We start from the raw sequence: 258,032 nt of genomic DNA, 5'->3' as shown, positions 1-258,032 counted from the left end.
GACTCTGCCCCAATAGCTCAGGGCGTCCGCAAGTCTGAATATAAACGGCATTTAAACTGTCATTTGACCTAGTTTCCACTTTTTATACGACTCCTTTTTGATTTTGAGATCACACCAGATCTCCAGGTAAAGCTAAGGCAGTCTTTTGCCATACTTTCGATCTTTCCTACAAGGCCAAGTAGCTTGCTTTTCATTCCTTAATAATGTCCCTTTGAAAAACTGCCAACTCTCTTCCGTTGTTTTTCCTCTTTGTCTTGCTTCCCATGGGACCTTACCGACCGGCTCTCTGAGGCTACGTCTAGACAGCAGGCTTTTTGCTCAAGAAGCTTTTTGCGGAAGACATCTTCCGCAAAAAGCGTCTTGCGCAAGAGCGTGTCCACACTGCAAAAGCGCATGGCAAAATCAACGTGCTTTTGTGCAGGAGAGAGTCTACTGTGCTTTTTCTGATAGGCTCTTTTTGCGCAAGAAACCTCTGTTGAGCGTCCACGCACACTTTTTTGTGCAAGAACTCTTGCGCAAAAAGGAGTTATTCCTCCTAGAAAGAGGTGTACCTACACCACAAAACGCCCTCTGTTCTGCTGTTCTACTGTACATTTTCTTGTGCAAAAATGCGCTTGAGGCGTGGACTCTCTGCGGGTTTTTGCACAAAAACGTATAGTGTAGACGTAGCCTGAGTTTACTAAAATTTGCCTTCCTGAAATCCATTGTCTCTCTCTTGGTGTTCTCCCTTCTCCCATTCCTTAGAATCCCGAACTCGCTGATTTCATGGTGACTTTCACCCAAGCTGCCTTCCACTTTCAAATTCTCAACCCGTTCCTCCCTATTTGTTAAAATCAAATCCAGACCAGCTCCCCCTCAGTAGCTTTCTCGACCTCCTGAAATAAATAATTGTCTCCAAAGCAGCCCAAGGACTTTTTGGATACCGGGTTAGCTGCCCAACAGATGTCTGGATAGTTGAAGTCCCCCATCACCACCAAATCCTGTGCTTTGGAGGATTTTGTGAGTTGTAAAAAAGCCTCATCTGCCTCTTCTGCCGGGGTAGGTGGTCTGTAGTCGACCCCTAACGTGACATCCCCCTTTTTTATTCCTTTTAACCTAACCCAGGGTATGTCTACACTACAGAGTTAGTTCGAACTAACGGACGTTAGTTCAAACTAACTTTCATAGGCGCTACACTAGCGCTCCGCTAGTTCGAATTTAATTCGAACTAACGGAGCGCTTAGTTCGAACTAGGTAATCCTCATTCCACGAGGATTAAGCCTAGTTCGAACTTACTAGTTCGAATTAAGGGGTGTGTAGCCTCTTAATTCGAACTAGTGGGAGGCTAGCCCTCCCCAGGTTTCCCTGGTGGCCACTCTGGCCAACACCAGGGAAACTCGTCTGCCCCGGACTCCTTAAAGGGGCACGGGCTGGCTACGGTGCCCGTGCCAGGTGCAAGCCTGCCAGCACCCAGCCAGCAGACCCTGCACCTGTCACGGATCGAGCCACCCACCCGATGCCCCCCAGCCCTCCCCCTCTTCCCGGGACCAGGCTGGCGGCTCCCGGGAGCTTGCCTGGGACCGCAAGAGGCGGGCACCTTCCTGGGCTAGTGCGGACATCGTGGACCTCGTCCATGATCTCCGCACTAGGCACAGGAAAGTGGCCGGCTTGGGCAGGAGAGCTGCCAGCCTGGCCACCCAGGAGCAGGAGTGCATGAAAATCAAGGTGGTCCACTGAGACCCCCGACCCTGAGCCCTGAGCTTACAATGGCCGTCCTGGGTCAGACCAAAGGTCCATCTAGCCCAGTAGCCTGTCTGCCGACAGCGGCCAACCCTAGGGACCCTGGAGGGGATGGACCGAAGACAGTGACCAAGCCATTTGTCTCGTGACATCCCTCTCCAGCCTTCCAAAAACCTTGGGCAGGGACACCACTCCTACCCCCTGGCTACTACCACTCCATGGACCCAACCTCCATGACTTGATCTCACGTCCCTTTAAACTCTGTTCTAGTCCTAGCCTTCACAGCCTCCTGCAGCAAGGAGTTCCACAGGTTGACTCTTTGCTTTGTGAAGAACAACTTTCTGTTACTAGTTTGAAGCCTGCTACCCATTCCGTTCCTTTGGTGTCCTCTAGTCCTTCTATTATGGGAACTAATGAAGAACTTTTCTGTATGCACCCTCTCCACCCAACTCCTGCTTTTAGAGACCTCTATCCTGTTCCCCCTCCGTCTCCTCTTTTCTAAGCTGAAAAGTCCCAGTCTCTTTAGCCTCTCTTCATATGGGACCTGTTCCCAACCCCTGATCATTTTAGTTGCCCTCCCCTCTCCCAGCCTCTCTCTTCCCCTCTCCCACCTCCTTTTCCCAGTCTCCCCCAGTTTTGTTCAATAAAGACAGATTCCATTTTGGAAGACACGTTATCTTTATTTTGTACATCAAGAAGAGGGGCTAGGGAAGGGTAAGTGGAAGGAGGTGAGGGAGGACTGGACTGGCTCTGCGGGCTTCTGGGGGTGGAAGCTCTCCTGCAGCCCCCCAATTACCCTCTCTCCCCAGATGGCAGCCTGCGGCAAGTGCAGCTGGTCTGATGGCCGAGTGGTGTGATGTGCCCAGTGTGGGTACTCCGGGCAATCCAAGCCAGGACTGCTTTGCAAGTGGGGCACCCCTGAGAACTGTCTGTCCGGGGTGGGGGTCGGGACCCTTTAAGCACAGCCCTCGGCTAGCCTGAGACAGCATCTCCACGCTCTAAGTCCTCCTCTGATGCCCTGCCGGCACTGCTTCCGGCCATCCTTAAGCCTGGTTCAGGGTCCACTTAATGTGGACGCGCTAGTTCGAATTAGCAAAACGCTAATTCGAACTAGTTTTTACTTCTAGATGCGTTAGTTCGAATTAGCTTAGTTCGAATGAACTAATTCGAACTAAGATAGTTCGAATTAACGTTGTAGTGTAGACGTACCCCCAGAGACTCTCAACACGTCTGTCTCCTACGTCAGTTCCATCGTAGTCCAAGTGGATACATTTTTAATATTTAAGGCCATGCCTCATCCCTGTTTCCCTGCCCACATTCCAGAGCAAGCGGCACCCTTCTATGCCAATACTCCAGCTGTGTGTATTATCCCACCAAGGAACACCCTGACCTGCTCCTGTGTGCCTCCCCATGGCAGGCGGGTGTCTCTCGCGGAAGTTTCCCCATTCAATCCTCACCTATGTCCAGGCCAGGGTCTGGTCCTGGCTCCCTTTCAGCCCTCTCCTCCCACACTGTGAAACAGCCGCAGGCGTGAGCTCCCTGGTTTCACCGCTCCGTGGGTGGATTCACTGCCCTGGGTGGGTTCCTCTCGCGGCCCCTCCGGCTCCAACTCCCTGAACAGACCCCCAGGGGCACGGCCCATGCAAACCCCACAGATCTCCCGCTTCCACGAGAAGAACCTCGCTAACCCCCGGCCCACTCCCGGGACATCCCCTGCCATGCGCTTCCCTGCAATGGGGGCCGCACAGGCAGCCGGGAGGTGGGAAATCACACCCACCGGCCGCCCCTGCAGCCTGGTGAACATGCCTCGGTTCCAGGCCTGCGATCAGCTCCCTGCTGACACCTAGAGGGGTTCTTGCAAACCTCGAAGCAGCCAGTCCGCCTTCCATGCCTGCCCAGGCCAGGGGTGGGAGTTTTAGGAATGTGAATACAATGGCTTCTCTTCAGGCACGGGCGTGACCCCCCCCAGTACCCCCCACACTCAGCTCAGCTCTTCATTCCAGGGGGGAGAAGCAGTGAATTGCCCCCCCCTCCAGTAAAGATCAAATAATAAAACAGGCCCCTGCTTTGCAGCCCCTCGTCAGTTACGGTCTCGGGACCCTTTTGCGGCTGCAGCCTCGTCCGGCGCAGGGAGGGGGTTTGGGGCGACCGTTCCGCCGTGAGAAAAGCCCCGAGGCCGCGGCAGCGTCGCCAGCCCAACGGGGCTTTTGCGGATCGAGTTTACTGCACCGAGCGTAAACGATGCGGGCGAAACCCAGCCCCCCGCTGGGCCAGTGCAGGCTGCGTGGGCGGCAGGAGAGGGGGGCTTCGAGAGCCGCGGCCGGCCAGCCGAGCCCGGGAAGGCCTGAGGTTCTGGCTGCCGGAGCCGTGCGGGGTTGCAAAGCACAAGCCTCCTCCTCGTCCTGGCGGCCAGCCCTCGCGGAGGCGAACAGCTCGCTACTGCTGCCGGCGGGAGCTGCTCCCTTTGCCCGCGGCGGGAGCTGCTCCCTTTGCCCGCGGCGGGAGCTGCTCCCTTTGCCCGCGGCGGGAGCTGCTCCCTTTGCCCGCGGCGGGAGCTGCTCCCTTTGCCCGCGGCGGGAGCCGCCCGAGCTGCCATGCTGAAGCCGTGCGGGTGCCCGGTGCTTGTCTCCCCGCGCGGCCTGTGTGTGTCCTGGGCCGAGCGGCCTGCTCCCGGCCCCGGGGGCGCGAGGTTCGTGATGCCTCTCCGGAAGGACCCCCCCCCCCCCACTTGTTCCCCTTCATCCTTGCAACCGCCGTGCTATCCATCTCGGTGCCACCAGGGGGGGCGTGTGCACCGCCAGCTCCCCCAGCCGAGCCTCTGCCGGGGAGGAAAACCGAGGGGCTCCCCTTGGACCGGCCTCTGCCAGGCCCCTCGTCTCTGTGTCGCTGACTCTGTCCTGACAGCCGCCCCCGAGGGGTCTGGGCGCTCAGGCTGGAGGGAGAGGGGGCACCCCGCAGCTACCCACCCCCGGCAGCAGTCGCAGGGGCAGGAGGGGTGCTGTTGTAGTGGAAACCCCCTAAGCAGCGTGCCTCCCCAGCCCCCAGGATTACACCCCCCCCCGCACTCCCTCTGAGATGCCCTGGATTGTTTCTTGGGGAAACAGAGCGTCCTTCTGCGTCAGTGGAGAGCAGGGGTGCACAATGCGGGTTGGGAGTGGGGGGGGTCATGGCAGAGCTGGGGGGGCAGGGCTGGGCTGGGGGGAAGGGCTGAGCTGGCAGGGGCTGCGGGGTGGGAGTGGGGGGTCCTGACAGAGCTGGGGGGGCAGGGCTGGGCTGGCAGGGGCTGCGGGGTGGGAGTGGGGGGCCGTGGGAGAGCTGGGAGGAGGGGGGATCTAGGGCTCGAGTAGTAGGGGGCTGTGGGGCACGACTGGGCAGAGGGTCCCCCCTGAGCTCTGTCAGATTAGCCCAATGGGCCTGTCTCGCCCTGCACCCCTCATTCCCCACGCTCCATGCTGGAGGAGCAAGGCTAGCTGGAGGCAGTGGGGTCTAATGGGTAGAGCCCAAGACTGGGGCATGGGGGATGGGGCCACCTCTATTCTCAGCTCTGCCACCACTGGATGACCGTGGTCACATCATTTCCCCCCTCGCCACGCCTCAGTTTCCCCTCCAGCCCCTTGTCTCGCTGGGGAGCGCCTAGCAGAACAGGGCCCTGACGCTAGCTGTCCCTGGGGCTCCCCGTGAGCCGGAGCCCCCGTGTGCAGTGTCCGTCTCTCCCCCCGCCCCTTCCCGGAGCAGGGCCTGGCAGGAGTTTCACGCAGGCGGCCCTGCCGCGAACGCAGCCTGTTCAAACCCCGGCTCCAGCCCCCAGGCCCAGCCGCGACCCAAGGCTCGGCAGTCGGGTTGGGGTCCCAGCAGCCCGGCCGTTCACCCCCTGCCCCCGCCAGCGCGCGGGTGGGGGCCGGAGGCGCGGGTTGGGGGTGAACGGCCAGGCTGTATTTCTCCACATTCCAGTCATTGCTCTGGGCGGCGGGGGCTGAGTCCCTGGCTCGGGGCCTTTATGAGAAGCAGATGTGGCCGGCGGCTCCGCCCTTCCCGCTGCAGCTTCCCCCAGGCCCAGCCGGACGGAGCAGGCCTTCTCCTGTGTCGCCCCGTTGCCTTCTCTTGAACCCGGGGCCGAGGCCCCCCAGGCCCAGCGAGCCAGGAGGCAACCCGCCCCCCACGAAGCCACGCTGGGGGCTGTGGCAGGCTGGACGCCGGAGACCCACCCAGGAGCCGGTGGGGGGCAGTGAGAGCAGCTCGGAGAGGCCTGGCCCAGACACGCATAGGGCAGCACGGCTCCAAGCCGGGCGCAAGGCGGGGGCCCCGCCCTGGGACGCCGCAGCCCCCCAGCTGGGTAACCATGAGCCCCCCCTTTGTCTCTGAGCCAGGTGCCAGGCAGGGCTCTGGGACGGGAGGGGGTGTGGGGCTGGGGGCGAGGGGCCAAAGAGAGGTGGGGGGCGCTGGCAGGGCAACCCCAGTTGTGGTGCCCACCCACTGCAATAGCCCCCTGGGTATTTTCCTGCCCCAGCCCAGGGCAGGGGAGCTATTCTGGTCCTGATTCTGAGTCTGTTTTGGGACCCCCCCCCATGCACCTCCAGTAGCCTAAGGGAGCCTTAAAGCAGGTGGCACCAGCTCTGGAGACATCCCCCCCTTGGTGAAATCCCCCCCCAGCATGGACCTGGCAAGAGGGTTCGCTGTCGGCCCTGTTCCCATCCTACGAGGTGGCACGTTGGCACAGGGAACAGCAGGGACTTCCCCGTGGGGGGGGCGAGAAGGTGGGGGCAGACCCGGGGGTGCTGAGAAGGGGGGGGGCTGGGCGACGGGGGGCTGGCGTGCACTCCCCAAACGGGGGGCAGCAGCGTCTGGTGCAGCGGTGAAAGCCGCGAGGGAGCAAACAGCGCAGGCCAGAGGGACTCGTTTGGGAGGGTGGTATCTGTAAAGACCCAGGGGGGTGTGACTTTAAGAGCGCAGGACCATTGTAAGAGGCTGGTAGAAGGCCCCCTCCCCTTAAACCTTTAAGGAAGCAGGGACAGAGGACCCAGAAAGTCAGAGGCGGGTGGGTCTGAGCTCCGGAGAGGAGCAATTCCAAGGGATCCGCTGGCGACATGGCTGAATGTGAAAGCTGGGACAGGAGCTGGAAACTGGGGCTTTTAACTTGCCAAGGGAACTTGCACCAGCGGGAAGAAGGAGAAAAACGCCAGGGGAGTCTTCTGACGGGCTAATGCCAGGGAGGGGGTGAACTCCGACGGCAGAGCTGGGAGGGGGTGCAGAAAAAGACTGGAGCCTCTTCGGGCCGGTGGAGTTTTTTGAGCGCTGAGCCGGGAATCCTCATGCTTCAGGGCTCCCTGGCCATGGTGGTCAGGAAGGAGACTTTTCCCTTCTGCGAGCCGGATGAAATTCATTTCAGTGCCGGGGGGTCCAGCATAGGCATTACAGAGCCCACCGTAGGCATACACAGCTGTGCAGGGCACCGCTAACTTTGAGGCAGGGGGTGCCCTTCTTAGCTGCGGACGCTGCGCCTGTCTAAAGACGGCCCTCAGCATTGGGGAACCCCTCTGCAAAGGGGGAGACTGCACAGGACCAGACCCAAGGCCCGTCTAGCCCCACATCCCATCTCTGACAGCAGGCAAAGCCCCAATGCTCCAGGGGAAGCTGTAAGAACCCTGCAGCAGTGGGCATGATCACAAAGGTTTTTTCCGATCCTCCCTAATAGTAAAATGCCAGCTATCACTGTGAAGAGTCACATTTGATCCTCTGGCTCGTCCAGTGACCGACAGAAACGTCCCATCCCCTCTTTGGCTCTTGCTAAATTCTTGGTCCAGACAAGATCCTGTGGCAGTGAGTTCCGCTGGTGAATTACACCCGCTGTGCAGAAAACCTCTCTTTCTAGCCATTTTGAATGGACCTCCTTTTAATATCATGGGCCCTGTGCTATGAGGCTGGAAGAATGCACGCTCCCGAATGATCTCCAGACCCTTTCTTTGATAGGTGTATAGGCTGTCCCGGCTTCTTCCAGCTGGAGGGGAGAATCATAGAATCATAGGACTGGAAGGGACCTCGAGAGGTCATCGAGTCCAGCCCCCCGCCCTCAAGGCAGGACCAAGCTCCGTCTACACCATCCCTGACAGATGTCTATCTAACCTGCTCTTAAATATCTCCAGAGAGGGAGATTCCACCACCTCCCTTGGCAATTTATTCCAATATTTGACCACCCTGACAGTTAGGAATTTTTTCCTAATGTCCAATCTAAACCTCCCCTGCTGCACTTTAAGCCCATTACTCCTTGTCCTGTCCTCAGAAACCAAGAGGAACAAATTTTCTCCTTCCTCCTTGTGACACCCTTTTAGATATTTGAAAACCGCTATCATGTCCCCCCTTAATCTTCTTTTTTCCAAACTAAACAAGCCCAGTTCATGAAGCCTGGCTTCATAGGTCATGTTCTCTAGACCCTTCATCATTCTTGTCGCTCTTCTCTGGACCCTTTCCAATTTCTCCACATCTTTCTTGAAATGTGGCGCCCAGAACTGGACACAGTACTCCAGCTGAGGCCTAACTAGTGCAGAGTAGATCCTGCCGGTTGTGGCACCCAGGCTCCCCACTGGATGGCCTCAGACCCTAGACACAGCGCTCGGCAGCATGGGGGAGAGAAGAGAGGGAGGAGCAAAGGCCTGTGTGTGACATTTGGACCTTGCCCTCACGCTGCCTGCTGGCTGTTTTTTTGCCCAGGGCCAAGTATTCCCGGTGGGGTCGTTGATCTGCAGCCCCATGCGGCAGCGGGCGGGGGCTCCGGGGCTGGTACGTAGCTTGCACCCCCAGAGCAGACAGTGACTTTGCCTGGCGGGAAGAGCCTGACGCTGATTAAGCTGGCGCCAGAGGGCGATGGCCCAGGTGCCAGGAGCTGCGGTGCCGCGCCCCGCGGGGGGGAGACGGGCGCCTGGGGCTGTGCTGGGACAGCACCTCCAGCCAGCTCCGTCTCCCGGCTCACCCGCCTTCCGGCCGTTGACCATGCTCCAGCCGCGATGCCTACACCAGCAGGGTCCAATCGTGTCCCTTGAGGGGGTCACAGGCCCCCTTCCCAGCTCTGCAGGAGAAAGGCAACAGTTTCCCGACCACAAAAATGCAGCCACCTCTGGGGTGGAACGATGACACCGGGCCCTGACCCAGTAATGTTCCGGAGCAGGGCCTTGCGGCATATGGGGAAGGCAGGAACTAGACCAGAGATCGATAACCTGCCAGCTCTTCATTATCGCCGGAGGGGGCGTTTCAGGCCAGCTCGTTGCAATCAATGGGAATTGCACCCAGGCAGAAGGCAGGGGCCACGCTAGGAGGGCCTGGTGGGCTGGCAGCGGGGGCGAGGGGTGAACGTCCTTGCGCTCACCGTGCGGGGGTTGGCCACCGGCCCCAGGAAGGGGCTGGGAACGGGGCCGGGGCGGTGCTGAAGGAAGGACGTTCATTGGCTGACCAGCCCCTGGCAGCTCCAAATCCCTCGCCCTGGGGCCCCCGGCCCACTCTTGAGCAATGGGGCGTGTTCCCAGCCGGCTGCCCCCCCAGGGAACTCTCCCTGCACGCTGCTCCCCCTCCCAAGCAGCCCCGGCTCTGTGTGTATGGCGGCGCGAAGCCAATTTTCTGTCACCCTCCGCCCCCCGCGGCGCCCGGCTTTCCCCTTGTGATGTCATCGCCACGTCATCATTCTGACAGCGTGACATCACGCGCGGTGGCCGCGGAGATGAACCGGCGTTTTCTTGTGGCCGGGGGAGGCAGCTGGCTGCCTAATGACCATCCCGGCCTTGTCTGTCTCCCTAGCCGTTGCTCCCACGGACGGGGCGCTGCGCCCCCGCGCTCGGGCTCCACCCGCCGACCCATTCCCGCGCGGGGGGCCAGCCCCTTCGTCCCGTGTCTCCCAGGCTGGCTTTGCCCTCGTCCCCAGGGGTCCCAGCGGGGCGGGCGGATCTGGGTCCTTGCTCAGGCCCGGTGAACGCTGACCGGTACCGCCGGAGCTGCCTCAACGCCCCCAGAGCCCAGCCAGAGCCTGGCGAAATCGGGTGGAGGTTTTCCATTGTCCCCCTGGGGCCTGGCAGGGGCCCTCAGCGGATCTACCCTAAGATCCACCCCGGCCCAGGGTCCGCCCAGCCCGGCTCAGCCCCCTGGGGCCCCGGCCGGTCTGTGTGCCCACGCCTCCGGGGTAAGCGGGCCCTTGGCTCATGCCCTGCAGGGCCTGGGCGGGTTTCCCGTCTCAGGGCCACTCCCAGCTCCTGCGACCACCGCCGGTGGGGCCAGGATGCTGCTTGGCATCTGAGCCCGTTCGGGAGGCTCCCGCGGGCGTGTGTGCTCGCGACAAGCCTCTCGCCTCCAAATATTCGTGCTGGGATTTGAAGGCAGCAGAGCGTCCGTTTTCGACAGCCGCGCGGCTGGCACCGCTCGGGAGATTTGCTTCCATCCCCTCCACCCCAGGAGTGTTATATTCCATGGCGCCCGCCTACCCGCACACACATGCATGAGTGCAAACACACGCACGCACACACATGCACACAAGTGCACACACATGCACACACAAATGCACGCACACACGTACATGCACACACATGCCTGCACGTGCACACACGCGCACACGTATGTGGACACACGCGCGCACACATGCACACTCACACTAGTGCACATACACACGTACATGCACACACGCATGCATGTGCACACGCGAGTGCACAGGCACACACCTGTGCGCACACATGCATGCACACATACATGCCCACACTCACGTGCACACACACGTGCGTGCACACCCACACACGCGCACATGCACACACGCACACACACGTGCACAGGCTCATGCACACATGAACACGTGCCACATAAGCACAGGCACACATGATCATGCACGCACACACAAATGCATGTCGCCCTTAGGTTAAAACTTCAAACTTTTTCCAGGGAAGGCTGCCACGCTGCCCCCCACCCGCCTCCTTTGTTTCGTACAATCCAGAACCTTCCTGCATAACCCCCCAAACCAGAGCGAGAAAACAGGCTGCCCCCAGGAGCAGCGAGGCCTGTCCTGCCCACCTTGCTGCAGGGCTGGTCTCAGCGGACTGCCCGCTGCTTGGCTAGCTGAGCTGGTCCCCTGCTCCGGCCTGCGATGTCGGGCACGAGCTGAGTTTTCTCCGGTGTCAGTGTGCATCACCTCTCCTGCTGTCCAGAGGGGAGCCCCAAGCCCTGAAACGAGGTGTACCGATAGTTCGGAATAGGCACCCTAGTCCGAACTACCTAGTTCGAGCCCCGTGTAGCCGCGCTACACGGGGTTCGAAGCAGCGGGGATTTAAAAATGGCGGCTCCCCGCTTATGCTAATGAAGCCCGGGAAATTCAAATCCCGGGCTTCATTAGCAAGTGCGGTATGCATACATTACCCCGCTAGTTCGAACTAGCGGGGTAGTGTAGACATACCCAAACAGAGGCTGGAGACACCATTCCTGCCAGCCCCCCCGCTGCTCCCCTGTGGACCTGGAACACTCAAAATCTACAAGGCTGGGTCCCCCTACGCTCTGATGTGTCAGGGGAACGGGGGGGGGGGGTCTTTCTCCTTGGTGGAGGGCTACATCAGTGAGGGTTTGGGGTGGTTTTTTTTGCTTCTCACCTGTGTGTCCCCCACCTGATTTTTCTGTGGGTCAGTGGCCCCCAACCCCAAAAAGTTTCCTCACCCCGATTTAAAGGTCTTCACTCTGAGGGTATGTTTACACTACCTCGTGGAATGAGGAGTAACGGTAGTTCAAATTAGGATCTCTCATTTGAACTACCTATCCATGCCCCGTGTAGCCGTGGGCACGGAGTTCGGACTAAGGGGGATTTAAAAATGGCGGCGCCCAGGAACATGCAAATGGAGCCCGGGATATTTAAATCCCAGCTTTCATTTGCAACTCCGGTTGCCCTCATTTGCCTACCTAGCTCGAACTAACGAGCTAGCGTAGACACACCCTGAATGCTCAGCGATCAAGCAGTGTAATGTTGCAGCAAAAGCCAAAAGTGCCTGACCCAATCAATTTGGGAGAAGAGGCCAAAACCCACTGGTCCCACACACCTGCTAGGGATGGGCAGGGGAGCTGGGTTATGTTTTTAGCAACAAGCGGTCCTGTTGCACCTTCGAGACTAACACTAATATACAGAGTCAGGCGCCTTTGTGGGTAAGATCTACTTCATCGGATGAGTTGGAGTGGAAATAACAGAATCCAAGATCTGTATAACAGCAAAAGAAGTACCTGTCAATTGTAGGACCCATGTTAATGAGGCTAATTAAGTGGGCCAGATGTGTCCCATTCATAGCTTTTGATGTAAAAATCTGGATGTCAAAGTCAGGGGAAATTGACTTTGTAGTGTGTTAACCAGTTAGGTAGGGTACGTCTACACTAGCCCCCTGGATCGATCTAGGGAGGCTAACGAGGATGACCAGAATTGCAAATCAAGCCCAGGATTTAAATATCCTGCGCTTGATTTGCATGTTCCCAGCTGGTCGCCGTTTTAGAAATTGACTAGCCCGAAGTAACTGTCTGTGTCTACACGCGGCAGTGAAATGGGATTCCGGAATAAAGCCCTAAATCGAAATAGGTGGTATTCCTCGTGGAATGAGGTTTACCACCTAATTCGATTTAGGGGCTTCATTCCGGAATCCCGTTTCACTGCCGCGTGTAGTTATTTCGAAATAATGTTGCTGTGTAGACATACTCTGAGTGACCAGGTAGATTAAAATATTCCCCTCCAGGTTTATGTGTGTTAGCATTTCTGATGTCGGGTTTGTGCCCATTTATCCTATGGTGCAGAGACTGCCGGGTTTGGCTGATATCCACCGGAGAGGGGCTTGCTGGCGCTTGCTGGCATAGATCACATTAGGGGGTTCAGGTGTGGGATGGTGGCTTAGGGGGTTAGGTCCTGTGAAGGTGTCGCTTGTGTAGATGTGTGGGCCCGGGGTTTGTAGCTGGTGTAGGTTCCTGGGTGCATGTTTAAGGTGGGGTGTGGGGCTGCTGGAAGGGATTTGCTTCAGGTTGGGAGGTGTCTGTAGGGAAGAACCGGCCTGTAGGGTCACTTTCACAAAGAATCCCGAACATGGGAGGAAAAAAATTGTTGGAGCAAAAATGGGGAGCCAAAGTTGTTGAGCAAAAAAACCAAACAAAATATGGGTGTTACATTATTACATGTCTGGTATTTTCTGGGGTTTTTGTTTTTACCGGACAGGGGCTGGAAATACTGGACTGTCCGGGCAAAAACCAAGCACCTGACAACCCTACTGGCCTGTCTCCCAAGTCCTGTGAGAGGGAGGGAGCGTTTGTAGATTAAGAACATAACATAAGAACGGCCATACTGGGTCAGACCAAAGGTCCATCTAGCCCAGTATCCTGTCTGCCGACAGTGGCCAGCACCAGGTGCCCCAGAGAGGGTGGACCGAAGACAATGATCAAGCGATTTGTCTCCTGCCAGCTCTCTCCAGCCTCTGACAAACAGAGGCCAAGGACACCATTTCCATCCCCTGGCTAATAGCCTTTTATGGATCTCACCTCCATTAAATTATCTAGCTTCTCTTTAAACTCTATTATAGTCCTAGCCTTCACAGCCTCCTCTGGCAAGGAGTTCCACAGGTTGACTACACGCTGTGTGAAGAAGAACTTTCTTTTATTAGTTTTCAACCTGTTACGCATTAATTTCATTTGGTGTCCTCTAGTTCTTCTATTATGGGAACTAATAAATAACTTTTCTTTATTCACCCTCTCCACACCTCTCATGATTTTATAGACCTCTATCAGATTGTCATTGATGTGCTGGGGGGAGGTGGGAGTAAACTGGAGGTGGTGACCAAGGGTGTTCTGTTGTTTTCCTTATTGGGTCTGTCTTGAAGTAGTTGACTTCTGGGTGCTTGTCTGGCTTGGTCGGTCTGTTTCCTCACTTCCCGAGGTGGGGAGGTATTTTTTTCACACGCTGACGTGATGCATTATTACAGAGCCGTTCCAATGCCATCGCCGCATGCGCTGGGATTCTGATTGCCTTCCTGCAATCTGGGAAGGGCAGGGACGGGCGGTGTGGGGCGTTGGTTTGCGTGAACTTGCATCTCCCTGTTGCAATGGGGGAAGAGGTGGGGCTGATTTGCAGGGCCATACGTCTCTCATGCCGCTCTGCGCGCGCACTTACTTGTGCATGCTTTGCAAACACAAGCATCTCCGGCTGACAAGGGTGGGCATGCTCTTGCACGGGGCACAAGCATGCACGTGTCGCTCCCTGGAGCAGGGGAGCTGGTGCGCCTGCACACGCAGCTCCTTCTTGAAAGGGAAGGGTGCTAGTCCAAAGGTGGATTAATTGGTCTGTGTGCAGAGCAGAGGGTTCTGTTGCCCTCAGGGGAAGGAGAACAACCTTATAACTGCTCGGACTGAGGGAAAAGCTCCTATCAGAGCTGGTAGGTTTTGGAACATCACAGAACCCAGTGGGTGAGAAGCCTTTTAATTGCTCTGGCTGTGGGAAAATGGGCTTAAATTGCTTAAAAATGGGCTTAAATTGCAACAAGGAAGGTTTAGATCAGACATGAGGAAAAACTTCCCGTCTGGGTGGTTAAACACTGGAATACGTTGCCCAGAGAGGTTGTGGAATCTCCATCACTGGAGATATTTAAGAGCAAGTTAGGAGACATCTATCAGGGATGATCTAGACCAGGGTATCTCCACCAGGGGTACGAGTATCCTTAGGGGTACTCGAGCAAAGTCAACACAACTGAAATGTGAAGAACTCCGAATTTTTGTTTTAAGTTTTGCAGCGCTTTCTTATTTTTCTACTTTTTACACCCAAAAATGTCAGGTGTGTCTGAAAACTGTAGGTCCTGGGGATACTTATAATTTTTGTTTTGGAAAAAGGGGTACTTTATAAAAAAAAGTTGAGAAACACCTGGTCTAGAGGGCGCTTGGTCCTGCCGGGAGGGCCCGGGACTGACCTGACCACCTCCCCAGGTCCCTTCTAGTGCCAGTGCTCTATGATGCTGCTGTTGCAATAAGGGGGTGACTTTCAGACCCATGCACCCGCAGTTTAGTTTGTAATAAGGGAGGTCCCTGGACTCAAGCTCCCCTTTAGGATGCCGATGGAGTCCTGGGTGCACCCTCTTTTTGCAGGAGGGGGCTACTCTGGCAGCGAGCGGGTTCTCAATTCCGAGTCACCCCTTCCCCCCGCTTGGAATGCGGATGCACCCTCCCTTGCAGTGGGACTATATCTCACTAGCCCCCCCCCCCCCGCAGCCAGGCGCCTCCTCGGGCAATGGAAAAGGGGGGGCATTGCAAGGAGGGGTCTGGGGGGTTTGGTCCTCCCCCTTCCTTTGTCAGTGGGGGGGGGGTGCTCTAGCAAGGAGGAGCGGCTGCTTTGCATGCGCGCGGCCCTCCTCTTGCCGGGGACGGGTGCGCTTGCAAGAGGTGGGGGGAGCCTGCCGGGGAACGGCCCCTCCTGTTGCATGCACGTGCCCCCTCCTTTTGCAAAGGGGGCTGCTCTGGGAGCGGGGGGGGGGGGGGAGCTGGTTTGCATGCACGTGCACTTCCCCTCCCCCGCAGGCAGGCGGCGCTGCTCGGCCAGCGCCCCTCCCACTCGGCCCAGGCTTTGCACGGGCTGCCCCCTTCCAGAGGGGAGCCCAGTGGGGGAAACAGGAGGCGCATGCGCTGTAGGCGTAGCCCCCCCCCTCATGCCCTGGGAGCCCATGACGTCAGGCAGGCAGAGGCGGCGCGAGCTCCATCAGGCGGCGGCTGCAGCAGCAGCAGCAGCAGCAGCAGCGTCCCCCCCATTGCTGCACCAGCCGGGAGGGGCTGGAGCCGCTGCCTCTCTCCGGAGCCGACCCCCTCCCGCCCACTTCTCTCCTTGCTCCCCCCCCTCCCCGGGAAGCTGCAGGGGTCGCTGCCACTGGCCTGCCTCGCCCGGAACCCATTGCACCGGGGGGCTGCTGGGTCCCGCTGCAAATGCAACCCCCTCGCCCTGCAAAGCTGCGCTGAGACCCCCCCTCTCACACGCACGCTCCCCTCCCCTCGCTGCTGCTGCTGGCCGCGCTCCCCGCCCGGGCTGGCAGGGGGGCGCGTTCCTCCTCCCCCCGCTGGTGTTGGAGGGTGGCGGAGCCCCCCCCCCCCCGGAGGCAGGGGGGACGGGGCGGAGGAGCAGAGGTGAAGGAGGGAGCTGGAAGAGGAGCCGCCCGCCGCCCAGGCGCTGTCTAGAGAGAGCCCCGCGCTGCCTTTGCCACAGCCATGCTGGCCCCCGGGGCAGGGGTCCTGCTGGCCTCCTTCTTCCTCTCGCTGGGATTCTTGCACACGCTGGACGGGATCGGGCCCATTTCTGCACTGGAAGGTGAGTGGAAGTCTCTGTCCCTCTTTGCATCCGTAACCCCCCCCCCATCTTCATGCCTTGTGCTTAGTTTCCACCGAGGGGGGCTCGCGCCCCTCTGCGCCACCCCCCCCGCCTGCATTGCTGTGGGGGCGCTCCCCCTGGCCCAGAAGGGGGTGGGCTCGGTGGTTCTGCCCTTTGCATCCTGCCCCCCTTTGGAACAAAGCGCTGCACTTCATCCGGTCCTGGATCGCCCCTTGGGGGCTGGCTGGGGGGGGAGCGAGGGGTGTTTGCATGTGTGCATTCCCCAGGCAGGCTGAGATTCCATCTGGCACGCAAATATTGAACCCCCCCTCCTCCTTGTCTGTTGCTTTGGCTGCTTGTGGGTCCTATACCTTCCACTTGGGTAGGGGCCGACTTTTTTCTCCGCTCAACTCCCAGGCAACTCCTGCCAGGAATCCTGGCCCATTTCCATCTCTTCAGGAGGGGAGATGGAAGGAATCACACCTGGAGTGGACATCTTGCTTTGCACACGCACCCCCCCCCCTCCCCACGCCCCTCTGTGTCTTGTAGGTGCTTGCTCTTACAGCAGAAGACCGACATGCGGGAAGAAACGCCGCTGCTACCTGGCGAAAACATGACGATGCTTCCCAGTGTGCATGCGGGGCGTGGGGCCGCGCGTGGAAAAGTGCAGGGGCACGGCGTCGGCGTGTGGCTCCTTGGTGGATCAGTTGTGGTTAAGCGCTGGTATTTCATGGAAATGGTGGCTGTGTGTTTCCTACCCCAGCGCTGTCGCGACTTCCTTTCTGGTTTCCATAAATCTGGGCCGTGGCGCCCGGGCTGCCTGCGCTTCGTTCTTCTGCTTCTTCTGGCTGGCCAAGTCCGCTTGGCGCCCGGGCTAGTTGCATCATCGCCCTGGTGGCTCGATCCCGAACCGAGTTGCTTTGCAGGTGGTGGAAAATGTGGCTCGTTCCTTTTGGCCCTGAGCGGCGAACCGGGTAGCACAGGGTAGCCGCCACCACTCGGAGCAATGAAAAATAAAAGGGGGTCAGATCTCAATAGTTAATTGGCTCTCCTAAAGATGCATTTCAAAGATCTGCTGCTCTGGGCCGACTCCGGTGTGTGGATCACAAGAGAGCGACTGAGGAGAGCAGGGATCTCCATTCCAAACGGCATCTGCAAAATCGATGCTATTTTACCCCCCCACCCCAAGCGACAGAGGCTGCAGTGCGTTGCTGGAACGTGACATGGCATATTACCAGAGGCAGCGAGGTAGAGATGAATGGTGCTAGTTTGTTAGGGGCTTTGAAAAGAGCAGGACTTGTCTTAGGGCTGGGGGTTGGGGGGCGAATGCAGAACCCGCCGAGAAAACCAGCTGCAGCCCTGGAAGGGCGCAGGGGTCGGTTTATTTGCTCGGCCGACGCGGCGCTCGGGCGTGACGGAGCGTAGAATTGGGGAAGCGTGCGCTTGTCATATTTTGCTTGAGTGGCAGACGAAAAAACAGCGAGATCTCCAGGGAGATGTTCCTCCCAGTTTCCCTCCAGCCTTGTCTCTTGGAAGATCGCTGCTTGGAAAGAATTTTTTTTTGGGCCACTTTTCATTTTTCTTTGGGCAACGTCTTGACGTCACCCATATTTTTTTGTCTGGCAGCAAAGTTGCAGTGATCAAGAGCATGAAGGTTAGCCGCCAGGTAGACTCCTTGCTCCGTCAAATCAAGGGTTTCCTTTCGAGCTGCGTGATTCATGACATCGGGTCTTGCTCGCTTGGATTCTGCAGTGCCAAAATTGCCATTTTGTGGCCTGTGTTTGCCCTGACCGAGTGAGGGTAGGGATCCTGCAGAGAGAAAGTATTTCCTGAACAGATCATCCGTCCTTTCCTTCTAGGCTAGCCTTCTGGTTTGGTTTTAAGTAGGGCATTTCTCTTTTGCTGTTGTTTTTTGCTGTATCCCAACTGCACGCTGGGGATGCGGCCTTTGGCCCTGCGGACCATGCAGCGGATGGTGGAAAACTGGGAAAGAGACTCTGGAACTGGAGGCTTACCAAATGGAGAGCTAACAGCAGGGAGAAGCTGCCCAGAACCACTAACTTGCATGCGTGCAATTCGATTTTGTCCTTTTTTTTGGGGCTTTAAAACCACAGTTCCCTGCTAACTTTCCAGTGGCCTTCTGGAGCGGCCCCCTCCCAAAACAATATTGCTCGTTGCCGCTGTGGAAAGGAAAGATTAGCTCTGTTTTGAGGGCTGGCTTCGGAAAACACACACGGGGGGGTACGTTTTGCTGCTCTCTGCTCTCCCAGCCTGGTGGTGGGGCATATTGATCCTTGTTTTGCACTGTCCCTGCCCGGGAAAGTTTGCTAGGCAAGACGGCCCAAAGAAGCTTTCTCCCCCCCCCTACTTTGCAGGAGGACACTGAGGCACAGGGCCAGGCAGCGGCATGTTCGGGGTCATCTAGGGAGCGAGTGACGGAGCTGGGGGAATCAACCCCTGAATCCCAGATCTCCCTTCAGAATGGAGGGTGTGAAAACACACGCTGGGTGGAGGCTGTTTTCCCCTCTGCAGCCCTGGGGCAGTGAACCGGCTAGTGCTGGGTGGGGGGACCAGGGCGGAGTTGGGTGCTCAATGAATATTGGGGCCAGCCCTGTTTTCAATGGCAGGATCCTGACTGAAACTGACCAGCAATAGGACGGTGCGTCAGTTTCTTTGGGCAGCCCAGCCGGCAGCCATGGCTGCCATGAACCTTGCAGGAAAGGGGTGTGTTAGGGAGCTGGGCTGCTTTGATGCAGGCTCGGCCTCAGGTACCCCAGCTGGCCACCAGAGGCAGAGTACTGCAGAGGAGGGGGCATGCAGCTGGCTGGGGTGTGGGAAAGGGAATGAAGGGGCGATAATGTTCTGGCCCTTCTGTTACTAGCAACAACTAGCTCTTTGCCGGCTGCTCTTCTCCTAGGAATCCCAATGGGACTTAGAAAAGAGTCCTTACTGCCCGTTTTATGGATGGGGAAACTGAGGCACCGGGCGGCAAAGAGGCACGCACAGGAAGGTGAGCCGGAGAGAGGACCCGGCTCCGTGGTGTTCCGGGTCACAGTCTCTCCTGTAGTCACAGTGCCTGCCTCTGTAATCTGGGTGGGGTGCATGTAGTGTGGGATCGTGGGTCGCTTTGGGGAGTGGTCTGGCCTGCCCCGTGAAAAGAGCTGGCTCTAGCGAGCCAGACCTGAGCAAACTCCCCTGGAGGGGACATGTTGTGACCTTGGGAGCTGCTCACGGGGCCGAGGATCGGGGCCTCAGTGTGTTTCGTAAATGGGGCTGGACACTTTGCTCCTGTGCAGAACAGCGCCCCGGGACGGGGGGGACCCAGAGTTGGGAATAGAACCCAGGAGTCCTGCTTGGGCATGCAGCTGCGCTAACCACTAGGCCCCCTTCCCCTCTCAGAGCCTTTCCAGGGCTGTGACGAGAACCCAGGAGTCCTGATTCCCACAGCCCCCTACCCTAACCACTAGACCCCACTCTCACAGCGCTGCCTCCCAGTCTTCCCTCTAGCCCTGGCTCCTCTGCTGGGGCTGTGACCAGAACCCACCCCTGTGGTTTACCCAACGGGCCTGTCTTTTTGTTTAATCAAGAGAGCGGCTCCTGTTTTCTCTCTTGCCTCGAGTTTGACTGGCTAACGGCTCAGTTTGGCGGCTGAGCCCCTGTCTTGGACTGGACGTTTGCTCGCGGGCGCAGGAGAGGGAGGAAGCCCGATGGATGTGCTGGGGGAATGGATTTTTTCCAGCTGTTCCAAACCCCTCCTCTCTTAGTTTGACATTGGAATTCTGCTCCCCCCCCCCCCCCATTCCCAGTCCTGAAGAGTCTGACATGGTCCACGTAGATCGCCAGGCTGAGATCTCAGCTGCTTGTGTAACACTTAGGGGGCAGGGCTTGGGAATAGCTGTGGTCAGAAGTGGCTGGTGTCTCCTGCGTGTCCCTGGCCCTGCCGCGTTGATGGTCCGGTGCGTCCCGCCCGTCCCTGCAGGGTGGTGCGTGCACGCTCCGCTGGGGCTGTGCATCTCCCAGGACGTGTGCGCGCACGCCCGGCTGTAAACCGCAGGGTCAGCGGAGGTAACGCCCTGGCATCCGGAACGGGGTTTGGGGAGGAGAGTTCCAGCTGCCGCGACTCGGGGAACAGCTCTGGAGGGGACCCAGCTGGGCCCCGGCACCGTTGTGCACGTGCAGCACCGAGCGCAGGGAGCAGGGCCTTGCCCCGAGGCGCTGGCAGGCTGAACCGGGGAGAAAAGGAGCAATTATAAGCACCGAGATGGAGCTGGGCAGAGGGAGGTGGAGACCCAGACTTTTCCTGCAGAGTGGCTGATGGGTTTCGGGGTGCCGCAGTCCTGGGGCCGGCCCCTGCTGGAGACTCCTCACTAGGGTCTCATGTCCCGGGTTCCCGGCCCACTCTGGAAACCAGGGGACAGGACGGGGCTCAGCTGGGCTGCCCAGAATGTCTCCTGTATGGCTGGCGGCAGCCAGAAGCACAGATCCAGGTAGCCCCCGGCCCCTGCCGACTGGCGGGTGAGTGAGTGGCTCATCCCCTCTCCGGTGGTTGCGTTGCTAGCGCATGGGTGGGGCTGCAGGCGGATTCTGTTTGTTCCAAGACGCTGGTTTCCCTGGGGGCTCTGACTCACAGGGGACGGGGTGCCGGAGCCTCTCGGGTTATTGGATTAGGCTCACAGGTGCAATGCGCCGCCCTGTTTCTCCTCCTCCCCGCTCCCAGCTGGAGGTTTTCGGGCAGGGCAGAGGTGCCCTCTCCAGGGCAGGAATTTCCAGCTGAATTCGCCTGGGAGGTCTGCTCTGAAAGGCAGCTCTGCCTCGTGGGGAACCCCGTGCTTGGCTCTGGGCACGTTGCGGCCCAGCCCGGCTCCACGTCACGTGCCCCGACCGGCCGTGCGCATGGGGGAGTCAAGCCATCTTCCGCCCGGACCTCCTAGCCACGGGTGCCTTCTTTCCAGTCCTCTGCCAGCCTATCCCTCTCCAAGACGCGCTCAGGCCTGAGTGGCTGAGTCTCCCCTCCTGTAGTGCCTGAGTTGTAGCTTTTCCATCCCGCGGTGGCCGGGGATCGTTCTGCCGCCGCCGAGGCGGGTTGCAAGAGGACCGTGTCCTGTACAGCCTGTGACTGGGGTCCCCCTGCGTGCCAGGGCTGGGGGCACAAAAGGGAGGCAGCCCCATCCCACGGAGACCCTGACCCCGGCCCGGTTTCTAGGCACGTGCCCAACGGGGTCTGGGCGCGTAGCTCCAAGGCCGTTCCGGAAGGAGCAGCGGGTCCGCCTGCTGTGGGTTTCGTCTCCTGCCAGGAGCTATGTCCCTAGGGAAGGCCGAGGGGTCTGTGTGTGCGTGGGGGTGAAAATTCTGCTTTCGGGAAGAGTTTTGTATTTTGCCTTTTTTTTTCTTGCAATGATTTAGGGCAGAGGTGAGGGGGAAGGAAGTTTCCCGGCGAAGAACATGTGCTTTCTTTCCTCTTCTCCCTTCCTTTCTGCTGCCTTGCTATTTCACTTCGTGTTGTCCTGCCCTCTCCCCCGCCGCCCCTTTTCCCATGCCTAGCGATTTCTTTTCATAGACTCATAGACTTTAAGGTCAGAAGGGACCATTATGATCATCTAGTCTGACCCCCTGCACAGTGCAGGCCACAGAATATCGCCCACCCCTCTTAGAATAATCCTCTCACCTAGGTCTCAGATATTGAAGCCTTCAAATACTTTGAAGGCCCCAACATGCAGAGAGTCCTTCAGCTGTGATCTGTGCCCCATGCTACAGAGGAAGGCGAAAAACCTCCAGGGCCTCTGCCAATCTACCCTGGAGGAAAATTCCTTCCTGACCCCAAATATGGCGATCAGCTAAACCCTGAGCATGTGGGCAAGACTCACCAGCCAGACACCCAGAAAGTTCCCTATAGCAACTCCTTTCATTCCTCCATTGACCTATTTCCAACTGATAATGAATGGTCAATTAGTTACCACGATCATGTTATTTCATCCAACCATCCCCTTATCATAGAATCATAGAACTGGAAGAGACCCCAGAAGGTCGTCAAGTCCAGCCCCCCGCTCTAGGCAGGACCAATCCCATCTAAATCAACCCAGCCAGGGCTTTGTCAAGCCGAGACTTAAACAAAGACTTTTACTTCCTTTTTTTTTCTTGGCCTTTTCTAGGCTCTGCCTGAGTTCACGAATCAGGACACAAAAGGACGATCGGGCCCTCCCGCGTTCCTTAGCCTGGATTCTCCTTTGCACGGGGCCGGGGGCTCAGTCTGGCAGACTGAGTTGGGCTGGTCCTGCTTTGGGCAGGGGGCTGGGTTTCTGCCTGCCCTGGGATTCTGACATTCAGCTCTGAGATCTAGATGGGGTTCCTCCCTCAAGCCAGCTGGAGCGGTTCTGGGGCTGCTCCTGGCTGCCTCCTCCGTGGGGGATTTCCCCCTGATTGCAGCCAATGGCGGGGTGATTCGGGGTGTCCGGCAGTGCACGCCCCAAGTCCCAGCAGCGTGAGTGTGGGAGGGGGATTTCTTCCCCCCTCCAGCCTGTAAGCATGGCGTGTCTCGGTAGAGTGTGTTCTCCTCCCAGCTCAGCTGCTTTCCTGCCGCGGGACCTTGGGGCAACGTCCTTTCCCTTCGTGCCTCAGTTTCCCTTCCCAGCCCGTGTCTCTTGAGACCGAGCGCTCTCTGCGAGAGGAGCTGGCCCCGGCTCTGCGTCCTGATCGTTCCGTGGTGGGATCAAGAGGGAAATGTTTGCCACCTGCCCTGTCTGGGTTTCAACCCCCCCCACGCCCTCCCCCCGGCTCCTCAGGCTTTTTGCTTGGCGAAGAGGGAACCTCGGTTCCCAGCTGCGGCCGGGTGGCATCTGGGCTGGCTTTGGGGCTGTGGCAGGCTGCAGGGTTACCGCTTAGCTCGTTAACTTCGGAAACGAAAGACCCAGATTCAGTTCCCTGTTCCACTCCGGGGCTCCTTGGGTGATCTTGAGCAATTTGCTCCGCGCCGCTGTTCCTCGGTTGGCAGGGGAATCGGGCGCGGAGATCGGCTCGTTCGAAGCAGCCAGAAAGCAATCGGCAGGACAGGTCAAACCTCTCTGGTCCAACGCCCTCTGGGCCTCACCGGTGCCAACTCTAGAACGTGCCAAACCACGGCTGTCGTCAAACTTTATGGGACTGCGGGAAACTTGGCCCCACCCGTGAGAAGTGAACACCCGGTGAACTAGAATCACGCCGGACCAGGGATGTTGCCGGACCAGAGAGGTTCCACCTGTATTGTTATTTCCAGGGTCCTGTGGAGTTGGGGATAGGACCCAGGAGTCCCGTTCCTGTTCTGTTCCATGGGCCCTTCACAGCCCCTCCGAGTCAGGCTGGGCGCGGTCAACCGTGCCTCTGGGTTTTCTCGCAGAACACAGGTGGGGGGGGAGCAGAATCGGCTTTGACTTGGGCCAGGAGGCGGGATCGTCGGCTGCTGGGCTAGGACGAATGTTTTCACTGAGAGACCCTGCCTGGGGAGCAAGGGGCAGGGGCCGAGATTAGCCAGCCGCTTACCTGTCACTTGGTGCCCCTGGAACCTGGTGGGGGGAGGGCCCCGAATGATTTTTAATTGAGTGGGGCGCACAGGTCTTAAGACGACAAACCGAGACATGGAGAGGCTTGCCTTCTGTTCCTGATTCTGCCACAGGACACCCCTCTCCCCTGTGATCTTGGCAAGTCACCTTCCCAGCTCTGTGCCTCAGTTTCCCCATTTCATGGCCCCCCAACCCCCATTTTAGCTGATAACATTTGTGTCGGTTATAAATTCAGGGGCTCTCTGTGCCAGCCCAGGGGAGCCAGGCGCTCGGGGGGGGGGGGCCACTCACCCTAGGCTGTCACACTGATAACAGTAGGGAGCGTTTGCAGAAGCCTCGAGGAACTGTGAAGAGAGCAGGTTTGGTGTATTGGTCCTGTTGAGCTGTCAGCCTTTTGCCAAGGTTTTGAGATGGCGGGGAGGGCGTTCCGTTATCCCCCTCCCCTTCAGGAGAAGAACATGTGGGGCTTCTGTAATATCCTACAAGGAAATATGTTTTGATTTTTCAAGTGGGGTGTACTTAGCCTGCGGAACTCCTCGCCACAGGATGTCTTCGAGCCAAAGAACTTAGGACTGGACTTAGCTGCGTGATCAGAATCTGGTGCCAGTGGCAGGGCGCTAGAGTGGATGGACCCCGGGGCCCATTTCTCCTGGCACTGGCTTTCTTAGTGAAGAACCACTGCCCAGGTGTTCTCCAGAAAGGTGCATTGTGGGATAGCACTGGGAGGACTGAATCAAGACAGTTCCGTCCACGCAGCCCTGAAAGTGATGTCACTGCTCCTGCAACCAAGCGGATTAATTACAACAGGACCAGGCGGCTGATTACTCCGGGAGAGGCAATAGCTTCTGGGTTTGGACGCGAGGCAGGCAGGGCCGAAGAAACGGTAACGCAGTTTCAGGCTGAATCCCGGCCCCGTGGGGCTGGGCGGATGCGGTGCGAGAGACGGTCGCAGCCAGGAGCGCCTTGTAATACAGACAGCGCTTCCTTTGTCTCCCACCTTACTGCTCGCGGCCCCAGATCCCCGACGCTGGAGCGTCTGAGACAGCTGGGCCTCTGTTGCCTGCCTCGGGGAGGACCCGGGGAGCTGGAAGGATGGCTTGAGTTGTGGGAATCCGCCTTGCCGTGCCGCTAGGAGGTTCCAGGTAGCAGCATCCCCCTTAGCTGCGGGGGCTTGTTTTCCGATCCGCAGAATTAATTGTGCAAGGGGAGATGAGGGCCCCAGGAGGCCTCGTTGCAAAACCTTCCCGGAGCCTTTCATGGACCGGCAGCTTTTCGGGGGCTGCAGAGGCTAGTCAGCCCTTGCGCAAGAGCGAAAATGCCTGAGTGGCAGGAGAGAGTTGCAAAATGCTGATCCGCTCCTTAAATCCGCCCCCGGCCGGGCTCCTGTCACATTTTGCAACTTTGTGCTATTTAAAACAAAACATTTCTGCCGCCTGGCTTGGTTTGATTCCCCCCCCTGCCCCCAGAGAAGTGACGCGCAAAGCGTCCGAACGCCTAGAACCTGCCCTCGCCGCCTGCTGGCGACAGACGAAGGAGCGTGCGGGAATTCCGGTTCACGGGTTCACACGCGCCCAGGGCTGGGCTTGCAGGCTGCTGGGAGGCAAATTTGCAGACTGTCAAGAAAGGGGGTGGCAGGCTAAGAGACTTGAGCCAACTGGAGAGCTGGAAATCGGCTGTTGTGATCTGCTCACATGGGACAGGCGTCTTTATGAGTTAAAGCGGGCTGGGGTCTGCCCTGGGCTGTGTGGCCGTGCCCGCCCCGTGCCTCAGTTTCCCCTCCCACCATATCTCTGCCGTGTCTCATTACCCTGTAAGTATCTCTGGCGGCCTGTGTGTAGAGCCGCTTCTCCCTCCTCCCCGGCCTTGGTCGGGGGGTTAGGTGCTATTGTAATAGAAAGATCCATATTAGAAGTAACACTTTTCAAGGCACCTGTTTTGCTTGCCTGTGAGGCAAGGTGGGGATCAGAGGGTACTTTCTAGATCACTTACTGGTTGCATTGTGCAGTGCCCTTTTGTATGTAGTCAGTTTCATATCCCCCCCCCCCCCCCGCCCCATGGTCAGCCACTTGCCCTCTTAATTGTGTGGGGCTTTCATTAGCCCTGTCAGTATCGTGCCCTGAGCTCGTGGGGTTCACGGTGGTACCGGATGAAGAAAAATCTCCGAAATCTGCTCTCGGGGCTAGGATCCCGGCCGGCGGGTTCCCTCGTTGTACTACGCTGATTCACTGCTGCCTGGGAGCAGTCTCCTCACCTTTTTTCCACGCCTCGCTTGATTCACGAGCGGAAGCCTGTAAATGCCTCCCCGGGGCCGCAAGGCTGAATTTTTACCAAGGGCTCTGCTGACAGGAGGTGCCAGGTGCTGTTAACCCGGAGCCATGGGAGCCAGGATGCACCGAACCCAGGGAGAGCGCAGGCAGGGTGTCACGGCGGCCGTCCCGCCCTCTGGGTCGTCTCCGGAGGGATTCCTCCTCCTTTGGGGAGGTTGCAAACCAGGCAGGGCAAAACACCCCGGGAACAGCCGCCCGCTGGCAGCCGACCGACCTGACTGCCCCTCTCTCCGATTCTGGCGTTGTGGGGATCCCCGAATCCGCGCCTCGCCGCTTGCTCTGGGCCTGCGCTTGCAGCCTAAGGCCCCGGCTGGCGGGTTGAGCGCTCCCCGCTTCGTGTGGGTGCAGGGAGACTCTGCACCGAGCGGCCTGGGAAGCCGGGGAGCAGACGGCTGCCGCGTTGGGCTCACTCGGGAGCGCTGTGGTCGCGGTGACCGTCGGAAGCTGCCAGGGGCGCTGCGGATCAGGGGAGACCCTCGCACGCGCTGGGTTCCCCTCTCCGGCGATTCGGTGGAGTGACCGTTGTCCAGGGATCTATCTGGAGGGGGGATGCCAGCTGGTTTAAGAAGTAAACCGGTTACACGCTAACTGGTTAACCATGAGGCAGCCCCACCTGCTGTGATGCGGGCAGGGGGCTGCTCCCGCCAGGCCGGGCCCGCTGTGCCGCGGGTTGCGCCAGCCAGGCCTGGGCTGCCGGCTAACCGGTGTATCCCTTTCCTTCCCTCGTCGGGAGCGCGGTATAAATCCCTCGGGCAGCCAGAAGGATTCTTGGGGAGCCAGCCCTGGGGTGGAGCCCAGAAACGCCGAGTTCTATTCGCGGCTCTGCCAGGTGACCGTGGGCAAATTGCTCCCCCCTCCATGCGTCGTGCCTCAGTTTCCCCATCTGCGCGCCAGACAAGAATGCTCGGAGCTCCGCTGGTGGAAAGAGCTAGCGGGCGTCTTGTCGGCGAGATCCCTTTCCCAAAGGGCGGCTGGGCGAGGTCTCTGCTAGTGCCTTGCAGCCTGGCTTTGCCATCTGCAGCCCCCTGCACAATTTCAAGTGGAGCTGCGGAGCCTTTTGAAAACCACGGCCAGGTCCCCACTACCAGGCAGCTCGCATGCTGGAGAGGGCCTCCCCCGGCCTCCCCCCCTCCGGTCCCGTTGGCAGAGAGCTGAGCCTCAGGGCCACACGAGGAGCCGGGTGGGGACACAGGTTCTGCCGAATCCTTCCTCCATCTGTGCAAGAATCTCCCCAGAGGGCATCTCCCGTTTGTGGGTGCTCGGCTGGCAAAAAGCGTGAAGTTGAGGACTGCACTTGACCTCTCGTGCGCTGGGCTTGCACCATCCGTTGCACGAGGGCTGAAGTTTCACTGACGCAGGAGGAGGGCGAACTGCAGGGAGCCGGCAGCCCTAGTTTGGAGAGATCCATCAGCAGCCCTAGTTTGGAGGTTCTAGCCTGGGTCTTCCAAACCCGACTCGTGAACCAGGGAGTCTCTGCAGCTCGGGCCACAAACTTCCGCATTCCCAGACAGCCGCTGGGCTGTCATCCTACTGCTGGGCTTGCTGCGGGGGGCTGTGAGCCTGAGAGAGGATTTGGGGCCTGGCTCAGCCAGCAGTGACCCCACCAATGGCTCCTGTTTCAGTGCGCCCCCTTTCCCAGGGCCTGGCGCTCCCGACCCCACTTTAGGAGCCTTCCCACTTCATTCACCATGGCCTGAGCACTAGCCAGGGAAGGGGTGTCTGGGTAGTATTGTTATTAAACTGTATTGCGATAGCCCCTGTTGCAAATGGGGATCTGTCCTGCAGGATGCGGCATGGACACGGAGCAAGAGACAGGCCTTGCCCCACAGAGAGGGAGTGAGGGGGGGAAACCGAGGCACAGAGCAGGCCAGCGGCTTGTCCCGTACCAGCAGGATGGAGATGTAGAAATACCAAGGTCTGCACGGTACCATGCTGCGTGCTTAGTAATCGGTGTCGGAGGAGACTGTGAGGGTGGCTAGGGCAGGGGGTGTCGTTTTGGGGCCCATGGGGATGAGTCAGCGTGCAGGAAGAATGAGGCTGTATTCAGATACTCATTGCTGATCTTGCTTTACGGACGGGCAAAGTACGGCCAGGGCCTCCTAGCGCTTCCCGGTTGTCGCTTTGCCGAGTCTTGTGGCGATGGGTGGGGCACTTGGGTCCCTGAACTACTTGGCGCGCAAGGAGAATCCCTGTGAGCAGCGCGGGGCCTATGACACACAGATTGGCAGTTCTGATTCTTCCCAGGACGGGGCAGTCAGGTGTGCGCCGCCTGCCAGCACTGGCGTCACACCCGGTACTCTCAGCGGGGCTGGCAGAGTTGGGCGTGGCGGTGAAATCCATCTGGTTGCCGGAGATTCCCTGTTCGACTCGGTGGATCAGGAGCGTGCGTGGTTGAGGGTCTCCAGGCCCGCGGCTCCCCAGAGCTGGGCGAGTTCTGACCGTTTTCCTCTCCAGGAGAAGGGCGTGTGAGGAAGTGGCACGTGGCATGTGGCTGTGACAAGGCTGGGTAAAAAAGGTTCAGTCCTACGGGCGAGTGCATTGTGGGTCTAGGGCGTGGCTGCAGGGCAGCGGGTTGGCTAGGATTGAAGAGATCTGGGGCCTAGTCCGTACGTGGCTACGTGGGTCAGACCAAAGGTCCATCTAGCCCAGTATCCGTCTGCCAACAGTGGCCAACACCAGATGCCCCAAAGGGAGGGGACACAACAGGAAATCCTCAGGTGATCCCTCCCGTCACCTGCCTGCAGAGAAACAGACGCTAGGGACACCATTCCTACCCATCCTGGCTAGTAGCCATTGATGGACCTAACCTCCGTGAACCTATCTAGCTCTTTTTTGAACCCTGTTAAAGTCCTGGCCTTCACCGCATCCTCTGGCGAGGAGTTCCACAGGTTGGCTGTGCGCCGAGTGAAGAAAAACGTCCTTTTGTTTGTTTTAAACCTGCTGCCTCTTCATTTCATTTGGGGACCCCTCCATCCTCTATTGTGGGAAGAAGTAAATAAGGTTTCCTTATTCCCTTTTCCCACACCAGTCATGATTTGAGAAGATCAAGGAGCGAGGTTAATTTACCTGCTGAATTGTGTGTCGTAAGTTTCCTCCAAAGAAGTGCATTGAAATGATCACTCTGCAACGTAAGACAGTATTCTTCTTGGGGAGGGGCCAGAGCTATTTACATACATCCCCGTCGTTGCTCTAGGCTTAACTTTTCAGTCACTTTTTGGCAGCTGGCTCCGTGCCGCGGCCAGTCAGCTAAAACGTGTGGGTTTTTTTTTCGTTTTTGTTCTGTGCCTCTTCTTTAAAACCAAACCCGCACACCTGGGTTGGCTCTTGGTGCTGGCACGGATGATATTCTGTCACCTAAGGATTCCTTCTGCAACGCGCTCGGCCGTTTCGTGGGCGAAATATAAACGACAGCGCACTTCTGTGCCAGAGAACCTGAGCGGGCCGCTAGGTTTATGAATGCCGCTACTCGCGAGTTTAAAATGAAACCCTGGCTTAGCGGGTAGGGGGCCTTATTATTATCATGAATTCTGATAGGTGAAAGCAGCGAGGAGTCCTGTGGCACCTTATAGATGTCGGACGAAGCGGGTCTTTGCCCACAAAAGCTTATGCTCCAACACTTTGGTTAGTCTATAACAGTGGTCCCCAACCTTTTGAGGTTGTCGGGCGCCAGGGGGCGTGGCCGTTTGCCCGCCGGGCGCCAGGGGGCGGGGACACTTGCGCGCCCGGTGGCGGCCCCCCCAAGCGCCGGCCCCCCCCAAGCACCGCGCGCCCAAACCGGCGCTCCCCCGCCAAGCGCCCGTGCACGATGTGCCTGGGGCCAGGCCAGTCCCGAGCACCTGGCGGGCGCATGCAAATGCCCCCGCGGGCGCCATGTCGCCCGCGGGCACCGTGTTGGGGACCACGGGTCTATAAGGTGCCACAGGACTCCTCGCCGCTTTTGCAGATTCAGACTAACACGGCTACCCCTCGGATACTCTGCTAGGTGAGAGGCTAGGAGCCCTGGTGTCGGAGTAGGGCCCTGTTGTGCCAGGCGCGGTAGAACAAAGCTAGTCCCTGCTTCATGGAGTCGGGGGGAAGGACACGGGGTAAGTTTTTGTTTTTGTCAATTTCAAAGCAGGTGCCAAGGCTGGAAATGTGACTAGAGGGGAACCTACCAGCTGTTCAAGTTGCATCTTTCATTGGATTAACTAACTAGCTTGTTAAAAGATGCCTCTTGTCCAAAGCAGCGTGGCACGAGGGCAGTTAAAACCATTTGAAAGGGATATTTACTGTCCGCAGAGCGCCTGCTGGACGGGGCAGCCGGGGGGGAAGTTGTCCTCAATCCGTTAAACGTGCACCCATCGTTAATTTGAAATTAAAAAATCATCCATTTGCTTAGGGAAACGGGTTTCCTTTGTCACATGCGGCTTTGTTCGACGCTGTAACTTCCGCCGTTTGCAAAGGGGCGGCTTTGCAGCCGGGGGAGCGGATGGCATGGGAGCTGCTGCTTTTCCGCAGGCCCGCGCTGAATTCTAGGGTGGTTTTGTTTGCGGTGGATTGGCAGGGAAGGGGCCTTAATGGAGCCAGCGCTCAATCTCATCCATGGATTTAGTGCAGCGACGCACTCGCTTAATCGGGGGCTGTGTGAGACGTCTGAGAGCCGGATGCTCACGGAATAACAGATTCGAGGGGTTGTTTGTAGGAGCTGATGAACAATTGAGCGTGTCTTTTTTTTTCTTTCTTTCTTTGCTTTTCTCATGGGGTGGCAAGCTGGGCTGTGCCAAGACCCATTCTAACGAGCCCTCGCCGGCTCCTCCCTGTGCCCAGTAAGCTGCCACTAACGAGGTGGCACGCCCAGCTGATCCGTAGCTAGCTTGGGCAAGTTTTTTCCTAAGCGACGCGTGGTTCCGAGGGGCTTCGGTTTTTGTGTTGCTCAGGGGTTCGCGCCCTTTCCAAATGGCTGGGCCCCACGGCACGGAACTTGCTTCTCCCCAAGTCTCTGCATGAAAGTGAAACTTCACTTGTGTGTGTACAGCACCCAGCACAATGGAGCGGGTGTGTCTGGTTGGTGATACTAAGGGTTCCGCTTGCTGCGCTCTTGTGCCCCGTCTGGGCTGGTGCGCACGGCCCTGCACTTGTGTTGGAAACTAGGCTGGGTGTGGGCTGTACTTTTTGTGGCTCGAGGACCTCGCACGCCTTCCTGTATTTCTCTTCGCACGCCCAGAGTGGGGCAGTTTGGGCACCGGTGCTGCACGGTTAGGGAACAGCAGCATGGTGCGACCGAGTCTGGATGTTACACGAACGCTGAACAAGGGCACACGAGGGTTCAGGCCCTCGTGAGCTGTGGGCCACCGCTCAGCAGGGCCGTGGCTTCTGTGTGCTCGCTGCCCCCGCATCCGGCTCATCTGTGCGTGGGTGGAAGAGGAGTGTGGACTCTGAACCCCAAGTTTAGTGGGCAGTGTAGACACAAGACGGGCCGGAGATCCACCCAAAACCCTGTCCCCTAGCCGTGGGCTGTAGCAGAGAGTTAGGGGAACGGGCTGAATAGAGCAGGTATGAAATAACTCCCCTTCCTGCCCTCTGGGGGGCAGAGGTTTAGGGTCACCCCGGGCATGCGCAAGTGGTTTTTCACATCCCCCTCCATACCGCTCTGGTTTTGTGACATCTGCCCCTGCGCAGTGCGACCTGGCGACCGTACACCCCCTGTGCAGCACTCAGTCCAACTTTGTCAATTTTTGGCTACACTGGAGCGACAGAGCTGGTGAGGAACACGGCGCGGCTACTTTGTCGTCCGGCGCCCCGCCCTTCCTGTGTTTACATGGAAGCGCTTGGATGTGCCTCTCAGCTGAGTCCCTCGCCGGGTCCGGGAGATGGCTTTCCGGGGCAGGCGGGGTCCCGTTCTCACGCACGGCTCTGGGACCTGCAGTCCGGCGTAAATGACGCGGCCATGGGGGCTGAAGGCTCGCGCGCTGAGCAAACACAATAAAACCCCAGAGGCAGCCGGGCGCGGAGCCCCGGGTCTGCAGCCTCGGCCGGGTGCGACGACGCTAAAAATACCCGCGGCCACGTTCCCGCGCAGGGCGAGCTCGGGCTGCGAGAGCTGGCAGGGGTTGATCAGGAGCAGCTCTGTGGCTAATTTTAGCGCCAGAGCGCGAGGCCAAGTCTGGCAACCCAGGGCTCAAAGCCTCACTTCCGCCGGGTTATTTATGGGGTTTTATGGGGCAGGCGGAGCTGTAAGTGACTTGCCCACGGGGGTGTATGTGTGGAAGGCTGGGGATCACTGACACGGGCCAGCCGCGGGGGTTTCATTGCAGCTCAGACTGACCCTCGCTGCCCCGGACATGAGTTTCGCTTGATCTCAGCGTTTCCTGGTTCTTGTCTGTGCGGTGCATGGTCTCCCTCGCTCCCGTATCGCTTCCTCCGGGGCCTATTGAGTCTCCCCCTGCACGCTCACCTTTTGTTTCCAGGCTGCGTATTGTTTGCAAAAGGAAGTGGTCAATTTTGAATACTTCCTAAAGCGCCGGCTTTCCCAACGGGCCCGGGCACTGGCCCCCGGATGCCCCAGGCGTGAATGGCTTCCCGTCCCATGCAGGGCAGGAAAGGGGAGTGCAGCCAGTAGCTTTTCCTAATGCGCTTTTTCCCATCGCCGCCTCTCTGACCCTTCTGAGTTGTCTGAACTTGGGTTTTCTTTGTCACGGTCTTAACATTGAACAGGTTCCTGGGTGTTTTAAGGACTTCTTGTATGAGCCACTCGGTAGAGCACCAGCCCAGGATATAGGAAGTCCAGATTCCGGTCCTCACCCCGCCACCGACTTCCTACATGACCTTGGGCAAGTTCTCTAGTCTTTCCATGGTGCAACCCCTCCCCCCCCATCTGCTCTGTGGGGATGAGCGCGCTCCCCTGCCTCCCCAGGGGGCGTGGGGATAGACAGGTGAAAGATGGAAGAGCTCCAATCCATGGTGATGGGGGCCGGATGAGAGCACACGAGATGACAGGGCAGAGATCCCCTCATGAGAATGCGCTTGAGGCAGGAATCGCCAGGTGGAACGGGGAGTTAGGGCCTAGTTAGTTTCTGTCCTTGTTACAGCAATGCCTTTGGGAGAGGTGGGTCTGTTGCAACGCTTGCTACAGACCTTGGGCATGTCACGTGGCGGAAAGTTTGCTCTAGGACCCATGGGATTTAGGCTCTGAAGCCTCTTGACAATGAGACTTAGGCACCGCCGTCCCTTGTGCACTTTGGAAAACTTTCCCTTTAAAAAACCCAAACTCAATATCTCCGTCCCCATCCCCCCGCCCCGCAAAACAGGCAGAATGCGCCTCCTTCCGCCTGTCCCCCATTGCCCGAGACGGGCTGTCCCCCTCTCTGCAGCCGGGCAGAGGCCTCGGTTTTATTTCTGCTGCAATCCAGACGTGGTGCAGGGCGAGGAGCAGAGCGGCCTAAGGAGTCCACCCAGGCCGCTTCTGGCCTCTCTCGGTGGGTTCACTCGCGCGTCTCCTTTCAGCTTCCACGTGTTTTCTCGGAGCAGATTCAGGAGACTGGGCCAGGAGTCCAAATTCTTGGCTTTCTGCTCGGCAGCTGTTCCGATGCCGTCAGGGACGGAGACCGTCCTGTTTTCAGCTTTTGGCTCGGCCTTGCGTCTGCCGAAACGCCCTTCTCTGAAATGGGCAAGGCCCCCGCTCCCGAGCTACCTGGAAAAGCCCCGGTCGGCTCTTTCAGACAGGCGGCGAGTTGGTCGGTTAGCAGAAGCGGTACCAGTGCCAAGACGGGTCTGGTAATGTCTGACTTTTGAGTTCCAGACCAGACATAACTGTACCGGATTGCTCTGTAATCACTTCTGCCAGTTACAAACAGATGGGACCTTCCCTCCTGCCAGGTTTTTTTTTTCCCTTTCTTTTTTTAAAAAACACTTTTTAAAATGGGTTTGTCCGACCAGAACGTGAACGGGCAAACTTTTGTCTCGGCTTCGCCCTCGTGGGGGAAAACCACTGGTTTGGATGGTGCTTTTCCAAGCGGCTTCCGTCTGGGAACGGGCTGCGAAGGGTTTAAAGCAGGGGTTCCCGATTGGAGCTCCGTGGAACCTGGGGTTCCGCGTGAACGCCTTGCTCCCCCAACCCCTCTTAAAGAGACAGTCTGTTTTGTACCTTTGCTTTTTTTTTTTTTCTCAACTTTTACCCTGGCATCCTTAAAATTCTTTTAAGATGGAAAGGGTTCCATGGCCAAATTAAACTGGGAAACACTGGTTTAAAGAGCCGGGGCGGGGGGAGCTGGGTCCGGGGGGCGCCCCTCGCAGACAGGCAGGGCCCTCGGCCAGTGGGCGCCAACCCGTTGAAGTGTGGGGGCTGGGAACGGGGCACCTGCTTGGTTGGTGGGGAGAGCGCCCTGCAGGCGAGGACTCTTGAGTTCAAATTGCACCCGCGAGGCTGGGAGACGTTTTTTGGTGTGGTCTGGGGCGCGCAGACACTGGGAGCGTGTCACTGATCAGACAGCGGCCCTGTTTGCTTGTGGTACCTTGGCTGCCGCCGGACGGGCAGGGGCGCGGGGGGAAGCACCGTGACTCTGCTTCGGAGAAGGAGCCTCTGAGCTTAGGTCGTTCGTAAATGGGACGCTTGTTCTGAGGCCTGCGGGTGGTTTCCCCTCCCCTCCCGGAGCGGGGGAGGCAGGCGGATGGAGCCGTAGAACTTCCAGCGGATTTAAAACGGGAAAACGACACAGACCCTCCCGCCGTCTCTCCTCCGGCTTTGGGGGCTGGCTCCTCGCCCGGGTGAGCGGATTTCTCTCCGCACCCTGTTGCACATCCGGCTCTGCCACGCACCGCTGCCTTGGGAGAGCAGGTCCCTGCCCCGAAGGCCTTACACTCTGAGCCGGCGAAGAGAAGCAGAGGGAGTTTAGCCTCCTACCCTCCTCTCTGCTTCTTGCCCCGTGCTCTCCGCCCTGGCTAGCTGCCCAGGCTGCGGGTGGCTTAGGGCCAGACGGGGTCAGACCCAAGGTCCACCCAGCCCAGTGCCCTGTCTGCTCACAGAGGTGCCCCAGAGGGAATGATCAGAATAGAGTCATCCGACGATCGGTTCCCCGTTGCCCGTTCCCAGCTTTTGACAAACACCATCCCTGCTCGTCCTCCTGGCATTTATCTAGCTCTTTTTTTGAGCCCTGTTACAGTCTTGGCTTTCACAACATCCTTTGGCGAGGAGTTCCACAGGTTGACTGCGTTGTGTGAAGTCCTGTCTTTGGTTTGTTTGAAATCTGCCGCCTACTGATTTCATTTGGTGATTCCTTAGTTCTTGGGTGACCACGGTAACCCGGGCAGGGGTCCATAGCATGGGGGTCACACCTAGGTACCAGTCTCTGGGGCTAACTTTGCAATAGACAGAGGGGAAACTGAGGCACAGAGAAGTGACTTCCAGAGGAAACACAGGACAGAGCCCAGATCTTAGGCCCAGAGTCTTAGCTGTGAGTCCAGGCAGCCCTGGGACAGAGAATGGCTGTTGGTTTGACTCCCTTTTCAGGGTTCGTGGTTGGGGCTGCTCCGGGTGGCTCTTGCTTAGTGCCATTCTGTGCCGAGTTGGTCAGGTACCAGGTCCACACCGGCCATGATTTTATAGACCTCAGACCCATCAGATCTTAAAGTTCCTTCTGCAGTCGCCGGCTGATGCGGCGTTCAGAGATTGGCTCCGGGAAGCAGGAATAAGCTTTGTGCCTTATCCGGCGCGCCCGGCTCCTCTAGGTGGGGACGCGCCACGTCTAATCCAGATTCAGTCACCGGTGAGTCTGAAGCGGATTGTCCACACCACTTTGAACCCAGGTGTGGACGCGCTCCATGAATCCTGGTGAACGGGGGGCATTTCAGACGCTCGCCCAGCCCTGTGGGCATGGATGCTGCTGGAGGACGAGCTGTGGTGTGTGGCAGGCTCTGACTCTCTAGTGACAGCTTGGATTTTCTTCCAGCAAGGAGTTCCGCTGGGCCGTCGCTCTGGGCTCTCCCCCAAGGGTTTGTACGGGGCAGGTGCGCTCGTGGTTGGATGGGGCTGGGCCAAGGGCAGGCCAGGAGAGCAGCGTTACTTGTTTCTCGCCCTGGGCAAGGAGGCTCCAGCCTCGCTCACTGTTTGTCTGGAGACGCTTAGACGCAGCCTGAGGAGGGGGATGTTTCGCACGTGGGCGGATGAGGAGGGTTCGTCAGTCCAGCTCATCGGGGCAGGGAGTCAGGATGCCTGGGTTCGATTCCCAGCTCTGCCAGTGACCCTGGGTGAGGCCCTGCCCTGTGCCTCAGTTTCCCCTCCTACCCCTTGTAATCCACCCACCCCTTTCTTATTTTCTTTATTTCTCCCTTGCTCTTGCTGCTGGCCGCAGAGACGTGAGGTTCCTTTCGGCCTCGGTTTTTCCTCCCAATGTGACTCTGGTTTTTTAAACATTTTAACTCGTTCCCGCTGCCCCCGGCACCTCCAACCTCCCCTCTTCCCACTTGGCTAGCAGCAACTGCCACGACCAGTGTCCTGATCTTGTTGAGCTTCGGCTTTGCCGTCCCCGGTGCCCAGACTGGCCCAGGCTAATACTGAGTCTGCCCAGCACCCGGCTTTGCTCACAGTTAGTGGCCCGTCCCAGCTGCCTATGTGAAGTGAGTCACCTCGCCCTGCCTCTCCTGTAAGAAACAGGATGCAGTTATCTTATCTCCAGAAAGAGATCTTGGTGTTGGAACAAGTTCAGAAAAGGGCAACCAAGATGCTGGGGATGTGGAACGGCTGCTGTATGAAAGATCAATGAGACGGGGACTTTTTAGGGTGGAAAAGATGACTGAGGTCTATAAAATCATGGCCGGGGTGGAGACAGTGAATAAGAAAAAAGTTAATGACCTGTTCCCATAACGAAGGATCACCAGATGGAACTAATCGGCAGCAGGTTTAAAACAAAGTATTTTTTTCACACCATCCACAGACAACCTGTGGAACTCCTCGCCGGAGGAGGTTGTGCAGACCAGGATTTCAACCGGGTTCAGCAAAAAACTAGATACGTTTATGGAGGTCGGGTCTATCAATGGGTATTAGTCAGAATGGATAGGGAAGGGGTGTCTAGCCTCTGTTTGCCAGCGGCTGGGAATGGGGAACAGGGGAGGGGTCGCTTGACGATTCCCAGTTCTGTTCATCCCCTCTGGGGACACCTGGTTTTGGTTGTCTAGGCTTTGCCAGAATGCCTCATCTCCCTTCTTTATGCCATGCGTCATTTGCCGTTTGGGCCTGCCCCCCAGAGCTGGCTGCATTTCAGCGATGGGCTTGTGGATAGTGAAAGGTGCCGGGGAGGTTCCTGACACACTCCGTAGCCGGAATGCAATTGGATGTTTCCGTGGATACAAGAACATCTGCAGCTCTTCTAGTTGGTGCCAGAGGTGATGCATCACAGTTGATTGGGGGGAGTGTGTCCAATTTAAAGGGGTTTTTTTGGTGGGAGGGGGCTTGTGACGTCCCCTCTGGATCTGGCACACAGGGTTGGAAATGGGGTGGAAGGCAGGCCTCTGGGCAGGGCAGCAGGGTGGCACCCCCCGCCCTCTCCATGCCTCCAAGCGGCGTTGGGAAGGGCTGTGGAGGGCATAAGCCAGTGAAGGAGAGCTGATGAAAGGCAGCTTAGCCGCACGCAGAGGCCTCCCCGGATCTTCCTGGAGGTGGAGCGGGGCCCAGGGGTCTGGCAATCCCTGCGGTCGCTGCACCAGATCTCTTGAGCCAGTTTTCCCCCATAGCAGCAGCTGGAGGCCTTGAGCGGGGTCAGGGCCCGCGGGGGCGTAGGGGGCGGATGTGCTGGCGGGGCGGGGGCAGAAGGAACACAGTGTGCTGTTCCCTCGGAGCAGGAAACAAACCCGTGTGTCTGATGGTTGAAAAAAGGCCGGGGAGCTCCCCCGGGAGGGGGGGGGGCGTTCCCAGGGGGGCTGTGTGGGTGGAGGGCAGATGGACGGGGCAGGAGGTGCCTGGCCGAGGAAGAAAATTGGAAAGTGGCCCACTCGCAAAGAAATCGTTTCGCCGCTGGCTGTGAGCAATCAGCGCTCCCCTGCGCCCCTTTGATTTCCAATGGGGGGGACTCGGAGGCCGTGAGGGGGGCTCCGGGATCGACTCTGGAGACACGCTTTGTAGTCTAGGCTCGGCCACTGACTGCTGCTGGACAAGTCGCTCCCCCGCCCGGTGCCTCAGTTTCCCCTGGCGCCCTTGTGCGTGGCTTCTGGTTAGCTCCTGTGCGCATGTCCAGGGCCAAATGTGGCCCCAGCGGGGGCTGTGGTCGCCGGAGCTGGAATCCAGCCAGCCTCAAGCCACGGGCTGGTTTTCAGGGCGTGTGTACACACATCCTCTCCAGTGTGCCAACGCGGAGGGGGGCTGCTACGCTTTTGTCACACGGGGGACAGGCATAGTGTGTGTGCGCGCACAGGCGGACCTACACCCGCACATACTGGTTGTAGCAGCCCAGCCGTGTGTGTGTGAGGGGGGTAGCTGCAGCAGGGACCAGAGAGCCCCCCAGGGAACTGGAGCAGCTGGTGTTTTGCTTTCCGGCGAATCCAGGGCCCGGTGTTGGATGTTTTTGGGGCTCTGAGCCTGTCCCGGTTGTTCCTGCCACTGGCCAAGTTTCCAGCTTGCTCGAGCAGCAGGGATGTGAACCAGTTCACGGATGAAGCTTACTGGTTCCCATTAATTCCTGGCGCTGGAGCAGCTCCCTGCCTGTTGCGGGGTGGGGGTGGGGGACGCTGCTTCAACCTGGCCTGGCACCTGGCAAAGTGGGTCAAGTTCATATTGAAGCGGTTAAGTCTTTCAATTCATTTCCCGTCCCTATTGGGTGAGGGACCGCAGGAGGCGCTTGGAGGGGTGCGGGAGGCTGGCTCGGCTTCAGATCCCCGAAATCCCAGGAGCCACACCTGCTCCTCAAGGACCCAGGCAGGGCAGAGGCAGCCTCGGACTAGACAGTTGCGACATTTACCGGCTTTACCGTTTTTCTCCTGCTGGAAGCTAAAGTTATTTGGCTGCCTGGCACGTGGCCTGTCTCGATGCCGGTCACGTCTAGCTTTTGGCTCAGGGCGTGTCTGTGAATGTCCTGTTCTCACGTTTGCCTGCATGACGAGCCCTTGTCTGGGGCTTGACCAAGGAGGCCCGTAGCGTTCACCCCTTTTTGTAGAGAGAGGGAAACCGAGGCACAGACCGGGGAGGCGTCTGGCCCGCTGCCAGCCCGTCGGCAGAGCGGACGATACATCCCAGTTCTCCAGTGCCCCACCGGACACGCTGCCTCTGTTCCTTTGAGAATAAGAAGTCGGCGAAGTCCCAGCTGGGTGGCGGATTCGGTCAGCCCCCTCCAGAAAACCCCCCTTCCGTCCCTTCATTGCAGCATCCCGGGCAGGTCACGAGGTGGGGAGCGCAGAGAACTTCCCGGCCGGCTGCCTCTTCGCACCTGGAAATCTGGATCCCCCATTGGGAGCTGGGGGGAGGTCAGAGGCTCCTGCCCCATACGGGATCCAGAGGCTGAATTACGGAGCAGAACCCTTCCCGGCGAGTTCTGCCCCTGTTCAGGTGCCAAGAAAAGCCGATCGCTGGCCCAGGCCGTCACAGATCGACTCCTTGGACACCCGGCTCTTTGCTTGCTGAATCATAGAATCATAAAGTTGGAAGAGACCTCAGAAGGTCGTCAAGTCCAGCCCCCTGCTCTAGGCAGGACCAATCCCAACTCAATCAACCCAGCCAGGGCTTCGTCAAGCCGAGACTTAAAAACCCCTAGGGATGGAGACTCCACTACGTCCCTAGGGAACCCAGCCCAGCGCTTCACCACTCTCCTAGTGAAATAGTTTTCCCTAATATCCAACCTGGACCTCTCCCACTGCAACTTGAGCCCATTGCTCCTTGTTCTGCATCTGTCGCTACTGAGAACAGCCTCTCTCCATCCTCTTTGGAACCCCCCTTCAGGAGGTTGCAGGCTGCTCTCAAATCCCCCCTCGCTCTTCTCTTCTGCAGACTCAACAGACCCAACTCCCTCAGCCTCTCCTCGTAGGCCATATGCTCCAGCCCCTTTGCTTGCTCTGGACGCTCCGTCGGTCTGACGGTTTGGCCCGATGGGAGCCTGGTTCCCATTGAGCGCCAGCAGTGCGGCTCCATGGAGGAACTTGTCTGCGCTGGGGGGAGATGCTTTTCCGGGATAATCCTTCGAATGACTCCCGGTTTCCAGGCCGGGTGTTGCTAGTCTGTCTGTTTCCCCATGTAGACAAACCTGATCCACACGCAAGCGGAGTAACGAATTCCAGCGGCGGCGCTGGCCTCGGGCCAGGCCTCTAAGCTGTTGGGTTTATCAGCGGCCATCCTGCGCAGAGCAATTTTGCATCCACACCCCGGACTCAGCGCTTCTCCCGCTGGCCCTGCCAGCGCGGAGCACGGATCGCTCCTCTGTCAGGCCTGCTCAGTGATTCAGACCGCCAGATGAAATGCCTATTAATCCCGAATGTAAAATCGCTTTGTTACGCAGCGCAGGCAGGTCTCTGGAGGGGCCTCGGTCTCTCCTCTTCAGCCGTGAGCCGTAAATAACAGCAGCCCGGCATGGCCGGGCAGAGCGTTAGCTGCTGATGTTATAAAGGCAGCAATAAAGAGCCCCGCAGGCCTGGCAGATCAGGGCTGAGACAAGCCGTGCCGCCCTGCCCGGCTTCCCCAGGGTCTCTGTGCACGGCTGCTGTTTTAGAGCAGCAGTAGGGGGCAGAGTTAAGGGGACACAGTGGGACCGTCAGGATTCAGTGCCGGGGAGCTGGCATGGGAGAAATGGTGCCGAAAGCAGCGTGGTGATTTCCTACTTCAGTGCTCCCCTTCCCGCACCATTGGTGTGTTGGACAACTTTCACCACTGCACCGTGCCTCAGTTTCCCCTCCCCTTTCCTGCTTGGATTATGACCTCAGAAAGAAACCTGGTAAAACTTCCTGGCGGCCCCCCCGGCTTGCCTGGATCCAGCCTCCAATGGCTCGGGGGACCCCCCTAGTATTGAGGAAGCCCACGCTGGTACTATAGTGCCCCTGCAGGGCTGGAGCGCACATGGTCGACTAGCCTGGGCCCCCTAAGGTGCTGGTGTGCGAGGGATATGTGGGGAGTGTCTGTCTCCTTTTCAGTCGGGGGCTGCCTCAGTGAGAGGGTTTTTTGGGGTGGGGGTGGGGTTTTTTTTTCTTTTGCTTCTCACTTGTGCACGGCCTCCGATTGATTTTTCCGTGGGTCAGCCCCCCAAAGCCCCCCCCCTACCCTAGGGGAAACAGGAGCCCTACCAAGCCTTGTGATGCTCCAGCCCCATGGGAACGTGGGTCAAGTCAGACAGCAATTCTTTAGGGGCGCGTGGAGATTGCAATTCAAAAAGTTACAGCTTGGTCAGCGTCCCGCTCTGAACAGACACGCTAAATCTCCTGCAATCAAACCTCCGTGCGCTCTCGGACCCCATTTTTCTTCTGCCAGCTCATGTGGCCATCCACACCGGCCGGGGGTGGGCTGGGCGAGGCGGGCTGCGAGGGGGAACTGTCCACGGGAATTGGTCTTGCTGCAAAGGCCCCGCTCTTGTTTGCAAAGAGTGTTTTCCGGCCCCTCTGCCAGGCATGCCAATGAGGGCTCACGCTGCACCGAGACATTTTTTTTTTTCCTGCATGAAAGGGAGCCAGTTGTAGCGAGTTCTTCTGAATGCAGCATTATCCCGGGGCAAATCCAGGGAGGGGAAAAGCTACTCGGACGCGCGCTGGCCCCGATCCAGGAAAGCACATGCAGAAAGCGAAGCCCGTGCCTGCCTGTTTTCCAGCCCCTGGCCTCTGTAACCTGACGCTTGTGAGCCAGTTTAGAATAAGTCGTCCCTCCTGGCCACTCGGTTACTGCAGGTCTGTTATATTTTCCTGCCCGGATGTTATTGTGTTTTATGGTAGCTCCCCATATACCTTGCTTGAGGCTGCCCTGGCAGGCGGGTTTGGGTTTCCCTAACGCAGTGGTCACCAACCAGTAGATCGGGATATGGAGCCTTGGACGGGTGATCCTGAGAGGTTTGGCTGGGAGGCTGTTAAGCGCAGGCACTTCATCTGCCCCTCTGAAGCGCTGCTGTGCAACTTCTGCCCTCTGCCTTGGAGTTGCTCCCCACCCATGCGAACCTCCTGCTTGCTATGCAAGGCATGGGAAGAAGAGGAAGAGAGGGAGGGGTGAGCCTGCCTTAGCCCCCTGCACCACCACCACCCAGAAGCCACCTGTGGTAAGCGGTGCCCAGCTGGAGCCTGCATTCCGAACCCTGGCTCCAGTCCTGAACCTCGCCTGCCCCCAGCCTAATAAAAGTGAGTGAGGATGGGGGAGGGAGGATGGAGTGAGCAGGGCGGGGCTTCGGGGAAGGAGGCGGGGCCAGGGTGTTTGGGTTTGAGGTAGATCCTGGATTGCACTTCAATTCAAAAAGTGATCTCATGCTTGCAAAGGTTGGAGACCCCTGCCCTAACGTGATGCTAAAGATCGTTTGCCCGTAGACAAGTGGTGAAGCCGGTTGTGTTGAGAACATCTTTGCGGGTCCCTGGGAGGCTAGGAATGGAACAGTGCAGGCGATTAACCGAATAACCGATAAGCACAGGCTTATCGGTTAATGCTACAGCATTTCCCTTCCCCCTGCTTGTTAATTTTCTAGCAGCACCGGGTCCAGGACCTAAATGCCGAGCTCTGCATTTAAAGTGTTATTGGGAGGTAGGCAGCCCGGCTCAGACCCCCGCCTCTCCCCCGACAGGGCTGCTGCCATCGCTGTAACAGAGGCAGCAGCGAGGGGAGCTGGTTTTTAAACCGGCTCCCCTTGTGGGCCAGCTCCCACCTGGCATCCTGCGCTGCTGCCTCGGATCCAGAGGCAGCAGCACGGAATGTCATCAGGAGCGTACTGCCTGCCAGCCCCGCCCCTGGGGACTATCGAATAGTCGAGTAACCGATAATAACGAGGTGACTCAACGATTCAGTTAACTGAGATTTAACATCCCTACTGCAGGCCTCTGTGATGTAGGACTCCCGCCCTGGGGCTGCCTTAGTGCTTTTCAAGCAGGGATCTCAAAGTGGGACCCAGGCGTCCTGGTTCGCAGTCCCCCTTGGGTGTGACTCTGCTCCCCTTGCTGGGACTCGAACCTGCGACCCTGCACTTTCCCTCCTTCTCTGTGTCCTCATGGGAGGGGAAAGGGTAGCTAGAGAGCTGAGCGGATATCCTTGTATCCTCTTCTGGTAGCCAGCAATCCAGGCCAGCTGCAGCTAAATCACTGAGCTCCTTACATTTAAAAAAAAAAAAAAAAAAGGCAGTGAACTTTTTTAAAAATCTGAGTTGGAAAAAACAAAACACGATCTCGTCTCGAAACACCCTCGGGCCGCCCCCTTGGTCCCCGCGTTTGTAGCTTGAAGTGATTTGTTTAGTCTGTTTCCATGCCTGGCGCGGTCCCGTTCATTCATCCCAGGCCTCTGCCGGTGGGTGGGGAGAGACTCGGCGAGAGAGGAAACTTCCGCCCAGCCTCGGGCGTCTGGTTTTCAGAGGCCAGGCGGACTGTTCTACGGCTGCCGAGGGGCTGAGCTCGGAGGCGGGGCCGGGGCGGCAGGAGGTGGGGACATGGGAACCTTCCTCCCAGATGAGGCCCAGCTCTCCGGCCCTGTTTACATCTCTGGTTTGAGTCCAGCTGGCCAGGGCTGTGTTGTGCCCAGAGGGGATCCCTCATGGCAATCAGATCCCAGCCTCCCTCCTCTTGACTCGGGAACGATCCCTCGGCTTTCTCTCTCCCCTTATCTCCAGGCCCCTTTGTGTGTCTCCGTTGGTTGTGTTCCTCTATAAACTCGTGACGGGTCTGGCGAAAATAAATAAGGAAGTGTTATTTACTCTTCCCATCCTATGAGAATGAGGGGTCTCCGAATGAAATGAATCTGCAACAAGTTTAAAACAAACCAAAGGAAGGGTTGTTTCTCTCCCCTCCACCCCCCCCCATTTCCAATTAACCTGCGGAACTCCTTGCCAGAGGAAGTTATACAGACCAGGACTTTAACAGGGTTCCAAAAAGAACTAGATAAATTCATGGAGGTTAGGTCCATCAGTGGCTATTAGCCAATTGGACAGGGATGGTGTCTCTAGCCTCTGTTTGTCAGAGGCTGGGAATGGGTGACCGGTGGGATCACGTAATGATTCCCTGTTCTGTTCACTCCCCGTAGGGCACCTGATATCGGCCACTGTGGGCAGACAGGACACTGGGCTGGATGGGCCTTTTGTTTGGCAATGTCCGCTCTGTGTGCCAGCCCCTCCCCCTACACAGCTTGCAGGGGGGAGGGGAAACTGAGTCACGGAATGGCGAGCCAAGTCACCCAGCAGGCTGGTGTCAGAGCTGGTGAGCGAATCCCTGCCTGCCAAGCCCTCGGTCCTGCTGCCTTTCAGAGTTGCCTGCCAGCGGCTCCTCCGTAAGTGTCTGCTTTCAAAATTGACATGCAGCAAGCCCCAGGCGTGCAGTGTTCGGGGGACTGCATCTTGTGGCCCTCCTGCTGCAGGCCACGCTGCAGAATGCTGGCTCGGGGAGGGGGCGGTCAGGAGGTGGGATGCCGGAGCTACGCAGCTGGGAAACCGGCACGTTGATCCATTTAGATCCTGCTAAGGCAGCGATGCTGCCGCTGCTTACTCTGGATTTAGACAGGGGGCTGCCTCCTTCCATAGTGATGCACGGCAGTGTGACACCCTCCAGGTGAGACCAGGGCCCCTTCGCACCAAGCAGTGTGCAGATTGACCGACCGACCTGCCCTGCAGCGTTTCTGGCCCACGCAGAGCGGATCAAAATAGACGATTTAAAAAAAAATGGGGTGTTTTTAAATTGAAATCGGGTTGTTTTTTAAAAATTTTAAAATAGCTGTTACACTTCAAGCTCATCACACACATGCGACACCCACACGGACAGTCTCCTGACAATGAATTCGTGGCTCTCGTCTGTCCAGCCTAACGACCAACTCCTCGTGCTTCCTGCACGTCCGATTTCTTGGTTCTCCGCAGACTGAAAAAAGTAAGACAAGCAAGGAAAGACACAGACTGGATAGAGTTGTTTTTGCGCTATGCTTATGTGGTGGTGGACTTTGGCCAAGCGCGGCAGAGGAGTTAGTTAACACGTTGTCTCGAAGACAGACACACAATATTTAGGAAAAGCCGGAGGCGGCGTAGGAAGAACAGTAGAGTGAATTGGAAAGGAGAAGAGAAGACTTTATTCAGCACACAATCCGCCTCCTGTATTCCCCCGCATTTTTGCCACAGAAAAGCTGTCCTGGCAAGAGACGCCCTCTCGGGGGGTATTTTGAAGAACTCTGTCCCCCGGGTAGAAAAGGAAAACGTGTCAAGCGTAGACAGGGCCTCGCCGCAAGAATGAAACATCAGAAGGAAAACTGATTGGGAGCGCATAGCTTGGCTGAAGGTGTAGATATGGCCGAGTAGATCAGCTGGTTAGTACCTTCAGTCGTTCACTGGGCAACGCGTCATTCTTCCAAGGCGCTCTCGACGCCTGTTAGTAGAAGTGGGATTTGATAGGGACATTCCCACGCTGGTTGCTGGGTTGGATGTTGCTAGAGGGGGAAAAAAAAAAGTTTAGCTTTGCAAATCCTTCTGGCTTGTTGAATTAGTTAACTAGGTTTAGACTGTCACTCAAGCCTACAGCATAGAAAGCTGCCGAAAGAGAAATCCAGCTGCTGCTGCCATTTTCTTATTTTATGCCACACAACGCCACCATTTGGAACATCGTGGCCACAGGCCATAATGGCGACGCCGTAAGTCTGTTCCCGGTTTGACTCCAGCCGAACTCCGCTTTTCCCATTCTATCTTCGTTTCCTTCCAAAACCAGACATGCCCGGGAGTTCAGTGGGGCTTACTCCAAAACGAAGTGCGCTCGAAGCACGGACCGTCTCAGCTTTTTTGGGCACTTGATTTAAAATCAGTCATTTTTTTGAGGTATGTGATTTTTAAATCGTGATTTCAATCAAGGATTGAAATCACCGCGATTTAAATAATAGAAACATAGAATACTAGGACTGGAAGGGACCTCGAGAGGTTATCGAGTCCAGTCTCCTGCCCTCATGGCAGGACCCAGTACCATCTAGAACATCCCTGATAGACAATTATCTAACTTGCTCTTAAATATCTCCAGAGATGGGGATTCCACACACCCCTAGGCAATTTATTCCAGTGTTTGACCACCCTGACAGGTAGGAATTTTTTCTAATGTCCAGCCTAACTGTAGTTTAAGCCCAAATCCACCTGCCTACCTCACGTTTTGTCCACTTGGGCTCAGGGTGGGAAGTATTGGTCTGTCCCATGCTGGCTGCCGAGCGACCGGGGTAGTCCGGAGCATTTGGGGAGGGGCAGATAGGAAGGCCACTTCCGAGCACAGCGCGGGTGGCAACAGTGGATGGGGGATTCGCTCATTGCTGATGTGTTGAAGCCGAGGGAGGTGTAAGACCCAGAGACGTCCGACCTCTCGTCCGTTAGTCCAAGTGGCTGCCGTCCCCAATTCGTGGCAGGGCGAAGGGTAAAGCTAAGTGGGGGGTGGGGAGGGTGCCAAAAGAAATGTTTTTAAGTCCTTGGAAGAGGCTCTACCAGTCGCCTTGTGGTTCTCCATCGTGGTAAAAAAGAAAATAAATAAAAATTGGGTGGGGCCCCGCAAAAGGCGTTCAGATCGTCTTTCCTGTTTTTCGTTTCTCGTCTGGCAATTTCAGCCGCCTCCTGCTAGCAGCAGAGACACGCGTGTGTCTCAGGAATGGAGCGTTGCTTCCGTTGGAATATTTTTCCCCCCTGCAAAGCAATGGCAGCTTTTTCTTTTTTCCAGTATTTAGTTCTTTTTTTTTTATGAGTTTATGCCCTGTGGTTTATTGGCAGTAGGCTGACTTGAAAGAAGGGAAAGGGAAAAAAAGTATGTATTTTTAAAGTCAATATTGACTTTGTAATTGAAACTGCCCTTCCCCCTCAACTGAAATAAGTTACAAACAGCAAAAATGCCTGTGGCTTTTGCAAATGGGAATAATTCGGAGTGTTAACAGCGCCTCATTCATGGAAATGGAGGCTCTGCAGAGCTGGCCTAAATATTCTAATCCAGATGCAAGAATTGCAAAAATGTTGCACGTGGAATGTGTCGAAATCTTGTATTTAAAAAAAAAAAAAAAAAAACCCCACCCAACCAAAACAAACCTTGCGAGCGGTGAGTCCAGAAAGTAGCCTACAAGATTTAAAATCCCCTTGTTTTCCAAAGCAAACCCTTTGACAAGTTTAGGTTGGCGAGTGGTTAGTCAGTTCTGTGCGGGTTTTACGGACGTCAACAGGGCCGGCCCACAACATGCTGGCAGCTGAGGCGGGGAGCTCAAATGACGCCCCCCTGTCCCCTCGCTTGGGCCAAAACTTTGAAAGGTCTCAATTCTCTGGGTCCTAGTGACGCTCCCCACCTCGCTCCCCTCCCAGTCTGGCATGTGAATTTCAGGCGTGCCTCAGTTCTCCGAATGGTAAGGCCAGCCCTGGACTCGATCCTCCCCCAACTTTGCCAACTTTTACCATTTTTGTTGAAGGCCTCGTTTTTCTTCCCTGAAAAGTCTCAGCTCCTGGAGTCATTGGATTCACTCTCAGCCTGGTGGTTTTTTTTTTTTTTTAATAAACAAAAAGTAAAGTTCTAGTCTTCAGTATTGCACAGAACAGCTTGCAAATCCGAATCCTAACCCAGAAGGTGAATTATTTCCCATGCGCCTCTCTCCACTCTCCCAAAAAACACCCTTTCATTTCTACAAGGGAGAAAAACAACCCAGTGTCCTGACTTGAAGGCATTTATTTGCGGGTGTGGCTTGACTCATACTTTTTGAATGCTTGGGATTGGCAGCGGCAGGTCTCTGGAAAGCTAAGCTCCATCGTTTAAAACCAGGGTTGGATGGAAAACTCTGAATCTTGCCTACAGAAGCCTCCCCTGTCCTGAGATTGAAGCATGTTGAATTTCAGGCGTGCACGGTGATTTTGTTGGGTGACGTTTTAGATTGAGAGAGAGGCTTGAATCCGGTTAGGAATGCAAAGGCTCTTTCAACCTGGAAACATTTGAAAGGTGCCTTAAAAATGCCCGGTGGAGCTGGTAGGACTTGGTACTGCAAACGCACGGAGCAGCACTGTTGAAGTCAGTGGGACAAACCTGCGGTCCCCCGGAAATGCGCACGAACAACCCTACCAAAACAACCTGGTGGTAAATCCGGGCTTTTGTTTGTTGGCAAGGCGAAAAGCTTGATTTTTCTGGAGTTTTGTTCTAAACGGTGAGAGAATTCTTTGAATCTTTCCCCAAAGGGCCCCCGGCGTTCGATTTCCAAACAGCCCGTAGAGTAGACGCTTGTCTCTTTCACCAAAAGAAGTTGGTCCAATAAAAAAGAGAGCAATTTGCCCACTTTGTGTCTCTATCCCAGGACTACCATGTCATGCTGCAAACATAAAAAACCCAACATTTTTTCATTGAAGCGTCTGAACGGAATTGGAGATTGGCTGTTGAGCGTGGGGGAAGGGAGGGAGGGAGAGAAAGCCATCCATCCAAACCCGAATAGATACGGTTTGGTCCGTTCTCCATTGATCTGCGACTTCCTCTGAGCTTTGGCGTTTTGTTAATGCAGCCGCTGCAACGTGACCAAAATACCGTGCTTTGCCTTGAACATGTTGGGCGCATCCTGCTCCCTGTGAAAGCACCGATGGGGTTATGTTTAAAAAGAAACAAAAAAAAAGCCAAAATGGCTTGACTCTGCCTTTCCACTTCCTCTGTGATATGTAAATATCACACGGAACCTTTCCTCCTCCTTCCCCCACCCCCGCTCCCTTTTCCAAGCAACCTTAAATACTTCCTCTTTAACTGCGCCGACGCGTGAAAGCCTTACATTTTAGGATCTTAAATATTAATGCAGGAAGGCGGATGGTTTGTGCTGACGGATGGCTGAACCAGAGAAACTTGCCGTTTCTCTCCTGTAGTTGGCAGAACCCTGGATACATTGAAATGATCAGGGTAGAAAATAGAGTGAGAGATGAGGGAAAAGTGCATCTGTCCCAGTAGCTCTGGTGTTGTTTCAAAATGCAAGTGGCTTGGGGTAGTGTTTCTCAACCTTTTTTTTTTATAAAGTACTCCCTTTAAAAAAAAAATTATAAGTACCCCCAGTACCTCCAGTTTTCAGACACACACAATTTTTTTTCTGCCATTGCAACACATTTGCACACGTAGCCGGGTGGGTGATGCAATTTTTGGGTGTAAAAAGTACAAAAATAATAAAATGCTGTAAGACTTAAAACAAAAGTTCAGTTTTCGCCAAATTTTAGGTGTGTTGACATACCCCCTAGACTTCTCTCGAGTACACCTATGGGTACTCATACCACTGGTTTGGGGGGTAAAGATTAGCGCGTGGCTATTTTATACGCCCGTCGGCAGCTTTCTGGGATTCTCGGATGTCTGCCTTCCCCTTCAGCCTCCGCCCCTCCCCTGACCGGGGGTAAATCTGCACAGAGAATTTCCACCCTGATTGACCCGAGTATCTCCAGCTACCCGCCTGCCCCAGGAGTGAATGCAGAGCCAGCTGCTTGTCCCTGAGCATGCGGTGCAGATAAGTGGGTTTTGACAGTCTTCCAAAGTGCGAGATCACGTGCACTAGTGCAAAAAGGGAAGGGGGAAAAAGAAAAACACCAAAACCCCAAACCAAAGCCCATAAGGAATGTGGAGTCGATTCATTTCGTTTTCTTTCCTCCCCCTAAGAACATCTGTTTTGCAAATCATGCTCATTCCAGTCGATATTTATTGCCAAGGCTGTTTCCTTTGCAAAGTTAAAGCCAGCTACCTCCCCCTTGGCCCGTCTTTCCTGCGGTGGAAGGGGGACGGAACGGCAGCATCACGGACCACGACCCCGTGATGCCAGGCAGCATACGAACAGGGAACAAACAGGCGGTCTCTGCTCCAGAAGAGCATCCAATCTAACTTAGATGTGAGCACCCGTCTATTGCATGCACTGGTGGGTCGTTGTGTAGGTCACACTAACATGCTCGAGCTGTAATCAGGGCCCCTCGTTTTGAGACGGCTCGTACTCTACAGAGCCAACAGAGCAGACGCCAGTGGGGAACTGAGGCACAGAAGGAGGAAACAACTTGTCCAAAGCCAGCATCAGAGTGGGACTCGGAACCAGCGTTCCCTCTGATTTACTCCATTCCCATGTGGAATAATTTTTGTTCTGTGCACCAATTCATGCATGCATGTGCACCACCAGTAGAAACACATGCTGCCAGCGGTAGGAGCTCTGTTAATCAGCTGAGCGGCACCTGAATCTCTCTTGTAGGTGGCTGCCCAAGCGCTTAGCTGACAGGGAACACTGCTTGGAACCCAGGTCTCCTGTGTGCCAGTCTAGTGCTCCACCCTTTAGACCACACTACCCCTCTGTTTCCTCCCTGGAGGCTCTTCATCTCTCTGTTGATCAGTCACCGGTGGGAACGGCGATGCTGGCCGCGTCATGCCTTTAGAGAGAAAGGGGCTTTCTCTCTTGCCGGAATAGGCGCTTGCCTTTGATTTGTAGCAGAATGACCTGCTGACGGCTAACGAGGCAAATGGTTTCCGTGGACGGCTTCTGTAGCTGTACCGTCCCTGCGGAATGAGCTGGGCATTATATCCTGCATGAAGGGCTCTTTATACTCCTCCCAGAGTCGGAGCTCCCCTCTCCCCTTCCAGCGCTGCTGCTGCTCGCATTTCAATGAAAAGCTTGGCTCTTCACAAACGCCCCGTCCTTGGATACCTTCTCCAATTGTCTGCCTGGCACCTTGACATGCTTATTTCTGGGGCTCCATTAACCCGCCAAGTACGGCCGGCGAGAAGGGGGGAAAAAATGCAACTTCTTATCCAAAGAGGGGGGATATGATAGAGGTCTATAAAATCATGAGTGGTGTGGAGAGGGCCGATAAAGAAAAGTTATTTATTAGTTCCCTAAATAGAAGAACTAGAGGACACCAAATGAAATTAATGGGTAGCAGGTTTAAAACGAATAAAAGAAAGTACTTCTTCACACAGCGTGTAGTCAACCTGTGGAACTCCTTGCCAGAGGAGGCTGTGAAGTCTAGAACTATAATAGAGTTTAAAGAGAAGCTGGATAAATTCATGGAGGTTAGGTCCATAAAAGGCTATTAGCCAGGGGATAAAATGGTGTCCTTGGCCTCTGTTTGTCAGAGGCTGGAGAGGGATGGCAGGAGACAAATGGCTTGATTATTGTCTTCGGTCCACCCTCTCTGGGGCACCTGGTGCTGGCCACTGTTGGCAGACAGGATACTGGGCTAGATGGACCTTTGGTCTGACCCAGTACGGCCGTTCTTATGTTCTTAAAGCTTGCATCGACTGGGGGCAAAAGACCTATCTGGCTTCAAGATAAAGCTCGATGGGTTTATGAAGGGGATGGTTTGATGAGGTAACATGATCTTGGCAATTTATTGACTTTTCACTATCAGTCCTGAGGCAGGGAGTGTGCTCCCTCATTGAACATTGGGAACTGTGGTGCTTTACCAAAATCCTGCAGCAGTGAGTTCCGCAGGCTGAGTTTGATTTGTCTGCACACGGGAGCTAATCTGGAAGAAGGTGAAATAAGGAAACTGAGGGTCAGTTGACGAAATGAATAGGCAGCAGGTTTGGAAACAAAAGGAAGGATTTCTTCGCACCCCGTGCAGTCAGCTTCAGTGCTAGGGAATGTTGTGGAGGTCAAAAATATAACCGGGTTCATAAAAGACGGGGATCAATTCATAGAGATAAGTCCAAAGGGGGCTTTCCCTCCCCCCATGCTCTGGCTGTCCCTAAACCTCCAGCTGCCACAAACCGGGGACTGGAGGACGGGAGGGGTCACTTGAAGATTCCCTGTTCTGTTCACTCCCTGTGAAGCACCTGGCATTGGCCGCTGCAGTAAAACAGGGTTGGGGGGGGGGCTAGATGGACCCTTTGCCGCCATTGACTGTTTCTGTTAACTCCATGAGTGGATGCTCTTATTCCAGAGTGAGAGTGCCTTATTCCGAATTAGTTTAATCCCTGTCCAAAGTGGTTAATTGAGTTCGGAGCAGAAGCGTTCCCCATCTGGTGTGCCTGGGGCAGGGTTAATGGGGAGGAGCTCGGCCGGACCAGCCGCGAGCGGAGAGGAGTGCTGATTAAGCGTTGTACGGTGGGTGGGGAAGCATTTCCTGTTATCCTTGGCCAATTGACTTTTCAATTTCACGGTTTTGCAGCAATGACAGATTTACATCCCATCTCCTCCCCTCCCCCCTCCGGTATTTCTCCTGGGATCTCTTTGCACAGAGCTAAGTGGGGAAAGCGGAGGGGTCTTTTTGCAGCAGGGGCTGGTGGAAAACGGATGCACTGGGCTTTTCCCCCGTCTGTCAGGACCGCCGAGGTGATGGCTTGGCCGTTAAATGGCAGCCGATGAATCACATTTCCCCGGCAACCACCTTGCGGTTGCTCCCCGGATGGCATTGGCATGGAGACGGGCACATGGGAGGATGTAGTGGGGGCTGGGAGGGTGAAATTCACCCTGCGGCGGGCGGGTCTCTGGATCACGTTAGTCGAACGAGCCGCGTGTCTTCCACATGCCCTGTGGTGTTAGTTGCTTAAAAACCCTTCCCTGCTCCAGCAGGGCCAGGGATATAGCCGTTAATATGGCCTGTGCATGGGAATAACCCTCGCTTGGCATCCACCCCGTCTTGCTTTGTTTTCGGGCACTTGTCCCCCGGGGCTTGGAGCAGGAGGCTCCGGACGGGGAGAAAGTTCGAGTGTTGGGGGTGGGTCTTGCGCGTCACTTGCGCTGCTCTTGTGGGAGAGGGGCACTGGAGAGCCAAGTCCCTGCTGGCCTGGGGCTGAGCCGTGAAACCACATCCACGTGAAGCCCCGGAAACCACATCCACGAGAGCAGGGGATTTCCCCGGGTGCCTCTGCCTCTCATCTCCCTCCCTTCCAACCGGTGAGAGCAATGATCCTGCCTCGCTGTGGCTAGCCTCGCGGGCGGCCTATTGCCGGGCGCTGCCACGGCACTCGGCATTTCTGGCCCAGGTCCTCTCTCGCATGCCTCTCCTCTGAAGATGCGGGTTTTGCCCACAGGCGCTTAGGGGACTCCAGACGGCGTGGGGTTAGTCTCGAAGGTGCCAGGGGACTGCGCATTTTTTTTTAAAGTTAGTCTCCACACGCCCCCCCCCCCCCGAGCCTGTTAAAAACCCACAAGCGTTTGGGTTTGTTTTTAAAAAGAGAAGATGCAGGGCTCTTTCGCCTGTCCTTACGGGGCCTGGCAGCTCTGCAGCATCCTAGCCTGCCTGAACCGCCCTGCCCGACGGGGGCTGGAGCCAGTGGGCTACAAGGAGCTGTGAGTGGGGGTCTTAAGCCCACCCAGTCCCTAGACCGGGGTGGCCAACCCATTAAACGAAGAGAGCCGAAACAGCGGCAGGAAAAATTGTGAAGAGCCGCACCAGAATTGTTGAGGGGAAAAAAAAAAAAAAAGACGCTGCCCCTTTAAAATATGCGGGTTAGGCTTTTTGGCCACATCAGGCTCCCGCTGGCCACCACCATCTTGCCGACCCCGTTTTGCTGCGCTGGGCAGCTCCCCTGCACCCGCTGAGCACAGGGAGCCGGGGGCTGTTTGTAAGGGCGCATGGGAGGGCTTCGTGAGCCGCACATTCAGGGTGAAGTGCTGCAGGTTGGCCCCTTCTGCCCTAGACTTAGGAACTCAAGTTCTGGCTTGAGCCGCAACGTCCGCACTGGGGATCTGAAATCCCGATGAATCAGTTAGCGGGTTCAACGTGATGTTTAAACCAATTAACTAATTAAGCGGGATTCACGAGGCTGCAGGGTAACTGGTTACCAGTAAGCATCACCCGATAAGCCCTCCCAGCCTTTGTCTGGCCTTCAGCCACTCTGCCGGGACCCTCCGGCAGGGAGCCAAGCCACTCTGCACAGCGGGAGGGGAAAACTTTGTGCACTGCCCCACCCCCAGTGGCTGGGGCCCATTAGTTGCCCCAACCCCCGGCACGATCTCTGAGCTCCCTTTGGCTGCAACCAGCCAATGGCAGCTGAGAAGTTGTGCTGGGGGACAGGGCAGTGCACAGCGCAGAGAGGTACTTGGAGAAGCTGCTCTGAGCTCTGGGGCAGAGGCAGGCAGGGGGCCTGGTAGAGGGTCCCTTTGGGCTGCTGGCCTGGATCCGCCTGAGTAAGTGCCTCCTGGCCAGAGGCTGCCCCTGGCACCGCACCCCCTCCTGCATCCCAACCCCCTGCTCCCAGGTTACCACCCAAACCCCCTGCACCGGATCATAACTCCCTTCCAGACCCTGCACCCCTCCTACATCCCTCCCCCAGGCCAGAATCCTCTCCAGCACCCAGACCCCCTCCTGGACCCTGCACCCCACCCCCAAGTCACAACCCAAACCTCCTGCCTCCAGGTCACAACCCCTTCTTTCACCCAAACTCCCTCTCACACGCCATACCCTCTCCTGCATCCCAGTACCCTGTCCTGAGCTCCATTCTGCCCCCAACCTGTGTCCCAGCCTCCGTACCTCCTCCATGGACGAGTGCGGCCCTTCACCACTTACCAAAACCTTGGACAAAAGCGTCAGCGGGGAGTCTGTAACTGGAAAACCGTAAGAAACAAGGAATAGTCTCACAGCACCATAAAGCCTCACAAGACATTGGGGCTGCGTCTAGATTGGCACGGATGCTTTTCCGCAAAAGCCACTTTTTGCGGAAAAGCGTCCGTGCCAATCTAGACGCGCTTTTCCGCAAAAAAGCCCCGATCGCCATTTTCGTGATCGGGGCTTTTTTGCGGAAAACAAATCTGAGCTGTTGTCACTGGCCCTTTTGCGCAAAAGGGGCTTTTGCCTGAACGGGAGCAGAATAGTATTTCCGCAAGAAGCACTGATTTCTTACAGTAGGAAGTCAGTGCTTTTGCAGAAATTCAAGCGGCCAGTGTAGACAGCTGGCAAGTTTGTCCGGAAAAGCGGCTGATTTTCCGGAAAAACTGGCCAGTCTAGACACAGCTGTAGATGGCATCGTGAGCCTCGGTGGGCACGGCCCACTTCTTCAGATGAATGGCGTTATTAACGGTCCAGATCCAAAATAAATAGGGGGTGGGGGAGGGGAGAAGGAAAAAGGGGGAAAGTATCAATTAGCGTGTTCATGCTACACGAAACTGAAGCTGATCGAGAAGGTGCAAATTGATTTGGGCCCCCCCCCCATCAAAAATTATTGCCCACCCCTGGTGTAACTGGTTATCCGTTCACATCCCGAGTCCACGCTGCTGTGGTTTGCACGGTCACTTAAATCCCTCTGTTCGGACCAGTTTCCCGAGGCTGGGAAGCTCCCTGTCGTGCATAGGAAGGAGGGATCGTGTAAACCTGGGTTCATTGTTTATCCTTTGTGGTTACAACCCGCCCCTTCCTTCTCCCTCTGTGCTCGCTGCCTCTGTAAAAGCTGGCTCCCCGCATGTACCGGCTCCCACGTGGCCGCCTCCCTCCCCCGCGTGTAAACGTGCATTCACTGGCAATTTCAGCGCGTTCACGTTTGCCAAAATAACAACCCCAGTCATAACCCCTGCCGCCCCGTCGGGTCCCATTTCTGGTTCTGGAAGCTGCTTGAGCCTGTTTTGTTTTGGGAAAGCCAAGACGGCGCTGGCACCCCCAGGAAACCAGCACCCGTCGCCACCCTGCCCGTAACGTGGCGAGACTCGGCCACCCTGCTGGTGGCCACGTCCCACCTCTGTGTTTCAGCCTGCTGGGCTGGGCCTCCCGTGTGCTTTTCCTAGCGCAGCAGCCAGGCTGAGCACCATGAAGGTTTTAAAACCGTCACCCTTCCTTATTGCTCTGAGTGCGTGTGTGTGTGTGTGTGTGTGTGTGTTCTCCCCCCCCCCCGCCCTTTTTTATTTATTTTAATGGGGTTTTAATTGCCTGCCTCTTTTTGCCATCTATTTATTTTTAAACAAAGCTCCGAGCTGCGGTCTCCGGGCGACAATTAGCGGAGAGCTGCTGGCTCGCTGTGGAGAGACCCCAGCAACCTGACGAGTTTGAGTTCTTTCGGCACTGTAGTGCCTACGCTTAACACCCCCTCCGCCTCCCGCAGCTGCTTCCCAATAGAGATCTGACTTGCAGACCCGAACAGTCCCTTGTGTCTTTAAATGGTTTGAAAATACCAACAACCGCTCCCGGGCGGAGCTCATCCAGCATCCCGAAGAAACACACAGCCCCGGAGACGCCCGGAAATCTCCTGGCACATCCACTTGAAACCTCACAAGTCGCTCCCATATATTGATTCCGGTCCAGCTGCTCCTCTCCCTGCTCCTTGCGCGGGTCACACTGCTGTGCAGTGGTTGCTTGTCTGCTAAAGGTGGGGTGGAAGGATTCCCCTCTGGCCAGCTGGGGCATTTGCTGGCTGTCACCGGGGTCCAGCTGAGCCTTGGTTCGGGTCTCTGCTCTTCCTCCGAGGCCTTAAGTCGCTTAGATCTTTAGGCACCAGACGCCCCTTCAGGGAGGTGCCTTACCTGGAGGATGTGGGCCATGGTGGGTTTGCGCCTTAGGTCCCCCTCAGTAAAACGGGGGTGATGGAGTTTCTCTGCTTGGGGGAGCTTGTGTGTGGAAGACTGAGGCTCAGATGCTGGGATAAGGGGGGACCCAAAAGTACCCTTGAGGGATGCGGCTCTGACCCCAAAGACAGTTGGGTGCTGGAGGATCTGCTCATGTGCCTGTCTTGTTGAGCAAGGAGGCCGTGCGTTGGTTGGGGGGCTGAGAGTGACTCGGTGCTCTGTGTGTGGAGGGAGGGCGGAAAAGGTCCAGCTTCAGTCTCTGTGTGGGGCCTGGGCTCGTTTGCTTTTGGGCCTTCTGGGGTAAGGTGTGGGGGGAAGTAGAGCTTCCCCCCTCCGATCTCCAGTTGGGTCTAAGCTCCCCCCCCCCCCCCCACTCCCCCAGCTCGGCCCATCTGCTCAAGGATGGAGTTTGAGTCCTGTCTAAGCTCTCCTGTGGCTACTGTCACCATGGCGACGCACTCCTCAGGAAGGAAAATGGCAAGGACCGTCTGATCTGGTGGGGGGGGTGCCATACCCCAGCCCCGCCAGGTCTGTGATGCTGAGCGCGGCTCTTCCCGGCTCCATGCCTCGGTTTCCCCACACATCTTTTCACTTGTCTTGCTCAATGACTGTTCAGGGCCTAGTAGAATAAGCCATGGTCTCAGCCAAGGCCTTGAGGTGCTCCTGCAGGTCAAACTAGCCCTTTTACACGGGGGTAACTGAGGCAAGGGTCAGCGCTGGAGCCTGGGGAGTGTGTGTGTAAGTGCAAGGACTTCTTGGAAGGGGAAGTGTGTTTTAATGCCTACTCGTGCAAGGCAGCGTCATGTTATCCTTGCGATTTAAAAAAAAAAAAGTTACTTGCTGTTTGTTCTCCTCTGGGGGCTTTAAACTTTGTTTTCATTATCGAGCGTCAAAAATAAACCGCCTTTGGTGCCCAAGCACTAATGTATCCAAGGTAAACGATCTTTAAAATCTGCTAAGCCATGATGGATCCCAGCTCCTGTAATTAATGCCACCGCTTACATCCTCTTCCTTCCTTAGGGGCGAGATAGCTGCACACCGATGCTAGGTGCAACGTTTTTGCTAACACAAAACGTCACATTCAGTCAAATCCAGCTTGAATTTGTTTTTGGTAATAACGTGCGACTCACCATGTTCATTATTATTATTTGTTTTATTTCTTCTCTTATGTAGCACCGAAGACATGTAGCCCTAAACAGTTTGCATGCAAAGATCAGATCACATGCATCTCCAAGGGCTGGAGATGTGATGGAGAAAAAGACTGTCCCGACGGATCGGATGAATCCCCCGATATATGTATGTATCCCTTTGTTTCCTGCTCACTGTGTGTCCGTATTTGTATTTTTCTACTGCATGTTCCGTCTAGGTCCCGAGCTGGCGTCACCCTGCACGGTTTCTACCTCATCCCTTTTCTTTCCCTAGAACCGTTCGCTCCCCGCATCTGTGGCAGATGTGAGGGGGCTCTCAGGAAGTGAACCGAAGTATAAACCGTCCATTCTATCGGAGCACTAGTGCTTTGGTGCACCCCAATAGCACGCTTCTCCAGGGCCCAGTGTTTTGAGGTCACGGAGACCTATGAACGCCCCAATCACACTTTTAGTGTGGGGATTGCTGTACATTGGGCAGAGTCTATAGGCTGCCCCAGCCCCCGCACTTTCGGGGGTCCTGTGGCTGTGGCCCCAACTGTCCCATGGACGGGACATGATGGGCCTGGGGGAGGCTGGCACAGAATGGCAACAGGGCCCCCCCGCCCAGCTGTCTGCTCCCCTCTGCCCCACCACCCATCGCCCAGCCTTCTGTGCCTGTCACCGCAGTCGCAGGCAGCAGGATCCCCCCAGTCTCTGTGAGTGGGGGGGGGCCGACTCCTGCTGCCCCTCCGCACCAGCCCCCTCTGTAATCCCTGGCTCCTTTGCTTGGGGGAGGGGCTTCTGGCAATGGGGCGGGAAGGGGTGGGGCTTGGGAGAAGGGATGGGAGGGGGCGGAGCAGAGGCAAGGCGGGGATGGGGCCAGGGGCACTTGAGGGGAGGGTCGCCCTATGCTCCCCTAGAGATAGCCCTGATATTGGGAAATAAAAGAAACGAAAATGGAGGATTCAGCGAATGCCGTTTGTACTGAAAGACAAGATCCCCGCGGCACTGTGGGCTGCCTGCCTGAATCATTTGTCTGGGGCCTTAATTATTGGCGGTTCGTGGGACCGCCGGCTTCGGCGTGCCGGTCATTTGCCTTGCAGAAATAATGCTGGTTGGTGCTGGAGATGAAGGACCTGGGTGCCCACCTGGTATGTTTGGTTGCAGCGCTGCACCGGGTGTAAGCGTGGCTCTCTCTCTTAGCAGGGGCTTGGCTCCTGAAATTTGGCCCCCTTGGCCGTGCGGATTATGGTGCTGGGCTCAGCAGGTGCTCCCCTCGGGTTTCCGCTACGTAGGAGTGGGTGACAGTCTGCTGTGTCAGCGCTGGACGCTCCCAGCCCTGCACGCCCATCCCTGGCCAGGCGTGACTCTCAGGCGGCAGGTGGAACAGAAGGTTGATTGGTTCACAGCGTAGTTCAGACTTCTTGTTACAGGAACCAGGAGCCGTCAGTACAATCCGTCTCGGGGAAAGGCGGGGCCCAGAGCCCCAGCTCCCCACCCCAGCTAGGCTCCCTTCCCCCCCAGCCAGCTGAAAACTAGGCAGCCCCACCTCCTGCCTTGTTCTGCTTCCAGGCCCAAGGTGTGAGTCACCTGGTCCTCAGGAGGTGAGAGAGAGACTGAACATACTTCCACAGCGAGTCATGCCCCGCCTCCCCCTCTCCATGCAGATAGTGCTGCAGTGCTCGGGGAAACTGAGGCACGCCCACACTTGCACACCGAGTCACTGCAGAGCAGCATAAGACAGTAGGAATCGCACAACAAAGCCAACAGGGAATGTAACAACAGAGTGAACACAGGGCTACAAGAGTGGGCAAGTCACACCCCCTCCCTTCAACCCCGAAGTGGGGGGGGGTGCTTGCAAAGAAAGTGCAGTGGGAAATGATTGGTAGATTACTTTACAGTGGGGGAGGAAAAGGGGTGCATGGGGAAGGGGCAGCCACTAGAGGTGGGTGCATGTGGACAGAAACCCCACAGATCTTAGCTCAGTTGCAGAAATGCATGACTTGGGGGGGGAGGGGAAGCTTTTTGGGGGCTGCAGTGAGGAATCCTCTTTAGGCCTCCATTACTCTGGAGCAAAAAGCGGTGAGGCTGGACCTGGGGATGGAGGGTTTGTGGCTGGGAAGAGTTTGCTGGAATCCACGCCTCCTGGGTGTGTGGGAAGGGCTGGGGCGGGAGGGGAGAGGGCCCGGATTTTCCTGGAGCTGGGAACAGCCTGTGGGCAATCAAAATAGCCTTTCCCAGATGTGTGTGTTTGTGTTTGGGTCCGCAAAGGCTGGGCGGGCCCCTTGCTGCAGAGCAGCTGTGAGGAGCTGTGGTGGCGTTATGGGAAGGGTCATATTGCTGGTCCAGCCGAGGCTGCATCTTAAGGAGACAAAAAGAAACGGGAAGATTCCGATGGGTCAGGAAGACGGGGCATGTGGGTGGGCCTAGGTGGTGGTGATGTGATACGTGTGTGCGCACGCGTGTACGTGCGTGCACACGCCTGTGTACCACCGCACACAGCTTTGTGGTGCCTTTTCATAGAGAGAGACAGTGATCCTGCCCCATAGCAGGAGGGAGACACTGTGGCTAGTGCATAGCAGACGGGTGGGGACCCAGGAGACCTAGATTCTATTCCCAGCTCTGCCACTGGCCTGCTGGGAGACCTTGGGCAAGTCACTGCCCCACCCCCTGCCTCAGTTTCCCCATCAGTAAAATGGAGGCGGTAGATCGAAAGCGGAGCTAGAGCGCTTTGAGATCTACCAGCGGGGAGAGCTAGCAGGAAGCCAGGTGTTGTTCCCTAGCACTACGCTATGAATAGACTTTAAATGATAAAGGGTTTCGAAGCACAAACCCAGGGGGAGACCCCATCTCGAGGGATTGTATGCCCCACCCAGACCGGTCCGTCTCCCCCCCGACACTCTGCTAGTGAGTGTGTAACTTGCCAGGCCAGTAAGTCTCCATGGCTTTGTACGGCCTCCAGGTGAACTTTTTAAAGTAGCCTCAAGTATAGGGCTGGGGCGTTAGGTGCCTAAATCCCTTTCACTTCAGGTTCAGCTGCGGAACGCCCGTTGGGCTCTTCATCCTCCCAGCATTGAAGCTGGTTCCCGGCTGCGCCGTCTGAAATAAAGGCCTGGCGACTGGGTTATTCATTAAGGCAAAGTGATGCAACCCTCTCCCGGTGGCAGGGAGAAAGGACGAAAGGGCTGGGCCGTGGCTCAAGATGGCTGGCAGCCCTGGAAAATTACTGTGCTAGCACTCGGAGGCTCTTTTTCTGCTGGAAGGCCTCTTGTGTGTGCGCTTGTCGCCCTCCCCTTTTTATGCAGCCGGACTGATGCATCGGAACCTTGTGTGCTCCCAGAAACTTTCTCCAACTTTCTCCCACGTTGCCTTTTGCCAGTGGGGGATCGTACCCCCTGAGAAGAAATGCCAGGAATCCGTAGCCCTCCACACTCCTGGGAGCGCCCCGCGGGGGAAGCGAACGCTTTGTGACTTTTGTTCTCGAGACCTTTTCCGTTTCCGTCCTGTAGGATCCGCAAAAGTTTGACAGATGCTGCCACCTCTGGGGTCTGGCCTTTCGGCCCAGTAACAGGCCAGGCCAGAAAGTCTGGGGAGGTCAGGCAGGGATCTTTGTGACCTACCCTAGACTCCTGTATAACCCAGCTAGGGTGTCACTGGGCTGTTTGGTTTTTTTTAAATATGTATCTGGAGATTTATGTTTCTCATAGAAATGGGTGAGACCTTGAGCGGTCATCAAGTCTCACGGCAGGACCAAGTACCATCCCTGACTGATTTGCCCCAAGTGGTTGCCTCAAGAATTGAACTCACAACCCTGGGTTTAGCAGGCCAATGATCAAACCACTGAGCAATCCCTCCCCGAGCTAGAACTTCTGGGCCTGTTTCTAGGCTCCTGAGTGCCTCTCCATGGCTGATGTGCTAATTCTGCAACAGCTCTGCCCCCCGCATGGAGGGAGATCAGGGATGTGGCTGGAGCGCCCTGGTGCATGGGTATGCTCAGCCGCGGGGGAAACCCTTTGTAACCTGTTAGAGCAGCCGTGGAGCTGCCCTCGCTTACCCTGGGGGGCGCCGAGTTGGCTGACAGCCCGTCCCCAAGGCTAGGAATGGGCTAGCTGAGATGTGAGGGTCTAGGTGGGGGTGCTCTGCCGGTCCCGGGCGTGACTGCAGCCCCAGGAGAGCGGCCGGAACCACTGGCCAGAGTCCTGAGACGTGGAGGGGGAGGAGGTCTAAACCGTGCTCAGCAGAGCGTCGCCGTTACAAACGCCGAGGCTGCTCATTTGCGCCGCGGCTGCTGGAAGAGGAGGGGGCCATGGCAGGTTCCCCTAGAGATGCCACAGGGCAGAGCCGCGAGGGGTACCCGGCAGCCCGACCCTCCCCATGCCGCACATCTGCCACAAGCCAGGCTCTGGCGAGGGGGGGGTGAAAAGCTTCGCTCCCCTGCCACAGCCTGGTGCCGCTGCTTCACCCCCTCCCTCCCCCTCCGTGCTCAGACCTGAGACTCGTCCCCCCTCTCCCCGGGGTTGGTAGCAGGAAGTGGTTGCGAGCCACCGCCCGGCGCGGTGCTTGCGGTGAGCTCAGGCGCAGAGGTGCCTGTCAGGACAAAGACACTAAGTGGCGTCAGGCTCGTGGCGCTCCCCTTCCAGGCCTTTTTTGCACCCGTCGGTGCGTTTGTGAGCACACGCACAGCCTCGCTCTTCCAGCCCCGTTCACTGAGTCGTCGCTTCCGGGATACAACTGTGGCTGCCGGCGGAGAATCCTCTGCAGAGACCTGCCGGAGACCCCTTCTCTGCGCGTAGCCAGACGCCCTTGCGTGTAGTCGCTTGACTGGTTAGACTTTGTGCAGCTGGCCGGGCGACTTCTTGGAGGAAGAAAGATCAGGAACCAGCTCTTCCTTGGCGGCTTCCTTCTTCTAGGAAAAGAGCTTGATTTTTCTCAGAATTACGACGAGTGAACTGCCCTTCGCTCTCGGGCAGGCAGCCGGGGTGGAGGGCTTGAACTGGCTGGGGGGAACAGGGGTGAGTTGTGTCATGTGTGGGCTGGGACACACAACACCAGGGTTCCCAGTCTGCCCTTGAGTTGCTGGGTCGCCTGGGGCAAAGCCATGAGATAAATGAGCATTCCAGCCTTCCTCTCGCGGCTTCTCGGCTGCTCGTCTGTCAGTATAAACAATTCCACAGCACGCGGGGCAGGGCGGTCTAGCGGGTAGAGCGGTGAAGTGACATTTACACCTGAGTCCCATTCCCAGCTCCGGCACTGAACTTGGGCAAGTTTCTTCCCCTCTCTGTGCCTCCATTTCCTGCCCCCGTTTCTCGGTGTTTTCGGTGTCCTAGAATCCAAGCACTGTCGGGCTGGAAGAGATCTTCAGAGGCCGGCTCATGCAGCCCCCTGTGAAGGCAGGGCCAGGTTACCTGGACCAGCCCTGACTTGGCTTTGTCCAGCCAAACGCCTCCAATGGCTCAAAGCCAGAGCCTCACTCCCCCGAGAGTTTGTAAGTTTTCCAAAGTTCTAACCTGGCTCTGTCTCGCTGCCGACGAAGCCCCTCGCGGCTCGTCCTGTCTTCGTTCCACATGGAGAACGCTCGGTCACCCTTAGCAGAGCTGAAGACAGATCCTGGGTCCTCCCCCAAGTCTTCGTTTGTCAAGACTTAAACGTGCCGTTTTTCCAGCCTCTCCTCGCAGGTTCGGCTTTCTCAGCCTTGGATCGTTTTTGTTGCTTTTCTCTGGACTCTCTCCAATTTGTCCACATCTTTCTTAAAGGGCAGCTCCCGCCAGGCCTCACCCGTGCATAGTAGAGCGAGGCGTCTTCCACCCTGTCTCACGTACAACACCCCGGAAGGCCATTGTCTTATTTCACAAGTGTGTCACATCTCTGGTTCAGCACACGGTCCGCTGTCAGCGCTGGTCCGTGTCAGCCGTACGACTGCCTGGCGAGTCAGTCCCCTGTTGGTGCCTGTGCTTTTGAGTGAGCATTTGTCCGTATTACGTGTCACCATGTCGATTTCAGACCCAGTCTCCAGTTCATCGGGGTCCTTTTGGGTTTCCGACTCTGTCCTCGCGGCCCCTCCCGGTGTGGTGCCACCCGCCAATTTTACACGCCTTGTTCAGCTCAGCAGTGAGGATCTTGACAGGTCATGGACACGTGCCCTACATACATCTCCTCGTTGTACAGCGCCCACTCTCGGTGGGGGAGGGCGGGGCCTGTCATGCTGTGGACTAGCATGTGACTTGCTGGTGGCACGAACCCCCAAGCTAGCTGTTCTAATATTCCCACGAGAGTGAGGAAAGAATGTGACCCCTGGTCGCAAACTGGGAATCTTTGGCACTTAATAGCTCATTACTCCTTCAAAAGACAGTGTAGATATGAGCTTAATCCCCCCCTCACACTTCCCCATCAGAGAAAACTCAGCTTCTATCTACCCTCCAATCTGTCGGCAAAATATACATCACACAGGGGTGTGATTATCCACCTCCCCCAGTGAACTAAATTTATAAGAACGCCCAGACTGGGTCTGACCAACGGTCCATCTAGCCCAGTGTCCTGTCTGCCGACAGTGGCCAACACCAGGTACCCCAGAGGCAGAGAACACAACTGGAATCCTCACATGATCCCTCCTGTCACCCATTTCCAGATAAACAGGCTAGGAACGCCATTCCTACCCATCATGGTGAATAGCCATCCATGGACCTAACCTCTATGAATCTATTGTGCTCTTTTTTGAACCCTGTTCAAGTCCTAGCCTTCAGCACATCCTCTGGCAAGGAGTTCCACAGGTTGACTATGACGCAGAACTTCCTTTGGTGTGTTTTACACCAGCTGCCTCTTCGTTGCATGGGGTGCATTCCGCCGGCGTAAGCTTCCGTGTGCACGGTGCTGTGCCGGTGGGGGAGCTTCTCTTGCCGAGGTGGGTTTTTTGGTGCCAGCCGGAGAGTTCTCTGCTGTCGGCACAGAGCGCCTTCCCGAGACGCGCTGGAGTGACCCCCTTGCGTCCGTGCAGCGCCGTATAATGGGCCTCCCCTTCTCCTGCCCTGCTGGGGCGCGGTGGGGAGTTCAGAAAAAAGGGCGATTGGCTGACTGCGGCTCGTGGCCAGGAGCTGGCTGGGCTTGGCCCTGTTCCGTTTATTTTACGAATTGGCTGCAGATAAGCAGGAGCCTTTTAAAGCCCAACGTCAATAAATAGAACGACCTGGGAAGCGGGGAAACGCCCTCTGCTCTGGAGCCTTTTGTAGGCGCTTCCTGCGGCTTAGCGTAGCGCTGTGTGATGTGGCCTCCCAGACACGGTGGCGGGGGCCTGCCCTCTTGGTGCCCCGTGGGCTGGGGTTAAAGCCACCCCTGAGGTGGGCGGGGTAAGTTCACGCCTGCAGGGCACCTGGGTTGGTCACCCACGAGACTGCATCTTCATCGCTGTTTTAAGTCAGCTACCGCAGGTGGAGAACAGACCCACCCCTCCTCCAGGGGAGACGCATCCTCAGCCGTGCTGCACTGTAAAGCCCAGCTCCACCGCAGCCGCCTGTCACCTTCAGACCCTCCCCGCTGGCCAGCTGGCATTTCACTAACTTGTGCGAGAGATGTTTGTGAGTGCACGGGGAGTGGAGCGTTAGGGGCAAAAATCAGGTTACACCCTGAGCTGACCTGCAGGGAAGACTTCCCTGAGTGGGCCCCAAGTGAGACCCGTGGTCGCTAGGGACGTTAAACTCTTCATGAGACACCGCCTCCGTGGGGCGCGCACACGTGTGTGCGTGCGCACCACTTCTCTGGGGCAAATCCTATGTGACTTTCCTGGCTGGTTTACCCCAGCGGAGGACCTGGCCCGGCTGCGGCGTCCCGTTTGCCCTTGTGAGTCGCCTTGCACGTAAGGCGGCTGTGGCTTTTGCCTCGTGTCCGCCTGCCCCTGCCGCAGCTGCCCTCGTGCACACCCAGGGATGTGCATAGGGATTCTGGCTGGCTTTGCAGCTGAGCTGTCTACAGTATTCCACCTCTCCTGTGTAGGGGAGGGGTCCGATTTTTTTCAAAAGTTCAATTGGTCGTAGGAGCCTAAATCCCTTTTTGGTGCATCTTCTCCCTGGCTCGGTTCGGGGTAGGGATGGTTACAGTTAACCGGTGGGGGGGGGAATGGGGGGGCTGCAATCCCCCCCCCCCGGCCCTGTTTAATCGATTAAACTTAACGTTTAACCAGTTAACTAAGCAGGATTTTATGTCCCTAATACGGGGGAAATGGGGCTTAGATCCTAGTGCAGGGGTGGGGAACCTAAAACCCAGGGGCCAGATGCGGTCCCCGGCTTGCCTGGATCCAGCCCCCGGGGCTCAGGGCTCCTCCCCCCTTCAATGGGGAGCTCCTGCTGCCCTCTGCCCGATTGATTTTTCTGTGGGTTCGCGGGGGTTGAAAAGTTCCCACCTCGGCCCTAGAGGCTAGAACACTGGACTGGTTCCGGGGCAGCTGGGTTCAAATCCTGGCTTTGCCGTCACAGACCCGCCCCATGCCTCAGTTTCCCCAGCGCGGAGGCCCAGCCTGCTGACCTCCTGTGTGAGGCAGTCGGGGAGGCGCTGATAAAGGTGCCTTGGCAGAGCGGTGCTGGTCACCAAAAGGAACGCGCTAATGAGAAGCCAGGCTAATAAAACCTCCCTAAGGGATTGCTGCAGACCCTCGCTCCCAGCCAGTCTCTGTGTAGGCTTGCCCTGTTAACGCTCGGGGAGGAGATGCGACCAGCTCTGGTGTAAAGCGGGCAGCGCCGTGGGGCGTGGCAGATCGGCTTCAGCCGAGGGAAGTGCCCCACCACCTAGTGGGTACAGCGCGGGGGTGGGGTGGGGAATGAGAAAGGGAGAGTCTGGACGCCTGGGTTCTCATCCCAGGGTCCTGCCTCCTGCTATCCCTGGTCCCAACTCTTTCCCTTGGGGTTGCATGGGGGAGGAGGGCTCTTTTATGGAAACCGCCCCCGCCCCCCGGCCATCACGGTTGTATGAACCCTGTGTGCCAGCCTTAGGCTGGGAGCGCCTGGAGACTTGGGCTGTCTCTTTCTGCTGTGTTTGTACAGCACCTGGCACATTGGGGGGCCTGATCCCAGCCTGGGGCCACCACTCCAATGCTAAATAAGAATCGGGGTTGTGGCTTTAACCTGGGATCTTCTCAGCACTAGCAGGAATCAGACAAGTGGGTTTTATCTTTATGGTCCTTTCCGTATCTGACGCTCCAGCCATGCAGCTTGTCAGTCGCCGGTTCTCACTCGGTGCCCTCTTATCTGTTCACTTGTAGCTTTTCCCCGTTTGTGTGTGATTTTGGGCTGGTGCCAAATCAATTACAGGCTGCGCTGGTGGGGGAAAGAATTGCTGCTTTTAAAGTGGTTTTTTTCGAGGTTAAAAATTCATGTCTAACGCAGCCCTTTGGGGTGTACCACAAGCTTGTCACATGTAATAAATTGGCTCGTTTATTAACGAGCGAATGTGGTTGAAAGGGAACCGGAGTGGCTTGTAAATTAATCCTGCCCCGTTTGCGATAAGTAGTTGATCTGTTCTTTCCACAGGGATGTAATGGGCAGGGGGGAGCAGGGTTGACGGATGGACTGTGTGCTTTCCTTGGCCTGTTTGGAAACATGGCTAATTAACCCTTAATTTGCAATTATGCTGAGCCTAGGGCTTTTCTGAGGGAACCTGGGGATTGCTGTTAGCTGGGAGCTTCTCACATTGGGGTTGAACTTCCCTACCAAGTCGCTGAGCGATTTGATTGCTGTTGCGGGGCCTGTGCGAGCAAGCCGAGAGGGAAGGGAGATATGCGAAGGCCTCCGCCTAGGAACTGTGCTAAACAGGTCGGCTGTGTCTAGACTGGCCAGTTTTTCCGGAAAATCAGCCGCTTTTCCGGAAAAACTTGCCAGCTGTCTACACTGGTCGCTTCAATTTCCGCAAAAGCACTGACTTCCGACTGTAAGAAATCCGTGCTTCTTGCGGAAATACTATGCTGCTCCCGTTTAGGCAAAAGTCCGTTTGCGCCAAACTTTGGCGCAAAAGGGCCAGTGTAGACAGCTCAGATTTGTTTTCCACAAAAAAGCCCCGATCGCGAAAATGGCGATTGGGGCCTTTTTGCGGAAAAGCGCGTCTAGATTGGGTAGAGGGCCAGAGTGGCTTGCAGAAGTCATGCTCCGATGCGGGGAAACGCCAGTGCTTGGTGTCTCACCCCAGAGAGATGTCACGTCCCCTTTCATCCATCTCCCTCCCACGTTACCCCTTCTTCCTCTGAACTTGGAACTTGACGGCTGTCCCTATCCTGTCCCCCCGCGTACCCTTTCTGCCTGGGCTAGACCGCAGCCTGCTTGGGACAGGGACCGCCTCTGTGGGGGCAAAGCACCAAGCTGCTGCTCTGCAAAATGGAGACTAGGGACGTAACAGGGGAGTCGATTAACAAATGAACCGATAAGCAAAAGCTTAGAGGTGAATGCGATAGGCGACATGCATTCCCCCCCCCCCCCCCCCCCCGCCATTGCCAGTAAATTTTTTAGCAGGTTTAGCGGCTCAGTCCTGGCTACCCCTGCTGCGGCTCTGCATTTTAAGCATATTATGAGCCAGGCAGGCAGCCTGGTTCAGTCCAGCTCGTGCTGGGTCAGGGAGCTCAGACCGACCCCCTGGACAGGGGCTGCTGCCACCCCACGCTGCTGCCTCTGTATCAGAGGGTGACAAGCAGTCAGGCCACAAGGGGAGCTGGTTTTTAAACTGGCTCCCCTCGTAAACCAGCTCTCACCTGGCACCCCACGCTGCTGCCTCTGATCCAGCAGCCCAGAGAGGCAGGGGGCTCCGCGGGAGTGGAGCCGGAGTGCACAGACTACAGAATAGTCGAGTAACCGATAAGAATGCATGTTGGATCCCAGGGGTCCCCTAGGGGCTGTCTCATACCGTGGAGCCTGCCAGCCGGCACTCTGGGGCGCCCACCACCCTGTCCTGCTGGGCCAGCAGCTCTGGTCTCCCCCAGCCAAGGTGCAGAATTGGGGTACCAGCTCCCCCACAGAGCTACATGCCCCTTGAACCAGCTCCGCCCTCGAGGGGCTCAGGGATCCGGCCTTTGACAACCCCCAAGAATACAACCCCCCAAAAGGGGGCCAGCCCCCCAAATCAGCCCGTCTCACTCTGCGTAAAAGTCGTACACAGAGCGCGAACATCTCAGGAGCTTTCTTCGTCTCGATGGCGGAGAGAAATGCTCGTCTGCGGCTCCCCCCAGGTACCAGGCACATACGCTGGGTTGGGTAATAAGCAAAAGTGGTTTTATTCAATATAAAAAGCAGGTTTAAGTGCTTGGGAGTGAAAACCGATCGAAGTGCGTTCCCGCGCCATAACAAAGAAAACCCGCCAGCTGCTCCTAACACTGAGAAACTGGTTACGTGCAAGTTCTTACCCTGACCGTCGTTCTCATCCTCTTTGGGGCCCGGTCCTTGCCCTGTTCAGGCTTAGATGTTGCCAGTAAGGACGTTAAGAGGCGGGTAACTGGCTAATTGTGCAGTCGATACAATTTGCACGTGCAGGCAGCCTGACTCCTATGTGGAAACTGCAGGGGAAGCTCCCAGCCCCGGTGTGAGCCGGGACTGAGCTGCGCTTGCTCAGTCCTGGCTTGCGCCCGGACCAGCTGTCCCTGTCCGCGGGGGGTCCCAGTGGGGAGCTGGGGCACCCTCCCCACCCCCTGCGGACAGGGGCTGCTGCCAGAGCAGCCTGTGTTCACCGCTAGCGGCCGCTTTGCTGCCGCCTCTCTTGCCTCTGCCCCCGCACTGCTGCCGTGGAGGGGGCAGGTGGCACTGTGGAGACGTTGCTGGGGGACGCCAACTTTTATGCCGTCTTGGGGCGCCAGCTTTTAAGCTGGCTTCCCGTAGCACTGGCTCCTGCTCCCCGCCCCCTCTGCTGCCTCTGTATCAGAGGCAGCAGCGGGGGAGGGAGGGGGGATGGGGGACTTGACTGCCCAACAAGCCTAGGCTTACCGTCTAGTCAAATATTTGGCTGCTTTCTTACATCCCTTGTTGCCAGCAGCATCTTGGGTGGTGAGTGTGGTGCAGCTCTGGCAAGGCAGGAATTGTTTGTGCTTTGTTTTCCACCCTTGAGTGGAAAAGTGCCCGATCCAAGATGGGTCCAGTGCCACAGGGCCTGGCCGCATGTCCTGGCGGGACCAACCACGCTCCAGACTTACAGGAAAACCAGAGCTATTCCTGGCTCGTTGGCATGAGCCCTGAGCCCTTACGTTTCCGGAGCACCACTAACGGCCTCGATCGCACGCCTGGACTCACAAACAGTGTCCCCTTTGCGGCGTCACGTGCAAGAAGGATCCGTGCGTGGAAAGAGAGCAGAGCCAGGCAGCAGATGGCTACTGTAGGAATGATCTGTCACATGACTCGTGGGCCTCTCCGAGTTATGCATATTCATTAGCCAATTTCCATAAAGCTTGTTGGGGGAGGGAGGTGGAGCGTGACCACAGCGGGACAGCTACTGAGGGACCCTCTCCGGAGACGCTGGGTGCTTGTGTGACGGCGGGTCGGGGTCCCCCCTGATCCTGCGCCCCCATAGCAGCGAGAACAGGCTCCGCCAGCTAGTTGAATGGAGGGTTTATTGCTCCTCCAGGACACAGCCCAGCACAGACGTGATGTGGTTACAGGAGTCAGGGCCAGAATGCCTCAGCCCCCTTGGGTTAGGGGGTCCTTTGCCCCCCCCAAACCCTCAGCTTCCGCTGTTTCCTTCATGGTTGCCAGCCAGCAACTGCCCCTTCCCCCAAAACCTGGTGTTCATCTCTCCCTCCTTCCCTTCCTCTCTCCCCCTGGGAAGAGCCTTCTTATCTGGTCTGGCTGGGTCTAGGTGTCTGGGCCAATCCACATGTGGGTGAGTCAGAGGGAATCACACATCACAGCACAGGGGGACCCCGGGGGACAGAGCAGACAGCCCCCCCCACTACATCCCAGCTTGGCTTAAACCATTTGACGGCCGTGCAGCCCGGGGGGGCTCCAGCCCCTGGCATCGCTGCCCCACCCCCGCAGCGACACAAGACGCCCATGGCTGGGTGCCGCCTCTCCCCCCGGGGTCCCCTTTCCTGCCCAGTTCCCCTGCGGGGGCGGCGGGACCTGCCGTGTCTGGAGCTCTGCGCATGGGCCCATCCCGCCCTGCGCCTGGCAGCTTCGGCGTCCCGGACTCTGGGCAGGAGCCGGCTGCCGGGCCGGTCGTGTCGTGGGACGGGGGTCTAGGAGGCAGGGCTGGCTGTCCGGGAGGGGCGCTGCGCTGTAGGAACGGGGGGTTGTTTTCTTACCGGGGTGAAATATCGGCTTAGACGCCCGTGCAGCGAGGGGCCCGGCGTCCGTAGGACGGTTCAGGCCCTGCACAGCGGGGGGGCAGGAGCGTGGGCGAAGGACAGCTTGAGGGGTTGGTGGGGGGCCTGGCGCTGGGAGCAGGGGTCGGACGCGCCCCTGCACTCGTCAGCGGCGGCAGGAAGCCGGACCCCCCCGGCCCAGCCCACTCCGCTCAGTCGGCTCCCAGCGTTGCTTGGGGAAAGGGGTGGGGTGTGGCCTGGAGTGCAGGGGGGCGTCTGCACCCCTAGCGGGGTCCGGGGGGCCCTGCATGGGATCCTGGAATCTAGCGGGTCTGTCCCCTCGCTCTGGAGCCCAGCTGGGGCCACCCATGTGGCTGCTTTCCCTGGGAGCGAGCCTTGGGCCCCTAGAGGCGGGGAGGGGTCCGGGAGGCTCTCAGGGGCTGGGCTCTCGGTGCCTGCGTGGGCTGGGCCTGGCCGCGGCCCCCGGTCCCTGCAGCAGCTCCTGGTGCTGGTCCCTCCCCACCCCCCGGGCTGACTCTTGTGTTCTGCTCTTTGCAGGTCCGCAGAGCAAGGTGTCCCGGTGCCAGCCCAACGAACACAGCTGCCTGGGGGCGGAGCTGTGCATCCCCATGAGCAAGCTGTGCAACGGCGCCCACGACTGCTTCGACGGCTCGGACGAGGGCCCGCACTGCCGGGGTAGGGAGTGGAGACCTTCGGGCAGGGCCGCGCCGGCTCTCGGCACCCCCGGGCCGGGCCCATGACGGGCGCACGGCTCAGATCGGACATCCCCAGAGCCGCTGCCGCGCGTCGGGCTGCCGCTTGCGGCCGGGACAGCTGCTCCGGCGTGGTTCTATCGCCCGCCCGGGGTGGGCACCGGGCTCACCGGCAGCTGTCCCTGGTCGTGCTCCTGTGCAAATGCCTCGCACGGTCCTGGGCAGGAGACGCACACCGCTGGGATAGCAGTGGGGTGTTGGGCTGGGATGGCGGGGCACCAGCAGGGCTGGAATTGTGCGGGGGGTGGGGGGTAGAGCTGGAATAGCAGGGGGGCGCTGGGCTGGGATGGAAGGGCACCAGCAGGGCTGTGCTGGGGGTGGGGGAGCCCAGGGCTGGCCCAGCAGGGTGGGGTCCTATCGGGTGGCTCTGTCAATCTCGTCGGGCCGGCGGGATCCACGGCAGTCAGCTACTCTGCACCTCTTGAGCCCTCTTCTAGCCCCATAGCCCCTCACCCTCTTTAGAGTATTTATCCTCACCCAGCCATGGGAGGCCTGTTATCCCTGCCTGAACGGTGGGGAAACTGAGGCCAGTGAGGCGATGGCCTTGCTTGAGGTCCCAGGGCTGGTCGAAGGCACAGCTGGGGCTAGGAATCGGGTTTCCTAGGCCTGAACCAGGAGCCCTCGGGGCCTCTACTTCTGATCTCTGCTCCAATAATTCCTCTTCCCCTGGGCCTGAGATGACAAGCTAAGGGGCTGATGCTTTTGTCTAGGGGATTTAGATGCACGATTCCCACACGCTCCTAAACCCCGGGGTGATTTTTGGGATGATCTCTAGCTGCCTAACATTCTCCTCCAACCGGCTGTGCCCAAGCAACCCTCCCCTCCCCACCCCATGAGGGGCAAAGTCCGCGGAGGAAGGGAAGAGAGACAGGCTGGGAAAGAAGCCGAGGCCCCAGCCCAGGAGTCCAGCAGGTAGCAAAGATGGGCCACCTGCAAATCCCGAAAATCATCTGCCATCAGCAAGCAGGCTGCCAGCCTGTGGGCGAGTCGGCTGCCCCCACGGCTTAGTAAACGTGCGCCCACAGAGCACGGGAGGTGTAGAACGGGCTCCCGAGCAGACCGTGCCATTTTGGCCAGGGGAAAGGGCGCCTCTCCCGCTGCATGCGAGCCAGCCAGGGGGCCGTCGGCCGGGCTGCGACCCCCGCCATGCGGCCACAAAATGCAAGCGCCAGGCATGTGCCGTGCCAAGGACAGCAAATGGCTTTCCTTTGCCGGCCCTGCGCTGTGGTTGGTAGATCAGAAACGGTCGCAGCAATGTGGCTCCTCCGGCCGCCGATAGGGCCCATAACGTGGTGCCACAAACCTCCGCCGGCCGGTGCTATGCAGGGACATGGGGCTGTGAGCGATTCCCGGGGGAAGCATCGTTTGTCTGGTGGATCTGTGCCCAGACGAGGGGCTGGCAGCGTGACACCGGTAAAAGTTCTCACTGGACACCAGACTGACTTCCATTTCACTCCCTGCAAAAAAAAGTCACCCCGGCGCCCCGGACTCTCCTTCCCAGTCATGGGTTTAAATCCACCTGCTTAGTTGGGGCTGTAGCTGGGTGCTTGGGCCAGGGCGGCCTCCTCACCACGCGTCAGGTGGGACCTTCCCTGAGGGTTAAGTTCCCCCGATGTGGGGGTGAGAGTCACCCCCTCCCCTCCTGGCCCCGACCTCTGAGCCTTCTGTAACAAAGCGGAGGAGATCCGGACGCTTCGCTCCCCTGCTCTGAGCCGGTGCCCCCGCCAAGTGGCCTGGTGTCAGAGGTTGTCAAATTTCCTGTCTGGCTTTGATGTGGCTTTCGGGGGTTCGGGGGGGGGGAGGATTGTAGGAGCTGTGGGGGAGGGGAGGAATTGTGCGCTCTCTCCCCCCTGCTCTTCTTCAGCCCTGAATTGACTTGCAAGTTAACTGTCTTGCCTGTGACTCGAACCCTCCCCCCCCCGGCGTCCTACCCCCGCTGTGGAGCTCAGCCCGGCGCCCGGTGTTGGGGCTTGGGGTTGCGCTGCTGAGACGGGCGCTAGTCGGTGGGTCCTTAGGGAGCTGGGGTCAGGGATGGTAGCTCTGGTCCCTGACAGCCTGCGGGGATTGGAAGTGGCTGGCTCTTTGCCTCCCCCTTCCCCACCCTACGCTATGCCAGCTAGCCCCCCACGCTGGGACTGCACGGGAGCCGGTTCCCCCTAGAAGGGACAGGCCCTGCCCCATTCCCTGCCCCACTGTGCCAGCCAGTCCCCTGTCCCGGGGCAGGATTGGAGCCAGTGCCCCCTAGAGGGGACAGATCCTGCCCCATACCCTGTCCTGGGGCTGGATCAGAGCCAGCGCTCCCTAGAGGGGACTGCCCCCCCCCTCGGTGCCCCATTCCCTCCCCCACTGTGCCAGCCAGTCCCCTGTCCCGGGGCAGAACGGGAGCCAGTGCCCCCTAGAGGGGGCAGGTTCCGCCCTGTTGTTTGACTCCTGGCGCTAGCTGGCCCGCGCGTGGGCTGCGTTTCGTCATGAGGACTCAGGAAGGGGAACCAGCCAGATCTCCTCAGCTTGGCAACGTTCACGGGTCGAGTTTTTTGCAGGCAGATTTGATACAGACCCGAGTTCGTCGGGGCCTTGCGCTCTCGAGCCACCGCGCTGGGCAGGAGAAGGGGGAAAAAACCCCAAACAAAGAGACCTTTGTGGGCTGGAGAGCGCCTCGGCTTCCCACAATGGAGCGTCCATGCCGCCACAAAGCCTCCCTCCCCACCCTTTTGTGTGTTAATTGGGTCGCGGAAGCCTATCTTATCGGGGCCGGGTTTGCTGGGGACACTGCTTTGCTTTGGCCCGGCAGCTCTCTGTGTAGCGCGGGGGTGGACGGCGAAGGCTGCTTGGCCTGGCCTAGCTCAGTGAATTTGCACCCAGACAAGGCACCCCTGTGCTAGGGGGCATGGCCCAGAGGTGGGGGTGTGAGCTAGGTCTGGCAGGGGAAGGGTGAGTTCTAGGTTTCCTGGAAAAGTTGCTTTCTTTCTCGGCGCAGGCAGTTGTCCTGCCCTGCCACAGAGAGACGGTTGAAGACAAATTTGTCACAGACCCAGATGCTCTGACACAATTCCCTATCAATAGGCCGGCAGCTGGCCTCCCGCCCCGGCCTCAATCCAGGCAAATGTTGCTAACCTGGAGCCCCCGTTCTAGCCCACATTATGAGAGAGACTCGCACTGGGTGTGTGCAGTAGTCACACCTTGTTCCTGTGTGGTATGTGAGGTCATAAGAACATAAGAACGGCCGTACTGGGTCAGACCAAAGGTCCATCTAGCCCAGTATCCTGTCTGCCGACAGTGGCCAACACCAGGTGCCCCAGAGAGGATGGACCGAAGACAATGATCAAGCAATTTTGTCTCCTGCCATCCCTCTCCAGCCTCTGACAAACAGAGGCCAAGGACACCATTTTATCCTCTGGCTAATAGCCTTTTATGGACCTAACCTCCATGAAATTATCTAGCTTCTCTTTAAACTCTATTATAGTCCTAGCCTTCACAGCCTCCTCTGGCAAGGAGTTCCACAGGTTGACTACGCGCTGTGTGAAGAAGAACTTTCTTTTATTAGTTTTAAACCTGCTCCCCATTAATTTCATTTGGTGTCCTCTAGTTCTTCTATTTAGGGAACTAATAAATAACTTTTCTTTATTCCTCCTCTCCACACCACTCATGATTTTAAAGACCTCTATCATATCCCCCCTCAGTCTCCTCTTTTCTCAACTGAAAAGTCCCAGTCGCTTTAACCTCTCCTCATATGGGACCCGTTCCAAACCCTGATCATTTTAGTTGCCCTTTGAGAAGTCAGCTGCTCTCAAAGCATTTCGCAGTCCTCCAGACCCCCTGGGGGCCTGGGGCAGAGCTCTGGCCCACATGGGGCATGGATAAAGGGGCTGGGGGTTGCGTGGAAGTCTGTAGATTCCCCCTCCCTTCGGTAGCCTAACGGGGTCCGTCAGGACGGGACCGTGCTCCTTCCATCCAGCCCAGCCTTCTTCTGCGCCCTGGGGAGTGGGAGGCAGGTGGGCGCTTTAGCAACGTGCCTGGGGGGTGAAATCTGCACTGTTTTCCCCAGCTGTGGGGGGAGGGGGAGAGCAGCAGAGCATGGAATCGCTTCCTCCCCCTTCCAGGCAGATCCCCGGGTCGGATCCAGCTCCAGGCTTACCTGAGGCTCTGGGCTCGGCCCATGAGCCTCGGGGCGCCTCTGCCATCTCCTGCCCCATGGGGGGCTGCAGGGCTGGAGTGCCGGCTCTGGTTCCTCAATGCTGGTGGGGGAGGTAGAGCCTGGAGGGCTGGATTCGGCCCCCAGGCCTTACGTGCCCCACCCCTGCCCTTTCCCCTCTGAGAACAAGGGAGCCTCCCCTGCTGAAGAACAATGGGAGGCTCCCCTGTTGCCTGTCTGCCCAGGAGCACCCTGCATGCCCCATGGCCGAGCTGTGTGCATTGGGTTGTCAGTGGAGGTGACCAAGGATAAGGGGGAACCAAGAGCAGAGGAGACTCGCTCCCTTTAGCTTCTTCACTCCATATGGCAGGGCGTGTCCTGCTCCCACTCAGCAGGAAGTCCTGGCTTGCGTGGAGAATGTGCGAGCAGGTGAACACACACAGCAGGGCTGACATTTCTCTGCGGGCCAGGCAGCAAGAGCCCAGGCCCAGAGCAAGAACCTGGATTTCCTCAGGATCAGTGCAGATGCCTCTCCACCAGTGTGCCCTGCCAGCTGAGCGCTCGGGTGGCCATCCTGGTGCCCAGTTTCTGTGGGTGGTGCACATCTGCACATGCCTTGGTGCACAGCACAAAATTTATTCTGCACAGGATGGGAAAAATTAGAGGGAACATTGCTTTCAAGTGCCGCTGGCTTCTCTTCACCTGCCTTCCATGCACTCCTGTCACACGCTGCTTTCATCCTTGCATGCTGGTTTGCAGCATGCCGGGGGGCTGAGTGTGTTGCCCAGCGCAGCTCTGTTGGGGAAGTGACCGTTGGTCGAGGAGAGATGCTAGTGTGCTCTGGGTGTGCGTGGCAGCCGTTAGGTTTCCTGCTCCTTGTCTCTTGTGGCTGATCCTTTCAATAGGAAGCGCTGAGCCATGCAGCTGCGGGTAGAGACAATGTGACTCGTATTTCAGGATCAAATTCCCTCCAGCACGGCTTCCCCTCTCTTTCCCTCGCCGCTTCCCTTCACAGGCAGGGCTGCTCGCCCCTGTGTTCTACCTGTGTGCTGCTCAGTCTCCGGGCTGATTCTGGTCTCATGGCATTGGGACACATTTGGCATTATCAGAGAGCTGGTAGGTAAGGTCCCTTGGGAAGCAAGACTAAGAGGAAAAACAACTGAAGAGTTGGCAGTTTTTCAAAGGGACATTATTAAGGGCCCAAAAGCAAGCTATTCCACTCCTTAGGAAAGCTTGAAAGTATGGCAAAAGACCGTCCTGGCTTCACCAGGAGATCTGGCATGATCTCGAAATCAAAAAGGAGTCGTATAAAAAGTGGAAACTTGGTCAAATGACAAAGGATGAATATAAGCAAACAACACAGGTGTGCAGGGGCAAGATTAGAAAGGCAAAAGCACAAAACAAGCTCAAACTAGCTGGAGACATAAAGGGTAATAAGAAGACATTCTATAAATATATTAGAAGCAAGAGGAAGACCACGGACAGGGTAGGCTCATTGCTCAGTGAGGAGGGAGAAACAATAACAGGAAACTTGGAAACAGCAGAGGTGCTTAATGACGTCTTTGTTTTGGTCTTCACCAAGAAGTCTGATGTAGGAATGCCCAACATCGTGAATGCTAGTGGGAAGAGGGAAATAAAAAAGGAACAAGTTAAAAATGACTTAGAAAAGTTAGATGTCTGCAAGTCACCAGGGCCTGATGAAATGCAGCCTAGAATACTCAAGGAGCTGGTAGAGGAGGGAGCTGAGACTTTAGCTCTCATCTTTGAAAAATCTTGGAAGATGGGAGAGATTCCAGAAGACTGGAAAAGAGCAAATCTAGTGCTCATCTCTAAAAAGGGGAATAAGAACAACCCAGGAAACTACAGACCAGTCAGTTTAACGTCTGTGCCAGGAAAGATAATGGAGAAAGTAATTAAGGAATTAATCTGGAAGAAAATTAGGTGATAGGGAACAGCCAGCATAGATTTGTAAAGCACAAATCATGCCAAACCAATCAGCTAGCTTTCTTTGATAGGATAACGCACCTTGTGGCTAAGGGAGAAGCAGTGGACGTGGGATACCTAGACTTTAGTAAGGAGTTTGATACGATCTGGCATGACCTTCTTATCAATAAACTAGGCAAATACAACTTAGTTGGGGCTACTATAAGGTGGGGGCATAACTGGCTGGATAACCATTCTCAGAGTAGTTATTAACAGTTCACAATCCTGCTGGAAAGGCATAACAAGTGGGGTTCCGCAGGGGTCTGTTTTGGGACCGGCTTTGTTCAATATCTTCATCAACGATTTAGATAATGGCATAGAGAGGATGCTTATTAAGTTTGCAGACGATACCAAGCTGGGAGGGGTGGCAAGTGCTTTGGAGGATGAGTCATAATTCAAACTGATCTGGACACACTGGAGAAATGGTCTGAGGTAAACAGGATGAAGTTTAATAAGGACAAATGCAGAGAGCTCCGCTGAGGAAGGAACAGTCTGTGTCACATACAGACTGGGAAGTGGCTGTCTAGGAAGGAGCCCGGCAGAAAGGGATCTAGAGGTCATAGCGGACCACAAGCTAAAGATGAGCCAAGAATGTGATGCTGTTGCAAAAAAAGCAAACCAGATTCTGGGCTGCATGGACAGGAGTGTTGTGAGCAAGACACGAGACGTCGTTCTTCCGCTCTGCTCTGCGCGGATCAGGCCTCAGTTGGAGCATTGTGTCCAGTTCTGGGCACCCAGTGCCGGACCGAGCCATACTTGTGCCATACTATAGGGGGCGCCTGATTAAAGTCAGGGCTGGCTTTAGGAAGTACTGGGCCCAAATCAAACCAAATTTTGGTTGAGCAAAAACAAACAAAAAAACAACCCAGCACACAAAGAAAACTCACAGCCTCTTTAAAGAGACTGCGCACAAAAGCCTCTGTGCTCCTTCTCCAGGGCCAATGCCCCCTCCCACGGCACACTTCCAGGTGTGGGGCCAGATTCAGAGGAATTGGCCTAAAGCCAGCCCTGATTGACGGGGCAAGGGGTGCAGCCCCCCCTTATCAGTTCTGTCAGCACCCCAGGCAGCTGCTCAGCTAGTCCCTCTGCTTAATACACACTGATCTCATAGAGGTGGAAGGGACATTGAGAGGTTATCAAGTCCAGCCCCCTGCCCTCATGGCAGAGCCAAGTACCATCTCTGATAGATTTGCCCTACATGGTCCCCTTGAGAATTGAACTCACAACCCTGTGTTTAATAAGCCAATGCTCAAACCACTGAGCTATCCCTGCCCTTCTAGGAGGAAGGTCTAGAGAACATGAGCTGTGAGAGACGACTGCGAGAACTGGGCTTGTTTAGTTTAGAAAGGAGAAGATCGAGAGGGGACGTGACAGCGGTTTTCAGGTACCTAAAAGGGTATCACAAGGAGGAGAGAGAAAAATTGTTCTCCTTTAGCTCTGAGGACAGGACAAGAAGCAAAGGGCTTAAACTGCAGCAAGGGAGGTTGTGGACTCTCCATCTCTGGAGATATTTAAGAGCAGGTTGGACAGAGCTAGATGGTGCTGGGTCCTGCCGTGAAGGCAGGGGACTGGACTCAATGACTCTCGAGGCCCCTTCCGATTCTAGTGTGCTATATGTGCCCAGGGCTTCTGCATCCTCTGAGCTGCAGTCGTGAAACGAGGCCCCATTGCGCTGGGTGCTGTACAAACCCAGAAGGAAAATATTGGTCTTGCATCTCTGATCAAGCCAGCGAGGTGCAAACCCCAGCTCGGCTGGTCGCCTCCTGCTCTTGGCTAGCGCCGGTGCAAGCACCTGTCCAAGGTGCAGGGTGAAGGAGATTGGACCCTGCTGTCTTTAAAAGCCCAGCTGTATTCTCCTCCAGCTCCCAGAAAAATACATGCCAAACCTGTGAGCTTGCAGGGTAAGGCTGTGCCTGCGCGGCACAGGTAGTCCCTGCTGCACGTATTGGTGGATCCGCCTCGCACGGCCACAGGCAGCGGTGAGACTACGGGGGCGGCGCCAAGGGGAGCTGGCACAGCGGGGATTTTGCTGCTTGCGTTGCACCGGTGTGCTCTGGAAAAGCCGCACGGGTCTGCCTGCCTGAGCTGGAATTGCCTGCAGGGTTGGCAGGCCCATAAGCGGATCTTTATTCCCCTCTGGCCGGTGGGGAGCTGAGGGCCACGGTGGGCGAATGGGGATGTTGCTTGGACTGAGGGGAGGGGGGTAATGACAGCAGGACCCTCGGTGGTTCCCAGATGTCTGGGGCGCCCACTGACTCCCCCCTCCTACTTTCTTTAGAGTTTCTGGCCAACTGCTCGGCCCTGGGCTGCCAGCACCACTGCGTCCCGACGCTCGTGGGCCCCACCTGCTACTGCAACAGCTCCTTCCAGCTGGCCGAGGACCGGAAGAGCTGCAAAGGTGGGTCGCGCCCGGGCACGGCGGCATGGGCAAGCGCTGTGGATTACACTGCCCCCCTCCTGCCCCAGTGCGGGCGCTGAGCGAGGGGTGTCAGGCAGGGGAGACCAGCGGGGCAGGAGTGGCGTGCACCATGCATGGGACCATCCCCGGTGGGGGCGGGGGCGGGTGAGGGTCCAGTGCAAGAAGGACGCCTGCTCGGCCAAAGCTGCCTCGGCGCAGGAGCCGGGAGACGTGTGTTTCCTTTCGGTGTCTCAAGAGCAGGCTGAGTGCAGGGTAAAGGCCCTGAGGGCAGAGCGGGAGCCAGCGGGCGCAAGAGCGATTCAGATTGTTCACCCTGTCCATTGGAACGGCTGGCCCGGGGCTGGGTGGGTTCTCTGCTGGCTGGGTCTGGGGCGGGTTCTCCGCTGGCTGGGTCTGGGGCGGGTTCTCCGCTGGCTGGGTCTGGGGCGGGTTCTCCGCTGGCTGGGTCTGGGGTGGGTTCTCCGCTGGCTGGGTCTGAGGTGGATTCTCCGCTGGCTGGGTCTGAGGTGGGTTCTCCGCTGGCTGGGTCTGGGGCGGGTTCTCCGCTGCCTGGGTCTGGGGCGGGTTCTCCGCTGGCTGGATCTGCCCTGGCTCAGCCGAGGCCCTGGGCAGGCGGGCGGTGGGATTCGCTGGGGGAGATTCTGGGGCACAGGTGGGGCTCTGGCTCACAGAGGCAGCCGTGGGACCAGCCTTGTTCTCTCGCCCCCTCCTGCAGACTTCGATGAGTGCACCATCTACGGGACCTGCAGCCAGAGGTGCAGCAACACGGAGGGCTCCTACACGTGCAGCTGCGTGGAGGGCTACCTCCTGCAGCCCGACAACCGGTCCTGCAAAGCCAAGAACGGTAGGTGGCATTGAGCAGCAAGGCGTGGCTTGCGGCTGGCGCCAGCGCTTAGGATCTGGGGTGTGTGCAGAGCCACCTGGCTTGCCTGGAGTGTGCACGGTGCTTCCACCGTGTTCGCACGTGACCAGGTGTGTGTGTGCATGCAGAGCCACCCCGCTGCCCCACAGCGTGTACGGTGCTCCCGCGTGTTCGCACGTGACCAGGTATGCATGTGCACGCAGAGCCACCCCGCTGCCCCACAGCGTGTACGGTGCTCCTGCCGTGTTCGCACGTGACCAGGTGTGCGTGTGCATGCAGAGTCATCCCACTGCCCCAGAGTGTGCACGTGTTCACACGTGACCCAGGTGTGTGTCTGGGTGCAGAGTGACCCAGTGGCCACAGCACACGTGCGAGGAATTCCTGCCTGCGTGTGCGGGCCTGGAGCGTGTGCCAAGCCACGTGGCCCCCTGGAGCACGCACATTTCACAGGTGGTGTTGGGAATCAGGACTCCACGTCTTAAGCCTCGGTCTCGTGTCCCTGGTCCCATGTGGGTTCCTGGGCTCCCTGCTTTAGAAGCCCTCCTGCCGTGTTGGGCCGACCCCTCGCGTTCCCTCTTGCATGGCTCTGGCTGGGAGCTCCCTGCTGGGGCTGCAGATTGCACAGAAACCTGCTGCGGGTTCCACCCTCCCTCCATGGCCACTCTCCCCTCCTGCTTCCAGAGCCCGTGGACCGGCCGGCCGTGCTGCTCATCGCCAACTCCCAGAACATCCTGGCCACCTACCTGAGCGGGGGCCCGGTGCCCAACATCACCCCCACCAGCACCAAGCAGACCACGGCCATGGACTTCAACTACATCGAGGACACGGTGTGCTGGGTCCACGTGGGCGACAGCGCCTCCCAGACCATCCTCAAGTGCGCCAAGATCCCCAACCTGAAGGGCTTCGTGGAGGAGCGCTCCATCAATATCTCCCTCAGCCTGCACCGTGAGTGGCCGCCGCGGCCTCCCCTGCTCCCCCGACTCTCCTCCCCCCCCAGCGCAGGGCTCTGGCCTCTTCCCTCCCCCTGCTCTCCTTCCCCTGCTCCAGCGAGCCCATGCCTAGAGTGCCCAGAAACGTCTGTGCCTCTTTAAAGGCTGGTGCAGGCCAGCTGGGGGGGGGGGGGGGGTCGCAGGATCTTTAAGGACTCGTGCTCAGGAGTGGAGGCCCGAGTTCACACTGGCCCCCACCTTTTTTTTTGGGGGGGGGGGTAGAAAAATACGTTGTTGATTTCAAACGGCTTTTCCCGAGGGCCTGCAGCTCCGTCTGCCTGCTCTTTGCTTTGATCCCCTCCTGCCGCCTGTTTACCGTGTCCAGTGAATAGGTCAAATGCTGCGGCCCGGGAGGGGTCTGTCCCTGACGCAGCGGGCTTGGGTCGGGGCAGACGGTCGCTGTTGGTGTGTCCGTGAGGCCCGGGTGTCGGTTACCTCACCTGCCTCCGATGGTAGGCTGGGATTTAAAACTGCGTCTCCCGAGCTGTAACGAGAGTCGTTGCTGGCGGCATCACGGGGGGGGGGGGGCAGCTGCAGCCTCAAAAACTTGCTGTGTGTTTCCTGCTGCTTTCCCCACTGGGCGCGGCTATTTGGGTGGACTGGGGTGTGCCGAGGGGGGCCGCAGCGGCGTTTAGGGGCTGATAGTCTGGGGGTGAGGAGAGGGATCAAGGAGTGTGGGGAGAACACCCAAGCTGGGGGGCGCTGGGGTCAGGCGGGGTGGGGGCAGGTCTTGCGGCTGGGGCTGCAGCAGCACTCAGCCGGAGGCAGAAAGTTTCCGAATGGGCCAGGAGAGCTCTTTGCCCCTCGTCCTCCCTGTTTCCAACCTTGTGGGGGAAGTCAAGGTTGGAAATCAGGACAAAGGATTTCCCTAGGAGGGTGGGGAAGCGCTGGGCTGGGTTCCCGAGGGAGGGGTGGAATCTCCATCCCTAGAGGTGTTTAAGTCCCAGCTTGACCAAGCCCTGGCTGGGCGGATTGAGTCAGGGTGGGTCCGGCTTTGGGCAGGGGGCTGGACTCAGTGACTCCTGAGGTCTCTTCCAGCCCTGGGATGCTAGGACTCTCTGTGGAGAAATCGTTCCTGGGTCCTGTAAAAATGCAAAGCTGAAATCTAATGCCAAGCTTTGTTGGTGTTCCTGCTCCTTTGCGGGCCGAGGCGGGGACACGTGTGAGAGATCCGTCCTTACCCACGGGAGCGTGACGCTGAGCTGTAAATCCACTTAGGGGCTCTTTTATTTACCGGCTTCTTTGGGGCACTTATCTACTGACAGCAGGAGTCAGGGTTCCCTGGTGCCTGCGGCCTTAACATCCAAGGGGGACGTGCCAATGCTAACGTGCTGAAAAGGACTAGTCCCCCAGCTGGCAGTGCTGTCCTGGCAGGAGAGGCGGCATCTGTCTGGGGCTGATAGCCACTGTGCATCCGTGGTTTTTCTGCAGGAAGATTAGCGTGCCCGGCATGGCGGGAGATAGGGTAAGTTAGGGCTGGCAGCTGCGGCTGGCAGGGTCCCATGCACGTGGGTCTGTCTGGTTTCCTCTTGCTGCTCACTTTTTCTTCTGCGAAGCGCCCTGATGCATTTCTGCACAACGACGCTGCTGGCGCCTCTGAAAGGAACCTGCTTCGTCAGGTCTCAGCCATCCCAAAGGACTCCCTGCAAATCCTTCCTCTTTACAGCCGCTGCACGACCAGGGGGCTCATTTTCCCGTTGAGGGTCACACACGTCTCGCCCTGTCAGCTCCTTGGGATACGGGGGTGAGGCAGCGCGAAGGAGGAACTGGCCGCGCGGTAGCAGGGAAGTGAAAGTTGTGTGGTAGGCTGGAAGAACAGCTGGCTGGAATATCTGGGGCTTGGGTTCGCCGCTGGGACCGGCCTCTTTGGAGGTGTGCTGGTCTGTGGATCTGCTGGGTGGCGGCCCCAGCCGCACACGGTTCACGCCAGTTAAGTCTCAGCCTGTCCCCGTGTCGATCTGCCTTGAAAAATAAACTCCCTGACCACTGGGTTCCTGGCAGATTGTCCCTCTGGGTTTGGACGGCTCCTGGAACCTGCTCCCTGCGCTGCAAAAAATTCAGAATGATCCTGGCTGAATGAGACGCAAGCCCCTTGTCGATCAGCTGTCCCCTTCTAGGCCCTGGTTTTTCCAGGGGCGTCCTCCGCGCAGCCCAAGTGTTCTCAAATAAGAACAACCCAGGAAACCGCAAACCAGTCTGTGTAACGTCTGTGCCAGGGAAGATAATGGAGAAGGTAACTACGGAATTCATCTGCAAACACCTGGACGATAATAGGGAGATAGGTAGCAGCCAGCATGGGTTTGTAAAGAACAGATCATGCCGAACCAATCGGATAGCTTTTTTTGATAGGCTAACGAGTCTTGTGGCTAAGGGAGAAGAGGTGGATGGGGTATGCCTAGACTTCAGTAAGGCAGTTGACACGGTTTCGCATGAGCTAGGCAAATACAACGTAGATGGGGCTACTGTAAAGTGGGTGCATAACTGGCTGGAGAACCGTTCTCAGAGGGTACGTCTAGACTACAGGCTTTTGTTGACAGAGGCTTTGTCGACAAAGAGCGTCTAGACTACAGCCAGTTCTGTCGACAAAGCAAGCCGCTTTGTCGACAGAGAGTCTAGACGTTCTCTTTTGAAAAAGCAGAGTGTGGATGTCCACAGGACTCTGTGGATAAAAGGCGTTATTCCTCGTGGAATGAGGAGTAACGGTAGTTGGAACTAGGAAGCCTAGTTCGAACTACCTAGTTCGTGCCCCGTGTAGCCGCGCTGCACGGGGTTCGAACCAGCGGGGTTTTAAAAATGGCGGCTCCCCGCTTATGCAAATGAAGCCCGGGAAGTTCAAATCCCGGGCTTCATTTGCAAGTGCGGTATGCCTACATTACCCTCCTAGTTCGAACTAGGAGGGTAGTGTAGACATACCCCCAGAGAGTAGTTATTAACGGTTCACAATCCTGCTGGAAAGGCATAAGAAGTGGGGTTCCGCAGAGGTCTGTTTTGGGACCGGTTCTGTTCAATATCTCCATCAACGATTTCAATGTTGGCATAGAGAGGATGCTTATCAAGTTTGCAGATGATACCAAGCTGGGAGGGGTGGCAAGTGCTTTGGAGGATGGGTCATAATTCAAACTCATCTGGACACACTGGTCTGAGGTAAAGAGGATGAAGTTTAATAAGGACAAATGCAAAGTTATTTATTAGTTATTTATAAAAGTTATTCATTAGTTTCCATAATAGAAGAACTAGAGGACACCAAATGAAGTTAATGGGTAGCAGGTTTAAAACGAATAAAAGAAAGTTCTTCTTCACACAGCGTGTAGTCAACCTGTGGAACTCCTTGCCAGAGGAGGCTGTGAAGGCTAGGACTATAACAAAGTTTAAAGAGAAGCTAGATAATTTCGTGGAGGTTAGGTCCATAAAAGGCTATTAGCTAGGGGGTAGAAATGGTGTCCTTGGCCTCTGTTTGTCAGAGGCTGGAGAGGGATGGCAGGAGACAAATTGCTTGATCATTGTCTTCTGTCCACCCTCTCTGGGGCACCTGGTACTAGCCACTGTCGGTAGACAGGCAACTGGGCTAGATGGACCTTTGGTCTGACCCAGTACAGCCGTTCTTATGTTCTTATGTAAAGTGCTCCACTTAGGAAGGAACAATCGGTTTCACTCACACAGAACGGGAAGCAACTGTCTAGGAAGGAGTACGGCAGAAAGGGATCCGGGGGTCATAGTGGACCACAAGTTAAATACGAGCCAACAGTGTGATGCTGTTGCAAAAAAAGCAAACGTGACTATGGGCTGCATTAACAGAAGTGTTGTGAGCAAGACACGAGAAGTCATACTTCTGCTCTACTCTGCGCTGATTGGGCCTCGACTGGAGTATTGTGTCCAGTTCTGGGCACCACATTTCAGGAAAGGTGTGGAGAAATTGGAGAAGATCCAGAGAAGAGCAACAAGAATGATGAAAAGTCTAGAGAACATGACCTATGAGGGAAGGCTGAAAGAATTGGGCTTGTTTAGTTTGGAAAGGAGAAGACCGAGAGGGGACATGAGAGCAGTTTTCAAGTACCAAAATGGGTGTCACAAGGAGGAGGGAGAAAAATTGTTCTCCTTTAGCTCTGAGGACAGGACAAGAAGCAATGGGCTTAAACTGCAGCAAGGGAGGTTTAGGTTGGACATTAGGAAAAACTTCCTACCTGTCTGGGTAGTTAAACAGTGGAATACATTGCCCAGGGAGGTTGTGGAATGGCCATCTCTGGAGATATTTCAGAGCAGGTTGGACAGACAGCTGTCAGGGAGGGTGTAGACGGTTCTGGGTCTGGACAGGGGACTGGACTTAATAACTCTTCCAGTTCTAGTGTGCTATGAGTCTGTGATTCTAATCCAGGCAGGCCCTGCCCTGCCCCACTCCCCCAAATCACAAGTATATTTGGTACATGGAGTTATTTCTCTGTGCCCTTTGGGGGTTGAGTTTTTCGCCCTCATCTCTAGGGCTGGAAACGTACGTGTTATTCCCTAATGCTGATAGAGGGCTGAGCTTCTACGGCAACAAGGAGATGCTGAGGCTGGGGTTTTGTTTGAAAAAGAGCCCCCAACCTTCCTCGTATGGCGCTATCGCCTGGCCAGTATTCCTGGTGCTTGAGTTCGGAATCCAGCATGCCAAGGGTACATTGGAGGGCCTGTCTTGGCTAGAGACGTTGTGCAGCAACCGGGAGCACTGGTCCTTGTGTGACGTCACCGGAGGAGCCAGCAGCACCGCTGGAAACAGGAGCCACAATCTCCTAAGCCCCCGCAAGACCACCCTGCCGTTTGCAAGAGCTGCAGCCTCGGTTCCCTGCCACGGGAGTGCTTCTCCCCAGCGCTCCTCCCAGCTGATGCGCAGCTCGGCGACGTCTCGGCGAGCTGCGCTCTCGTTTCTCACCGCTCTCCTGCAGCTGCAGCGTTTGTGCCCAAAGCCGGAGCCAGTCTGCTTTCAGGAGCTTTCAGGCAGGTGGTTGGAAGCCAGGCGGCCGTCCCAGCTGGGCTGCCGCCCTCTGCCAGCGTCACAGCCACCGTTCCTGGAAGCCTTCGCTCTTTGCCTCTCGGTTCTCTTCCTGGGCTGGTTGCGCTGGGCTGGCTGGCACTTCCTGGTCGAGGGCTTTGCACGTGGCCGGTTCTGAGCTCCCTTCCTCCCCCAGTGCCAACAGCCAGTCCTGGCACTAGTGCGAAAGCTTGCACGCTCACCTTGGGCCCTGGGCCTTTTTTTCCTACTGAACTGGGTAGCCACACGTGGGCTTTAAACCCACATTCGCACGGAGACGTTTAACAAGCGCCCAAGGGAGTTAGGCACCCGACCTCCTGAAAGCAGATTAGCTCCGGCTTCGGGCAAAAAGGCTGCGAGTGAAGGAGAGAATTGAAAAAGGAGAGCGTGTCATTTGGGGGAGGAGGGCAGGGCAGAGCCTGCCTCGATTTGCAAACGCTTGAGCTGGAGAGATGGCGCCTCTGGGAAAAACGGCAGGTCACGTGGGACAGCGTCTCTCCTCCCCCTCCCCGATGCACCAGGGCAGTTACAGAAGAGGGGCTTTTTCAGCCCTCGCCCTGCATCGGCTCTGCTTTCATTTCCACGCTGCTGTTGAGCAGGGTTCCAGCCTCTCCAAGCCGGGGTCGCATTGGCCAGAGCTGGCGGGGGCTCTGTTTTCTGTGACCTGAGTGCAGGGCTGCGGCTCGGTGCCTCTCACCACCCCGGGGCAGTTTGCATCCTGACCACCAGGTTCTGCTTAAAGCTCCGGATGGGCTGTCACAGGGAATGGGCCGGCTGGGGAGAGCGGGCCGGGGTGTAAGTCCTGGCCTGCTGCGGAGCAGAAGAGACCCTCAGTTTTCCTCGGGGACTTGGATTTCCAAAGCGGGGAACTTTAGTTTCCTCTCTCGTCCCTTTTCCTTTGCTCGCTCTCTTTGCAGGGTGTGCGAAAGTTCCAGCTCTGTTTCTAATCAGTACAATCCCTGGCAGGCGCTGAATGTCTGCTCGCATTCAAGGACAAAAGGCGGGGGGGGGGGGGGGGAGGAGTCGTTTTTCGGCAGCTTGGAACGGTTTTCCTCCCCTGAACAGTCGACCCAGTGTTGCCGCTAAAATGGAGCGAGCTGGGATTAAGCGCCTCTGCTCCGCCCCGGCCGCCCCTTGGCTTAGGAACGGCCCCTTCCGGGGGCTGTTGACCAAATTCACAGGCCGGTGACTGCAAAGTCCCTCGGTGCCTTCCCCCCATTTTACAGATGGGGGACGTGCAGCTCTGGCCTGGGGCAAACCCACATTCAGGCAGGAGGCCAGCAAAGGGCCTTCGGAGTTAAAACTCTGGGGCCAGCCCACGTGTGGTCCACCTCCGGCATCCTTATGGGGACACAGCGACGGCTGCATGCCCACGACTGTGGCAGGAGCCACATTTTCATGGTATTCAGTCACTTCGAGCCGATGGAAACCAATGGGAGTTAGGAGCCTAAACGCCCTTTAAAAACCTGCCCTTAAACGCTTCATTTAGAGTCCCGCAGCAGAGCCGGGAATGAAATTTGTTTAATCTGCATCAGCTCAGTAATTCAGCCTCAAAGCCCATCTTTGGGGTGGGGATGGTCCTATGGGAACCTGTGGGAGTCGGGGGGCCTGCTGCTATTGAAATGGCTCTGGGAGGGAGGTTGCGGTAACTGACGTGGGGGCTAGTGGAGTTTGGGGATCAGGATGGGGGGGGTCTCCCCTCTGTTACACAGAACAACAGCAAGATTCTGACCCGGCGAGGAAGCGAGGGGGACGCTGGAGGGGGTGAAAGATGCTCCGGGACCTTGCGGGGAGCAGAGCTGTTGAAAAGTCTCACCTTGCGGCTGAGCAGCCTAGAGGATTTAGGTGCCGACCCGATCGAAACAAACTGGGCGTGGGTGCCTAACTCCCTTGGGCGCCTGTGCAAAGGCCCCGTGCGCATGTTGGCTTAAAGCCCGTGTTTGGCTCCACGACCCAATGGGAAAATAAGCCAGGTGGCCCCAGACGAGGGTGCACGCTTTGGCACCAGTGTTAGGACTGGCTGGTGGCACCGGCAGGCGCACGACCCAGGGGAGGAAGGACGTTCAGCTCTGACCTTCAGCCTGCGCCTGCCCCACAAACTCCCCCCACAAACTCCCCCGTATGGTTCCTTCCCTGCCCCTGACCCATCGAGGCTCTGCACCGGGCCGACCTCCTTCTAGCCGGGAGCCGAGCAGAGGCGGTTACCTGGCCTGGGGCACCCTAGAGCTCTCTGTGCAGGATGGTGTCAGCCCCACCTCAGGGGACTGTGCGGCTGGACCGTTCAGCGGGGCCCCGGGTGGAAGCTGGGCCCTGAACCGGGGGAGAGATTGCGCTGGCGGGCAGGCCGGGGCCGTCCGCTCCTGGGACAATGCTCTCATTTATTCCCCACGGACTTTTCAGAGAATTTCAGAGCCAAAAAAAAAAAAAAAAAAAGCTTTCAGGTTTGGATGCTGCTGAATTCTCTCGGCTTAGTAGCAGGCCGGCTTTGGAAACTTAATAATTAATGCCCTCTCTGTGCCGCCAGCTCCCATTCACACGTTGCCCTGGCCTCGAACCTCAGGTACAAGCCGTCCTGGTCCGCTGAGACCCGGGTACTGTTCTCAGGAACGTGGGTGTTCGAACCCGGAAGCCTTGTGGCCTTCCCTCCCCCGGCCAGTCGGAGATGGGAGTGTCGGCATCTAATGTTGGTTCGCGTGGGGGGTTCTGGCCCCTTATGCGACAGAGTAGCCCATGCGCGAAACCGCTGGGACGCCCTGCAAAGTGTTCAGTGGCCGTTAGGCAGCTGGGGGCTGTTTCAGCTGCTGTCAGATTGTCAGTGCCACATTGCTACCTTGTGCTTCTCCTAGGGTCTGTCTACACTGCCACCCTCGCTGTGCTAGGTGCTGAACAGACACACAGCAAAAAGCCGGCCCGGTGTCCTATCCCTGTTAAGACGGGAGAGAACCGGTGACCGAAAGGGTATGTTTACACTGCCACCCTAATTCGAACTAGGGTGGCTAATGTAGGCATTCGAACTTGCAAATGAAGCCCGGGATTTAAATATCATTTGCATGTTCCCATGCGCCGCCATTTTTAAATGCCCTGTAGTTCGAACTCCCTGCCCATGGCTACACGCGGCACAGACTAGGTAGTTTGAATTAAAGCTCCTAATTCGAACTACCGTGACTCCTCCTGCAAGGTTCAGTGGGGCTAGCTAGACTGGCACCTACAAGGAGGAGTCACGGTAGTTCGAATTAGGAGCTTTAATTCGAACTAGCTAGTCCATGCTGCGTGTAGCTGCGGGCAGGTAGTTCAAACTATGGGGCATTTAAAAACGGCAGCGCCTGGGAACATGCAAATAAAGCTGGGATATTTAAATCCCGGGCTTCATTTGCAAGTTCGAATGCCTACATTAGCCACCCTAGTTCGAATTAGGGTGGCAGTGTAGACATACCCTTTCGGTCACCGGTTCTCTCCCGTCTTAACAGGGATAGGACACCGGGCCGGCTTTTTGCTGTGTGTCTGTTCAGCACCTAGCACAGCGAGGCCCCGGTTTCTCATGGGGCTGGAAGTATGAGCTTGCGCGGGTAGGGCGCGGATGTGGGATTCGAGAGCCTTGAGGTCGGCTCGGCTCAGCACTTTGGTTTCTTCAATCTGCCTCGGGCCTCAGTTCTCCGACTGTAAAATGGGTAGAACTTCCCACTGGGGGGTGTGGATAAAGATCCATGCAGGCAGGTGCTTCCACAGTAAGACCCGTAAACAGCTGTTTGCAACACAGCTGGGTTCAGTGGGGCTAGCTAGACTGGCACCTAGGCAGTGCCACCCTGATACGTGGGGTTCAAAGCTCCCAGGGGGTGGCACGTTTCTCGCCTCCGCGACTCTGCAGAAAGAGTTGAAAACACGCCTCCGAGAAGCTCTGCCGCCAGAGGGGAACTGCACAGTCCCCGGGATGGCTTTTAAGTTGTTTTAATTAATCTCCTGGTTTTTTGTGCCAGTCTCGTGATTATTTTCCAGCCTGACGCGTGACGGTTTACTCTCGGGATCAGCCGTGCGAGGGCTCTGGCCTGCGCCAAAGCCCCGTTGGGAGCAGGGTACGTGGAGCCCGGTGGATGTTCCTGCTAGAGAGACCGTCCCCGCCCGGCGTGGGGGTGTAGTTTTGCTTTTCAGGAGATTGATTTCAAAGGGGCTTCGGGAGACGTTCCACTGAGGTTGGACAGTAACACAAATGGTTTCATAGAGGATTTGTGTTGGTGGGGCCATAGGCTGGGGACCAGCTGTGTCCGTGGGACCCTTGGCCTTTTGATAGGACCGTTCCAAAATTTCCAACTAAAAGATGGCTGAGAGGTCGTCTTCTTTTTTTTTCCTCCCTCCGTTCTTTTTGCAATGAAAACCTACCCGCCGACCCCCGAAGCCTGAGGAAGGGGGTGAAACATCCTTCCGAAAACGCTGGCATCCGACTGCTATTAAAATATTTTCCTGGGCACAGCATCTACTTCAACAAGCCTGTCTCGGAGACTCCGGTTCTCCCTATGACAATCTGTGACCCGTCGGGGTGCCAATCAGTGGGAAAGCCATAGGGCTGGAGACTTGGGTTCTCTGTAGAAATCCAGACGTGTTTCTCTCATCCCCCTTCGCGTGGAAAGCTGGCTGCGTGGCCTGCCCCCTGCCAAGAAAGAGGCAGGGATGTGAGCATACTTGGCAGGAGAGCGGAGCGATTGGTAACTTTATCTGATGACTCTTCTCTTTAACTGCTTAAGAACTGTTCTCGTACCAGGAACTGCCGATTCACAAGGCGGGGGCTTTTCAGCTTGGAAAAGAGACAACTACAGGGAAGGGGGATGAAAGGGATCTAAAAAATCAGGTGGAGACAATAAAGAAAGACGTGTTACTGCTTCCCATAGCACAAAGACGAGGAGTCTCCCAGTGCGATGAAGAGGCAGCAGGTTTAAAACAAAGCAAAGGAAGTGTTCTCTTCGTGTAGCGTGCAGTCAACCTGTGGAACTCCTTGCTAAAGGATGTTCTGCAGGCCAGGGCTGTAAGGGTATGTCTATCCAGCAGTGTAATTTCAGAATAACTGGTGTGATTCTGAAATAACAGAGTCCGCGTCTACACTGCAAGCAGTTATTTCGACATAATGTCGAAATACTATCGAGCTGGAGGACTTTTTACTCTGACTCCTGTTCTTGCACAAGAGGCCAGTGTAGACAGGCAACATGAATTTCTTACACAAGCAAGCCCGATGGCTAAAATGGCCATGGGAGCTTTCTTGTGCAAGAGAGAGTCTACACTGGCACGGATGCTCTTGCGCAAAGGCACATGCCAGTGTAGACGCTCTCTTGCACGAATACTTTAACTCAAGAACTCTTGCATTAAAGAGTATTTGCGCAAAGTCATGCCAATGTAGACGGAGGGTATGTCTACACTACCCCGCTAGTTCGAACTAGGAGGGTAGTGTAGACATACCCGTAGCCTGGGTGTGAACCGGGGATGAAAACTCTCCCTCTGGGAGCAGCTGCTGCTGGGGGCCACCCCCTAAAGAAGGAGCTCAGAAGAAATCTCCAAGAGCTGCCCCTTCGGACAGGGCCGTCCAGCCTGAGGCAGGCCCTGCAGTGATACGGTGCCATTGCCCCGACTGCCCAGAAGCACCTAAGTCATCGTCCTCAGGGAATACCTCTGCCGGCAGAGCGCGGGGGTGGCTGGGATTCAGGGCAGGGAAGCGACCGGCTCAGCCCCCCGGGGCTCATCCCAGAAGCAAGACCCCCTTATCTCCCGCCTGTTAGGGGCGCACGCTTTCCCGCTGCAGTCGGAGGCGGGGGCTGTTGTCCCATCGTGACCCCCTGTGGGTGGAGACGGTCGCCGACAAACTCCACAGCCCGTGGACTGAACCTAACCATGCCACGCCTGGGGACACAGACCCTGCCTGGCGTTCTGTGCTGTGACGGGGCGGCTCTCCCAGCTGGCTTCCTGGGATTTTTTCGAGGGGGTTGGAAGCCCCCAGACACCGGTGGGAACGGAGCGTCCGATTCGCCTGCGCGGCGTGGCCGGCCTAACCTGGCCTGGCGCGCGGGCGGGCTGCGGTGGGGCACGTTGTACCTGCGGCAGGACATTTTCCATGCGGGAGAGATTTTTCTATTAAGGCAAAGCCCTTTGCAGGGTTTATCTGGATTTCCTCTGCAAGGTAATATCCGAATTCCCTGCCCTGCAGAGCCGCGGCTTCCCGAGCACGGCGCGGGGGGAGCAGCCATCGCCAAAGTGTGTGGGGGGGAGATTTCGGTGCCTTTTCCCCGTTCCGTGCACCTCAGGCTCCACTGCCGTAGGCGCAGCTCCTCCGGGCGCTGCAGCCTGGCAGGGCGCCAGCTGCCAAGGCCTGGTTAAATGGGCCGTATTAAGATTTTATCATACCGGGGGGGGGGGGCGGGGGAGCAGCAGCGCTTCAGGTTACATCCGAGCGCTGGCTTCACACGGGGGCCGCGGGCTTGTTAGACAGCTGTCCGAAACGGCCTTTGCGGCAGCCCGGGCGCATCTTTCCTCGCCGCGGCGATCATTCGCCCTGGAGAGAGACGGCCGCCCGGCAGGGCAGGAGGAGGGAGCCTGCGTGTATCTCTCCAGCACCGTCCCTTCCACAGTGGCTGGCCGCGATTTCCCACACATCCTCTCCCTCTGGGCGGGAAGGGGTGGGGGGTGGAGGGGGCGTGTGCCAGGTGGGGCAGGCTGCCTTGACAGGTGATGGAAATAAACGAGGGAAACTAATTATCTTGGTAATTGGATTCCTCTCCCGGCTGGGACTGCGCGCTCTGCCTCTTGTATTTGAAATGGAAATAACGCGTCCGTTTGGCCATCTTTTATCCCTGCCCCCCCGCCTCAGTCTGTCTCTTCCCCATCTCCGTCCGTCTGTCCATCCCCCTGCCTGTGGCTCTGTCTGTCCGCACCACTCGCTCTATCCATCCCTATGTCTGTCCGTGTCCATCTGTCCTTTTTCTTTCTCACAGACCCAGCGAAGTTAACCTGGCTTCTGGCTGCAAACCAGTGCCTGGCACAGCCCTGCTGGGCTCCCAGGCTGTCTCCCTGTGGCCGGCAGCCTAGTGTCCTCTCATAAGCTGTCCTTGGAGGCTTAGGCCCTCAACTTTTCTAGTGCCAGGCCCTGACTTGTAGCCTTCCTGCGCTGCGTCAGGGTGATCCGGGGAACCGATGCCGGCCCACGGCCCGGCCGTTGCGTGCCTGCACTCGCCCGCAGCGTCCGGGGCGCTACGCTCCTCGAAAGAGCGCTGCGTGAGTCTGCGATGAAAACGGGCGCGCCGCCGCGGGCTTTCTGGCCTGCCTGCGAGGCCCCGATCCAACGCGGCGGCCGCCTCTCTCTCTGCAGGGCCCTGTTTTGAATTCCCTCCTCATAGAGGAGAGAAACAAGGCTTGGATGCGCTCCCATCTCCCAGGGCGGGCAGTGCCTCTGCCCAGTTTTCTCGCGGCGCGCAGGGGGGGAGCGGCCCCCGAGCCGGCCGTGAAAAGAGACCGAATTGTGAACGCCGTGAGAATCGTGACACTGTGCGCGTGGCAGGTAGGCCCTTTCCGGCCGGCCGGCCGCACAACGCCGGCGGGGAATTTCCACCAGTGCAAGGAGCTGGACGAGAGGCGAGCATTTCTTTTGGGGGGGAAAACCCCTCCGCTCGAGGCGGAAAGCGTCTGGAGGACGCCCCGGGGGTTAATTACCTTTCCCGCCTTAACGTTTGTGCCTTTAGTGCCCGTGTGGAATGTTCCTGGCGTCTCTTTCCGCCTCACTGGGCCTTGTCTGCTCGATTACAGAGCACTCGGAAAGCTGTTCCCCGTGACTCCTATTGGCAGCCATTGGGATTTTTAAAACGGCTCCCCCCTCCCTGTCCCTCGTGGCCCGGGGTTCGGGAGGCAGAAATCGCAGGCCTCCCGTGGCCGGCCATTCGTGGCTCGACACCCAAATCCCACCGCAGCGGCCTGAAAAGAAACCTGCATTTCTCTCTGTGGTCGGCACGCCAGCGCCTTGCCCCGAATCTTCCCCCTCCCCCCCCGTCTTTGTGAGCAGCCCTAATCCGGCCGTGGCGCTCTGAACGGGATGGAGCCGGCTGACGGCGAGGCCCGTACGCTGCGGCAGCTAGAGCACGGTTCGTTTAGTCCGGCTCGGGGGCCGGCCTGGCTGCCCTCTGAAGGACCCTTCTAGCCTCGCGTTTCTGTGAGCCTCTGAGGGGCAGCCCGCCTGCAGTTTGTCTCCCGCACGCCCCGTTAGCATTCTTTTTAATTAAGGAAATGTGTCCCCTGGGGGCCGTGTTTATCCATCGCGTGTTTTGCCGCGACAGAGCATGTCTTGTTCTCCGTGGGGAGGGCGCAGGGGGCGGGAGAGAGAGAAATTCCTTCAGATTATGGTATTAGGTGCGTGTATCCAAGGAACCATTCCTTAAAAAATCAAAAAAATAGGAAGCCGATGTATTTGAGAGCGCCCGGGGACTGCATTCCTGAGCCGCTTTCGCTCCCCTTTCGGGGGCGTTTTTGAACCGAAACATTTGCGCTCGGGTCTGGCTTCCAAGTTTTCATTCCCTAGAAACCGCTTGGCGAGGGCTTAGGTTTGCGATGGCTGCGTTTGACCCTGCGGCGTGTGGCTGCTACAAAGCAGCTCTGGGCGTCTCCTTCCACCCCCTCACCAAGCTCCGTTAGTTTCTGATGGGGTTGTGGGGGGGTCGAAGGACCGGTGCGGATTGTCAGCTCCCCTCTGCTCGCTCTTGGCAGGCTGGGGCAGTTGGGTGCTTTTCTCCTCCTTGCTGACCTCTGCTCAGCAGCCGCCTGCCTGGATGGACGGAGCTGGGGTCTCACCCCGGCGCGAGGGCCTCCTCCTGCCATGGTGCTGGAGCGGGGCGGGGGAGAAGCCAAACTCATTTCAGCCCACGCCGGAGAGGTTCACCTGGGTGAAAAACGCCCATTTTCCATTAAAAAAATCCCTCTTTTTTGCATGGAAGGGGGACTCCCTCGTGTGAGAAGTGCCCCAGCAGTGGGCTTAGAACCCCAAAGTCTCTCCCCGGGGAAGGGCTGGTGTGCACCCGAGGTGTAACTAATCCAGTTCAGGTCAGGCCCAAAGGGACCGTCCCATCCTCTCTTCCCCACCCCTGTATAATCCAGGCTAGAGGCTTTCTCCTGGGTTTCGTCTGGGAGCCAATGACTCCGGTTCAGCCGGCACAGGGACTAGTTGAGCTCGGTCGGGAAGCCAGACCAGTTTCAGAACGGCTCCGGTTTGGGGGCCCGGAGCTAGAGTCACCCTTTCTGCTGTGGAGAAGCCGGCAGCGTTGGGCCCTCAGACAAGGCGCTTGGGTGGGCTGTCGGCAGCAGAGAATGGCTAACATAGAACAGCCCACTTCTGATTTAAGAAAACCCAACTACCATAGCGTCCACCCAGCCTCCAGCTCCATCTCGCCACTGGCCCCTGCCCCCCGGCTCCATCCCGCCTCCCCGGGGCCAGGGCTCTGACAGCAGCTCCTTCCCTGAGCCAGGCCCGGCTCTGAACAGCCGCAGAGGTGCTCCGGAGCAGGCGCTTCCAACTTTTTTCCCTCGGCGCCCCGCTGAAGAAAATGGAGGATGCCGCGACCTGCCAGAATGTGGCTAGAATGTGGGGTGGGGCTGAGGAGGAGAGCTGTGGGCTGTGGGAGTGGGGCAGGAAGGGCTCCCCTCCAGCGGACCCTGGGCAGGACTAAGGCAGCTTCCTGCCCATCCAGAAGCAGGTTCCTCGCCGGTGGGAGTGCGGAGTTAGTGCTCGGGGCAGGAGCCGTGTGTGGAGCCCTGTGCCCTTCCGGCAACACCTAGGAGCCGGTCCTGCTGCCGGCCACTTCTGGGGCACAGCCTGCGGTGCCTGGATGGGCAGGGAGCTCACTGCTCACCTGATCCCCCTGCAGCACCGAGCCCCAGCACCTGACATCTCCCCACCCAGTCCCGGGTGGCGCCCCGTCGTTTGAAACCCCCTGCCTGAGTCCCGATGCCCATCTCGCTCAACGCCCTTCCTGCCCCCCTGCCCTCAAGCTCGCCTTCCCGCTGACTGAATATCGGGGTGTGCCCCCGGCCTCTAGGCATGCTAGCCTCTGCGAACGGACTTCCCTCCCCGGCGGGCGCCCTGGGGCATGTCCCCTGCCTCAGGGCTGTGAATCCCGCAGACCCTGCTACAGCCGTTCCAGAGTGATGTGGAAATCCGTTGCTTGCCTGTTAGGAGAGGAGACTCACTTCCTTTCTAGTCCAGACCGTGATTAATCCAAGGCTGCAGCGCATCTGGCTGTCGTGTTCTCTTAAACCGCTGGCCGGCTCCTGCCGGGAGCTAGAGGAGTTTCTTTTCCCTGACGTTCCCCCCCAAGTTCGTGTTCCTGGAGATCGGGGTCCTGGTGCCTTAGGCGCTTTCCAATGCAGAACAGAAAGGCAGCCTCTGCTCCAGAGAGTTTAGACCAAGACACACGAAGGGTGGAGGAAGGAAGTGCTACTGGTCCCCATTTTACAGGAGGAAAAACGGAAGCAGAAAGACATGAAGTGATCAGCCTAGGGTTACCCAAGGTGACCTGGTTGGGACTAAAAAGTTCTGACACTTGGGTGCTTGCTTGCAAGATGCCCTCTCTCGGAGACTTCGCATTCTTACCCCCAAACTGTTGTACACTGTGAAACAGCTGCCCTGGCCCACCCCAGAGGGGGCTGCATTTCAGAGGGAGTTACGACGGGAGCTTGGCAGAGGCTGACTATAAAACGCTTTGTGGTCTGTTGAGAAGAAGAGAGGCTGGTTGATGTAATGGAGATTACTGTTTCTTTCTCTCTACTCTGAAATCTGTGGCGCTGAAAAATATCTGGCTAACGGCAGGGGTTTGCTCTCATCAGGGATGTATTGAAGGAGAGGCAGTACGGCCTAGTGGTCTGGGACTCCGGGAACTTGCATTCTGTTCCTAGCCTGCTGGCACTTTTGGGGAAGCCCTGAAAAAGCGGGAGGAAGGGAAGAGCTTTGAGATCGGTGGCTGCAAAGTGCTAGGTCAGGGCTCAGCGCGATCCTGCAAAGGTTCACGTCCCCCAGCGTGCGGCTGAATGGGAGCCGCAAGCTGAAGTTACCAAGGTTTCCTGGATCGCAGGGCAATGCACTCAAGAGACTGCAGCTCTTCTGAGGAAGAGACTTTTGAAACCATTGCTTGGGCAGCATTATTTTAACAGACTCCAAACTTGGAAATTAGCTGCCAGGCTGCTTGCATTGAGCAATTTGTTCTCTTGCACAATATGATGGTTTTTTTTTTTTTTCTGTTTCCCCCCCTTCCCCCTCCAAAAAAACAAAAAAAAAATTGCAACATCCCCATGGTACATCTGAGTTATGGAAAGTGCTAGTCATGGCCACGCGTTTGTGCATTGTAAGCAGCTCTTTCAACACAACTTTGGTGAGTTCAGAGATCAGCTGCCTTTGCTTCTAGGAATCGCCTTGAATTTTGCCAGCTCCCTTTCCTTCCGTGCCATGAGTTAGTTTAAAAAAACAAGAAACCGAACCGCCGGCGCTCTGACGAAGCATTCTTTGGAACTGGGATGTGCGTGTTGAAATGTGTTTGGTGTGACCCAAAATAACCGAGCCAGGTGAGGGAGTTGAATCTGCGTCTTTTGGCCAAAGCTGGGGAAATTTACCAGTTGTAATTAGCCCCCATCTTGTGGTAGAACCTGAGAGCAAAGGGTGGGCTTGGAAAACGGGATTCGCTTCCTGTTTCTGCGAGATGCTCATAGACTCATAGACTTTAAGGTCAGAAGGGACCATTATGATCATCTAGTCTGACCCCCTGCACAGTGCAGGCCACAGAATCTCACCCACCCGGTCCTGGAATAATCCTCTCACCTATATCTCAGATATTGAAGTCCTCAAATGATGGTTTGAAGAACCCAAGATGCAGAGAATTCTCCAGCAAGTGATCCGTGCCCCATGCTACAGAGGAAGGCGAAAAACCTTTGCTCCCCTCCGGCAAACAGGCAGTCCCCCTCCTGGTTCAATTGCAAGCTCTTCGGAGTGAGGCCTGCCTGCAACACCTGGGAGAACTGAGTGAGGTTCTGGGTTCTAGCTACGGTGACCAGTGTTCCCTCTAATCTTCTCCATCCACGTGTGGAATAATTTTGTATGTGCGCCGAGACATGGGTGAATGTGCACCACTCGTAGAAAACCTATCTGTGAGTGCTCTGCTAAGCAGCTGGGTGGCCTTTGGATCTCTCCTGAGAGGCTGCACGAGGGAATGCTGAGTGGGAGCATCATACATTTGGTGTTCTTGAACCCAGGCCCTCATCCTGAGGCGTTCGGGGGGAGCCTTTTGTATGCTCCCCCCAGCCAGATGTACCATGGGCACCGCTCTTCTCCATCAAACGAAAGACGCCTGAGACAAGCCTGTTCCTTTGAGCGCCCAGGGGACTGGCTTTCTGGCCTGTTCCTTCCTTGCCTTGCAGATGCGAAGGGAGGGTGACCCTAGGATTCTGTGTGCAGGGATCAGGAGACAGTGGAGGGCAGCATGACAGGTTAGCTCAGGGACGAGTGGGGGCCGATTCGTGCGGGGCAACGGCTCCAGCTACTTGGCAAATTCTGTACCAGTCCGGCTGCGCTGCGGTTACCCCAGCCTCAAGCCACTGGGGTCTCGGTGACTTGTGGAAGAATTAGCAGGTTGAAAAGTCCCGGGAAGGGGGTGGGGGGCAGGACTGTATGGACATGGCTTGATTTGGAAAGGTCTATTGATTTTCCAGGTAGCATTAAAAAAGAAAAGAACCTGGACTTTGTCTGCTACATCTATCCAGCCAAGGTTGTGTTTATTTGTAGGGCCTCTGCGTTGATTACGTTTGTTTATTTAGGGCGGCAAGTTATTAACTAGCCCAGTTTCCACAGCTTCGAGGGCACCGATGCTTTTAAAAAAAAAAGGAAGCCTATTAGCAATAACGAGCGCTCCCTCGCTCGGCAGTGGTGCTTTTTAAGCAGCAGGTCTCAAAGCACGGTATGGGGTGGGCGGTTGAGATGCTCCTGTGATCCTGGTTTACACTGGGGGAAACTGAGGCCCAAAGGGGCGGAGTGGTGTGCCCAGGATCATGCTTTGGGTCGCCAGCAGAGCTGGGAAGAGAGCCTGGCTTCCCAGACCCTTCTAGCTGTAAGAGCAGTGTCCTCTAGGCCACAGGGCGCTCCCCGCCGGTGCCGCGTCGGGCAGACCCCTGCGTCCAGGGGTGGCCGGAGACATGGCGCTTTGGGCCTGTCATGGCAGGATGGGGGGGGCGCCTTGAGGCCTAGCGCATACGTGGGAGAGAGGAGGGTGTGTTAAGCGAACTCTGCGCTCCCTGTATTCTTGGGCCACTCAGATCCTGCTTCCCCCAGGGCTGCTCTTGCTTTCCCAGGAGCCATAGGGAGCAGAGGGTCCCAGAAACCCCCCCAAAGCAGTGTGCTCTGGCTGCCCCCTGAACCCTGACATCCACTCCACGTACGGCCAGGGGAGGCCACTGGGCCGGAGGGGTTGGCGCTGGCCTCAGGGTTTCCAAATTCTCCACACTGGGGCCTCGCTGCTGCTGACAGACCTGGCGGAGCTGAAGAGAAGGGTTGGAAAACCAGCGTTTTGTGTCTTTTTCCCCAAAGGCGCGAGGGGTGAATGCGGTTGCGGGGCGGGGGGAGGGAGGGGGGCTCCCTCTACACTAACATTAGGGGTTAAAAATAGACCTGGCTAAATTAGCTCCCCAGGAAAGCCCCTCCTGGGAAATCTCGATTTAGCTGAGGCGACAAGAAAGAGCGGGAAGTAAAAATAAGAAGGCACCAAATCCGGATTCCTGCAATGTGGGGGGGAGGGCAGCAAAGGAGCCGTTTGAAAAACAAAAGCCGTAGAGGACGTGTAATGCTTTCCAGCTGCAAAAATACAGCCCGAGAGCTGCTGGATGGGCTGCGTCGCCTCAGCTTCTCCCAGCCGCGAAGGCTGAGAACGCGCAGGAATTCCTACCGGAGGCACGGCCCCAGAGAGACCGGGGCAGCGGCTGCCGCTTCTGTCCCGAGTTGCATTTGAGACCAGACTCACTGGCCTTTGCAGGGTGCGAGTCCCCGTTGCTTTTAGAGATTCCTGGAGGGGCTAGAGATGCCCCAGCTAGCCCCGTGACGGCGCCAGGAGCTGTACATGCAGAGCGAGAGAGATTTGCTGGCAGCCTTACTCAGTGATGGGCAGCCTGGGCTAGCAAGTGGCCACAGAAGCAGCCTCTGTCTCAGGGTCTGTCTACACGACAGAGTTTTTTTGGAAAACCGGCCGTTTTTCCAACAAAATGTTACTGACGTCCACAGTGCAATCGCGTTCTTCCGAGAGTAAATGGGAAGGGCAGAGGGGTTTTTCCAGCGTTGGTTGGTAATCCTCCTTCTACGAGGAAGAAGCCTTTTTCCGAAAGCTCTTTCGGGAAAAGGCGTGCGTGGACGGGGAAGAGAATTCTTTTGGAAGAAGAGGAAAGAGGAAAAAGCACAGGTGCCCTGGTGGCCGCTCCGTCCATAGCAATCGCAGCTTACGTGCGCGAGAGCGTCCGTTCAGCTTTTGCAGTGTGGATGCTCTCTTTCGGAAAACGTTTTTTCGGAAGATCTCTTCCGCAAAACGGTTCTTCCGAAAGAAGCCTGCAGTCTAGAGGTAGCCTCAGTGGGCGGCGAGATTGCCGTAAGCAAGACGGTCTCCCGGGGCAGGGCGGTTGTGCTGGCGGCGCTGGAATTCGCGGGAGGTGCTGACGGAACCGTAGCAGTGCTGGGATTGCAGGCAGAGGGAGCGCCCGGCTCCCGGTCAGTGCGGGCAGCCTACCCGCACCTCACCTCACCTCCCGTGCTCTGGCTTTGCGGCACGTTGCACCGGTGGGAAAAACCCTACCTGGAGGGAAAGCAGCAGAGTCTGGCGGCCCCGTATATGGGCAGCGGTGGACAAAATATCTCAGGGCTGCGCACGCAGCGCCGCATACAGCCCCCGGGCCACTCGTCACTGGTCTAACTAGACAAGGGCTGGGAGATCATCAGAGGGGAACACAGAGGGGAGCACAGGTTCCAGCCTACATCTCTGCGCGTGCCCCCCCAGCTGGGCGGGTGGGTCTCTCCTCCCTTCCTTTGGGGGCCGGGCGGGCGGGAGAACTGACCGCCTGGGTCAGGCAGCAGCAGATGCGGGAGGAATGCGGCGAGGGGCCGGCGGGGTCGCAGCTGACGAGGGAGAGGAGCAGGCCAGGGTCAAATGAGATGACTCAGCAGAGCAGAGATTGTAAAAGCCCAGTATGTCTGCCTCCCTGTACCACGAGAGCCAGCCACGCCAGCTGTTAGCAGAGGAGTGCCCCGGGGTGGCTAAGTGTGCCCCCCCCCCGGGCATCCCCTCCTGGCACGGCAGTACGGGGCCGCGCCCGGCTTTAGCCGTGTGGCATTTTGTTGGCCGGGGCAGGAGGCTGCTGAAGCCAGTGGCGTGACGGCGGCCGGGGTCTGGCCTGATGCGCCAGGTTGTGTTTCCTGCCAGCCCCGCGGCCACAGAGAGGTTTCCAGGGTGCAAGGGCAGCGTCCTGGGGCCCTGCGGCGCGGTGGCCGGCATCTGGCTGGGATCAGGGCCCCGATGGGCTGGGCGCTGCACAGACACGCCGGGTGAGACAGCCCTCCCCCGGGAGACAGACCCCTGCTGACACCCCTCTCCCTTGTCCAGCCACCCGCAGCTTGGGGCTTTTCTCAGTCTCTACCCGCTCGACACCAGTGGCACCCACGGATAACTGCCGAGCCCCCTGTCCGGCCCAGCCCGCGTCGCCGGGAGCGCTGTCCACTTGGCCCCGGGCGCCTGCTGTGAGTGGGGGCGGGTGGCAGCCCGGTGGGGCCGAGAGCCCTTCTGTGAATACGCTGCAGGCTGCAAAGGGGGAAAAACCGATGACGGTGCCATTGCGTGTTGTCTGGTCAACACCTGACCATTGGTTGTGACCTGTCTGTCCGCCTGTCCATATTCTTCTGTCAATCTGTCTGTCCATCCATATACCTGTCCGTCTGTCTGTGTGTCTATCCATCCATCTATCCATATACATACCTTCTATCTATATATACCCCAATATACCCACTCTATCTATCTATCCATCCCCACATACCCCATCTATCTATCTATCTATCTATCTATCTATCTATCTATCTATCTATCTATCTATCTATCTATCTATCTATCTATCTATCTATCTATCTATCTATCCCCATCCACCCCCTCTATCTATCTATCTATCTATCTATCTATCTATCTATCTATCTATCTATCCCCACATACCCCATCTATCTATCTATCTATCTATCTATCTATCTATCTATCTATCTATCTATCTATCCCCATCCACCCCATCTATCTATCTATCTAACACCCTCCCGCCGTCCCTCTCTTTTTCTGTCTCTCGGCACCCTCTCTTATCTGTCAATCTAAGCATCACCCCGTTTGTCCCTGGGTTTCAGCCACGGCTGTTTCGATCTGGCATGTTCCCCTCTTTGTTTCTATGGGCGCCCCAGCCTCTCTGGCGAAGGCCGGTTCCTGCGTGGCCCTCCGGCTGGCTGGGGTCCAGACCTACCCAGAGGCCAGGGTGAGAGAGACTGCTCTGTCTCAGTGTGAGCGCGGTGGGACCGGATTGCTGCCCAAGGCAGCTGTTTCACTGGCAGAGTTTGTCCTTTGCAGGCCGGGCCGGCTTTCTCCTCCGCCGGCCTGCCTGGCCTTATCTGGGAGACTCGCGAGAGCGTCCGCTCAGCCGCCGCGCCTGGGGCCGGAGAGGAAGTGGTCTGACGCCGGCAGACTGATTTGTGTCCACCATGGCTCTGCCTTTGAGCCTGGCATGCAAACCTTGCTACCGGCCACCAGACGTATTCCCAGGGCCTCCCCCTCCTTCCTCGCGGCGGGCTGTGCTAACCGCCCCGGGCGGGATTCGGTTTGGGTTGCAGAGCCCCGGGAGGACTGATGGATTCGGCCCGCGCTGGGCCCATCTCTGGCTTCCGTGTCTACATGTGGCTTGTGCATCCGTCTGGGGTGTCGAGCGAGGCTCGCAAGCTTCCCTCCGTGCTGCTGGGAGTCGAGCAAAGCGACTCCTCACCTCGGAAGGGGCTAGTGCCGAGAGAACAAAACCAGGGTCCCGAAGGTCGAAGGGGCAGAGAGCCGCGGGGAGTCCCCTTGCAGTCTCAAGGGACGAGAGGGAGGAAGGGGCTGGTATCCAGGACTCCTGGGGTCTTTCTGCTCTCCCCCCTCCCGGAGAAAGGCTCAACCCCCCTCCTCCCCGAAGTTGCCACATTCATTCCCTTCCCTTGCTCAGGACACTTGGGTTTTCTATCACCTTCCCTTAGGGGAGCGGAATCTAGTGGTTGGAGCCCGGAGGAGCCGGGCCGCCTGGCCTTGGTTTGTGTTCCCAGCTTTGGGATGGGAGCGGGGTCTAGTGGTTAGATCAGCGAGGGGCTGGGTATCGGCCCTTCAGAGGTGGGATCCTAGGCCCTGGATCACATTTGCCTCCTGAAAACAAAGGGCGCCGGGGCGGTGTCTGTGCCGGGACGGCCGACCGGCTGAGAGGGCAGGAATGTGGGCCCGTTGGGTTTATCCGATTTAAGGGACTTTGGTGGGTTTTAATCCGCTCCTTAAGCCCCGCGTGCCAGGTTCTGCCTCTCACCTGCATGTCGGCTGCCCGGGCGGATTAACGCCGCCTGCTTCCCCCTGGGCTGGCTGCCGGCTGCGCTGGGCTCCCTCGCGGTGCTGTGGCCACCACGGCCCTCGCCGGGAGGGTGCTCCCCTGAGATACCCCTCTGCCTTCCGCAAGCTCCGCCGCCCCTTCCTCGCCCTTCGCTCCCCGCGGCTCCTGGCCCACAGCGGCACAGGGCCATTGCTCCCGCCTCCCCTTGGCTCTCCTGCCACCTTCTGCCTCGCCAGCCCTGCCTGTCCCTGGACCCCGTTTGCAGGCCCAGCGCCCCTGAACCACAGGGCTGCAAGGACCAGACCAGCCCCCGCCCCCCCCGTGCGCAGGCTGGGCCCAGTCAGCCTCGCCCAGCCCAGCGTGACTTCACCACCCTTCCCTCACAGCTACGGGGCTCTGGGCCTTGGGGCGCCTTTGGGGCGCTGGGCTCTGCCATGGAGCCGCGTCCCTCCTGACGTGCGGCGGGGGTCAGAGCAGCTGCTCTTTGCTCCCCCTCCCCTCTCGCCGGCGTGGGGGGGGGTGTCGCCAGCAGGAAGCGCAGGTGTCGCCCATCGCTGGGCCACGGTTGGACACCCGGCTCCCGTAACCTTGCCCTGGCAGCTGTCGGACCCGATCCCCCCAGAGGGGCTAGGCTCAAACAGCACTGGGGGCAGGGTGGTGTTTCCAGAGGGGTCTAGGGGGGTTAGGAACCATGGAAGTGGCGTAGAAATTCCCAGCTGGACTGTCTCGTGGGGTGGGAGCCATGGGAACGGGGGCGACCCTCACTCCTCTCTGGGCTTCCCTGGGCACCTTCCTTCTCTCAGCTGCTTCCCCTCCTCTGCCTTGTCCCCTCCCCCTTTTCCCGCCGCGCCTGCCAGCCCTCCCCGGTTGCGGGGCGGTTTGTTAGAGCCCGGCAGATCCACCGGTGTCCGCGTCACATCCCCGGCTGCGGGTCTCCACCGCTCATTTTTGCAGCTCCAGCGGCAGCTACCCAGTGTGTGTCCGCGCAGGGCTCTGGTGTTTGTCTCTCGGGGCGGGAGGCGAGGGCGGGATGGCCTCCGTGCGCCAGTCCGTCACCGGCCTCTGCGGGGCTCGTCCAGAAGGGGGCCAGGCGGTGCCGGCCGGGGGCTGGGGGTGGGTTGCGAAGCGGCCCGTTAGGCCGTGATGTTCCACGCAGACGCCGACCTCCGAGGGCCCCGTGCCCACAGTCGGGGCCCGCCGGGGCTGTGAGGTCAGAGCTGGTTCTGCAGAACGGCTCCCCGTGAGGGTGGTTTTCTGACGCCCACCTCCCATCGCTCGCCGGCCCCCCTAACCCGCCTCTGTCCCCCTCCAGACGTGGAGCAAATGGCCATCGACTGGCTCACCGGCAACTTCTACTTCGTGGACGACATCGACGACCGGATCTTTGTCTGCAACCGGAATGGGGACACCTGCGTCACGCTGCTCGACCTGGAGCTGTACAACCCCAAGGGCATCGCGCTGGACCCAGCCATGGGGTAAGGGGGAGGGGGCCGGGCCAGCTGCGCCGAGCTACGTCGCGTGCCGGCAGGAAACCCCTTGCTCAGTCGCCAGTCCCCTGCGTGTCTGCCCCTTCCCATCAGAGCAGGAGCCCCAGGCATCGTTGACTTGGCCGGTCCAGTGGCCTGCGGACGAGCCGAGTGAGTCGTCCCCAAGTGTGAGCCCCGGCAGGCGAGGGCTTGGTCTCGTGTCACAGGCCGGGGGGGGAACCGGCTTGGGGGGAACAAGCGACCGGCCCCAGGGTGCTGGCGAGTCTGCGGTGAAGCCGGGAATCCAGACCTGGTCTCAGACACGGGCGGTCACCCCCGAGGCTGGGGAATAGCAGCAAACCCCAAAGTGTGTCTGTACCCAGGCTCTCAGCGACGGGGCACAGACGGGGGCTGCCGTGCCTGGTGAGTGTTAGACTCGCTGGGGCCCGGGGCAGAAAGCCAGAGTCCCGCGGCGCCGGATTGCAGCCCAACCCCAAGTCCCACCACCCGGGCAACTTGGCTTCGTGGGCCCCCCGGTGGTGTGGGGCCCCAGGCATTCACCCTGCTTGCAACCGCCTCCCACCAGGTTTGCAGAAAACCATCCTGCTGCGGCCCAGCTGGATGCAAAATCCCCTTTAATCAGTGAACCGGGGGCTGCTGGTTAACCGTAACCGGCAAGGGTGCTGCTTACATCCCCAGCTGGTGGGGACTCCGGGGGGGGGGGGGGGGGCTCCGAAACGGGAACGACCAGAGGGGATGGGCCTTCGCCAGTCTCAGCCCTGGGGGGGCAGCTTGGGGCTGAGCGTGGATTTTGCCCCTGGCAAGGGTTAAATGCACCATCCATGAGGCTGCCCCACCTGCGCTGCTGGCATCTCAGTGTCTGCCCCCCCGTCTCCCCCACGGCATCCAGGTGAGCTGCACGGTGCTGCGGCTGGCCGCGGGCTCCCTCCGTGTTCAGGAGCTCAGATGTGTCATGTCCCCCGTGCGGGACCAGCGCCTCTCCCGCCGCTCCGCCATCCGTCCCGTTGGAAGGGCGGTCGCGGCTCTCCGCGCGGCTGCCGGGCGGCAAGTCTGGTGACGCTGAGTCATCAGCTGGCTGGCGGCTGGTTTGGGAGCTGCCAAGAGAACAGGGGCGGGGAAGGCGTTGCCGTGGGTGGCCACGAAATGGGGCGTGAAATCCGGCCGGGTGGCGTGCGAGCGAGCGTGAGTGTGAGCCCACCACGTGCCGCACAGGCGTGGGAACTCCCGCCAGGGGCATCTTGTCTCCCTGACCAACGCGCATACCGGCTGCCCAGGAGAGCCGTCCTTTCCAGCCCCGCGCAGTCCGGCCTTGCGCTGAGCAGCTGCCGCGGCAGGGCTCAGCGAATGCAAAGCAGCGAGGCCTGGCCTGCGGCAGGAGACTTGTCCTCACGGAGGTGCAAGTCACCCTCCGTTTGACGGGCAAAGGCCGGGCGCTAGGAACCCAGACAGACCTTGCCTGCGGGCCGCGGTGAGTCTGGGGAAGAGGCGGGGGTGGGGGACAATCAGCCGAAGAGAAGCGCCCCCCCACGATGGAACCCCACCGTGCGACGCACAAGCAGGGGGTGCGAGGAGGGAATACCGAGGTTTGTGCTCCTCTCTTCGGCACCCCCGCCGGCATCCTGCCCCTCCGGTGCCCGCCCTTCCAGAAGAGACTCACAGCATCCTAGCACTGGAACAGGCCCCAAGAGGCCTCGAGTCCAGTCCCCGGCCCTCCCGGCACCATCGAGACCATCGCTGACAGGCGTCTGTCCAACCTGCTCTTCAATATCCAGGGAGGGAGATTCCACCAACTCCCCAGGCAATTTCTCCCAGTGTTTGGCCACCCTGCCAGGCAGGAAGTTTTTCCTAACGTCCAGCCTCAACCTCCCTTGCTGCAGTTTAAGCCCATTGCTTCTTGTTCTATCCTCAGCGGCCAAGGAGAACAATTTTTCTCCCTCCTCTTTGTGACTCCCTTTTAGAGACTTGAATGCTGGTGTCATGTCCCCTCTCGGTCTTCTCTTTTCTAAACGAAACCAGCCCAGTTCTTTCAGTCTCCCCTCGCGGCTCGTGTTCTCTAGACCCTTCAGGGGGTAGCCGAGTGAGTCTGTACAGATAAACTTCAACAACAAATGGTCTGGTCGCTTTTTATAGACTAACAAAACACTTCTTCAGATGACCGGAGTTTGGAGTTTAGGACGTGGGGGGGAAGGAAAAAATGGAAGGAGACGGGAAACGAGGAGCAGAGGGTATGAAAATATCAAAGGGAAAATCCAGCAGGCAGAACTCCAGACCTGGCATCATTCTTGTTGCTCTTCTCTGGACAGTCTCCAATTTCTCCACCTCTTACCTGAAATGGACACAGCACTCCAACTGAGGCCTAAGCTGCGCCTCCCTCCCCCGGCTGTGGCAGATCCAGGCCGGGGCTGGCTTAGGGCTTCTCCCCACGGCCGTTGGGCTGGGTTCCCTTGGCAGACGGCGGCCGCGCCCCTTCCAGGGAACGTGGCTGACGAGCTCCGTGTCGCACGGACGCTGGTCTCTCTCGTGGCAGAAGTTGGTCCAGTAAAAGACATTCCCTCTCCCGCCACGTCTCTGAACCCAGAGAGCGAGCCCGTGAGCTTTGGATCGGGCCCTCGCTCACGCGGGTGATGGGTGGTGCCCTCTGAGGCCCCTCTGCTGCTGGGCCGGGCTGGCCAGTGCTGCAGGGAGCACACGTGGGGCGCCGAGTCCCACCGGGCCCCAGGGCTGTGGCTGCCCCGTGATGGAGCAGCTTGGGGCTGGGCTGGCCGGCCTCTGCAGGCTAGTGTCCCGGCGCTCCTGGGTGCACGCGGCCGTGTCCAGGTACAGGAAACCCAGTGCGGAGGCTCTTTAGCTGTGTCTAGGTCCTGAGTTTTCCTTCCTCCTGCGAGCAGGCAAATAAACACGTGCATTTGCGGCATGGGCGTGAGAATGAGGGGACGTATGCGTGTCGGTGTGCGGGCGTGCATAGGCAGGCGTGCATGGGTGTATGTGTGTGGGTGTGCAGGCGTGTGCGGGCGTGCATAGGCAGGCGTGCATGGGTGTATGTGTGTGGGTGTGCAGGTGTGTGCGGGCATGCATAGGCAGGCGTGCATGGGTGTATGTGTGTGGGTGTGCAGGTGTGTGCGGGCGTGCATAGGCAGGCGTGCATGGGTGTATGTGTGTGGGTGTGCAGGCGTGTGCGGGCGTGCATAGGCAGGCGTGCATGGGTGTATGTGTGTGGGTGTGCAGGCGTGTGCGGGCGTGCATAGGCAGGCGTGCATGGGTGTATGTGTGTGGGTGTGCAGGTGTGTGCGGGCGTGCATAGGCAGGCTGTGACGGCGCGTTGGGGTTCCCCCGTAATGGCACAGACAGACTCCACCGGCCAGTAGAACAGAGGGAGTTTATTGCTTCTCCAGGATGCAGCCCAGCACAGATGGAATCTGGTTACAGGGCAGACCTAGGATGCCTCAGCCCCCCTTGAGATGGGGGAGCCTGGGCCCCTAAATCCCAGCCCGTTGCCTAGGCTGCTTCCTCCATGATACCAGCCAGAAACCTCACTCCCTCACTTCCAGCCCTGCCCCCAGCCAGGGCTCCACTCCCCTTCTTCCCATTGTTCTGCTCCCTGGGAGATACTGGTCAGACGGGTTCGAAGCCCCCTTGCATAATGACTCATCCCCTGCCCTGCTGGGCTGTGCTGCAGGCAGCAGCCAGGGGAGGTCACTCACAACCCAAGCCTAGCAACCAGCAAGGTACCCACGCTACGTCACACAGGCGTGCATGGGTGAATGTGGGTGGGTGTGTAGGCGTGTGTGGGCGTGCATGCGCAGGTATGCAGGCGTGCATGGGCCTGCATGTGCTGGGGGAGCCAGTGTTGACAGGCAGGTACGCATGGGTGTGCATATGTGGTTGTGCAGGCCTGTGTGAGTGTGCATACATGGAGGCACATGCATGAGTGTGCCTGTGCTAGCATGCAGGTATGCATGGACGTAGGTGGGCGTGTATGCGTCGGGGGCATGCATGGGCGTGCCTGTATTGGCAGGCAGGTGTGCATGGGCGTCTCTGTTGGTGTGCAGGTGTGCATGGGCTTGTGTGCGTGGGTGTGCAGGAGTGCATGGGCCTGCATGCGCTGGGGGAGCATGCATGGGCGTGCCTGTGTTGGCAGGCAGGTGTGCATGGGCGTATGTGTGTGTGTGTGCGTGGGCGTGTATGCATCGGGGGCATTCATGGGCGTGCCTCTGTTGACAGGCAGGTGTGCATGGGCGTGCCTGTGTTGGCAGGCAGGTGTGCATGGGCGTGCGTGCCTTGGGGGCATGCGTGGGCGTGTCTGTGTTGGTGTGCAGGTGTGCATGGGCTTGTGTGCGTGGGTGTGCAGGAGTGCATGGGCCTGCATGCGCTGGGGGAGCATGCTTGGGCGTGCCTGTGTTGGCAGGCAGGTGTGCATGGGCATGCGTGCATTGGTGGCCAGGGTGCAGGAGTGGACCTGTGTGCCCTGGAGTGTGTGCACACCCAGATTCTCACTCCCCCCAGCTCTTTGCAAGACCTCCCCCCACCCCCAGCCTCCGAGCACTCACGTGACCCCCTCCTCCCCCAGAAAAGTCTTCTTCACTGACTACGGGCAGATCCCCAAGGTGGAGCGCTGCGACATGGACGGGCAGAACCGCACCAAGCTGGTGGACAGCAAGATCGTCTTCCCGCACGGCATCACCTTGGACTTGGTCAGCCGGCTGGTGTACTGGGCCGACGCCTACCTGGACTACATCGAGGTGGTGGACTACGAAGGCAAGAACCGGCAGACCATCATCCAGGGCATCCTGGTGAGCGCCGCCCCGCCCGCGGCCCCTGAGCCAGCGCCCCCGGGGAGCAGAGCCCAGCCCGGTACAGCTGCGAGGGGCGGTACTGTGGGGCCGGCCAGACGCCTCATCCCGGCTCTTCCCCGCAGGCCTGGGCCAGGTGCTAGAATCTCCCGAACCGACCCGCGAGCCAGCGCTCCTGCCGGGGCCACGCCGGTTCCTAAGCCCCTTGGCTGCGGCCGCAAGGGGTCGTGTGCCGGCACTGTGGCCTCATTGGACAAGGGCTTTTTAACCCCTGGGGCAAACAGCGGGTGGGGGAGACTGGTTGAAGTCCGACGTGGCTGAGGTCGGTAGGTCGGTCAGTGTGAGGCGACATCGGCCTGCTCTCGCGCTAGGCTAGCCGTGGCGAAGGAGCATTAGAGCCATGCTGGGCTGGCTGGGTTAGTGGACGTTACCCAGCTCTTTCTGGGAGCCCCCAGCAGCTGCCCTTGTCTGTGTTCGCTGCCCAGAAGAGCTGGTGGAAAGGGGCAGGTTCAGGGAGTCTCCTAGTTGGAAACATTTTTGGGGGCAGAGGAGGAATTCAAAATTGGCCAAAGATTTTCAACACAAAGGCTTCGAGAGCGGAGCGATTTCCTACAGCGAAGCAAGGGGAGGTTGGTTTAAAGGTTGAAATTGACCCGGTCGGGGAAGGGGAGCAGCGGAGATGGCTAGTTTGGGAAAAGTTCTGAGATTTGGATTTTTTTTTCATCCGGATTCCGGGCGGGAAATGTGTTGTTGAAATCTGGGATATTCGTGCGGGGCGGGAAAAGCGCGTCCCTGCCCAGCAGTGTGTGCAACCATGCGCCAGCTCCGCCAGCCTCTGCCCCCTAGTCGGGTCAGGGGTGTGTGTGTGGTTTCCCATCGCCCCTTGGAGGCTGCCCCGTGAAGCAGCACCCCGGGCACTGGGAGAGGCAGGGAACCGGGCTCTGTTCCCGGGGGTTGCTCACGCTCACCCTGGCACGGTGCTTTTCAGATCGAGCATCTCTACGGGCTGACCGTCTTCGAGAACTACCTGTACGCCACCAACTCGGACAACGCCAACGCTCAGCAGAAAACCAGCGTCATCCGGGTCAACCGCTTCAACAGCACCGAGTACCAGGTGGTCACCAGAGTGGACAAGGGCGGAGCCCTGCATATCTACCACCAGCGGCGGCAGCCCACGGGTAGGGGGCCAGGTCGTGGCCTGGGGGCGCACAGGGGAGGCTGGCGTGCGGGCACAGACCCTGTCCTCTCTGTCGGGGCTCGGGAGCTTGGAAGAAATCGAGGCGCCTGGGGATGGGGCAGGACTCGTCCATTACCCCGGTGTTCGTCCAACCCCATGTCACATGTAGGGTCAGCCCTGCTGTTCCATCCAATCCTGTGTCCCGTACAGGATCAGCCCCGCTGGTCCGTCCATCCCTGTGTTCCACCCGTGCAGCCTGTGCTGTCCTGGGTTCCCAGCCGATGTCTGGGGAAGGGGCTCAGGCACCCCGGGTTCCCGTGGGCTCCCCCACTGCCCGCCCCCGGCAGCAACTCCTGCGTGTCTCATTCCCGGGGCCGGCTGGTTTAATCGGTCCTGCCCATCCGGCGCGGCTCCGTGCTCTGCTGCCTGCCTCCGGGAGCGAGAAGTGACAGCTGTCCCTAGTGGCTCTCCCGAATGGGGCCTGGGCCGGTGTGATTAATTACCGTCTCGCGGAAAGGAGAGGAGGCAGATGGAGCCAGATGAGGCTTCGTGAAATATGAATGGCGCCCTCCCCTCTGTGGCGCGCCCCTCGCCATGCCTGACGCTCGGCCGGCGCGAGAGCCTTGAGAGCCATTGAAGGCTCCAGCGCCGGGTGGGTTTTTCCCTCCTCCCTCCTTGTAGTGAATCAATTTGCAAGTTTAAAATCCTCTTAGCCTCTCCAGCCCGCTCGGCGGTTTCCAAAACACAAAACTGAGCCGTGGATCCGGGCGCTGGGAGCGCGGCGTGGCCAGAGCCGGTTCCCCTGCAACGTGGGCAACGCACGGGCAGGTCAGGGAGCTGGACTGGCAAAAGCCGGCTTGTTAGTGCCGCAGAAGAGGCCCTGTCCCTGTGGGTACCGAGCCTGCCCCAAAGGGCTCTCCATCCAAACTGACAGGCTGGGGAGAGGAAAGAGAGAGGGCTGCCTGGTGGATGGGGCTCTGGTGGCTAGGGCTCTGCCACTGAATTCCTGGGTAACCTTGGTCAAGTCCCAGTCTCTTGCTGTGCCTCAGTTTCCCTCTCTGTAGCATAAGGAGCATGCCCCAGCATGCTGGGAGTGATCTGGCTGGGCAGCACCATAGCAGTGTTTCCCCTTGGGACCTGAGACCACAGTGGTGATGGGAGTGTCCCAGGGTTACACAGGGAGTCGGTGGCAGAGGCAAGAATTGGAGGCAGATCCCCTGAATCCCAGTCCAGCTCTGTAACCACAAGGCTGTTCTGCCTCACCCTGGGCTGCCTCCCTGGGGTGTGGTGTTGCTGGGGGCATGCAGCTGTTCCCTAGAAGTGCCTGGCGGGGCTGGGTGGATGGTGTTGCCCTGACACTCAGGCAGCGTGCTTGGCCCTTGCTGTTCCAGTGCGGAGCCACGCCTGTGAGCCAGACCAGTTCGGCAAACCCGGCAGCTGCTCCGACATCTGCCTGCTCGGGAACAGCCACAAGACCCGGACCTGCCGGTGCCGCTCTGGATTCAGCCTGGGCAGCGACGGGAAGTCGTGCAAAAGTGAGTCGAGTCCAGGCAGGGTGTTGGCGGGGGGTGAACAAGCTGCAGCTGCTCTGGGGAGGAGCCGGGGCAGGTACAGCGGCACGCACTCAGGCCCCGTTTGCACGTGCAAATCAGGCAGTTACAGGGTCCATCGGGGACTTGCGCATTCAGGAGTAATTGCCTGCAGCCCGTGCGCTTGTATGTGCGAATCAGGCATTACGTGCGCAACGGGGCACGTGTGCACGTGGAGCCCTGTCGTGCGACAGAATAGTGACAGAGCTCGGCCTTTGCTCGGGGACGCTGCAAACGCAGGCTAATCCCTCCGGGGGGGGGGCCGGGTTTCTGTTCGTTTTCAATCAGGACTCTGGGCGGCCTCGCTGCGTCCAACCTCGAATTTCCCTGGGGCAGCCACGGAGATCCGCTGTGCGAAGCCGCCGAGCGAAAAACACGATTATATTAGTCACTGGGTGTTGCTGAATTTCCCCCTTTCCCCGCCCTGAGCGGCGGGGTGGTCTCGCTTGACGGGCCGGAGGGGCGTGCGGGGGCTGGGTTTGTTTCCCTGCGGGTCGTTCGTCGCGAGGGCCCCGTGCGAGTCACAGGGCCAAGAGTCGCTCCGGGGGCAGGTCAGAGCCACGTCGTGGTGACGTCAGCGGCTCCAGATCAAACGGCCGCCCGGTGACCCAGCGGGGTCCGTGCGGAGGCCTCCGCTGTGTGGGAATTTTCCCAGCTTGCGCCTGCTGGGAAATCCAGACCCCTTCCCTTCCCTGGAGCGTGGCTGTTACAGAGCTCTTCCGACACCTTCCCCCACGCCCCTCCTCTCCCTGGGATCCTCCCTCGGAGCGCTGGCCCCAGCCTGTGGTGGCGGTTGTGTCTAACCGGTTCCCTGTTAATTGGGAGCTAACGAGCGGGGCGATGCAGGGCTCTGGGCCAGGCGACCGAGGGCTGGTTCCGGCCGCAAGCCAGGGCCTCGCGCTGAGAGCAGGGGCCGCTTTCAGCCATTTTGGTGGGCCGGGTGGCAAAGACCCCACCGTGCCCAGCCTGCCCCGGCCAGTCCAGCTGCCTCGCCCCCATCGGTCAGCGTGTTCGTAAGTGGAGCCCGTCGCCGTGGCCGTGGCCAGTTCTGCGCCGAGCACTGGCCAACGTTTGGGCCTGCGACTGCCCAGCCTCGTGTCAGTTCAGAGGTCGAGCAGTTACCGGGCAGAAACGTCCCCCCTTCACGCACCTTCCCCCGCACCCTAAAGCGCCGGGCCGGCCAGCCAGAGCGCAGGCCCTCAACCTGCCCAAGATGGCGTCTCCCGGGGCAGGCCCGGAGGTTCCTTTGCCGCCCTGCCAACTGAAGTAAGAAAGCTGTAGCCGCCGATCGGTCCCCCTCTGAGCCGGGGGTCACGAGCCGTCTGCCCCTTCCCCGAGGGCCGGAGCCTGCCGGGCGGGCAGGGGCTGCAGGTGATCAGGGCCTGGGATTGCTGGCCTCACTCGGCCGCAGGCTCCTGGTGTGTCCGGGTGGTGAGTGGGCCAGCCGGAGCCTTGCAGGGCAAAGCCGCCGGAAGCCCAGCGCTGGGAGCTCGGCGCGTCTCGGAGCCGGCAGGCGGGAGCCACAAGGGACTGACCCCCCGCCCCCTTTGCCTTGCAGAACCGGAGCACGAGCTGTTTCTGGTGTACGGGAAGGGCCGCCCTGGCATCATCCGGGGCATGGACATGGGGGCCAAGGTGCCGGACGAGCACATGATCCCCATCGAGAACCTCATGAATCCCCGGGCCCTGGATTTCCACGCCGAGACGGGCTTCATCTACTTCGCCGACACCACCAGCTACCTGATCGGGCGCCAGAAGATCGACGGGACGGAGCGCGAGACCATCCTGAAAGACGGTGGGTGAGGTGGGGGGCTGGCTAGGACTCTGCCGGGCGGAGGGGCCAGGAGGATGGTGCCGCGCCTCGCCGGGAGGTGGCCCTGGCAGATCTGAGCCCGAGAGCGGCTGCTGTTCCATCCCCGGGCGTGTGCCAGTAGCTCAGGACGTGCCGGACCGGATCGGACCGGGGTCCGTCTTGTACGTCCTGCCACCCTGCAAGGGCCAGCGCCTGCTGCCGCAGAGGGAGGGTTCTGCAACCCTGCAGCTTACGGCCCAACCTGCCATTTCCTCCTGACCCCGCATTTAGCTGGGCATGGAGCATGACCATTAGGGAATCCTGCCCCCCCCCCCCCCCCCCTTGGTGAACGGGCTCCTGCTAGGCAGCGGATTTCAAGTGGCTGCCACCACGTAGGTCTTGCAGCTCCTGCCCAGCTCGCTGGAGGGTGTCGCTGTGGACGCTGGCGTGCCGGCTCTCTCCCCCCCCGGCGGCCTGACACCAGGATCCCCCCAGGCCGGGCTGCCTGCCCGGTCACTGCCAGAGGGACCCGTCGGCGGGGCCTGGATCTGGGCCCTTTCCCTCGTGCTGCGTCTGGTGGCGAACCCGCTGCTGCCCTGCCCGCTCCGTCCGTGGCCTGGGCCCCCGGCTGCTTCCTCCGGCCGCCGTGGCCTGCCCCGGTGTTTCCATGGCGATCCCGAGGGCCAGGATGCCGGTGGTGTCCACGTGGCCCCTCTGCGTTCGGCTGGCGGGGGGACGGGGGGTGGTTCTGAGCCGTGGCCTCTCTCCCGCGCAGCCATCCACAACGTGGAGGGCATCGCCGTGGACTGGATGGGGAACAACCTGTACTGGACCGACGACGGGCCCAAGAAGACCATCAGCGTGGCCCGGCTGGAGAAGGCTGCCCAGACCAGGAAGACGTTAATCGAGGGGAAGATGACGCACCCCAGAGCCATCGTGGTGGATCCTCTGAACGGGTGGGTGGCCACTAATGGCTTCGGGCAGAGTGGATCCCAGCCGGGGTCTGTGCTGCGCCTGGCACACGGAGGGGGGGGGGGGGGGCTGGATCCCAGCTGAGGTCTGTGCCGTGCCTGGCACACGGGGGGGGCTGGATCCCAGCCGGGGTCTGTGCCGTGCCTGGCACACGGGGGGGCTGGATCCCAGCCGGGGTCTGTGCCGTGCCTGGCACACGGGGGGGGGGGGGGGGGGGGCTGGATCCCAGCTGAGGTCTGTGCTGTGCCTGGCACACGGGGGGCTGGATCCCAGCCGGGGTCTGTGCCGTGCCTGGCACACGGGGGGCTGGATCCCAGCGGGGTCTGTGCCGTGCCTGGCACACGGGGGGGCTGGATCCCAGCCGGGGTCTGTGCCGTGCCTGGCACACGGGGGGCTGGATCCCAGCGGGGTCTGTGCCGTGCCTGGCACACGGGGGGCTGGATCCCAGCCGGGGTCTGTGCTGCGCCTGGCACACGGGGGGGGGGGGGGGGGGGGGCTGGATCCCAGCCGGGGTCTGTGCCGTGCCTGGCACACGGGGGGGCTGGATCCCAGCCGGGGTCTGTGCCGTGCCTGGCACACGGGGGGGCCGGATCCCAGCCGGGGTCTGTGCCGTGCCTGGCACACGGGGGGGGCTGGATCCCAGCCGGGGTCTGTGCCGTGCCTGGCACACGGGGGGGCTGGATCCCAGCCGGGGTCTGTGCCGTGCCTGGCACACGGGGGGGGCCGGATCCCAGCCGGGGTCTGTGCCGTGCCTGGCACACGGAGGGGCCGGATCCCAGCCGGGGTCTGTGCCGTGCCTGGCACACGGGGGGCTGGATCCCAGCCGGGGTCTGTGCCGTGCCTGGCACACGGGGGGCTGGATCCCAGCTGGGGTCTGTGCCGTGCCTGGCACACGGGGGGGCTGGATCCCAGCCGGGGTCTGTGCCGTGCCTGGCACACGGGGGGGCTGGATCCCAGCTGGGGTCTGTGCCGTGCCTGGCACACGGGGGGGCTGGATCCCAGCCGGGGTCTGTGCCGTGCCTGGCACACGGGGGGCTGGATCCCAGCCGGGTCCTTGCAACTGTCTAGTGCAACTCCCGCGTGACCCAGACTAAAAACGTCCCCCCGGCAGTTCCTGCAGGGAGAGGGGAGGGGCCTTGCCAGCCGCTCCCCCCCCCCCCCCCCCGTGCTGCGGCGAGGAGGCCTCCTGGCTCACCCTACTGAGGGGTTCAGCCGGGAGGGAGGGGCGGGGGATTGCCATGTGCACACACTTGTCATGGGGAATGGGGGGGCTCCCACAGTCACCCCCAGCAGCCTGGATGGCTGTCGCGCTTCCTCCCGTCAAAGGCGGCCCCTCCCCTCCCCTCCCCTGCGGCTGCCGTCCTCTCAGCAGGAGTCTCCCCATGTAACCCTGCTCTCGCTCCGGGCAGACCCAGCCAGAGCCCCGGCGCGGGGTCCCAGCCCTCGCTGGGTGAGCCGGGCCTGGCCAGGGGCGCGAAACGACCCGTCCGGCTCCCGGTGCCTGGGCCGTGCCCAGCACAGTTCTGCACCCGGCCGGGGGGGCCAGGGGCTGTCTGCGCTTGTTCGCGCGCGGCGGGGTGATATCTGCCCGGCATGGCCAGCCCCTAGCTGGGTGGAAACGCGGCTCCGCTCCCGGGGACCCACCGGGGCGGTACTGGGTGCCGGGCTTTAAGAATCCCTGCTTACATGGCACAGCACCCGCAGGGCCCCAGTGCGCTGCACAGAGAGCAACCGGCGCGGCCCTCAATAGACTGAGAGTAGGAGGGGAAACTGAGGCACGGAGCGAGGCCGTGACGTGGGCCAAGCCAGTGGCAGAGCTGGGATAGGATCCAGGGCTGCTGCGTCTCGGGCCAGCGCGCCTCCCACTAGGCCCCGCTGCCTGACCCCCACTTCCCGCTGTCTCAGCTGGATGTACTGGACTGACTGGGAGGAGGACCCCAAGGACAGCAAGAGGGGCAAGATCGAGCGGGCCTGGATGGACGGCTCCAACCGCAACGTCTTCATCACCTCCAAGACGGTGCTGTGGCCCAACGGGCTGAGCCTGGACATCCCGGCCAAGCTCCTCTACTGGGTGGACGCCTTCTACGACCGCATCGAGATGATCTTTCTCAACGGCACCGAGCGCAAGGCGAGCCAACGCCCCCTCCCCGCCTCCCCCTGGGCCGGCGGATCCCCTGGCTCCTGCCGGCTCTGCCCAGCCGCTGCCTCCGGAGTCGGGTCCCCGCAGGCCGGGCTCATAGGGCTGCCGGTGGAGACCACGTTTGCCGGGAGGGAGCCCAGCAGCCTTGCCATGGAGGGTTGATTCTACCCCCAGTCCTTGGGCTGGGCACTGTCCAGGCCCCCGGGCCCCCAGGTCCCCGGACCCCTTGCCAGGGCTGGGGAGCTGGCCCAGACGGCGCAAAGGCTGGAGTTCCTGGCTCGGTTGCCCACCCCGGGGGGCCGTCGCTGAGCCTCGGGGCAAAGATGCCGAGAAGGGCTGGGGTGGGGGGATTTTCGCCTGCCTCCCATTGGGAGGGGATCCCCCCCCCCCCCAGGGCTTCGTCCCCCGGCTCAGAGGGGGCGCGCGCTCCATCGCCCCTCCCCGGCGCCGAGACTGGATGCCTGCGTCCTCCCGGGGCTCCGAGTCCGGCTCCTCCGCTCCTCCCCGGCAGCGGGGCCAGGCCGGCTCCCCCCGCCACCCCCGGACCAGCACGAGCCACCGTCTCTCTGCCGCCCCCCCGCAGATTGTCTACGAGGGCCCGGAGCTGAACCACGCCTTCGGGCTCTGCCACTATAGCAGCTTCCTCTTCTGGACCGAGTACCGGAGCGGCAGCATCTACCGGCTGGAGCAGTCGTCCAAGGCCGTCACCCTGCTGCGCAACGAGCGCCCGCCCATCTTCGAGATCCGCATGTACGACGCCCAGCAGCAGCAAGGTACGGCCGGCGCCCGGCCCTCAGGCAGCCCCGCGGAGCCCCGGGAGCGGGCGCTGGGCCGGGGCGAGCCGGGATCCCTCGGGCGCCTCGCTCTGGGGGCTGGGGACCCCTGGATCCCTCCCTCTGCCCCACGGCGCTCAGCCCTGGCTGTTCTGCCCGCCGGCCCCTGCCCTCCGGGCCTTTCCGCCTGTTGGTCCAGGCCACACCCAGGACTGGGGAGGGGCACCCAGCTCTGCAGAGAGACGGGCCCGTCCCCAGCCAGGATAGGTCTCCCCCCACCTTTATCTCCCCATCCCTCTTGATCCATCGGCCCCTGTGGAGTCCTCCTGCCCCCCTCGGTCCCCAGGCACCTCCCCCCGTCCCTGGCACCCCTGCCTGGCGACCCTCCGCCCCGCGTCTGTCTGTCCCCATACGCCTCTGTCTGTCTAGCTGTCCACCCGTCTCCCCCTCCGCCCCGTGTCTGTCTGTCCCCATACGCCTCTGTCTGTGTAGCTGTCCACCCGTCTCCCTCTCCGCCCTGTGTCTGTCTGTCCCCATACGCCTCTGTCTGTCTAGCTGTCCCCCCGTCTCCCCCTCCACCCTGTGTCTGTCTGTCCCCATACGCCTCTGTCTGTCTAGCTGTCCACCCGTCTCCCCCTCCGCCCCGCGTCTGTCTGTCCCCATACACCTCTGTCTGTCTAGCTGTCCCCCCGTCTCCCCCTCCGCCCTGTGTCTGTCTGTCCCCATACGCCTCTGTCTAGCTGTCCACCCGTCTCCCCCTCCGCCCTGTGTCTGTCTGTCCCCATATGCCTCTGTCTGTCTAGCTGTCCACCCGTCTCCCCCTCCGCCCCGCGTCTGTCTGTCCCCATACACCTCTGTCTGTCTAGCTGTCCACCCGTCTCCCCCTCCGCCCTGTGTCTGTCTGTCCCCATACGCCTCTGTCTGTGTAGCTGTCCACCTGTCTCCCCCTCCGCCCTGTGTCTGTCTGTCCCCATACGCCTCTGTCTGTGTAGCTGTCCACCCGTCTCCCCCTCCGCCCTGTGTCTGTCTGTCCCCATACGCCTCTGTCTGTGTAGCTGTCCACCTGTCTCCCCCTCCGCCCTGTGTTTGCCCATCTATCCATCCGCCCCCCTCCCACGTGCCCAGGGACTTGGCTCAGCCAGGCGCTTAACGTTGCCCTGCTAGGGCTTTGGTGCCTTGCTGTATCAGGCCCGGCCATGGGTCTGGCCCCATCTGCCCTGGGTAGGCCCTTCCCCCGGCACCCCAGGGCTGCATGCACTCAACCCCCCTGCCCGGCTGTCCTCACGCCCGCCTTGCCCCCGCAGTGGGCACCAACAACTGCCGGGTGAACAACGGGGGCTGCAGCAGCCTGTGCCTGGCCATCCCCCGGGGCCGGCATTGCGCCTGTGCCGAGGACCAGATCCTGGGGAACGACTCCGTCACCTGCCGAGGTACGTCGCCGCGGCTCCCCTTCCGGGCCGTGCTGCAGGGTCTGTGGGCTGAGCCTCCCCCACCCACCCTAGGGAGCCCGTTTCCTGGCCACGCCCACGCCCCTCTCACCCGGAGCTGGGTGCACCAGCGCTCAGGGGAGCGGGGGTCCGGGTGACCTTGGGGGAGTCCCGGTCTCACGCGGTGCCTCAGTTTCCCCATTTGCACACTGGAGGGCCGGTCTTGGCCGTGCAGAGCCGGGGAGGCCCAGGGCAGCGGAGGGAAAACCAGGAGCGCCCCCCCCGTGCGCTGCCGGCCGCGAAGGAACACGCCAATCAACCCCTCCCCCCCTCCTGCTTTCTCCTCGGCAGCCAACCCGTCCTACGTCCCCCCTCCGCAGTGCCAGCCTGGGGAGTTCGCCTGCAAGAACAGCCGCTGCATCCAGGAGCGCTGGAAATGCGACGGGGACAACGACTGCCTGGACAACAGCGATGAGGCGCCGGAGCTCTGCCGTGCGTAGGGGCGGCCGGCTGGGTCAGACCTTCCCTGCGCGCCCCCTGCCCCAGCCCCAAGAGAGACCACGCCGGGTCATAGCCTGCCAGAGGGAGGAGAGACAGCCGGGGGGCAGGACTCCTGGGTTCCAGGGCAGGGGGGAGGTCTAGTGGTTACAGCAGGGGGAGCTGGGGGGGCAGGACTCCTGGGTTCCTGGGGGGGGAGGTCTAGTGGTTACAGCAGGGGGAGCTGGGGGGGCAGGACTCCTGGGTTCCTGGGGGGGGAGGTCTAGTGGTTACAGCAGGGGGAGCTGGGGGGGCAGGACTCCTGGGTTCCTGGGCAGGGGGGAGGTCTAGTGGTTACAGCAGGGGGAGCTGGGGGGGCAGGACTCCTGGGTTCCTGGGGGGGAGGTCTAGTGGTTACAGCAGGGGGAGCTGGGGGGCAGGACTCCTGGGTTCCTGGGCAGGGGGGAGGTCTAGTGGTTACAGCAGGGGGAGCTGGGGGGGCAGGACTCCTGGGTTCTGGGGCAGGGGGGAGGTCTAGTGGTTACAGCAGGGGGAGCTGGGGGGGCAGGACTCCTGGGTTCCTGGGCAGGGGGGAGGTCTAGTGGTTACAGCAGGGGGAGCTGGGGGGGCAGGACTCCTGGGTTCCTGGGGGGGGAGGTCTAGTGGTTACAGCAGGGGGAGCTGGGGGGGCAGGACTCCTGGGTTCTGGGGCAGAGGGGAGGTCTAGTGGTTACAGCAGGGGGAGCTGGGGGGGCAGGACTCCTGGGTTCTGGGGCAGGGGGGAGGTCTAGTGGTTACAGCAGGGGGAGCTGGGGGGGCAGGACTCCTGGGTTCCTGGGCAGGGGGGAGGTCTAGTGGTTACAGCAGGGGGAGCTGGGGGGGCAGGACTCCTGGGTTCCTGGGGGGGAGGTCTAGTGGTTACAGCAGGGGGAGCTGGGGGGCAGGACTCCTGGGTTCCTGGGGGGGAGGTCTAGTGGTTACAGCAGGAGGAGCTCGACTCCTGGGTTCTGTCCCCAGCTCCAGGAGTGGGGGGGCCTAGTGGTTACAACAGTGGGGAGGCTGGTGGGTGGGGAGGGTCAGGATTCTTGGAGTCTGTTTACAGCTCTGCCACTGTCTCCCTGAGTAACCTTGGGCAAGTCCCTCCCCCGTGCCTCAGTTTCCCCAAAGGGGGCCAAGCTGGTTCCCGGGAAGGCATGCGGCCGGGCTCTCTAGTGCTCAGATGGCGTTGGCTGGGGAGGGAGGGAGGTTCACACCCCGGGGTCCTGAATCCCTTTCCTCTCCCCCGGCCCCGCGCAGACGAGCACACCTGCCCCTCGGACCGCTTCAAGTGCGAGAACAACCGCTGCATCCCCAACCGCTGGCTCTGCGACGGCGACAACGACTGCGGCAACAATGAGGACGAGTCCAACTCCACCTGCTCGGGTGAGGAGCCCGCTGGCCCGGTCCCTGGCGCCGCGCGAGCCCCAGCTGGAACGCGAGCACGGTGCGCACGCAGCCCTGCAAGGCACCGTGCTGCTGAGCGGGGAGCCTGCCCAGGGGCTGGGCGCTCTGGGTTGTTGTTCGGCCGTGCCACAGGCCTTAGGGCAGGGCCTGATCTCGTTAGCAGGCTCCCTGGTAATTAGTTGCCCCCTGCTGCAGCCTCAGCTTCTCCCCGCACCCTGCTGATTTGCCCCCCTGGGCTTTTACTGGGCTGCCGCCAGGGTCACTGACGCCCCGTGTCTCTCTCGCCCCGTGCCCAGCTCGGACCTGCCCCCCCAACCAGTTCTCCTGCGCCAGCGGCCGCTGCATCCCCATCTCCTGGACCTGCGACCTGGATGACGACTGTGGGGACCGCTCCGACGAGTCAGCCTCCTGCGGTGAGCGGGGGTGGGGGGCCGCAGGGGCAGGGGCCTTTGCCTCCCGTCCCATCCCAGGGCAGGGAACCAGCTGCCTCAGCGGGGCAGGATGTAGGACGTGGGGCCTGTCCCCTCTAGGGGGTGCCCTTTCTGATCCCGGCGGGGGGCGGGGTTAGGATTAACCTGCCTGCCGGGTCCTCACCGTCAGTTTCAGCAGGCGCCCAGCAGCTGCAGTGAGGCAGCGAGAAACCTGGCTGCTGTAGCTGCAGTGCTAGGGATGGGAGTGGGCAGGCTGACACGGGGTGGGTTGCGAGGGGACCCAGGGCCTGGTAAGCCGCCCCGAGCCAAGGGAGCCCCCCACTCTGCACAGTTATCTCCCCACTGTCACCTGCTTTCCCGTGGAGCAGGGTCGGCGCCCGCGGGCCGGCCCGCCCGGCAGCCTGGGCTGACCCGCCTCGGAGACCGGCCCGCCCGGCAGCCTGGGCTGACCCGCCTCGGAGACCGGCCCGCCCGGCAGCCTGGGCACCCGCCTCGGAGACCGGCCCGCCCGGCAGCCTGGGCTGACCCGCCTCGGAGACCGGCCCGCCCGGCAGCCTGGGCACCCGCCTCGGAGACCGGCCCGCCCGGCAGCCTGGGCTGACCCGCCTCGGAGACCGGCCCGCCCGGCAGCCTGGGCTGACCCGCCTCGGAGACCGGCCCGCCCGGCAGCCTGGGCTGACCCGCCTCGGAGACCGGCCCGCCCGGCAGCCTGGGCTGACCCGCCTCGGAGACCGGCCCGCCCGGCAGCCTGGGCACCCGCCTCGGAGACCGGCCCGCCCGGCAGCCTGGGCTGACCCGCCTCGGAGACCGGCCCGCCCGGCAGCCTGGGCACCCGCCTCGGAGACCGGCCCGCCCGGCAGCCTGGGCTGACCCGCCTCGGAGACCGGCCCGCCCGGCAGCCTGGGCTGACCCGCCTCGGAGACCGGCCCGCCCGGCAGCCTGGGCACCCGCCTCGGAGACCGGCCCGCCCGGCAGCCTGGGCTGACCCGCCTCGGAGACCGGCCCGCCCGGCAGCCTGGGCACCCGCCTCGGAGACCGGCCCGCCCGGCAGCCTGGGCTGACCCGCCTCGGAGACCGGCCCGCCCGGCAGCCTGGGCTGACCCGCCTCGGAGACCGGCCCGCCCGGCAGCCTGGGCTGACCCGCCTCGGAGACCGGCCCGCCCGGCAGCCTGGGCTGACCCAGCCCGGCTCTCCCCATGTCCTGCCACGGGGGAGGCCGGCGGGTGTTCGTGGCGCTGACGGGGCCTGTTCCCTTCTTCCCCCCCCAGCTTACCCCACCTGCTTCCCCTTGACCCAGTTCACCTGCAACAACGGGCGCTGCATCAACATCAACTGGCGCTGCGACAATGGTGAGTGGGTTCCCCGGCTGGGCGCGGGCGGCGCTGGGCGCGGAGATCAGAAGCAGGAGGCCCCGGCCCCGGGGAGGCTGTGGGCGGCGGCTTTGGGGAGGCCTTTTTGCAGGCGCTGTTTCTGCCCCAGGTACCCCCCTGTCCCCCGGCACGTTGATCCACCAGCGGGGCGCCCCCCTGGAGGCGCTGAGCTAGGGCTGGAAATGGACGTGCCGGGTACCCAGGCTGCCCGTGCTGGGCTCAGGGAGCTGAAGCTGGGGCGGGCATCCGGGATGGCAAGGTTGGAATTCTGCCCTCCTGCCAGTCCCTGCCACTGTCTTGCTGGGAAGCCCTGGGCATGTCCCCTACTCCCCTGGGAGCCCTGGGTGCTGTCCTGGGGCGCAGTGAGCAGGGCTGGACCGAGGGCGTGCAGGATGAGCGAGGCATGGGCTTGTAGAGAGCGGGGTGGGGGCGTGCCTGCGTGCACATGTAGGTGAGCATGCGGGCGAGTGTGTGCGTGGGCGTATCGGGGGAGGGGTGTCTGCTCCCCACCCCGCCCTGCAGGAGGGGGACCGCTGCTGTGCCGTGCTGCGAGGCGCAGGCAGGTGGGGGGCCGAGCCCTGCCTGGAGCAGGTCCAGGGGACTCCGGCGTGGGCCTGGCTCGACACAGCGTGTGGCCGCAGGGATCGGGGGGCAGCCGTTCCCCTGGGCACAGCGTGGGGCGGGTTCTGCATCTGCAGCAGGCGCCAGGCTCCCCCGGTTTATGTCGGTCACCGGAACGACTCAGCAGCGTTCGTTTTAATTCACGGCGCCAGCGCCGGCGGCCGGAGCTGATGGCAGGGGAGATGGGGCTGTGTGTGCTGGGGGGGCCCTGATGTGTGGCAGACTCTTTCCCCACGGCCAGAATTAACCACCCATCTCCCTTCCGCGGTGCCCACTCAGCCCTCTCAGGTGTTCCCCGTGGGCACCGACCCAGGGGGCTGGGGCTGGCTCTGGGCACTAGGGCCTGGCTTGGCATTTCTCCCCATCCAGCCAGCAACTCGTGTCCTATCCCCGCCCGAGGATCCCCGGTAGGGAGCCGCGTGGGGAGGGGTCCGGGCGCCCTCCCCTGCTTCTGATCTCTCTCCGCCGTGCCCGCACAACACTCCTCTGGCGTCGGCGTCCGTCTGTCCAGCTCAGTGTCTGTTGGTCTGCCTGGCAGTGGTGGTTTTCTGTTGCTGTGTGGTTTGGTTCTGTGCCTTCCCTGTGCCCATTTTCCTGTCTTTTTGTTGGTTGGTTTCTGTGTTTCAGAGAAGGATTGTGGGGATGGCTCTGACGAAAAGAACTGTCCAAAACCTACCGGTTAGTGCATAGATCAACATGTACCAGCACCCCTGCCACGGCACCCCCGAAGCCTGCCACTTCTCGGGGGAAGGGGGCCCGTCCCGGCCAAAAAGTCCCTGGTCCTTAGCTTCCTAGCGGCACAGGGCCACTCCAGGGATCAGACAGACCAAGTGGTGGCGCCGTCCGCCTACCCCGTGTGCTGGCGTTTACACCCGTGCAAATCCGGTGTCCTGATTTTAAGGACCTGTAGAGCCAGCTGCTGTACAACACTGCACTGCGTTACCGGAGCCCCATCGTGCTAGGGGCTGTCCAGACACGAACAAGACCTCAGCTGGGTGGTGTTCCAGGCCTGTTTTGCACAGTTATAAATGATGGCCCAAGAGGCTGGGGGGGGCGTGGAAAACCAGCCCCCTTGGAGCCCGGTGGGGTGGAGTTTCCTCCCCATCCCCTTGGAACTAGCGAAGGCGGAGGCAGGAGCTTTCGTGGCGAAACAGAGTCGCTGGCTTTGCAGGAGGGAGAAGGGAATGTGGCTAAAAATGGATTTGAGGGGAGAGGGGGCCAGTTCCCTCGTGAGAGGCAGAAAGAGCCCGGGATGGAGACGTAGGGCAGAGGTCCGGCAAAGGAGTTTTTTAAACCCCTGTTCAATCCCCGTTCAGCTGCGGGAATGAGATCGAATGCTCGCAGCCAAGCGGAGGGCTTGTCTGCACAGGAGCTGCGATGGCGCAGACCCCAGCTAACTGGCGGGAGAGGTTCTCTTGTGAGCGCAGGCAGCCCCCCGTCCCCAAGAGACGGGCCTAGTGCTGACCATGTGGGGACTCGGGCCGGCCTTACTGTGCAGCTCGAGGGGGAATCTGTCCCACCTCGGTGCGCCAAAGCTGGCTTGATTTAACGTTCTAGATTAGCCCAGCCCGTGCTGGGCCCAGTCCCTCCGCATCTGCCCCCTGCAAGGCGGGACCATTCAGTTATCCCCCTTAACAGTGGGGAAACTGAGGCACAGGGCAGCTCAGTGACTGGCCCCCAGTCACGCAGGGAGCCCAAAGTGGAGCGAGGATTTGAACTCCCATTTCGGGAACCAGCACCCTAACCCTCGCCTAGCGTGACTCCGGGGATGTGCTCGTGAGGTGGTGCTGGATGGTTTATAGACCCGTTTTGTTCCGACTGGGCCTTGCTCCCGCCACACTCCCCTTCCCGCACGGGCGTCAGCCTGTCCCCGTGACTGACGTGTGCAAGAGCTGCCGATAGGTGAGCCGGCGTGCGATGGCAGGGGGGACAGGACACGTCCTGGCAAGTGTGTTCATGCATAGACACAGAGGGCGAGCATCTCGGCAGCGAAAGAGGGGAAACTGAGGCACGGAGCAGGGCCGCAGAGGTACCAGTTTGGCAGCGGGAAGGTGGCCCCCAGCCAGGCTCTGGGAAGGGCCGTTTTCATCTCCAGACCGGGGTCCACGCCCATGGCATTGGGGACCCCCCGAGGGACGGAACCGGCCGAGCCCCCTCCGCAAAGTGGCAGCGCTCAGGAATTGGCTGGGTCCATGCAAATTTCCCCGGGACGCTCATTGGCACGGGGTCCGCGGATGCGCCCCGCCCCCGCCCTCCCCCCATGGTACATGAGGTGATCTATGCAATTTCTGCGCTTCCCTTTCTGTTTGCACTGCTGGCGGCGCGGCCCTGGCGGGGGGAGCATGTGGGGCGGGGGGGCGCTGCGGCAGGGGCCGGGTCGGGGGGGGTGGAGCTGGCTCAGGTGTCTCCCGGGAGCCCCCAGCCCTGCTGGGCAGGGGGTGCCGGGCCTGCCGCCCGGCTCGCAGCCACCGGCTCCCGGCTCACGCCCCCCTTCCCCCCGCCCAGACAACGACTGCGGGGACAACAGCGACGAGGCCGGCTGCAGCCACTCCTGCTCCAGCAACCAGTTCAAGTGCAACAGCGGCCGCTGCATCCCCGTGCACTGGACCTGCGACGGCGACAACGACTGCGGCGACTACAGCGACGAGACCCACGCCAACTGCACCAACCAGGGTGAGCTGGGGCGGCCCCGCCCCCCCGGACCCCTGCCACGCCCCGCCCCCTGCCACGCCTCCTGAGTGCCCCGCCTCTGCCCCCTGAGCACCCCGCCCCTGCCAGCGCCCCCTATGCGCCCTGCCCCCGCTGGTGCCCCCTGAGTGCTCTGCCCCCAGCTGCACCCCATGAGCACCCCGCCAGCGCCTCCTGAGTGCCCCACCCTCTTGGGCGTCTGCTCCCCTAACCCTGCCTCCCCTCCTGGAGCATCGCACCCCAGAGGCCCTGCTCACTGGATCCTGGAAACCCCCCTGTAGGATCCCTCCCTCACGCCCTTCTCCCTGCCCCCCGGCAACAGAGCCTCTTTTGGGTATCAGATCCCCCTCCCAGGCACTGACCCCCCCCCCCCCCCCCCCCCCGGTACTGCCCTGGGTGCGAACCCCCCCCACCCCGGGCATCGGATCCTGCCTGCCCCCCAGGCCTCAGTTCCCAGCCAGTGCCCCGGGCCCCTGCCACCCCCAGTCGCCTGCGCCCTGCCCTGGGGCCCGGCTGGTGACGCTCGGTGGCCTGGGCTCCGTTCCCAGCCACGCGCCCGCCCGGGGGCTGCCACACGGACGAGTTCCAGTGCCGGCTGGACGGGCTGTGCATCCCCATGCGCTGGCGCTGCGACGGCGACACCGACTGCATGGACTCCAGCGACGAGAAGAGCTGCGAGGGCGTCACCCACGTCTGCGACCCCAACGTCAAGTTTGGCTGCAAGGACTCAGGTAACGGCCGGGCGGGGGAGCCAGGCTTCAGACCGGGGGAGGGGGGAGGGACCCCACGTGCGGGGGCGGGGGCCTGTGGCTGGCTGCTTGGGGTTCCCCACGGCACGTGGGGCGTGCGCCCCCAAGAACAGAGCTGGGGGACACAAGGTGGCACTGGTGGCCCTTTTTGCATTGACCCCCCCCCATCCCAAACTTAAACTCTTTCCTTTACTCTCAAGCCATTCATTCGTGTTTCCAGTTTCTCCTTTTTCTCCCCAAAAGCTTGCCGAACAAAAACGTTTTTTTCCCTTCTCCTCGCCCTCACAGCAGCTCAAACGTTGACTCTTTTCCTTCCCCCAGTTTTCAAAAAATAAACTCCCTGGAAACGGAGCTTTTCTCTTGCTTGAAAACATTCAGATGGCTCCGTTGGGGCCAGAAAGGCCAAGTCAAGAATATGATATGAATGGAGATGCCTATCTCCTAGGACTGGAAGGGACCTTGAAAGGTCATTGAGTCCAATCCTCTGCTCTCACAGCAGGGCCAAGTACCATCCCTGACAGATTTTTGCCCCAAATGGCCTCCATGAGGATTGAACTCACAACCCGGGGTTTGCTAGGCCAACCCTCAACCCACTGAGCAATCCCTCCCCCCAAGACAAGTATCACGTCTGGAAAAGAGAAAGAAAGGCGGGTGGGAGGGGACCTGTTAGCAGCCTAGTGATAAACCCGGGAGCAGCGCCCAGAGAAACTGATCGGAGGGGAAGTGTAGGGTGGGGTCCAAAAGTCGACAAGGCTGCACTGAGCAGTAATTGACACGAGTAGTCGTTAGCAAAGAACAATTCTTGACGGTTATTTCATGCCTGGACTGAGTCCTGGGGAGAACCGCGCTGCTCTGACTGGGATGTGGGGACAGACACGCTAGATGCAAGAAGCCCCCATGTCGGATAACAACCTCCTTGGGCCGGCAGGTCCCAAGGCTGGGACAAAGTGGGTGGGGAGGGGTCTCAGGAAGAGGGCGGAGCAAGGGCAGGAAGAGGTGGGGCCTCAGGGAGGGGGTGGAGCAAGGGCAGGAAAAGGCGGGGACTCAGGAAGGGGGAGGAGCAAGGGCAGGAAGAGGTGGGGCCTCAGGGAGAGGGTGGAGCAAGGGCAGGAAAAAGCGGGGGCCTCAGGGAGGGACTGAGCAAGGTCAGGAAGAGGCGGGGCAAAGGCAGGAAGAGGCGAAGGCATCGGAGAGGGGCCTCTGGGAGGGGGTGGAGGCAAGGCAGGAAGAGGCAGGGCCTTGGGAGGGGGGTGGAGCAAGGGCAGGAAGAGGCAGGGGCCTTGGGAGGGGGGGTGGAGCAAGGGCAGGAAGATGTGGGGCAAAGGCAGGAAGAGGCGGGGCATTGGGGAGAGGCCTTCGGGAGGGGGTGGAGCAAGGGCAGGAAGAGGCGGGGCCTCGGGAGGGGGTGGAGCAAGGACTGGAAGAGGCGGGGCCTCAGAGGGTACACAGCAAGGGCGGGACCTTGAGCAGACCAGGGGGTGGAGCGCCCCCACGGAAGACAAGACGTCAGCGCCAGTGGGTCTGGGGTACCCCGCGATGTCTCACGTCCCCCCCTCCCCTCCCGCCCCCCAGCCCCGCTGCATCAGCAAGGCCTGGGTGTGCGACGGGGACAGCGACTGCGAGGACAACTCGGACGAGGAGAACTGCGAGGCGCTGGCGTGCAAACCGCCCTCGCACACCTGCGCCAACACCACCTCCGTGTGCCTGCCGCCCGAGAAGCTGTGCGACGGCACCGACGACTGCGGGGACGCTCCGACGAGGGCGAGCTCTGTGGTGAGCCAAGGGGGGGGACGGGGGCGGAGCGGGCGGGGGGGCAGGGCCAGGACTCCTGGGTTCGCTGCCCGAGAGGCCCGGGGGTGACCACGGCCGCTCTGCCCGCAGACCAGTGCTCGCTGAACAACGGCGGCTGCAGCCACAACTGCACGGTGGCCCCGGGCGAAGGCATCGTGTGCTCCTGCCCGCTGGGCATGGAGCTGGGCGCCGACAACCGGACCTGCCAGATCCAGAGCTACTGCGCCAAGCACCTCAAGTGCAGCCAGAAGTGTGAGCAGGACAAGTACAACGTCAAGTGCTCCTGCTACGAGGGCTGGATGCTGGAGCCCGACGGCGAGAGCTGCCGCAGCCTGGGTGAGCGGCGCTGGGTGCTGGGCCCTGGGCACTGGTGGGGCTGGGGCCAAGCCTGCTTCTCCGGCAGCTGACATCACACTCCAGCAAGAGGGGCGCTTGCCTGTGCGTGGGGACCTGCACGTGGATGTGTGGGTGCATTGTGTGCGTGGGTGCACGTGCACATGTGGGTACGTGCATATGTGCGTGCATGCACGTGGGGGTGCACTGGATGCACACGTGCGTGGGTACATGTATGTGCATGTGTGTGCGCGTGTACATGTGCATGCATGCACATCTGCGTGCATGCATGTGGGGTGCAGCGTGGGTGCATGTATGTGTTCACATGTGGGTGCATGCACGTGTGGGTGTACTGTGGCTGCATATGTGCATGGGTGCATTGGTGTCAGTGCGTATGCACATGTGGGTGCATGCACATGTTCATGCATTCTCATGGGGGTGCCCGTGTGCGTGAGTGTAGATGTGAGTGCTTTGGATGCCTGTGTGGACATGGAAGGGGGTGTGCACACATGTGCATGCAGGTATGTTTGCCAGCGGGTGCGTGTGCGTGCATGCAGATGCCGGCTGCTCTGGGGAGGTGGGGATCCAGCTCTGTGTGTTCCTTTGCTAGAGCTGGCCCCTGCTCAGCAGTGCCATCGGCCTGCAGCCTCTTGGCCCCGAGCGCCCCTTGACTCCCTCTTACTTGCAGACCCCTTCAAGCCCTTCATCATCTTCTCGAACCGCCACGAGATCCGGCGCATCGACCTGCACAAGGGCGACTACAGCGTCCTAGTGCCCGGCCTGCGCAACACCATCGCCCTGGACTTCCACCTCAACCAGAGCTCCCTCTACTGGACGGACGTGGTGGAGGACAAGATCTACCGGGGCAAAGCTGCTGGAGAACGGGGGTGAGTGGTGGGAGTGGACGCCGCTGCCGTAAACCCCGTGACGGCCGCGGGGCAGAGACGCGTTTGGGGTAGAGCAGGGACGCATGGAACGGACGCTCCCCACTCTGATTCCAAATCTGTCGCTTCCCTGAGCCGGGAGCGAGTATCCCACCGCTGCCACCATTCTGTCACACCGCCCCCCCTTCCAGCCCTCCATCAGATGGTTCTGGTCCCTGGGCGGTGTAAGCCTCTGGGAGCCAAGCCAAGCCAAAGCAGCGGGACTGAGGCGCTGCCTGTGAATGGAGGCGAAGGTGCAGAGGGAGATTCCTCCCTTGGACCGGGTCCTCACCCTCCCCTAGCCCCGGGGGCCGTGCCATGGCTGGAGCATTCAGCTCCGGATAATGATACCTTTCTGCCTTTAAGTGCCGATCGTTATGTGGGAGTTAATTAGCATTCCTAGCAATTCCCTAATGGTAATTACAGCCCGGCAGCTGAGCGCTGAAAGCTCTTCCTAACCCGATTAGCGCTTTCGGAAGCCTGAGATTCCATGGGCAAGAAACCTGGGGCCAGGAGTGAGGGGCACCGGCAGAGCTGGGGGGAGCCCAGGGCCAGGGTGCCAGGGGCTGTGGGTCAGGAGTGGGGGGCACTGGCAGAGCTGGGGGGGAGCCCAGGGCCAGGGTGCCAGGGGCTGTGGGTCAGGAGAGAGGGGCACCGGCAGAGCTGGAGGTGGGGAACCCAGCCTGGGCTGGCAGGGGCTGGGCGAGGATGGGATTTCGTAGAGGAGGATTGACGTTGCTTTTGGAGGGTGCCGGCAGGGGGAGGGCAGGGGCCGGGTGTCCCCCTGACAGTGCCGTGCTCCCTGCCCTGTCCTGCAGCCCTCACCAGCTTCGAGGTGGTGATCCAGTACGGGCTGGCCACGCCGGAGGGCCTGGCCGTGGACTGGATCGCCGGCAACATCTACTGGGTGGAGAGCAACCTGGACCAGATCGAGGTGGCCAAGCTGGACGGCACCATGCGCACCACGCTGCTGGCCGGGGACATCGAGCACCCTCGCGCCATCGCCCTCGACCCCCGCTACGGGTGGGTGGGGCGTGGGGCTGGGCGGGGCCTTGAGCGGGGCCTGTGCCTCTCCTGGAGAGGGCGGGGGCCGTGGGAATACGGAAACGACTCGCCCCGCTGGTGCTGCCGCTGCGGGGCGGCTCCTGGCTGCCCTGAGAACAGGGATCTGCCCGCCCCCCTCTGGCCCAGACGCAGGGGTGAGGGGCTCCCCCCCCAGAACCTCTCCCCCCGCCCAGCGATGGGCCCCTCTGACTCCTCCTCCCCGCAGCATCCTGTTCTGGACCGACTGGGACGCCAGCCTGCCCCGCATCGAAGCGGCCTCCATGAGCGGCCAGGGCCGGCGAACCATCCACAAGGAGACCGGCTCGGGGGGGTGGCCCAACGGCCTCACCGTGGACTACCTGGAGAAACGCATCCTCTGGATTGATGCCAGGTATCCCGGTGGGGGGGGAGAGGAGTACCTGGGCAGGGGGATCCTGGAGGGAGAGGTCACGGGGGAGGGGGTTTCTGGGGGGAGGGAGATTCTGGGGTGCACTGTGCCCAGGAAGGGGGATCCGTGGGTTGTGCCTCTCGCTCTTCCGCCCCTCGTTCCGCCCGGCTCTGACCCCCGGCCTTGGGCTGTGCCCTTTGCCCTGCGGCTGCTCAGGTCGGACGCCATCTACTCGGCTCTGTACGACGGCTCGGGGCACATGGAGGTGCTGCGGGGCCACGAGTACCTGTCCCACCCCTTCGCCGTCACCCTGTACGGGGGCGAGGTCTACTGGGACCGACTGGCGCACCAACACCCTGGCCAAGGCCAACAAGTGGACGGGCCACAACGTCACCGTGGTGCAGCGAACCAACACGCAGCCCTTCGACCCTGCAGGTCTATCACCCGTCTCGGCAGCCGCTGGGTGAGACGCCACCACGGCCTGGGAGCCCTGGGGCCTCACGGCTGGGCGGGGGGCTGCCCAGAGGGAATGGGGGGGGTGCAGGACTGTGTTCGGCTTGCATCCTGGGGAGCATTGCATGCTGGGAGCTGCAGTCCTGCAACATATATGCTGGGAAGCATTGCATGCTGGGAGCAGTAGTCCCCATGGCTTGCATCCGGGGAGGGGGGAAGCATTGCATGGCAAGAGCTGTAGTCCTGCAATGTGCAGGCTGGGAAGCATTGCATTCTGGGAGAGGTAGTCCCGTGGCTTGCATCCAGGGAGGGGGAAGCATTGCATGGGGAGAGGTGTAGTCCTGTAATGTGCAGGCTGGGAATCATTGCATGCTGGGAGCTGTAGTTCTGTGGCTTTATCCCTGGGAAGCATTGCATGCTGGGAGCAGTAGTCCTGCAAGGTGTATGCTGGGAGCAGTAGTCCTGCAACATGCAGGCTGGGAAGCATTGCATGCTGGGAGCTGTAGTCCTGTGGCTTTAATCCCTGGGAAGCATTGCATGCTGGGAGCTGTAGTTCCATGGCTTGCATCCGGGGGGGGGCGGGGAAAGCATTGCCTGCTGGGAGCTGTAGTCTCCTCCCACGGCTCCTCTCTCCATTGCTCTGGCCCGTCATGCTGCTGATGCAGAGGGAGCGTCCCCTATGGGACCTGGTGGCCGGCGCGTTGATGCGAGTGACCCTAGAGAAACGGGGCCCTGGGCTCGCATTGGGGGCCAGGAGAAGATGCTGCAGCCCAGGCGGGCTGGAGTCCCCATTGGAGCCAGCATCCCTGTCCCGGCCCGGCGCTGACCGCCTCCCCTCTCCCCTCGCCCAGCTCCCAACCCCTGCGAGGCCAACGGCGGCAAAGGGCCCTGCTCCCACCTCTGCTTGATCAACTACAACAACTCTTCGCCTGCGCCTGCCCCCCACCTCATGAAGCTGGGCAAGGACAACACCACGTGCTACGGTAGGCGGGGGTCCCCGAGGCCCTACGGGGGAGGGCAGGGGGGGCCTGTGCAGGGAGCGAGACCCCGCTGGGCCTGCATCGCGCCGCCGAGTCAGGCTAGAACCCAGGAGTCCTGGCTCCCGGCCTCCTCCCCGTTCTACCCACTAGGCCCCACTCCCCTCCCTGGCTCCCAGCCCCCCTGCTCTGACCACTAGACCCCCCCAACCACTCCCTTCCCAGAGCTAGGGTAGAACCTAAGAATCCCCCCCCCCCGCTGTAACCACTAGACCCCCCAGCCCTGAAGAGCTAGGGGGAGAACACAGGAGTCCTGGCTCTGTCTCTCCCCGCCCCCCCCTCCTAACCACTAGGCCCCACCCACTCTCCTTCCAGAGCCAGGCCGCTGCTCTAAGAATTGAACCCCACTGAACTTGTGGGGTTCAGTTCCAGTGAAGGGGTGTGGGGGGGAGCCAGGGCGTGACCATGGGGTGGGAGGAGGAAATGGTCCGGGTGGTGGGAGTTGGGCGGGGGGAACAGCCGGGGGGAGGAGGTTATGGGCAGGGGGTCGGCCCTGGGGGGTGAGTGGCCGAGGGATTGGTGCTGGTGGAGTGGCTGTGAGAGGAGCAGAGCGAGGGCTGCGCCGCAGGCGGGATGGGACAGAGGGCTGGTGGCGGGGCGGGGGCAGATGGCTGGGGGTGGGGGAGCGGGTGTGACGGCGCGTCGGGGAGCCCCCGATCCTGCGCCCCCTCCGCAGCCAGACGGGACTCTCCGCCGGCCGGCAGAGGGGAAGGCGTATTGGTTCCAGCGTAGCGTAGGCCGATGTTAGCGCTGGTACCCAGAGCAGATACCTTCCTCCTCTTGGGGGAAGGGCGCACGGGCCCTGAACCCCCCTCTCCTGCTCTCAGCCCCCTCTCCTCTCCCCCCGCCAAGACTAACCCACACTCCCAGCCCCTAGGCAGCCCCGCCTCACCCCTCTGTCTCTCCCTCCGGGAACACAGTTATCTTCTCAGGCTGGCCCTTAGGTGTCTACGGCCAATACACCCTGGGAGTGAGTCATTGGGAATCTCCCATCACACAACTGGCACCTCTAAACCATCTTGTTAGTCTTTAAAGTGCTGCACAGTCTTGTCTTTTGTTTCAGCTGCACCAGACTAACCCGGCTGCATTTCTATCACTACTCTAATATCGTTAGCTCACAAACATTTACTTTACCCCCCCCCCCCCCACACACATCCTCCTCCTGTTCTGAAATGTGATTTGTCCTTTTCATATGTGTTCATTTTTTTAATTGTATCCTTTGGTATATATGGTTGTGACTATTTTCTTCCACTATTTGATCTGAGGAAGTGGGTCTGGCCCACGAAAGCTCGTCACCTATTAAACCACCTTGTTAGTCTTTAAAGTGCTACACGGTCCTGTTTTTTGTTCCAGCTGCACCAGACTAACACGGCTCCATTTCTATCCCCACACAACACAGGCAGAAACACAAGGTTACAAAGTAGACAGCACTCCCACTACCTCACAGACGGCTGGGGCGGGGCAGGGGGAGACAGCTGCGGTGGGGGGGGGCGTGGCTGGGGCGGGCAGGGCAGGGGCACCGCTCTGACAGGCTGCCCCGGTCGCCCCTCACCCCGTCTCTCGCCCCCAGAGCTGAAGAAGTTCTTGCTGTACGCGCGGCAGATGGAGATCCGGGGCGTGGACATCGACAACCCCTACTACAACTACATCATCTCCTTCACCGTGCCCGACATCGACAATGTCACGGCCGTGGACTACGACGCCCCGGAGCAGCGCATCTACTGGTCCGACGTCCGCACCCAGACCATCAAGCGAGCCTTCATCAACGGCACCGGCGTGGAGACCGTGGTCTCGGCAGGTGGGCCGGGTGGGACCTGCCACGGGGCCCCCGTGGCGCTGAGCTGGGGGTCTTGGCGGTGCCAGGCCGCAGGGTCCCTGTCCTGCCCCTAACAGCTCCCCTGGGCCTCTTGCCTTGCAGACCTGCCCAACGCCCACGGCCTCTCCGTGGACTGGGTGTCCAGAAACCTCTTCTGGACCAGCTACGACGCCAACCGCAAGCAGATCAACGTGGCCCGGCTGGACGGCTCCTTCAAGAACGCCGTCATCCAGGGGCTGGACAAGCCGCACTGCCTGGTGGTTCACCCGCTGCAGGGGTGAGCCGCCGGCGCCCGTGTCACGGGGCAGAGGGCACGACTGCACCCCGGGGGGAGGGGAGGTGGGTGTGGATGTAGCCTGGACACTGGCTCTTTCGGATGGTGGGTCCCAGGGGGGTGTAAATCGAGGGGGCCCTCAGCAAGATCCCCGTGTCTCAGCCACAAGGAGGAGACCTGAGGCTCTGGCTTGCGCTTCTCTGTGCGGGCCGGAGCTGCAACGGGCGGAAGCAAGCCCAGGGCTGGGCCGGCAGGGGCTGCGGGACGGGAGTGAGGGGCACTGGCAGGGCAGGGGGAGCTCAGGGCTGGGCCGGCAGGGGCTGCGGGGCGGGAGTGAGGGGCACTGGCAGGGCAGGGGGAGCCCAGGGCTGGGCCGGCAGGGGCTGCGGGACGGGAGTGAGGGGCACTGGCAGGGCAGGGGGAGCTCAGGGCTGGGCCGGCAGGGGCTGCGGGGCGGGAGTGAGGGGCACTGGCAGGGCAGGGGGAGCCCAGGGCTGGGCCGGCAGGGGCTGCGGGACGGGAGTGAGGGGCACTGGCAGGGCTGGGGGAGCTCAGGGCTGGGCCGGCAGGGGCTGCGGGGCGGGAGTGAGGGGCACTGGCAGGGCAGGGGGAGCTCAGGGCTGGGCCGGCAGGGGCTGCGGGGCGGGAGTGAGGGGCACTGGCAGGGCAGGGGGAGCTCAGGGCTGGGCCGGCAGGGGCTGCAGGACGGGAGTGAGGGGCACCGGCAGGGCTGGGGGAGCCCAGGGCTGGGCCGGCAGGGGCTGTGGGGCGGGAGTGAGGGGCCCAGCAGGGCTGGGGAAGCCCAGGACTGGGGGGCAGGAGCTGCGGGGCGGGAGTGAGGGGCACCGGCGGGGCAGGGCTGCGGGGCGGGAGTTGGGGGCACCGGCGGGGCAGGAGTTGGGGGCACCGGCAGGGCTGGGGGGCAGGGCTGGGCCGGCAGGCGCTGTGGATCCTGGTTGTGCATGGGATATGGGGGTTGATCTGAGCCATGTGACGGGGTCCCCAGGGGTATCCCCTGGAACTGGGGTACCGCTGAGCTCCCCCTCCCCCCAGCCTGGGCGCCCTCTCACACTCCCCTTTTGTCCCCTCAGCAGGGGCACCCGCTTCCACACAGGCTCTCGCCCAGCCCCTGCATGCGAATCCCCCAGGCCTGCCCTGCTCCCCACCCAGCCGGGATCGGTGCACCCCCCCTTTGCCAGGCCTCTGGCCCCCCTGGCTTCCGCACGAGGGCTGGTCACATCCCGAGGCCTGGTCACCTGCCCTTGCCACCCGGTTCCGTGTCTCTGCCGCGGGGCCCGCCTGGCTTCTCCGTGGCTGTGCCGGGCGGCTGGCTGGGGGTGTCATCCCCCCCCCCCCCGGCGTGTCCCCGCCCAGCAGCGCTGCCTTTGGGTCCCCCAGCGAGACGAGCTCGCCGGCACCGCGCTGGGCCCCTCTCGGACCAGACGCAGCCGAACGGTGCCATAGCAACCCCCCCTCGCGGTGCACGCGGCCCTGACCCCCCCTCTGTCTGTCTGTCCGTCCTGCGCAGGAAGCTCTACTGGACAGACGGGGACAACATCAGCGTCGCCAACATGGACGGCAGCAACCGCAGCTTCCTCTTCACCAACCAGAAAGGGCCTGTGGGTACGGACTCCCCCCGCCCATGGCTACCTGTAGGGAGGGGCTCGGGCCAGAACCACCCCCCCAACCCCCCTTGACACCCAGTTTCCTGTCAGCCCTCCCTGGGCCCCTGCAGTGGCCCTTCACCGGCGCCCGTTTTGTGCCGGGCCGGCGCAGGCTGTCGGGGGGGGATGCTGCCGTGCTCCCCCTGTGGCAGGGCTGCACCCTGACCCCCCCGTCCCCCCAGGCCTGGCCATCGACTACCCGGAGAGCAAGCTCTACTGGATCAGCTCCGGCAACGGCACCATCAACCGCTGCAACTTGGACGGCACCAGCCTGGAGGTCATGGAGGCCATGAAGAGCCAGCTGAGCAAGGCCACCGCGCTGGCCATCATGGGTGAGGGCTGGGGGCAGGGCGGGACGTGGGGCCCTGTCAGCCAGGGCCTTGCCCCCCTGCACCTCCACGCCGTGCTGAAGGGGGGAGCCATGGGGCAGAATGGAGCTGGGGGGTCCAGGGGGTATTGGGGCATGAGGGGGCAGAGGTTGGGGGGATAGGGATATGAGGGGGAGATTTTGGGGAGTATCGGGGTATGTGGGGGCCAGAGGAGGCCCCCCCCGAGGGTTGCAGGCCGTGGCGTGGAGCCTGGCTGCCCGCTGGTGGCCGACACTGCTGCCAGGCTGGGCCCCACGGGCGCGCCCCGGGGTGTCCGGGGGGCAGTGGGCGGGGTGCTGCATGCCGGGCCCTGTTTGGGGTTGACTGCTGCATCCCGGCCCCCTGCCCGGCAGGCGACAAGCTGTGGTGGGCGGACCAGGCCTCGGAGAAGATGGGGACCTGCGCCAAGAAGGACGGGACGGGGGCGGTCGTTCTGCGCAACAGCACCACGCTGGTCATGCACATGAAGGTCTATGACGAGAGCGTGCAGCACGGTGAGAGCCGGCGGGGCAGCAGCCCCCCGGGGAGGGGAGGGACACCGGGGGGGGAGCCCAAGGGGGGAACTAGCAGGCCCAGGAGCACCCCTGGAGGGGGAGCCCCGGGCGATTCTGGGGGCTGGCTCAGGATTTCTCGCCAGGAAGGGGTGGGCGACGCCGGGGCGGCCCCACTTTGGGTTGATGTTCGGGGCCTGGCACTGCCAGGGTCCCTGAGCCCCGTTGCTGCCCGGAAGCACCCAGCAGGGCAGGATCTGGGGGTTCTCCGGCCGGCCTGAGCTCTGGAAGGGCAGCGCCACGGCCCTGGCCCCTTGAGCAGCTGCAGGCCTGCGGCTCCGGCGTGGCCCCTCTGTGCCCGCCCCCTGCTGGCGGCGGGTGGTCGCGCAGGTCCCAGCAGGGGGGCGCCCGCGGAGCAAACCCACCTCCCCGGCTGCCCCTGACCCTCCCCTGCTCCCTGCTCAGGTACCAACCCCTGCAGCGTCAACAACGGCGACTGCTCCCAGCTCTGCCTGCCCACCTCGCCCACCACCCGCTCCTGCATGTGCACGGCCGGCTACAGCCTCAAGAGCGGGCAGCAGTCCTGCGAAGGTGAGTCCGCCTGCCCCCGGGCCCCCGACCCTGGCACGGGGCTCTAGGGCTGGCCCCCCAACCCCTCCTCGGGCGCCTCTCGTGTCTTGCCCTCCGACCTCTCCGGAGTGGGGGGGCAGGCTGCGAGGCTCCTCCTCTTGGTGCCCACTCGCTTGCTGCCAGCCGATGGCCGGGGGGCGGAGGAGAGACGGCGGCGTCTGCCTGGTGGGGGGGGGGCCTCCTTCCCTTTCACGAGAGGTCTGGAGCGGGCAGGCCGGGGGCTTGCCCCTTAGCGGGAGGAGGGGGGTGAGCGGGCGCAGGTGCTGAGCGCTTGGGCGGCCGCCCAGCTGATTAGCCGTGTTTCTGCTGGTGGTGCACAGCCACCCGTGCCTCGGTGCACAGAACAAACTTTATTCTGCACATGTATTTAAAAAATTAGCAGGAACATTGGTAGGTACCTTCGCAGGCAGCGCCCCCCCCCCCGGCTTCCTGGGCTTGTCCCTCGCTGGCCTCGCCCGCCAACAGCACCCACCCCTCCCTTCCCCAGCCCAGTGCCTCCTGCTGCCTCTCACTTGCCAGGCGGGTCGTGCGGCGCTCGGCCCCGTGAACCTGTCACCCCTGGGCGGGCCTCGCCCGAGCCGAGAGGCCCTGCTCTCGTGCAAAGTGCTTGTCGCACGAGTGCAGCACGTCCGCTCTGGGAGCGCACTGGGGCCAAACACGCCCACGTGCCCCAGGCAGCGCAGACCAGCCTTCTGCCTGGCTCTGCTCCGGCCGACGCCCGCGTCCCCTTGTCCTTGCAGGGGTGGGCTCCTTCCTGCTCTACTCCGTCCACGAGGGAATCCGCGGCATCCCCCTGGACCCCAGCGACAAGTCGGACGCCCTGGTGCCCGTGTCCGGGACCTCGCTGGCTGTGGGCATCGACTTCCACGCGGGTGAGAGCCGCCGCCTGCGCCTCTTTGGCCGCCAGGGACGCGGCCCCCTTGTAGACCCGGCTTCGGCCGCCCGCCCCGAGTGGGGCCAGCCCCCTGCCGGAGATCGGAGGGGAGACGACTCCCCCTCCCCGCTGCCGGGTGCCCCTTTGCTGCCCTGTGCCTCGGTTTCCCCCGGGACCTGCTGTGGGTGGCTGAGCTGGCCGGGGAAAGGCAGGGAGGGGCTGGAGATAGGGAGCAGTGTTTCAGCTCTGGGAGGCCTTAGCCAGCCCCCACCCCTTTGCCATCCAAAGCCTCCCCCCCCCTCCTCCCCTCCTCCCACTGGTAGCTCATCCCCATTGCGAGAGCGCCCCCAGCTGGTGAGAGTTGTGCAGAACACCCTCCGTCCCCTCCCCTCCCTGCTGGCGGCTCCCCGGCCCTCACGCCCACGCTGCTCCCCAGAGAACGACACCATCTACTGGGTGGACATGGGGCTCAGCACCATCAGCCGGGCCAAGCGCGACCAGACGTGGCGGGAGGACGTGGTCACCAACGGCATCGGGCGCGTGGAAGGGATCGCCGTGGACTGGATAGCAGGTGAGCCGCGTCCGCCCGGCCGGGCTCTGGGCGGGGGAGCCACGGGCCGGCCCGGCTAACGTGGCGTCGCTCTCCCCCGCCCCAGGAAACATCTACTGGACGGACCAAGGCTTCGACGTCATCGAGGTGGCCAGGCTGAACGGGTCGTTCCGCTACGTGGTCATCTCGCAGGGGCTGGACAAGCCTCGGGCCATCACGGTGCACCCGGAGAAAGGGTGAGGCGCCCTCGGCGGGCTGGCCGCCCTGGGGAGCCCGGGTTGGAGCTGGGAGCCTGGGCTCAGCTCTCAGCTCTGGGGCTGGAGTGCGGGGTTTGCCAGGGAGAGCCAGGGGTGGGGATTAGAAATCGGGGCTCCTGGGTCTGGTCTTGGGGGTCCCTTGTACTCCCCGGGGCGGGGGAGGGATCCAGTGTCAGACATGGGGGGGAGCCCCCGGACTGCCAGACACCCCCACGCCTCGACTGCAACAGCTTTGCCTCTGGGGCCCCAAGGGTTGTGAGGGGGGCAGGGGAGGCGGCCGATCCGAGGGCTGGGGGTGCCCTGCCGGGTCCCATGTGAGCCGTGCTGGGTGCCTTGCAGGTACCTGTTCTGGACGGAGTGGGGCCAGTACCCCCGCATCGAACGCTCCCGCCTGGACGGGACAGAACGGATGGTCCTCGTCAACATGAGCATCAGCTGGCCCAACGGGATATCGGTCGACTACCAGGTACGGCGGCCGCGGCGCGGCGCAGGAACGGGTGCAGGCAGGGGCTGCTCTTGGGTCTGGCGGCCCGGAGCCACGATGGCGCATCCCAGGAGGGGCGGGATGCAAGGCGGGGGGCAGACGCCGGTGGGAGGCCCTTCTGTGGCCGGCACTGTCCCATCATTCGCCGGTGCTGCCCCTTCAGCCCGTGTCTCGGCTGTAAGCTCTGGGGGGCAGGTGCCTACCGCAGCCGGGCCCTGGGCCGTGATCTGGGCTCCTGGTGCCACGGTCGGCCATAAACAGCGTCGGTTGGGGCTTTGCCCTTCCAGCTGCGTGTCCCCCGCACTGAGCCCCCAGGGGAGACTCGCCTGCTCCCTCCGCTTCCTTCCCCTGCCCCTCCCTGCCGAGCTCTGACCAGCCGGGCGTCTCCCCCCCTCCAGGACGGGAAGCTCTACTGGTGCGACGCTCGGACAGACAAGATCGAGCGCATCGACCTGGAGACGGGCGAGAACAGGGAGGTCGTCCTGTCCAGCAACAACATGGACATGTTCTCGGTGTCGGTCTTTGAGGATTACATCTACTGGAGCGACAGGTGAGGCCAGGGTGCGGGGCGGCGGGGCCCTGGGAGCTGCAGGGCCAGGGAGCTAGAGGTGTTATGCAAATGACTCCTCTTTACATTTGCATGTCATTTGCCAAAAGGATCATCAGTCCCAACACGCTGCTTCTCGCCCTTGTGGCCAAAGAGATGACGGCTCTGGCTGTAAACCAAAGAGCCCTGTGGCAGTCCTCCAGCACTCTGGACCATAGAGCCTGCTGTCTAGAGTGTGCTCCTGACCCCCTCCATCGCTCTGGACCATAGAGACTGTCTAGAGTGTACCCCCAACCCCCTCCATCGCTCTGGACCATAGAGACTGTCTAGAGTCGACCCCCTCCATCGCTCTGGACCATAGAGACTGTCTAGAGTCGACCCCCAACCCCCTCCATCGCTCTGGACCATAGAGACTGTCTAGAGTGTACCCCAACCCCCTGCATCGCTCTGGACCATAGAGACTGTCTAGAGTCGACCCCCTCCATCGCTCTGGACCATAGAGACTGTCTAGAGTCGACCCCCAACCCCCTCCATCGCTCTGGACCATAGAGACTGTCTAGAGTGTACCCCCAACCCCCTGCATCGCTCTGGACCATAAAGACTGTCTAGAGTGTACCCCCAACCCCCTGCATCGCTCTGGACCATAGAGACTGTCTAGAGTCGACCCCCAACCCCCTGCATCGCTCTGGACCATAGAGACTGTCTAGAGTCGACCCCCAACCCCCTGCATCGCTCTGGACCATAAAGACTGTCTAGAGTCGACCCCCAACCCCCTGCATCGCTCTGGACCATAAAGACTGTCTAGAGTCGACCCCCAACCCCCTGCATCGCTCTGGACCATAAAGACTGTCTAGAGTGTACCCCCAACCCCCTGCATCGCTCTGGACCATAAAGACTGTCTAGAGTGTACCCCCAACCCCCTGCATCGCTCTGGACCATAGAGACTGTCTAGAGTCGACCCCCAACCCCCTCCATTGCTCTAGACCATAGAGACTGTCTAGAGTGTACCCCCAACCCTCTCCATTGCTCTAGACCATAGAGACTGTCTAGAGTCGACTCCCCTCCATCGCTCTGGACCATAGAGACTGTCTAGAGTGTACCCCCAACCCACCCACAGACATAGAGCTGGGCAGGGCCGTGGCTAGAGTGTCCAGTGCCTCTCTACCTGCGCTGTGCTGGAGCTCTATGGTGGCAGGGCATGGTGGGGGGAGCTACACTCTAGGCAGGGGCTCGATGGCCTGGAGGACTCACTGGGAGCTTGGTCCCCGTGGCTCAGCAGCCAGAGAGCTGGCTAAAGTGGCTGCCGAGGTTGACCCCTCTAGCCATGCGGCCGCCCCTTGCTGCGGCTCTGTGGCTGCGGGAGGGCTGGGTGTACGCTCTAGACACCAGGCTCTATGGTTGGGGGCTGGGGGGGCAACTGGGGTCTCTGTGATTTGCAGGCCGGGGGGGCTATGAACGGGTTCTGGGGGCACCTCTGAGAGGGTCAGACCAGGGCGAGTTGCTTAGAGTCAGGGCTTCTTACAGCCCGAGCCTGGGGCCCTCCACTGTACGGCCCCAAGCCCGCCCCACGGCGCACTTCACGGCTCGGGGGTGGGGGGCTGAGCCCCACGGAGGCTCCGCCCTGGTGCCCAGGCCTGACACGGGGCTGCCCATGAGCAAGCGACCCTTGTGAGGCGCTGACCTGGGCTCCGTGTGGGGGCGGGAGGCAGAGCGAGCCGGGCTGGAGGGGGAGGGAGTGTGTCACCCGGAGGGGGGGCGTGTAACACGGCTGTGGCGTGTGCGATCCCAGCTGTCGGTGGGCCCGCCTGCTGGCCCATCAGGGCAGGGCACAGTGGGCCGGTGGGGGTCCTGCCGACGCAGCGACGGCTCCGGCTCACGGCCTCTCTCCCGGCTAGGACCCACGCAAACGGCTCCATCAAGAGAGGCAGCAAGGACAACGCCACAGAGTCGGTGTCTCTGCGGACAGGGATCGGGGTGCAGCTAAAGGACATCAAAGTGTTCAACCAAGCCAGGCAAAAGGGTGCGTCCGGAGGCGGGTGTGTCCAGCCCCCCCCCCCTCCAGCCTGGGGCTGAACAGCCTTTCCCTGGCTTTGCTCTGGGGCAGGCAGGGAGTTAAATGCTCCTGGCGGGAGGTGCCTGTGGGCCAGGGCGCCGGGAGAGGTGGACCTGGTCGTAGAGGGATTTTTTTCCCTCGCTTGGCCCAGGCTGGGGAAGCTTCTGGAGGGATGGCTGGAAAAATGGGCCAAAGGCCCCCCTGGGGCATCAGGCGCCCGGAGTCCCACGGAACCCCGTGCGCTGCGTCTCCACTGGCTTTCCCTCGGCAACCGCCCAGCACGGCAGCCTGGCCCCGCCAGCCTGGGGCTGGGCCCCCTTCCCTCCCTGGGAACGGGGCGCCAGTGGGATGCCGGAACCGCGGTCTCGGCTGCCGTGCGTTGCTGTGCGGCCCTGGAAATGCAGGGCCTCGGCCAGCCCTCCGGGCCCCCCCCGCCCGCTGCCCCTCAGTGCTGGGTGTGAGTCGGGGTTCTCCTCCCCCAGGCACCAACGTCTGCGCCCAGAACAACGGCGGCTGCCAGCAGCTGTGCCTGTTCCGCGGCAGCGGGCGGCGGACGTGCGCCTGTGCCCACGGCATGCTGGCCGAGGACGGGGCCAGCTGCCGGGACTACGACGGCTACCTGCTCTACTCCGAGCGCACCATCCTCAAGAGCATCCACCTGTCGGACGAGAGCAACCTCAACGCGCCCATCAAGCCCTTCGAGGACGCCGAGCACATGAAGAACGTCATCGCCCTGGCCTTCGACTACCGGCCCGGCCCCGCCGGCAGCAACCGCATCTTCTACAGCGACATCCACTTCGGCAACATCCAGCAGATCAGCGACGACGGCTCCGGGCGCAGGACCATCGTGGAGAGTGAGTCCCCGGGGCCGCCTCGGCCTCGGCCTCTCCTGGCCCTCCCCTTCCTCCTCCTCCTCATCCCCCTCCTCCCTCTGCCTCTCCCCTTCCTCCCCTTCCTCCTCCTCCTCATCCCCCTCCTCCCTCTGCCTCTCCCCTTCCTCCCCTTCCTCCTCCTCCTCATCCCCCTCCTCCCTCTGCCTCTCCCCTTCCTCCTCCTCCTCGTCCCCCTCCTCCTTATCTCCCTCCTCCCTCTGCCTCTCCCCTTCCTCCCCTTCCTCCTCCTCCTCGTCCCCCTCCTCCTTATCTCCCTCCTCCCTCTGCCTCTCCCCTTCCTCCCCTTCCTCCTCCTCCTCGTCCCCTTCCTCCTCATCCCCCTCCTCCCTCTGCCTGTCCCCTTCCTCCCCTTCCTCCTCCTCCCCCTCCTCCCTCTGCCTCTCCTGGCCCTCCCCTTCCTCCTCCTCGTGGTCCCCCTCCTCCTCATCTCCCTCCTCCCTCTGCCTCTCCCCTCCCTCCTCCTCTTCCTCCTCCTCTTCGTCCCTCTGCCTCTCCTTCTCCTCGCCCCCTTCCTCTGCCTTTTCTCTTTCTCCTCCTCGCCCATGTCCCCCATCCCCTTATCACCATGGAATGATCCCAGTGCAGTTTGTCCGGGGGCAGGACTTGGCGAGAAGTTTTCTGCCTGCGGCTCTAGAACCCCCTGTCGGGGGTGGACCCACGGATGTGTCCCTGCGGCTTTGCATGACGGGGCTGTGGACCGTGCGGCTGCAGGGGAGGTGGGAGGCGCTGGCAGGGGGCGGCGGTGGGGCCCCCGGGTCTGTCCTGCCAGTGGGCAGGCCCCCTCCCTCCCTTTCCATCCTGCAGCCTCAGGGCCTCCCAGGCTGGGTCCGGCCGGGGGGGGCACCGTGTCGTGGAGACAGCCCGTCCTGCCGGCTCCGGCTTCCCCAGCCTGGCCTTGTGCTGCCTCAGTCGGTCCCCGAGGGATCTGAGGCCGGGCCCCTGTGTCCTGGCGGTGGGCCTGTCCCCCGCTCTGGGCAGAGCCCTCAGAGCAGCTACTGCCCGGGCTGCCTCGGCAGGTAGGGCGAGGGCGAGGCAGGCGGTAAGATTCAGGGACAGGGCTGGCCCGGGGCAGAGTCGCTGGCCTGGCCCCTTGGCGGGAAGGGAGCCCTTGCAGCTGCTGAGGAGCTGTGTGAGCGTCTGTCTGCTGATCTGTGTGCGCACGCGCCCCCGGCCCCCGTGCGTGGGACTCCGCCCCCGGCCCCCGTGCGTGGGACTCCGGCCCTGGCCCCCGTGCGTGGGACTCCGCCCCCGGCCCCCGTGTGTGGGACTCCGCCCCCGGCCCCCGTGCGTGGGACTCCGCCCCCGGCCCCCGTGCGCAGGACTCCACCCCTGGCCCCCGTGCGTGGGACTGGACTCTTCCCCGTGCCCCAGAGGATTCCTGCTCCCCTTAGTGAGGGGGGGCCAACCCAGGCCTCTCTCTGCTGCCTGGCGTCCCTGGCAAACCCTGCAGGGAGGGGCTAGAGCTCCCCCCCCCCCCCCATGTGTAGGGCTTATCCAGCAACGCTGCTCTGCCAGCTGCAGCCTCCCTCCCCGCTCCTGCCTCTGCCTCCACCCCTGGCAGCCCCGGGCCCGTGGGACAGCCCCCCCCAGCCCCTCTGTCCCCACCAGAGCCTCCCCCGCGGGTCCCCCGCTCTCTCCTGGGCTCAGTGGGCAGGTGACCCTTGTGGTCCCTGCTCTCTGCCTCCTCCCTCTTCCCTTCCCCCGAAGCCCTGCCGCAGGGCACCCTGCCCGGCCCTTCGCTCGGCTCCTTTGTCCCACGCAAGCCCCTCCTGCCCCCACCTGCCAGGCCCGCTTCAGCCGGCCGGCCCTTCCGACTGCTGAGCCGAGCCGGGCCAGGCGCCAGCCAGCGGGGTGCAGCCAAGGGCAGACGCTGCCTGCAAATCCCCAGCCCCGCAGGAACATGAAACGCCTCCTCCCCCCTTCCTGGTTCCTCGCCAGCCCGGAATAATTACCGCAGCCGCCGCAATGGGACGGAAAGGCCCAGCGGCGCTGGGATCGTGCTAATTGCCGCGTGCGTCTCGTTTACATGATTAAACCGCGGGGCCGAGCGGGTGACGTTTCGCTCCCCCCAGAGCCGGCCGCGTCCCGGGTGCCCCGTTCGCTCTTCACACGCTGCTGGGGGCCTGGCTCCCTTCGGAGACGCTCGCATCCGCGACCCCGGCCGAGCCTGGCTGGTCAATTCAACGCGCCGGGTGCCCGGGGGGGAGGCTGGCGCGGCCGGCTCGGGCGATCCCTGCTCACCGCACGGCCTGTGTGCTGGGGAGAGGGGCCCGGACTCCAGCCTTCCTGGGAAGGAGGGAGTGTCTGTGACCCGAATGCAGACGGGGACCCGGGGAGCCCCCAGCTCTGAGCGAGACTCTGCCCAGCTCTCCCGGTGGCACTGAGGGCGCCGGGGCCGGGCAGAGCCGTTCCCGGGGGCACGTCCCGGGAGTCGGTCAATGCAAAGGAGCCGCCCGCCGAACGCTCCCGAAGGAATCCGATTGGCTCCCGGCCGTGTCACTCAGCCGCCTGGGTCGGCGGGCTCGGTCCTCGGCCAGCGGAGCAGGGACCGTGTCAAAGCTCAGCCCGGCTGTCCAGCCTGGTCCCCCGGGGAGACCGGTGCAGGGGCGTGCGAGCCGCTCCTGCTCAGCGGGGTGTTTCGCACTAGTGCAAGCGAAGCACGATGTCCCGCAAAGTGCTGGTGTAATTCCGGGGAGTGGCGGTCTGAGCCGCTGGCCCCAAAGCACCCCAGGAAACGGGCCCCGTTGGGGCCAGTTTCTGCCCTCGCACCGGCGTGAATCCAGCGCACGTCCACACGGATACACCCTCCCCGTGCACCCTGCCCTCCCGGCCCCCGCACTTCGGGCAGGGGCTTCTGAGAGCCGCGGTCCCATTCCGAACGGCCTGGCTAGTGATGGGTGCCCCGCTCTGTGTGCCCCCCAGACGTGGGCTCGGTGGAGGGGCTGGCGTACCACCGGGGCTGGGACACGCTCTACTGGACCAGCTACACCACGTCCACCATCATGCGGCACACGGTGGACCAGAGCCGCCTGGGGGCCTTCGTGCGGGAGACGGTGATCACCATGTCGGGAGACGACCACCCCCGGGCCTTCGTGCTGGACGAGTGTCAGAAGTAAGCGCCGTTGACGGGGCCTCGCTGCGCCGTTGCCAGGGCTGGGGGGTCGCCCTGGGCCTGCTGCGGCTCTGCCTGCTCCGAGGGGCGGCGAGGGTCCTTGGTGACGGGGCCTGGGAAGGGCTGGGCTCACAGGGCTCGTTTCACACGCATTCTGGGCTGCACAGAGGCCGAGGACCCCGGAGGAGAAGGGCCTGTCCCAGTCCCCTGCCCTGGTGCTGGATCAGACCCAGTGCCCCGCTCCCCGGCCCCCTGCTCTGACCGGGGGTTCAGTGTTACGCGCTGCACGAGCGGAGCTGGGTTGGTGGGTTCACTGGGGGACTCGCTAGCCCCTGTTACTGCCCCTTCCAGCAGCCGCCTGGAGCCAGGGTTCCCCCGCAAGCAGGGCACAGCGAGGGGGAGTTGGCTGGGGAGGCCCAGGGGGCTCGGGCCGGCCACGCAGGGGGGGTCCTCCCGGCTCAGCCTGGCCCTTCCCCGCCTCCCCCCCCTCAGCCTGATGTTCTGGACCAACTGGAACGAGCAGCACCCCAGCATCATGCGAGCCACCCTGGCCGGGGCCAACGTCCTCATCATCATCGACCAGGACATCCGGACGCCCAACGGGGCTGGCCATCGACCACCAGGCCGAGAAGATCTACTTCTCCGACGCCACGCTGGACAAGATCGAGCGCTGCGAGTACGACGGCTCCCACCGCCACGTGAGTGCGGGGGCTGCCTGGCGGGATCCCCAGCGAGGGGCGGCGGGGGTGGGAGGGGGGCAGGGGCGGGAGGGGGCAGGGGCGGCGGGGCGGGAGGGGGCAGGGGGCGGCGGCCGCCGTGGGGCCAGGCCCCCCTGCTGACGGTGCGAGGGCGCCCGGCAGGTGATCCTGAAGTCGGATCCCGTGCACCCCTTCGGCCTGGCCGTCTACGGCGACTACATCTTCTGGACGGACTGGGTGCGCCGGGCCGTGCAGCGCGCCAACAAGCACATGGGCAGCGACATGAAGCTGCTGCGCGTCGACATCCCCCAGCAGCCCATGGGCATCATCGCCGTCGCCAACGACACCAACAGCTGTGAGGGAACCCCGCCCCCAGAATCCCCTCCCCCCCGGGCGCTGCCCCCTCCCTGGGCAGGCTGGGGGGATCCCCGGAACTCCACCCCCGCCCCCAGAATCCCCTCTCCCCCGGGCGCTGCCCCCTCCCTGGGCAGGCTGGGGGGATCCCCGGAACTCCACCCCCACCCCCGGAATCCCCTCCCCCCCGGGCGCTGCCCCCTCCCTGGACAGGCTGGGGGGATCCCCGGAACTCCACCCCCACCCCCGGAATCCCCTCCCCCCCGGGCGCTGCCCCCTCCCTGGGCAGGCTGGGGGGATCCCCGGAACTCCACCCCCACCCCGGGAATCCCCTCCCCCCCGGGCGCTGCCCCGTCCCTGGGCAGGCTGGGGGGGATCCCCAGAACTCCACCCCCACCCCCTGTGCTGCCCCCTCCCTGGGCAGGCTGGGGGGGGATCCCCAGAACTCCACCCCCCACCCCCTGTGCTGCCCCCTCCCCGGGCAGGCTGGAGGGATCCCCGGAACTCCACCCCCCGCCCCCTGTGCTGCCCCCTCCCTGGGCAGGCTGGAGGGATCCCCGGAACTCCACCCCTGCCCCCTGTGCTGCCCCCTCCCTGGGCAGGCTGGGGGGGGTCCCCGGAACTCCACCCCCGCCCCCTGTGCTGCCCCCTCCCTGGGCAGGCTGGGGGGGGGTCCCCGGAACTCCGCCCCCACCCCCAGAATCCCCTCCCCCCCGGGCTCTGCCCCCTCCCCGGCCAGCTGGGGGGGATCCCCGGAACTCCACCCCCGCCCCCTGTGCTGCCCCCTCCCCGGGCAGGCTGGGGGGGATCCCCAGAAATTCACCCCCACCCCCTGTGCTGCCCCCTCCCTGGGCAGGCTGGGGGACACATTTGCCCCATGGATACCCCTTCCCTCACTTGTCCTGGCTCATCCCCAGCTGGCTGCTGAGCCAGCGCCCTGGCCCTGCCTCCCTTGGCTCTGGGAGCCTGCGAGCGGGACCCAGGCGGGAGGGAGGCGGCCCTGGCCCTGCCTTGGGGCCCTTGCCCAGGTCTCCCCTGGCCTGCATGTGACTCTGCTCTTCCCCGGCCCCCAGGCGAGCTGTCCCCCTGCAGGGTGAACAACGGGGGCTGCCAGGACCTGTGCCTGCTCTCCCCCAGGGGCCACGTCAACTGCTCCTGCCGGGGCGAGCGGGGTGCTGCAGGACGATTTCACCTGCACAGGTGAGTCCCAGGCGGGGCGCATGGGAACGGGGAGGGCAGGTGCTTAAGGAAGTGGGGGCCCTGTGGACGGGGAGGGAGGAGAGAGGAGGGGATGGGGGTGGGGGCCGTGGACGGGGAGGGAGGGGAGAGGAGGGGATGGGGGCAGGGCCGTGGACGGGGAGGGAGGGGAGAGGAGGGGATGGGGGCGGGGGCCGTGGATGGGGAGGGAGGGGAGGGGAGCGGGGGCCGTGGACGGGGAGGGAGGGGAGGGGAGCGGGGGCTGTGGACGGGGAGGGAGGGGAGAGGAGGGGATGGGGGCAGGGCCGTGGACGGGGAGGGAGGGGAGAGGAGGGGGTGGGGGCAGGGCCGTGGATGGGGAGGGAGGGGAGAGGAGGGGATGGGGGTGGGGGCCGTGGACGGGGAGGGAGGAGAGGGGAGCGGGGGCCGTGGACGGGGAGGGAGGGGAGAGGAGGGGATGGGGGCAGGGCCGTGGACGGGGAGGGAGGGGAGAGGAGGGGATGGGGCGGGGGCCATGGACAGGGAGGGAGGGGAGAGGAGGGGAGGGGGGCGGGGGCCGTGGACGGGGAGGGAGGGGAGAGGAGGGGATGGGGCGGGGGCCGTGGACAGGGAGGGAGGGGAGGGGGGGCGGGGGCCGTGGACGGGGAGGGAGGGGAGAGGAGGAGGAGGGGGGCGGGGGGCCGTGGACAGGGAGGGAGGGGGAGGAGGAGGGGGGAGGGGGGCGGGGGCCATGGACGGGGAGGGAGGGGAGAGGAGGGGATGGGGGCGGGGGCCCGTGGACAGGGAGGGAGGGGAGAGGAGGGGATGGGGGCGGGGGCCGTGGACAGGGAGGGAGGGGAGAGGAGGGGATGGGGCGGGGGGCCGTGGACAGGGAGGGAGGGGAGAGGAGGGGATGGGGCGGGGCCGTGGACAGGCTGCCCGTGGACGCTCTTCCCTGCGCTTTGTCCTACCCCAGCTCTCAACTCCACCTGCAACGTGCACGAGTTCGAGTGCGGGAACGGCGAGTGCGTGGATTACACCCGCACCTGCGACGGCACCGCCCACTGCAAGGACAAGTCGGATGAGAAGCCGTCGTACTGCAGTGAGGGCCCCGCGCCCCCCCCGCCCTGTCTGGGGGCCCCCTTCCTTCCCCTCCCGGCACCCTCCCTCCCGCCCCTGTCCCACGTCCCCCTCCTGCCCCCGTCTGGCGCCCCCCTTCCTTCCCCTCCCGGCACCCTCCCTCCCGCCCCTGTCCCACGTCCCCCTCCTGCCCCCGTCTGGTGCCCCCCCTTCCTTCCCCTCCCTCCTGCCCCCGTCCGGCGCCCCCCTTCCTTCCCCTCCCTCCCGCCCCCCGTCCCATGTCCCCCTCCTGCCCCCGTCCGGCGCCCCCCTTCCTTCCCCTCCCTTCTGCCCCCGTCCGGCGCCCCACTTTCCTCCCCAGACGGCCCCCCCCGTCGCGAGGCCAGTGCCGCTCTCTGCCCAGCCACCGGCCAGGAAGGGCCCTGGGGGGGGCCGGCTGAGCTCCCCTCTCGCTCTGCTCCGCAGGCGGCCGCAAGTGCAAGAAGGGCTTCCGGCGCTGCATGAACGGGCGCTGCGTGGCCAAGGCCTTCTGGTGCAACGGGCGGGACGACTGCGGGGACCACTCGGACGAAGTGCCCTGCAACAGTAAGTCAGGCCCCCCGGCCTCTGCGGGCAGGGACCCCCCCAGGCCTGTTGGCCAGACACAGGGCACCATCTGGGGCACATGTCCCATCGCAGTGCGCGCCGGGGGGGTGTCCCATCGCAGTGCGCGCGGGGGGGGGGGTCCCATCGCAGTGCGCGCCGAGGGGGGGGGTGTCCCATCGCAGTGCACCCCGAGGGGGGGGTCCCATCGCAGTGCGCCCCGAGGGGGGGTCCCATCGCAGAGCGCCCCGAGGGGGGGTCCCATCGCAGTGCACCCCGAGGGGGGGGTCCCATCGCAGTGCGCGCCGAGGGGGGGTCCCATCGCAGAGCGCCCCGAGGGGGGGTCCCATCGCAGTGCACCCCGAGGGGGGGTCCCATCGCAGTGCGCGCCGAGGGGGGGGGGTCCCATCGCAGTGCGCGCCGAGGGGGGGGTGTCCCATCGCAGTGCACCCCAAGGGGGGGGGGTCCCATCGCAGTGCGCCCCGAGGGGGGGGGGTCCCATCGCAGTGCGCGCCGAGGGGGGGGTGTCCCATCGCAGTGCACCCCAAGGGGGGGTGTCCCATCGCATTGCGCCCCGAGGGGGGGGGGTCCCATCGCAGTGCGCGCCGAGGGGGGGGGGTCCCATCGCAGTGCGCCCCGAGGGGGGGTCCTATCGCAGTGCACGCCGAGGGGGGGGGGTCCCATCGCTGTGCGCGCCGAGGGGGGGGTGTCCCATCGCAGTGCGCCCCGAGGGGGGGGTCCTATCGCAGTGCGCCCCGAGGGGGGGTGTCCCATCGCAGTGCGCCCCGAGGGGGGGTCCCATCGCAGTGCGCCCCGAGGGGGGGGGTCCCATCGCAGTGCGCCCCGAGGGGGGGGGGGGTCCCATCGCAGTGCACCCCGAGGGGGGGTCCCATCGCAGTGCGCCCCGAGGGGGGGTGTCCCATCGCAGTGCGTGCCGGAGGGGGGGGTCCCATCGCAGTGCGCCCCGAGGGGGGGTGTCCCATCGCAGTGCGCGCCGAGGGGGGGTCCCATCGCAGTGCGCCCCAAGGGGGGGGGGTCCCATCGCAGTGCACCCCGAGGGGGGGTCCCATCGCAGTGCGCGCCGAGGGGGGGGGGTCCCATCGCAGTGCGCGCCGAGGGGGGGGGGTCCTATCGCAGTGCACCCCGAGGGGCTGCCCCATGGCCCGGCGGCTGCCCGCCGCACCCCCCAGCTCCGGCCCGTGCCGTCTTGCAGAGACCAGCTGCGCGGCGACGGAGTTCCGCTGCCGGGACGGGAGCTGCATCGGGAACTCGAGCCGCTGTAACCAGATCGTCGACTGCGAAGACGCCTCGGACGAGATGAACTGCAGTGAGTGCCCCCCCCCGCCCCCCCAGCCCGCCGAGGTCCCCCCGGGCCTCTGCTCTTCCCAGGCCCGCTGGCCCCCCATTGGCCAGGGACCACCCCTGCATGCAAGGAGGGGAGCCAGGCCCCTCTGCCTGCCTGTGTCCTGCCGTGAGTTGGATGGAGGAACGGGGGGCTCTGCCCCCCCCCCCACACTGATCCCGGCCGAGCCAGGTGATCGTGTCCTGGGAGCAGGCCCGGCCGCCCGGTCCCTTCCAGCCCGGCCGTACCGCTGGCCGGCAGCTCGCCGGAATCGCTTCGCGAGGTGCCGCACGCGGCCGGCGCGGGGGAGGAGCAGCAGGCTGCCGCAGGGGCACTGCTAGGCCTGGGCCTTGGCCTCTTTCGGGGCAGCGAGGGGCCCTCCCCCCGTCAGAGTCCTGCTCTGTCACTGCCCAGGGCGAGGACACGTGTGTGCGTGTGCACAGTGTGTGTGTGGACATACCGCGTGTGTGCGGGGTCAGTAATACTGTGCATGCAGGCCCTGTGTGTGTGCACAGTGTGTGTGTGGACCTACCGCGTGTGTGCGGGGTCAGTAATACTGTGCATGCAGGCGCTGTGTGTGTGCACAGTGTGTGTGTGTGCACAGTGTGTGTGTGGACATACCGCGTGTGTGCGGGGTCAGTAATACTGTGCATGCAGGCGCTGTGTGTGTGCACAGTGTGTGCGTGTGCACAGAGTGTGTGTGGACATACCGCGTGTGTGCGGGGTCAGTAATACTGTGCATGCAGGTGCTGTGTGTGTGCACAGTGTGTGTGTGTGTGCACAGTGTGCATGCACTGCGTATGCAGTGTATGTGTGTACACAGTGTGTGCAAGGGTGCACTATGCATGTGCAGTGTATGTGTGTACACACAGTGTGTGCGAGGGTGCACTGTGCGTGTGCAGTGTATGTGTGTATACCCGGCGTGTGTGTGCGTGGACTGTACGTGTGCAAGGTATGTGTGTATACCCAGCATGTGCGTGGCTGCGCCGTGTGCACGGTGTATAGGTGTGTGTGCGAGTGTGCCCTGCCCGGCGGCCAGGCTGTGTGCACGGCTGGCACGGTGCCCTGGCCTGCGTGCCCAGGGCAGCCTTGACCTGGGCCTGGCTCCCGCAGGCGCCACCAACTGCAGCAGCTACTTCAAGCTGGGGGTGAAAGGCCTGACGTTCGAGAAGTGTGAGCACACGTCGCTGTGCTACGCCCCCGCCTGGGTGTGCGACGGCGCCAACGACTGCGGGGACTACTCGGATGAGCAGAACTGCCCGGGTGAGAGCAGGGGCAGGGGGCCGATGGGCGGGGAGTTAGTGACCGTCTCTCCCCAGGGCTGCGGGGGCGCACGGGACAGGAATCAGCTGACCGGGGGCTCAGTGTCCCTGGGCCTCAGTTTCCCCCTCTGTAAAACTCTCCTCCCGGCTCCTCAGTTCAGACTTGCTCTTCAGGGCCCGGGGCCCCCATCTCGGCGGGGGGCGGGGCAGCCCCCCAGAGAGGGGAGTTTCTCTGGGCCCCCTCCACTGGAACCGACAGCGCTGTGCCCGGGTCCCGCTGCAGAGCCGGGCCTGGCCGCATGGCTCACCGAGCCTGCCATGGCCCCTGTGCACGTGCGTGTGACCCCCCCCTGTCCCCCCAGGAGTGCGAAAGCCCAAGTGCCCGGCCAATTACTTCGCCTGTCCGAGCGGGAGGTGCATCCCCATGAGCTGGACGTGCGACAAGGAGGACGACTGCGAGAACGGCGAAGACGAGAGCCACTGCAGTAAGCGCCCGGGGCGGGAAGCAGAGCATTGTGGGAAGGCTGCAGCACCTGGCGGGTTTCCCGGTTCCTAGGAGGCGAGCGTCCCCCTCTGGGGCGGGGGCAGGGATCCCCGCTCTGTGCACTCCCTTCTCGGGAGAACAGAGCCCCAGTCCCGTGGCCAGCCCCTTGCACGTTTGCACACCGGGTCGTGCGAGAGCTTCGCGCGCGTTGGGCAGCCGGTGCGAGTTCGGGAAGTCACCCTGACAGACGTACCCGGGTGGCGGCAGACTGGTCCGGCTGGCCTTCAGCTCGGAGGGGGGGCTGTCGGAGCCCCCACTGTGCCCATCCCCTTGGCTCTAGCCCCATGGATCCACTCAGCTCTGAGCTCCCACATCTGCTGCCCGCTGGGCACATGCGGCAACAGCAGCCAGGGCACGTCCGAGCATCGTCCTCCCCCCCCGTTCCCGTTCCCGGGCTCCTGCCGACCTGACCACCCCTCTCTGTCTGCCCAGACAAATTCTGCTACCCCGTGCAGTTCGAGTGCAACAACCACCGCTGCATCTCCAAGCTCTGGGTGTGCGACGGGGCTGACGACTGTGGGGACGGCTCCGACGAAGACAGCCGCTGCCGTAAGCCGTCTGCCCACCCCTGCCGGTGGGGGGGGTACCCGGGGGGAGCCTGACGGGTGCAGACTGTCTCTCTGAAGTGCAAAGCAAGGAAGCCAGACCTTCCCCTCGGGGAAGTGGGGAGTAATGGTTAGGGCAGGAGGGTGGCGTTCCCAGCTCAAGCAGGAGAGGGAGGCCTAGTGGTTAGAGCAAGGGAGGGCCTATTGCTCTGCATTCTGCCCCCACATTTGGAAAGGGAGGGAGGCCTAGTGGTTAGAGCAAGGGGGCTTATGGGTCTGCATTCTGCCCCCATGTTTGGGGGAGGGAGGACGGTCTAGTGCAGTGTTTCTCAGTGCCCTTAGGGGGGGTACTCAAGAGACGTCTGGGGGACGTCAACACGGCTGAAATTTGAAGAAAACCGAGTTTTTGTTTTACTGCACTTTATTATTTCTGTACTTTTTACACCCGAAAGTTCTGTCGCCCGCCTGGCCACGATTAAGTTGTTTAGCAAATGCGTTGCAGTGGTAGAAAAAATATTGTGAGTCCGGAAACTGTAGGCACTGAGGGTACTTACAATTTGGTTGTAAGGGGGGTACTTGATAAAAACGGTTGAGTGGTTAGAGGGGGGCTGGGAGTCAGGATTCCCTGGGAGGGGAGTCTAATGGTGAGAGCTGCAGAGTGCGGGGGTTGGGTTCTAACACTGATTCGCCAGGTGACCGTGTGGTGCCTCAGTTTCTCCATTTGGACAGCGAGGGACGGTGGCGCCGCCTGTCTGTGAGGGGGTGAATTGGGTGGAGGCTGTGGACGGGCTGCGTGTCTCTATGGCGGGGCAGGGGAGCTCTTCCTCTTCCTATGACCTTCTTTGGGGATCATGTGACTCAGCCCCCCGGAACCAAACACCGTCTGGGGCCCGATCCGCCCGCCAAGCCCCTCGCTGGGCTCGCTGCCTCCCCCTCCACGCCGGCCTCTGAGCTCTCCTCTGCCCCCCAGGGATGACCACCTGCAGCTCGGGATCCTTCCAGTGCCCCGGCACGTACGCGTGTGTGCCCGAGCGCTGGCTCTGCGACGGAGACAAGGACTGCGCCGACGGGGCTGACGAGTCCTTAGCCGCCGGCTGCTGTGAGTCGCCCTTCGGCTGCGCGGGGTGGGGGTGGGGAAGGGGACAGCCCCTGGGCCAGGGAGCCAGCAAGCCAGGGAGTCGGGCCAGTAGCCCCCGGGCCAGGGAGCCAAGACACTGGGGAGCCGGCAGCCCCTGGGCCAGGGAGCCAGCAACCTGGGGAGTCGGGCCAGTAGCCCCCGGGCCAGGGAGCCAGGACACTGGGGAGCCGGCAGCCCCTGGGCCAGGGAGCCAGCAAGCCGGGGAGTCAGGCCAGTAGCCCCTGGGCCAGGGAGCCAGGACACTGGGGAGCCGGCAGCCCCTGGGCCAGGGAGCCAGCAAGCCGGGGAGTCGGGCCAGTAGCCCTTGGGCCAGGGAGCCAGGACACTGGGGAGCCGGCAGCCTCTGGGCCAGGGAGCCAGCAAACTGGGAAGCCCGGACAGTAGCCCCTGGGCCGGGGGAGCCAGCAAGCCAAGGAGCCTGTGAGACGGGATCCCCTGGGCCGGGGGAGCCTGCAGCCCCTGGGCCCCGGGGATCAGTAGATTCGGGGGTTATCAGCCGGGGGCTGCCCTGCCTGCAGCGGGGCTGTGACTCCAGCATGCCCCTATCGATAACCCGTCTGTCGAACGCTCCGTAGCAGACGGGGCACCTCGGGGTGGAGGCCCCTGTCTCCCCAGGCCCTGCAAAAGGGGGCCCGGCCTCGTGGCCATCACACACCAGCCGTCAGGGCCCATGGGCTCCAGTGCCGTCCCGGAGAAGGGGGTGAGGTCTAGCAAAGAGCCGGAGCCAGGGCGCCTGGGCAGTGCCTAGAGCTGTGGTGGTTAGAGCAGGGTTCTGGGCGGCAGGGCCTGGCTCGGGGCGCTGACACGGCTCCTGGTTGCAGTGTACAACAACACGTGCGACGAGCGGGAGTTCATGTGCGCCAACCGTCAGTGCATCCCCAAGCACTTCGTCTGCGACCACGACCGCGACTGCAGCGACGGCTCCGACGAGTCCCCCGAGTGCGGTGGGTGCCGGGGCGGCGCGGGGGGAGGAGCTTCAAGAGGCGCGGGGGGAGCTGCGAGAAGCATGCGGAGAGGGGGGAGCTGCGGCGCCGTGGCTCCTGACGATGAGCGAGGGGCGCGGGGCACGCGGGGGCTGGGGAGTTTCTCGGGGCTGCGTGAGCTGCCGGCGCCTGCAAAAAGGGCCCTGCCCACGCCGCGCCGGGTCCCCTAACCCCGCCCACGGGCCTGGCGCCCCCTCTCCCCGCAGAGTATCCGACCTGCGGCCCCCACGAGTTCCGCTGCGCCAACGGGCGGTGCCTCAGCAACAGCCAGTGGCAGTGCGACGGGGAGTTCGACTGCCACGACCACTCGGACGAGGCGCCCAAGAACCCGCGCTGCACCAGCTCCGGTAGGCCCCGCCCCCGCCCCTGGCCCCGCCCCTGACCCCGCCCCCCGCCCGCAGGGCCCACGGTGACCCCCCTGCCCCGCCGTTGCAGAGAGCAAGTGCAACGCCTCGTTCTTCCTGTGCGCCAGCGGGCGCTGCGTCCCCGAGGCCCTGCTGTGCGACCGCAACGACGACTGCGGCGACGGCTCCGACGAACTCAACTGCTTCATCAACGAGTGTCTCAACCGGCAGCTGAGCGGCTGCTCCCAGGAGTGCGAGGACCTGAAGATCGGCTACAAGGTCGGGCCGCCGACGGGGGGGGGGCGCCCCGCTTTGCGCATCCCTGGGGGGGGTTGGGCACCTGCTCCGGGTGTGCATTGTGCACCGCTTGTGATCTGCGGAAGGGTGTGTGCTCACTGGGCAGAAGCGTGCACGTGCACGGCTTGTGGTCCCCGTGCGAGCGTGCCTGCCGGTTTTGTTTACCGGGGAGTACTAGTGCACGTGCGCAGCAATGATGCACGCTCACCCCGTGCGAGCTCGTGCTGGGGCGCTGGGGGGCCCGTGTACGTGACGCCTGCGTCGCGCCGGGCTCTGGGGACGCCCCTGACTCTTTCCCGCTGCCTCCTGCAGTGTCGATGCCGCCCCGGCTACCGCCTGAAGGACGACGGGAAAACGTGCACCGACATTGACGAGTGCACCACCACCTACCCTTGCAGCCAGAAATGCATCAACACCCTGGGCAGCTTCAAGTGCCTGTGCACCGAGGGCTACCGGCTGAAACCCGACCACCCGACCAGCTGCAAAGCCGTCACGGGTGAGCGCAGCCGCCTGGCACGCCCGGCCTGCATCTCGGGCCTCGGGTTGGTAGGGAGAGTCTTTGGCACGGGGGGCTCTCCAGTGCCGCAAGCCGGCTTTGCTAGGGGCTGGCCCCGTGAGCGGCAGGGCCAGCGGGGGGTGGGGGCCCCCGCCGAGCAGGGCGGTGCTGACGCGTCTCCTGGCTCCCCCCTGCAGACGAAGAGCCCTTCCTCATCTTCGCCAACCGCTACTACCTGCGGAAACTCAACCTGGACGGCTCCAACTACACGCTGCTCAAACAGGTGATGCGGGCGGGGGGCGGGGGGCGGGCCCCTCCCTGGGCCCCTCCTTGGGCCCCTCCCCTGGGCAGCGGCACAGGCCTGGCCGTGAGCTGGGCTGTTCCGGCTGGGGGGAGGGTGACTGCTGGGGTGGTACTGGTGTCACTGGGGACAACCGGACCCCCCCAGGGGTAGGGGCTCGGGGAAAAGGCTCCCTTCCTTTAAGGGGAGTGGGCTGGGCTAGCGTCAATCAGCGCCGCTCTCTGGAAGCCACGGGGGTGTCCCTGATCAGGCACTTGGAAGCCTCCGGATGCCTCCATGTCTCTCCGTGCCCAGAAGTGCCCGCGACGTCTCCTCCCAGGAGGGCGAAAGGCTCCGTCTCGCCTCCTGCCCGGGGCACTCGCGCCCGCCAGCTTCTAGAGGGGCTCCTTGGTAGCTGGGTAGGTCCTACGCAAACGGCGGCTCCTCGGAAGCTGGCTGCGCGTTGGGCAGGTCTGTTGTAACCCCGGGCTGTGCCCCTTGGGCATGGGGGCTGGGGATCGCAGGCGGGGAGGGGCAGGCGGTCGCTGGGCATTGAAGGGATTCGGTGCCCGCAGCGGTGCCCCCCCGGTCTCCCATCCAGCAGGCGCGGCGGCCCAAGCGCCAGGCCTGAGTCTCTCCCTCCGGGCTGCCTTGCTGCAGGGGCTGAACAACGCCGTGGCGCTGGACTTCGACTACCGGGAGCAGATGATCTACTGGACGGACGTCACCACGCAGGGCAGCATGATCCGCCGCATGCACATCAACGGCAGCAACGTCCAGGTGGAGGCTGGCTCCCTATTCCTGGGCTCCCAGCAGGGTGGGGTCACGGGGCTCACGTTCCCAGTGGAGCAAGGCCACTGGAGCAGTCCTGTTCCCAGGGGAGCAGGGCTGGGCCACCAGGGGCAGGATCACGTTCCCAGTGGGACAGGGTGGCTGGGGAGCTCACATTCTCAGTGGGGCGGAGCCAGGGGGCGGGATCAAAGTCCCAGTGGGGCAGGGTGGCTGGGGAGCTCACATTCTCAGTGGGGCGGAGCCAGGGGGCGGGATCAAAGTCCCAGTGGGGCAGGGTGGCTGGGGAGCTCACATTCTCAGTGGGGCGGAGCCAGGGGTTGGGATCACGTTCCTAGTGGGGCAGGGTGGCTGGGGAGCTCACATTCTCAGTGGGGCGGAGCCAGGGGTCGGGATCACGTTCCTAGTGGGGCAGGGTGGCTGGGGAGCTCACATTCTCAGTGGGGCGGAGCCAGGGGTCGGGATCACGTTCCTAGTGGGGCAGAGTGGCTGGGGAGCTCACATTCTCAGTGGGGCAGAGCCAGGGGTCGGGATCAAAGTCCCAGTGGGGCAGGGTGGCTGGGGAGCTCACATTCTCAGTGGGGCGGAGCCAGGGGGCGGGATCAAAGTCCCAGTGGGGCAGGGTGGCTGGGGAGCTCACATTCTCAGTGGGGCGGAGCCAGGGGGCAGGATCAAAGTCCCAGTGGGGCAGGGCGAGGCGGGAGGGGCTCACATTCCCCGGGAATGGGGCGGGACAGCCGGGCGGGGCCTTGCGTTCCTGGTTGAGCTGGGCGGAGCGGGATGGAGCAGGCCCCCAAGGTCCCTGGGGCAGGAGGTGGGGTGGGGCAGACCCACAGTCCGGGGGTCCTTGGAGGCGAGTCCCTGTGGGCGCTTCGGTGGCCTGCGCTTGTAGCCGGAGATTTGCAGCCGCAGCGCCCAGGTGGCACCGCACGCGCTGTATTGCCCTGAGACGGCGCGTCGGGTTCCTCCGACCCTGCAGCCCCGGAGCAGCGAGATCCGACTCCGCCAGCCAGTCGAACAGGGGGCCCAGTGCTTCTCCCGGATACAGCCCGGCACAGACGGGACGTGTCTAGCGGAGTCAGGGCCAGGCAGCCTCAGCCCCCTTGAGATGGGTCCCTGGGCCCCTCGATTCCAGCCCCTCCTTAGTCCGGTTCCTTCATGATTCCAGCCCCACACTGCCCCTTCCCCCAACACTCCCTTCCTGGTTGGGTCTTAGGCAGCCCCTGCTGGGCCGTGCTCCGGCCACCGGCCAGTTGGGGTCACCCACAGCCCAAGCACGACCAGCAAGGTGCTGACACTACATGCAGCCTGTGCTCCTGCGAGCGGTTACCCAGCCTCGCCCCGCCCGCCCCGGTCCTTCTCTGCCCTAGGCTCCGGTCGGACCGCAGCAGCTGCTCCCCTCGCCTCTTCCACCGATCGCCCCTCGGCTAAAGCCCAGCCCCTTCGCGTTCCTGTCTCTCCCCTCCCGCTGCTTTCAACCCGGCCCCTCTCCACATCCCTCCGATTCCCTGCATTTCAAAGGTGCCTTCCCTGCCGGCTCCGACAGCCGTGCCCAGCGCTTCCTTTATCTGGGGCAGACGCGGCCCCCCTGGAGGCCAGGGGCGCGCGGCTCGTGGAGAAATCGCTCCGCCCACCCTCCGCTCCGGAGTCTCGCTCGCCGGCGATCCCCGGCCACGGCCTCACAGCCAGGGTCCCGTCTGCCTGCCCGAAGGGCCCGGCCCCACACAAGGCGCCTGAAGACAAGCGGCAGGGCTCCCCTCCCGGAGACTGGCCCTCGGGGGACCAGTCTGCGGGGACAAAACCCGCCTCAGGTCGCTCAGGCACCCGCATGGCCAGGCCCGACCTCCACCTGACGAGCTGAGGCTAAACCGTCAGCTCAGCGCCGACCTCCGCAGCGGTACCGGCCGTTCCACGGGTGCAGCCTTGTGTGTGCCTGGCGCCGACGAGACTGCCCCCGTGCCAGCCACGGCACCGATCCGGCAGCCCCTCACCTCCCTTGCGGACCTAGCCAAATGTTCTGGCCCTCTGTGAATCGGGGGCGCTATTCCCCTCTCCAGATGCTGGCCTCCTAGCTGTCCCATCCTTTCAAAAGGTGTTACCCTGTGCCCACCTCGCAGCACCCCCTGGGCATCCAGATTGACAACCAAAAGGCACACACAGCCCCCTTCAGCACTCCAGTTCTCCTGCGGCACCGCTCGTACGACCCCTGAAAACCAATAGCACCGAATCTGAACAGGTTCTTCCGAGCCTGAAGGACCGGCCACATCCCAGATCAATTTATATCTCAGCTCTTCCCCAAAAGAGCACACAGTCAGGGTGGGAGGGAGGAAGGTTGGTCAAGGCTTGTAGCAGAGCTGGAATAAACAGCCGTCTTCAAACACGTCTGTGGAATACATCCTCTGTTAGGAAGTCAGGAACAGCAAAGTTCCTACTACTGTGTTCCATTTGTGTGCGGAATAACTTTTGTTGGACGCACCAATTCATGTGCAGATGTGCACCACCCATGGAAACACACCCCTGCTGGCTGTAGGCAGCGGCGTGTGCGCTGCTGGCCAGCCGGGCAGCATTTGAATCTCTCCTGGGGGCGCTGCCCAAGCACGCAGCTTGCAGGGGACTCGGCCCTTCCAGGCATCCGTTGCTAGCAGAGATCCTTCCGCGGGGATTCACGGGACTGAAGACCAAATGGAGGAGCCCTCAGGGCCTTGTTGATCCCCTGGCCCATGTGGAGGGAATCCCATTGTCCAGGCTGTGGGGTTTGTCACATGAGCAAGTCTCCTGTCCAGGCAGGACTCAGCGCTCTGAACAAGCCCCTCAGATGTGCCCCCCCAAAAATGTGCATTGTCAGTCAAGTGCTACTGTTCGCTTGACTAGGCACCCTTTTGCCACCTGCTGGCCAAGCTGTTGGTGTCTCCCCGAAGCAACCGTTTCAGATACAAGTCCCGAGCCCCCACATCCAGCTAGGATGCAGGCCCAGACGGAATCAGCAAAGCGTCCGCTCCTCGCAGGCCCCTCGCTTGGCCCACGCCGTGCAAGGTTTGGGCGCAAACACACCAGTGATTGGGGGGTTCATCTCAATCCAGTAACGTCACGCCGGTCCCTGTGGGGGGGCTCTGCCCCCGTCAGCGCACTCCAGGGCCGAGCAGTCAGACGTGCCGGCAGGCGCTTTGCAACACAGCCAGGTGCTGACGACACGCCGGCGTGCCTGTTCTACATCACCCGGCAGCCATCCGACCGCGGCCGGAGTGCATCCTGTCGGCGTTTCGGCAGCTTACCTCCCAGGCCGGCAGGATCTGATCGCAGGCCCTCCGAGCAGACGCTTTTCCTGCACCGCCCGGGAGGCGGATCCCCACGTACCTCGCTCGAATGGCGGCAGGTCTCCCCTTCGCCGTGCTCACATTCTTCGCCCCGGGCGCAGGACGGACTCCGTGGCCAGACACGGCTCTTCGCCGTCTCAGCACCTGGCATTTGTTTCGGCGGGTGGTGCACATCCCATGGGGCCGCTGTGCTCACACCAACATTTATTCCACACCGGGATGGAAACATTGGAAGGAACGTTGTCCACCAGTCCCTCCTTCCCTTGTTTGGCGTCACTCACTGGGTCTCCCCGGCAGAGGAGGCGGGGGCGGGGGCGGCATGTGCCGGGTAACCCCTCAGTGGCACCGCGTGGGCACCGCTACCCGGGTACTGCTGCTGCAAACTCCGAGTGAGCGGCGGGACGGGGCGCTCCGCGAAGAGCGGTGAGTAACCTCCGGGCAGGGTCCCCGGGGAGCAGGACGGGGTCCCGGGACAGGGGCTCTGGGTGGGCCGGGCCGCTCGGCACACGGGCCCTGACTGGTGTTTACTCCCAGCAGGTCCTTCACCGCACGGGTCTGAGTAATCCCGATGGGCTGGCCGTGGACTGGGTGGGCGGGAACCTCTACTGGTGCGACAAGGGCCGGGACACCATCGAGGTGTCGAAGCTGAACGGGGCCTATCGCACGGTGCTGGTCAACTCGGGGCTGCGGGAGCCGCGGGCCCTGGTGGTGGACGTGCAGAACGGGTGAGGGGGCGCGGCCGGGTCCCCCCTTTCCCTTCCTCCCGGGCTCCTGTCCGGGGGCTGGCGTGTCTGCTCCCACCTGCAGCACCCCCAGAATTCCTGCTCTGAGCTGGGGGCCTGGGGCAGGACTCCAGGGGCCTGTTCCCGGCTCGGGGAGGATGTCGGAGCTAGTGCTTGGAGGAAGGGTCGGGGCAGGACTCCAGGGGGCTGTTCCCGGCTCGGGGAGGGGGAGGGAGCTAGCGCTCGGGGGAGGGGTCGGGGCAGGACTCCAGGGGGCTGTTCCCGGCTCAGGGAGGGGGAGGGAGCTAGCGCTCGGGGGAGGGGTCGGGGCAGGACTCCAGGGGGCTGTTCCCGGCTCAGGGAGGGGGAGGGAGCTAGCGCTCGGGGGAGGGGTCGGGGCAGGACTCCAGGGGGCTGTTCCCGGCTCGGGGAGGGGGAGGGAGCTAGCGCTCGGGAGAGGGGTCGGGGCAGGACTCCAGGGGGCTGTTCCCGGCTCAGGGAGGGGGAGGGAGCTAGCGCTCGGGGGAGGGGTCGGGGCAGGACTCCAGGGGGCTGTTCCCGGCTCAGGGAGGGGGTGGGAGCTAGCGCTCGGGGGAGGGGTCGGGGCAGGACTCCAGGGGGCTGTTCCCGGCTCGGGGAGGGGGAGGGAGCTAGCACTCGGGGAGGGGGTGGGAGCTAGCGCTCGGGGGAGGGGAAGGGGCAGGACTCCAGGGGGCTGTTCCCGGCTCGGGGAGGGGGAGGGAGCTAGCGCTCGGGGAGGGGAAGGGGCAGGACTCCAGGGGGCTGTTCCCAGCTCAGGGAGGGGGTGGGAGCTAGCGCTCGGGGGAGGGGAAGGGGCAGGACTCCAGGGGGCTGTTCCTGGCTCGGGGAGGGGGTGGGAGCTAGCGCTCAGGGGAGGGGTCGGGGCAGGACTCCAGGGGGCTGTTCCCGGCTCAGGGGAGGGGTCGGGGCAGGAGCGAGGTGACTCCAGCCAAGCGGCCGGTGCCGACTCACCCCCCCCTGCACCGCTCCCTTTGCGCCCCAGGTACCTGTACTGGACGGACTGGGGCGACCACTCCCTGATCGGTAAGATCGGCATGGACGGCACCAACCGCAGCGTGGTCGTGGACACCAAGATCACCTGGCCCAACGGCCTGACGCTGGACTACGTCAACAGCCGCATCTACTGGGCCGACGCCCGGGAGGACTACATCGAGTTCGCCAGCCTGGACGGCTCCAACCGGCACGTGGGTGAGGCCGGCTGGGAGCTGCAGCGGTCGCTCCGGCGCCGATGTCTGAGCCTGGCACCGGGAGCCCGTGCTCCTGGGCTCTATTCCTGATGCGGGGAGGAGGGCGTGCTGCCTAGTGGGTAGAGCATAGGCTAATCCCAGCTCCACCCCCGCTCCCTTCTGGGCCTTTGTACAAGTGACCCTCCCCCTTTCTTGCCTCGGTTTCCCTGGGGCTGCACTGTCCCCACCGTGGGACTCCCAGAGAGCCAGGCAGCTGCAGCCAGGCAGGTCCACCCCGGCTGCCCTGCCTGAGCCGCCCCCTCTCCCCGCAGTGCTGAGCCAGGACATCCCGCACATCTTCGCGCTCACCCTCTTCGAGGACTACATCTACTGGACCGACTGGGAGACCAAGTCCATCAACCGCGCCCACAAGACCACCGGGGCCAACAAGACCATGCTGATCAGCACGCTGCACCGGCCCATGGACATCCACATCTACCACGCCTTCCGCCAGCCGGACGGTGAGGGTGGGGGCCAGCTGGCGCGGGGAGGGGGGGGGGGCGGGATCCCGCCAGCGGCTCGAGGCGGAGAAGCGTCCTGGTGCGCCGTCGCCAGGTCTCCCTGTGGTCAGCGGGGCTGCGCCCCAGCCCCACCCTGGCCCCCCGGCGTCCGACCTGCTGGCCGGGCCCTCTCCCGCCCTCACCCCTGGCGTCCAGTGGGGACCCAGCTAGTGGAGCAGGGTCCGTGGGGCTGGGCAGAGCATCGCTGCTGGCTGGGATCGGCAGAGCTCTGTGGGGCGCCCCGGGTTCCGTGGGGCGGGGCTCGCCAGCCAGGCAAGAGACGGTGGAGGAAGGGGCGTGGGAGGGGGTGAGGGGAGACGCACAAGCAGGGGGTCCCTGCAGACTTAGGGGGAGGAGCCAGCTGCGCCCCCAGACGGGCTCCCGGCAGCGGCTCTTACCCCACCGCTCCTCCTCCCCAGTCCCCGGCCATCCCTGCAAAACCAACAACGGCGGCTGCAGCAACCTGTGTCTCCTGTCCCCGGGGGGCAGCCACAAGTGCGCCTGCCCCACCAACTTCTACCTGGGCGGCGACGGTAAAACCTGCGTCTCCAACTGCACGGCCAGCCAGGTGAGCCCCCACGGCCAGAGCCCCCACCGGACCCAGCCACGGCTCCCTGGCCCCCGGAGATGCCGGAGCTGTGGCTCCAGTAGGGAGGGGCGGGGGGGGTCAGCCTCAGCCCCATGTCACCTGGGGGTGCCTGGTCTCCCAGCGCTCGGGCAGAGCAGGGACAGACCCAGAGGGAAAAGCTTCCCGGGCCCAGCTGGTCCATGGGCCGCCCCCAGCCTCACCGCCGGGTCTCTCTGCCTCAGTTTGTCTGCAAGAACGACAAGTGCATCCCCTTCTGGTGGAAATGCGACACGGAGGACGACTGCGGGGACCGCTCGGACGAGCCGGAGGATTGCCGTGAGTGGCGTGGGGGTCCTCCCGTGGCGTGGCGTGGCACAGCCCTCCAGGCCCTGCCCCCGGGACACTGGCACCTCGGGCGGGGTGCCCTGACCCGACAGCAGCCAGGGGAGAATTGCGGGGCTGGGAGGGTGGATCCTTTGCTGGGGACGGGACCCCGCCCAGCGCGTCCTTTGGGGCAGTAGCAGGGCTGCTGAGCGCGGGTCTTTGTGGGGACAGAGGTGCCAACGGGAGGCCTGGAGGCCTGTGTGTCTGCGGAGTCCGTCCCAGCTCACTCCCCTCACGGCCTCCCGTGGGCCACCGGGGCCAGCGCTTCAGAAGCCGCAGCCAAACCAGCCCTGCGGCAGCAGGGAGAGCAGCACTGCCCCTCCGGCCGGGGGGGGGTCCCGAAGCCGTACAGAGCGCCAGGGGGGAGGGTGCTGGTGATCCAGTAAGGGCGCTCCTCACTGACTCTGCTGTTCCCAGGCTCCAGCAGGGCTGAGCATTGGGGGGTGCAAAGTGACTCCGCGGGGGGGCTCTCCCCTTGCACCTCTGCTCCCTCTCCGCCTCGGTTGTGCAGCGTTGCTGTGCGCTGTCACACTGCAGCCAGGTTCCACCCCAGAGGTGGCTGCATTTCCATGAAGCAAACGATCCCTATGTGAGTGTTGTAGGTGTGTTAGGGGCGAGCATCCAGCCACCCCTGCGGCCCCCTTGAATCCAGCGTGCGGAGGAGGCCAGTGTGACACTTCTCCATGGGGAGGGATAACAACCTACTGCAGCTCTCCGCAGAGGGGGCTACTCCTTTGCCTCCTGGAATGAAGGGCCTAGGATAGTGGTGCTGGCAGTCCAGGGTCTAGTCCCTGCTGAGGCCCCTGGGGGCAGGAAATCCCAGGGGTGGCCTGGCACGAGGTGACACCTCCCCTCTCTCTCCCCCAGCTGAGTTCAAGTGCCGCCCAGGCCAGTTCCAATGCTCCACCGGCATCTGCACCAACCCGGCCTTCATCTGCGACGGAGACAACGACTGCCAGGATAACTCGGACGAGGCCAACTGCGGTACGGCCCCCGGACGCCTGGGTCCCCCCGGGGCCCCTGTAGCAGCAGCGCACGTCCAAGTGAGGCACGAAATCCCCCCCTCACCGTGCCCCCTTCTCTGCCCCCCAGATATCCACGTCTGCTTGCCCAGCCAGTTCAAATGCACCAACACCAACCGCTGCATCCCTGGCATCTTCCGCTGCAACGGGCAGGACAACTGCGGCGATGGCGAGGACGAGAAGGATTGTCGTAAGTTAACCTCCCCGATGCGGGGGGGGACGCTGGCCCCGGGAGTGCGGAATCAGTTGCTTGCTTCCTCCCCTGCTCTGCTGTCCACTGCACGGGCACCCTGCTCGCTGGATCCTGGCTGGAGCCGCAGCTGGTCTTCCAAGAATGGCTTACTCCTACTATCTAGTGGCAAGGAGTTCCGCAGGTTACAAAGTAGCCAAACAGCGTTACCTAACACCCGTTTGAAAGCCACTGCCTCTTACCCCTCCCCTCGCCCCCAGGCCTGACTGAGGGGCTCTGTTAGCCTCGGTGTTACTTGGAAAGAGGTGGTCCCTGCTTTTGAGGCCAGAGGGAACATGTTCTCGGGGTGCCTGTGCTCCCTGCCTCGTCGCTGTGGGGAAAGCGGCCCGCGGTTCTCCCGCCCATGACTTCCAGGGGCGTTGCTAGGTCCCTCGCCCCAGGCCTCCACGCCGGTCTGAGCTGGGGGTGAGGAGATGCACACGGGATGGTTTTCAGGGAACAGGCGACAGGCCGCGTCCGTTGACACTCGCCGTGCAAAGCAGCAGGCGCCCTGCAGACGCTCCCACGGCCGGTTCGATTGAACCAGCGTGAAGAGCTGGGCTCTGTGATCGCGATTCGATGCTCAGAGGCTTTGCAGGGCCGAACCCCAAGTACCATGGCAGCCCCCTCCCCTCCACACCCCCCCCGTTTGTATAGTTCCCGTGTGAGTCTGAGGATTTGGCAGAGTCTGTGAGCGTCCGTCTCAAGTGGCGTTTTATTCCGGGGATTTTCCGCCATCGTGCTTGGCCTTATCGCTCCCCTTCCCTGCGAGGGGGGGCCCCAGGCATTGGGGTGGGCAGGCTGTTTGCTTGGTGAGCGTCGAGCACAAAGGGGGTTCTGGGTGTCTCCAGCTCCCTCACTCCTCCCTGGCCCTCCACACTGCGCTGGCTTCCAAACTTACCCTTAACTCTGCCCCCATCCGCCACCCCCGCCCAGGAACCGTTCCACAGAGAATTCCGGGCAGGACTGCGTGGCAGAACGGGCGCCGCGGGGACTAGAGAAATGACCAAAGAGCCTCACACAGCTCGGTCTGCCACGGAGCGGGCCTGAATTCGGAATGCACCCGAGCAGAGACTGTCTCACTCGTGTCCTCGGGCAACAGCCATGACCCTGCGCCGTCGGGGTCTCTTCACATCGGGGCCTGCGCTCAGCAGCTCACCCCGTGCGGATCTCCCCACGGCTCGGCCGTCGACCCCTCCCGCCGGGTTTCTGCTGCCGGGCTCCCCCCCCCCGACTTCCCCCGTTTCCCTTGTCGCCCTGCACAGCGGAGGTGACCTGTGCCCCCAACCAGTTCCAGTGCGCCGTCACCAAGCGCTGCATCCCCCGCGTCTGGGTGTGCGACCGGGACAACGACTGCGTGGACGGATCGGACGAGCCCGCCAACTGCAGTAAGGAGCCGCCCCCCCCGCGGCGAAGGGCTTGGCACGACCGGCGGCTGGGTGGGCCCGCTGGGACGTGGGCCGAGGGACCCCCCGTCCGGGATGCGCTGGGGGGAAGGAGGGGCCGACGCTAACCCCTCTCTGGCTCTTCTCCTGCCCCCAGCTCAGATGACGTGCGGCGTGGACGAGTTCCGGTGCAAGGACTCGGGCCGCTGCATCCCGGCTCGCTGGAAGTGCGACGGGGAGGACGACTGCGGCGATGGCTCGGACGAGCCCAAGGAGGAATGCGGTGAGCTGGCGGCGTGGTTGGCAGGGCCAGGCTGGCTGGGGGCCTGCCCAGTTCTATTCCAGGGGATGGAGTCTGCACGTCAGGGGGTGGGGGGCTTTGAGGGGGGCTAGATCTGCCCCGGGCGCGTCCCACAACGCCCCGTGGGCCGGGAATCAGCACTCGGCCCTCCCACCGTCCCGGGGGTGGTCAGGTGAAATCGACGTTGGTCTTTTTCCCCACTTCGCACCCCCCGTCCCTGACCTTCCCCCCGGCCGCGCTTTCCCTGGCAGACGAGCGCACCTGCGAGCCGTACCAGTTCCGCTGCAAGAACAACCGCTGCGTGCCGGGCCGCTGGCAGTGCGACTACGACAACGACTGCGGCGACAACTCGGACGAGGAGAGCTGCAGTACGTGCTGCCGGGCGGGGCGGGAAGGGGCCGGCGGGTGGCTGCGGGGGGAGCAAGACCAGGGCCGGAGGGGCTGTGCTGGGGCAGAGGCAAGGCACGCTCACCGGTCTGTTTCCCTGCCAGCTGCAGGGGGCTGCCCTGGGAACGTGTCTCCAGGCGTCTCGGCTCCCCGGCGCGGCGGCCAGGCGCGGTTTGTTGGGGGAGGGAAGCGGAGGGGGGTGATGCCCACCCTGAGCTGTGCCCACTTCGCAGGGGAGGCAGCTCTTACATCAGCCCCCAACCCGAGCGCGGCGGGAGAGGGTCTGTGTGGCAAGGTGGCACCGCTCGGCACGAAATCAGGGAAGGTCTGTCTGTAGCCGGCACGGGGGGCCCGGGGCCGAGCTGGGAGCCACCCAGTGCCCGTGCAGATGCCCCGCGTGGCTGGCGTGCGGCGGAGGAGCCCCGTGGCCTGTGGTTCAGTAGAAGCCGCGTGGCCCGCCGAACCAACCCCATTTCACGGTTCCCGTGCCAACGGGCGTCGAGACGAGGCCTCGCCCCCTGCACCAAGGGGCCCCCGGCGCGGCGCACACCTCGCTCCCGGCCCCGCCGCCCCCCTTCCAATCCGCAGGGCGCACATCTTTGGTTTCCTTTTTGTCGCGCTCACATCGTGTGGTTGAGTTTGTGCCATTTCACCTCATCTTCCGTTTTTCTCCATTTTCACACTGTCGTTTCGGGGTGCTCAGAGGTAGGTTCCTGCCGCAACCGTCTCCGTTCCATTTCCAGCATTCAGGAAACCAACAGCCGCTCCTGGAGCACGGGGGGTGGGGAGGAGGAGAGGCCAATCCAGGCAGCCCTTCCGGGCGCATCGGCCGCCTCTCCCAGACCCGAGGCGCAGGCAGAAAGGGCTGACGCTCAGCTCCTCCATGCATGGCTCATATGTAGCTCCAAGTTCTGCCCCCCAACCCCATCTGCTCCTGCCAATCGACCCAGCCTTGGGCCCCGTCTGCTCCGCCCCCTCTGCCAACCCTGGACGCCTCCCGAGGGGACGTGGCGCATGACCTGCCCCGGGTGGAGCAGGAGATGGGGCGAGAGAGTCCGGCAGGTCCCTGGGCTTGGGGGGAGGGGAGGGGCAGCTCCCCTTTCCGGGCAGGGTTGCTGCCACGTTCACACCTGCCAGCCCAGCCGAGTTCTGCTGGGGGAGCCAGCCGCCTGCAGTCAGGTGTCCGAGGTGCAGGTGAAAGGCGAGCCGGTCCCACTGCCACCAGGGGGCGCAGACGCGCCCAGCCAGCGCCCGTCGCCCTCCTGCTCCGTGTGGGTCCCTCCCACACCAGGGCCCCCTCTTTCCATGGGGGGGGACTGCAGCCAGATGGGGCAGCTCGACGAGCGACTGTCCCTCCTTCCCCCCCCTCCTGGTCCCAGTAGGGAGGCTGGGGGGGGCATTTGTAGTCGATGTGAGCCATGCACCTCTGGCCGTTTACCCAGCTCCGCGTGCTCCCCCTCCCCGGCGCCCTGAATGTGCTTCCGAGCCGGCTCCCACCCCCCCCCAGTGAGCCAGGAAGCTCGCGCCGCTCACTGGGCGCCCCCCCCTCTCCCCTCTGCCTGCAGCACCCCGGCCCTGCTCGGAGAGCGAGTTCTCCTGCGCCAACGGGCGCTGCATCGCCGGCCGCTGGAAGTGCGACGGGGACCACGACTGCGCTGACGGCTCCGACGAGGTACGCGCCGCTGGGGGGGGGCTGGGCGAGGGCTAAGCCGGCGGCCTGGGCAAGTGGGCTCGGGCCCCCCCTTGCCTGCCGGGCTCACCCGCCCTCTCGCTCCCCCTGCAGAAGGACTGCTCGCTGCGCTGCGACTTCGACCAGTTCCAGTGCAAGAACGGGCACTGCGTCCCCATGCGCTGGCGCTGTGACGCCGACGCCGACTGCATGGACGGCAGCGATGAGGAGAACTGCGGCACCGGCGGTAACCGCGGCGCTGCCAAGGGCCCCCGTTCACCCTGGAGCCTACTGAGGGGTGGCCCCGCACCCAGCCTGCCCGTGCAGTGGGGCTCTTAAATTGCAGGGTCATGGCTGCCAATACATAAAAGGCAGGGATGCTGAGCGGTTAGCTCCTGCAGCTGGGTTCCCCCTCGCTGTGCCCCCTGGGGGTGACGTCAGGGCCAGCTTTGCTGTGGCTGGCCGGGGGGCGGGCGCTGATCCTGGCCTGGGATCGGTTTCCAGAGCTCCCTTCCGGTGTGCAGATCAGGGGGCTTTGGGTGCCCGCCTGGAGCGCTGCCCCCTGCCCACAAGCGCCAGCCCTGACTCGCCCCCTCCCCGCAGTGCGCACCTGCCCGCTGGACGACTTCCAGTGCAACAACACGCTGTGCAAGCCGCTGGCCTGGAAGTGCGACGGCGAGGACGACTGCGGGGACAACTCGGACGAGAACCCCGAGGAGTGCTGTGAGTGGCCCCCCCCGCGGAGAACCCCCCCGCCCAGTGTCCCTCCCGGGCCCAGATGGGAATTTGAGCCCTGGTCTGATTGGCGGGGGGGGGGAGCCAGGAATGACCCCAGTTCGGGGGGGGGGGGGAGCAAATTGAGTCAGGGGCTGGAGCCTTTTGCCTTCCCCTGCCACACGAGGCGTGGATCACATGTTGCCCCCCCCCCCCCCCGGGCGTCCCCCTGCCATCGCCAGCCCTGGGGGCCCAGACTCCTCGGCTGACAGCAGGTTCCCTCCGGCGGGCTGCGCTGTTTGGCTCAGGCCTGGGCTGCAGCGGGGCAGGCTCCATGGGCTGAACCCCGGGGCCCGTGGCCGTTCCCAGAGCCCCAAGGGGCCAGCCGACGAGCCGGGGAAGGGGCAGAATTTCAACGGGGGGGGGCTGAGCTTGAGGGAGCCGAGGTTTCGGGGGCCCGCCCGAGAGGGGCACAGTCTGGAGGGGGCGGAGCCTAGTGCCTGGGAGGGGGCGGGGGAATGCTGAGGGAGGGGGAGGGGACGGGGGGGCTGAGGGAGGGCCTCTCCGTTCACGTCTCCGCTTGCCTGCCGCCGGCGCAGTGCGGTTCCAGTGCCCGCCCGGCCGGCCTTTCCGCTGCAAGAACGACCGCGTGTGCCTCTGGCTCGGGCGCCAGTGCGACGGCATCGACAACTGCGGGGACGGCACGGACGAGCGGGACTGCGGTGAGGACCCGGCGCCCCGGGCGGGGGAGGGGGGCGCTGCCGGGGTGGCCAGAGGCAGGTCCCCGCCCTAGCCAAGTCCTCCGTCGAGCCAAGCTCCCAGCCCTCTGCTCTAACCGCCAGCGACCCCCGGAGCCCTGCCCCCCAACCCCCTGTCTGTCCCACTAGACCCCACTCCCCCCACTGGGTAAGACCCCCGCGTCCTGGCTCGGGGGCCCCTGCTCGGATCCCCTTCCCTGGGCGTGGGTCTCCGTCTGTGGGGCGAGGGAGAGCTGGGGGGTGTCGCTGTGCCCCCCACTCTGGTCTCACCCCTCCGCCCTGCCGGCCTCCCCCAGAATCGCCCACCGCCAGGCCCCCGAGCTGCAGCCACGAGAAGAACGAATTCCTCTGCAAGAACAAGAAGTGCATCAACTCCCTGCTGCGTTGCAACTTCTTCGACGACTGCGGGGACGGGTCGGACGAGGAGCAGTGTTCCCAGGGCGGTGAGTGGGCGGGCGGGGGGCGCGACCTTCCCCGGGGGCGCTGGGCTGGGCTGCCCATGAGGCTGCGCTGCTGATGACCAGCCGCCTTGCCGAGTTCTGTTCGCACACGGCCTCCAGTGGGCTCTTGGCTACGGAGTAGCCAGCCCGACGAGCAACCCTCCTCGAAGTCACACAGAGCAGCACCCGCCTGCCCTGTCGCAGCCTGGGCCTCAGAAACTTGCTTATCGAGGAAGGAGGCCGAGCTCTGTATTAGCCTTGTTATCCCTGGCGGGGTTTCCCACCCGCGCTCACCCAAACATGCTGGTGCAGATACAACCGTACAGTTGGACCTTCTCTGGGAGGCAGTGTTCATTTCTTGCATCCACTGACGAACGCTGATAGCTCTTAACCCTTGGCTGGGGCGCTGGGGTGCCTTTGCACCTGCTTGTCTGAACCTTGGAATGGGTTACAATAACCGACCAGAATAGAACTGCGTAATTTCAGACGGTATTGGTGCTTGGAGTGTACCGGGACAATAATGTTCAGCAGATTATGAGTTTTCAAATGATCTCTACCAAGGCAAATTTTGTACCAAAATGATCGATCTTGTAAACGTGGCGGCCGTTGTAGCACTGACCATCACAGAGGGCCGGCCTGGAGAAGTGGGGAACAGGTTGGAGTCGGGGGGGGCACCGGCAGAGCTGCATTTGGGGAGCCCAGGACTGGGCTAGCAGGGGGTCAGGTTTGTCCTAGCAGTTTTGTCTCTCCAAAGTTTTCTCTGTCAGGGCTGGGACCGTGTTCTGGGGAGGCCTGAAATCTGCTCTCCTCTTGCGGTTCCACCGTTGCCCACGGTGGGTGTGCAGGCTCCCGGGCCTCAGAGCGGGTGGTCGCTCCCTGACGGGCTGCTCTGCCCCCTTGCAGACTCCAAGATGTACGGCTGCCACACCAACGTGACCATGTGCGGGGACGAGGCCAAGTGCGTGCAGTCCCAGACGGCCGTGTACTGCACCTGCCGCAGCGGCTTCCAGAAAGCACCTGACAAAAACACCTGTCAAGGTACCACAGCCAGGGACAGAGCCCGGCCCGGAGTCTGCTTGCTGGGGGTCAGCAGCCAAGGGGGGGGCCGGGGGGTAACAGGCTGCCGGGGACGTCCTCCGGAAGGAGACAAAGCCACGATTTCCTGGGCTGCCCAGGGACTCAGGAACAGGGGCCTGGTTCCCAGAGGGTGGGTGCCAGGAATTGGATCCCGCCCTCCCGAGTCCCAGTCAAGGACTCTGCCCCTTGGACCGTGCTGCCTCGGAGACATACGCTGTGCCAGCCCCCAGCGGGGAGCAGCTGACGGGCACCGCACAGAGCCCTCCGATGTGTTATACGGCCCCCTGCCCAGAGCCCTCTGCAGAGCCCAGATCCCCCCCTTGGGGCAGCTGCGCCGCTGAGCCGCTGGGGGCATGGCCCAGGTGCAGAGGCAGGATCCCTGGCACCGAGAAAGCCCCGGGTAGCACCAGGGAGACCAGCAGGGCACGACGGCTCAACTGCTCGGCCAGGGCTGGTCCTTTAGCAGGGGTGGGGTGAGGGGCTGTACGGCCGGGCCCGTCGCAGCTCCCCCGGCCTCTGACCTCCACTCCCCACCCAGACATCAACGAGTGCTTGACCTTCGGGACTTGCTCCCAGCTCTGCAACAACACCAAGGGTTCCCACGTCTGCAGCTGCGCCCGGAACTTCATGAAAACCCATCACACCTGCAAAGCAGAAGGTACCGAGGGGGCCGCGTGGGCGGGCGTGCGGCCGCGGGGGCCTCTCCCGGGGACCCCGGCTCCCCTCTCCCCAGCCGTGCGGACCCCTCCTGACCCGGCGCCCTCTGCCTCTGCCCCGCATGGCGTGTGCCCCATGGTGGGAGGCCACTGGGCTCCCCACGGGCCGAACCGGAGCCGTAGCTCGGTCCCACTGCCCACGCCAGGCCAGACCCTCCTGGCAGCGCCCCGACCACACTGTGCCCAGCTGGGGTGCCAGCCGACCGGTCTCCCCGCCCCGCAGGCTCGGAGCAGCAGATCCTGTACATCGCCGACGACAACAAGATCCGCAGCATGTACCCCTTCAACCCCAACTCGGCCTACGAGCCGGCCTTCCAGGGCGACGAGAGCGTCCGCATCGACGCCATGGACGTCCACGTCAAGGGCAACACCATCTACTGGACCAACTGGCACACGGGCCGCATCTCCTACCGCGAGCTGCCCGCCTCCTCCGCCGCCTCTACCGCCGCCAACCGCAACCGCCGGCAGCTGGACGGCGGCGTCACCCACCTCAATGTGAGCGGGCGGCCGGGCCGGGGGGCAGGGCCGGGGAGCCGGGCCCGGGCGCTGATCCCGCCTCCTGCTGCCTTCCAGATCTCGGGGCTGAAGATGCCACGGGGCATCGCCGTGGACTGGGTGGCCGGGAACATCTACTGGACGGACTCCGGGCGCGACGTCATCGAGGTGGCGCAGATGAAGGGCGAGAACCGCAAGACGCTGATCTCGGGCATGATCGACGAGCCACACGCCATCGTGGTCGACCCGCTGCGTGGGTACGAGCCCCCCCGCCCCAGAGCCCCGTCTCGGTCCTGCCCGTCACCTCCGTGTCAGCCCCCCGCACCCTGCCCATCACCCCGTATCTGCCCTCCATGCCCCCGTGTCCTGCCCGTCACCCCCGTATCTGCCCCCCATGGCCCCGTGCCCTGCCCATCACCCCCGTATGAGTCCCCCGTGCTCCCCATGTCCTGCCCGTCACCCCCGTATCCGGCCCCCTGCGCCCCCCCTGTCCTGCACCGTCACCCCCTGTCTCCGGCACCCGCGCCCCTCGTATCCTGCCACGTCACTCCTGTATCAGCCCCCCACGCCCTCCGTGTCCTGCCCATCACCCCCCCGTATCAGCCACCCGCGCCCCTCATGTTCTGCCCCATCACCGCCATATCCGGCACCTGCACCACATCCTGTCCTGCACTGTCACCCCCTGTCTCTGACACCCATGCCCCCCCCCCCCGTGTCCTGCCCCATCACCCCCATATCTGGCACCTGTGCCCTGCCATCATCCCCTGTATCTGGCACCCCCGCTCCCCCTACTCCCTCTGGTGCCCTGCCCATCACTCCCCATATCCGGCATCCCACCTGTGTCCTGCCCTGTAACCCCCCCCCCATGTCCTGCCCTGTCCCAGGGCAGGGGTCCCCCCGCATTTGTCACCCCCAGTCTTGTACCCAGCTCCCCTCTCCCACCCCTTTCCCTCCACTTGGCGCCCGCACATTGGTCTCCTATCCAGCCCCCCAGCATGTGCCCCCCATAGCCGTCCTGCCCCAGGCGGTGTCTGGCTGTTTGTGTGGGCAGGGTATCCCTGCAGAGTCTGAGTGCCCATGGCCCTGGCACCTGGGGCGATGGTTTAACGGCCATGGGGAGGTGCGAAGGCCCCCCCTCGGGGCTGGCACAGCTAACCCCTGTCGGACTCCCAGCTCTATGGGTCTGCAGCATTAACAGGCCATTGAGGTCGGCAGGTGTGTGGGCCCAGGCTCTGGGCACAGTGCACCCCCCCCCCAGCGGCCTGTGCCCCAGGGGCCGTGCCACTCCAGCCCTCCCCCCGGACCCACTCCCCACGGCCTTTCCTCGCTTCGCAGGACCATGTACTGGTCCGACTGGGGCAACCACCCCAAGATCGAGACGGCCGCGATGGACGGGACCCTGAGGGAGACGCTGGTGCAGGACAACATCCAGTGGCCGACGGGTGAGTGGGGCCGGGTGCGGGGCAGCCCAGCACGGGGGGCCGGGCAGATCGCCCTGCCGCCCAGGGAGGGCACCTGGCCAGGACTCCTGGCTTCTCTTCCTGCTCTGCCGCTGTCCTCAGGCAGGTCGCTCGTGACTCGGTTTCCCTCATGGGTAACCAACGCCCCCTGGAAGCGCTTGGGGATCTGGAGAGACAGTGCCAGGGGGGGGTCTGCTGGCGTGGGAGCCGCCTGGCCGGGGTGTGGGAGGCCTGAGCACAGCCTCAGCCTGGTGAGCTCAGCACGCATCTGCCCGCAGGCCTGGCCGTCGACTACCACAACGAGCGGCTGTACTGGGCCGACGCCAAGCTCTCCGTCATCGGCAGCATCCGCCTGAACGGCACCGACCCCGTCGTGGCGATTGACAACAAGAAGGGTGAGAGGCTGCTGCAGACCCCGGGCAGGGCAGGTCTAGGGCGGGCAGCCCCCAGCTCCCCGGCCTGCCGTACACACTGCCCCAGAGCGCAGCGCTGTTCTCTCCCTGCCCACAAGGGGGCACCAGGGAGCAGCTGTGGGAGCGCCCCCATCCCCAGGGCGCCCCCTTCCCTTAGCCAGTCGGCTGCGGCCTGCGTGTCCCTCCTGGTTCCAGCAGGAGGCCTGATACCGGGGTAGAGGGGCCTGTGGTCAGCATGTATCCTGTGGGGCTAGGCCTCTGACTCCTTGTCCCCCCTGCCCAGGGCTGAGCCATCCCTTCAACATCGACATCTTTGAGGATTACATCTACGGCGTCACCTACATCAACAACCGCATCTTCAAGATCCACAAGTTCGGGCACGGGCCCGTCACCAACCTGACGTCCGGGCTGAACCACGCCACCGACGTGGTGCTCTACCACCAGTACAAGCAGCCGGACGGTGAGCCCTGGGGCCGGCCCCACCCCCCCGGGCTGCTCTGCCTCTAGGGCAGCGGCTCTGGCCGCCCCTTTGGCCTAGCCCTAAAGCCACGGGGTCTGCCCGTCCTGTCCGAGATGGGGACACGACGTCATGCGGGCTCGCTGCTCTGATCCAGGGCCACAGATGGGCGGCTGAGCGAGGGCAGGAGGCCGGGCTGCCCCCACTCTGTCCCTCGGGGCAGCCTGGGGATAGGGAGGGGGTTGCCCCAACTCCAGGGGTGGCGGTCCCCAGCCATGTCTCCCCACCCCCCGTGCTGCTTTAAACCCAGCCCCCCTCCTTCCTCTGTTAGTGACCAACCCCTGCGACAGGAAGAAATGCGAGTGGCTCTGCCTGCTCAGCCCCAGCGGCCCCGTCTGCACCTGCCCCAACGGGAGGCGGCTGGACAACGGCACGTGCGTGGTGATCGTCTCGCCCACCGTCTCGCCCGCCGGTAGGTGGAGAAGCTACAGCAAGGCCACGCCCCCTTCGGCAGGCCACGCCCTCTCCGGCAGGCCACGCCCCCTCCAACAGGCAAGGCTACCCAAGCGGGTGCTGGAGGACGGACGGCTGTTGTCACCACGTTCCCATCCCCGCTGGCGCTGTGAGGGTTACGGCCCTGGGTGGGCATAGGGGGACCCGGTCACGACTCTCAGGGGGTGCTCACTTGGCCTGTCAGTCCCCAGGCAGGACCCCCCCCTCCAGTGCGGCAGCCCCTTGTCGGGGAGCCCCCCCCAGTCCAGCGGCAGTGAGACAGCCACCTCGGGGGGTCACCCCAGTGCGGCGACCCTCTCTTGGGGGACCCCTCTCACCTGGGGGGCTGCTCTCCACCTCTGGACGGCGCCTCTCAGGGCCTCCAGCCGCCTGCCTGCGCCGTGAGCCCCTGGGGGTCCCCTTCCAGAGGGAACAGGGCAGCTCTGCTCCCCAGCCCAGAGCCTCTCCCGGCCACCAGGCAGAGCAGGGTCTGTGGAGCTTTGAACAGCAACGGATCCCTCCTGCCTGTCGGCCTGGTCCCCCCAGCCCACACGTCAGTCTCCCCTGCGGCCCGTGGGCCTGCTCTGCTCCCTGTCCAGCTCAGAAGCCCCCCCCATCTTCCAGCAGAGCCTCCACTACCCCCCCCCCCCGCAACAGCCCCACCCCGGCCATTGTCTCTCTGCAGATAACAGGGTCACCTGGGCCCCTCTTCTCCCCTCCCCCCTCCTCTGTCCACTGTTCTCTCCTGGCTGGGGCCAGCTGGACAGGGCACCGAGGTCTCCCCCCTGCAGCCCAGTGTCTGGCCAGACCCAGCCCTGCTCCTGAGCCGGTCGGCCGGGCCCCAGGGCACCAGTCCCTGAGCCCAGGTCTGGGCTGTTCTCTGCACCAACAAACTCCCCCCCCCTTGCCCCTTAAACCAGTAACATCCCGGGCGCTGAGTGCCCCCCTGCAGCCCCCCCAAAACTCCCCCCTTCCTGACAGACCCCGCAGAGCCGTGAGGGTTAAGGCCCAGGCAGGGTACCGGGGGGCCCGCAGAGCCGTGTGCCGCCCGCTGGCGCCGTGCCTGCCCCGCTCACAGGTCTCCTGCCCTCCCCAGTGCCCACCGGCGACACCTGTGACCTCGTCTGCCTCAACGGGGGCAGCTGCTTCCTGAACGCCCGCAAGCAGGCCAAGTGCCGCTGCCAGCCGCGCTACAACGGCGACAAGTGCCAGCTGGACCAGTGCTGGGATTACTGCCAGAACGGGGGCACCTGCGCCGCCTCCCCCTCCGGTGAGGGCACTGCCCGCGGGGGGCCAGGACGGGGGCACCGGGGTAGCAGGAGCCGTGGGGGAATGCCAGGGGGCAATGGGGGAGGGTGCCAGGCTCTGACCCCCGTGGCTCAGATCAGGGCTAAGCCGCTCCATGGGAGTGGGGTGTGGGTGCATGGGGGGTTCAGGGCTGGGCCGCTCCATGGGAGTGGGGTGTGGGTGCATGGGGGGTTCAGAGCTGGGCCGGTCCATGTGAGTGGGGTGTGGGTGCATGGGGGGTTCAGAGCTGGGCCGGTCCATGTGAGTGGGGTGTGGGTGCATGGGGGGTTCAGAGCTGGGCCGGTCCATGTGAGTGGGGTGTGGGTGCATGGGGGGTTCAGGGCTGGGCCGCTCCATGGGAGTGGGGTGTGGGTGCATGGGGGGTTCAGAGCTGGGCCGGTCCATGTGAGTGGGGTGTGGGTGCATGGGGGGTTCAGGGCTGGGCCGGTCCATGTGAGTGGGGTGTGGGTGCATGGGGGGTTCAGAGCTGGGCCGGTCCATGTGAGTGGGGTGTGGGTGCATGGGGGGTTCAGGGCTGGGCCGGTCCATGTGAGTGGGGTGTGGGTGCATGGGGGGTTCAGAGCTGGGCCGGTCCATGGGAGTGGGGTGTGGGTGCATGGGGGGTTCAGAGCTGGGCCGCTCCATGTGAGTGGGGTGTGGGTGCATGGGGGGTTCAGAGCTGGGCCGCTCCATGTGAGTGGGGTGTGGGTGCATGGGGGGTTCAGAGCTGGGCCGCTCCATGTGAGTGGGGTGTGGGTGCATGGGGGGTTCAGAGCTGGGCCGCTCCATGTGAGTGGGGTGTGGGTGCATGGGGGGTTCAGAGCTGGGCCGCTCCATGTGAGTGGGGTGTGGGTGCATGGGGGGTTCAGAGCTGGGCTGGTCCATGTGATGGGGGGATCGGGGCTGGGCCGGTCCATGTGGCTGGGGACTGCGGGTGCAGGAGGGTTCGGGGCCTGTGCATGTGACTGGGGGTTGTGGATTTGGGGCTGGGCAGGTCCATGTGACTAGGAGCTGCAGGAGATGGGGGATCAGAGCTGGGCCGGTCCATATGACTGGGGGCTGTAGGTGCAAGGGGGGGGGGGATTCGGGGCTGGGCCAGTCCATGTGATGGGGGGATCGGGGCTGGGCTGGTCCATGTGACTGGGGGCTGCAGGTGAAGGGGGGGTTCAGGGCTGGGCCAGTCCATGTGACTGGGCTGCAGGTGAAGGGGGGGTTCAGGGCTGGGCCAGTCCATGTGATGGGGGGATCGGGGCTGGGCTGGTCCATGTGACTAGGGGCTGCGGGGGGTGGGGGATCAGGGCTGGGCCGGTCCATGTGACTAGGGGCTGCGAGGGGTGGGGGATCAGGGCTGGGCCGGTCCATGTGACTAGGGGCTGCGAGGGGTGGGGGATCAGGGCTGGGCTGGTCCATGTGACTAGGGGCTGCGGGGGGTGGGGGATCACGGCTGGGCCGGTCCATGTGACTAGGGGCTGCGGGGGGTGGGGGATCAGGGCTGGGCTGGTCCATGTGACGCCTGCACCCTGCCAGGGATGCCAACGTGCCGCTGCCCCACCGGCTTCACGGGCCCGCAGTGCCAGCAGAGGGTGTGCGCCCAGTACTGCCTGAACAATGGCAGCTGCACCGTCAACCTGGGCAACCAGCCCAACTGCCGCTGCCCGGCCGGCTTCCTCGGCGACCGCTGCCAGTACCGTGAGTGGGGCTGGGCCAGGGCTGCTCTCCCCAGAGCTGGGGGGCAGTGGGGTCCAGTGGGCAGAGCACGGGGCGGTTGGATCCAGAACGCCTGGGTTCTCTCCCAGGGTTGGGGGGCAGTGGGGCCCAGTGGGTAGAGCAGGGGAGGTTTGGAGCCTGGACTCCTGGGTTCTCTCCCAGAGCTGGGGGGCAGTGGGGCCCAGTGGTCAGAGCAGGGTGAGCTTCGGAGGCAGGACTCCTGGGTTCTTTCCCCAGAGCTGGAGGGCAGTGGGGCCCAGTGGTCAGAGCAGGGTGAGCTTCGGAGGCAGGACTCCTGGGATCTTTCCCCAGAGCTGGAGGGCAGTGGGGCCCAGTGGTCAGAGCAGGGTGAGCTTCGGAGGCAGGACTCCTGGGTTCTTTCCCCAGAGCTGGAGGGCAGTGGGGCCCAGTGGTCAGAGCAGGGTGAGGTTCGGAGGCAGGACTCCTGGGATCTTTCCCCACAGCTGGAGGGCAGTGGGGCCCAGTGGTCAGAGCGGGGATGCTGGCACGGGCCCTGCTGCTCCCTCCACTCCGCCCTCCCCTCTCCCCGCAGGCCAGTGCTTCGACTACTGCGAGAACGGGGGCGTGTGCCAGGCGGCGGCCGGCGGTGCCAAGCAGTGCCGCTGCCTACCGCAGTACGAGGGCCCCCGCTGCCAGGTCAGAAAGTGCGCCCGCTGCCAGGAGGGCCAGTGCCACCTCAACAAGCAGAGCGGCGAGGTCACCTGCACGTAGGTGTCTGTGGGCCCCGGGCGCTGCCGCCTGCGGGGGAGGTGTCAGCCGTGCCGGGGGCAGCTGCCCGACACTGAGCCTGCTCCAGGAGGCCTTGGGATGGGGCAGCACTAGGACACCACGGTCCTCCTGGGGGTGCTGGCTCTGGGCCCTGGTACCCGGCGTGCTGGCTGCAGCTGTGCTGGGGGCAGGAGGAAGGATCGGGGGCATGTGATGACCCTCCCCCATCTCTGCCTTGTACTGGGGGACGTGGCAGTGTGAGGGGGGAAAGAGGGAGGAGTGGGGAGGCATGCCCTGACCCCTCCCCCATCTCTGCCCTGCAGCTGCCTAGATGGCAAGGTGGCCCCGAGCTGCCTGACCTGCGCTGGCTACTGCATGCACGGCGGTACCTGCACCCTTAACAGCAAGACACAGATGCCAGAGTGCCAGTAAGCAGCACGCGGCCCCGGGATGGGTAGGGGGGAGACACGTGCCCACGGCAAAGGCAGCTGCACAGAAGGCCCCGCAGAGCCCCCCGCAGCCTCGCGCCCCTCTGAGCCCTGCACCCCCCTCAGCCCCATGCCCTCCTCAGCCTTGCAGCCACCCCCCTCAGCCCTGCACCCCTCTGAGCCCCACATCCCTCTGACACTTGCAGCCCCATGCCCCTTCAGCCCTGTGCCCCCGTGTCCCCCTCAGCTCTGCTCCCTTCAGCCCTGCACCCCCTCATCCCCACGCCCGTCAGCCCCATGCCCCCTGCTGCCCCCTGCTGCCCCCTCAGCCCCACACTCCTCTGAGCCCTGCACCCCCCTCAGTCCCGTGCTCCCCTCAGTCCTGTGCCCCCCTCAGCCTCGTGCCCCCCTCGGCCCTGCACCCCTCTGAGCCCCGCGGCCCCTCGCCCACTCGCTGCCTCCCGCCCCCAGGTGCACGACGGACCTGACGGGGCTGCGGTGCGAGGACTTTGTTGTCAGCGAGCAGCAGAGCAGCCGTATGTATATGGGGGGGGGGGGTCCGTATGTATATGGGGGGTCCCTGCCCCTGGGACTCCCCAGAAGGGAGTGGGGAGGGCGGGAGGCAGAGAGCGGGTTAGGGGAGAGCAGCCTTGTCCCACTGCCCCCCACCCAGAAACCCCCAAGTTCTTTTTGGCGGGGGAGGGGCTGAGCCCTCTGGCACCTCAGCTAGTCCCGGGGGCCCCTGACGTGCTGCCTGTCCCTGCCCCCCCCCAGGAACTGCCTCCATCCTCATCCCCATCCTGCTGCTCCTGCTTCTCCTGCTGCTGGGCCTGGCCGTCCTGTGGTACAAGCGCCGGGTTAAAGGGTGAGTCGCAGGGCAGACCTGGCACTGGGGGGGGGGGGGCGCGATGGGCCTGACACTGGGCGGGGGAGGGGTTACCGGGGGGGGCGGGTATGGGCCTGACACTGGGCGGGGGAGGGGTTATCGGGGGGGCGGGTATGGGCCTGACACTGGGCGGGGGAGGAGTTACTGGGGGGGGTGGGTATGGGCCTGACACTGGGCGGGGGAGGGGTTACCGGGGGGGGTAGGTATGGGCCTGACACTGGGCGGGGGAAGGGTTCCCGGGGGGGGGGTAGGTATGGGCCTGACACTGGGCGGGGGAGGGGTTCCCGGGGGGGGCGGGTATGGGTCTGACACTGGGCGGGGGAGGGGTTACCGGGCCAGGGGGCGGTTGTGGGGGACGGGCCTGGCACTGGGCAGGGGCAGAGATCTATTCTTAGGGTCACTTGGCTGTGGGGCTCTGTCCCTGCAGTATGGGCCTCCCGAAGCCCTTTGCCCCACATAATGCATCCTGCCCCTCCTCCCCCCGCTCACGCCTGCCTGCCCCTGTGCTCCGCAGGGCCAAGGGCTTCCAGCACCAGCGGATGACGTCGAACGGCGCCATGAATGTGGAGATCGGGAACCCCACCTACAAGATGTACGAGGCGGAGCCGGAGGACGACGTGGGGGAGCTGCTAGACGCCGACTTCGCCCTGGACCCGGACAAGGTGAGGGCGGGGCACGGAGCCTGCGGCAGGGGGCGAGGCTGGGGAGTGGGGCAGAGGCTGCGGGGACCCTCTGTCGCCTCCGTTTCCCTTCCTCACCCCTGGCTCTCTCTCCCCAGCCCACCAATTTCACCAACCCCGTCTACGCCACCCTCTACATGGGAGCCCACAACAGCCGGAACTCGCTGGCCAGCACGGACGAGAAGCGGGAGCTGCTGGCGCGGGGCGCGGACGACGACCTGGCTGACCCTCTGGCATAGGGGCAGGCACAGGGGGTTGGGCGACCCCCTGGCACGGGGGGCAGGGCCGGGGGGAGAGGGCTGCAGCGCCGTCGCTTTGGGAAAGAAGCCAATAGAGACAAGCCGGGGGCCGGGGCGACCGACACTGTATAAATGTACAAATGAAGGATTATTACTTTTATATGTGAGCAGTATTACTGGCCGCTTCCTCCTCCGGCGCCCCCGCGGGACGAGCCGGCATCGCCGAGCGGGCACAGCGAGGGCTGCAGCAGGGGGCGCCGGAGCAGAGAGCGAGGGGCCAAAGGGGAGGAGCCAAGCCCAGCTGGGCTCCATGGGGCTGGGAGCCGGGTCCCAGGCTGGGGGGAGCATGTGTGGCAGTGTTCACCTGCAGTCGTCCTCCCGCCCCGCTCCCATCCCACCAATCAGCTTCCCTCCCGCCCCTTCTCCCATCTGCCAATCAGCTTCCCTCCCGCCCCTTCTCCCATCTGCCAATCAGCTTCCCTCCCGCCCCTTCTCCCATCTGCCAATCAGCTTCCCTCTTACCAATCAGCTTCCCTCCCGCCCCTTCTCCCATGCCGCTCCTTCTGCCAATCTACCAATCAGGTTCCCTCCCGCCAATCATCTTCCCTCCCCCCTTCTTCCATCCTGCCAATCAGCTTCTCTCCCGCCCCTTTTCCCATCTGCCAATCAGCTTCCTTCCCACCCTGGCTCCCATCCTGCCAATCAGCTTCCCTCCTGCCCCTTCTCCCATCCCACCAATCAGCTTCCCTCCCGCCCCTTCTCCCATCCTGCCAATCAGCTTCCCTCCCCACTTCTCCCATCCCGCCAATCAGCTTCCCTCCCCACTTCTCCCATCCCGCCAATCAGCTTCCCTCTAGCCCCTTCTCCCATCCCGCCAATCAGCTTCCCCAGAGCATTCTCCAGGTCCCCCCCCCACACACACACTGAGTCCCAGGGGTGACTCCAGAGTGGGGGGGCTGCGTCCCTGGCCGGCAGCTGGAGCTGGGGCGTCCCGGGTCTCCCTGCCAGGGCCCGGCCCCTTGGTGCCTATTGCCATGCTTCGTGCATGCCCCTGCGGCCGAGGGGGCCGGGCCCCGCGCTAGCCTAGGGCCGCCCGCCTTCCCCACGGGCAGCTTCGCCTCCGCTCCGGGCTGCCACCGGCCTTTTTTTAAACCGTCAGTGACCTAGCTTTTCTAGTGGGGACGGGCGAGCCGCCTGTGGGCGGGCCCTCCGGCCCGGGGGCGCCTTTTCATAACTTTTGCTGGATTACTTTACAACTAAACACAGAGATTGTTATAAATAAAATTTTTAAAAACTGAGGGGCCCGGCTCTTGCTGCTTCGGGGGGTGGGCAGCTGGGAGCCGCCGGCGTGGCCGGATTGCGGCCCAGCGGGCCCGGCTGGGACTGGGCCACGGGGTGCCGGGGGCTGTAGACACAGGGAGCGCCTCCGTGCCCTCAGGCTGGAGCCCGGCCGTGCCAGACTAGGGTGAGGGACACCCTCTGCCCCTCAATTCAGTCTAGGTGCAGCTGGGCTCTGAGACACCAGCCTGCCCTCGTGATACTACTGCAAGGAGGCCGCTGTATCCCCCCCCATCCAGCTCCTCTCAGAGGGCATCAGCACTGCACCCCCATCCCAGGGCCAAGCTCCTGAGCCAGAAGAAATTAGTGCCAAGGAGAGAGGGGCTGGGTTATGTGTCAACCCTCTTGGCCCATTCTGAATAGTCACCTTAACTCTGCCCTCTGTGCCAGCCGCCTGCTCTCTGAATGGGCACGCCCACCATCCCCACCAGTGCACCAGGTCTGCCGTGCGCATGTCTGTCCCTCTCCCAGGCTGGTGCCTTCCCACCCACTGGCTCTTCCCACCCCTGCTCCTGGCTAGTAGTCGGCGCGTGCCCCTCGTGCCTCGCACGGGGCCCTGGTGAAACAGGGCAGAGCGTGGCACAGCCTGAGTCTTTGATCTGAAGCCGCGTTCTCCCCACGCTGGTGGGTACGTTCCTGCCACACTGGGAAGGGCTGCCCGGCCAGCGTGGCATTTCCAAACGAAGGGGCTGTTTCCCTAGCTCCCCTCCACCAGGCATTAGTGTCACTGTTATTAGTACCACGTGGGGATCCCCACTGTTGCAGGGGACGGGGGGAGTCTAGCTGCTTTTTGCAGCAATTCCTGAGCTTGTGGAAGATGAGAGAAGAAGGGGGACTCCTGCAGCCCCGGAGGGTCACGCTGACTCCTTGGGGGAGCCCCTCAGCTTCCCTGTCTCCTGGGGGTGAACCTGAGAGCTGCCAGCCCCCCATGCCTCCCCAGCAGCCCCCCACAGCCAGTCTCTGGTGATTGGGTGCCTGGGGAAGTCTCCGGAGCGACCCAGCCAGCGCTGTGACAGCAATGGGGACCACGCAGGGCATCCTGGGTTAGCAGAGATGTTACCGCCTGGTCCTTCCGGAGCAGTGGAGAACCCGGAGCTAGTCTGCATCCAGCAGCCCTCCTCTAACTGCTCAGACCTGCTGCCTTCCTGCCCGGGGTGGCCTCTGTCTGAGCCCAGCCAGGCGACCATCACACAGACCTCATTCCCCCTCCCCCCGTTATCTATGCAGCGCACAGGGGAAACTGAGGCACGGGCCGCTATCATACAAAAGAGCTCAAAAAAATTCCCACTTAAAAAAGACCCCAGAGCTCCAGCTCCCACCTTGGAGTCGCAGGATGTTGCGGTGCAGCCCGCAGGGGCAGGAGGCTGTCCTGGTGCAGGGGGGCGGAACGTGTTGGAACTACTCTGTAAAAAGCCAAGCAGGAGTCTGGGGGAGCCTCCGCCTTCCTGGGTCTGACCTGAGAGCCGTCAGCTCTGGGTGCTCCCTGCAGCCAGTGCCCCCGAGCGGGGCTCCTGGGGGGGCCGGCAGGCCCTGCACCCTAAGTCCAAAACGATGGGGACTGATTTAGCTATAACTACTCGAGAGAGAGAGAGAGAGATCTTTTGTGGAGAGTTCTCTGGGAGGAGACTAAGGGGATAGGCTAGAGGTCTATAAAATCATGACTGGTGTGGAAAAAGTGACTACGGAAACGTTATTTGTTGCTGTAACACAAGAACTAGGGGGTCACCGAATGAAATGAATAGGGAGAAGATTTAAAGCAAACCAAAAGACTTCTTTTTCACACAGTGCACAGTCGACCTGTGGAACTCCTTGCCGGAGGATGTTGTGCAGACCAGGATTTTCACAGGGTTCAAGGAAGAACTAGATCATGGGATCCCAAACAGGGAGGGCATGAAGAAATTCCGGGGGGGTGCAAGGCCCCCCCCCCATCAAGTTTTGCTGCCCTGCTCAGTTCCTTTTTTTCTTTTTTTTGTTCAACAAGTTTTGCTGCTACTTTGGGGGGGGGGGGGCGTGAGGCCTAAAAGTTTGGGAACCACTGAACTTATGTTATGTTCTTATGTAACTAGGTACATTCATGGAGGTTAGATCCGTCAATGGCTGTGAGCCAGGCTGGGCAGGCATGGTGTCCCTAGCCTCTATCGGGAGTGGGGTTGCTTGAAGATTCCCTGTTCGGTTCACTCCCTCTGGGGCATCTGGCTCTAGCCACTGTGGGCAGACAGGACCCTCGGCTGGATGGACCTTGTGTCTGACCCCGTCTGGCTGTTCTTGTGTTAAGTCCGCACCAGCCGGGCCTCAGCCAGCCTGCACACAGAAGGGCTACTGGCCAACGGACTCAGCGAGCCCGGAAACCAGAAGTCTTCAATCAAGTCCCCCAGCAAGACACTGTCTCACTTCCAGCCGCCTGCCCCCCGGTGCCCCATTGCTTCTCCAGCCTTTAGCTCGCTTCCCTGGCCAAGACTCATCTGGTTTTCTGAAGGGCCGTCCTGGGCAGCCCTTGCAAAACACACTGCGGCTCCCTCCGCCGAGGCATTGGTGCCACCCCCAGGGAAACTGAGGCACGCACCGTATTCCTGCAAAGTCGTGAGGCTCACATCCGAACTACGAAGAGAAAATCGCACCCACCAAGGCGGCTAGCCCAGGCAAGCACAACCCCCCGGCCAGGCCGGCTCTGCAGTGACGGGGGGCTGGGCTCGCCAGGTCCTTGCAGCCCCACACGGTTCCCCCGCCCCGTACTCTCCCCGCATTGTGGGGGGTGCTGAAGTGCACCGGCTCATCCCCTCTCCCTTTGTGCTGGGCCCTGCGGACCCCGGCTCCCTCCCCGGAGACACCCCTGTGCCCCGCCCTGCCCATGACCTTGCTGGGGGTCTGGAGGGGGAGCCTGGCTGCGCAGGAGGGGGAGCCCCTCCATCGGCCACCAGATGGCGCCAGCGCTCTCAGAAATGCCACACAGCTGGGCCTGGGAAGGGGGGGCGTTGCTGGGTTTAGCCCCCCCCAGAAGTGCACGCAAACACACCCAACCCCGCTGGGGGGGGCTGCTGGCACCAGGCAGCTCCCCCACCCCCCAGCAGCAGGGCCGGGGGGGCAGAGCAGGGGCCGTTTGGGCAGGGCAGCCAGCAAGCCAGGCACAGAACCCAGGCGCCCTGGTGGCCCCACTCTACCCACTAGACCTCACTCCCCTCCCGGAGCTGGGAGAGACCCCGGGAATCCTGGCTCCCAACCCCCGCCACCTCGCTCCTTGCCAGACGCCCCTCAGCTCTGAGCCGTCTACAGAGACGCCGGTGTCCCCGCGCCGGGCCCACCCCCCACCCCAGCCCGTCAATACCCAGCGCCCACTTTGCTGTTGTCTTTGAAAAGAAACAAATAGGCACATGAAAGGCTCCGTAACGGCCGGCGCGACGCGCCCGCCTCAGATCTATTTCCAGCCCCGCGCTTTGTTCACTTATCGGACCGAGATCTCCTCCGCTGAGGGGTTTTTTCTTTTCTTCCCTTTCCAGATTTTTTTTTTTTTACGCGTCACTCGTTTCTCGGACCCTTCTTCGCCGGCGCCGCCAGTAGCCCAGCCCCTCGGGCGCGTGGCTCACCCAGGCTGAGCCGCGGAGCAGGACGGCCGGCCCCGTGCCCCTTGGCAACGCCCTGCAAGCAGGCCGCAGCGAGGCCTAGTCGGTACGGCATCCGCAAGGGGCGCCAGGATGCCTGGGCTCAGTGCCTGGCTTTCTGAAGGGCGCGGCCGCTCGTGGGGAGAGCCAGGGGTCTGTTCCTGACCTTCGCAGCGCCGGGGTGTGCCTCAGTTTCCCCTCCCACTCCCTGCCCATTCAGGCTGCGCGCTCTTTGGGGCAGGGCTTGTTTCTCACGGGGGGTCCAGGCAGCAGCCGCTGCAGGGGGAGGGGGCGCGTGCTGCCAAAGTTACGCTGTTCTTACTTGGGCTGGGCCCGCTTTGGGAACGTCCCCATCTTCCGATCCCTCCCCACGGCTCCTCCCCCATGTGCCCAGCACCTTGGCATCTGAGCGCGTGCTGGGACCGGCCCTGGGGTGGGGGAGCTGGGACTAGGGGAGCGCCCGGGAGCACAGGGGGCACGGAGGGTAACTGATGGGAAAGGGACCCAGGTGTCCTGGTGATGACCAAGGCTCGGGGGGCGGGGGGGCAACCTGGATCCAGATGCCTGATGCTGCCCAGCTGGTGTCCCCTCCGCTCCTGCCCAGGGCTGGGGAGTAGGGGTCCTCACCCCCCAGATCTGATAACTGGGGAGTTTCCTCTTAGCCCCCCCCCCCCACTGTCCCTATTGCCTAGATGGGCCAAGCTGACCTAATTCCCCCCCAAGTCCCTATGCAATGTGCAACCCCCCCAGCCATGTGCAGCCCCCTCCCCATGCCCCCCGTTTCAAGCCATTTCCCCGGCCCATTCCCAGCCCCTTTATGTCACCCCCCCTTCTGATCCCCCAGGACAGCTGGGATCAGGACCCTCCCACCCCCCCGCTCCGGCAACCACGGCAGCAGGGGGGTGGGGTCTGCAGCAGCTGCAGGAGAGATGCAGTGATGGGGGGGCATCAGGCTCGGCTCTCAGTGGCACCCTTGAGGTGCCCCCCCCATCTGGTGCTGTGCCGGAGACCCAGCGGCCTTCACGCACCCCTGGCCCAGCCCCCGGCAGGTGGGTGGGGGAGGGATCAGCTGGTGTGAAGGGGCACAGGCGTGACCCCCTCATGGGAAGTCATGTGCTGCCAGCCAGGTGCATGATGGGAGTGGTCTCCTCCCTGCGCAGCGGCCAAGATGGGCCCCGGGTTAGGGGTGGGGGGTACCAAGGGGCCCTCCCCCCATGCCCTGCCTCCTTGGCGTTGCGAGCCATTGGCACTGCCCTGCCCCCCCCTCCACATTGCACACCTACCCCCCACCCCCTGTGCTGCACCTTCATGCTCCCACCCAGCCAGTCCCTGTGGGGTTCAGCCATAGGTGGCACCTGGAGGGGCTGGTTCTCCAGGGGTTTTGCTCCCCTGCCCCGCCAACCCCCCTGCGTGCCCCACCAGCCCCCCCCCCCCCCACCACACACACACACACATCTCCCAGGCAGGACCCTGGGGCAGGCGTTTCAGGGAGCAGCCGGCCCAGCCGTGGCCTTTGCTCCTGTCTGCAAACAGAACAGGACAGGGCGAGGGGGGCTGGAACCCAGGAGTCCTGCCCCCCCCCCCCCCAGCCAGCTCTCCTCACCCAGGCTTGCCTCCTGCAGTGGGGCTGGCTGTGCAGTGTTGGGGGTGCAGAGCTGAGTACAACGGTACCCCAAGATCCACCCACCGGCTGCCCTGGGACCTGCCCCACTCACGCAATGCCCCCCCCACACACACACCCTGCAGGACTAGACACTGGTACAGCCTGGGGAGGGAGTGGGACTGGCAGGGGGGGCTGGGAGCCGGGACTCCTGGGTTCTCTCCCCAGCTCTGGGAAGGGTGGGGAGGCTAATGGTTAAGGCCATGGAGGTTGGACTCAGGACTCCTGCCTTCTACTTCCCCCTAACTCAGTGTGTGACCAGCACGCCACCCCTTTGTGCCTCAGTTTCCCCTCTGGAAAAGCAGGAGAACTCTTCGGCGGGTGGGGGGGAGGTGTGCAATGTGAGGGGGGGCAGGGCAGTGCCTGCACACGGGGGTGGAGTCCTGAACCCAAGGCCGGGTGCTGCTGCGTGTCCACATGGCTGTGCAGGGCCTGACAGGGCTGGGGGGGGGGGAAGCACTGACGCTGGAGCAGGGAGGGGGCTGACACCAGCTGCCTTCAGCCCGTCACTCGCCAGCCTCCCCGGGTGCCCGGCTTGGGGGTGGCATGTCCCACGGCCCAGTGCCGGGGCTGCTTTGCTCTGGGGCAGAGTCTGGCCTGGCGGCCCCCCTCCCCTCCCAAACACAGCTAAGGGCCAGCACCCGCCTCACCACGTCACAGGGCAGCTGGTTCCTGGCTGGGTTGGGGTCACCCCGACACCCTCCTCCTCCTTCTGTGCCCCTCCTGTCCCCTCCTTTTCCTACCCTTCCCTCTCCTTGCCGGAGCCTCCTTCCCGTCCTCTGCGTGTCCCTTCCCCCGCTGGCGCCCTGCGCGCCCCCCAGCCCCTGGGCAGACGGACAAGCCCAGCCCCACGTGTATTCTCCCCTGGGCAATGGAGGCCGGAGCGGGGTTGCGCCGAGGGGGGCTGGGGCATGCACGCGCAGCGGGGGGGTGCCCCTTCCTCCCCACTTGCCCCTGGTGCGTAGAGCCAGGGTGACTGACCCCCCCCCCCTCTGCTTTCTGGCTCTTTTAACCCTTTTGTGCCCACATCCTGGGGGGGGGGCATTTGCCCCCACCCTGGTTTCCCAGGCTGGGTTGGTTCCTGTCTGACCCGAGTTACTGCTTCCCGCCGCGGCCCCCCCCCCCCCCCCACCGCCCAGTCCCTTGCCCCGGGGGAGGGGCGCTAAGGGGGTGGCCTTGGCTACTGCTCCTTTGTTATGTGCAGTGGGGCCTTAGACTCAGCTACCCAGCACTGGGGGGGGGGGGAGAAGCCTGGAGGGGGGATATGGAGAGGGGTGGCTGCCCAATTTCTAGGTCACACTCCTCACCCAATTCCTGACCCCCCCCCCCGAAACTCTTCTCAACTCCCCCCCCTTCAGCTCTCAGGGAGGGGCACAGAAAATCCTGCCTCTTGGAAGATTCTCCCCACAACTCAGGGGGGGCACGGAGGTATTTGGGGGGTTACCTTACCCCTCCCCCATATCAGTGGCACTGGGGTATTTTGGGGACTCGGTTTCCCCTTGACCCTGCCTGGAAGGTCTGGGATATTTTTTGGGGTCACTTTCTCCTGGCCCCTCCCCCATCCCGGGAAGCTAGGTGTTTTGGGGGGTCACTTTCTCCTGGCCCCTCCCCCATCCCGGGAAGCTAGGTGTTTTGGGGGGTCACTTTCTCCTGGCCCCTCCCCCATCCCGGGGGAGCTAGGTATTTTGGGGGGGTCACTTTCTCCTGGCCCCTCCCAGCCGCATCTCCAAGCGCGAGAGAGCCCGGCGGAGGGGGGGGGGGGCAGGCAGGCTGGGATTGGTGGGCTGGGGAATTAAGGGGCTGGCCCCACGTCTCCCCCCCCCCCCCGCACGCCCTCCCCCCCCCCCCCCGGCGGGGAAGCGGCGCTGAGCCCCGCGCCAGCCTGCGCTGCAAGTCCGGAGCCGGCCAACTTTCCCCGCCGCTCCCGGCTCGGCGCCCCGCGCCCCCCGGCCGCCCCCCTGCCCCGCTCGCCCGGCCCCGCTCCCGATGCTGCGGGAGGGTTTTTCCCCGCCGAGATGAAGCTGCTGAGCTGCCTGTCCGCGATCTTCAGCCACTGGCTGCTGCTGAAGGTACCGGCGAGGGGGCTAGTTGGGGGGCTGGTTTTGGGGGGGGCAGCTGTGCAAATGCCCTCGGGGAGAGTGAAGTTGGTGCCTGGACTCTCATGGATCAGCCCAGTTCGTGGAGCTGGGGGAGGGGGATTTGCCCCTGCAGGGGGCTTTAAAAAGTGGGGGGCTGATGCTGGGGGGCGGGGGGTGATCGCTCTGGCTCCCCCTACACACTTCGAGATCGTGCTGTGCAGAAGGCAGGTGCGGGCTGGGAGGGGACCGGCGGAATGGGGGCCAGGGTGGGGGCAGGCAGTGGGGCAGAGTTAAGGGGGCGTGGGCTGGTTGGAGAGGGGATGGGGGCTGGCAGAATGGGGGCCGGGGTGGGGGCAGGCAGTGGGGCAGAGTTAAGGGGGCGTGGGCTGGTTGGAGAGGGGCTGGGGGCTGGCAGAATGGGGGCCGGTGTGGGGGCAGGCAGTGGGGCAGAGTTAAGGGGGTGTGGGCTGGTTGGAGAGGGGATGGGGGCTGGCAGAATGGGGGCCGGGGTGGGGGCAGGCAGTGGGGCAGAGTTAAGGGGGTGTGGGCTGGTTGGAGAGGGGATGGGGGCTGGCAGAATGGGGGCCGGTGTGGGGGCAGGCAGTGGGGCAGAGTTAAGGGGGTGTGGGCTGGTTGGAGAGGGGATGGGGGCTGGCAGAATGGGGGCCGGGGTGGGGGCAGGCAGTGGGGCAGAGTTAAGGGGGTGTGGGCTGGGTGCGAGGAAAAAGGGGGGCTGGCAATTGCAGATGTTGGGGGTGAAGAAAGGTACCTGCAAGTGGGGAGTTTCCGGCGGGGGGGGGGCGCTTCTCAGCTTGGCAAATGTTTGCACGAAATCGCGACCGGGCTCCGGGGCGGGGGCTGAGAAGCCGCCGTCTGGCAGCTGCCAAAGGGGACAGGACTTGAGAGACGAGCCGGGTGGCACCGCCTCCCCCCCCCCCCCGGCTGCCTGGCCCGGCCCTGGCGTCTCCCCCTCTCCCCACCGGGCTGGGGGTCTGCGGTGAGGAGCGGGGCCGGAGTCCGGGGCGGGGCGTTTCGCCGTGTAGACAGACCCGGGACTGTCCAATTCGGCGTGACTGTGCCGAGTTTGCCCGCGGACCTGCCGAGCCCGACCGACTTCCCGGCGCGGTTCCTTTGGGGCCGAGCGGGGCCCCGGGGTGACGCGGGGGGCTGGCGGGAGTGCGGAGCGGAGCGGGGCCCCGGAGAAGCCCGGGCGCTGCGGGTCCCGTTCTGCGGCCGGGCTCAATCCGGAGCGACTCCGCAATGCCAGCCTGTCGCTCCGGATTGACGCCACCCCGGGAAGCAAAGGCCCGTTGCGGGAAGGCGTCGGGCCCAATTCACCCCGCGCTCAGCCGCCCTGAGCCCTGGTGCCCACGAAGCCCCGCGGCGCGTTCACACGAGCGGCGAGTCCGCCTGGGCCTCGCCCGCGTCCTGCTGCCAAAGGCTGGGCCCCGCTCGGTTCTCGGCCCCGCAGGGCGGGGAGAGCCCGGTGCCCTGGCGATCCGGTTTGACTTCTGGCGCCCCGGCTCCGTGTGAACCGCCGGCCGGATTCCGGAGCGCAGTCGCCCCGGAGCAGGCGTGTGCGGCGGCGGGTTCCCGGGTGCGCAATGGGCGGGCTGGCGAGTGGGTTTGCCCCAGCCCCTCTGCTGGGAGACCCACGGCGGAGGATGGGGGGTTCCTAGCGCTGCACCTCACCCCCCCCCCCCCGCAGCCCCCTCCCCGCGCCCTGCCCTGGAACCGGCCTGACAGGGCTTCGCCCCCAGGACCAGCCCCCGCCTCCGCTGAACCCTAAGTCCAGGGCTGGGGACCGGGTCCTCTCTCCCTCCTTGCTGCCCCCGCCTGCCTGAATTGGGGGGGAGGGGGCTACCAGGCCTGGGGGGGCTATAGCCCCGGCTCCTGGCCCACTGGCCGTTTGGGCAGCTCCCCCGGGCCGGGCCGATGGGGCGCTTCTGGCTCCCCAAGCCGCAGCTGGCATGTGAGCGGGGCGGTGGGATTGGGGGGGCTGCCTGCTGCCCCCACCCTGCCCCAGCCCAGGCCCTTGGAGCTGGTCTGGCAGGCAGAGGGGCCGGTTATGGCTGGAAGCCCGAGGCCCCAGGGTCCTGGTGCCCAGAGAGGGGGCAGCACAAAGCGGAGGCTCGTGGGGGGCGGGGGTAGAACAGACGTGAGATGGCTGCTCGGCTTCAGGCTGCAGATCCCCCCCCCCCACCTCGCCCGGTCGTCTGGGTCCCCGGAACGAACGGGCCTGGGGCCAGGCCTGAAATAAAGGAGGGATTGGCAGGGTGGGGGGGCCTTGCTAGGTCATGCTGCCACTGGGCAGACGTGCCAGCCAGCCAGCCAGCCAGCCAGCGGGGCACCCCACACCCGCCCTCCTCGTCCGCGCTGCCCTGCGCTGCAGCTGGCCAGAGATGGAGCGGGGGGCAGGGTGTCTAGGGCAGAGGAGGGGGCGCCGAGGGGTTCTATTCCTGGCCGGGGAGTGGGAGTACTGGGGGGGTGAGAGCTGAGGGTGGTTTGGTAGCCAGGCAGTCTGGCTGTATCCTAGTCTCTGCTGCGGTCTGGTGACCCTAACCCTGCCCCCATCTGTGCCTCAGTTTCCCCTCTACAAAAGGGGGGTTGTCACTCTCAGCTGGGACTCTGGGCAGTGTCTCCCCTCAGGGCACCTCTCACCAGGGCTGGGCCTCGGTGCTGCCCGTGTCTGCGTTCACCCCCTGGTCTCTGGGTGGGTTCCCCTACACTGCAGAGAGAGTCCCTGGCGGGGTGAGGGGTCCAGTTCTGGCTGGGAGCAGCTGGTCCCAGGGGTGCCACTGGTGCCCAGAGAGGGGGCAACGCAAAGGGGAGGCCCCCTGGCACCTCCAGGCCTTGCCCAGCCTGCAGCTGGCAGGGACTGGCAGCCGGCGGGTACCCCAGAGGGTTATGAGCCACTGCCTGGCCTCCGGGCTGTTTGCCCCTGCGCGCTGTTCTCCAGCATGAACAAATGTATTTGGGCAGCAGCTTTTGTGGGCTGGAGCCTCGTGGTCGGATGCATGCCGTGGGGGGGCCAGCGTGGCCCCGTGCCGTGGGGGGGCCAGCGTGGCCCCGTGCCGTGGGGGGCCAGCGTGGCCCCGTGCCGTGGGGGGGCCAGCGTGGCCCCGTGCCGTGGGGGGGCCAGCGTGGCCCCGTGCTGTGGGGGGGCCAGCGTGGCCCCGTGCCGTGGGGGGGCCAGCGTGGCCCCGTGCCGTGGGGGGGCCAGCGTGGCCCCGTGCCGTGGGGGGGCCAGCGTGGCCCCGTGCCGTGGGGGGGCCAGCGTGGCCCCGTGCCAGAAGGGGAGCAGCTCCCGCCGAGGGGCAAGGCTAACGAGGCTGCACCCGTGTGGCTGGACGTGGCCCACGAAGGGGAGAGCCGGAGAAGGGGGGAAACGACTCTGTGCCGGGAGCCGGCTGCTCCCCAGCTTGGATGGGGCCCGGTTTGCACGGGAAGCCCGGCCGGGCAGTCCCATGCCGCAGTCTGTCTTTCCCAGCCTTTCAAACTGGCTCCTGCATGTCCCAGGGGGTGAAGGGCTCCCCTATGGCTTGTGGGGGGGTCTCGGAGTCTGATTTGTGCCCGTTCTTCCTTTGCGCCCGGTTTGGCCCGTGGCGGGAGGGAGGGGGGCAGAGGCACAGGGCTGGCAGATGCCGCATTCATCGATGGGCAGGGAACAAGCCCCACCGGGCTCACCAGGCCTTGCCCTGGCTCTGTGTTGCTATGGGGCCATGTCACCCAAACTGCAGCGTGAGCCCCCCAGCCCTTAGATCTGCCCGGAGCGCGCCGTGTGCTGAGCCAGCAGTGATGTAAAATGGGCCCAGGGCTCCGGGCGCTGCCCCTGCTGGAGCCTGGGGCTCTTTGGAATTGTCGGGCCCCGGGGAGGTGCCCCCTGGCCCTGCCTGGCAGGCTGGCTGACGCGGGTGGGGCCCGGGCTGGCGTCCCGAGGGTAGAGGTGCGGGCAGAGCGGGGTGTTGCCGGGATGAGTGTTTCTGGGGTGGGGCGCGTAGTTCTGGGGAGTCTCTCTCGGGCTGAGGGGCTGTCTGCCTGGGGCTGTTGCTCCTTGAGGATCTGGCTGGGGCCATAGGAGATGGCCAGGGGCGTTCTGGTGTTTTCCTTGGGCCTGGCCTAGGTCCCCTCCTGGCCCTGTCAGTCGGATTCGACCCTTCCCCCGTGGGTGTTGTAGTTCTAGGAGCACTTGAGAGACACCCCGTCAGTATTTGTCTCTGTCTGAGGGGCTGGGGCAATCATGGGTGTCGCTCAGGGCCCGGCTGTCGTTTGTCTCTTTCTGAGGGGCTGCGACAAATGCGGGTGTAGCTCACAGCTTGGATGCAGTTTGTGTGAGGAGCTGGGATAAATGCGGGTGTAGCTTAGGGGCCGGCTGTAGTTTGTCTATGTGTGAGGGGCTGGGGTAAATGCAGGTGTAGCCCACAGCTCGTCTGTAATTTGTCTCTGTGTGAGGGGCTGGGGTAAAGGCGGGTGTAGACTCATAGACTCATAGAACACTAGGACTGGAAGGGACCTCGCAAGGTCATCGAGTCCAGTCCCCTGCCTTCATGGCAGGATCAAGCCCCGTCTAGATCCACTTTGGAAGCCCTGGGGGCCACAGTGTAGCTTAGGACCCAGCTGTAGTTTGTCTGTGTGAGGGTCTGGGGTAAATGCGGGTGTAGCTCAAGGCTTCGCTGTAGATTGTCTCTGTCTGAGGGGACGGGGCAAACATGGGTGTCGCTCAGGGCTGGCCTGTAGTTTGTCTCTTTCCGAGGGGCTGCGACAAATGCGGGTGTAGCTCACAGCTCGGATGCAGTTTGTGTGAAGGGTTGGATAAACGCGGGTGTAACTCACGTCTCAGCTGTAGTTTGTCTCTGACTGAGGGGCTGGGGTAAATGCGGGTGTAGCTCATGGCTTGGCTGTAGTTTGTCTATGTGAGAGGCTGGGGTAAACGCAGGTGTAGCTTAAGACCCGGCTGTAGTCTGTCTCTGTCTGAGGGGCTGGGGTAAATGCGGGTGTAGCTGAGGACCCGGCTGTAGTCTGCCTGTCTGAGGGGCTGGGGTAAACGCGGGTGTAGCTCAGGACCCGGCTGTAGTCTGTCTGTCTGAGGGGCTGGGGTAAACGCGGGTGTAGCTGAGGACCCAGCGGTAGTCTGTCTGTCTGAGGGGCTGGGGTAAACCCGGGTGTAGCTGAGGACCCGGCGGTAGTCTGTCTGTCTGAAGGGCTGGGGTAAACGCGGGTGTAGCTGAGGACCCGGCGGTAGTCTGTCTGTCTGAAGGGCTGGGGTAAACACGGGTGTAGCTGAGGACCCGGCGGTAGTCTGTCTGTCTGAGGGGCTGGGGTAAACGCGGGTGTAGCTGAGGACCCGGCGGTAGTCTGTCTGTCTGAGGGGCTGGGGTAAACACGGGTGTAGCTGAGGACCCGGCGGTAGTCTGTCTGTCTGAGGGGCTGGGGTAAACGCGGGTGTAGCTGAGGACCCGGCGGTAGTCTGTCTGTCTGAGGGGCTGGGGTAAACGCGGGTGTAGCTCGGGGCTCGGCTGTGGTCTAGACAATGGCTCCTGCGACGTGTGCTGGGTGAAAGCCGGCAGCGTGGAGGGAAGGACAGGCATCCTCGCCCGGTCACAGGTGTGATGCCTCCGGCTGGGGCAGAGGCCAAGACAGGGTCCATGAGCCCCGGTGACCCCCTTTTCTCGGCCTGCCTGTGCCGCGACCCCCACAGGGCCCCCTCCCAGGCCCCCGGCTGCAATGCAGCTGGCGGCTCCGGGTCGCCCAGCTGGGGCCCAGGAGATGCGCTGGCCGGGAAATGCCCCCCTCAGGTCCCTTTCCTAATTTGCCCCCTTGGGGTCACCCTGTGAGGGACCCCCAGGAGGCCTTTCCTCTCAGAGATGCTGCTGGCCTTTGGGAGCCCCCCCACCTCGGCTGGGCCTGGCTTAACCTCCCCCCCCAGCTCTGCCGGGAGCGTAAGGGCCAGGACTAATCCACCCCAGAGTGGGGGTGGGCAGGCAGCCTGGGGGAACAGGCCCAAGGGGTCAACTGGCTCCTGCCCCCATGTCTCCCCCCCCCCGCCCCTGGCGCCCCCGGGTGAGTCACTCTGTCGGGGCGGGGGATGGTCTGATTCAATCTCTTGGTGCCAGCTGTGGTGACTGACTTGGAGGGGAGCGGGGTGTAGTGGTCAGAGCTGAGGGGGGCGGGGAGCCAGGACTCCTGGGTTCTCCCCCCCCCCCCGGCTCTGCCACTCACGCCCCGAGTCACCTGGCTGCCCTTCTGCGGGAAGGGGAAGGCTCCCTGCTGTAGCCACTAGGCCTGCCCCCCGCTCCCCTTATGGAACCCTCCCTCGCCCTCGGCACGTCTCCAGTTTGCACAGTGGCCTCCGGCCTGGCTCTTCTGCAGTGCGACAGCCCCTCCCTGGGGGTCCACCCCCCCACACTGCGTCCCAGGAGCCACGGGGCCGGGCTGTCGGGAGGGTGGGGGCGATTTATGTGCACCGCTCAGCACCATCCTGCTCCTCCAGCCGGAGCAGGATCGGGCCGGCCTGACCCTGGTGCCACTGGGCACGGGGCACATGTCAACGTCACGCGTGTTGGGGCGGTGGGGGGGGGGGTTTCCCTCCTGGGCGTTCCCTTTGCGCCTCCCATATGCCAGGCCCTCTGGGGCTTGGGGGGCACTAGGGAGGCGAGACACCCCTATTACCACTGCTGCTGTGAGCCGTTAGCTGACCCCTGCCCCTTCCACTCCTGTCCTGGGGGCTGCCAAGAGGAGCCCTAACCCCCATCCCTGCCCCTTCCACCCCTGTCCTGGGGGCTGCCAAGAGGAGCCCTACCCCCCATCCCTGCCCCTTCCACCCCTGTCTTGGGGGCTGCCAAGAGGAGCCCTGCCCCCCATCCCTGCCCCTTCCACCCCTGTCCTGGGGGCTGCCAAGAGGAGCCCTGCCCCCCATCCCTGCCCCTTCCACCCCTGTCCTGGGGGCTGCCAAGAGGAGCCCTACCCCCCATCCCTGCCCCGCCTTCTGCACCCCGAAACACAGCGGGCATGGAGACCCTGCCCCTTCCTCTGTGCCCCCACCCCAGGGGACACCCAGCCCCCTGGCCCACGTGGGGGGAGGGCTCCCCTGAGGGCGGCGCGGGGCCGGCGGCCCATCAATCGCGCGGCGCGGGGCAGGTAATCCTCACCCGGTGACACTTGCACATGAAACAAATTATCCCCCCGACGCGGCGCCGTGATTGTCTCTGCCAGCGCCGATCGCTCACGCCGGGCTTTTAATCCCAGCCTCTGTCCTAGGCCTCCCCCGGGGAGAGCGGGGGGGCCGGGGCACGCAGCCCCCGCCCCACCCCGGGTGAATAAGCCCTCCCTGCCCGGAGGGCGTTGAAAAGGGGCTTGCCTGTGGTTTTAATGCAGGGTAGGGGGCTGCTGGTCGGGAGTGAGGGGCACCGACAGGGCTGGGGGGGGGACAGGGCCGGGCTGGCAGGGGCTGCAGGGTGGGAGTGAGGGGCACCGACAGGGCTGGGGGGGGGGACAGGGCCGGGCTGGCAGGGACTGCGGGGTGGGAGTGAGGGGCACCGGCAGGGCTATGGGGGGCAGGGCTGGCCTGGCAGGGGCTCAGGGCGGGAGTGAGGGGCACCGGCAGGATGGGGGGCAGGGCTGGGCTGGCAGGGGCTGTGGGGCAGGAGTGAGGGGCACCGGCAGGGCTGGGGGGCAGGGCTGGGCTGGCAGGGGCTGCGGGGCAGGAGTGAGGGGCACCGGCAGGATGGGGGGGCAGGGCTGGGCTGGCAGGGGCTGCGGGGCGGGAGTGAGGGGCACCGGCAGGATGGGGGGCAGGGCTGGGCTGGCAGGGGCTCAGGGCAGGAGTGAGGGGCACCGGCAGGGCTGGGCTGGCAGGGGCTCAGGGCGGGAGTGAGGGGCACCGGCAGGATGGGGGGGCAGGGCTGGGCTGGCAGGGGCTGCGGGGCGGGAGTGAGGGGCACCGGCAGGATGGGGGGGCAGGGCTGGGCTGGCAGGGGCTGCGGGGCGGGAGTGAGGGGCACCGGCAGGATGGGGGGGCAGGGCTGGGCTGGCAGGGGCTGCGGGGAGCCCAGGGCAAATTTACCTTCCGTTTGGAAAGGGGAGAACTGGATTTGCATGGGGGGCGGTTATCCACCGGCCCCCTCCCAAGGGAGACGGGGGGGGGATGAAGTTCCCCTGTGACCCCCTCCGCCCCATTTTTCATGCTGCCATCTGACCTTAAGGGCTGCGCCGAATCCCTTTTAATACCACTCAGGCCGTGCAGAGCGCGGAGGGACGGGAACTTTGAAATGCAATTTATGATCCTGCCTGATAAGATCTTATAAAATTTCCCGGCCACACTCAAAATTACATTTCCATAGCTCAGCCGCACTGCTCCGCGCCACGGTATGATACTTGCCACTTTTATGGCTACATTTATTGCAATAATAAAGTGAGATGGTGGGCCGTGGAGAAGGGGGGCCTGGCGGGGGAGGGGAGTGGGGGGGGACCTGGCGGGGGAGGGGGCCTTGAGGAGGGGTCCCGGAGGGGGAGGGAGGCCTTGGAGAAGGGGGGCCTGTTGGGGGTGGGAGACTGTGGAGGAGGGGTCTCAGTGGGAGAGGGGGCCTTGGAGAAGAGGGGTCCGGTGGGGGATGGGACCTTGAAGGGGGGAGTCTGGAGGGGGAGGGAGGCTTTGGAGAAGGGGGGCCTGGCGGCTAGGAGGGCAGGGAAGGGAGGCCGTGGAGAAGGGGGTCCCGGTGGGGGAGGGGGCCTTGGAGAAGGGGGTCCCAGTGGGAGAAGGGGGCCCGGCGAGGGAGGGGGCCTTGGAGGGGGGCCCGGCGGGGGAGGGGGCCTTAGAAGGGGCAGGGTGGGAGAGGAGGGCGAGGGAGGGGAGCTGAAGAGAAGGGGTTTTGACAGGGGAAGGGACGGGGGGGCAGGGGGGGAATGGTTGGGTTGTTCCCCAGTTTCTGGCTGTGGGGGAAACTTTACATGCACAGGACAAGCCGGACTGGAGCGTTCGTGTGTGCCCAGGCATGGGGGGAGGGGAGCGGGGCAGCCCCCCACCCACTTAAACCCCTTGCTCCCTTTCTGAGTCCAGCCCTGAGAAATTGTGTTCTCCCTGCTTTGGAGATGGGGGAAACTGAGGCGGGGCTGGATGGGGGTGAGGCAGCGGATTCACTGGCCCAAGGTCACAGGGGAAGGAACAGACTCCGCTCCCCAACCGGAGCAGGAATGAGACCCCAGGCGTCCTGGCTTCTCAGCCCCCACCCAGCGAGGCAGCCGGGGGCTTGGGGAGGGACTGACACAGCCCAGACTCAGCCGCCCTCGAGCGCGAGACAATCACAAGACTTAGTGTCCTGCCAGGCTGCTGCGCCGTCCCAGGGAAAGGGGCAATTACAGCTCCTCCGAAACCTGGCACCCGGGGATTCTCTGCCGGCATCCCTCACTCCCGCCCCACAACCCCTGCCAGCCCAGCCCTGGGCTCTGGCTAGAACTCAGCACTGCTGCTCCAGCCGCGCCAACCCTGAGCGAAAGGAGACTCTCCCTCCACCGTTAGCAGTGGCGGGGCCATGACACGGGCCTGCCAGAGGTCGAATCCAGCCAGCGGAGGGCAGCGCTGTGCTGTCATGGGCATCCCCGCCCTTCTCCTGCCGTCTGAACCTGTGACATCATACCGGCTGGCTGTGATGTCATAGGGGAGGGGCTGTGAGCTCATAGTAGGAAGGGGCGGAGCCATAAACCCTTGGGCAAGTCCTCTTCCAGGTGGCACCAAGTAGCCATTTGGGTAGCACCCCCCGCCCCTGGGAAGTGTTTGCTGTCCCGGGTCTGGGGGTCCTTTTACCTCCGGGTTCCCACTCGCAATCCAGATCTGGGCCCCGGGCCTAGAGGGCAGGTGCTAGACTGGGAGTGAGGACTCCTGGGGTCTTTCCCTGTCTCTGCCACGGCCCTTTGCCAGCTCCCCCCCCCCCCCATGCCTCAGTTTCCCCTCCTGTCCTTTGCCTGTTAAAGGGGCTGGGTGCTCAGGTCTCCCCGCCTGGCCTAGGCAATTTGTTGAATTCCCTTGAAATAAAAGCCGAGCAGCTGGTTTAGGCCCGGATCTGGGCTGTCCACCTGCCTCCCACCTTCCCCCCCACCCCCCCATGCTGCTGGAGGGGATGTTTTAATGCGTCGCCTCGGAAAGCCAGACTCAATTTCCTCCCTGGCCTTGTTGGGCTATTTCCCCACCTCCCCCCGGTGCCGCCGCTTGGCTCCGCGCCGTCGTCCTCGCCTTCGTTCGGGGGCTCGATGAGTCACCCGGGCCCGGAGCTTTGCCCCCCCCGCCCCCCGCCGAGCCACGAAGCGCGTCGCCCCGCAGACGAGCGCGAGCCACGTGAAGGCAGGAGACGAATGTCAGGGAGAAAGAACCCAGAGGAGAAGACGAAACCCCAGGCAATGAAATATTTATTAGCCGGGGCGCGTGCCGGGCGCGTTAATAAACCAGCTGCGTGTGGGTGTTTGCTCGGGCCGCGTGGCCAGGGGGGCCCGGCTGGGCAGGGAGGGGGAGCTGGGCGGTGCCCGGGGAGCTGAGGGCGGGGGTGGCGCTGACGTTGCCTCAGCTGGGCACAAACAGGGTGGGCAGGAGAACGGGGCAGCAGTGTAAGAAACTCCGCCGGCCACCCCCGTGCTTGGGAGCGTGCGGTCTGCTGGGGTCGGGGGGTGGAGAGTACAGTTCTACTACTGCCGCCAGCCAAGGGAGTCGCCCCTCCAGCCAAGCGGAGGAGGACGGCGCAGCAGGGGCCGTGGGGGGGGGGGGGGGGGAAGCTGGGCATCACTTGGGTGTCATTCCATAGCGGGGACAGCTCCTCACGGAGCAGGGGGCACTGGCTGGGGGGGGCTGCCACCTGGACCCCACCCACGGCAGCTTGGTAAAGGGGTAGGGGCCTGGACTGACCGGTGACGCTGTCTCCCCCCCCCCCCCCAGGCCCCTGCCCCCCCCTCGCCTGCGCCAGCCCCCTAGAGAGAGCAGGCCCCTGCCCAGCCACCCACAGCCCCTGCCAGCCCAGCCCCCCCCCCGCCGGCGCCCCTCACTCCCGACACACAGCCCCTGCCAGCCCAGCCCCCCCCGCCGGCGCCCCTCACTCCCAACCCACAGCCCCTGCCAGCCCTGCCCCCCCCGCCGGCGCCCCTCACTCCCGACCCACAGCCCCTGCCAGCCCAGCCCCCCCCGCCGGCGCCCCTCACTCCCAACCCACAGCCCCTGCCAGCCCTGCCCCCCCCGCCGGCGCCCCTCACTCCCGACCCACAGCCCCTGCCAGCCCTGCCCCCCCCGCCGGCGCCCCTCACTCCCAACCCACAGCCCCTGCCAGCCCTGCCCCCCCCCCGGCGCCCCTCACTCCCAACCCACAGCCCCTGCCAGCCCAGCCCCCCCCGCCGGCGCCCCTCACTCCCAACCCACAGCCCCTGCCAGCCCTGCCCCCCCCCCGGCACCCCTCACTCCTGCCCCATAGCCCCTGCCAGCCCAGCCCTGCCGGTGCCCCCCAACCCCGATCCGCAGCCCGTGCCAGCAGACTCCTCCAGCCCTGTCACTCTCAGCCTGTCACTCACCCGTCCCCCCCCCCCGTTTCCCCCCCAATCTCATCCCTGGGCTTGTCAGGCCTGACAGATGCACCTGGCTCGGCGCTTTCTCCTGGGCTCCTTGGAGCGATGGCGCCGGAACGGGCTGCGCTCCCCCAGCCGAGATAAATGGGAGCTGTCAGCGGCCCCTTTGTTTGCTGCTAACCTCTGGAAACCCCGCACTGGCCGGGGCTGCGCCGCGGGGGGGGGGGGGGGGCATTGGGGAGCATCGCTCACAAGTGCCAATTAATCTCTGCCTGCTAACGAAGGCAGGGCCAGCGAGGTGGGGGCCCAGTGGGCCCAGCCCCCGCCATGGGGCCCCATTGGCCTGGCTGGGCCTGCCCTGAAATCCCCCTCGGAAGGGGCGGGTCGGAGCCCCCACGCAGCTCCCCAGCCCCCGTCGGGCCTTGGCGTGATGCAGCCCCAGGGAACCCCCCTCCCCCAGGTATTTGCAGAGTGGGACCCCCACCCCCGCACTGCCCCGATGGATTGTCTGGCGAGCGGCCAAACCTGCCCGGTTTTGGGGCTCCCGGCACCCCCGGCAGAGAAGGGACGGGAGAGGCGGGTAACGGTGGGAGCTGCAGGGAGAGACCCCTGGGGGGCAGCTCAGAGGGGCTGAGGGGGCTGCAGATATCTGGAAAGGGGGCAGCAGGCCTCAGACAGCCCTGCGCCCCCCCCCCACAGCTTTGCCAGCCCAGCCCCCTCCCCGCAGCCCCAGCCCCCCCAGCCCTGCCGGTGCCCCTCACTCCCGCCCCACAGCCCCTGCCAGCCCTGCGCCCCCCCCCACAGCTTTACCAGCCCAGCCCCCTCCCCGCAGCCCCAGCCCCCCCAGCCCTGCCGGTGCCCCTCACTCCTGCCCCACAGCCCCTGCCAGCCCTGCGCCCCACCTCCCCCACAGCCCTTGCCAGCCCAGCCCTGCCCCCCAGCCCTGCCGCTGCTCCTCACTCCCGCCCCACAGCCCCTGGGGCAGGGGAGGGGGAAGGTCTTTCCCTTGCCCCTCACCTCCCACCCCTCAGTCAATCGCCCCCGAGGTGCATCGCCCCCAGTGGTGAATCCCAGCAGTGCGTGGGGGGGGGGCCCACCCAGCCCCGCGAAGGCGCAGCCCCCGGGGGGGGTCACAGGCAGCGTCTGGGCTCTGCTCATTTCCTGGTAATTTCCTGTGCCGCTCAGGAGGCTGCCCCTCCCCCCGGCAGGGTTCAATGGGGGGCGGGGGGGTCCAATAAATATGGATGAGCGGCAGGATTAATAACCGTGGGCAGGCGCGGGGCCGGGCAGCAGATGGGAGATAAGGGGGGGGGGGGCTGACGTGGCTGCTGCGGTTCCCCCCCATCCCCCTCTGTCTGGGTCTCACCCCCAGGGACTCCTCTCTCCTGGGGGCCCCTTGTCTCCCCACCCCCCGCCCACACTGGGGCTCCGACACCCGGCTTTGAAGCTGCCTTGAAATATAGATAAGGCTGATTCTGTTCAGGGAGCATGAGGGAGATGGGGGCAGGCGGCTGGGGGGTGGAAGGGCCGGCCCAGGTGGGGGCAGGCGGCTGGGGGGTGGAAGGGCCGGCCCAGGTGGGGGCAGGCGGCTGGGGGTGGAAGGGCCGGCCCAGGTGGGGGCAGGCGGCTGGAGGTGGAAGGGCCGGCTCAGGTGGGGGCAGGCGGCTGGGGGGTGGAAGGGCCGGCCCAGGTGGGGGCAGGCGGCTGGAGGTGGAAGGGCCGGCCCAGGTGGGGGCAGGCGGCTGGGGGTGGAAGGGCCGGCCCAGGTGGGGGCAGGCGGCTGGGGGGTGGAAGGACCGGCTCAGGTGGGGGCAGGCGGCTGGGGGGTGGAAGGACCGGCCCAGGTGGGGGCAGGCGGCTGGGGGGTGGAAGGGCCGGCTCAGGTGGGGGCAGGCGGCTGGGGGTGGAAGGACCGGCTCAGGTGGGGGCAGGCGGCTGGGGGGTGGAAGGGCCGGCTCAGGTGGGGGCAGGCGGCTGGGGGGTGGAAGGACCGGCTCAGGTGGGGGCAGGCGGCTGGGGGGTGGAAGGGCCGGCTCAGGTGGGGGCAGGCGGCTGGGGGGTGGAAGGGCCGGCTCAGGTGGGGGCAGGCGGCTGGGGGTGGAAGGACCGGCTCAGGTGGGGGCAGGCGGCTGGGGGGTGGAAGGGCCGGCTCAGGTGGGGGCAGGCGGCTGGGGGGTGGAAGGACCGGCTCAGGTGGGGGCAGGCGGCTGGGGGGTGGAAGGACCGGCTCAGGTGGGGGCAGGCGGCTGGGGGTGGAAGGACCGGCTCAGGTGGGGGCAGGCGGCTGGGGGGTGGAAGGGCCGGCTCAGGTGGGGGCAGGCGGCTGGGGGGTGGAAGGGCCGGCTCAGGTGGGGGCAGGCGGCTGGGGGTGGAAGGGCCGGCCCAGGTGGGGGCAGGCGGCTGGGGGTGGAAGGGCCGGCCCAGGTGGGGGCAGGCGGCTGGGGGTGGAAGGGCCGGCCCAGGTGGGGGCAGGCGGCTGGGGGTGGAAGGGCCGGCCCAGGTGGGGGCAGGCGGCTGGGGGGTGGAAGGGCCGGCCCAGGTGGGGGGCAGGCGGCTGGGGGGTGGAAGGGCCGGCCCAGGTGGGGGCAGGCGGCTGGGGGGTGGAAGGGCCGGCCCAGGTGGGGGGCAGGCGGCTGGGGGGTGGAAGGGCCGGCCCAGGTGGGGGCAGGCGGCTGGGGGGTGGAAGGGCCGGCCCAGGTGGGGGCAGGCGGCTGGGGGTGGAAGGGCCGGCCCAGGTGGGGGCAGGCGGCTGGGGGGTGGAAGGGCCGGCCCAGGTGGGGGCAGGCGGCTAGGGGGTGGAAGGGCCGGCCCAGGTGGGGGTCAGGGGGCCTGGATCCCACGCCCACTGTGCAGCTCATTCCGGCAGGAGCCAGGCGAGGGAAGAGCCGCAAATCGAGGGGCTGCCAGCAGGGCTGGGCGAGAGGTTCCTGGCGAGGCCGGGAAGCAGGGGCAGCTCCGGGCTGGGCACCGTGTGGCACTTCCCCGGGGCCAGGGCCAGGGGCTGCTAGCTAGGCCGGGAGTGCGTCAGGCTGGGTGGACCCATCATGCCCTGTGTCCATGCCCCCCAATACCACACCAGCCGGGCAGCACCCACAACCCCAGGCAAGATGCCCCTGCTGTGCTACTGGCTGTTCTGGGTACCACACACACACGCCGCCTGTGCTGCCAGGTGTGTCATACACACACATGCACACACACATACTGCCTGGTGTCTCTCTCTCTCTCACACACACACACACACACACACACACACACACACACACACACACCACCTGTGCTGCCAGGTATCTCTCTCTCTCTCTCTCTCTCACACACACACACACACACACACACACACACACACACACACACACACACACGCCGCCTGTGCTGCCAGATGTGTCATACACACACATGCACACACACATACTGCCTGGTTTCTCTCTCACACACACACATACACACACATGCTGCCTGTGCTGCCCGGTGTCTCACACACACACACACACACACACACACACACACACACACACCGCCTGTGCTGCCCGGTGTCACACACACACACACACACACACACACACACACACACCGCCTGTGCTGCCCGGTGTCACACACACACACACACACCCCGCCTTTGCTGCCAGGTGTCATCAGCAGGCTGGCGTTGCACTCTCCATCTCCCTTGGCACCAGAACCCGTCTCCACCTGCCCCCTGCCCGTGCGGCCGAGACGCGGGGGGATGGTTGAGCCGAGCTCTCTGGCCCGGCACAGGGCGTACGAGGGGATGAAGCGACAAATCCCGACCCAGCCGGCGTCTCCGCCCGCGAACCCCGCAGCGGGGGGCTGGGATTTCGCAGCAGCTCCGAGCTGTGGCCACTGGAGCCGATCCCGGGCATCCCCACCCAGCCCCCGGCTTGCTGGGCGAGGGTCTGGGGCGCTGCGTAGCCGGGGTCATAGGCAAGGTGCCCAACATGCAACACCCCACCTTCCCCTGGCAACCCCCCAGCCCCCCAGCCAGCTGTTGGCAGGGCCTGCACCTCCCTGCTCCCGGCCTTGCAGGGCGCCTGGGGGAGCTGTCATAAGCTAGAGCAGCCCAGAGGCTGCTGCAATGGGCGCTGGGGGCCGGTCAGGGCCTAGATCACAGGGACTGGAAAGGTGGCTTGAAACACACCCGCCCGCCAGCCACAGCAGGTGCATGAATAGGGCGTCCAAGAACTGGGCTGCTTGGCCCCTGCTACCGGGCTTCCGACGCGGGGGGGGGGGGGGGGGGCGGTCGGCCCCGGATCCTGGGGGCTGGCTCCAGACCTGATAAATTCATCCCACGGACGTCGCTTAATCCCCCCCCGGACAGATTCTACTCATCTCGGGGGTGCGTTAGCTTCCCCGTATGGCTGGCCCCCCCGCCCCCATGCCCCCCCATCTTACCACACCTGCTCCTCACACACCCCCTTTCCCCCCCCCGACATTGTTTGCCTGGGAAACCAGGTCGTCCGGAGCCAAGCACAAAAACCTGCCACCGCGGCAGCGCCGGGGAGCGACAGTGATTGACGAGGCCGGGCCGCGCCGTGATCAAAAGCCATCGGAGCGCAGCTGAGCGCCGACCGGTGGAGACCAGCTGCCGGGGAGGGCTTTGGAGCGGGCACCGCGTGACAAACGGGAGAGACAGCGCCAGGATGCGGGAGCCCGCGCAGGATGGGACGAAGGGGGCGGGAACGGGGCTGGGTAAATCCAGCTGACCGTGCGAAGGGAGAGGAGCCGGGCTCTGGGGAGGGGGCTGCGCTTTCGGTTCTTCGGGGCAGGGCGACGTGTCTGGGCCGGGCACGGCCCCGTCCTGCAACGTGGGCGCTGACAGTCCCTTCGCGCCTCTCCCAAGCCGCGGTTCAGCTGGCAGCTGGGTTCCCCCTCAGGGCTGGCTGCATCCGGGCAGGGAGCTGGCTTGGGGTGTGCCGCCGTGACGGTGCATCGGGGGGTCCCCGACCCTGCACCCCGTCCGCAGCCAGACATGACTCTCCGCCGGCCAGGAGAGTGGAAGGTTTATTGGTTCCCAGGGACGCTGGGTAGCGGAGGAGCAATGTTACCGCAGGTACCCAAAGCAGACGCCTTCTTCCGCTCCTGGGCCCTGAACCCCCCTTTCCTGCTCTCAGCCTCCTCACTCCTCCTAGACTGACTCAACTCCCAGGCCTAGTTCCCAGCTGGGTGACAGCCCCCCCCCCTTTTCTTTTGTCCCTAATCTCCTGTGTCTGGCCCAATACACATCTGGAGTGAGCCAGCCTCAGCCTCTCCTCCCTCATGCAGAGAGTGCTGCAAGGGGGGGAGGGACTGAGGTACACGCACCCCCCCACAATACAGCAAGGACTGAATGTAACAGCCCCCCCCCACTACGTCACAGCTGCCTGTGAATCCTGTGGAGGGAGCCACCGGGGAACAGAACCCAGGGGTCCTGACTTCCAGCCGCCCCCCCTCTTATCCACCCACCCCCATTTCAGGACCCCCGCGGGGTGTCAGGACTCCCGGGTTCTCTAGCAATGCCGTGCCTGGATGGAATCCCGCCCTGGCTGCGTGCCTCAGTTTCCCTGGGACGATGCAAGGGAGTGGGATGGGGGGGAGGCAGGTGAATGTTTGCAGGGTGTCAGGACACCCGAGGACAAGAGCCACCGCCCAGGGAAGGGGGGGCGCATTGCTGGGTGCCCTCCAGACTGTCCCGACGGCCCCAGCTTAAGCAGAGGGGGGAGGCTGCAGCCCAGACTCTGCCAGCTCAGCAGAAGCTGGGGGTGCGGCCAGACGTCTCCCAACACGCGCCAGCCCCGCCTGCTCCCCGGGCCCCCTGCGGCTGGGAAAGATGCCGCCGCGCTTGGCCCTGCAGATCAGAGGCTCCGTAGGATGCTCGTCTGCCCCTCCCCCCGCGCCACGCTGGCTGCCCGCTCCCTGACCACGTCCCTGCGGAGACGGGGCCCGCGTCGGCCTGAGCTGGGCACGGGCCCCGTGTCCGCGCTACCCGGAGCCCTGGTACGCCCGTGTCTGCGTCACCGAGTGCCTGCGGTGTCCGGCAGCCACGCTGCCCTGGCTGGGGTGTGTTCGGCGGCCCCCGGCCCGGCTGCCCAGGCCACTACCCACTCCGGTGCCAACAGGCTCTGGATCACGGGGCATTTTCCGCCCTGGAGCCTCCTGGCTTCCCAGCGGCAAGGCCTCAGCCGCCAGCGCGGTGGGGTAAGTTCTGCCTCTGGTGGTGCAAACCCAGAGGGGCTCCGGTGCTGGCCAGAGGCCGTGCCCTGCGCAGGGCGGGGCAGGACGGGCACAGGGAGGCAGAGCCCAGCAGGGCAGAATGTCCGTGTTGTGGAGCCGGCGCAGGGCTCCACGGCCTTGCCCCAGGGATAGGCTTGGCCTGGAAGTCTCTGGCGAGACGTTGGCCCAGGCTGGAAAATTGCCTGTGGCTTTCAGTCAACACCTTGGCGGAGCCAGGCCCGGTTTAATGAGGCTCCCCGCCTGCTCCTTGTACCTGTGAATTACACCTGCAAATGCCTATCCCCAGCGCGGCCCCACCTGCTGCTCAGCCTTGTGTGCGAGTGTGTGCACATGTGTGTGCACGTGTACATGTGTGTGCGTGTTCACAGCTGGGGGGAGGCTGAAACATGCTGCCATGCAAGAGAAGGGAGTGCTCAAAGGTGAATGCCTATGTTTGCGAGTGTGCACGCATGGTCACGTGTGAGTGAGTGTGCATGTGTGTCCACATGTGCATGCGTGTCTGCACATTCGTGTGTGTGTGTGTGTGCATGTTCACACGTGGCTGTGTGTGCATGCTCCTATGCATGTTCACACGAGTGTGCATGTTCACGTGTGGGTTCACACGAGTGTGCGTGTGCAGGTTCACATGTGCGTGTTCACACGACTGCGTGTGCATGTGCCCAGGTGAGCGTTATGGGCGGTGGGGTGCCCACGCTTAGGTGCTAGCACAAACCCGAAAGAACAGCGCCTCTGTGCAGCCCAAGCCCCCTTCCCGGGGCTCGGGTGCCGCGGACACGGCTGTGTGGGGCCGGCGAGCGCTCGCTCTGGGTCTGCTGCCCCCGATGGCGCAGAGACTGGAGGCAGGGAGCCTGGCAGCTGCATGTGACCCTACAGGCGCTGGGGCTGTGGGCAGAGACGCCCTGGGAAACAGCTCAGCCCCCTCTCTCCAGCAGTTCCCGGACGTAATCCCTTGGGTGGGACACAAAGGGGAGGAGCATGGGAGGGTGTGGCCAGAAAGGGGCGTGGCAATGAAGTGGGCGTGGCAGGAGCAGGGAAGAGGCGTGGCTCTGCTGTGCTGCCCCATGGCCCCTCCCTGCCCCAGGCTCCCCCAGCACCCTGCCCTTCTCCCTGTGCCAAAGGGGGAGGGGTTACAAGCTTCCCGGGCTAGACACCCTGCAGGGGCATCGGGCGGTGCTTTAGCAAGGCTGGGCTGGGGTCCCTTGGGGATCAGGGGGCTGGAGTTTCCCGATGATCTGGGTCTGGTTTACAAAGTAACGTGCGGCTTGCGGCTTCCCACAGCCTGGCCTGGCCCCCAGGCAGGGCAGGATGTGAGGGGCAGGGGCTGGAAATACGGCAGGGCTGGGCTGAGGAGTGGAGCCAGGGATTTGGGAGGCAGGGATTATGGGGCAGGAGGCTGGGAGCACAGGGCTGGGGGGCAGGGCTGGGAATGCAGGGCTGGGAGCCGGGGGGGGCAGGGATTTGGGGGGCAGGAGGCCAGGGGGGCAGGGCTGGGGGGCAGAGAGCTGGGGGGCAGGGCTGGGAGCCGGGGGGGCAGGGATTTGGGGGGCAGAAGGCCAGGGGGGCAGGGCTGGGGGGCAGGGAGCTGGGGGGCAGGGCTAGGAATGCAGGGCTGGGAGCCGGGGGGGCAGGGATTTTGGGGGCAGGAGGCCAGGGGGGCAGGGCTGGGGGTCAGGGAGCTGGGGGGCAGGGCTAGGAATGCAGGGCTGGGAGCCGGGGGGGCAGGGATTTTGGGGGCAGGAGGCCAGGGGGGCAGGGCTGGGGGGCAGGGAGCTGGGGGGCAGGGCTGGGAGCCGGGGGGGGGCAGGGATTTGGGGGGCAGGAGGTCGGGAGGGCAAGGCTGGGAGCACAGGTTTTGGGGGCCAGGGCCGTGCTGACTCCCTGCCCTGCTCTCTGCCCACAGGTGGTCTGCGTGGAGGGCCACATGACCAAAACCCTGGGCTATCTGGAACTGGGCACCTCGGGCATCCTGAAGCCGCTCCCCTCCGGGGGCTTGAAGCCTGCGGCCCTGCCCCCAGCCCGGCTGTTCTCCGGGGAGCCCTCCAAGGCCAAGGCGGGCTCGTCCGGCGCCCTGAGCCCCTGGGTCTGGCCGGGGAACCAGACGGGGGCGGAGCAGCGGGCCCAGCGCAAGCCCTCGCTCAAGACGGGCCGGTCCCGGAAGATCTTCGGCTGGGGCGACTTCTACTTCAACATCAAGACCCTCAAGTTCAGCCTGCTGGTGACGGGCAAGATCGTGGACCACGTCAACGGCACCTTCAGCGTCTACTTCCGGCACAACTCCTCCAGCCTGGGCAACGTCTCCGTCAGCATCGTCCCGCCCGGCAAGGTGGTGGAGTTCGACGTGCTGGGGCCCCCGCCGGCCCCCCAGCCCCCCGAGCCCCGGCAGGCCACGCTGGCCGAGGGCAAGGCCCCCAAGGCCTTCAACTGCCACGTGGAGTATGAGAAGACGGACCGGGCCCGGAAGAACAAGCCCTGCCTCTACGACCCGGCCAAGGTGTGCTTCACGGAGCACACGCAGAGCCAGGCCGCCTGGCTGTGCGCCAAGCCCTTCAAGGTCATCTGCATCTTCGTCTCCTTCTGCAGCTTCGACTACAAGCTGGTGCAGAAGGTCTGCCCCGACTACAACTTCCAGCAGGAGCGCCCCTACTTCGGCTGACGTGGCCCCCGGGCGCCGCGGGCAGGAGGCTGCTGTGGGGCCCCCCCGCCAGCGGCCAGCTCCTTGGGTGACGGGTGGGCCGGACGCTGGGCCTGCGGAACAGCCCGAGACTGACACAGCCACACCCGGGAGGTTGCGCGAGCTGGGACGCTGGCGCCAATGGCCCCCACCCCCACCGGGAAATGGGGGTAGGGGCCACGCAGGGCCATCGAGCGACGGGTGTCGGGGGGGTGCAAAGCGAGGGGGAGCAGGGAGTATGTGCACGCAGGCTGTGTGCATTTGTAGATGCCGGTTGAACGATGGTTGGGGGGGTGTAAATGTATCCGTGACAGTGGGTGGTGTGGGCAGGGTGTGAATGGTGGGTGTGTGTAAATGTGTCAGTAACGGATGTGGGCAGAGCATGAATGGCGTGCGTCTGTAAATGTATCGGTGAGGGGGTGTGAGCAGGGTGTGAATGGCGTGCGTGTGGGCAGGGTGTGAATGGTGAATGGTGCGCCTGTGTAAATGTATCGGTGAGGGGGTGTGGCAGAGTGTGATTGGTGTGCGTGTGTAAATGTATCGGTGAGGGGGTGCGAGCAGGGTGTGAATGGCATGTGGGTGTAAATGTATCGGTGAGGGGGTGTGAGCAGGGTGTGAATGGCATGTGGGTGTAAATGTATCGGTGAGGGGGTGCGAGCAGGGTGTGAATGGCATGTGGGTGTAAATGTATCGGTGAGGGGTGTGAGCAGGGTGTGAATGGCGTGCGTGTGTAAATGTATCGGTGTGGGGGTGTGAGCAGGGTGTGAATGGCATGCGGGTGTAAATGTATCGGTGTGGGGGGGTGTGAGCAGGGTGTGAATGGCGTGCGTGTGTAAATGTATCCGTGAGGGGGTGTGAGCAGGGTGTGATTGGCGTGCGTGTGTAAATGTTTTGGTGAGGGGGTGTGAGCAGGGTGTGAATGGCATGCGTGTGTAAATGTATCGGTGAGGGGGGGTGAGCAGGGTGTGAATGGCGTGCGTGTGTAAATATATCGGTGAGGGGTGTGAGCAGGGTGTGAATGGCACGCGTGTGTAAATGTATCGGTGAGGGGGTGTGGCAGGGTGTGAATGGCGTGCGTGTGTAAATGTATCCGTGAGGGGGTGTGAGCAGGGTGTGAATGGCGTGCGTGTGTAAATGTTTCCGTGAGGGGGTGTGAGCAGGGTGTGATTGGCGTGCGTGTGTAAATGTATCCGTGAGGGGGTGTGAGCAGGGTGTGATTGGCGTGCGTGTGTAAATGTATCTGTGATGGGTGTGAGCAGGGTGTGATTGGCGTGCGTGTGTAAATGTATCAGTGAGGGGTGTGAGCAGGGTGTGATTGGCGTGCGTGTGTAAATGTATCCGTGAGGGGGTGTGAGCAGGGTGTGACTGGCGTGCGTGTGTAAATGTATCCGTGATGGGTGTGAGCAGGGTGTGATTGGCGTGCGTGTGTAAATGTATCCGTGAGGGGTGTGAGCAGGGTGTGATTGGCGTGCGTGTGTAAATGTATCCGTGATGGGTGTGAGCAGGGTGTGATTGGCGTGCGTGTGTAAATGTATCCGTGAGGGGGTGTGAGCAGGGTGTGATTGGCGTGCGTGTGTAAATGTATCTGTGATGGGTGTGAGCAGGGTGTGATTGGCGTGCGTGTGTAAATGTTTCCGTGAGGGGGTGTGAGCAGGGTGTGATTGGCGTGCGTGTGTAAATGTATCCGTGAGGGGGTGTGAGCAGGGTGTGATTGGCGTGCGTGTGTAAATGTATCTGTGATGGGTGTGAGCAGGGTGTGATTGGCGTGCGTGTGTAAATGTATCAGTGAGGGGTGTGAGCAGGGTGTGATTGGCGTGCGTGTGTAAATGTATCCGTGAGGGGGTGTGAGCAGGGTGTGACTGGCGTGCGTGTGTAAATGTATCCGTGATGGGTGTGAGCAGGGTGTGATTGGCGTGCGTGTGTAAATGTATCAGTGAGGGGTGTGAGCAGGGTGTGATTGGCGTGCGTGTGTAAATGTATCCGTGATGGGTGTGAGCAGGGTGTGATTGGCGTGCGTGTGTAAATGTATCCGTGAGGGGGTGTGAGCAGGGTGTGATTGGCGTGCGTGTGTAAATGTATCTGTGATGGGTGTGAGCAGGGTGTGATTGGCGTGCGTGTGTAAATGTATCAGTGAGGGGTGTGAGCAGGGTGTGATTGGCGTGCGTGTGTAAATGTATCCGTGAGGGGGTGTGAGCAGGGTGTGACTGGCGTGCGTGTGTAAATGTATCCGTGATGGGTGTGAGCAGGGTGTGATTGGCGTGCGTGTGTAAATGTATCAGTGAGGGGTGTGAGCAGGGTGTGATTGGCGTGCGTGTGTAAATGTATCCGTGATGGGTGTGAGCAGGGTGTGATTGGCGTGCGTGTGTAAATGTATCCGTGATGGGTGTGAGCAGGGTGTGATTGGCGTGCGTGTGTAAATGTATCCGTGAGGGGGTGTGAGCAGGGTGTGACTGGCGTGCGTGTGTAAATGTATCCGTGATGGGTGTGAGCAGGGTGTGATTGGCGTGCGTGTGTAAATGTATCCGTGAGGGGTGTGAGCAGGGTGTGATTGGCGTGCGTGTGTAAATGTATCCGTGATGGGTGTGAGCAGGGTGTGATTGGCGTGCGTGTGTAAATGTATCCGTGATGGGTGTGAGCAGGGTGTGATTGGCGTGCGCAGGGATGTGCCTACGCATGGATTGATGGGTCCGAGTCCAGCGCTCTTACCGTTACCAGCCATCGCAAGGGCCAAGCCCCCCCCGCCCTGCTGGCTCCTCGTCGCGGGGGGAGCTCAGGAGCTGCCTGCTGCCGGCCCCCCGCCCTGGGCCATCGGAAGCCGTGGGGAGGGGAATCCCACCTGCTCCCCTTTCCCAGCCCCAGGCTCCCCTCCTTGCTCAGGGACCCCCCGGATCTACCTCTGCCCCTGGGAAGGAACGGACCCAGGCCTGAAATTGGTGCCTCCCGCAGAGGACGCCAGAGAGCCCGGCGGGCAGCGAGGGTGTGAAATGAGAGCAGGGCGGGGGGGGGGGGGGTTGGGCGTGTAGGCAGGCAGGGGGCTCCCCATGGCTGGGTGTGTTGCCAGGCTGCTTTATGGGCATGCATGGGACTGCGTGGGGGGTGCACTGTGTGTTGGCGTCCTTTGTGAGTGTGCAGCTGTGGGTTGCCCGCATTGGTGCTTGGAGGTGTGGCTGTCCGGGCGGGTTGGGGGCTTTGTGTTTCCATGGGTGGGTGGGTGCACATGTGGGGGTGCAGCTGTGCACTTGGGGGGGTGGGGCAGGTGCAGTTGTGCACGTGTGCATGTGAGGGTGGTGCAGCTGTGCACGTGTGTGTGCACATGAAGGGCTGCAGCTGTGCGCGCGTGTGTGTGTGTGTGCATGTGAGGGGCTGCAGCTGTGTGCTTGTGTGTGCATGTGAGGGGCTGCAGCTGTGCACATGTTTGTGTGTTTGTGTGTGTTGTCATCCTTTGAGTGTGCAGTTGTGGGTTGCCCGCATTGGTGCGTGGAGGTGTGGCTGTCCGGGCGGGTTGGGGGCTTTGCGTTTCCATGGGTGGGTGGGTGCACATGTGCACTTGGGGGGGGGGTTGTGTGGGGTGCAGTTGTGCACATGTGTGCACTTGAGGGGCTGCAGGTGTGTGTGTGTGTGTGTGTGTGTGTGCGCGCGCACTCAGCATGTCTCTGTGCAGAACAAGCTGCTGGGACTTGGTTACGCAGTCCGGATGCTGAGTGAGGGGCCCAGCCACGACTCGCACCCTGGTGTCCTTGGTCCTCCCCGTCCAGCTTGCTCTGAGGCCTGGGCGTGGATAGACATCTCCAGGCAATGCCTGGTTACCCCCCAAGTCTCAGCTAGAGCGTGGCCCCACTGCAATCCGGCAGTGCCACCCTGCCCAGCCCCACGACTGGCGCGGTGCCCCCCCCCTCCCCCGGCTGCCGCTGGCTCCTTGCCGCATTGCCTGGACCTATAGAATGTGCATTGGAGGGAAGAAGTAGGTGCCACGGGGCTGGGGAGAGACGGGACGGAAACAGAACGAGCTGGGGGGGGTCACACACGGCCCCCCGGATCACCCCCTCCCGGGCTGAGCCATACACTGGGTAGGGGCAGGGCCCTGTAGCCCCAGTCAGCCCCCCCCAGCTCAAACTCCTGCCCCCCCCCCCAGACTCTGGGCTGAGACTTCCTCATATTTTTGTAACAAAACGACTTCGAAGGAAAAAATGTGATTAAAAAATGAATGAAATAAAAACTCCTGCTGTGGCGAGTGATGTGGTCTCAGCCGCCCCGCCTCTCCCGGCCGGGAATGTAATTGGTAGATCCCAGCCCGCCCCCCATGTGATTGGCAGATCCCAGCCCCCCTCCCGCATGACTGGCATCCGAGCCCCTCTCAGTATGATTGACAGCTCCCCGATCAAATTTGATTGACAACTTCTGGCCTTCCCTAATGGAGTGTGATTGGCAGACCCAGCCACTCCCAGTATGATTGACAGCCACCTGTTGAAAGTGATTGGCAGCCCCAGCCCCGCCTAGTGAGTATGATTGACATCTTAGCTCCGCCTGTTCCATTTGATTGACAGCTCTACCCCACCTGTTGAGTATGATTGACACCCTTGTCCTGCCTATTGGGTATGATTGACAGCTCCCCTTATCAGAGGTGACTGACAACCCCAGCCCTCCCATTGGGCAGCTTCTGGTCAACAGGAAGGGGGAAAGGGCTGGGCCAGTGTTTGGGGATATGGGGGGGGGGTGTTTCTGGAGACTTACGGGGTGCTGTGGGAAGAATTGGGGCCCCATGGCCCTGAAGCCTGAGGGCAGATCGGCTGGATTTGCAAAGTCAGCGCCCGGCCCCGTTGCCAAGAGGCGCCCGTCCGTGCCAGCGTGGGGCGCTGCCGCCCCTCCCGGGTGCCAGGTTTGATGAATTGCCGCCCGGGCTGCGGAGCAGGGAGGGGGTGTCGGGAGCAGGCTGTGACAAGCAAACCGGCTGCACCGTGGCAGTACGGCGCCTGATTGATGGGCGCGCTGGGCCCCAGGATCTCCCCGCCCCCAAAATCCCAGTGTGATTGATTCTCCTTAGCTCAGCCGTCCTCTGCTCCATCGCCTGGCTCCCCAGCGCAGAACGGCAGCTGGGGGGGGGGGGGGAGGCGTGTGGCTTCTGTCTTCTACTCAGCATTGAACGGCTGCAACTAGTGCCTGGGAAGACCCAGCTGGGGGGGGTGTCCCTGCAGTCCGCTCAACTCCGGCTGGGCTGTGAAGGGGATGCTGAGTCTGCCTTAGGATTTGAGGGGAGGTACAGTGATTAAGAAGGGAGGTGACCCCCTCCCCTTCCATGGGAGCCTCGATGAAGCTGCCTGGGGTCTCTGGGTGAATTTAGGGGGGCTGTTGTGAGTCCTTATCTAGCTGGTTTGCCCAGTGAATACAAAGGGGAAACTGAGGCACAGAGTCAGGCTGGGCTTTGTGTAATGTCACACAGCCAGCGAGTGGTAGGGCTGGGGCGAGGCTCCTCCCCCCGCCTCAGCCCACTGCACACAGCATGAGGACCCTACCTGTCCTGGTGTCGGATGCTCCTAGCGCCTCGCTCAGCCAATGGGAGTTAGGTGCCTAAATGTCTCTGAGCACCTTTGTGCAGCAGCTGGCTGGGACTCAGGTGCCAGGTAGGATCCGGCTCCGGTTGCCTGGGGTGGCAGCTTTGGGCGGCGCTAGACTAGAGAGGCCGTTCTGCAGGTGTGTGGCCCAGCGTCCAGCCTCGGTCTGCCTCCCGGAGCCTTCCTCGAGAGCGCTGCTGGAAAATGGGGCGGCAAAGCATTCGGCAGGCTCCGTCCATGGGGGAGGGGCTCAGACGGGGGTGCTGGGGGCCCAGGCTCGGACAGGCAGGGTCTGTGCTTGGCTCAGGGGGTACACAAGTGTGTGTGTGCACGTGTGTGTGTGTGTGTGTGTGTGTGTGTGTGTGTGTGCACGCCTGTGTAACCTTTGTGTCCCCGTGTTCCAGCTGCACACGCTGCCCAGTCCCTACCGTTCGCTGGAGCAGCCTAGGGGCTGCACTAGATCCACTCAATCCCCTCGTGAGACACGGAAAATGGGGGGGGGGGGCCGCAGACAGCAGCCCTGGCAGACACACACAACACACAGACACACACGTGTCCCCATTCACCAGGCACTTCCACCCCCAACTACACCAGACGCCGAGGTGCCAGGCAAAATTCAACACCCCCCCCTCCCCCCCCGCCTTTCGCTCATTTATTTCCCAGGCCCAGATGTCGAAGGTGGTTGCTGCTTTAATTAGATTTAATTCCATTAGCACTTCCCAAGCGCCCTTTCTGCAGAGTGCCAGCCAAAGCAGAGCCAGATGACGGGGACCGGTGGGGGGGGGGGGAGGACGACTCTGGGAAGGGAGTGGGGGTTGGATGGTCTCCACATGGGGCCTGGGAGCCAGGACACACTTGGCCTGTACCACACGCTCCCCGGGGGGAGCTCCTTTCAGGGTGACAGCCTTTGGGGGGGCGCTCTTTCTTGGGGGTGAAGCCCCTCCGCCTCTTGGGCCTCCGGGGCCCTCACTCCCAGAGGGGATGGCGCAGCCCCGGTCTCCAGCCTAGCACGTCTGAGTCTCCCCTGCGGCCGGGTGGGCTCCCCCTGCTCCATCCCGCAGCCCCCTCCTCCCCACCCGGCCCCCAGATCCCTCCCCAGAAGCCCCTCCCCCAGCCTGTGTCTTCTGGCCAGGTAACAGGGTCTCCTGGTCCCCTCTCTCCTCCGCCTCCTCCCTCCCCCACCCTGTGCTTCCCCCCCCCCAGCTGGAGCCAGCTGGGCAGCCCACCAACGTCCTCTCCCTGTGGCCCGTTGGCCTTCCACGGGCCAGACCCAGCCCTGCCCTCCAAGCTGGGTTTCCCAGCCACAGTCTCCACGCTGCAGCCACTGGCCGGGGTCCCAGCTCAACTCACTACCCAGGGGCACCGAGTCCTGCCCCTCTGCGTGCGACCCTTGAAAAACCCAGCAAGTGTCCCACTTGGCACAGTGGGGGAGTGGAGTCCAGTGGTTAGAGCAGCGAACCAGCCAACAGATTTCCTGGGTTCTAGTCCCCGATCTGCTCTGGAGGGCCGGGTGCATTTTTTAAGGGGGAATCGTCTTGGCTTGGACCTTGGGCACTAGGGTGCTGGATTTGGTGGGGGTGGAGGGCAGCATTCTCTGTCTCTTGTGTCTAAATAAGCTACACACCCTTTAACAGAGACCGGCCTTTCCCCGGCCTACCCACCTTTGCACCTCGACGTGCTTTGTACATATCACAACATCCTGTGATCAGCCCGCCCCCCGCCCACCGCTGAAATGCAGCCACCTCTGGAGTGGGCTGTGACAGCTGGTTAATAACCACCCAGCAGAGCTGCACAGAGATCCTTCACCCAGCCCTGAAAGGCAGCCACCTCTGGGGATGGGCGCTGTAGCTGGTTAGCAGTCTCACCGCAGTGGGATGGGTCACCCAGTTGGAGAATGCAGCTCCCTCTGGGGTGGAGCCCAGCAGTGGTTTAACGCCACACAGCAATGCTCTAGGAAGATTTTGAGGCAGAGGAACAGCACGCCGAGCGGACAACACGGAGCAACAGAAAGCAGCCTCCTTGCTGAACGTGTTCTCAGCTCTGTCATAGCTGCAAGCAGTCAGGGTGGCATTGTCTGCTCACTAGGGCACGCTGCCTCACTGAGCCCTGTGGACTAGGGGTGCCATGGGCTGCCCGCAGCATTTCTGCCCAACCTCTGCCAACACCCAGCAGCACCGCTGCAGGTTCTGCACCCCCTTTGCTGCCAGAGCCCTGCTGCCGTGGCTAGTGGATCCCACCAGCTCCCTATGAGCTGCCAGGTATCCAAGTGGAAGAGCGGTGTGTGTCGGAGTCTGCATGGAGGGGGGCAGTCCCTTGGATGCTGCATCACTGGAGGCCAGGCTGCGGCGATATCTGGGCCCAGAATCCCTGGGCTTGCCAACCTCTGGTCCTGGTTCAGACCTCCCTTCTAAGGGTAGGGCCTGTCTCTCACTGTGTCTCTGTGCACAGCAGCCCCTGTCCTCCCTGTGTGCACTCCCTTCATAACCAATCATCAAAACAACTGGGTGCAGGCGTGAGTGTTAATCCACCCCAGAGGTGGCTGCATTTCAGCCCTTGGTGAGTGACCCCCCGCCCAGGCTGTTAATCTGCTGCTGTGCTCATCCCCAGAGGTGGCTGCATTTCAGCCCTTGGTGAGTGACCCCCCCAGGCTGTTAATCTGCTGCTGTGCTCATCCCCAGAGGTGGCTGGAAGCCTCACTGGTGAGCAAGTCAGGCTGGAAGGCAAAGCCCCGGCCTGCGCCCTGTTCCCGTCAGTCACGCTGCGGCGGGTTTCCCGTTGTTTGCAAACATGCATATCAACTTATTAACCACTTTGCATAAACTATCAGGGGGGCGGAGCTCAGCCGCCGGGCCTAGGGAACTACATCCCCCAGCGTGCACCGGGAGTGGCGTCGGCGTCACGTGTTTCTTTCCCAGCGCGCGCGGGCCCCTTCTCCAGGCGAGCAGCGCCGGGGATCAGCTGTACCTGCCACCTGCAGCATGTTCCCGCGATGGGGCCGCCTGGCCGGGGTGAGCTCGTGCTGGGGAAGCGGGGGGATCCTGCTTGGGGGGGGGTGACTTTTGTTTTGCAAAGTAGCTTTACTGCCCCCCCAGGCCCACATGCGCCCCCCCATTTCAAACCACGTGCCCTGGTCGGGTCCCATACAAAGCCCCCTGCAAATAAGGGGGTGCTCCCCACTCTCTCTGCCCGCAGAGTCCTGGCCTTGGGGTTCATGGCCTTGTGCGTCCCGATGCTCTGTGGGAATCGCTGGTTCCTGGAGGGGGTCGGGGGGAGCTCACTGATAAGTGGGTCCCCTACTTGGCTCTCCTGCACGGTGTGTGCGTGCACCCGGCACTGCCAGCTGTGTGCATGGGGGGCAGCGCTCTGCCCGCCAGGACCCTGCTCCCCCAGACTGCCCTGCTGGCTTGCCTGGCTCTCAGACCTATGCCCCCTGCGGCCCGTTATCCCTCCTGGGCGCCGCACCAGTGTGTGCTTGGCACGAGTCCCGCTGGTCTCTGTCCCATCCCTCACCCTTCGATCTGAGTCAACAGCCCAGGGACCTCTGGCCTCCCCCGCCTAGGATGGGGGGAGGAGAACGAGAGAGACTAGGGGGGAAAGTGATGGGTTCCCCCCTCCCCCGACCCTTGCCAGAAGCTTAGTTCTACGGAGTTGGTACCAGCTCCCTGGTCCCGCAGAGGCAGAAGCTGCCCCCCCCCCCCCCTTTCCTGGCTTAAAACTTTCAGAAGTTTCTTTCACTGTGGCTTATTGTTTGGAGAAACTTGGCACATGGCTGGACTTTCACTGCTGCTGATGCAAGGATGGGTCCTCCTTGCATCATGGGTAGCCTGGCCGGGAGGCCTGGCTTTTGTGGCACAAGGGATGCAGCTGCGTTCAGAGCGGGCCGGGCAGCCCCACACCTGTCTGGGAACCAGGAGCAATCAGACAGCGACAGGGGAAGGGCGCCACGCAGGGCGTATTGCGTGGAATGTAAACTACTACAAAGTAAAGAGAGGTGGCTTGTTTTTAAGATTGGGCAGGGTAAGGAGCCGGCTTGGCTCATGTGAACGCAGGGGACTAAACGGAATATTTTTCTTTAGCCTAGTGAAGTTTGGAAGCTGGCTTACGTCAGTGTTCACTCGCAGGCCGGTACCCGAGAGCTGGGAACTCTGACACGCCATTGCTTTCGAATCTGGGCCCCAAACGTGGCTTTCCCCAAACTCTGGTCTCCTGCCACGCTGGGCCCAGGCAGCAAACGAGATTTTGGAAACCAGAGCTTGTCTTTCCAGCATGGGGACTACCCCGGCAGCAAACCGCTCCCTGGTGGGGTCTGTCCCGTTGGGGCTCAGAGAGACGTCCTCTTTTCCTTGGCTGCGTGGTCTGCCACGGCCGTGGGCTGTGTTGTGCGGGCGTCTGGGTTCCAGCCCCAGGACCCCGTACAAACACAGAGTGGAAACTCTGGCAGAGCTGATCCACTTGGCCGTAGCGGAGATACACACAAGGAGGGAGTGAGCTAGAGTCCCCCAAACAAGGGAGCGGAGAGGGTAGGGTTTGCACAGTGCCGGGTGAGTGGCAGAGTGGCACGGACATGTCTCTGCATGCCACGGCCATGCACGGCTCGGTGTGCTCTCCAGGGCACCTCTGTCTACACACCTCCCCACCCCACCCCAGTTCCATGGGGATCAACGCCCCAGCACAGGCCTCTTCTGTCCCCAGAGAGCTCCTGGCTGGCCCCTTGCAGTAGGAGTCTGAGGATCTGCTGCTGGGGTGTGCACCAGCAGCGAGGGGTGCTGTCTCCCAGCACCGTTTCAGGGGGAGTTTAGACACGTGCCCAGGGGAAAAGGGGGGCGGGGGAGCAAGCCCAGGGTGCAAACCAGCCTGGTGTGTCAATGAGGAGACGGCTGCACTGTGGAGGGGTGCTCGGGGGGCAGTGTGTGGTGGGGAGAGGACCCTGGATGGAAGCTGGGGGGGTAGAAGTCTGTCTCCTGGCACTTAGTGATCCCTGACACGTGTGTGAAACATGGCAGGAAGTGGGTGTGTGAGGGAGGATGGATTCTAGCCCCACCCCCTTCCTCCGCATCCTGTGCACGCTGGCGTGCTCCCCATCCTGCCATGCCTGAGCCCGTGCACACGCAGCTCACTCCACTCCACCCCACGATTTGCACGCTCGTGTGCACTCTTTCGCACGCCAGCAGACTCTCCGCCTCCCGCAGAAAGCTCCTGTGGATTTCAGGGCTGGTTCCGTCACTTTAAACTGACTTTCCAGATGTGGCAAGGACACGAAACGCACACGCACCCGGTCATGTGACTCATGTGGCTCCCTAGTTTCCGCCCCCCTGCCCCCAGCCATGTTGGTCAGGCCCAGGGCTGTTCCCGCCTTCCCAGCCCCCGGTCTTCCCTCCCTGGCCAGAGGTGCCCATGGCCACACCGAGACCATGTCGGAGGGGGAGGACTGCACCCCCCAGGGGTTGGGTCTTGGGGTCCTTTTCCTCCCTTCCCCACCCCTCTAGTTACAGCTCATTGTGGGATTCCCTCTGGACAGCCCGTCTGGTCAGTGATTAGCGCAGGCAGACTGGACCCCAGGTCTCCGGCTTTTCTCCCCAGCTTGGGGGGGGGGGGGGGGAGCGAGCCAGGACTCCTGGGTTCTATTCCTGACTCCCCATGTGTGCCATGAGGATATCTGGGTGCTCTGGGCCAGAGAAAAGAGGGTTCTCCTCTGGGATGCCCTGCATGGTGTGGGGCGGGTGTTGGGGGGGCACCCCTCTCTGGCGTTGCCCCTACTCCCGGGGGTGGGTGACTGTCTCTTTTCCCCTCCCCAGCCCCTGCAGAGAGGCTGGCAGGTGGGTGCGCCCGGCCTGCGGACCCAGCACGGCCGTGCGGCTGCGGCTTCTGCTGGGGAGGTGCCCGGCTGGACGGGGCAGGAGAGCCTGGCGGAGAGCGACCCCGAGATGTGGGCGCTGGTGCAGAAGGAGAAGGATCGGCAGTGCCGGGGGCTGGAGCTCATTGCTTCGGAGGTGGGTGCGGGGCCGGGGGCGGCCGGGGGGAGCAGCAGGGAGTTGGGGGGGCTCAAGGGGAGAGTGGGGGCTAGGAGTGAGCCTGGAGGTGGCACGGTGTTGCCTCAAGGACTCTCCCCCTAGCCGCTGATCACCCCCCCCCCAACCTGCTGGAGTCCTGCTCCCCAGCTTCTCTTTAACTTGGGGGGGAGCCAGCGCTCGTCCCCTGCCAGGCCCTTTCACCCCTCCCTTGCCTGCTCTCTGCCCCCCAGAATTTCTGCAGCCGAGCCGCGCTGGAGGCCCTGGGCTCCTGCTTGAACAACAAGTACTCGGAGGGCTACCCTGGCAAGAGGTATGGGGTGGGGGGGGCGTTCTGGGTGGGCCTGGCCAGACCAGAGTGTGGGGAAGCCCCACGCGAACCCCGGGGATCCTAGATCTCCTTGGCAACATTGGGGGGGGGGATTGTGGCCCCCCAGGAATAGCTGTGCAGGGTTTCTGGCATGGGGTGAGGGCTGTTTCTGGAGTGATACTCTCAGCCCCCTCCAGGGCCTCTGGCAGTCCGGAGTGTGGGGGTGATGGGCCATGGGTCCCCCCACTCGGAGGTCCTGGGAACAGGGGGGCCCCAAGGGGGTGATGGGCCTTGCGATCCCCCACCATGGCAGGTATGGGGGGGAATGGGTTCCAGGTTCCCCCATCACAGATATGGGGGGCAGGCAGGCCCCAAAGGGGGTGATGGGCTCGGGGTCCCCCCCATTGCAGGTGCGGGGGGGCAGGCAGGCCCTAAGGGGGCGATGGGTCCTGGGTTCCCTGCAGGGGGCTGAACCCCGGTACCCTCCCCCAGGTACTACGGGGGGGCCGAGGTGGTGGATCAGATCGAGCTGCTGTGTGAGCAGCGGGCGCTGGAGGCCTTCGACCTGGACCCCGCCCGCTGGGGGGTGAACGTGCAGCCCTACTCGGGGTCGCCCGCCAACTTCGCCGCCTACACGGCCCTGCTGAAGCCCCACGACCGTATCATGGGGTTGGACCTGCCCGATGGCGGCCAGTAGGTACCCGCGGCGGGGGCGGGGAGAGTTTGGATGGGGGGGCAGGGCCCGGCTGAGGGAGAGGGCACCGCTGGGGCTGGGGGGGTTGGGAGCCGTGCCGGGGGAGGGGGCTTCGTGCACAGGGGGTAGAACAGCCTGGGCAGAGCCCTGCTGGGGTGGGGGGGCAGTTCGGCTCCGGCCGTGGGTCGGGCTGACGCCGTCTGTCTGTCTGTCCCGCAGCCTGACGCACGGGTACATGTCGGACGTGAAGCGCATCTCGGCCACCTCCATCTTCTTCGAGTCCATGCCCTATAAACTCAACGTGAGTGGGGAGGCCGAGGGGGGCGGCGCCGGCTTGCACGGGGCGTCGGGGGAGGGGTCACGTGCGCTCACGAGGGGTCCGGCCGTGGTTGGGGGAGGGGTGAAGTGGGCGGGGGCGGGGCCTTTGGCTCAGGGGTGTGTTTGTGGGGAGCCCGGAGCATCCATGTCTCCCCTCCCTTGCCCCCATCCTGCCCTGGCCTGTCGGAGCCCCCCAGCTCTCGCACTTAGCCTGGGCCAAGCCAGGGTCTGCTCCCCACCATCCCTGTGCCCTAGGGCAGGGTGGACACGGCCCCCCCCCCCAGCTTCCACCTGATCCTGTCTGGCCTTCACCTCCCCCCAGCAGCGTGCCCCACCCCGGGGAATAACTCTCCAGCTGTGACCCCCCCCCCTTCCCCCTGCAGCCGGCCACGGGGCTGATCGACTACGACCAGCTGGAGGTGACGGCGCGGCTCTTCCGCCCGCGGCTCATCATCGCCGGCACCAGCGCCTACGCCCGCCTCATCGACTACGCCCGCATGAAGCAGGTGCGGGGGTGGGGCCTGCGGCAAAGGGGGAGGAGCCTGGGGAGGGATCCCTGGCACCCCCCCATGCTGACCCCACCCCTTCCTTGGGGCATGAGCTGGTGATGGGGGGGGGGGGGGGAGCTTGGTGCTGCCTGGGCTGCTCTGACGCGGTGCCCGCCTCTGGCCCAGGTGTGCGAGGAGGTCAGGGCCTACCTGCTGGCCGACATGGCGCACATCAGCGGGCTGGTGGCTGCCAAGGTGGTGCCCTCCCCCTTCGACTATGCCGACCTGGTGACCAGCACCACGCACAAGACCCTGCGCGGGGCCAGGTGAGTGTGGTTGGGCTCGGTTCTCCCCCTCTGCCCCCCCGGCCTGTCGCCCCCCCCCCCCCACACACATGCTTTCTGCCCCCGTCAAATCCCCCACCCTCTGCATGTTGCCTCTCAGACCACCGTCCTCCCCCAGCATGCCCCCCCCTCCCCAAAGGGGAACAGACCCTGGTGATTGTGGGTCCAGAATGCAAAGGGCTGCGGGTCGGGAGTGAGGGGCACCAGCAGGGCTGGGGGGACAGGGCGAGGGGGGGCAGGGCAGGAGTGAGGGGCAGCGGCAGGGTTGGGGGAACAGGGCAGTGGGGCAGGGCTGGAGTGAGGGGCGAGGACAGGGCGGGGGGGGGGGTAGGGCAGGAGTGAGGGGCACCGGCAGGGCTGGAGTGAGGGGCGGGGACAGGGCGGGGGGGTAGGGCAGGAGTGAGGGGCACCGGCAGGGCTGGAGGGACTGGGTGGGGGGCAGGGCTGGAGTGAGGGGCACCGGCAGGGCTGGGGGGACAGGGTGGAGGGCAGAGCGGGAGTGAGGGGCACCGGCAGGGCTGGGGGGACTGGGTGGGGAGCAGGGCTGGAGTGAGGGGCACCGGCAGGGCTGGGGGGACTGGGTGGGGGGCAGGGCTGGAGTGAGGGGCACCGGCAGGGCTGGGGGGACAGGGTGGGGGGCAGAGCGGGAGTGAGGGGCACCGGCAGGGCTGGGTGGCCTAGGAGTGAAATGGGGGGGGGGAGTGACTTTACACTGCTTTAATGTTCTCCCAACTGAGCCCTGTTCCCCAGCGAGGGAGAAGACACAAGGGAACCGTCCCCCCAGACACCGCAATAGGCCTGCCCCCCAGAGAGAGGCCCGGAGGGGGGGGGGCTGTAGGCACCTGTTTCCAGCTGCTGCCCTGGCGACCTGCTGCAGCGCGTGGCCCCGTGGCCCGGGGGGCTCTGGCCACGCCTGACCCGGCCCCGGCCCGGCAGGTCCGGGCTGATCTTCTACCGCAAGGGGCTGCGCTCGGTGGACAAGAAGACCGGCCAGGAGACCCACTACAGCCTGGAGGAGCCGATCAACTTCGCCGTGTTCCCCTCGCTGCAGGGCGGGCCCCACAACCACGCCATCGCCGCCGTGGCCGTGGCCCTCAAGCAGGTGGGGGCCCTCGGGGGCGGGGGGGCGGGGTGACTCAGGGCTGGGGGAGGGTCCAGGCCCTGCTGAGCCTCCCCCTCCCCTCCCGCCCCTGCAGGCCAACGAGCCCGCCTTCCGGGAGTATTGCCGGCAGGTGCTGAAGAACGCGAGTGCCATGGCGGAGGCGCTGCTGCAGAAGGGGTACACCCTGGTGTCAGGTAGGCCGGGCACTGGGGGGGATGGGGGGAGCAGCATGGCATAGTGGGTAGCGTGGGGGGAGGGAGCAGTGCAAGGTTGGCACCAGTGGGGGGCAGATGGGGGCTGGGCTGTCAGGGGCTGCGGGGCAGGAGTGAAGGGCACCAGCAGGGCTGCGGGGGGGGAGCGCGGGGCTTGGGGGCAGGAGTGAGGGGCTGGGGGTGAGGGGCACCGGCAGGGCTGGGGGGAGGAGCGCAGGGTTGGGGGGCGGGAGCGAGGGGCACCGGGTAGGGGGTAGTGCGGGGCTGCGGATGAGGGGCGCTGACTCTCTCTCTGGAGCCAGGTGGCACCGATACCCACCTGGTGCTGGTGGACCTGAGGCCGAAGGGAATTGACGGGGCCCGGGCCGAGCGGGTACTGGAGCTGGTGTCCATCACGGCCAACAAGAACACCTGCCCTGGGGACAAGAGCGCCCTGACGCCAGGGGGCCTGCGGCTGGGTATGGGGCACCGAGGGATGGACATGTGGGGTGACCCCGTGGTGGGGAGGGGGGGGCCGTGGGCTGTGAGATGACTCTGTGGTGGGGGGGCCATGAGGGAGCCATGGGGCAAGAGGTGACCCTGTGTCGGGGGGGGCGAGAGAGCTGTGGGGCAGGAGGTGACCCTGTGGCGGGGAGCCACGGGGCGGGAGGTGACTGGTGGAGGGCCCATGAGGGGGCCGTGGGGCAGGAGGTGACTCCGTGCGGGGGGCCACGGGGCGGGGGGTGACTGGTGGAGGGCCCATGAGGGAGCCGTGGGGCTGGAGGTGACCCCGTGGCAGGGGGCCACGGGGCGGGGGGTGACTGGTGGAGGGCCCATGAGGGAGCCGTGGGGCTGGAGGTGACCCCGTGGCGAGGGGCGTGGGAGAGCCGTGGCCCGTGAGGTGACAGGGGACCGGCTCTCCCCAGGGGCCCCGGCACTGACGTCCCGCCGCTTCCGGGAGGCGGATTTCCAGGAGGTCGTGGCCTTCATCGACGAGGGCATCCGCATCGGCCTGGAGGCCAAGAGCAAGACCGGTGAGGGCGGGGGCGGGGGCCCTGCTGCTCTCGGTGCTGCAGGGGGGTGTGGCGGGGGGGGGGTTAGTCCGGCTATGCCTGGCTGCCCCCCTCCCGCAGCCTCCCCGCTCACCCCCTCCCCTCTCTCCCCAGCCAAGCTGCAAGAGTTCAAGTCCTTCTTGCTGAGCGACCCGGGGACCCGGAGCCGGCTGGCCGAGCTGCGCCAGCGGGTGGAGGCCTTTGCCCGCTCCTTCCCCATGCCCGGCTTCCAGGATCACTGAGCGGGGGCGGCGCCGGGCACAGAGACTGACCTCCATGCTGGGGGAGGGGGGGGGCGTTCGGACCCCCAGGCTCCCCCATGGCACGGCCCCTTCAATCCTGCTGTGCCCCGGCGAGAGCGTTGGCCTCCCCTCCCCCGTCTGCCGGCATCTGGCCTCCAGGGCTGACCTGTTTGTTATTGTAGGGTCTCCTACGCTGCAGCTCCCACACCGCAGCGGCACCAGCCCCTCCCCTCCTTGCCCATCACCAGCAGCCGTCTCCCATAGTGAGTGCCCGGCTCCCCCCGCCCCGTCCAGCCTGTGCAAACACCCCATGGGCCAAGTTTTGGATCCCAGGGCCTGCGGGAGCCGGAGGGGCTGGGTCAGGGTCAAGCAGGGCGGGGGGGGGGGGGAACCTTGTCAGCCCATCAGCCCATTGCCAGTTTTAGCTGAACCAAGAAATCTGGACCATTGGAAACGTGTGTGAGGTCTGGTGTTTGTGCGTCTGGTGGGGAGGGAGTGTCTAGGGGGCTCTTAGCCCCCTCCCTGTGCCCGCTAGCCCCTCCCGCCTGCCCCCCATCCCCCCTGCCATCCTTCAAGGCACCAGAGTTGGGTGGGGGGGGGGGGGGTGGCAGTGGACTTAGGAAGCCACAGTGGCTGAGGGCTGGCTGGTTCTCACCTGGCTCCTGGGGGGCAGCATCTGCCCCTGGGGGCCCCAGCACCCCCGGAGAGTCCAACTCCCCCCCCCCCCCAGCCTATTTGTCAACGAGCAGCTTCAGCTGTTTCTTCAGCTGTTTGCCAGCCAGCCCACGCGTTTCCCCCCCCCCTCCCCATGGGTCTAGCCCTCACTGTGGGGCCTGGCACAGGGGGCAGCTCTGGATCATTTAACACCCCCCCCCTCCCCTCCATGCCCACGGCGGGCACTTCTGCAAAGCCCCCCCCCCCCCCCCCCCGCCGCTTCGCTCCATCCCTTAAACCCACCAAACGCTGTTAGCAGCAGCAGCAAATTGGATTTGTTAAGTGCAATTGGATTTTGCCTGGGGGTGCGGGGGGAGGTGGGGGGGGGGGTCAGCTACAGGTTACATCTGTTTCCTTGGCCTTGTGTGAATGCCCCCGCCCCAATTCAGGCAGGCAGTCCAGCCTGGATGATGGGAGGGGGCTCGGCTGAGCCGGGCACAGGCGTGGGGGTGGGCAGCAGCACTTTACCCTAATCCCACCCTTGCCTCTTCTGTGGGGCTGGGCAGAGCCCCATGTGCTGGAGGGGCCCTGAGCTTTGGGGTGTGGAGGGGGGTTCCCAGTATGACCAGGGGCTGGTGTGCCAGGGTGCCCACAGCAGAGGGGGGGGTAGGACTGTCCCGAAGCCCCTCTCCCTGGGGGTAGCTCAGTCCTCTGGCCACTCGCCTCCCTGGCTGGAAGGGCCATGTGCTCCCCACCCCCCATGGATCCAGGCTGTGGGGCTACTGGGGGCCAAGCTCTGCCTGGGGCCAGCAGGTGACACCAGGTCCCTTGGCAGCAGGGGCCGGCTGCCTGCGCAGCGGCACGTCCCCTGGCACAACGGCTGCCGTGTGTGTGCTGCCAGCGCCAAACCAAACAGCCAGCAGGGCCGTGGTGGTGGCAGCCACGCCGAGGGGGGTGCGTGTGGGCGGGGGCCCTTTCCTGACCGGGGTCTATCCCGGGGGTGGGGATTGTGACTGGCCAGGAGTCACACGAGCCCATCACCCTAGCCTCCCTCCTGCTCAGCCCCCCATCTTTGGGGGGGGCAGACCCTGTGGCTGGGGGGGTACCGGCCAGGGCCTGTCACACACACACGTGCACACCCCAAACCATGCACATGCGTGTGCTCGGGCACGGACACACCACTCTCCCACGCACGCTAGCCCAGCTGTGGGCCATGGGAACAGGATGTCCGATCGCCTCCGTGCTGGGGTGTGAGGCGGCGGCTCCCCCTGGCCCCGCACAGCATGGGAGACAGGAAACGCCGCACGGGGGGGGTCGGGAGGGCAGGGATTTTCCATGGGGGGGAGGCTGGGAACCGCTGGTTTGTTCCATCCCCAAGGGGACGCCGCCAGCCCAGTGTTGCGGTGGGACCCTGGGCTATGAAGACGGCTCCCGCAGCAGGGCGTGCTGGGACGTTTATTGCGGGGTGGGGAAAGGTGCCGGGACATCAGGGCAGGGCGACGGAGCCGCAGGGGACGCCTGGCGAGGGGCTCCCAGCTCTGCCATGGGCCCTCAGAAGTCGGGGCGATCCTTCTTCAAGCTCTTGTAGTCGGTGGAAACTGCCAGGAACTGCAGGAAGGGGAGGAAGCCGGCGTGAGCGATAGAGGGGCCATCCTCTTGGAGAACCCCCAGCTCCGGGACGCTGCTCTCCCTCCCCCCATCCCTAGCACCAGGGATGGGCCACGGGGGGCTGAGCCGAGAGCCCCGCCCCAGTCCCCAAACTCATTCCACAGGGACCCTCAAACTGCATTCAGTGTGGGGACACAAACAGCCTGGAGTCCGAGTGAGTCGGGAAAGGCCTTGCGCCCCATTCCCTGACACCCACCTCTCTGGGAATGGGTGCCCCCTAGAGGGGAAGGGCCCTGTGCCCCATTCCCTGACACCCCCCCCCCCCCACGCATGTCTGGGAGCTGGTGCCTCCTAGAGGGCCCCATATGCCAAGCCGCCCGCCCAGCTCACCTTGTACTGGTCGTTTGGACTCAGTTTATTCCATGGCTCCGGGTTGTTTTTCTTGTCCCAGCTGCAAGGAACCAAGCAGGGGTTGGTGGGGAGGTGCTGGGGGGGGGGGGGGAGTTAGCAGGACAAAGGGGTTGCCGCACAGAGGTGTGACTGTCCCCCCCACACACACACACCCCGCCCTGCAGTTCCAAGCGGTGGCCAGGCCCCTCCCTGCGGCGCTCGGTACCTGCTCCCTTGATAAAAAGCACCGTGCAAAGTGGGCTGTTCACCCTGGTGCTACAGAGCTTGGGTTTGTGTTGATCGCCGGGGGGGGGGACACAGGGGAGGTCCCATTTCCCTCCCCAAATGGCCAGCACCTGTCACCCCCATGCAGCGCTGTCCTGCCCCCTGTGCACTGCCCACACGGTGCCATGGGGGCTGCTGCCGGGTACGGGGCAGGGGCTAGGCAGGGACTCGCCGGCTCTAACCCGTGGGGCCAGGCAGTGTGTGAAGGGCAGCAGCCGGTCCACGTGCACAGAGCGTGGAAGCCGTACGCGCCCCAGGCTCACGACTGGCCCCCTGTGAGTGGTGCTACCAATCCAAGCCAGAAAGATCCAGGGCCTGAGGAAGGCGTCTGGGCGACCCCCTTAGCTAGGATGGTCAATTTCAGCCCCAAACCCGAGGGGAGGGGAAATTGCATGGGCCCGTCCCCCACACCAGTGCCAAGTGGCCGTGCCAGCAGGAGAGATGGAGGGGGGGGGGGGCGGTGGACTCCTCGATGTGAGTGTGAAGAGCCGTGTTCGGCCGTGCAACCAGCTCCCTGGCTCGTCGGCTTGCACGTGGGCACCATCCCACCGCGCCGAGGGCCGATGCACAACTGGGGCTCGGGGGCCCGTCTCCTCCAGAGCCAGCGAGGTGCTATTGGGCCTCTGGCCGGGGCTCTGCCCACCGCTGGCTGAGTTACTGGGCAGGCGCTGAGGCCGAGGCCGGCTTGGCAGCCGAATCTGAAGCTGGTCCCGGCCGGCCGTGGTGCTAAGTTCACACCAGCTCAGGCTCCAGGGGTGGGGGGGTGGGGGGAATAACCTGCAACCTCCCATGTAACTGGAAGGGAAACGTGTCTCCCCGGAGGCTGCTGCCAGGAGCCCCTGCATCTGTCTCGCTGATGGGATGTTGGGGCCAGGAACCTGCCAGCGCCGACACCCCTGGTCCTGCACCGCACAGAGCAGCCAGCCAGCCCCGCGGAGATCCGGGTCCCTTGGCCAGCACGGCACAGAGCAGGTCAGAGCTGGGCCCTGCCCCGCAGAGCCCCCAATCTACCCACCCCGGGCAGCTGGAGGAAAGCGGGTCAGTGTCAGCTGCTCCCTTTTGCAGCATGTGTCTGTAGGTGGTGCACTTCCACACCTGCCTCGGTGCACAGGACAAAACTGATTCTGCACATGGATGGAAAGCCGAGAGGGCACAATGCCTGCCATTCCTTTCCCGCCCCTCGGTCTCGCTTCCCTGGTTTGCTGTCAGCCCTGGCGGTGACAGAGGGATGGACGCGGGCTGGCCTCTGGCTCTGCAGCCTTACTCCCTCGCTGGCTTAGCCAGCTCCAGGCCACGGAAACTGGGTCAGCCACCGGATGCAGAGCAGGCTGGCTGGTCGTCACCGCCAGGCTGCTGTTCCAAGCAATGGCGTTACTGCCTGGCCCTCTGGCTGTCTGTGCGCCTCGCCTCCAGCTACCGGCTCGCCCCCCCTCCCATCCCTACGGACAGCCGCCTTCCCTCCAGCTCCCCACACGCCCTGCCTCCTATACCCACCCCTCCAACACACCCCAAAAACCCCCATCCCCACGGACAGCCGCCTTCCCTCCAGCTCCCCACACGCCCTGCCTCCTATACCCGCCCCCCCAACACCTCCCCAAACACCCCCATCCCCACGGACAGCCGCCTTCCCTCCAGCTCCCCACACGCCCTGCCTCCTATACCCACCCCTCCAACACACCCCAAAAACCCCCATCCCCACGGACAGCCGCCTTCCCTCCAGCTCCCCACATGCCCTACCCGCCCATACCCGCCCCCCCAACACCCCCATTCCCACGGCCAGCCGCCTTCCCTCCAGCTCCCCACATGCCTTGCCTCCCATACCCACCCCCACAACACACCCCCAAGCCCCCCCCAATCCCCATGGACAGCCACCTTCTCTCCAGCTCGCCACATGCCCTGCCTCCCATACCCACCCCCCCCCCGACACACCCTCCAGCCAGCTACTGACATGTCCCCCCCATCCCTGCCCATTCACACCCCTCCTTCCACACATTCCCATTCACTTCCTTCCTTCCCTCCCTCCCTCCCCATCAGAGCAGGGGGCTCTACCCTGCGCGCCGCCTGGCGGGAAGGACGGAGTCAGCGCTGGCCTCACAGGGCTCCAGGAGCCGGCTAATGTCCCCAGGGCTGCTGTGTCTGCCACCTCCCCGCCTGCCCCTGGATCAAAGCACCAGGCCTGAGCTCTGCTAATTGCCGAGCTGAGCAAATTAAATCAGTGACAGTCTCAGATCTTGGCAGCGGGTGTGCGGCAGGGCAGCATGGTGGATCTGTCACGAGACAGAGCTACAGCCCCTGTCCGCCCCCGACACCCTCGGCTAGCTGCCCGTCTGTCTGTCCGTCCCAACACCCCTCTTCTAGCTGCCCGTCTGTCTGTCCGTCCCAACACCCCTCTTCTAGCTGCCCGTCTGTCTGTCCATCCCAACACCCCTCTTCTAGCTGCCCGTCTGTCTGTCCGTCCCAACACCCCCTTCTAGCTGCCCGTCTGTCTGTCCGTCCCAACACCCCCTTCTAGCTGCCCGTCTGTCTGTCCGTCCCAACACCCTCTTCTAGCTCCCCGGCTGTCTGTCCGTCCCAACACCCCTCTTCTAGCTCCCCGGCTGTCTGTCCGTCCCAACACCCCTCTTCTAGCTGCCCGGCTGTCTGGCAACCCCAACACCCTTGTCTAGCTCGCTGGCCGTCTGTCCACCCCAACACCCCTCTTCTAGCGGTCCATCCATCTGTCTGCCCTGACAGCCTCTTCTAGCCGACCGTCCGTCTGTGCACCCTGACACCCTCTTTAATCTGCCCGTCCGTCTGTCTGACCCCAACATTCTCAGCTAGCTGCCCAGCTGCCTATCCACTCCAACACCCCCTCTAGCGGCCCATGCATCCGTCCCCCACACGCCTCGATCCATCACTCACCCCATCCCAGACACACCCCTTTATCCATCCGTCCACCTCAGCCACATCCCTCCAGCTCGCTAGCCAGCGATCTCTCCCAGACACACTCATCTATCCATCCCTCCAACTATCCTCTACCCATCCGTCTGTCTGTCCATCTCAGACAAACCTGGCTAGCTATGCATCCGTCTCGGCCACACCCCTCTATCTAGCTCAAGCACATCCATCCACCCATCTATCCACCCCCTTCCACCCAGCTATCTAGCTATCCATCTATCATCTATCCTGACAGCAGTGTGGGGGTTGCTCAGGGGGATGGAGGAGACCTCGGGCAGAGGGCATGACCAGGTCTCCCATCGCCGGAGTCTCCAGCCCTCTCTGTGCCAGGGGGGCTCCCGGTGCATGCCCTTCCCTACAAATCAGGGGGGAGGGCGCTGCCCGGCCTGGCCTGATTTGGGTTAGGGCCACACCACTGGGCTGGGAGCTGCATGAGGCGGGAACGGGAGGGGAAACTGAGGCACGGGGCAAGGTGGTGACTGAGCTGGGACTGCGGGGTTGTGGAGTCGGCGTGTCGCAGGGGCACCGAGGGGTCCATGGACCCCGGCGCACGGCGCTGTCCAACCGCAGAGCCAGTGCGCTCGGCTGCCCGTGGCCCCAGCCTCATACCTGACGTCGGGGCTACAGAGGGCCAGGCGGAGCAGGTAGAGCGCGGCGCTGCCGAGGCCGAGGCCGATGAAGCTGACGAGGGGAATGAGCTGCGGAGAGAGGGAGAGAGCGGAGATGAAAAATGCCCCAATGAAATGAATATTTATCAGGCCGCCAGGAGAGTGAAGGGGAGCCTGACACGCCGGGAGATTTACCGGCGCAGCAATCCTGTACCCGGGCCCCCGTACACAGTGTAGCTGTCAGCTTGAGTGACTGAACTCAGAGCGGGGAGAGAAATCGGCGCGTGCTGGAGAGGAATTGGATGCGGAATGAGAAATCGCAGGCTCCCCCTCCCCTCCCCCACCCGCGGGAGAGGCGGGGGGGAACAGCACCGGGGCGCTCGTTAGCGCCGTTATGGGGGGAGAGGGATGTTACCGGCAACCGTCCACTCGGGAATGGGGGCTCACGGGACCAGCATCAGTTACTGAACATCTGTTAAACTCCCCCCCCCCACCGCTGCCTACAGCTATTCCTGCCAACCCATCCCGTACGCCCCCTTTGCAACCGGCCACCCCGCCTTTCCATGCATTGCTGCCCCCGGCTGCCCCCCGTCTACCTCCCCATGCCCCCAGCCGCCCCGTTTACCTCCTGATCCCCCCAGCTGCCCCAGCCACCCTGATCCCCCCAGCCACCCCCGTCTACCTCCTGATCCCCCAGCCAATCTCCCAATCCCCCCAGACACCCCATCTACCTCCTTATCCTCCTAGCCATTCCTATCTACCTCTCAATCCCCCCCAGCCACCTCATCTATCTCCCAATCCCCCCCAGCTGTCCCTAGGCACCCCGATCCCCCAGTCGCCCTGTCTACCTCCTGATCCCCTAGTCGCCCCCACATACCTCCCAATCCCTCCAGCCAACCTCTCGATCCCCCCAGCCACCCCATCTACCTCCCGATCCCCCAGCCACCGGCCCCATGCACAGCCCACCAGCATCCTGCCAGCGCCATAGGAACACGTCTATCGATTCTCTCCAGCCAGCCACCCACGTACATAACCTTCCACCTTCCTGCTCATCTACCCCATGCACACCACCCTGACTGCCACCCTGCGATCCATCCACACACCCCGACACATGGGGCCGTCTACCGTCTTTTTGACCTCATGCCACACACCTAGTCAGCCCCGTGCACCCCGTCTGTCTGTCTATCTATCCCCACACACCCCCTCTATCTATCTATCTATCTATCTATCTATCTATCTATCTATCTATCCCCACACACCCCCTCTATCTATCTATCTATCTATCTATCTATCTATCTATCCCCACACACCCCATCTATCTATCTATCTATCTATCTATCTATCTATCTATCTATCTATCCCCACACACCCCCTCTATCTATCTATCTATCTATCTATCTATCTATCTATCTATCTATCTAATCTGTGTGCCTCTGTGTCTGTCTGTCTATCTGTCCCCATACACCCCCGCTATCTAGCTACCTACCTAGCCCTACACCCCTCTGTCTCTCTGCGTGTGTCTAGCACGAAGCGTTAGACCATGGCGCACCATGGGACCAGCGCGGCTACAGCCACACTGCCTGTAACATAACGAGTAACATTTTCAAAAGTGCCCTAGGGCCCTGGAGCCCTGGAGCAGGAGGCAGGTGGCAGGAGGCAGCAGACCTCGGGGACTCGGAGTGACTCGGACACCAGCCACTGATAGTTAGAGACCTTGGCTGTTTTAGGCAACACATGGCCCATTTTGCACTATCCCCCCACCCCCACTCCTGACTGGGGGGGGGGGGGGCCTGAGCTGGAGCATGGAGCCGGGGGTTGAGCTGGCGAGTGGGGCAGGGCTGGAGATGTGGGGCTTGGAGTGTGGGGCTAGGCTGGGGCTGGCATTGTGGGGCTGAACTGGGGAGTGGGGCAGGTCTGGAGATGTGGGGCTGGGGGTGTGGGGCTAGGCTGGGGCTGGCATTGTGGGGCTGAGCTGGGGAGTGGGGCAGGTCTGGAGATGTGGGGCTGGGAGTGTGGGGCTAGGCTAGGGCTGGCGCTATGGAGCTGAGTAGGGGAGTGGGGCTGGGGGTGTGGGGATGAGCTGGGGCGTGGGGCTGGGGGCAAGGGGCTGAGCCAGTTGTAAGGTGCTACATGGCCAAGCCCTGCCTGCGGCAATGGGGGGGCTCGGTGTGTAGGTCCCTGGGACTCCCCTGGGGTACAACTGGCTCACAAGAAGAGGGGCTTGGACTGAGAAGGCCGGGTTGTGCTCAGAGAGGCCAAAACGCAATTGGAACTGCAGCTAGTCAGGGCGTGGGAAGGGGAACAAGGAAGGATCTACAGGCCTGTAGCAATAAGAGGGGGATGGGGCGGGGGGGGGGGCTTCCTGGAGGGGCAGGTAACCCAGTGGCAGACGTTGTGGGAAAAGCTGAAGGACTCAATTCTTTCTTTGCCTCTGTCTTCACGCACCAGGGCAGCTCCCAGACTCCTGCACTAGGCAGCACGGTGTGGGGAGGAGGGGGGCAGCCCTCGGTGGAGAAGGAACAGGGGAAGAACTGTTTAGAACAGCTGGACACACACACATCCATGGGGCCGGACTTAGTGCATCCGAGGGTGCTGAGGGAGTTGGCAAATGTCATTGAGGAGCCTTTGAAAACTCGTGGAGCTCGGGAGAGATCCCGGCTGATTGGAAAAAGGCAAACGTAGGGTCCATCTTTAAAAAAGGGAAGAAGGACGATCCAGGGAACTACAGGCCAGACAGCCTCACCTCCGTCCCCAGAAAAATCAAAGAGGGGATCCCCAAAGAATCCCTTTTGAGGCACTTGGAAGAGGGGAAAGTGATCAGGAACAGTGAGCATGGCTTCACCAAGGGCAAGTCGTACCTGACCAATGTGATTAGCTTCTGCAACGAGGTAACTGGCTCTGTGGACATGGGGAAGTCGGCGGATGTGATAGACCTTGACTTTAGCAAGGTTTCTGATATGGTCTCCCACAATATTCTTGCCAGCAAGTTAAGGAAATATGGATTGGAGAAATGGACGGTACGGTGGATAGAAAGCTGGCTAGACTGCCGGGCCCAGCGGGCAGGGGCTCCATGTTAGGTTGGCGCTCGGTTTCTAGCGGAGTGCCCCAAGGATCGGTCCTAGGGCTAGTTTTATTCCATATCTTCATTAATGACCTGGAGGAGGGGATGGATTGCACCCTCAGCAAGTCTGCGGATGACACTAATCTCGGGGGAGAGGTAGATATGTGGGAGGGCAGGGAGAGGGTCCCGAGTGACCTAGACAAGGTGGAGGGTTGGGCCAAAAGAAATCTGTTGAGGTTGCACAAGGACAAGTGTAGAGTCCTGCACTTCGGACGGAAGAATCCCAAGCATTGTTACAGGCTGGGGACCGACTGGCTAAGCAGCAGTTCTGCAGAAAAGGCCCTGGGGATTCCAGTGATGAGAAGCTGGATAGGAGCCAACAGGGCGCCCTTGTAGCCAAGAAGGCTAATGGCATATTAGGTGCATTAGGAGGAGCATCACCAGCAGATCCAGAGAAGTGATTATTCCCCTTTATTCAGCTCTGGCGAGGCCACATCTGGAGTATTGGGTCCAGTTCTGGGCCCCCCACTCTAGAAAGGATGTGGACACATTGAAGAGGGTCCAAAATGATTCGGGGGCTGGAGCCTTTCATAGGGGAGGCTGAGGGATTTGGGCTCATTTGGTCTGCAGAAGAGAAGCGTGAGGGGGGATTTGAGAGCAGCCTTCAGCTATGTGAAAGGGGGGTTCCGGAGAGGGGCTGTTCTCAGGGGTGGCAGGGGGCAGAACGAGGAGCCATGGTCTCAAGTTACAGCGGGGGAGGTCTAGGTTGGAGATCAGGAAAAACGATTTCCCTAGGCGGGTGGGGAAGCGCTGGGCTGGGTTCCCTAGGGAGGGGGTGGAGTCTCCATCCCTAGGGGTGTTTAAGTCCCGGCTGGACAAAGCCCTGGCTGGGTGATTGAGTTGGGTTGGTCCGGCTTCGGGCAGGGGGCTGGACGTGCTACCTCCTGAGGTCTCTGCCCGCCCTGGGATTCCAGGATTCTACAGGGAATGGCCAGATGCTGGCTCCGTTAATGCCCCTCTGGTGTGTCCCCCTCCCCCTCTGCCTTCCTGCCTGCAGAGCTGCCTGCTCTGCAGACTTGGCCAGGGCCTCTCTCCCCGTCGAGCCGCGGATGCTTGGCTTTGCCCGACTGCCACAACCCGCACACCCAGGAGGGCTCTCTGAGCCTAAGACATCAGCCCCGGCCCTGCAGCCAGCCAGGCCTGGCTCTTTGTAGGCCCCCAGCCGGCTGGGGAAGGGGGAGAGGGGACGGTCTGTGGGCTGGTGCAGCCAACACTGGGGCTGCAACACGGAGCCCATCCTTATCGACTCCACTGGCGCTGCAGCCGTTTCCCCCGGTGGGGGTCTGGCTCCTGGGCCATGTGCCAATTGCCATGTGCCAATCGCCCTGTGCCTCAGTTTCCCCAGTGGGACAAGAATTCTGACCTCTCTCCCGAGGGCTCGTGCATGGAGCCCGTTTGGAGAGCCAGACACGAAGGCTGCTCTGGAGGCGCGAAGTGGCCTCACTAGGGTACCTTATATCCCAGGGCCTAGGCCCTCCCCCTCCTGTTACCCCAAGGGAGAGCCAGTCCTCGCCCAGGAAAGCCGACAATCTAAGCAAGAGGCAGGATGGGCGAGAAAACGGAGGCAGAATGACCGAGTCAGGCAGAGAACCCAGGCGTCCGGAGGAGCAGCCCAAAGCCCCTCCCCCTGCCGGCTCAATAGCTCCAGGCCCCGCTGTGCTGCCCCGAGCCGCGGGGTTTGGCAGGCGTATCGGCACTGCTCCGACCCCGGCGCCACCGAGCGTCCATCAGCTCCGCTTTCCTTCCCTCTCCCCGGTGACAGCTGACTCGCAAGGCCCCCTCCCTCCTCGCCTCCCCGCGCCTCGCTTGGAGTCTCGAACCCCCCGCAGACGCTGCTCCTGATCCCTGAGGTCGGAGGCATCAGCAGCGAAGGCTCTTTCATGCCGCGTGCCACTCAGCACTGGCAGCCGCCGTGGCCTGGCCACGCCGGGTCGCTAAGACGCCCCAGGAGCCAGGAGAGCAGCCCTTCCCCTCGCCATCTGCCGCACGCAGCTCGGGGGCCCCGCAGGGCCGCGACATGAGCTGAGGCAGGGCAGGAGAGCGGGTGCGAGGGGGCCGGCGTGACTGGCCGCAAAGGTTCAAAGCACCTGGTCCCCCCCTTCCCAAGAAGCAAGAGATGTAAAGGACTGTGGGAGGCACATTGCGGTTCTGAGCCTTCGCAGGCCTCGGTTTGCACCATCTAGCCTCTGCCCTGTGAGCTAGACACAGGGGCAAGCCAGCGGGGAGCTATTTAAAGAGCTGGCAAGGACCCGGGTTGCCATAGGCCAGGACCTGCAGGAAACTGGAAGTTACTTTTGCCACTGGCTAGAAATGTTCTTCCCGAAGGAGAGATTCGCTCGCCCTCCCAGGAATCCGGGCGCTGGGGCTTGGAGGCGAACGGCAGCTCGGCCGAGATTTCCGGGGGCTGGGGGGGCGGCTGGAATTCTGATCAGGGTGGGACGCTGTCACCCCGTTTCATAGCTGGGCTCGGCGGCGGGGGCAAAGCAGGGTTCGGGGCGCGCCTGCTCCGCCGGACCCCGCAGTCTGGGGTCAGAGCCAAGCTTCTGGGGTGGCAGCTTGATTTCTGTGCCGTGGGTCTCCCAAGCTCACGGGACCAGGGGTGGTGGGAGCGGAGGGGGAGGGGATGCAGGAGGCCAGCGGGAGAGGGCGGGCAGCGGGTTGCTGGGTAGCAAGTGGCTAATGAGAACGAGGTGAGTCGGAGGCATGGCAGGGCTATTTAGGGTGCCTAACTCCCCTGGGATCTAGGGAAACAGCGAGGCAGGCCGGGAATTCCGCTGGGTGCGGCGGTCGGAGCGGGGCGGTGTCTGGCTGCCGGGTGGAGGTTCCTCTGACCACTAAGGGGTCTGTGATCCCTGGCCAGGGGGTTGGGAGCAGTGTTGGCTGGAAGCTGAGCGCTTGGGCAGCTGCCCAGGAAAGATTCAGGTGCTGCCCAAAGGCTCAGCACAGCGCCCACCGCCGGCAGCAGTACGTTTGTATGGGTGGTGCACACCTGCGTGTGCCTCGGCGCACAGCACAACATGTATTCCACACAGGGACGGGAAAACTTCTAGGGCGCGTTGGTTAGGAGGGGCTGGCCCCCTCCGCTGCCTTGCAGGGGCTGCCGGCAGGCGGCAACGCTGCGGCCCCGTTCCTGCCCCACCCAGCCGTTCTGTTCCCCTTGCCTTGGCTGTCGAGTCTGCATGAATCCCAGCCAAGTCGGCAGCTGGGCCCTGCAGGAAGCGAGACGCCGGGCCAAGGTGAAACTGCTGATGTGCCCGCTATGCCCGGCGAGCGGACGGCGCGGCGAGAGCCCGGCTGCGGCGTGACTGGCTCACAGCGCCGCTTGCTGCAGGGCCTCCGGGGGGCCTCCCCCCCCCCAGTGCTTTACAGGAGTGAAGGACGCAGGGGAAAGTTTTGCAGCCTCATCCCCCATAGCCTGGAGCTGGGCCTGGCGGTTTTACCTTTCAGTAGCCCCTAGACCACCCACAGGAAGGAACCGGATTCCATCTCCCCACCTGCCTCGCCCACAGCCAGGTAACCCAGGAGTCCTGGCTCCCAGCCTCCTTTGCTCTAACCACTAGACACCCCGTCCCCTCCTAGAGTTAGGGCTAGAACTCCGGAATCCTGGCTCCCAACCCCCACCTGCTGGAGCCACTAATCCCCCTTTCAGCTGGGACTCACCGCCCGCAGGCCTGTGGGCACGCTCCTGCTCCAACCCCTAGGCCTCACTCCCTTCCCAGGCTCCCGGGGCCCAGCCCTAGACCACAGTGTCTCACCATTTCCAGCCTTTCCAACATCGCTGCTTTGCCCAGGGCCTGCCTCTCCCCCGCTGGCCCCGCGCCCAGCCAGCGCCAGGCAGCAGCGCGGGGACGTGCCTGCTTGAACGCCTCGCCCAGCCTTCCCGAAAACCAAACCGCCGGGCTTCACCTCCCCTGCCCCCAGCCCCGTCCTCGCAGGGCCGGCGGCTCGCCTGGCGTCACCTGGGCAAAGGGCCAGACCCCCAGAGGCAAGCCAGCTCCCTGGGGAAACGCTCCTGGCTAGCCCTGGCCAGCTGGCGGGCGGCCAGCGATGGGCCCAACCAGCTGCCTCATGGAAAGGGCTGGATCCGGGGCCAAAGCCCCCTTCCTTTGTGTCAGGGGCGTGGGAACAATTAGTACAGCGGCAAGTGGGGGGGGGCAGCCCCCCTCCCTCCAGCCCCCCTCCCTAGCCAGCTGGGGGGGGAACCTGTGTTTCCAGGCAGACTCCCAGCTTCTCGACCTCATCAGGGTTTTTGCGTATTTATCAACAAAATCCCCCTCCTGAATTGTTCATGGCGGGAGGAGCTGAGGGGTGGGACCTGGGGGGGGGCTCCTTGGGCCAGGCGAGGGAAGGGGTCTGAATGGGGGGGGGTTGCGTGTGGCAGAGGATCAAACCAGGAGTGGGGGGGGCTGGAACCCCGATGCATCTCGGGGTAAGTCCCTCGTGCAACAAACTCCACCGAGGCAAGGAGCTGCAGGGAGGGGCGTGACCCCCCCCAGGTAGGGGCCAAACGCCAGCGTGTGAAATAAGCAGCAAGGGGGGAGCTGTGAGCCACGGGGCCTTGGTCCTTTTTACAGAGCAGCCCCCCCCACACAAATGGGGTGGGAGCAGAGAGCAAGCTGGGGACAGGGACAGGAGGCACGGCTCAGTGGGGGAGCAGGGGGGAGCTGGGGGGTTCGTTGACAGAAGAGGGCAGCAGCAGACTGGGGGCAGTTCTGGGGAGGGGACCGTGATGGGGGGGCTGTGGAGACGGGGTAGGAAGGATGGAAGGAGGAGAGGGAGGGGGTGGGAGGGAAACTGGTGGGGGGACAGCGGAGAATTTGAAGAGAGGGTGGAAGGGGATAGAAGAAAATTGGGGGGATGAGATGAAAGGGGCACAGAGCTGGGCTGGGAGGAGGAGGGGGCAGATGGGGGCCAGGGACAGAGGAGGAGGCACGGGGGGCAGGAGATGGAGGAGGGGCAGAGGGGAAGAAGTGGAGGGGGCAGAGAAGGGAACTGAGAGGGCAGAGGATGGAGGGGATAATGGGGACTGGGGATGGAGGGGGAAGGAAGGGATGGTGGGGGCAGGGGACGGAGGGGGAGGGTTGGAGGGGCAGGTAGGGATGGAGGGGGCAGGCAGGGGCAAGGAGGGGGTGGTGGTGGAGGAGGTGGAGGGGCAGAGAGGGGGCAGGAGGAGGGGTGGGGGAGGAGGTGGAGGGGCAGGGAGGGGGCAGGAGGAGGGGTGGGGGAGGAGGTGGAGGGGCAGGGAGGGGGCAGGAGGGAATGGTGGGGGAGGAGGGGGAGGGGATGGAGGGGCAGGCAGGGACCAGGAGGGCAAGAAGGGGCCGGGCCGTCACTCACTCCGGGATGCTTTCTGAGCTGGCGGGCGAAGGCGAACCCGGGCCGGGTCCCTTCCATGCTGCGGCCGGGGGCTGACTCGCTCCGCCGGCAGCAGCGGCAGGTTCCCGAGTCCCGCTGCCTCCGCCCCCAGCCCGGGCCGGAGGGTCACTGGGGCGGGAGGCGGCTCCTTCCCCCCCCCTCTCCCGCGGAGCTGGCCAGGGCGGGGATCGGCTTCCCGGGACAGGGGGCTGGGGAGAAGGAGAGGGGCTGAGGGAGGGGCAGGGGAGGGGCTGGGGGGGAAGGAGAGGGGCTGAGGGAGGGACAAGGGAGGGGCAGGGGCTGGGGGAAGGAGAGGGGGGTTGAGTGAGAGGCGGGGAGGGAGAGGGGGCTGAGGGAGGGGCAAGGGAGGGGCAGGGGTTGGGGGGGTAAGGGGAAGGAGAGGGGCTGAGGGAGGGGCAGGGGAGGGGCTGGGGGGAAGGAGAGGGGCTGAGGGAGGGGCAGGAGGGGGGCAGGGGCTGCGGGAAGGAGAGGGGGCTGAGGGAGGGGCAGGGGAGAGACAGGGGGCTGCGGGAAGGAGAGGGGGCTGAGGGAGGGGCAGGGGAGAGACAGGGGGCTGGGAGGAAGGAGAGGGGCTGAGGGAGGGGCAGGGGAGAGACAGGGGGCTGGGAGGAAGGAGAGGGGCTGAGGGAGGGGCAGGGGAGAGACAGGGGGCTGGGAGGAAGGAGAGGGGCTGAGGGAGGGGCAGGGGAGAGACAGGGGGCTGGGAGGAAGGAGAGGGGCTGAGGGAGGGGCAGGGGAGAGACGGGGCTGGGAGGAAGGAGAGGGGCTGAGGGAGGGGCAGGGGCAGGGGCTGCGGGAAGGAGAGGGGGCTGAGGGAGGGGCAGGGGAGAGACAGGGGGCTGGGAGGAAGGAGAGGGGCTGAGGGAGGGGCAAGGGAGGGGCAGGGGCTGGGGGGGTAAGGGGAAGGAGAGGGGCTGAGGGAGGGGCAGGGGCTGGGGGAAGGAGAGGGGGGCTGAGTGAGAGGCGGGGAGGGAGAGGGGGCTGAGGGAGGAGCAGGGGAATGAGAGCGGTGGGAGGAGGGGCAGGAGTGACTGGGGAAGGGGGGGACCAGACCTGGGGGGGGTCAGGAGGATGCATTGAAGGGGGGGTCTCTCCGATTTCCGGGGGGGGCAGCTGTTCCCTCTCCTCTCCCAGGCCCCCGTCAGCAGCATCTGGGGAAGGGTAAGTCCCCCCATCCCAGGCTGGAGCTGAAGGCCCCCCCGGGCCATCCCACCCGGGCAGGCGAGACCCCCTCGGCCCCCTCCCGGGGGCTTTGCCCAGGCCAGGCAGCCTGTGCCAAGGAAGGGCAGCCCCGGGCTCTGAGTGCGGGGGGGGGGGGGGGGGGGGCGGGCCGTACAGAATCCGGCCTTTGGCTGGGGGGGGGGGTTCTCGTGCGGTTCGCTCTCGCCTGGGCGCAGGGACCCCCCCTCCTCGCCCCCCAGCACAGAGCCCCTGAAGGACAAGCGCTGGCACCTTCACCTGGGGGCTCCCACCTGGCGGCCGGGCCGGAGTCTCCAACGGGGCAATCGGCGGGGGGGGGGGGGGGCGGTTCTGCCTCGCGCGGGTGAGAGGGACCCTTCCCTGCAGCTCACCCAGCTGCAGCAAGATTGGTGACTGGGGGGGGGTGAGCTGGGAGCCAGGACTCCTGGTTTCATCGCCAGGGCGGTGCGGACTAGTGGTTAGGGCAGCGCACCTTGCCTCATGCCGCCGGGACGCTCTTCCCAGCCAACAGCCTCCCCCGTGCCTCAGTTTCCCCGCCACCCCGCCCTCCCTTAGCCAGGGGCAGGCTGCCTGGGTCCCCCCCCCCCCGCCCCCTTTCTTTGATGAATGGCGTCGTGCCCCATTTACATTTCGCCATGCAAATGTCCCCGGCAGGAGCAGATGCTGCCGCGCATTATGGAAAACAACCATTTGTATCCATTCCCCCCGAACAAAAGCCTGGTAGATTGACACGGCGGCTCCCTCGCAGGAGCCGGGCGAACGAGCCGGCCACAGACCGCGGCGCGCTTGGAAGTTGGCGCTAATTAGTTTTTTAATACGCGGCCCAGCGGGCGGACAATAGCGCCTAGTGGTTATTAACAACTGGGCGCCAGAGGGGCGGGCAAACACAGGCCGGGCAGGCGCCCCCTCCCTGCTCCCCACTGCCCCCCACTAATCCAGACCTGGGTTCCCCGCTACCAGCTCTTCACCCTGACACGCCCCCGACCCCCACTCCCCAGCCATCACCCGAGCCCTGGCCGCCCTGCGCCCCAAAGCCCCTCCGGTGCCCCCCGGTCCCCAACCCCCGCAGCCCCCACCCTCGCAGAGCCCCGGATCGGCCGGTTCCTCCCGCGAAGCCGGGAAGGAAAAGGGGAGACCTCGGCAGGAGGAATTAGGGGGCGAAAGGGAATAGACGAGGCGCCGCTCCCGAGACAAATTGCGTCTCCTGAGCGCCCCAGCCGGCCCGCCTCGCCTCCCCGCGGGCTGCCCAGCCTCTTAACTGATGGGGGGGGGAGAACTGCCTTTTATTGGGGGGAGGAGGATAAACAGTGCGGTGTCTAAAGCACTGAGAATTACACCGCTAGGGGCTGGGGGGTGCGAAATGGGGCACGGGGCCTTTCCCCTCTAGGGGGCGCTGGGGAGAGTCTTTGGGTCAGCAGGGTGGGGAAGGGGGTGCTGGGGGGAGTCTTTGACTTGGGGGGAGGGGGCACGGGGCCTTTCCCCTCTAGGGAAAGGAGTGTTTGGCCTGATGGAGCCTCTGGCCCCCCCCAGACATGGCAACCCCCCAGAATCTCCTCCCACCCACCCCCCTCCTTCGGCATGCCCCTGCCCTGTAGCTACACCCCTTCCTTCCCCCAATTCTTCACATGCTTCCCCCTTATCTGCACAGGTCCCCTTCGCAGGGAGAGGGAAGGGCTGCATGTGACCAGGGAGCACCCTGCACCCTGCATCTCTCTAGGACCCCCCCCCCATCCTCTCCGCTCCCACCTCCAGGGAAACTTGCCCCTGTGCCATGGGCCCCAAATAACCCAGCAGGACTCGGGGGGATCTCTGTGCCATTGGGGCCAAGTCATTAATCTGAGCCCAGCAGCCTGAACCAGCTTTTGTGACCCAGCTCCTGTCCTGGCAGTTTGGCAATGTATTGTGGTGTTCCCTGGGAGCTGTAGTTCAGGTTCATCTTATACCCATTTTGCTCTATGGGCTGGTCTTCCTGGCACGACTACATCTCCCATGATGCACCATGGTCTTGCCTCCTTTTCAACAAGAGGCAGGGCTCCTGGGAGGCCTGCTCTTTGGTGCATCATGGGAGGTGTAGTCCACTTGGGGAGCCTAGCCTGTAGAGGAAAATGAGGTCTATGAGACATTAGAAAATACAACTCCCAGCTCGCCCCACGGTGGCATTTCCAAACTAAGTTATTCTGGGCTTCAGGAATTGGGCATTTTTCCCCTTTAAAAGCCTCATTTTTCTGCAGGAGGGAGGCACTGGAGTAGTAGAAGCTCACTGGCTCTGGAACAATTTCATGGAGTCAGAAAACGCCGCTTCCCATCCAAAAAGCTTGCAGCCAGCTCGGAGAGGATGAAATCCCTTGCCAGATCCAGCAGGCAGGCTGGAGGCAGTGTGGCCTAGTGGAAAGAGCGCTGAGCCGGCCTGGGTTCTCTTGGCTTGGCCAGTGGCCACAGGCCAGTCTCTGCCCTGCTCCATGCCTCAGTTTCCCCTCCCACCTTTGTCCATCTGGCAGCTCGGCTGCATTGGCCTTGCCAGGCAGAGCGCGGCCCCATCGACTGCTTCCTACTCCCTGGCATTTCGCATCACTGGGCACCAATGACAGCACTTAGTCTGCTCCTGCGTTTCCTCCATCCAGCCCCTCAGCCTGATTTCCCGCACACCCGCCGGCCTCCTCCGCCAGCTGCCTCCTCGGCTGTTAATTATTATAATGAAGATATGTTTTAATTTCGCTTTGCCATTGCCTCCTCTTTGTTAATTAAAGGTGATGATTGGCGCGCCGCTTCTGTTCCGCGAACGCCCATCCGCTGGCCTGTGAGCCCGGCAGGGAAGGAGACTGGCCCGGGAAGGGGAATGGCAGGAAACACCAGCAGGCTGGGAGGTGCGTGAATTGCAGCTCCTTTCTACCCCCCTGCCTGGCCCCGAACTCCCTGGCAGGTTTGACGGCTCAGCGGTTTCAGGGAAGAACAAGGCAACTTGAGACTCCTTCTCCCTAGAGACGAAAAGAAATTCAGCGCCTGACCTCAAAAACACACACACGCACCAGACACACATACACACACATGCCAGCCACACACAGAGAGAGATGCACACACCAACCACACACAAACACCATCCACACACACACACGCACCAGCCACACACACACATTCACACCATTCACACAACAGATACACACCAGCCACACACAGACACAGGTGCACACACTCACATCATAGAGACGTCAGCCACACATACATACAGATGCACACACCATCCGCACACAGAAACACACACTCACACCAGCCACACACAGACACAGGTGCACACAATTGCATCATACACACACGTCAGCCACACACACACAAAGATGCACACACTAGCCGCCACACACATATACTCACACCATCCACACTCACGCACATCAGCCACACAAACACACAGATGCACACACCAGCCCCTCCCCCACATACTATGCATACAGACGCACACGCTCACACCAGCCACACGTGCACACTCAGAGGAGAAAACACCCACCCTGGGCTGATTTTCACAGCCACCCGAGGAACCGAGAAGGCAGGTGGCCTGTTGCCGGCTCCCAGCTCTGTGTCCGCTCACCCAGCCGCGACCCAGACCAGCCTCCCGGGCTCGCTTTGCTCGGACGATGGCCGGAGCGGTGCTGTGACATCACAGCTGGCCTAAGCACCCACAGGCCGGTGTGGCTAAATTGATAAGCCAGGGGGCAGGAGGGGAAACTGAGGCACGGAGCCGAGGGGCGGGGGGGCGACACTTTGCCCATGCTCACACAGGAGGGAAACCCAGGAATAGAACCCAGGAGCCCGCGCAGGGCCCTACCCACTAGGCTATACTTCCTAGCCGTAGGGCGGCGGGGACCAGGATGTGTAGCAGGAATTTGGGGCAGGCTCATGAAGCCCAACGGGGACATGTGGGTGCTAGGAGAACGGGGGCTCTGTGGGGCGAAGGTGCAGGCGTGACATGAATGTGGCCCCAGCGGAGGGTGCGGGGGGTGGGGGCCCGGAGCCACCACAGGGACACAAGCTGCCCCCTCCGCCAGCTCCCAGACAATCAGGCTCCGGGGAGCCCTCCCTGCCCCAGGCAACCTCCCCCATATGCGCCACATTCCGCAGTCTCTCTCCCACCCTGGGGATTTCTGGCTGCGGCGCGGCTGCGATGTGACATGTTCGTGAGGCTTTGGGGGACCCAGGACAGCAGCGGCAAAGGGCACCCGGGTTTGCTCCCTATTCCTGGGAGGGGAATGGCTGGGCCTGACAGCCAGGACCCCTGGGCTCTGTTTGCAGCCAGCTCACATCCCACCCACCCCCGTGTCCCTTCAGCACCTCAGTTTCCCCATCGGTGGAACGGTGAGAGCAGCTCCGCCTGCCCTGCGGCTCGTTGCGCCCCTCGGGGGAGGGGGGGTTTATTAATCACCCCAGTCGACTCTGGACAGCCGAGAAATCTGAGCTGGGAAGAGAGCAAGTCACATGGCGACAGCGCCTGCAAATGAGTTGGGAAGCTGCTCTAAACAAACAGCCCCGGGGCAGGGAGAAGAGAAACCCCCAGCAATTTTTGGGGGGGGCCTTGTCACCCCCCAGCAACACCAGCCTCCCCCCAGCCTCCATGCAACAATTAACTTTTCATCCCTGCACCCCCTGGGCTCTGGGGATGGGCACTGGCTGGGCCCCCCCCCTTGCTGCCGCAGGGAGGGGAGAGGAAAGCAAGCTGGCAGTCCTAATGGAGCCTTCTGAGCGGGCAGGGCGGGATCTGTGTCATCCTCCCCCCCAGCCATCCTGGCGTGTTGGTTCCAGAGGGGTCTAAGGAAAGCAGAGGCTTTGCTGAGTGTGTCTGTGCTGGGTGGTTTGTGCGTGGGGAATTTGGATCTGGGCTTGTGCTTGTATTGTCAATGCTTTCGGCCTGTGGCCCTGCAGACCAGCAGGAACCCCAGGGCTCCTTGCCGGAGGGGACACGGACAGGCCACTCCATCACGGCAGCAGCTCTGTTTCGGGCGGCGCCATGTTCCTGCTGAATTTTGCCGCCCACGTGTGGAATCAATTTTGTTACGTGCGCCAAAGCATGTGCAGATGTGCACCACCAATAGAAACAGGCAGCCAGCGGTGGCTGGTGGTAGGTGCTCTGCCAATCGGCCGGGCCGCACCCGAATCTCAAGCACTCGGCTTATAGAAAACTGCTCCAGGGAACAATGGATTTCTCTTCGCATGGGCAAGGGTATAAACCAGGGGTGGGGAATCTTTTTGGGGTTGGGGGACACTGACCCACAGAAAGATCAGATGAGGGCCACACACAGGTGAGAAGAAAAACAAAACAAAAAGTAAAAATACCCAACCCCAAACCCTCACTGAAGAGAGAGACCCCCCCCAGTCTCCTGACACAGCAGAGCAAAGGGGAACCCAGCCTCATAGTTTTTGTGTGATCCAGGCCCGCAATGGAGCAGCGAGGGAGGCTGGCATGCAGCGCGGGCTTCCCAGTGCTGCGGGGGAGGACCATGAGCCTCGGGGGCCGGATCCGGGCAAGCCGAGGGCCGCATCCGGCCCCCCCTGACCTTCCTCACCCCTGCTATAAAAGGCTCCTGTGGGCACCTCCCTCTTGGTCGTCACTCCTGCTCTCTGCTCCAGAAAGCCGGGAAGGGTTTGCTGCACCGGCCTGCCCCAGGTCGTGCTGCAGAGACTTGGCAGCTGATGGTTTGCTACATCTCTGCTAAGGGCCTGCACCAGGAATGCGCCGCCTGACGTGCGCACGGTGCTCTCGGGAACCGTCCCGCTCTCCGCCGTGGCTTGCTGCGTGTGACTAAACCTTTGGAGTTTAGCTTCTAAAGGACGGGCCCAGCTGAGGCTTTTGGGGAAGCTCTGATGAGGCTGCACAAGGACAAGTGCAGAGTCCTGCCCTTGGGACGGAAGAATCCCAAGTATTGTGACAGGCTGGGGACCAACCAGTTAAGTAGTAGTTCTGCAGAAGAGGACCTGGGGGTTACAGTGGATGAGAAGCTAGATATGAGTCAACAGTGTGCCCTTGTAGCCAAGAAGGCTAATGGCATATTAAGTTGCATTAAGAGGAGCATTGCCAGCAGATCCAGAGATGTCATTACTCCCCTGTATTCAGCTTTGGTGAGGCCACATCTGGAGTATTGTGTCCAGTTCTGAGCCCCCCACTACAAAAAGGATGTGGACGCATTGGAGAGGGTCCAGCGGAGGGCGACCAAAATGATTAGGGGGCTGGAGCACATGACTTATGAGGAGAGGCTGAGGGACTTGGGTCTGTTTAGTCTGCAGCAGAGAAGAGTGAGGGGGGATTTGAGAGCAGCCTTCAACTTCCTGAAGGGAGGTTCCAAAGAGGCTGGAGAGAGGCTGTTCTCAGTAGTGACAGATGCAGAATAAGGAGCAATGGGCTCAAGTTGTGGTGGGAGAGGTCCAGGTTGGATATTAGGAAACACTATTTCACTAGGAGGGTGGTGAAGCGCTGGGCTGGGTTCCCTAGGGAAGTAGTGGAGTCTCCATCCCTAAGTCTCGGCTTGACAAAGCCCTGGCCGGGTTGATTTAGTTGGGATTGGTCCTGCCTAGAGCAGAGGGCTGGACTTGCTGACCATCTGAGATCTCTTCCAGCTCTATAGTTCTATGATTCTAGGTGTACATTGACCGGGGACCGCGGCTGGTCCTTTGGGACTGGGAGAGCCTGTTTGGAGTGGGTGAGAGGGGTGTGTAGCCTCTCCCCTGAGTACAGCGCGGGAGGCAGCTGTGCTCTGCGTGGCTGGTTTGGTGCCTTAGAGGGGAGGACTCCAGTAAGTAGCCCTCTAGATCATGGGTTCCCAAACTGGGGGGTGTACCCCTCTGGGGGGGCATGAAGAAATTCCGGGGGGGGGGGGGCCCACGAGATGACCCAGCCCCCTCCTCCCTAAGTTTTGCTGCTATTTTTGGTTTTCGGCCTCAGTAAGTTCCTTTTTTTTTGGCTCAACATGTTTTGCTGCTATGAGGAGGGAGGGCGGGAGGGTTTCTCAAAAATCAAGAAGGGGGCGTGATGCCGAAAAGTTTGGGAACCATTGGTCTAGATGATGCCTCCAGACCACCTGGTATATTACCGCTCCTCAGGCACCAGCTGCCGCGCCGGGTGTTTTACAACCACGCCAAAAATATTCGTCAAGAGGAGGGAGGAGCCGAGCTCCGAGGCACGAGGGGTCGGCGCTGCGGATTGATCATCCCGAAGTGGGTTTTTTCCCTCTCCCCCTCCTGGTGATGAAGTGCTTCATTAACGGGAGATGCGGCGGCTCAGCTGCCCAGCCGAGGAGAGCCAGATAGGCCATGCTCGCCGGTCCCTGCCGCCCCCAAGGCTGGACCTGGGTAATTGCTACCGACCATCGCACTTCTTGCTGCCCGCAGGAGGCCACGAGCAGCATTGCCCGCCCTTGCTTCCATATGGGGAAACTGAGGCACAGAGCAGGGATGTGTCTGAGCAAGGAGCAGAATCCCGGGCTACCCTGTGCCAGGCAAATGCTCTATCCGCTGGACCAGCCAGCCCCAGTAAGGAGCCACCGCGCGAGGTGATGCCCAGACAGCCCCTTCCTCAGCGTACAGACAGACACACAGACTGTCCCTGCCACAGAGAGCCCCTGCCTCACCTCACAGACATCCCTTGCCTCACGGTCCAGACGGATGGTGTGATGTAGTGGGGGTACCTGGCTGGTTTCTATGCTGCTGGTTCTGGGGTAACCCCCACTGGCTGCAGTTGGTACCATGGCCCAGCAAAAGAGGATGAGTCACTATGCAAAGGGTGTCTCATCCTGTCTGACCAGCCACCCCCCATGGGGAGAAACAAAGGGAGGTGGATGCTACCCTGGCTGGGGGGCAGGGCTGGACGAGAGTTAGTTTAGTTTCTGTCTGGGAGCATGGAGGAAGCAGCCTCAGCAACAGGCTGGCGGGTTTAGAAGCCGAGACCCCTGCCCCATATCAAGGGGGGATGAGGCATCCTAGGCCTGCCCTGTAACCTGATGACATCTGTGCTGTGCTGTATCTTGGAGAAGCAATAAACCACCTCTATTCTACTGGCTGGTGGAGTCTGTTCGTGCCATTTCAGGGGGTGCAGGAGGTGGGGGACCCCCAACGCGCCGTCACAGATGGACAGTCCATCCCTCACTGCGCAGCCCAGGCGTCCAGGCTCTCAGCCCCTTCCCCACTCTAACCACTAGACCCCACTCCCCTCCAAGTGCCAGAATAGAACCCAGGCATCCCGGCTCCTGCCCTCCTACCCCTGCTCCTCTCCTTGCTTTCTAGGCTCCCAATGTTTAAGGCCCAAGTCTGCCACAGCAGATGTTTCACAGGGATCTGCCTGGAGCTTTGGTTCTTTCTGCCGCGGCAGCCTGGCCCAGCGCAGCTCCTGAGGCCTAACCCCGAATAGGGCCTTGATGCTGCCCCTACCCCAGGGGTCACCTCACTGCCTCAGTTTCTCTCTCTGTAGAACGGAGGGAGCAGGGCCAGGAATGAAGGACGTCCCAATACACAGCCTTTGGACCACTATCTGCTCTGCCGGTGCCCCTCACTCCCGACCTGCAGCCCCCTGCCAGCCCAGCCATGGAGTCTCCCCCCAGCCCTGCCGGTGCCCCTCACTCCCGACCTGCAGCCCCCTGCCAGTCCAGCCATGGAGTCTCCCCCCAGCCCTGCCGGTGCCCCTCACTCCTGACCTGCAGCCCCCTGCCAGCCCAGCCCTGGGCCCTTCTCTCTCTCTCACACTCACACCCCAACTTAGTAACTGAATCCAGAACAAGCATCTCGTCCGCACGACCTGGTTTGTCAATTCTCATGCCCCAGGGCTCTCAGGGTCAGGAAGGAGCTGGGTGACAGGACAGCCACTCACACCCCTAACCACTGGGGAGCAAAGCGCTGCCATTTCTACTCCTGAGCTAAGGATACCAGCGTCCAGCCGCACCCACGGGCCGCTGGACTGACCTGAGCGAAGCCAAGCCGAACCCCGCCTCCCTGCCCCAGCATCTTCACGTCTCCACCGTTGTGTTTTATTTGGGGCTGTCAGGACATTTCGCTCCATTGTTATTTATACTTTTCCTGCTTAATGAATCTCCGATTGTCTCTTGGTGTTATATGGGTCGTCTCGTACCGGATCGGAGCCCGGTGCCACAAATCTTCCAGCCTCTGTGTGTGTGTGTGTGGATCTAGCAATCATAAAAAATTCATTCCAACCAAAGCAAACAAACAATAAACAAACAGCCCATAATTAAATGGGGGAATTAACGGGGGATATTTCATTTCTCTGCAGAGTTCTGCTCCGAGACGAGAGCGCAGAGAGCAGTGGTTTGTCACTACACAGGATGGAGCGGGATGCATGAGGTGGGAGCTTCACCTGAAGCTGAAAATGCAGCCACTTCTGGAGCAGAACAGCTGCTTAGCAGCGACATAGGATGGCTGCTTAGAGATCCCTCAGCCAGGGCTGGAATGCAGCTGCTTCTGGGGTGGGGCAGAGCAGCGGGTGAACAACGGGGTGACAACCCTGCATTGGGATCTTTCCTTGATACAAAAAGGCGGCCACTTCTGGGGCCGCACCCAGCCCGTGGTTAACAGCCCTCCACAACAGCACCCGACTAACTGTAAATGCAGGGAAACGCAGAGACACAGGGAGGCTGGGAGGCGGCTGGGAGGCCGGGGTTAACAGCACTGACTTGCAATCAGCACTACAGCATCTCTGATGAATTCCAATAATGAGGCCTCTGTTTTCTGTCTCATCCAGAAGATGGAGTTGCAGCGTCTCTCTGAGCACCTGCCTCCAGTTGTTTTTCTGCAGTCGGCAGCTCGTAAAGCTGCCCTCCCCGGCTCCTATTTCACGTTAGGTATTGGCTATTATACGGGGATAATATTTTTCCATTCCCCCGCCCCCGGTACTCCAGTCGGTTTGATGAGCCCGGCCTCGTCAAGCAATTGTGCCTCATTCCCAAGCTGCCACCAGCTCCTAGGGAGAAAAATGAGCTTGGGAGAGGTGCAAACTCGCTTATTTCCTGCAAACCTCTGTCCGTCTGCAAACCTCACCAGCACCCTCGGCCCATCTCCCTGGGTCACGGTGGGGTGCCAGCATCGCTGGCTCCTGCACCCCTCCTTTCCCTTCACAACCCCTCTCGTCCTGCCCTCTGCAGGCAGCACTAGGAGCGGGGCAAGTGGAAGGCGCCTGGGGACAATTTTGGGGGCCTTGGAGCGGAGGTGATGACCCCCAGAGTCATGGTGAAGCGGGGTTGGGTTTGCACAATCTGTTTGCTGGAGGAACCTGAGGAAAGGGAAGGAAAAAGGTTTCGATTCTGCGGCTGGCAAGGAGTTCCACTGCAAAATCGCCAGGCGCCAGCCTACCTTCTACTCCCAGGCCAGCCTGTTCCTTGCCCGCGTTCTCCGCCAGGCCAGCGAACCAGAAAGCCCTTCCCTAGCCGGCGGGAAATCCAGGTCTCTCTTCTCTTTCACACCAGAGCCTCCTTCTCTCACGCTAGTTTCCACCCAGAGCCCTGCCACCGCCTACAATGGCCGCCTGCCCAGAGGAAGCCATTTCTACACAGCCTAAAGGCCAAGCAAGTCTTTGCACAATGGCGCACCAGATGGCCAAGGCTTTCATTTAACGGCCCTCTGTCTCTCCGCCCCCCATTTGTGTTGCAGCAGCTTGAGAGCAAAGCCCCATTGCACTACACACAGTCCCTCTCCTCCCTAGGAACCTCACCCATTAAACAGCCTGAGGGTGGAAGGGGAAACTGAGGCACAGCGAGGGGCTTTGCCTGAGGGCATGTGGCAGAGATGGGGCTGGAACCCTGGTTTGGCGAGCCTCTGCCTGTGCTCTATCCACTGCACCACACTGCTCTCCCTAAGATGCCTTTGTCTCCTTTCCAAGCCGCTCGCCCAGGGCTGCTTGGCCCCCCCCCCCGGCCCTGGTGCCCATGCGCGGCAGCACCGGGGTTCGCGCGGGGGCTGCCACTATCTCAAATCCAATTTCCCTCTTGTTTGTGCTGCACTGGGTTTTTTTTCCCCCTCGCTCTGCTTTGTTATTTTAATGGATTCTTTATTCCAATCGCCGGTGACACGTCGGGTGGAAGGAGAGATACCGCATCAAATTGGATTCGCCGCGGCTCTCCCCTGGCGTGCGGGGAGGGGGGCAGGGTTCCAAACCCAGCGAGCTGCGCCCCTGCTGCTCGGCTGGGCACACGGGGCCCCGGGTCTGAGAGCGGGGGGCTGGGATCAATTGCCGGGTGGGTCTGGAAGCCAGTTCAACTGCACCCCCTCCTGCCTTCAGTGGGTCCCGCATCTGGGCAAACGGGGGGCTGTATCTCAGAGCCCTTTGCTGTGTCAGAGGGAGAGGGCAGATGGGCCCCCCCA

General features: G+C 62.7%; 4 protein-coding genes and 1 long non-coding RNA gene across 6 annotated transcripts; 3 read left to right on the top strand and 2 right to left on the bottom strand.

Moving 5' to 3' along the window:
* Positions 1–7,588: 7,588 nt before the first annotated feature.
* On the bottom strand, positions 7,589–9,336 carry LOC142819064 (uncharacterized). The gene is made up of 3 exons (XR_012896763.1): positions 9,077–9,336; positions 8,656–8,779; positions 7,589–7,714 (listed from the first exon to the last, which is right to left on the bottom strand). It is a non-coding gene; the product is annotated as an uncharacterized LOC142819064 (long non-coding RNA).
* Positions 9,337–15,449: 6,113 nt separating this feature from the next.
* LRP1 (LDL receptor related protein 1) lies at positions 15,450–186,413 on the top strand. The gene is given in 95 exon segments (XM_075901813.1): positions 15,450–16,033; positions 57,580–57,702; positions 71,344–71,481; positions 79,952–80,071; positions 80,808–80,936; positions 81,636–81,899; positions 105,883–106,045; positions 110,625–110,847; positions 111,836–112,025; positions 113,416–113,559; positions 115,172–115,408; positions 116,181–116,361; positions 118,283–118,505; positions 119,101–119,290; positions 120,595–120,720; positions 121,069–121,209; positions 122,491–122,616; positions 122,934–123,050; positions 124,337–124,417; positions 127,565–127,732; positions 128,296–128,478; positions 130,070–130,243; positions 130,246–130,269; positions 130,378–130,623; positions 131,309–131,487; positions 131,489–131,507; positions 132,362–132,566; positions 132,814–132,978; positions 133,192–133,309; positions 133,311–133,403; positions 133,405–133,438; positions 134,280–134,411; positions 136,036–136,263; positions 136,384–136,558; positions 138,084–138,178; positions 138,402–138,551; positions 138,941–139,081; positions 139,544–139,669; positions 140,449–140,580; positions 141,019–141,153; positions 141,239–141,368; positions 141,729–141,855; positions 142,272–142,423; positions 144,316–144,440; positions 144,956–145,327; positions 148,289–148,478; positions 148,971–149,079; positions 149,081–149,176; positions 149,339–149,531; positions 150,604–150,701; positions 150,703–150,730; positions 151,683–151,808; positions 152,252–152,371; positions 153,582–153,695; positions 154,824–154,973; positions 155,335–155,457; positions 155,949–156,065; positions 157,032–157,160; positions 158,021–158,143; positions 158,389–158,529; positions 158,618–158,805; positions 159,136–159,319; positions 159,517–159,602; positions 160,260–160,379; positions 164,240–164,427; positions 165,449–165,654; positions 165,965–166,153; positions 166,612–166,760; positions 167,003–167,096; positions 168,012–168,128; positions 168,237–168,356; positions 169,661–169,783; positions 169,938–170,063; positions 170,333–170,449; positions 172,034–172,140; positions 172,252–172,384; positions 172,741–172,860; positions 173,451–173,573; positions 173,906–174,052; positions 174,953–175,087; positions 175,665–175,784; positions 176,066–176,337; positions 176,416–176,594; positions 177,673–177,779; positions 178,076–178,192; positions 178,494–178,670; positions 178,999–179,139; positions 180,256–180,429; positions 181,974–182,135; positions 182,707–182,881; positions 183,206–183,310; positions 183,782–183,846; positions 184,085–184,175; positions 184,711–184,858; positions 184,975–186,413. Coding segments are annotated over 95 exon segments (13,647 nt in total). The 5' UTR covers positions 15,450–15,933; the 3' UTR covers positions 185,116–186,413.
* Positions 186,414–193,565: 7,152 nt separating this feature from the next.
* NXPH4 (neurexophilin 4) lies at positions 193,566–218,440 on the top strand. Its single transcript, XM_075901812.1, has 2 exons — positions 193,566–193,778; positions 213,445–218,440. The coding sequence occupies exons 1-2, from the start codon at positions 193,725–193,727 to the stop codon at positions 214,195–214,197; spliced, it is 807 nt and encodes a 268-aa protein (XP_075757927.1). The 5' UTR covers positions 193,566–193,724; the 3' UTR covers positions 214,198–218,440.
* Positions 218,441–222,624: 4,184 nt separating this feature from the next.
* On the top strand, positions 222,625–230,744 carry SHMT2 (serine hydroxymethyltransferase 2). The gene is made up of 12 exons (XM_075901809.1): positions 222,625–222,772; positions 225,560–225,754; positions 226,006–226,085; positions 226,575–226,775; positions 226,996–227,077; positions 227,478–227,600; positions 227,769–227,908; positions 228,863–229,028; positions 229,123–229,222; positions 229,543–229,698; positions 230,146–230,253; positions 230,386–230,744. The coding sequence occupies exons 1-12, from the start codon at positions 222,743–222,745 to the stop codon at positions 230,511–230,513; spliced, it is 1,509 nt and encodes a 502-aa protein (XP_075757924.1). The 5' UTR covers positions 222,625–222,742; the 3' UTR covers positions 230,514–230,744.
* A 1,844-nt stretch (positions 230,745–232,588) lies between these two features.
* COXFA4L2 (cytochrome c oxidase hypoxia associated subunit FA4L2) lies at positions 232,589–245,614 on the bottom strand. 2 transcript variants are annotated; one of them, XM_075901810.1, is made up of 4 exons: positions 245,454–245,614; positions 236,997–237,085; positions 233,166–233,226; positions 232,589–232,775 (listed from the first exon to the last, which is right to left on the bottom strand). In XM_075901810.1, exons 1-4 carry the CDS (start codon positions 245,508–245,510, stop codon positions 232,719–232,721), a joined length of 264 nt encoding a protein of 87 aa, XP_075757925.1. In that variant the 5' UTR covers positions 245,511–245,614; the 3' UTR covers positions 232,589–232,718. The 2 variants fall into 2 exon arrangements, with proteins under 2 accessions (XP_075757925.1, XP_075757926.1); XM_075901811.1 differs by lacking the exon at positions 245,454–245,614 and adding an exon at positions 243,872–244,001.
* Positions 245,615–258,032: the final 12,418 nt, after the last annotated feature.

This window comes from Pelodiscus sinensis, chromosome 19, assembly GCF_049634645.1.
Source record: "Pelodiscus sinensis isolate JC-2024 chromosome 19, ASM4963464v1, whole genome shotgun sequence".
Lineage (NCBI taxonomy): Eukaryota > Metazoa > Chordata > Testudines > Trionychidae > Pelodiscus > Pelodiscus sinensis.
This window is presented reverse-complemented; position numbering and strand designations above follow the sequence as displayed.

Excerpts from the sequence above, each read along its gene's own strand:
- NXPH4 (XM_075901812.1), top strand. The coding sequence starts at position 193,725 with ATGAAGCTGCTGAGCTGCCTGTCCGCGATCTTCAGCCACTGGCTGCTG. Across the intron at positions 193,779-213,444 it reads GCCACTGGCTGCTGCTGAAG|GTGGTCTGCGTGGAGGGCCA; the intron begins GTACCGGCGAGG and ends CTCTGCCCACAG.
- SHMT2 (XM_075901809.1), top strand. The coding sequence starts at position 222,743 with ATGTTCCCGCGATGGGGCCGCCTGGCCGGG. Across the intron at positions 225,755-226,005 it reads TGGAGCTCATTGCTTCGGAG|AATTTCTGCAGCCGAGCCGC; the intron begins GTGGGTGCGGGG and ends TCTGCCCCCCAG. Across the intron at positions 229,223-229,542 it reads GGGGTACACCCTGGTGTCAG|GTGGCACCGATACCCACCTG; the intron begins GTAGGCCGGGCA and ends CTCTGGAGCCAG.
- COXFA4L2 (XM_075901810.1), bottom strand. The coding sequence starts at position 245,510 with ATGGAAGGGACCCGGCCCGGGTTCGCCTTCGCCCGCCAGCTCAGAAAG. Across the intron at positions 237,086-245,453 it reads AGCTCAGAAAGCATCCCGGA|CTCATTCCCCTCGTCAGCTT; the intron begins GTGAGTGACGGC and ends CTCTCTCCGCAG. Across the intron at positions 233,227-236,996 it reads CTCTGTAGCCCCGACGTCAG|CTGGGACAAGAAAAACAACC; the intron begins GTATGAGGCTGG and ends GGTTCCTTGCAG.